General features: G+C 38.7%; 2 protein-coding genes across 2 annotated transcripts; both read right to left on the bottom strand.

Annotated features, from left to right (window-relative positions):
• Positions 1 to 14,786: 14,786 nt before the first annotated feature.
• Cngb3 (cyclic nucleotide gated channel subunit beta 3) lies at positions 14,787 to 190,620 on the bottom strand. Its single transcript, XM_059255609.1, is given in 18 exon segments — positions 14,787 to 14,912; positions 18,054 to 18,228; positions 19,092 to 19,238; positions 39,135 to 39,253; positions 48,121 to 48,204; positions 73,377 to 73,474; positions 77,629 to 77,788; positions 82,159 to 82,300; positions 91,193 to 91,315; positions 92,013 to 92,077; positions 97,656 to 97,742; positions 99,583 to 99,633; positions 107,317 to 107,525; positions 108,807 to 108,956; positions 112,174 to 112,331; positions 166,673 to 166,799; positions 186,156 to 186,237; positions 190,510 to 190,620. Coding segments are annotated over 18 exon segments (2,214 nt in total).
• Positions 110,671 to 111,375, bottom strand: LOC131904554 (small ribosomal subunit protein eS6-like). Its single transcript, XM_059255656.1, has one exon. The coding sequence runs from the start codon at positions 111,373 to 111,375 to the stop codon at positions 110,950 to 110,952; it is 426 nt and encodes a 141-aa protein (XP_059111639.1). The 3' UTR covers positions 110,671 to 110,949.
• Positions 190,621 to 210,565: the final 19,945 nt, after the last annotated feature.

Here is a 210,565-nt window from a genome sequence, read left to right as displayed (position 1 = left end):
CAATGATAGGAGTGAACTATTTTCAGAAAATCTCACAACTTAAAATATGAACGTCTTTTTCATTCAGTACAAGGAACCTAATGTCTTGATCTGGCTGTGACACCTGTTATATCATTGATCATTGGATAGGAAAATGTCCCCATCCTCCCTCACCATCCCATGCATGTCCCTCCTGAAGCTGTGCCTTTGGTAGGAGAGGATGACCTTCCTTGATAGAAAGGGACTCTTCCTCTGCACAGGGTATATGATCTTAAACCCTCCCTTCTAGAATCTCCAAACAAGCTCTCAGTACAGGAACACTGAAGGCAGTGGGAAGGTATGGGAGAGCTGCATGGGTGTTTGGCATTCATCTGGGGTCGAAAGGCTGCATAGGGTGTTGTAGTATAGAGACAACAAGAGAGGCTTTCTTGTTGTGCCAAAGGGTAGTAGGCAAATAGATTGGCCATTGTTAGGATAAACAGATGAGTGTGTGCTGCAACATCCATTGTTTCATAACTAAATACCTTTACTCTTAGAAATGTGACTTTTAGAAACTATATTAAGTCTTTCATATAGTCCTATTTTTTTTTTTTTTTGGTGAAATCTGTGACTAGTTTCTTTTTGTGGACAAGTCAAAATAAAAAAAAAATGTATAACACAGCAAACTTGACCACTATTTAACCCCAAGAAATGTATTTGTTTGCTTGAAAAAGTCTTTTAGAAGGAGCATCCCTGGTATTCATGTTTGAAAAAAAAAATGGTACTTTTGTCCTTGAAATCTACCATACTCTTTCACAACCCAGGATACAGGATTATAGGATCTCATTCCACCTTTCATTAAATGAGGATGTGAGTAGGATCTGAATTTCCTTTCAAGTTTCTGATTCTAAAGGAAGCCACAACTGTATGTGAGAAACGACATCGCCAGTCTGGTTAATAACCCTTAGGAGGCACCGTGTACTCAGTTGTGCAGTCCTACAATTACCAAAAAAGAGAGTGCTCAGAAATTGGTAACACAGCCATTCACAATGAGAGCAATGACTGGAGGTGGGGAGAGTCAGAGAGAGGGGTGTGATCTCTCAAGCATTTCTCCCTTTCCTCATGCAAGGGAATTATTATCTAGAAATGTCAGGTTGTATTGCTTAATGATGCTCATTTGTTTGACCTTTGTACCATCCGTTCTAGTCCCAAAAGATATAGTATGAAAAATATAGCCACTCATAAAATTTCATAGGGGAAAACATCAAATTTTACTACAGTGTTATGGATAAGGTGCTTAAAACATGAATTTCACGTGTCTCTGATTTGATTAGGTATAATAAATTGCAAAGTGGAGTGGTGATTAATTGCTGCTGAAGATTTACAAAGAATTCTCCTAGGAAGGCAACAGAATTATTGCAGGTAGAGAACATGTGCAAATTACAGAAAGTGCAGATTCTCTTTATTGGAGTTCTGTGCAGCAATATTTTATCTAACATATAACCAAAATGAATCAATCTGTCGTATATTAGTTTAGGATTATTTAATATCAGTATTAAGTTAGAAGTTGTCTCTAGACTACAAAACAGGGGTCATATTACTCCTCTCTTTAGATCTTAGAGCTTTGGGTTCATTTAACCTAACTTTTGTGAAGTATGCTATGAAGTGATTTGTAGCATGAATCTTAAAGAGTCTTATTAATAAAATCAAACCTGAGCCAGGTATTGGGGTCAACGCTGGAAGATCAGAGAGACAGAACAGGCCACAGCCACCTCACCTCGCCAGTTCCTCAGCTGGTCCTGTTTCCTCAGACTGGAAGCCTCTGAGTCCTCATCCAGAATGAATCTCAGCTGAACTGCTGCTAGAAGCCTGAAAGCTTAACCAGCCAAATGCTTAACCAGCCAAATTATTGTTTTAAAAAAAATAGGACAATTTCAAGATGCCTAGCTGAGATGACAGACTACTTGAACAAGGACTTGAAACAAGCTCTGAACTTTCCTATTGTGTAGAGACTGGACAAATGATACAGGACTTGAAAGTTAACCCAAAATTTTTCTTTTTAGGATTCCCTAAAGATATCTTCACCCCCAGAAAGCAGAAAGTAATTTTAAGAAAATGACGCCCACATTCCCAAGAGGTGGTTGGTCATTTAATGAATTTTGGATATTGTCATTGTTTATGATGGTTGGTTGCAAGTTGTTAATTGCTAATGGTCGGGAAAAAAGCTGAACAAGGAGATTATATTCAGAGGTTTTGTTTAAAAAAAAAGAAAAAAAAGAGAATATAGATATGAATCTACTCTGAGAAAAAAGATAAAGAAATAATAAGATAAATGGGTAGATAATTAAATCTACACTAAAAAGAAAAAAGGGGAAGATATAAAAATGACAAAAGGTAGATTACTGAATCTATTATGAAAAGAAAAAATACTTTTAAAAAGGAACTACTTGTTTTAAATAAGTAATGAAAATTTTTTGTCTGAGTTTATCAAATGTTACTGGACTGGACATTGTTAATATATATAATGGAGTTTTTTGTATGAATCTGTCAAATGTTAATGGACTAGATTTTTTTTAGGTATTTATTGCTTGTATATATGGTATATAGTTATTGTATTTTTGTATATAGTTTTTCTTATATTAGTTATAACTTTTTTCTTTTTTCTTTTTATTAAAATAGAAAAGGGGAAATATGGTGATATTTTATTTGTACTGAAATGTGATTTTATTTGTATGTTAATAAATAAAGTTGCCTGGGGGGTCAGAACTAATAGCAAGCCATAGCAGAAGCTGGGCGGTGGTTGTGCACGCCTTTAATCCCAGCACTTGGGAGGCAGAGCTAGGCAGATGTCTGTGTGTTCAAGGATACAGCCAGCATGGAGACACATGCCTTTAATCTCAATACCAATCATAGAAGACCTGGAGGTCTGTATAGATGGGCAGTGACGAGAAGGTCATGTGGTTGGGTTTAAAACCAATGAGAAGGCAGAATAGAAAGTCTATATAAAGACAAACAGACAGGAAGTAGCACACTTGCTGAGGAGGACAGCAGCGGCAGTGAAGTTTTTAGCTCTTAGCTATTGCTCTGACCTCTTGGGCTTTCATCTCTACACTAGCTCTGTGTTTCTTATTTAACAAGACAGTTACATCTACAGTAATTTCTATTACAAAATTCTCTCTCTCTCTTAGAAGGACGAGTTTCCTTATTTTTCAACACGGCCTTTGTATAAGGTTGCAAGATTTAGCAAACAAAAATACACAACAAAATTTAAATTGAATCTTGTAAATAAACCTATAAAAGTAGATCTGTCTCAAAATGAGGGAATGGGATGGTCAAGCTGGGGGAGAGAAATGAAAGAGCTATCTTGATAGAGGGAGTCATTATGGGATTAGGGAGAAACCTGGTGCTAGGGTAATTTCCAGGAATCCACAGGAATGACCCACAATTAGATTACTAGCAATAGTGGAGAGGGTGCCTGAGCTGGCCTACCCTGGTAATCAGATTGGTGAATACCCTAACTGTCATCATAGAGCCTTCATCCAGTAGCTGATGGAAGTAGATGCAGAGATCCACAACCATGCACCAGGCCAAGCTCTGAGAGTCACTCAAAGAGAGTGAAGAGGATTATATGAGCAAGGGGAGTCAAGATCATGATGGGGAAATCTATAGAGACAACTGAACCAAGCTCGTAGGAACTCACAAACTTTAGACTGACAGCTGTGGAGCCTGCATGGGACTAGGCCTTCTGCATACGGGCTACAGTTATATAGCTTGGTCTGTTTGAGGGGTCCCTGGAAGTAGGATCAGGATCTATCCCTGGTGCATGAGCTGGCTTTCTGGAGTTCATTACCTATGGTGGGACGACTTGATGCAGGTGGGAGGGGCTTGGTCCTACCTCAACTGAATGTACCAGGCTTTGCTGACTCCCCATGTGAGCCCTTACCCTTTTGGAGGAGGGAATGAGGGGGGAGGCTGGGAAGAAGAGGAGGAGGGATGAGAGGGTGGTTGGTATGTAAAATAAATAAAAAAAAATTCTTAAATTAAAAAAAAAGGAGACCTGTCTCAAATGTGGTACAGGCATATCTGTACCCCAAACTATTCATCAAGTAGGAATTCCATATTTTATGACAACTGCACCAGAGTGATAGATGGGGAAAAATGCTCACAATCCTGAGGAAGATCTAGCTGCTTTACAATGTGTCTCTTCAGTCCTTTTATTAGGAAGTAGTTACTACTTTCCAACTTCTTAGATCTGGGCTGGTCTTTTGTTCTACACTGGTGATTTACCACTCTAGAATGTGGTAGAGGGATTGATATGCTAACTCTGAGTGTAGGCTCCAAACTGTTCTCATTTCTACTTTCTTTGTATCTTTGGTGCCCTGTACATCTGCCAAGCCCAGGCTAACTTTTTGATGAATGAATGAGAAACTTCTTGGATTAGAAAAAGAAGTTCATCAGATGTGGTCCTACTTCAGTCCATCCCAGTCACTTCACTGGAGGAAGAGTTTTTTAAGTTAAGCCCAAATGGAATAGATGAGTCATCCAAAGTAATTAAAAACTGACAACATAAGGCCGGGCGGTCGTGGCACACGCCTTTAATCCCAGCACTCGGGAGGCAGAGCCAGGCGGATCTCTGTGAGTTCGAGGCCAGCCTGGACTACCAAGTGAGTTCCAGGAAAGGCACAAAGCTACACAGAGAAACCCTGTCTCAAAAAACCGAAAAAAAGAAAAAAAAAAAAACTGACAACATAATAGAGCAAGGATTTTTACAATGTTCTGGAGACTAAGATCAGGGCCTTACTCATGCTAAGCAAACAGTCTACTACTGAGCTATATTCCCAGCCTTGAGTTGGGCATTGTTAAAGGCTAGAGAACAGTTTATAGATTATGTTAGATTTTTAAGGGTTGTGGATCAACGTAATATAGGAGATAATTATTTGTTACATGTTTGAGCAAAGAACATGGAAATAACTTCTGTAAATCAAAGAAACATGCTTGTTGAAATAGACATTTGTATCCAAAGTAAAAGGGAAAAAAGTATAGGGGCTGGACAGAGGGCTAAGCCATTAAGAACACTTGCTATTCTTGCAGAGGACCTGAGTTCTATTGCTATCACCCACATCATACCAGCCTGTAATTCCAGTTCCAGGGGATTTGACACTCTCTTCTGGCTTCCATGGACATCTTCATGCAAATAGTGTACATACATACACTCAGGTACATTCATGTACACATGAAATAAGTCTAAAAACTTTTTAAAAATTCAATAAAAAGCATTATAGTGCTTCTGTTAGATGCATCATTGTTTTCTTTTTTCTCTGAAAATCTTATTATTAGAAATTTCAGTTAACTAGCCCATTCTGCATTATACTGAGGTCAGTTCTGGGTGTGGGTGGGGAAGGACTATCAGGTTATCTATGCATCATCAGTCACCCAGTGAGTCAGCAGACTACTTGTTGATTAGACAAATGATTCATGAGCATAGACTATATGGATTCAAAAAAGACAGGCATGTGGGTTAGTAGTAGAGGAAGAAAGAAAAAAGTAATCTGGGAAACTTTGGATGTCTGGATTTTGACTCTTGGCTAAGATAAGAATGTGGGATTTATGGTGTGGTCTTAGAAGTGCTAAACCTGGTGGCTCCAGATTTGGTTTCTTCAATGAACTTTTTGTGGTGAACTAGATGGTTTGTCAGTCCATCTCACTATGGTGAGGCCTGTGGGTTTTTAAAAATCTAAATTCTTTGCACAGATGGTGCCAAGTTCCAGGGCAGGGTGTTAGATCTTTGTGTGAGCTGCAGCTTTGAGCAACTAAGGGGTTTGAGCTGGTCCTGAGGTGCCAACCATGATTATTCCTCTTGATGCACTGTTTTTATTGCCTTACTAGATGAAAGTCCCAGTGACTGGATGGGCTACCACCTATGAGTTTTGGTCAGGTAGACCCTTCAAACTCCCAAAACTATACAGGCAATTGCCACTGCTACCTTTCCCAACAGAACTAAATGGTAAGACCCTATTTCAGAACACTATATATTCCGGTTTTAGGATATAGAGAAATCACGTTGTAACTGAAATAGAAGCTTCTTCCCTGATAGCTAACTCTCATAGTGTCTGAAAATTCTAAGCATGCTGCTGAGGTAGAATTTACATCACTAGTATTACTCAGTTCTGGATTTTGCATGATACATTAGCAACTGGCTGGGCAAGGCATGCCCACTGGTGTAGCAGTGGCAAGTCTGTTATGGGCATAACCAACCACTCTCTGATTACTATGCTCAGCTTTGGTCAAAATTCTGAGAATCAGTGACTATCAAATGCTCAACCCCAAATGGGATGTCTATGCCACCCCCCTCCCAGCCTCCCGCAAGGTTCAGAGAATATCACAGAAGACAGGATAGAAAGCATGCAAGAGTTGGAGTAAAGGATGGAGTGTTGTGGAATGCTGTTTTCTGGACATTACATGGACTTGTCACTCTTGAAGAATAGTTCTGTGATTACCCACACAGGATCTGCACAAGATTGGTCCTATCAGCATCTTGTGACGGAAGGACGAAAGGCTCATGATACCCCCATCGCTCCCTAAGGATCTTTAGCAATGAATGGCTACTGTGATGGGGATAGACATTTTCTTTAGTATAGCTACTGGAAAGGTCCACATATTTCTTTCTTTCTTTTTTTCTTTTTTCTTTTTTTGTTTTTCGAGACAGGGTTTCTCTGTGTAGTTTTACATCTTTCCTGGGACTCACTTTGTAGACCAGGCTGGCCTCGAACTCACAGAGATTCACCTGGCTCTGCCTCCCAAGTGCTGGGATTAAAGGAGTGCGCCACCACTGCCTGGCGGTCCACATATTTCTATAGGCAATATAACATACATACTACGTTATGAGTATTAATACCTGGCAGTAGGCAACAAGACCTTTGGGAGACTGGGGATAGTGTTTGATGGTTGTTTGGCATCAAAAACAGTGGGAAGTCTTTGTCCATAGCAGCGAGACTTCAAATAGACCACTGGAAAATAAACCTTCCACCTTGAAGAGAATTAAGCAATAGCTATCAGGGAATTTATAAATTCTCAGTTGATGCAAACCTCAAGAGGGTAGAGCACTAAGGCTTGGAGGGCTGTCTGTATCATAAACTGGATTGTATTAGTGAAAGTTTCAGAGATAATGAAGCTGGGGATATAGTTCAATACAGTGCTTGCTTAACATGCATGAAGTCTGAGTTTAAATCCCAGCATCACATAAAACTGGGCTTAGTGACACATGCCTGTAATCCCAGAATTAGGGAGGTAGAAGCAGAAGGATCAGAAGATCAAGGTAATCATTGGCTATATAGTGATTTCCAGGACAGTGTCAGACACATGAGATTCTATCTTAAAAACCAAGTCTCAACAGTATCACTGAGGCCTGTTAGTGATAGCAGCCACAGAGCTCATCTGAGGAGGCTTGGGGCACTGGACAGGGAATTTCATGTTTATTTCAAAACTTCTATTTACTCAATTGCTTTTCATTAGTCAGTTATCTTGTCTGAGAAAAGTAAAACAGAACAAAAATGCTACTGTGGTTTTCCTTTAATTTTAAACATTGAGTTAAACAAACAAAAAAACTTTTTTAGTTGATATAGCAAGTGCAGAACTTTATGGGGTACCACATGATAAACAGAGTGTTGTATTGTGTAGCAGTTCCTAAAAGTGCAGAAGATAATCCCTTGAAATAGAACCATCACAGGTTTTGAAAGGCAGTTGTAAGAGAGCATATGTGGCCATATTTGGAAGCATAAGATATGCATAGTGATGAAGGAGACAAAGGCCAGAGGAAACCGGCCGGGTGGTAGTTCCATAAAAATCAAGGGGATTAGCTCGAGTGAAGGATATGTTTGTGATCCTGTTAATTAAATTAGCATAACTAACTAATATGTAAGTGGTATGAGAGATGCAGTATAGAAAGACAGAAAATTAAAGGGACATGGGACGGGTCAGGAAAGAAAAGAGGCCCTTCATCCTGGCATCTGATTTTGCCTTTCCTGCTCATAGAGTCAGGAAACACCAGACTTCACTGATAAAGCCAAAATTCCTTACAGAAATGATATGTGCTTTCCTAAAGACATCTCAAACAACACCATAAGCGACAGTAAACAAACTGTGCTGACTTAGGACATAAATGATTTATAAGCTTGAGTTTTAGCTCTTCTGTCTTAGTCCTAATTCTAAACATACACGCTGTACACCATAAAACTGTGAAAAGGGAAATTCTTTAATCTTTAAACTGTGTTATAAGTCACAGTTTAAATTTTTTTGTATTTATTTTTATTTACTGTATATGAGTATTTTTTCCTGCATGTATATATGTATAGCACTTGTGTACCTGGTGCCCATCGCAGTCAAAAGAAGGTATTGAATCCCCTAGAACAAGAGTTACAGATGATTGTGTGCTGCTATGTGGGTGCTGGGAACACATTTCTGTCCTCTGAAAGAGCAGCAAGTGCTCTTAACCACTGACCCATCTCTCAGGCCCCATAAATTGCACCTTTTAAACAACGTAACTTAGATAGTTGAAGGATCACAATTGTAGTGACACAGAAAATTCAGTGGAGGTTCCTGTTTTGGAGAGAAGTCCTTGTGCTGCTGTGGTGAGTGGCAGCATGGAATGTTGTCTCTGCTGCCATTGTCTCTTACTTGTCCTATATTAGTCCCTGTACTTACTTTCATGTCAACTTAACAGTCAACAAGGTGCCCAGATCGGAGGCAAGACATTTCTAGTTGTCTTTTCAAGGGTGTGTGTGGATAATGTCTGCATTGGAATTGGTAGGCAGAATGACACAAATTGCCCTCACTATATGGGAAAGTGTCATCTAGTCTGTTGAGGGCCTAAGTAGAACAAAAAAGGTGGATGGAGGGAGAATTCACTCTTTGCCTGATAGCTTGAGCTAGTGCCATCATCTCCTGGGGTGTCTGAAAATTAATACCATCTGCTTTCCTGGTACTTAGGCTTTTGGCTATCAGCTTTCTTGGATCTCTGTCTTTAAAAGAAGAAAAAAAATTAATTTATATGTATATGTGTTTGCCTGCATGCATATATGTGCACCATGTGCATGCAGTGTCTGAGAAGACCAGAAGAAGGCATCTGATCCCCTGAACCTGGACTTTTTTTGAATTACTATGTGACTGCTAAAAACAGAATCTGGGTCCTCTGCAAGATGAACAAGTACTCTTAACCACTGAGCCATCTTTCAAGCCCTGGATCTCTGTCTTGCAGATTAAAGATCACAGATGGACTTATATATTATATGGAACATATGTAAATGTCTATATTAAAATATATAATAGATGTTTTACATAATCTATGTAAGTGTTTATTATCAAAAACTGGCTCGCATAATTATGGAGACTAAGCCTCAAACCTTCCTTTTCCAATCCAAAAGCCCAGGAAAGCTATTGTTGCCTGGAGAACCAGCCTTCAGGAGCTTAGAGTATGCAAAAAAAAAAAAAAAATCCATGAATGTGGTGAGGGTTAATCTTTTCTATCTGAGGGGTAATAAAGGAAACACACGTGTTCTGATGGTAACTTTCTCTTTTACTTCAACTTGAAAAATCTTCTCTGAAAACTTACCTGTCTCCACACAGCTACATCTCTCTTCTGCACAACTAAACATCTCTATACAGCTATCCATCTCTATACAGCTACATCTCTCTATGACACAGCTACACATCTCTATACAGCTACATCTCTCTCTTCTACAAAGCTACACATCTCTCCTCTACACAGGTCTATCTACACAGATCTCTCATAGAAAAAACTCTGGACAAATATATGAGTTACATTTTGAGGGTCACATAATATTTCTTGAGTAAACAACAAGAAACAGCCATTCTGATAACACATGAGAAATCACATGATTTTTCTCAGACTTGGGATGTCACCTGGACTGGCCAGTGAGTGACCATGATGACACTTGACTGTCAGCCAAGTTCCCTAATGTGCAGTCTGTAAAGTCTGTAAAGCGAAGTCAGGAGGCACATAGGCTGAGCACCCAGTATTTCTCAACTGAGAGTGACATTTAAATTCAGGACCTAAACAATAAACAGTTGACTTGAGTCCTGCATCATAAAACTGATATTAGGGGTATGTGCAGAGAGTGAATTGTTGACAGACTCTATGAAGGGACTTATGTCTTTAATGTTACCAGCCAGACTTTTGCAAGTGAAGAGCTGGCACTAAAGTTGCTTCATGTCTGACCTTGATTCAATAGACACCTGGGAATCTGTCATTGTGCAATTCATATGCAGGGGCAACTTGTCTGCTTTAAATTTGTTTTGATGTCTTAAATCAGCTAATGGTATAAAAAACTATCTTTGTAACTGAGAACTTGTTATTTTCCAATGTCAGTCTGAGCTATGAAAAATATCCCAGTATTGTTTCTATTCATCAAAATTATACAGCTTAAAAAGAAATCATCTTCCTGACCATCCACAGATAATATGTGTACCCAGAAAGTATAAAACACACTACCAGTGAGCTGTGGAAAGAACCCCACAGCTGTTCTTTTTAAGGAGGAATTATGGCAGCACGTGAGAAAATTACGGACAGAAACAAATGGTATCCACAGCCAGTAACCCCATGGTCTTTGTCTAGTGTGGCTCCCCATCAGACAGTTTTTCATCTGGTGGGTCAAGCAGTTGAATATTAGCTGTCATCTGCTGTTTATTCTATGGCCCCCACAGAAAGCTACTTTTAGGATTCTACTCTGAGCCCAAAAGCTTGAGAAGCAAGAGAATCAACAATGTAATTCATTCTGAATTAAAAAATCTACTGGTTTTCTTTCTTTAAAAAGCCTAACTAATACAATACCCAAGTGAGGAAGTAAAATGCTGAAAAATGGTGTTTTAGAAAAATGCTATGGAAAGAGGACCTAGAAGTTAGACCAGTGAAAGAACTGACTTTAGGTGAACAGTGAGTCTTTGTTTGGATTGAACAAAAAATACATGCTGGATGTTAATTGTGGAACTGTAAAAGAAAGCAAAATTAGAAAGATTTTAAATATGGAATAGGGAGTGGCAAAGAGAACAGAGCCACAGCACCACAGTACTCAGCTGCCTGAGCAGTTACCTTCATATGTTAAGGACCTTGACTCAGGCAAACTCAACATTGATGGCTTGGATGCTGAATTTCAGAACTAGGCAGTAAGAAGCAGAGTTGGGTTTAATAAAAATAATAATTTAATATAGAATTAAACACAACGGTCAAGAGAAAGAGAGGTACTTAGAAAGAAGGACACACTCCAGAGCATGGGCATAGGCTTCTCTAGGAGAGTTGTACTTCACTGTGTTTTTAACAGTCCTACAGAATTTGCTGGGTTTTAAGCTGTTATCTTCAAGGTGTTGCTGAGAAACCTAAATAAGATCACAGGGTAGTTCCTGAGGGGACACCTTATAGGGTTACAACTGATAAGGTAAAATTCTAGATCACAGGGATGCAAGAATGTACAATGTATTTTGACTTAAATCATTTAATATATTTTTATTGTGTGATGGGGGAAGGGAACGCACACATGCATGCCACAGTAAATACGCAGAGGTCAGGGAAGAGATTTCAAAATTAGTTTTGTCCTTTTATTGTGGGTTTAAGTCCAGGTCATCAGGCTTGCATGGCAAATACTTTTACCCATTGAGCAATCTTACCAGCCTCAAAGTGGGATCTCTACGTTGCAAACGAGGTTGACAGCTTTGTATGAGAGGCCCAGAAAATGTCTGGGGAAGGAATGAGACCTTACCCAAGATCATCTATCTTTAGGCCTATGCCCAGGCCATTGCTGTTTTATCATAAACCATCTCAATATGAAAGGGTTATTATGTCTCACCAGCTGCAAAGTGTTTGGCAGATTTTTCAACTTTGAATACTTGAACTTCTAAAAAAAAAAAAAAGCCTGAAAGCTTCTATGTGGACAACCTTCCCAGAAAATATTAATTTTACTAGAATTCTTCCTTCTCAGCTAGTCTGAAGATTTTTGCTTTTGTTATAGATGGTTGTAGCCACTATAAGGGTACTGGTAATTGAGCCGAGGTCCTTCAGAAGAGCATCAAGTGCTCTTAACTGTGAACCATCACTCTAGACCCTGGTCAGGGGTTTCAATCAGACTCCTAAGTGAGGGGTTTCTTCTCCTACTTTCCATAGGTTCCTGGTCTTTCTGTCCTTCACCAGTACCACCATATAAGAAATTACAGAGCCATTGATTAATGCTATTATTCTTAAAACTTAGTGTTACTGATTGGAAATAAAAAGATGGTATTATCTGAAAAAGGGAAAATATGAGAGGATGAATAAGCAAAAACAGAAGAGCATGAGCTGCAATGGGGTATTTGGATTTTCTTTTGAAAAAGTCAAAAGGAGTGAAAGTGTATACAAGCTCACCATGTTTTCCTTTTGTTTATTTTTTGTTATCAGATTCTTTCTGGTTTCAAAATCACCGTTAAATACACTAACTACTACATATTGCTGATGCAAAAACACAAGTCTCCCATAGAAAGAGTAAGAGATGGTTTATTCTGGAGGCAAATATGAGGTCCCAGGCCATAGATATAGTTCACCCCAAATTCCGTTTTCAAAGGTGGCAGCAGCATGAAGTTTTTATGGCAACAGAACAAGGAAACTTGTCAGTCAACACACTTTTCACATGTGCTGGTGAGTATGTAAGGTACCTTGGTTACCACATAAGTGGGAAATCTCTGTTGAAGGTTCCAGATGCTATCAAATGACATTCTTGGCGTTTGGGCTTGTGGAAGCGAAACAGCCTGTTCATACATTCCAAAGGGATTTACCTAATACAAGGATATTAGGTCGTTCCCAGAGGTGGGTAATGAAAGGGTATAAAGGAGGCTAAAGGCGGCTCAAGAAAATTTGTGATTAGGATCTAGATGTGCAACCTTCCAACCACTCCACAATCATTGAATTGTTAATGATTATTTAGCTTTTATAGGCTAAATAATAGCACCATTTAGCTTTTATAGGCACAGCTTCTTTTCAGGACCTTTTGTTCATAATATTAAAACTGCCATTTAAAAAATTGTTTATATTCTCTTCAATTATGAAAAATATCAATCAGCCTTTTGTAAAAATTGGTCAAACAATACCTTTGATAAAACAACTTTTGATTTTCACAAAGCATGTTAAATCCATCCATATTGTATAGTTTTGAGCAAATTTAATTTGTTAAAATTTTCTTTGCAGAGTGCTGTTACAATAGCCATCTTCTGGGACTTGGAAGCAGCCATATTACAAAGAACTCAACACTACATACTAATGGCACTCATTAGAATGAAATTTTGTGTATGTTATTACTTTCAATACTAGCCTGGTAATTTTGGCCTCTTACCAGCATGCAACTTTGGTAATTGTCTTTGTGCTAACTGAAGTCTGAGGACAACTTCCTGAAGGGCACTTAATTAACCTGAAGATTTTGTAAACAGCTGTACATGTAGATCCCGAAAATTGTGAGGAACTGTCAATCTGATGTGTACTGTATGCTCTCCTAATCTTATTACTTAGAACTATAGCTTAAAACAACAAGACATTCCAATCAGGTACCTTTTGAATGAAGCCAGTACTTAAGGAAGAGTCTGGAAAATGTTACATTAGCCTGCATCAGGATGGAAACAGTTTGACTCCACTTTGCCTGTTGGGCCGGAGGAGTGCTGCCTTTCAAGTTAGTGTGAGGGCAAACATTGAAATTTATTTGGAAAGAGGTCCACTTTTTCCAGCATGTTGCTGCCATCTGATTTTGCCACAATGTGATGCTGCCAACGGGTTTTGCCATGTGAAGTAGCATGTGCAAGGCTGGTGACACCAGTAAAAAGAATAGAAAGTCCAAGTGAGAATGTCTTAAAATGAACTGTAGGAGGAGCAGCAGGCAAGTGCTTAGAAAAGGATTGTGCCTCTGCGAGACTTCTTTTTACAACAGGAAAGGGGGATCTTGTATTTTATCTTGTGTGCCATCTGTGAGAGGTCTTATTCTAGATAGATAGGTGAGCACCCCACTATTTTGTTCTGTTGTAGTAATTTTTTGACTCAAGATGTCTTTCTTGAAATGGGCTGATTGAGAAGTGCACCGTTGGTCAGGTGAGTTAGACTCCGAAAGTGTGTGTAAGACATTGTAAGACTCACATTGGGGTGAGTCTCCAAGAGGCTGTGGACTGGTTGCTAAAGTGAGGGAACTTAGCTTTTGATTTGGCTTTTTGTCTCTGTAGGTTTGCTAATCTTGCTAACAGATATTGGCCTTGAGTGAAAATCAGAGTTCTTATTCAAAAGGTTCCATGACATCAGCCCATTTTAATGTCAGCTGCTAGATTTAGGGACTCACCATCCCTGTTTAAATAAAAACTATTTGATTCATGACCGATTTTATTAAAAAATTCACACCCTTCCACTATACATAAGAGGTAAGATGAGTCTACCTGGGACATTTGGCCAATATTAACAGTGCTGTGCCAGATATAACATAGCACAAAAATGTAGGCAGAAAGGACAGTAAATCATAGTAACATCAAAATCAAGTTTATCAAAGGAGAACAAGGAAACATCATCAGGAGAGAAGAGGAAAAATAACTACTATAGACATTTAAAAGAAACAGCAATTGCTCGAAGCTGGTGACAGTGGAAACTAGGGATGGTCAATGAATAAAACCATTGTCAGAAAAGTCCTGAAAACGAAGCTGTGGATTTGCCTGGAGTTTCCACAGGTCCCGGTGAGGTTAGTTTCCCTCATTAATTTAAGCTACAATCCTGGTTACCATCTCTTTGGGAATGAACTAGATTCTATCTAAAGATAATCAAACACTTACTGCTTAGTCTTTTATTTGACTTCAATAGTCAGAACCTCTTCCCCAGTCTCAGTAGCAGGAGCCATACTGATGATGAGTGATTGACAGGCCGGTTCCCTGGGTAAAACTTCCTCTTTAATCAACTGGGGCATTTCCTCTGCTGTAATAGAACTTACTCTGCAGTTGGACCTGTCCGGTGTTTTTTCTGCTGGCTCTGTTTCTTGATCTTCATATTATTTTCCTTTCTTCTCTCTTCCTTTGGAATTTTCACCTTTTTTCTAGAAGAAGCCATGATAAAGAACTAGTGTTGAAACCATAATTGAGATATTAGAGTCAACACCAAACACCATCTACATGGAGTGACTATAGCAATCATGTCTGTCTTGCTGCTCACTGCTATTTCTTACTATTTCCTGTGTTTAAATGTTTGTGTATCATACTTATTTTATGGAGGTGATATTTTAAATATTTATTAATAAATTTTAATAATGTATATTTTTAAACATATACAATATACAATAGAAAGTCTGGCTTCCTTCCCAATAATGGCAGAAACTCAGGGAGAAACTCACATCTCTTTTCTTGAGTATTTGAGCTATTTTTACATTTTGTGTGTTGTGGGAGTCTGTTGGAGTCCAGCTTCCACCTTTCAACAGGTTCTTGCGGGGAGGAGAGAGGAATGAGGAAGAATTAGATAGAAAAAATAGGAGATGATAAGAAAGACAGACACAGAATAGCTTCAGGAGGGCCCTGGGTCAATACCCAGTCGCCCCAAGGTTTATTCCAAAGGGCTTTTTATACAATACCAAAGGGTGAGGCAAAGACCTCCCCCTTTCAAGGTCAAAGCACAATGTTCAGCCAAGTGTAGATCCTTCAAAACATCTGGTAACCATGCCCTTGGCCAAATCATCCCATTATGCAGCCCTGCTGGATAAAGCAAGCTCTTTGACCTTGAGTAAGGTCTTACTAGGAAGCTTCTGTGAGTCTCCACAGCGTGTGTGCGTGTGCGTGTGCGTGTGTGTGTGTGTGTGTGTGTGTGTGTGTGTGTGTATGTGTGCCACAGCATCCATGTGGATGTTAGATGACAACTTGAGGGCATTAATTTTTTCTTCCACTATGTGGGTACTGGATTGGACTCAGACTGGCAGACTTGGCTGCAGGTACATGTATTACTGAGCCATTTCTCTAGCCCCAAGCTATTGGTTTTTAGCTAGTTCTATTTATTAGTATTATCTGTAGAAATCTCACATCTCTAGTGCATGTGTTTCTTGTACAAACTGTTATTTTTAGGTTGCTAGAGGTGAGACACTTGGTTTACATTGTACTCTTTTTTTTTTCCGGTTTTTCTAGACAGGGTTTCTCTGTGTAGCTTTGTGCCTTTCCTGGATCTCGCTCTGTAGCCCAGGCTGGCCTCGAACTCACAAAGATCCGCCTGCCTCTGCCTCCCGAGTGCTGGGACTAAAGGCGTGCGCCACCACCGCCCGGCACATTGTACTCTTATTATTCACCACAGTGTTATGTGCAAAAGACAAAGGTCCAAGTTTTAGAATCTTAAAATGTGATGGTTTTGTAATATTTGTTTTTTTCATTTTCTGAAAGGGTTCATGGAAACCCATTTCTAAATGTTGGAAAGAACATAACAATTAACTTCAGAAAGCTTGAGTACCTGTTCTATTTCTCTATATTTGTTTATACCAATTTACTATGAGCATCAAAGAAAAGCAGAAACAACAAAAGGAGAAAAAGGCAGCATGGTTTCACTGTCTTTACATTCCTAGGAATTACCAGGTAGCTCAGTGTAAATCTGAATGTTGATTAACTGTTTGCACCATAGTTCATTGTGACCTAATCCAAAGTCGTGGACTGGGTCTGTTTATGACACAGATGTCGTGATGAAATATGTAGGGCTGTTTCTGTTTCTTAATATTTTGTTATATGTTGATTAAATATTTGTGAAAATGTTGCTCACCAGCATATTGTTGACATGATTTATATATTTACATTTCTATGTGTATGTATTTGTTATTCTGTGTTCTGAAATGTCCTCCATAGGTTCATATGTTTAAGTACTCGGTCAAGTGGTGGCAACATTTGAGATTGTTGTAGAAACTTTTAGGAGGTAGAGTTGAGCCTTGGTGGAAAAAAAGTGGATTGAGATTTTGTAGCCTGGTCCCACCTCCTGCTTACTCTTTGCTTCCTGACTGTGGATATAATGTCTGGTCTTCTGTTCCTGCCGCATGCCTCCCCACTGTTCTGAACTATCAACCCTTGAACTGTAAGCCAATACCACCTCTTCCTCCCTTAAGTGGCTTCTTGTCAGGTATTTTGTCATAGCAACTCGAAAGTAACAAGAGATGTCATGATTCCTGTTCATTCTTGTGGCCATGCTTTTAGGACTGGTGTTTGTTTTATCAAGTTACCCTGAACACCAAAGTAGCAAATATAACCATTGCTCCCAGGGGAAATCTAGGGCCAGTTTCCTATGGATCTTAGACCACATGGGTTTTTGTCAATTGATAAATATATAACTTTATTGGTTGTATGCTTTTCTTTAGAAATATATTATTTAATGTCTCAAACTAATCCATGAATTACACATTCCCACACTGAGCTCACAGATAATTTGACTGTTACCAGTAACCCGAGTAAAGATTGTAATATGTGTTTCCTCTGTCAGTGATACCATAGAATTTTGTACTTAGGAAGTCTGGGCAGTACTCAAGTACTAACTTAGTACAATAAAGTCATCAAAAAATTTAAATTGAAAACTAAAAACTACAAAATAAAACAAAAAAAGCTATGGCAGCAAATAGATTGCATTGGGCCACTTATTTGCCTAAGAAACAGGAGTGAACTTGAGGTCAACTTACCTGATAGTACAACTATCAAATTTCCTCTTTTTATTTTTTTGTTTTACTATTTTACTTGTCATGAGTGACACAAAAATATGTGTGGATTTGGGGGTTATGGACAAATTATCATAAAGTAAGGAAATTCACACATATAGAACTCATGAACAATTAAATTTGAGTGTATTTATGAATATGCATATTAACTTAAAGTGAACCAGTGATGATTTCATCTAATGGTAAAAAGAGATAAAGTTTAAATAATAAATGCCAATATAAAGCACAATTGTGAGTGTTAGTCCAAATTAGTGTTAGTCCAAGATTAGTTCAAATTGCCCCATGTCTGAACTAGAACCTGCCTGGATGTTCGCCATGCAGCACCCCCCACTTCTGCTGCTGGCCTCCCATTCACTGTGCTCCCATTAATCTTGTTACCTGAGCGGGATGTCCTCTCTTGCCTTTGAGGAGTCTTTCAAGGTCTACTCTTGCTGTGCTTCCTTGGAGAGCTTTAAACATTTTGGGTGTCTCTTCTTTTGGTGGGAAAAGAAAGGCAGGTCCTGTTTTGGGAGGGGTTGCCTGTGTAGTCTTCTCCTTCTGGCTTAAAAGAACTCTGGAGACAAGAGAAGAACACTGTTTTGAGTGGTTCTGTGACAACTCCCATGAATCTTCCCTGAGAAGTGGTAATTTCTCCCACCCATGAATTTTCATTGGGTACTCACCTTTCAGTTTGGGGTGTAGCTCATGAAGAAAGTAGTAACTAACTTCATGTACCACAATTATCCTCATCTTAGATTTTATAGAGTAAAACCAACTTTGTCCACCTCCCTCCATACAGTATCTTATTCTGTAGTTCAATCTGGCTTGGGACTCCGTTCAATTCTCTTGCCCCAGGCTTTCAAGTGCTGGGAGTCTAAGTGTGCACCATTGTCTTAGTTAGGGTTTCTATGGCTGTGATGAAACACTGTGACCAAAGAGCAAACTGGGGGAAGAAAGAGTTAATTAGGCTTACACTTCAGCATTGCTGTTCATCACTGAAGGAAGTCAAGACAGGAACTCAAAACAGGGATGGATCTTGGAGACAGGAGGTGATGCAGAAGCCAAGGAGGGGTGTTGCTTACTGGCTTGCTTTCCCTGATCTGCTCAGCCTACCTTTTTATATAACCCAGGACCACCTGCCCAGGGATGGTACCTCTCCCCATGGGCTGGGCCCTCCCTTAATAATCACTAAATGAGAAAATGACTTACAGCTGGATCTCATTGAGGCATTTCCTCAACTGAGGCTCCTTCTTTGATGACGCTAGCTTGTGTCCATTTGACACACAAAGTCAATCATTACAACCATCACATCTAGGGGTTGGGGATTTAGATCAGTGGTAGAGTGCTTGCCTAGCAAGCACAAGGCCCTGGGTTCGGTCCTCAACTCCGGAAAAAAAAAAATCACATCTAGTTCTATTGGGACTTTACAGGTCATACCTGGTTTTCTTCACAAGGAGCTTTTTAGAAGATGGATAATGTAACAGAATTTCTTGGAGAGTCTTTTTGTCCAGAATTAAAAGATTGGCAAATCCATGGGCCACCACGTTAGCAGTTCTATGGTTTCCTCCTGCTTTTGCCAGGAGGCTGTGGGACAGAAAAGCAGTCTTCAGTCACCAGTCCACTCACCCTCCATTGATTTTCCTTTTAAATCTCAAACAAAATTGCAAATTTAATTATTCAATTATACATTTTAGACATGGTATCACAAGGTAAATTAATAAGATATTGATTTTCCTTCAACACAGTAAGTTCTTCCCAATGGGAAATACAGACTCTTCAGCAAATACCATGTGCTTACGGCCTGTAGTTCACGGTTTATTTTAATTGTCAACTTGAGACAATCTTGAATCACCTGAAAAATAGAATCTCAATGAGACATTGTCAAGTAAGGGATTATCTTGATTATGTTAATAGAGGTCAGAAGACTTGCCAACTCTAGGTGGTGTCATTCTCTGATCAGGGGATCCTGGATTGTTACTAAGAGTAGAGAAAGAAAGCTGAACATTAGTATGCATGCATGTGTTTGTTGCTATCTGTTCTTTACTATGGATTTGACATGACTAGTTGCTTTCAGTTTCTATTGCCTTAACTTCCCTACCATGATGGACTGTTTTGTAGAATTGTGAACCAAATAAGCCCTTTCTCCCTTAAGTGTTATGGTCAACATATATATCACAGCGACAGGAAGCAAAACTAAAAAAGCAATTTATTTTCAGCTCTCTGGACACTAAAGGCACCACTTATCTTAGAGAAGACATAATCTATCTCAAATATTTGAAAAGCTCTCTTCCCAAGGGAATTTTAGAAGATGGTTGTTGTGGTAGTTTGAATGTAGTTTGTTCCCATAACCTCATAGGGAGTGGCATTATTAGGAGGTGTGGCTTTGTTTGAGTGGGTATGACCTTGTTTCAGGAAGTATGTCACTGTGGGGGCAGGCTTTGAGGTTTCCTATGCTCAGTACACTTCCCAATGTCTTCTTCAACTTCCTATTGCCTATAAGATCTAGAACTCTTAGCTACTACTCCAGCACCACATATGCATGCATGCCACCATGCTCCCCACCATAATGATAATGGACTGAATTTCTGAAACTGTAAGTGAGCAACCCCAATCAAATGTTTTCCTTTATAAGAGTTGCTGTGGTCATGGTGTCTCTTCACAGCAATAGAAACCCTAACTAAGACAACTGTATTGTATACTTTTCCTACTGAGAACTATACTTTAATTTTTTTTAAATAAGTACCAATGATTACAGCCATTCATGTCCAGTGTTCATCTGCTCTCCTATTTAGGGGAAAACACTTTGCCAGAGCTTTATCCCTGCTGAGGTAGGTGTATTTTCCTTAGTGCAGCCTTTCTAGTGTTTTTGTTTCATCCAAGGGCTGGAAAGCAAAACAAGCCCTGGAAGGCCACAGCTCACACATAGTACAAAAGGCAAAGACTTAACCATATGATTTTAGATCAGTTCCTCTCCTCTGTACATTATCCCAGCAGGACTTCTGTGTAGTAGTGGTAAATTGCAATGGAAACAGATAACTCCTCTGAGGACTTAAGAAAGCATGGTTATTAAGGGAGAAAAAGAAAGAGCTCAAGAAGAGTATGAACCTCTTGTCACCTACAGTTCTGACCAACATATACCACAGCTCCTAGTCAGAGTAGCATAAAACTTGATGCTAAATGTTCATTTACCTCAGGTCCTATTACCTCATTTCTAGCTTTCAACAGAGACAATTGAGACAATTACAAATTACATAACAAAGTATGTGTAAGAAAAGGTTGAGATGATGCAGGTTTTAGAATTCATGGAATTTAAAAAAACTATGATTAACATGGTCAGGAATATAATGAAAAAGGGAATCATTTAGAATAAATAGGTAACATAAACAGACTAAAATTCTAAGACTCTAAAAGAAATGCAAGAAATCAAAAATGCTTTAACAGACAGGAAGAATGCTTCTGATAGACTTGGAAACAATTTGGCATGGGAAAGAATCAGTGAGCTTGAAGACAGGTTAATAGAAGGTCTCCATACTGACATGCAGAGGAACAAGCAGAGCTGAACTAAGGATGCAAAGACCTAGGGATCACTTTGAAATATGAGGCATACACATAACCAGAATACCAGAAGGATACAGAAGAAAGTCAGAACACATTTAAAGCATAATAGTCAAGAGCTTTCCAAAATGAATGCCAAACACCAAACCACAGAAGTAGAGATTGGATAACATCAAAGTGGATAAATAATTAGTACATCTCTCAGCCTTCATCAAAGAAGCTTTCTTTTGCGGTAGATGGCTATTAATACAGAGACTCACAACTGGCCAATGTGCAGAGAATAAGAAACTACAGAGTGCACGGTTGTAAATATGTGCAACCTATCCCCAAGATTTAGGGGTTATTGTGGGATCAAGAGACAGCAGAAAGATTCTAAGAGATGGAGCTAGCCAATATTTTTAGTGAAACAGTATTTGCAGGACATGACAGGACCATTGCACACATGAACTCATAGTGGCTATGACTGTATGCATAAGTCAGCAAAATCCCAGCATGGATGGAGGGGGTGGGCTCATGATGTCCCAATCCTAGCTGAAGACCTATAGGCAACTGATGGCTAGTGATGGAGGGAGAGTCAGTTGTTTTTCCCCCCCTGGGGATGTGGTGGAGGTTACTCAGCCTCCAGTAGGTGGCCCCATACCCATGCACATACAGGTAGCAGTAAGTGGACTCAGTAAGTTTAAAACAGAGCACATGAAATTGAGAGGGAAAAATGCAAAGGGGTAGGGGGGAAGCGACAGAATCAGGGTTGATTTGATCAAAACAAATTATATACATGTATGAAATTCTTAAAAAATAAAAAAAGGAAAAGGAAGGATAAATATAACAAATGAATTAACAAATACCCCTCAACCACTCATAGCATATCATATTCGAAATCCAGGAAACCAAAGACAAAGAATAAACTTGAAAGAATGTTAAAGGGGGAAATACTTATACTATACATAGACCAGGACCGCAGTAAATGTCTTACCAGAAATCAATCTCATCTCTAGATAGTGGAGTGAAATATTCAATGTTGAAAGAAAAGTCTGTGACTTGTAGTTCTATATTAAGTGAAAGTATTCTTCAGAAATAAAGGAGAAACAAAGACTTCCTCAAATGAACAAAAACTGAGGGAATCCTTTCCTAGGAGACCTGCCCTGAAGGATACATTTAAAGAATTCTCAAGGAGAAAAAAAAATACAGATCAGAAACCCAAGTCTTTTATGCCTGGGCTGCTAACAATACACTGTCAAAACAAAACAAGAAGCAAACACCAGAGCAGAAAGAAAAGGGGAAGGAAGGGGACTCAACACAGAGTTAGACAATACTTGCACCTAACACTGAAGATGGGGGCTGGGTAGGAAGGCCAGGGCTCTCTAAATCACTGAAGAATGAAATTACTCCTTCAAGGCAGAATGTGCATATTTAGAATCCTTCAGGGTTAGTGTGTTAATGCTTGCTTACTTTAGTTGATGACTGCTTTTTCCAGAGAAGACAAAAGAAACAAATTCTACTTCGTCTATCTACATGTCTATGCAGCATTCTATGTATGTATGTATGATCTACCTACCTATCATCCATCACAGTATCTATGACAATCATCTTACTAACTCATCCACTCAAGTTTCTATCTGCCTTCCTGCTTGTCTATTAAGTGGGAGGACATGGGTCGGATAAGGTAGTTTCATTCACACTCCTGTGGTTTTTAATACAGAGTAATCAAGTAGTTAGGCAGGGCAGGATGTCATTGGGGAGCTTAATCTGAACCCCAGAGAACCTCTGTGAGCATGCCAAACTATATGAGAACGGAAATAACATATTTAAATGTCAGGTTATTTTGAGATTTCTCAAGCTTTAATTAAACTTGCCTACAGGTTGCACGTTTGGAGTGCTTGATGAGTTTCTGAACGGAAGAAATAGTTTGTCTGCCAGATGGATTTTGCCCAAACTCTCTCAGCAATGTTTAAAATAGCATCTTTTTTCTCCTCTTACCCACAAAATGCTTCCCCAGCATTCCACTGGTGGAAAGTTTTACTCATTAAATTGCTTAGTAAGAGGGCCCCTCCCTCAATATCCACAGCCCCATGTAGCGTTTCCCGAAGGCCCCATGCCAGAGGACAAATAGCTGATGTTACAGTTAAATGTCTCCAGGCTAAAAAGAAGCTTATACTGAGCAACAGTTGAGGAAATATCTGTTCTAATCCTGGACCCATTTGTTGCTGTGACCTTAGATAGTTTAAGGACGTTTTTTGATTTTTCTGTTCATTCATGAAATTCTAAAGCCCCACAATGTATTCGAAGAGTGAGAGGGAATAGAAGAGGCACATCATCAAGCATGGTATCATTATGTGACAAGGCTGCAGAATTAGGAACCAAATCATCACCTCATATACCTGTTTATGAACACATTACTGATTACTTTTGCTGAACACAGAAACCCCTTTCTATCTGTACAGGAAACTGATTATCTTTAAAGGACTGGCTTTTTGTGCTCCTTAATATGCAGTTATGAAAAAGGTTGAACTAGGCAAGATCTCTTAATGAATTCTTAACCATAGTTTGTGATATGCAAGTAGACCCAAGTAGACATTCAGAGCTGGGTGCAGGAACTGAAGTAGTTCTGTGGACATATCAGAGAATCAGTGTAATTAGAGAAATTGTGTAGAAGTTAGCTACCAACGGACACACACACACACATACACACACACACACACCTGTTGTTTGAAAGTGTTTTCCAACATTCATGTATTAGAAAATCATTCCTAAATTGATACATTAATACAATTTGGAAGTGGAGCCTTTGAGTACTAATTAGGTGATGAATTCGGGGCCTTCATTAAAATAAGGAGCTCCAGCAGGGTGTGGTGCCACACACCTTTAATCCCAGCACTAGGGAGGCAGAGGCAGAGAGAACACTGAGTTCCAAGGTAGCCTGGTCTACACAGTGAGTTCAAGGTTAGCCAGGGCTACATAGTGAGAGCTTGTTTCAAAAAAATAAAAAAAAAGTTGCTTTCTCAAAATGCTTGCTCTCTCATGTGACACAGTAGCCATCTCATGATTTGAGAAAAGAGTCTCAGGCAACAGCCACTACTTAGATGTCACTGCTTGGGAAGAATTTCAGAGAACTGAAAGCCAAAGGATTTCTATTCCTCGAGAGTTATCTAGGTTTGAGTATTTTGTTACAATAAAGAAAACAGACTAAGATGAACATTTACATATGCCTATAGCACATATCATAGCATCTTACATTATGGGCTATGACCCTGTATGTGGTCACATGACTGAACTGAGTGGTTGTGAAAACTTGGGACCAGGAAAAGATTTCTAATCACACAACAATTAATTCAAAATCAGACACACAATATATCAATCATGAGACTTCACTGGAAATGACATACCACAATGACAAATGCTTGCCAGAAACACATCTCTGTCAGAGTTAAGATGATTGTATATTATGAATTAACATGTTTTGACTGTTCATACAAAGTTTTATGCACCTATAAAAACATAAGGATTTAAAAATAGAAAACAAAGACCTAAATATTTTCCTACCATTATTACTCAGTATCTAAAAATCAAATTAGCACTGTCTTTGAGTTGCATTGGAATGCTTTATTTAAAAATTTCTATTTAAGCTGCATAACAACTTTTAAATAACATTTGGGATGGAATTAGGACAGAACTTTCAAAATTCCTGGAATATCCATAAACATATGTAGCTGTAACCATCTTATTAAATAAGAAACACAGAGCCAATTCAGAGATGAAAGCCAAGAGGTCAGAGTGATAGCTAAGTGCTGAGATTAAAAACCTTACCCTTCCTACCACTGCTGTCTTACCTCTCCGCAAGAGACCTACTTCCTGTGTCTGTCCTTTTTATAGAGTTTCTGTTCTGCCTTCTCATTGGTTGTAAACCTAACCACATGACCTCCTAGTCACTGCCTGTCTGTACAGACCTCCAGGTCTTCTATGGTTGGTATTGAGATTAAAGGCATGTGTCTCCAATGCTGGCTGTATCCTTGAACACACAGAGATCTGCCTAGCTCTGCCTACCAAAAGTGCTGGGATTAAAGGTGTGCACCACCACTGCCCAGCTTTTGCTATGGCTTGCTAATAGCTCTGACCCCCGGGCAACTTTATTTATTAACATACAAATAAAATCACATTTCAGTACAAATAAAATATCACCGTAAACATAGTTCTGTCATTTTGTGTTACATATTGCTGTACTCTCAGCATTGATGAATATGAAATTACAATATCCATCAACCTTGGAAACAGTGTAGATGCCTTCTGTCCTTTGGTATCAGATATTTAGCCAGGAATTATTGTTATGTAGACATAAACAAGAATGCCTACCTCACAAATATGAAAATTTGCCATTACCTTAATAAAAGGTAAATGTTATAAGTATTACAAAGAATTGTTTGTTTTAACACAAGTAATATTTTATTATATTAAACATGAGGTAACCAAGGCCCAGGGAGACTTAATTCTTAGACCAAAGCCATATCCATAGAAACACACTACATTATTTGAATGTGGTTTACCTTATTTTGGCTTTTGCAAGACACTCTTACAGAAAAGTACAATTGCAGATAATCAAAAAGATGATAAATTAATATACTAATTATAAAGACATTCAGTTACATCCAAACAATTTGTTTTTCATAATTCTTGGTTGTGAATGGTAGTGCATACTTGTAATCTTAGCATGCAGAAGGCAGTGGCGGGTAGATCTCTATGAGTCTGAGGCCAACCTGGTCAACAAACATAATTTCATGCCAGCCAGGGATACATAGTGAGATCTCCTTGTTGTGGAATATTAGTTGAAGATATGTTACATTTGTTTATGCTGTGGAACAATTGTTTAATGATGCAAAGATGTGTTACATTCTTTTATGTTGCATTTGTTTAACTCTGTGAAACTGTGTTACTTTGCCTACATCTAATGGTCTAACAAAGAGCTGAATGGCCAATAGCTAGGCAGGAGGAAGAATAGGCAGGGCTGGTAGGCAGAGAGAATAAATAGAAGGAGAAATCTGGGAAGAGAGGATGGAGAGCAAAAGGAGGAGAAGGAGAAGAGGACATCAGGGGCCAGTCACCTAGCTACATAGCAAGCCACAGAGTGAGAAGCAAAGAAAGATATATAGAATAGAGAAAAATAAAAGCCCAGAGGCAAAAGGTAGTTGGGATAACTTAAGAAAATCTGGCTAGAGACAAGCCAAGCTAAGGCTGGGCATTTATAAGTAAGAATAAGTCTCTCTGAGTATTTATTTGGGAGCTGGGTGGTGGGCTCCCCAAAGAACAAAGAGAAAAAAAACTACCAACTATACCCTGTCTTAATAAATACATCTTTTTTATGGTTACCAATAAATATTTAATTTTAATACTTATTTTGTATTCCTACTTATCTTTGGTCATGTAAAAAAGTCACAAGGCTAAAAGGGTCATGAGTGGAAAAAGTGTAAGAAGCCTTGGCATATATATTGTGCATATGTATGTGTGTACGTATTTTTTTTTTCAGAAAGAGCTGTAATGTGCAGGTAGTCTCTAGTCACTTACTGATTTCAAGCTTTGCATCAGTGCAAACACACATGAAATTGTAAAATTGTGTACTGAACATACAAAGTACGATGTGGTTGGAGACCCCTGAGTTTTTGCAGTGCCCTACACAGTGCTGTCTATCAGAGTCACTCTATTTAGAAGCACTCACGGGGGACAATAAACTATAAAAGACTAAGTGATGAATGTGGAAACATAAGAAAAATAATGGGAACTTAAGTGAAATTTATTTTATAGTTAAACTTGACCATGGGGGGGTTTAAATTTGGCGTTAAGTCATTTAAACTATAAAAGTAAATATTTTGAAGACAGTCAGAAATATCTCCTGAAGGACTTAATAAAGAGGCCACTCTATGAAGTGATGGAAGGAGCCATATTCTCTGAGTAGATACAAGGGAGAGTATAGAAAAGGATACCAGTGCTAGCTATATACTGTTTTCCAACACAATTCAGTAAGAGTATCATGCTAGGTGGAGCAGAGTCAGTCAGTACAGTGCATTCCATAAACCCAACTGTCTTTGTGTTGCCCTGCAGTTATCCACAAGACCATTTAGAATATTTTGAGATCTAGTAATCCCTAAGCATTGCATTCCTTTTATGGGCTTATCTGTTTATTAGTGCAGTTCTGGGGATTGAATTGGACCTTAAGCGTGCTAGTCAAGTGATGTACCTTGGAACTACACATCCAACTCCCTATTGAACTTTAATAAATAGGATGTGGTATGTGTGTTTGAGATCATATATAAATAATTATTCTTTGGCATGCAATCCTTCAGGAAAAAATACAGATCTCACTGTGTAACTTGAAAAGGAGAAAAACAAACATAAGTGAAGAATATGTAAAAAACTATTCAGACATTAAATACACCATAATGAGCTGGTTCTGATGTTAAAAATATGACTAGCATTGGTCCTCAAGCTATTTGTAGCTAGGAGAAGAGTAAGTGCATATGAAGACAATTGGACTAACAAATATTAATATTACTGGTGATAGTGGCATCCCTAGTTAACATTATCCAGTGCTTACTGTGAGCCAGAGTTTGTAAGTTGTTTTTGTATATTAATCCAATTAATGTTTTCCAGTCCTGTAAGATAATTATGCATCACTGTGGCTGAATTTGGTGGAGGAAAAGGAGCAGCTTCAGACAAGTACTTTCAGACAAGTCTTACCCACAAATCTTGGCATGGGGGGGTGTACATTTAGTCAGCTCTCTTACACAACTCAGAAGCATTAATGCTTTGATGACTACAGGAAATAGAACTGTTTCTAAAATAAAGACATTTCTAGTCTTAAATGCATTTTCTCATGTAGAATTATTTCCTACAATAGAAATAACTAATTCTAAATGCCATTTGTGAGGAAAGCATCATCTCCAGTGTTGAGAAAGAGACTCAAACTTCAAATATTTGTTCTCATTAAGCAAATTTCCAGCTGTGCTATATTTGGGGACAGGAGCTCAGATAACCTCTGTGGATTTTTCTTGGCACTTTGTCAATCTTATCAGGAAACATTTTGTTCCCTGACAACTTTCCTACTTGACTAAGAATAAATTCTCACAGAATTTTTGCTGGTGACCAAACATCAGAGGCTGTTCTGGGGTCACCTCTGCCTGGGCGTCTTGTTCTTTTTGGATATTTTGATATTCATCAAGTATGTGCCAAATGGCAAGCACATGGTAGCCTAGTTTTTTTTTTAAAAAAATTATTTTGAAGAACTTCTGTGCACTTGAATTTTTAACAAAGTCGGAGAGCTTAGATTTCACAGCTGTCAACTACCTGGTTCAATTTCCCTGTCAGGTCTTGATTTCAGAGTTGAACTGGCCATAGCTGAGTTAATGAAGAATGAAAAATCTGGGTAAAGATCTAAGGAGGAGTGCAAAGAAATAGAATAGCATGCACTATCAGTATATGATTTGTATATTAACTTCCCTTTAAGTGTCAAAGGAATGCTTTGCAAGGATGCTTTGTTAAGAAAATACTTATCTAATGAGAGTACATTAGACCATTTCTTTGGAATCATGGTGACTAACAATTTCATTTACTTTTTCTAAACCTTTTAATTTTAAAAGTGCTTTTCTTTTCAAAACTAAGTCCCAACATTTTCTTAATGATGACGTTAATTGGGTTTGGTTGGTTCTTGCCATGGTCTAGGATCCATTAAGTGATGCTTTGTTCTGAAAATATAAGGACCTAAGTTCAAATCCCTAGCACTCACATTAAAAAACAAACCAAAAACCAGGCAAGGTTGAGATTGACTGTAACCCCAGCACTGAGGTTCAGAGCTAAGCAGATCCTGAAAGCTCACTAGCTAACCCGCTTAGCTGAAAATGCAAGCTTCTGGTTTGTGAAAGACCCCATCTCAGGGCAGTCAGGTGGAAAGTGATGAAAGAAGATACCTCATGTCCTGTTCTGGGCTCTGTATAAGCACACACAAGTGCATGCACTTACACAGTTGTGTGGTGTGTGTATCACCCCCCCCCCCCCCACACACACACTTGGATTTTATCATTGCAGTTAAAATCCAAAATGAGAACTAATTTCAAGTCAAAGGTCTCTCCTTGTATGAAAATTCTAGTGATGCTAGTTATATCACTGTTATTGTTCTTAATCACATACATATGTCAATAGACATTAAGAAAAGAGTCAGGCTGTTTTGATAATGTATGTCAAGGTCTGAGTTGGGGCTAAAGAGACCACTGAGTGGTTAAGAACACTTTCTGCTCTTTCAGAGAACCTGAGTTTGGTTCCCAGCATCCATGTCAGGTAGCTCACAAACTACCTGTAACTCTAGTACCAGAGAATCTGATACCGTCTGGTCTCCATGGCACCTGCAAACATATGACATACATGTATACAGACATATACATGCACATTAAAAAAGAATTATGCTCCAAATGGCAGTGAAGAGTCTATTTTAGCATTGTATTGAGTTATTTTGAAAGTATTTGAACACATGTATAAAAAATGATACTGATTGTATAACTGTTCACAGGCATATGGTGCAGCAAAAAGGGATCTAGACAGCCAGATACCACACTATGGAGGGCATGGTGAAAGTGTAAGTATTTTACAACTCAGGTTTTGTTCATGGTTGAGATAGGAAAAGATCGGAAATGCAAGGTTTTATTCCCTACAATTAAGTATTCTTATCCTTGCTAACACACATATTAATCATCTGCCTTTCATAAAAAGAAGACATATTTCAATTAAGCATTAAAAATACAAGTGTCTGAAGATCTAGATGTTTCTCTGGTATGCATCTTTAAAAATTATTCAGGAAAAAATAGAAACAGAATGAAGAGAAAAACAAAATTAGTTTTCAAAATATTTGACCTTTTCACAGTGATATAGAATTAATATAAATAAAAGAATAATTCCTCAGAATGGGCAGTTTGACCAGAAATGTCAGTACTTAAATATTTTGAATGAAAACCAAATGATCTAGACCATCCAATTCTTCCAAATAACTAGTAACATGTGATGATAAAAGGAGCAGAAAGCGAGTGAAGTGTAGACGGTAAAAGATCACATTTATGAACATGAATTGGCTCCTATCAAAGGAATTCACTCCGCCAATATTTATTGGCTACCTGTTCTCTTCTAGGTACTATTTAGAGGAATGCAAATTAGAATAACCTATTAAAATTAAAAACAAATGGGAAAAATAAAGCAAAGTCAGCAATGCTGTGGGAAAAGAGCTATACATTGTTAATTGTATTGTACATAGGCTCACTGTTTTTTGAAAATTATCTGCTCATATACTTGAGGAATTACAAAATGCTTCTACCTTTTGGCCTACTTATTCCACTTTGGGGAATAAGCCTGCAAGAAATAACTTCAAAGAACAATGAAGTACTTTTACAAAGATAAATTTAGCAATGCTATTTTTAGTAATGACAAGGGGCACAAGGCTGACTACGAAGTTATGACAAAAGCGAGCATGCATTTGTACAGTCAGTGGGACTCAAAGATTATGCATTTGCTTATATATTCAACAACTATTTATTAGGCACACTTATGGGTAAAACATTGTCCTAAGGGCTGAGGATGAAATGTAGGACAAACAAACTACTGTGGCGTCTACTAGACCTTGGGTGCCTGTGCAATGTCTGTGCAAATTAAAGAAATGCGATGTTTCTGTATGGTTGATATACTGTGTATCCTAAAAAACTTATCTGAGGGTCAGAGAACAGAACAGCCACTAGATTGGACATAGAGGCCAGAAAATGGTGGCACACACGCCCTTAATCCTAGCACTCAGAGGCAAAGATCTGTCTGGATCTCTGTGAGTTCAAAGCTACACTGGAAACAGCCAGGCATGGTGACACACGCCTTTAATCCCAGGAAGTGATGGCAAGAAGCAGAAAGGTATATAAAATGTGAGGACCAGGAACTAGAGCCTTTTTAAGATTTTAGCTTTTAGCAGCAGTTCAATTGAGGTCCATTTGGATGAGGACTCAGAGGTGTCCAGTTTGAGGAAACAAGACCAGCTGAGAAGTTGGCGAGGTGGAGTTAGCAGTGGCCTATTCGTTTCTCTGATCTTTTAGCGTTCACCCCAATACCTGGCTCCTGGTTTGTTTTCATTAATAAGACCTAACAATTTGTGCTACATTTCTGGGAACATGCTGTACTGTACAAATCTTAGGTGGAAGAATTCCTTTTGTTTTTTGCAAAGTAAAAGCACAGAGGTGTAACTGAGCACAGTAGCTGGGGCTCATGGCCCAGGAGTGGAGTGTGGGCTGCATTCCAGCTCTCCTTCCTCCTTTAGTGCTTACAGGGTAGAGAAAACAGCTGGAACAGCCATAAGTGGCTGTCATAATACTTCCAGTTGCGGGATGGGGGTAGAGGGAGAGTGACAAAGAAATAAATGCACCAATGAACATCCAGCTACAATGATAGTTTTGGTTGTGAGCCTAGCCTTTAATGGCTGAGCCATCTCTCCAGCCCCCAGCTACAATGATAAATGGTCCAAAAAAGTGAATATAATTTGAAATGAAAATATAGCAAGGTGACCTGGGTGTCCTTACAGTGGGGAATCCAGGAAGACTCCAAATAAGCTGATATGTAGAGAAGGAGGGTAGTGGAGGAGATGGGTGGGAAAAGTATATAGGCAGAAGTAACAGCCTGTGCAAAAGACTTCCTGTAGCTGGACAGAGTGTGCACAGTCAAGGGACTGGGAGAGATTAGCAGGATTCCTTGATTAAACATGTAACCTGAAGTAGACAGGTAGACAAGGCTAGATGCTGTAGGATTTTGTAGGCCAGAATAAGACCTCTGTACTTATTCTTTTTTTTTTTTTTCTTCTTTGGTTTTTTTGAGACAGGATTAGGAGACATCTGGTCAGATGGGGAAATGGCTTGGAGTACCCAAAGTGGCAGCATTGTTGAAGATAATATGTCAGTGACTTGAGACATACTTAGATGTGGACTAGTCATGTCAGGTGAATCACAGGAATATGGCAGGCACATCTTTTCTTTGTTTCCACTAAAATGTCAAATGTTAAATTATAAAGGTTTTGATATTATGTTACTTTCCTATAGCTACTGTAATAAATTACCACCAAATAGTGCCCTACAGCTACAAAAATTTACTTTACAAAGTTAAGTTCAAAGTTAAGGTGCCACTAGGGTGTGCTTCATCCAGTGACTCTACTGGAACACTTCTTGTATCTGCCATGCATATGCAGGCATTTCTTGCCTGCATAACTGCAGTTCCTGCCTCAGTCTTAGGACTTACTCTCTTCCTGTCTTTCATAAAAACACTTGTTATTGGATTGGAGAATGTCTTAGTTATGGTTTCTTTTCTTTTCTTTACTTTTTTTTTTTTCTGAGACAGGGTTTCTTTTTGTAGCCTTGGCTGTCCTGGATCTCGCTCTGTAGACCAAGCTGGCCTGGAACTCACAGAGATCCACCTGCCTCTGCCTCCCAAGTGCTGGGATTAAAGGCCGCCTGACTTAGTTATGGTTTCTATTGCTATGATGAAACACCATGACCAAAGGAACTTGGAGAGGAAAGGACTTATTTGCCTTACATTTCCATATCATAGTTCATCACTGAAGGAAGTCACCACAAGAACTCAAGCAGGGCAGGAGCTGATGTAGAGGCCATGGAGGAGTGCTGCTTGCTAGCTTGCTTCTCATGGCTTATTCAGCCTATTTTCTTATAGAACTTAAGACCGCCAGTGCAGGGATAGTACCACCCATAAGGGATTGGGTCCTCCCCTATCAATCACTAATTTCAAAAGTGTCCTACAGCAGGATCTAATGAAGGCTGTCTTAATTAGGGTTATTATTCCTATGATGAAACACCATTACCAAAAGCAAGTTGGGGAGGTATGGGAGTTTGAATGAAAATGGCTCCCATAGGCCATAGGGAGGAACACTATTAGGAGGTGTGGCCTTGTTGGAATAGGTGTAGTCTTGCGGGAGGAAGTGTGTCACTTTGGTGGGCATTGAGGTTTCAGAAGTTCATTCTTCCTTCCTGTTGCCTGAAGATCCAGATGTAGAACTCCCAGACCACCTCCAGCACTATGTCTGCCTGCACTCTGCCATGCTTCCCACCACGATAATAATGGACTAATCTGCTGAATGTAAGCCAGCCCCAGTGAAATGTTTTCCTTTATAAGAGTTTCCATGGTCATAGTATCTCTTTACAGCAATAGAAACATGAACTATGACAGGAGTGAAGCATTAATTCGGCTTATACTTCCACATGATAGTCCACACTGCAGGAAGTCAGGACAGGTACTCAAGCAGGGCTGGAACCTGGAGGTAGGAGCCAATGCAGAGGCCATAGAAGGGTGGTGACTCAGGCCATGGATATTATCACTGACTCCAGCTGTTGGAGGATGACAGACCCAGACATGGTCCTCGAAAACAGCCTGGGCCCAGATGGTACCATGGCCCCAAGTGGCAGAGCAGGCCACTTATATTGGCATCACCCTATTTGCAGAGTGGTCCTTTGGCCCCAGCAAGGCCCCAGGTTGGGGCCCAGATTTTGGGCATCCACATGACCCCCAATGGTGACAGGTGCCATGGACATCAACAGAGACCCTGACTACAGTACGGCCACAGACTCACATATGGCCCATGGCTGCAGCTCAAGCCTGGACGACACCATGGCCCTGTGCAATAGCCCATGCCAATCAGATTAGGATAGTGCCTGCTGTGGCATGGCCCTTGGGCGACACAGCCATCTGTGGCAGCCCAGACCCCAGGACTCCTCATGGCCCTCAGTGGTAACAGGGGCCAAAGACATCTACATGACAATGGCTGCTGTAGGTCCACAGACCCAGACATGGCCCTTGGCAGTAGCTCAGGACCTGATGACACCATGTCCCTGGATGGCAAGATGGCCTCCCACATCAGTCTGTTCTTTACCGATTTCACCTCTTCAGATCTGTCTCTTTCTGTAGGGCATGAATCTCTCTCTGCCTCTTTCCCTCTCATACCCCATATATTTGCTCACCATAATGGTGCCTGATAGCCCAGTGCCGCAGGCTGTGGCTTCTTCTCTTCTTGCACAGAGCAAACTGCTCTGAGCTGGCAGTGTCTTGAGGAATTTTCTTAACTGAGGTCCCCATCTTTCAGATGACTCTAGCTTGTGTCAAGTAGACATAAAACTGGCCAGGACAGAGATCCCTTCAAATAGGGTAGGATGATCTCCTTATTTCTTAATTTTATTTTTTGACAGGGTCTTTCTATTATATAGCCCTCTCTGTTCTAGAACTCACTATGTAGACCAGATTGGACTCTAATGCACGGAGATCTGCCTCCCTTTGCCTCTCAAATGTTCAGATTAAAGTGGTATGCCACCACACCCAGCAAGATCCTCATCTCTAGGAAATCCTCAAATATCCCTTTTCCGAATAAGGACATACTCACAGATTATTGCATATGGACATACCTGATGGAGACCACCCTTTATCTCACTGTAACAATCAGGTGACTAACCCTTTTTCTACCCCACAGTAGGAACTGCAGAACTGATCAATTTGCACTCATAATTGTTTCCATCTTCCCTTGAAGAGTAGTGAAAGTTCTGTCTTCAGCCCTTGATAATTTGTATCCTAAGTGTCCCCCCAGAAATCCACATGAGAAAGACTTGCCAGGTGGTGGTGGCACATGCCTTTAATCCCAGTACTCACAGGCAGAGGCAGCTGGATATCTGAGTTCAAGGTCAGCCTGGTCCACAGAATGAGTTCCAGGACAGCCGAGGCTACACATAGAAACCCTGTCTTGAAACTTCAAAAAAAAAAAAAAAAAAAAAAAGAGTCAGCATGAAATCTTCAGATTATTAGGGTTGTGATTTGAGGGGGACTGTGGGACTTTAACCCTCTCCCCCTTTCTTTTGACTTCAGCCATGAAGTAAACAATGTTACTTTGCCACATGGTCCTGTCATGTTGTATTGTCTTGACATGGGCTAATAGCAACAGAGTTAATTGACCATGGAGCAGAACTTCCAACCCATGAATCCACTCAAACCTTTCCTTGTTACAAGTTAATTACCTCTGGCATTGTTACAGTGAAAGATTAGTTAACACACAAAGTAGCTTCAAACACTTGCCGGATCTGAAAGATATAATGGCCCTGTGTGGCACTTGTATTCTATAGCTGCCTATGAATTCTTTGATAGTTGAACTTGAATATTTAATCATATGGTTGGATCTGTCATTATTTTTAATATAGGCAGGATATAAATAAAAACTATTATGAACTGTATAGGTTATATGTAGATGCTGGTAATATAGAGATGAATACTTTATAGTTCTTACATTTTAACAATACAATCTCTTGAAAAATCTGTCTAAGCAAATTAACTAGGAATTAGTATAATTGTAATATAATGAATGAAATGTCATGGAAGTAAAGAACAAGGAGCTATGATCTGTTTTGGGATGTTGAAAAGATGGTTTTAAAGAGATGCCATTTGAAACAGCTCCTGATGTATCAGTGGGAATCTTCCAAGGGATGGTATTCTACTGTGAGAAATGCCCATATGCTCATCATTACTCACAACCCAAACATTTAAGCCTTTGGGATGGAACCTTTCATTTACTGAGGCCCTTGAGGGGAGCAGTAGTTTCTTACTTCCGGACCTTTCTAGGAGGTCTACTAGAATCGTGAGAGAAATACAAGGGTATAAATCCAATCATTTCAAGAAAAACGAGATCTTAGCAGATACAGATGGCCAAGGAGACATGCTTAAATCCATATGGTAAATAAGACTTGACATTGCACATACTTGTGAGGGTGAGAATGGAGTTAGAACAGGCAGACCTGGGCCTTCTCTCTCTCTCTCTTTCTCTTTTTTAGCAATTAATGTACTTGCACTTACAAGCATAGGGTGTTAGTACTTTTGGATGTTAATTGGAGTGTAGTCTGGATTTTCTCCATGACAGGCTGTAAATCTATATTTTAGCTGTGGGCTTTTGCATTAATATATAATGTCCTTGAAATCCCTGCATCCTTTTCTTTCTTAGGTTTTCCTAAGAAAAAATAAGTCTGTAAAAAAGCTACGTGACAGTGCTAGATTTAGCTCATTTTAACAAAGGTCACAGCATTTCTGAGTAATAAACACTATTACCAGATCTTTCCAGTGTCTGGATGCTTGGCAGACAGGCCTCCATCTGGAATACATGACTGGAGCCTAGGGCTGGGGGACAGATGTGGGCCTGTGAAGTCTGTGAGCATCTGGGAAAGGCAGACATATCCTTCTTCTTCTTTTTTTTTTCCAACCACAGCCAAGATCTCCTCTTTGCCTGAATTAAGGAGACTCTTGCAGGCTTAGAGAATGCCTGCCCTACTGTTTCGACTTGGCTTTTGAAGCCCAAATGGCTGAGGGACTGACAGTGCTGGAGTCAGGAGCGCAGGCTTACTTTAGTGCTAACCCAGCAACACCTGGATTCTATTCTTGGGCTATTTCCTCCTGTGACGATAATATCAGCAATTAATGTACTTGCACTTACAAGCTTTACTTTTCAGGGAATACAGTCCTTGGGAAGGCCAGCTAATTAATTTCTGTAATGTCTCAGACTAGATTTGTTGTATATTTTATGGTCTTGAAGATAACAGTGATTATTAAATCACAGAAATATTAAATTACATTTGAAAGCACTTCCTGTAAGGAAGTCATGGAAAACAGACTAAGAATACAGGTCTTGGATAGTCTAAGAAGTTTTTCTCCCACTACTCCAGTGCAGGTCAACAATGTGCCCATCTGGTTGTTAAGGAAGAGGAAAATATTTAAAAACAAAGCCGTATTACCACCAGAAGGCTAGCATGCTTCAACCTTCCAAGGAAACCCACATATTTATATGAATTCACCTGAAATTGTCTGTATCTCTGAAACTCAGGCAACTTCTTAGCTGCTGTGAAGTTGGACATATCAAATGCCTTCTGTGCGATGATGAGATCGTCGGATACTTACCCATGAGGACTTGGGTTAGAGTGTTACTTTTGTCCCTCATGGCTGCTCTTATTCTGGTCAAGACACTAGGCAATTTGAAATAACAATTTTCTCAATGTGAGATAATTAATAACTACTTGTCAGTGTGTTACTTTCTGCTTTTAAGCACCAGCTTTGTAGTTCAAGGCCCTGCCGTCTTTTACTGGATCACTGCAGCTCATGTGTAATTGGTTTCCTGGGATGCCTTCTCACCTGTCTCTTGTCTCTGTTCCACAAATCTGGTGGCGTTGTCTTTTAAAATCACACTGATCGCACAATTCTTTTCCCTAAAACCCCTTACTGACATCCATTCATATTGAGATGAGCACATTTATATCCATGCCACTCTGAATATGTCTGATCTTGTCTAATATTGGAAACTAAGTGTGGTCAGGCCTGGTTAGTACTCAGGAGAATAAAACATAAATTTCTTACCATGGTCTAAAAGGCCTTCAATAACCTAGCCCTTGTTCAACCTTTGGTCTCAACTTGCCAGGATGTCTTTCCTTGTTCATTGTTTACCTGCTACGATGATTTACCTGTCCATAGACCAGATTAGATTGTTCTATGTTTGGGTTCTTGCTGATTTCTAAATGGCTCCATATTTATTGACTGCCTCAAAGCCCAGGGCAAATTTTTTTTTTGGTTTTTCGAGACAGGGTTTCTCTGTGTAGCTTTGCGCCTTTCCTGGGACTCACTTGGTAGCCCAGGCTGGCCTTGAACTCACAGAGATCCGCCTGTCTCTGCCTCCCGAGTGCTGGGATTAAAGGCGTGCGCCACCACCGCCTGGCTAAGGGCAAATATTTTATATTGAGTGTCCATCCTCAACTACTTGATCTACAGTAGACTCCATTATCAGTTTCTTACAATCTTCTACATTCATAACATATTGCAGTGTGAATTTGCCCTATTAGTTAATTGTATAACTTTTCTCAGTTTCTTCTTACCTTAATAAAGGACAACAATTTGTCTATTCTTCTTAAAGTTCATTCCCTGAGTTTTGAGTGATACTTCACAATCTAGCACGTGCTAGGCACTTAGTGAATACATTTTTTTTTTTTGAGACAGGTTTTCTCTGTGTAGTTTTGGCACCTTTCCTGGATTTCACTCTGTAGACCAGGCTGGCCTTGAACTCACAGAGATTTGCGTGGCTCTGCCTCCCAAGTGCTGAGATTAAAGGCATGTGCCACCACCACCCGGCTCGTGAATACATTTTGGATGAATAATAAATAAATTTAAATGCAATAATGCATGGAAGTGTTAGCTCACCTCATGTCTAAATTTGCTATTTATATTCTTGCTCTTGGGAATTTTCCTATTCATTCTATTCTGTTCTATACTTACATTCTCCTGGCCAATAGGAAACAGTGGTAACACTAGCTAATACTTATTGAGTAAAAATTAGATGAGAGACTCAGAATATTTTAAGCAAATTAACCTAATTTACCAACTTCTACTATATACACTATTGTAACTCTAATTATTAAGCTGAAGGAACTGAAGAAGAGTAGGGTCACGTAAAGAACAAAGTCAACAGTTGAATTAACTGGGCTTTTGACTTTGGCAGCTTGGTCCCACATTCATGATCACATTACTAACCTACTCAAAACCCCTTTGTTGGCCTAACAAAAGTCTTCTAACAGTGAACTCTCCCACTCTCTATTCATTCACTAATGTGCATGTTAATTCAACATCCATTGAGCATCATTTGTAAGCCAGGCACTGAAGAGCATAACCTGCTTTCTTCTGTTATTTTGAGAGAAGAGCTAAAAAAGTGAAAGAAATGTGAACATCCTCAGTTTTCCAATGCTTTCAGCAGAATATCAGACATTTGATAAACTTGAGTAGATATTTATTTTGTAACTTAAGGTTGTCCTTTTATGACAAATGATGGGCTTAGATAATTACAAGGTGTCTCTCAGATACCTGACTTCTCCAAATACTGCTCCAGCTTTCAGAGTAACCAGAACTTGAGCACCATCAGGGCCTCCAAGAACTTGGACTTCTCCATGCTTGATGATGTACATTTCCTTACCAATTTCTCCCTAAATGCCATATGAAAAAAGGAAATTGTAGTCATTTTATTTTTTAACAATTATAACCCAAATGAAGAAGTCTAAGATCTTATAGAGGAGCAAATACAAATAAAGGAAGCAGGGAATATCACTGTGAAAGTATTTATTTTAAGACCTGGAGTAGTTAGAGTGCTGGAAGACAGTACTTTCCACCGTGTGAGCCCTGCAAATCATCACAAGACATGAGAAGATACACTGGTCACTGGGCAAGGGCAGAAAATGTAACTGATCATATGGACGGTTGAGTCTTCTGACTTTGGTCTCCTCTGCTCGGCCCTAAAGAGGATGCTCTGTGTAACACAAGAGCCTGAGTTTCAGCCACTCAAAGTCCAACCTGTCTCCTGCCTGTGTTGCTGAGGTGGGATTTGGGAAACAGAAGACCTTGACGCTCTTATTCCATGTTGAAAGTCAGTGTCAATGCAGCTGTTTTCACTAAGTTCTTGTTTGTATTTGCTGAATTTCAAGGTCAGAGCAACAACTAACAATTTATCTCCTGGAATGTGTGCATAGTTACTGATCGATGGTGTATTTTCTACCTCTGAGGCAGTATGGATATTCAAGTATGAATAAAATAGGGAAGTGCACAAGACCATAGGCAGATATTTTAAACATTTAGTGTAAATACAATGATTTTTTTGATATGTACCTACTGTCAAAACTAAAATATGAGCCACAGGTATTCATGTAGTTATATGTCCAGTCCCATCTAAGAATTATGTAAACAGACTGGGAAGATGGCTGAAGGGAATAAAGTTCTTCTTGTGAAAGCACAAAGGCTGAAGTTCAGATCCCCAACACTTGTATAAAAGCCAGGCAAGCATGATGGCCTGGCTATAATCGCAGTGCTCAGCAAATAGAGACAGGAGGTTCCCTGGGCAGCCTGGGCAGCTAGACAAGCTGAGCTGGTTAGCTCTAAGTTTAATAAGAGACTTTGCTTCGGGATGTAAATGTACAATGATGTAGGAAGACCTTTGATGTCAACCTTTTTGGTGTCCACACACGTATACATACATGTAGGCTCATTTGCAAATATGAAACCACACACACCAGCATGTGTACACACGTGAGTGTATGCCATATACATACATATGTTCCTTTCCTACTCTCCCAGCTCCTCCTCCCCCGAAGCCAACCTAAAAACAACTTTGAACTGAAGATACAGATGGACTTGTGGAGATATTTTGCTTGTCTTTGCGGTTGACTAAAATGTACCCATGTGATTCTTCAGATTTAGGATTAAGGGTGATTTTACCCGATTTCTTCAGTCTTTCCCATATATATTTTTTGTCAGCATCCCCAACTGTATTTTTGCTGTATAATAAATATTAAATTATAAATTTAATCTTATGTTAAATAATTCCAATCTCTATTAAAAAATTAAGCATGCCATACAAGAATCATATTAACACTTTTAAGTCAAAATAGGTTGTTAAATTTATTTATTTGTTTGTTTATTCAAGTGTGTGTGTGTGTGTGCGTGTGTGTGCGTGTGTGTGTGTGTGTGTGTGTGTGTGTGTGTGTGTGTGTGTGTAAAGGCCAGAAAAGGGCTTAGGTATCGCCCTGTATTGATAGCTCTTCATGTACTCCTTTGAGGCAAGGCCTCTTCCTGAACCTGAGGCTTGTTTGTTCCTTTTTTCTTTTAGAAATTAGTAATCCAGAGAAGTTCTTACGTATCCACCTCCCCTCAGAGCTGGAGATGAAGGCATGGGTGCTGGGATCTCAACTCCAGTCCCCATGATTGCAAAACAAACACTCTTAACTGCTGAGCCATATCTTCAGCCCAGGTCATTCTAAATAGGCCAGTTTGCATAATACTGGCCATTATTTGGGTAATAGTCCCTAAAAAAGTGTCAAAATCAGTAGAATTTTAATCACTCTGAGCTATTGCTGTGGTTTTAATATCTCCCCCAAATTTCAACTGTTAATAATTTAACTTTCAAATTCACAAGATAGTGGTATTTGTAGATATGGCCCCCAAAGATAATTATGTCATGAGTACTTTGCCTTCATGAATGAGTTAGTTTATTACCAGAGAAATTATTTCTTTTCTGATAAGTTTGATTTACCTTTTCATGCGGTGCACTCTGCCACAATGTGACTTGCTGAGAAAGAAAGCCTTTGTCAAATGCCAGTAACATTATTGTGGACATTTTAGACCATAGAACCATGAGCTAAATAAACCTTTATCCTTCATAAATTACTAGTCTGTTGTTATACTCATATATAACAATAAAAATGAGCTAAGCTGTAAAAATATAACATTAATAGCAATAAATTTATTCTTGTTTCATGAATGGACTGCACTGAGTTATTAAATATTCCCATTATGTATACTTTCAATGGATTAGTATACACTAAAACAACTGAAAATTAAGTTGCATTGATTATAGTTTATGCTTTGTCATGACTGAGACAGTGTTCCTAAACCGAGTACAAGGCATGATGTATAAAAGGCACTCATTTATGAATGAAGAAAATGTAATTTAACTGTTTCTGGAAAGTTCTAAAGTCCTGTGATACCTAGGGTTATTTTCCTGAAAATCAACTGCTTTATAATTATCAAGTTGAAATATACTGCCATAAAAATTTCACCTCTTAATTTATATCTGAATAATCAAAATTCTTATCCTAAACATATATTTATATGAAATATAGTTTGAAGCAGAAATTGTAATATATATGGGTTTTATTATAGTTATTTATATAATTTCAATGTCAATAATAATTTGCCTTTGGCAGTACTTTGAAAATTCATCAGAATAGGAGGCTAGAGACATGGCTCAGTAGTTAATTTTTTTGTTTTGTTTTGTTTTGTTTTTCGAGACAAGGTTTCTCTGTGTGGTTTTGTGCCTTTCCTGGAACTCCCTTTGTAGACCAGGCTGGCCTCAAACTCACAGATCCGCCTGCCTCTGCCTCTCGAGTATTGGAATTAAAGGCATGTGCCACCACCACCCGGCTAATTTTTAACACCCATATTGGATAGCTTACAACTGCCTTAACTCTAGCTCCAGGGAATCTAATGCCCTTTTTTGATCTCCTGGAACACCTGAATGCATGTAGCATATACTCACACAGAAATGTATACATACACATAAATAAAAATAAAACTTAAAATATCATCTAGATACTGGATATTTGTATAGCTCCTTGTTTTAAACCATGTATTTGTTCCCTCAGAGCACGCTGTTTTTTATTTGGAAAATATTTTGTACTTCATTTAATTCTTGCAAAAATTCCAGTGAGAGGTGTCTCTTATTTCCTCTTTTTGAAAATTGGAAATAGAGGCTAAGTAAGCTAAGTGTCTCAAGCAAAAATACGAGGCTAGCAAGTGACAGCATTAAAATTGACAACATCTATATCACCTGACATGCATACAGATATACTGCATCTAACAATAAATACAACATCATGACTGATACCTTAATAACCAATGAAATAATATGAACAATTTAATAATAAAGTTATTTGAAAATTAGTGTCCTTTTACTCTAGTAAGTGATCACTAGGCCAGGGTCATATTCCTATTATTATTATTATTATTATTATTATTATTATTATTATTATTATTTGCATGCATGAAGTAATTTCAAGGAGCTGGAATGATGTTTCAAAGGCAGTATTACAACTGCCTGGAAGTACAAGTATATAATGGATACTTAAATATAGTTCAGTACTTCTAATTACTTCTTAATGATCATTTTGATAATTTCCCAAGGAGATCAGGCATAATCAACGAGCCTAAACTTTCACTACCTCTGGCTTATTTCTGGGTTAATTTGAGCCTTTTTTTAAAGCTTAATTAGCATTCAGATGAAGAAGACATCACTTAAAGAGAATAGAGGCTGACAGTACATGTAAAGCAAGATCGAACCTAACTTAAGACTGTTCTTGTGCTAATTTGGAGAAAATGTTGAAAGGCAAGCATTTCAGGTAGAACCAAGTAACTTTTAGTGAGTGTGTATGCCAAAAAAATTGGATTTTTGTTCTGGAGGCTGTTTCCAAGGCTAGTGGGGAGCATGATGGTACTCAGGGTACCTCATCAGAAGAGAGAGATGGTACTTAGTGTGGCTCCTAGACCATTAGCACCATGAAGAGCTCCTTTGGAGACTAAACTCCCAAAACCCCATTGTAGAAATATTGCATGAGAATCTTTGGAAATTAAGTCCCAGAAGTCCAAGCCTTTGAAAAGCTTGGTGGTTATTTTCTGTACGGCACCACAGCATCCCAAGAAAACTCCCAAGTAGTCTTGAAGCTCCACGAGTTTTTCCAAAGCAGTTTAGAATATCAGACCTGAACCCTGCCATTGCTTGGGTACTTAGGTAACCTCTAACTGAGCATGATTTGTTTTCCTCTCCCCTTCTCTGCAAGTGTGGTGGTATTGTGTTCCCCAAAATATTGTGCACGCTAATAAACTTATCTGGGGTCAGAGAACAGAACAGCCACAATATTAAACATACAGGATAGGCAGTGGTAGCACACACCTTTAATCCTAGCATTCCAGAGGCAGAGATCTACCTGGATCTCTGTGTGTTCGGTACAGCCAAGCATGGGGACTCACGTCTTTAATCCCAAGAAGTGAGCCTTTAATCCCAGGGAGTGATGGCAGAAAGCAGAAAGGTATATAAGGCGTGAAGACCAGAAACTAGACACTTTTGGCCTGGTTAAGCATTCAGGCTTTTGAGCAGCAGTTCAGCTGAGATCCATTCTGGATGAGGACTCAGAAGCTTCCAGTCTGAGGAAACAGGATCAGCTGAGGAATTGGCAAGGTGAGGTGGCTGTGGCTTGTTCTGCTTCTCTGATCTTCCAGCATTTACCCCAATAAATGGCCTTGGGTTTGGTCTTATTAATAAGAACTTTTTAAGATTCCTGCTATATGCAAGTTTTTGTGGAAATAGTAAAATACATATCAAATTGAATTCAGCTACCTAAACTTTGGTCAAGTAACAGCTTTTCTTCTCTGTCAGTGTCTGGTATTATGCAAATCTTCATTTAGAAATAAAAACAAAAGCAAAAACGAAGAAGAGAGACGCGTTCTCGTGCCTTCTGCCTACTCTTCCCTTCGCTTTTGTCTTTCTTTTCCTCATCTCTAGCCACTCACTTGTTTTTATTATTGGATGAGTTTGATATGATGATAAAGCTAGAGATGAGAAAGCTGCCTCTCTGCACCTCATGTTTCCTTTAGCAAATTTGTTCTGTTTCAAGGTGCAAATGTTATCTCAATAACCAACCTCTTCAGCCACTAGAACAACTTGAATTTGTTTTACTGTGTGACATCTACATCACCCCAGTGTGCCACTGTCCCCAAAGGAAGTCTTAAATCGCGCTGATCCTTTCTTTTTTTTTTCTCTCTCTCTTCCATTTTAATGAGCATGATTTTACTTATTTCACTTACAATCAGCCTGTATTCTACCTGGATGAGTTTATGTGGGATGTTCACATTTGGTTTCCAGTATGCTGGAATCTCTCCTTCCTTCCTCCTTTATCTTTGACAGCTCCTTCTCGGTAGCCCTTTCTCATTCATCTTCATTGATCTCATTAATAATGTTGGTGCCTTCCCAGGTACAGCCCCAGCCTACTTTCTCATACCATGCCTTGAACTCTTAATGCCAGCTTTCATTCTATTCCAGGTGCCAAACATTCACTTTGGACTTCATGTTCTTTCATCTGATTGATCCCACCTAGAAGCTGTGTCTCCATCTGATTATTTGAAATATTTCACACCTCATTTGATTTGTCTTTTCCCACTTTTTTAGTCCCTCATTTGCTCCCATTCCTTGAATATGGCAGGTTCTGCCTTGCTTCTCAGATCATTGCTGCGCTTCTCATAAAAATATTAGCCCATCGATTTCCTTTTTCTTATTTTACTAAAGGACTATTTATCTTTAGATTTTACAAAGGTCATCGCTGACAAACTGACAACTTCTCTCTCCCAACTTCCAGTATAAATAAGTGCCTTCACTACTCTGCCTTCCTCTAACAACTTCTGTTTCTCTTTATATAAGAGGACATTTTACAGTTTTGCACTAATTTAATTTTTGTTTCCTTCTCTTCCATCAAGCCAATCTTTCTCATGGCTGTATTTTAGAATCAGCTGGGATTTTTTTTTAGGCTAATATGTAGGTTTTATCAGGACCAGCTGAATGTCTAGGTGTGGAGCCAAGACTCCTTTGTTCATATGATGCTGACATACTATGAGTTGAACACCTTAGCACTAGACTGTAAACCCCTGAAGGACTTTGGTTGTTGATTGCTCATTACCCATTATAGTACCTGCCACAGAACATTAAAAACTACTTATTGCAGCTGGACACTCGGGAAGCAGAGGCAGGTGGATCTCTGTGAGTTCGAGCCCAACCTGCTCTATAGAGTGAATTCCAGGACACCCATGGCTGTAGAGAGCTGCGTGCAGCCGCGCCTTAAAGATGGCGCTGGCTTCCGCCTTTCACCCTCCCGATGGTGAGTGCTCTCTGTGATAAACAACTCCTTATTTGGCTAAGGCTAGGATCTGGCTTGCTTCCGCGCACCTGGACCTATCCGCAGTACCCATGTGGCAGACTGGGGTAGGCTACACAGAGGCTATTTAAGTTGTGGGTTGGCTCTCCCCGGGGTCAGAAGATTGTCTCAAGGTTCCTGAATAAACTGCTTGGAGAAGAGCCTGGTGTTGCATCTTCCTTGCTGGTCGAGGCAGACGCGACACATGGCTACACAGAGAAGCCCTGTCTCAAACAAACAAACAAACAAACAAACAAACAAACAGACAAACAAACAAACCAACACCCCCCCAAAAGAACCCCACAGTCAAACAAACAAAAAACCCTACTTATAGCTTAAGGAATAAATAATTTAAAATTGTTTTAACATGTGTCTTACTGTAGTTCTCTACATTCTTCCTGCAGACGCAAATTCCTTCCTATATGCCTTGACACAAGCAAATTCTTTTCCATACTCAGGTAATACTGGGTTCACTTCAGTTTATTTCCCAAGACTTGCTATAGGCTTCTTCTTCTTCAGAAAGTCTCCCAGCAGCTACTCTTGCTTTTGTCCTATAACCTGGTATTTATTCTACACTGTTTTGGAATGGAGTAAGTGCTTTGCATCTACACTCACTTGCGAACTCTCTAAGGCCTCAGGGCATCTCCATTTTTTTGTATTGTTCACCTTCCTTTATTTTAAACTTTATTTGTTTTTAAAATGTTCATGCAAGTATATATTACATGTTGAACACATCCCCCCATACCCCTCTACCTTTTCTTTCTTTTTTTATCTCACCTGTTAGTCTCCTTTGTCCTCCTAGACAATTTACTTCCACTTTAATGTTACATATATGCATATTTTATGTTCTGTTTTTAAATTTTGATTGTTCACTTTATCATTGTGTTAATTTCTTTAGATATAAAATTCAGGATCCCATTCTCTTTCTTTTTTTGGACAAAAACTTGCTCCATAAATGAGGACGACTTAGAACTGATGGTTTAGAACTCCCTGTAGCTCCTGCTGATCTTGACCTTGTGATCCTCTTGCCCCAGCCTTTTCCGAGTGCTGTGGTTATAGACATGTTCTTAATTATTTTTAAGATAATGATCAGAGTCGGTGAATACCCTAACTGTCATCATAGAGCCTTTCTCCAGTAACTGATGGAAGCAGATGCAGAGATCCACAGCCAAACACCAGGCCGAGCTCCAGGAGTTCAGTCGAAGAAAGAGAAGAGGGATTCTATGAGCAAAGGCATCAAGATCGTGATGGGGAAACCTGCAGAGACAACTAAACCAAAATAGTGGGAACCCATGCAATTTAGACCAACACCTGTGGAGCCTTCATGGGACTGGACTAGGCCCTCTGCATATCGAGACAGTTGTGTAACTTGATCTACTTAAGGGAATCCCTGGCAGTAGGATCAGAATTCATCTCTGGTGCATGGGCAGGCTTTTTAGAGCCCACTACCTACAGTGGGACACCTCGCACAGCCTTGAAGCAGGGGGAGGAGTTTAGACCTGCTCTGCTGAATGTACCAGACTCTCCTGACTCCTCATAGGAGGGAATGGGGCTGGATTGGAGCGGGGAGGCTGAAGGGGTAGGAGGAGGGAAGAGGGGGATCTGTGATTGGTATATAAAATGAATAAAAAAATTCTTAATAAAAAAGATAATGATCAGAGACTGTTGTGGTGACACACATCCTTAATCCCAATGCTTGAGAGGCAAGAGATAGGCAGATCTCTATGAGTTGCAGGGTAGCCTGACCTATATAGTGGATTCTAGGCCAGCCAGTGCAACATAATAAGACCCATCAATATGTATAAAAAGACAGGCATAATATATGAAGTTATTATTTCTTCATGGTAGAATTTCATGTTTGTAGTTTTTATGTTTTCTGTTTAAGAAATAATAAATATATAATACTTTTGTAGTCATCAAATTCACAATCAAGACTTAAAAAATTTGGCATTGATTATCTACTAACTATGTAAGCAAAATAGAAATAACAGATAGCTTGCTGATGAAGCAGAAAAAGCAAAAGCACCTATCACTTCTATATTTTTGTCCTTCATTTAACATATTTAAATTTGATGGTAAATTGTGATAGGTAATTTATATTTATACAAATGCCTTTTCAGACTACCTACATGTCTATCCTATGACATATGCAATGGAACCTATATTATCTTGTTCCATTTTGAACTCGAAGCATTTATTGTTGTTTTGTAGAATTAAATATATGGCATAGTGTTTTATAATATGGAGTCACTCTGGGCAGATTGTATTTCAAATACATTATTGACCTATGTCCAAATTCTTCCAATGCATTATTAACTATGCACTTGAAAATAGTATGCACTCACCTTTTTGCAGACAAAGTCACCAGGTAAATAAATAGTGGATTTCAATCTTAGTAGTAGGTCATAAATCATCTGTGTGTCACAGCCCTATATAAGGAGAATAATAATTTTATAGATGCAGCCAAAAGCAAACACCCTAAATTATTTTAAAAATAATAAAAGTAAAAAGTCAATAGACATCTGTCTTCCTCTCCAAATGCTCACTTACAATGGATTTGTACTTGCCTTTATCTAAATTCTAGAGAAAAAAAAAAGGTATCAATATTAAGAGATTGTAACTTTATAAAGAAATATTTGGGGTGAGTCCTGTCTCTTAGACCTATTAGTATTCAATCATGCTCTTGTTCTCCTAAACTGTAAAACAGTTATGAAAAGAGTACTCATAAATGAAACTTTACATGGTGCTTAATTAATGACAGCTATTAAAGATTATGCTTATGGCATGTTCAGATTGTCATAACTCAGTATTTGCTAAACAGCTTTCTTTTGTAAAACAACATTACTAAAATTTTGATATTATTTAACTCTTTAAACTTATGTATATGTCTTTCTTCTCCAAAATAATTATCTTCTTAAAGATAGGAAAATACATATGAAAGCAGTATCTGCAGTACTTAAATTATTGGTTGGAACCAGGGAGCCTCCATGTGACCAACTGAAGCTTTCTACATATATGTGATAATTGTATAGCTTGGTCTATTTGTGAGACTCATAACAATGGGAGCAGGGCTGTCCCTAATGCTTTCGCTTGCTCTTGGGAACCTCTTCCTCATACTGGGTTGCCTTGCCCGGTCTAAATACAAAGGGAGGTGCTTAGCCTTACTGCAACTTGATATGCCATACTTTGTTGATACTCATGGGAGGCCTGACCCTTTCAGAACAGAAACAGAGGAGCAGTGGATTGATGCTGGGAATGGAGGGGAGGAGAGAAGAAATAGGAGGATAGGAAGGAGGGGAAACTGTGGTCCGGATACAAAATAAATAAATAAACTAAAAAAGTAAAGTATTGGTTGGAACAGTATATTTCATATAGCTGCCTTTTAGTGTCCACTTGCTTATTGGCTGACTATAGAGCCAATTACTTGCCTCGCCCAACTAAGCTCTATACATGCTATGGAGAGTGACTTTGCTTTCTTTTATTGAAAATAGATTCTTAGATCCTTTGCCATACAGTATATCCTGACTATAGTTTTCTCTTCCTCTAGTTGCTCCCCACCTCTTCTTCCTCTGGAACCACTCCTATCTGTCTCTCATTAGAAAAGAACAGGCTTCTAAGAGATAACAACCAAACATGACAAAATACAACAAGGTAAAGGAAAAACTATCATGTTGAAGTTGGTCGCAGCAACCCAACAGGACAAAAAAAGTTCCAAGAACAGGCACTAGAATCACTTGTTCTCAGTCAAGAGTCCAACAAAAATACTAAGCTAATAGTTAAAATATATGTGCAGAGGACCTCTTACAGATCCCTTTAGGCCATGTGCTTGCTGCTCCAGTCTCTGTGAGTTCATGTGTGTCTTGTTTAGTTGATTCAGAGGGCCTTGTTATCCTGCTGTCCTCTACCTCCTCTGGCTCTTATCATCTTTCCAATTCCTCCATGGGATTCCCTGAGCTCTGAGGGGAGGGATTTGATTTAGACCTCTTCTACTTGACGCTCTTAATCCACATAATGTCTGGTTGTGGGTCTCCACATACGTTCCCCTCTGCTGCTGGAGGAAGTCTCTCTGATGATGACTGGATAAGACACGTCAGAAGGTTTCTCCAGTTCCTCCCTGCCTGCAGCTACTAGGACCCAAGTAAACACACAGAGACTTATATTAATTATAACTGCTCGGCTATTAGCTCAGGCTTATTACTGACTAGCTCTTATACTTAAATTAACCCATAATTCTTATCTATGTTTAGCCATGTGGCTTGGTACCTTTTCTCAGTTCTGCCTTGTCATCTTGCTTCCTCTGTGTCTGGCTGGTGACTCCTGACTTTGCCCTTCCTTTTCCCAGCATTCTCCTAGTCTGCTTGCCCCGCCTATACTTCCTGTCTGGCTACTGGCCAATCAGTGTTTTATTAAACCAGTGTATAAGAGCATTATCCCACAGCACACTTTGATCTATGAGTATATCATAGTATCTTTAGAAATTATTTTATTGATTTTTTTTCTTTTTTTAACCAGTTTGTTCAGTTTGACCCTAGGTCTCTGGGCTATCTAGTCCCTAGTTCTTGGTTATACAAGCAGTGTTGGGTATGGGTTGCTTCTCGTGGAGTGGGCTTTGAGTAAAATCAGATATTGGTGCGTTACCTCCACAAGTCTGTGCCAACATTGTCCTAGCATATTTTGGAGGCAGGATATGTTGTAGGTCAAAGGTTTTGTGGCTGGGTTGGTGTCCATATTTCTCTTTCAATAGTCTCTAAGGATTTATTGCTTTCTTCCAATTTTTTATTTGTCTTTTCCTCTATTTCTTTATAGATTTCTTCCCATTTTTTTGTTTGACTTTTTCTCCATTTCTTTATTGATTTCCTGCACTTTTTTGTTCATCTTTTGCTCAATTTCATTTTTCATTTTTTTTGAAAGGCCTCTAGCACCTTCATGATGCTATTCTTAAGTTTACTTTCTTCTCCTTCTTCAACCTTGTGATGTTCAGGTCTTGCTGTTGGAGGAGGGCTAGGTTCTGGTGATGCTGTTTTGCTCTTTATGTTGTTGTATGTATTTCTGCCTTGATGTCTGCCCATCTCCTTGTGGATTCATTCTTGGTCTTATCAGGGTTCTTGGTCCAGTCAGAGGTGACAGATTCTGTGTTTCAGGAAGCCTCTCTTGGTCCAATGAGAGGTGGCAGATTCTACGTCTCAGAAAGCCACTCTTGGTCTAATGAGGGCTGGCAGATTCCCTGTCTCCTGAGGTTACTCTTGGTCCAATGACAGCTCTTTGTCCAATGAGAGCTGTCTCTCTAGGCCCAATGAGAGCTTTCTGTCTGGGCCGGATGGGAGCTGGGGGTTGGTTTCCAAGCCTCAGGAAGTGGCAGGGAGGCCGTGCTTGGGCAAATGGGTGTGGGGGCAAGGCATGTAGATTGCAGGGTCGCTGGTCACTCACCTCTGGGCCGGATCTCAATAGTCTCTAGAGGACCTTCCCATACCAAAGAGATTAGAACCTTGGAGTGAAGGCTCTATTTATGTATTAGCTCAACTTCCTTATGTTCAATGACTTGTGTGGATGTTGTCCCTAGCAATGGGGCCCACTGTCTTTTTGCAGAGAGCAACCCTGTGTCTTAGCATCAGCCTGGGTTGTTTGCGAATTTCCATAAGATCCCCTTGGCCAACAACTCAATTGATTGCAACTAGAAGCCTTGCCCAACTACAAGAGATGGCCAGTTGACACTCTGTATCTCCCATTATTAGGATGCCTCCTTAGGATCACCTTCATAGATTCCAGGAAGTTTCCACTGCACTAGGTTTCCATGCCACTCCCATATGTTCCCAATTCCAGCCATCTCTCCCTGCACTCTATCCCTCCAAGGCATCTCCCCCAAGCCTGATCCCTCCCATTCCAATCCCCACCACCCCCAGTCTACCCATAAAACTATTATATTTCACCTTCCCAGGAGATCCATAAGCCCTCACCCCTAAACTCCTCCTCTTTACCTAACCTTTCTGTGTCTACAGAGTTTGCTTGGTTATGACTTACTTAATGGCTAATGTCCACTTCTAAATAAAAACATATCATTTGTCTTTCTGTGTCTGTGTTACCTCACTTAGAATGATGTTTTTTTCTAGTACCATCCACTTGTCTGCAAATTTCATGATATCATTTTTTAAAACAACTGAATAATACTCCATTGCATACATGTACATTTTCTTTATCCATTCTTCTGTTGAGGGACATGTAAGTCATTTCCAGTTTCTGGTTATTATGAAATAAGCCACAATGAACATGGTTGAGCAAGTGTCCTTGTATTAGGATGGAGAGTACTTTGGGTATATGCCTAAGAGTGGTCTATCTGGATCATGAGGTAAACCAATTTCCAATTTTCTGAGGAACCTCCATACTGATTTTCACAGTGGCTGTACAAGTTTTCACTTCTGCCAGCAATGGAGGAGTGTTCCCCTTGCTCCACATCCTCATCAGAATGATCTGTCATTTGTGGTATTAATTTTTGCCATTCTGACAGGTGTAGGATGGAATCTCCAAGCAGTTTTGATTTGTATTTCCCTGATGGCTAAGGAGGTTGAACATTTCTTTTCTTTTCTTTTTTAGTTTATTTTTATTTTCATTTTTCATTTTTTCTTTTTATTAAGAGATTTTCTATTCATTTTATATACCAACAACAGATTCCCCTATCCTCCCTCCTCCCACCCACTCAGCCTTCCCCCACAACCCATCCCCCATTCCAACCTCCTCCAAGCAAGGTCTCCCATGGGGAGTCAGCAGAGCCTGGTACATTCAGTTGAGGCAGGTCCAAGCCCCTCCTCTCTGCACCAAGGCTGTGCAAAGTGTCTCACCATAGACACTAGACTCCAAAAAGCCAGGTCATGCACTAGGAACAGGTCCGGATCCCACTGCCTGGGGGCCCTCTATACAGTGAACATTTCTTTAAGTGTTTCTCAGTTGTTTGGGTTCCTTTATTGAGAATTCTGTTTAGATCTGTACCTCATTTTTAAATTAGATTATTTGTTTTTTTGATATCTAGTTTCTTGAGTTCTTTATATATTTTGGATATTAGTCCTCTATCAGATGTGGAGTTGGTCAGAACCTTTTCCCATTCTGTAGGCTGTTGCTTTGTCTGATCGACAGTGTCCTTGCCTTATAGAAGATTTTCAGTTTCATGAGGTCCCACTTATTAATTATTAATCTTAGTGCCTGTGCCACTTGTGTTCTACTCACAGAGTTGTCTCCTGTGCCAATGGGTAGAGGCTATTCTCACTTTTCTTCTATCAGGTTCAGTGTATCTGGTTTTATGTCGAGGTCTCTGATCCAATTGAACTTGAGTTTTATGCAGGGTGATAAATATGGATCTATTTTCATGAAGACATCCAGTTTGACCAGTGCCATTTGTTAAAGATGTTTTCTTTTTCTCCAGTGTGTATTTATGGCTTCTTAATGAAAAATCAGGTGTCCATAGATGTGTGGATTTATTTCTGGGTCTTCAATTTTATTGATCAACATGTCTGGTTTTGTGCTAATACATGTGGTTTTTATTACTATAGCTCTGTAGTACACCTTGAAATCAAGTAGGTGATTTTATTGTTCAGGATTGCTTTAGCTATCTCGGTTTTTTTTTTTTTCTCACATGAAGTAAGAATTATCCTTTCAAGGTCTGTAAAGAATTGTGTTGGGATTTTTATGGGGATTGTATTGAATCTGTAGATTGTTTTTGGTAGGATGGCCATTTTTACTATGCTAATCCTACCAATCCATGAGCATGAGAGATCTTTCCATCTTCTGTTATCTTCTTCAATTTATTTCTTTAAAGACTTGAGGTTTTTAATTATACAAGTCTTTCACTTTCTTGGTTAGAGTTACCCCCAAGATATTTTATATTATTTGAGGCTATTATGAGAGTCATTGTGTCAATGATTTCTTTCTCAGTCTGTTTTCCATTTGTATATAGGTGGGTTACTGATTTTTTTTTTGAGTTAATCTTGTATCCTAAATTTGTTAAAAGTTTTTTTTTTTTCCTGATCAGCTGTAGGAGTTCCCTGGTGGAAATTTTAGGGTCATTTCTCTATACTATTATATATATATATATATATATATATATATATATATATATATATATATATATATATATAAAATCTGCAAATACTTTGACTTCTTCCTTTCCAATTTGTATACCCTTGATCTCTATCAGTTGTCTTATTGCTCATGCTAAAACTTCAAGTATATATTTTCTAGAGATGGAGAGTATGGACAGCCTTGTCTTGTTCCTGACTTTAGTGAATTGCTTTGAAATTTTCTCTATTTAATCTAGTGTTGGCTATAGGCTTGCTGTATTATGTTTAGGTATATCCCTTGTTTCTCTGATCTCCCTAGGACTTTTATGATGAAGGGGTGTTTGATTTTTTTTCAAACACCTTGATCATGTGGTTTTTTTCTTTCCATTTGTTCACATGGTGGATTACATTTACTGATTTCTGTATATTTAACCATCTCTGCATTTCTGGGATGAAGCCTACTTGATCATGTTAATGATCTTCTTGTTGTGTTCTTGGATTCTCTTTGCTAGCATCTATTACTTTTGCATATATGTTCATAAGGGAAATTGGTCTGTAGTTCTTTTCTTAGTTAATTCATTATGTGGTTTGGGTATCAGGGTAACTGTGGTCTCATAAAATGAATTGGGAAATATTCCTTCTGTTTCTATTTTGTGGAATAATTTGAGAGTCTGGTAGAATAATGTACTAAAACCATATGGCCCTGGGCCTTTTTTAGTTGGTAGACTTTTAATGACTGCTTTTATTTCACTAGGGGTTATAGATCTTTTAAAGCTGTTTATATAATCTTGATTTAACTTTGGTAAGCTGTACCTATCAAGAAAACTATCTGTTTCTTTTTAGGTTTTCCAATTTGGTGGAATAGAGCTTTTTTGAAGTACATCCCTATGATTGTCTGGATTTCTTTAGTGTCTGTTTTTATGTCCCCCTGTTTGTTTCTGATTTGTTAATTTGGATATTCTCTCTATTTCCCTTTTATTTACTTTGGGTAAGAGTTTTTCTATCTTGTTGATTTTCTCAAAGAACCAACTATTTGTTTTATTGATTCTTTGTCTTTTTCTCTTTGTTTCTGTTTTATTGAGTTAGCCTTCAGCTTGACTATTTCTTGCCATTTATTCTTCTTGGGTATTCTTCTTTTTGTTCTAGAGCTTTCAGGTGTGCTGTTAAGTCACTAGTATGAGATCTCCAAATTCTTTATGAAGGCACTTAGTGCTATGAACCTTTCTTTTAGCACTACTTGCATTGTGTCCCATATATTTGGGTATATTGTGTATTAATTTTCATTCAATTCTAGAATATCTTTTTTTCTTTATTTCTGTCTTGACCCATTTTTCGTTCAGTAGATTGTTGTTCAAGTTCCATGAGTTTGTAGGCTTTCTGTTGTTTCTGTCATTATTGGCATCCAGTTTTAACTTGGGGTGGTCTAATAGGACTCATGGAGTTTTCTCAATTTTCCTGTATCCCTTGAGACTTGCTTTGTATCTAAGTATGTGGTCAATTTTGGAGAAAGTTCTCTGAGGTTCTGAGAATAAGGTATATTCTTTTGTGTTTGAGTGCAATGTTCTGTAATATCTCTTAGGTCCATTTGGTTTGGAACATCTGTTAGCTCCTGCGTTTCTCTGTTTAGTTTTTGTCTGGATGACCTGTCAGTTGGTGAGAGTGGGATATTGAAGTCTTCCACTATCAGTGTGTGAGGGTCAATATGTGATTTTTAGTTGTAGTGATTTTTCTCTTATATGCTTAGGTGCCCTTATGTTTGGGGTATAGATGATAAGAATTTGTAGGCTTGAATATCAAAAAGGGTTGAAATAAACTGCGTATGTGTTTATATACAATTACTTAAATAATGTGGTTTAAACAAAGGAAGATAGGGAATATATTAAATATACTATTAGATTATGAAAAATCAGCATATGAACTAGTATCTTATGATTTATGTGTAACAAATACAATTATAAAAATGATCTTTGGAAAGATATCTTAAAAGTATGTGTCTTGGTGGCACCTTCTGAGGAAGGAGGAGGGAGGCTGACTGTGAGGAGAACAAACGAGACTTCGATAATTGTTCTTATTTAAAATGTTAATAAGAGAGAGACTTTCTCTCTCTGTGGGGACATCCATTTCACTATTCCTCTTTCAGCTATCAGGTGAGCTCACTAGCAGAAAGTGCTAATAAAGGAGAACTAATCAATGGGGACCTGTTAGACCAACCCAGGAGATAAGACCCAAAATAGATAAGCAGACAATTAGTCCTCTTCTAAGCAGGAAGACACAACATTTACATCAACAGTTCCCAGAGCCTTGCCCAGGTTTCCCCAGAGAGGAACATTTGGACTACTTGAAATATGACTTTCTATTAAAACATTTGGACGGAATCTCAATTAGATCATGGAAACTCAACACAAATGCTAAAGACAGTAAACATTTAGAACTTGCTTTGCCAACCAAACAATGCTGTCTGTGAGAGGTTGTTTTATGGTCAGGTACCCTGGTTCTGGCAGCTGTGGCTTAGGGTTCAACCCTTCTCATACAGATTTGAACTTAGGGAAATGAAATCTGTATGATGAAGTCATTCTATTTTATGATGTGTTTGAGAACGACTACATTATTTTTTTTCTCCACAAAATTATTTTGTTCACATTTATTTATGTGTTTGTGTGTGCACATGTTTGTGGAGTCAGAGGACAACTCCCAGGACTCAATGTTCTTCTGCCATGTGTGTTCTAGGGCTGGAACTTCAGGCCGTTAGGCTTTGTTGCAAGCACATTTGTCCACTCCATTATTATGTGTTTAAAAAGCATTGCGTCTTGCATTAACTTTTTCCTCCCCCCTTTTCTGTGTGACTTTCTTTGATAGAAGTCATTAGGACGTTTTCAGATATAGAAATTCAGAGAGGAGCCACTGTGAATTTTCTCTTTTTTTTTCTTCCTTCATTCTTTTCTTTTCTTTTTTTGTGTGTATGTGCTGAAATTCAGTTTTATTTAGGTTATTTGGCAATATTGGCAGAAGTACAAAATCTTTGTCTGTGACCATGGGTCATATTAGACATGCACTTGTAGCTTGTAGAAGGTTGGTTGCATGTGTATTCATTAACCAGCTGCCTTTCATTACCAGTGACAAACTGCCCAACTTTCTCTACTTTCAAAAGCGTAGGGATTTGTAAAGTAGGATTGAAAAAATGCTATCCACAGATTAAAAAATTCTCTTGAAATAATAAATGCATACATAATATATTAAAGACATTTACATTTACTGCTCCAGGTGTCAAAACAGGCATTTGACAGTTTGTACATTCTTGTTTTTACTCACTGATAATTTCAGTTTAGAGACCAAAGTGTTTCCAAATGCTGTAAGAGCCATCACTTGAAACCCCAGTATAGTTTCTATGGAATGAAAGGACAGAGGGACCACGGGGATGCTTCCTGTGGCCTTTAAAATCACAAAGCTTTTTTTCTTCAGTGGGATTTTTCTTCTGTGTAGCTCAGGGCACTGTTTACTTACTTAATGCCTTACAATTTCTATCTGCCTTGCAGTGGATTTATGTATGGGCTTATTTCAGTGTATTATTGAGCAGTAAATTGGAGTAAGGCCTCTTTCTCTAAGGCAAACATTGAGTAGACCTGACAGTAAATATCACAAGGACTGGTTTGGAAATGGAATCCTGACTCCACTGCTGTGGAATGTCATAGTGTCCCCCTTTGCTTTCTAACGCTGTGATAAAGACCATGAGCAAAAGCAAAATAGAAAGGAAAGAGTTTACATGTTCTAATCACAGTCCATGACTGAGGGAAACCAAGTCAGGAGCTCAAGTAGGGCAGGAACTGAAGCAGAGATCATGGAGGAACGTTCCTTGCTGACTTGCTCCCCATGGCTTGCTTTTTTTTTTTTTTTTTTTTTTTTTTGGTTTTTTGAGACAGGGTTTCTCTGTGTAGCTTTGTGCCTTTCCTGGAACTCACTTGGTAGCCCAGGCTGGCCTCGAACTCACAGAGATCCGCCTGGCTCTGCCTCCCGAGTGCTGGGATTAAAGGCGTGCGCCACCACCGCCCGGCTGGCTTGCTTTCTTATACCACCCAGGACCACCTGCCCAGGTGTCTTAGTCACTGTTCTATTACTGAGAAAAGACACCATGACTAAGTTACTCTTATAAAAGAAATACTTTAATTGGGAAGCTTGCTGACAGTTTGAGAGGTTTAGTCCATTATGGTGGGGAGCACGGCATGCAGACAGGAATAGTGCTGGAGAAGTAGCTAAGAGTTACACTTTAATCTCCTGGCCAAGAGAAGGACACTGGTCCTGGTGTAGGCTTTTGAAACCTCAAAGCCCAGTCCCAGTGACAGACTTCCTCCAACAACACCTCCGAATCCTTTATAAATTCCTCTGTTTTCAACAGCATAGGGATTTGTAAAGTAGGACTGAAAAATACTATACACAGATTCAAAAATTCTCTTGAAATAATAAGTACATACATAATATATTAAAGACATTTACATTTGCTGCTCTAGGTGTCAAAACAATCATTTGACTCTTGTTTTTACTTGTTGATAATTTTAATTTAGAGACCAAAGTGTTTCTAAACGCTGTAAGAGGTGTGTAAGAGCCACTCCCTGATGACTAAGCATTCACACATATGAGCCTATGAGGACCATTCTTGTTGAAACCACCACACCATTGGTGCCACTGCCCCCAGCGGGCTGGACTCTCTCACATCAATCATTAGATAAGAAAGTTCCCCATGGATTTTTCCTACATGTCCGTCTGATGGAGGCATTTTTTCCCATTGAGCTTCCCTCTTCCCAGATGACTCTAGCTTGTGCCATTCGGACAAAAACCTGACAAGCACATGTGGTACCTTTCTTTTTAAGCCTTATTCTCTGGGCAGTACAAGAAAAGGTTGGTGGCAAGCTCTGTATGGCTGACATTTTCTATTCCATTCCCCTGGGGGATGGTTGTAGGCATTCCAGCTTTCCCTGCAGCTTCTTTCAGTCACCTTGTTCATCTCTTTGGATGCTTTGTCATGCTAGTCAAGTAATGTGTCCCAGATTTTCTTGCAGTCTCTCTGGAAAGCAGTGGGTATTATGGGATCATGAATGCTGCTACTATGTCATTCACCCCATCACAGAATTTTTAGATTTGATTTCCCATTTCTATGATTCCACGAAATTTCCAGCATGGCTGTACTAGTTAAATTTGTCAAACAATGCCTACAGGGCAGAGTCCAAGACTACCTGTACCTGTTCCCTATTGACCTGGTCATCAGTAAAAGGCTGAAACAAGATGTGGGTCACATATGCCATGGTTCTTGGGAGAAAGCAGAGTTGCTGAACCAATCTGCCTGCTAGACAGCCATATTCTCACACTCAAACCTCAGAGAGACACCTCTCTCAGGAATATCAGTATACCTACCCCTGGCACTGTGTAGGATCTGAGTTGCCCAGTGCACAGATTAATACCAAGCATGCAGGATTTTTTTCCTTTTCTACAGTTTAGTGAGAGTAGAGTGCCTGCTGAAACATAAACATGACTGTTGTGTTAATATTTAATAATTATATTAAAATTTACTGTTTTGTTTTTCTGTTTAAGTCTTCCAACTCCCATAGGAGGCTAGGAGTCAATCTTGTGTTTTAGACAAAGGCTTAGAAGCTCAAGAGGCTTCTCCACTCCCTCTTGGCCACCCACACAGCAGGCATCACCCCCTGAGCACTCTGAGGTCAATATGCCTGTACTATTTACTCTCTTCTCACCAGGGACCAGTGCTAGACACTGAGTGAATGGGCTGATGTGTGAAATAAGATTGGTAGAAATGGTTTCATTTTAGATAATGAGAAATTATCTAAATTATCATTTAGATAATGAGAAATAATGAGAAATTCCGTGCTGCCTAAAAATTGTGTTAAATATTTGTGTAAAGATTCTGGAGACGTGAATTGAGGTGTAGGAAATCCCATTTTTATTCAAAATATAACCTAATTGTTGTAGATTGGTTCCAGGAAACTCATTTTTAACATCTACAAATGTGGAACACAGTTGTGAAGCTGATAGAATTTATCCTTAGAGCCCCTACCTTTTAGTTCTATGGGACCCATCCTTTTCTATTTCTAGGCTCCCCACATCCTTTTTTGTGTGTTTTCTTTGAAACAAACCTTAAAATATTATCAGTGACTTCTAATTTACTGTGAATTTAAGTGATTCCCAAGTACAAGTCTTTAGGGCTTTTACTAACTTGGTTTTCCTTACTGTAAAGAGAAATGCTTCCTTCTGTCTCAAATTTCATTCCCATTAAAAAAGGAAAGGTTGAGTCAAAGATTCACATCTTATCAATCCTGAGTCTTAAATCCCACCAGATCTAGCCATACACTCAATGTTTGCAAACAATAGTAATAGGTTTCTCTATCAGCTTCCTTTAAGAACTGTCAATGATTCAGTAATTCTAGGAATATAGGCACACACTCTTCTAGGAACTTTACATGTTCCAAGTGGGAAGTTCTCAGCTAGAAGGAAAACTGGAGGTGAAGTTTCTAGGATCCTTTTAGAATCAGGCGTGAAGAACTCAGCTTTACCGTATGAACATCCCCATGAGATTGAGTCAGTTTTGTTTCTCAGCAATAGTAATAATTATACTTTCCAAATATCAAATACGGATGTAGACTATGTTTGAAATTAGTTAATTATTGCAACACACACACACACACACACACACACACACACACACACACACACAATCTTATATTTGTTTAGATTCTCCTCAGCCTAGGCACTCCTTAAGAGCAGATAGTATGAATGCAGCTACAGGTGCTACAGGTGGTGCCCCCCACTGCCGGGCTCCTGCCTTAGCTGCTCAGGATGTGAAGACTGGGATTTAAGTGAAAACAAAAGGCTTGGAGAACAGCCTAGGAACAGCACCTCCTGACTGACACTCCTGCTGTAAAAGCAAAGGCAGTGGCAATGACACAGCTTTCCTATAGCTCTCCGATTTCAGGCCCTGGTGAGGCGATGCTTGATGGCGTGTCTGGATAGGCCCCCACTGTTTGGATCTGGGTGTGAACACAGGCGTCGCTTTGCCTTTCCCATTCTATTCCCGGTGTGACTGTCACTCACTTGCAAATGATTCTTCCTGATATTTCCTACTGAGGAAGCCACAGATTTTCCAGAAGCCATTAGTGATAAGTGAGTCACAGGTCACACTACAATGTTCTGTATGGTGAGATCTGCACTTTTTCCAGAGTAGCAAATGGTCAGACATTTCATGGTTTCTTTGATTGACAGGTAGTAGACGTTCATGTTTCAAGTTTGGTGTTTCAAGGTCTCCCAGTTTCCTTCTGTGGGGTGGTGGGGCTCATTTTTTTTTTTTTTTTTTTAATTTTAGGTATGCGATTCTAATGCTAGCCACTAGGTGGCATGGTAGAACTTTTATTAAATTTTCTTCCATTTCTGGTAATTTTAGTGGCCAAAGCAAAGTGTGATTTCCCTAGCTTAATTTGATAAAAATATATACATTTAAAAGTCAAAATAGGAATAATAAGTCATCATAAAATATTACCCAGTATAATGGAAATGAATCACTCTTGATAAGTTTAATAATCAGCTTTGGGCCTGAAATAACAAAAAATCTTCAAGGAGCTATTTTAATGAGAAAAAAATAATGTGACAATTCATCAATGAGCTATATCAAAACCAACAGCTCCATGTCAAAGTAGCAAACCTTACTGACTAACCTGGATTGATGAAGCAAAGTTTTAGAAACTCCTGTGAGTTTTTTCTACCTGCTTTAAGAGGAAGAAAGTACATAACATTTTGGGTTTTATCTATCTATCTATCTATCTATCTATCTATCTATCTATCTATCTATCTATCTATCTATCTATCTATCCATCCATCCATCCATCCATCCATCTATCTATCTATCTATCTATCTATCTATCTATCTATCTATCTATAATCTATCTATCTATCTATCTATCTATCTATCTATCTATCTATTTATCTTCTACGAGACAGAATCTTATGTACCCTAGGCCACCCTCAAACTCACTCTGTAGCTGAGGCTGGCCTTAACTCCCGATCCTTCTGCCTTTACCTCCCAAGTGCTGGGACTACAGGCATGTACTGACCAATAGAAAAGTACAAAAGCACATGTGAGTTTGTTTCTGACTGATATGCTAAGTCCAAGTGTGAAAAATGCTGAGGGGGGATCACTTTCATGCTCTCACTCTCATGACACTTCTTCTAGACCCTTTCTGCTGCTGTCGGATCTGAAACACATTGAAAGACTCACATATTAAAAGCTGGTTCCCAGATGATGGTATTCCAGAGAAATGGAAGTTGCTGGACCCTTAAGGATTTAGGGTCTAATGAAAGGAAATTAGATTATTTGGATGTGTCCTTGAAGGGAATACTGGGACCCACCCCGACTCTATCTCTCTGCTTTCTAGCTACCATGAGATGATCATCCTTCCCCTCAAGTGCTCTCATTATCATGTACTGTACTGACACAGATCTCAAACTACACAAACAACCATCGAGTACTGAACCTGAGAAGAAGAAGTACACCTTTCCTCCTTTTAAGTTGATTGTCTCAGGTATTTTGTCTCATCAGTAAAAAGCAGACTTATATCAACGACTGGGAAAAGGTTGATGGGGAACCAAAATGTACCATCACACAGTGGTTAAGCTCACCGTCTGTGGTGTGAAGGACCTGTGCTCAAACTCTGCTGCATTGCTTAGAGTTCTGGATATTACTTCAGTTGGCTGCATTGTTTACTTTTCCATAAAATTGAGGCAGTAACTAAGCTTTCTTTAAGAGTGTATTAGTTGGCAACAGGCCATGCCTGGCAGAAAAGCAGGTAGGCTGCCTGCAGTCTTTCTCTTCTATCTCTGTTTGCCTAGACCCAATTTTTCAGTCTCATCCCTAATGTTGTAACAGATCACCAGCTGTGCCTCCCACCCACTGCCCATATTTCCTGTGGATCCCACAGACTATCCCCTTTTAACTTCCCTCCCCTGACTCCTGGCTAAATCTTAGCCTCCAGTTCCAGCAGTCATTCCCATTAAACACACCAACTCAACAAGGCAGTAAAACAGGTAACATACACCCATCACACTCTTTGAAAATCCAGAAAGGAAACAAAATCCAAGGCACAAAACACACACCAAACAAAATCAATTCCAGAAATCAGCACCTAGACTTATAATCATCCCCAACCCAGATGCCTAGACACCAGCATAAGAATACAATCAGTAACAGCCAAGGCAATATGTCTCCACTAGAGCCCAGCTATTTTACTGCAGCAGTCACTGAATATTGCAACACAGCAGAAGCACAGGAAAAAGACCTTAAAGCCAACTATATGAAGAAGATAGGAGTCCTTAAAGAGGAAATGACCAAATCTCTTAAAGAAATCCAGAAAAACACACACCATCAGAGGAAAAGAATAAATACCTTAAAGAAAGCCAAGAAAATAAAAACAAGTAGTTAAAGGAAATAAATAAAACTATCTAAGATTGAAAATGGAAATAGAAGCAATAATGAAAACACAAACTGAAGGAACTATGGAAGTAAAAAATTTAGAAACTTAAACAGGAACTACAGAGGCAAGAATACAAAGGTTGGATAGAGACTCTCAGGTACTGGATTTACAATACAAGAAATTGATACATCAGTCAAAGAAAATGCTAAACCGAAAAAACTCCTGACATAAATTATCCAGGAAATCTGAGACACTATGAAAAGACCAAACCTAAGAATAATAGAAAGAGAGGGAGAAGAATCCTGGCTCAAAGGCCCAGAAAAATGTTTTCAACAAAATCGTAGAAGAAAATTTTCCTAACCTAAAGAAGGAGATGCCTGCAAAGGTACAAAAGCTTACCTATAAAGGTACAAAAGCTTATAGAATACCAAATATATTGAACCAGAAAAGAAAGTCCCTTTGCCACATAATAGTCAAAACAATAAACATACAGAAGAACAAAGAAAGAATATTAAAAGCCAAAAGAAAAAAGGACAAAGTAACACATAAAGGCAGAGCTATCCATTGAGAATTACACCCAACTTCTCAGTGGTAACTCTAAAAGCCAGAAGGGCCTGGACAGACGTGCTGAAAACAATAAGAGACCATAGATGCCAGCCCAGATTACTATACCCAGAAAAACTTTGAATCACCATAGATGGAGAAAATAAGATAGATATTCCATGTTAAAGTCAAATTTAAAACATATGTATCTCCAATAAAACCCTACAGAAAGTACTAGAAGGAAAACACCAACCTCAGGAGATTAAATACACCCATGAAAACACATGAAATAAGTAACTTCACACCAGGAAAACCAAAAGAAGGGAAACACACACACACACACACACACACACACACACACACACGCACGCACACACACACACATTGTAGCAGTAACAATACAAAATAACAGGAATCAACAGTCATTGATCATTGATAGCTCTCAATATTAATGGTCTCAGTTCCCCAATATAATGACAATGACTTCTGTTGGTGCAGAATTCTACCAGAATTTGAAAAAAGAATTAATACCAATAATACTTCTCAAATTATTCCACAAAATAGAAATAGAAAGAACATTGTGTTGTATTTTAAAAATGGCAGGTGGCAGCCTTGATGCATTGGAGCCAAGGGGCCCCATGGCAGGTAAGAGAGAGAGACACTGTGAGACAGTGTTTACATAGAGGATTTTATTGGGGGAAGGAAGGGAAAGAAGGGAGAGAGAAAGTGGGCACAGAGCAGCCTTGTGGGAAGAGAAAGATAGAGACAGAAAATTAGATAGATAGATAGATAGACAGACAGACAGACAGACAGATAGATAGATAGAAAGATAGATAGAAAGGTAGGTGGGGCCGACCTCTTAAAGGGGGCTTAGTGTATGCACAAACAGGGTATGCAAGTGGGCTATGTAGGATGACATTGACCCTGAGCAGGCCAAGTACTGCCTGCTTACTGGAAAGGTTCTTAAGGGGCTAGCCAGGTAATGCTTGAACACATCGCCCAATTCATTTCATGAGATCACAGTTATCCTGATACCTGAATTACATAAAGACTCAACAAAGAAAGAAAATTACAGACTAACTTCCCTTATGGACATAGATGTAAAAATAAGATACTTGCAAACCATATCTGAAAACACATAAAAAAGATCATCACCATGACCAAATAGGCTTCATCCCAGAAATGCAGGGATGGTTCAACATATGAAAATCTGTCAATGTAATCCACTATATGAACAAACTGAAAGAAAAAAAACTGCATGATCATTTCATTAGATGCAAAAAGAACTTGGATGAAATCCAACACTCCTTCATGATTGAAGTCCTGGACAGATTAGGGATACATGGGACATACCTAAACATAATAAAGGCAATTTATAACAAGTCTATAGCCAACATCAAATTAAATGGAGAGAATCTCAAAGCAATTCCACTAAAATCAGGAACAAGGCAAGGTTGCCCACTATCTTCATATATAGTCAATACATACTTGAAGTTTTAGCATGAGCAATAAGACAACTGCAGGAGAACAAGGGGACACAAATAGAAAAGAAAGAAGTCAAAGTATCATTATTTGAAGATGATATAGTATACATAAGTGATATCAAAAATTTTACCTACACCTGATAAACAGTTTTAGCAAAGTGGCTGGGTACAAGAGTAACTAAAAAAAGAATCAGTAGCCCTCTCATATACAAATGATAAACATACTAAGAAAGAAATCAGAGAAAATACCTTTCACAATAGCCTCAAATACTATAAAATATTTTGAAGTAACTCTAACAAAGAAAGTAAAAGACTTATATGATAAAAACCTTCAAGTCTTTGAAGAAAGCAATTATAGAAGATATGAGAAAATGGAAAGATCTGCCATGCTCATGGGTTGGTAGTACTAACAGAGTAAAAATGGTCATCCTATCAAAAAAACAATCTTCAGATTCAATACAATCCCTATAAAAATCCCAACATAATTCTTTATAGACCTTGAAAGGACAATTCTCAACTTCATTTGAAAAAACAAAAAACTCAAGATAGCTGAAACAATCCTGAACTTTTGGAGGTATCACCTACTTGATTCAAGAAATACTATGGAGTGTAGTAATAAGAACTACATGTATTAGCACAAAAAACAGACACATTGATCATAGGATTGAATTGAAGACCCAGAAATAAATCCACACACCTACAGACACCTGATTTATTATGAAGAAGCTAAAAATATACACTGGAAGAAGAAAGCACTTTAACAAGTGGTACTGGTCCACTTGGTTGTCTGCACGTAAAACAATGAAAATAGATCCATATTTATCACCCTGTATAAAACTCAAGTTCAATTGGATCAGAGACCTCGACATAAAACCAGATACACTGAACCTGATAGAAGAAAAGTGAGAATAGCCTCTACCCATTGGGACAGGAGACAACCTTGTGAGCAGAACACAAGTGGCACAGGCACTAAGATCAATAATTAATAAGTGGGACCTCATGAAACTGAAAATCTTCTATAAGGCAAGGACACTGTCAATCAGACAAAGCAACAGCCTACAGAATGGGAAAAGGTTCTGACCAACTCCACATCTGATAGAGGACTAATATCCAAAATATATAAAGAACTCAAGAAACTATATATAAAAAAACCAAATAATGTAATTTTAAAATGGGGTACAGATCTAAACAGAATTCTCAATAGAGGAATCTCAAACAACTGAGAAGCACTTAAAGAAATGTTCTACATTCTTGTCCATCAGGGAAATGCAAATCAAAACTACTTGGAGATTCCATCTTACACCTATCAGAATGGTAAAGATCAATAACACAAATGACAGCTCATTCTGGTGAGGATTTGGAGCAAGGGGAGCACTCCTCCATTGCTGCTGGGAGTGCAAACTTGTACAACCACTGTGAAAATCAATATAGACATTCCTCAGAAAATTGGGTATTGATTTACTTCAAGACCCAGGTATGCCACTCTTGGGCATATATCCAAAGAATGCTTTATTCTACCATAGGAAAACTTGCTCAACCATGTTCACTGTGGCTTATTTTATAATAGCCAGAAACTGGAAATAACCTAGATTGTCCTTTACAGAAGAACGAATGAATGATATGTGGGACATTTACATGATAAAGTATTTTTCAGCTGTTAAAAAATGACATAATGAAATTCACAGGCAAATAGATGGAAATAGAAGAAATCATCCTGAGTGAGGTTACCCAGACATAGAAAGACAAATATGGTAGGTATTCATTTACAAGCGGATATTAGCCAATAACTAAATGATAACCAAGCTACAGTCTTTAGATGCAGAGAGGTTAGGTAAAGAGGAAGGGTATAAGGGGGACTCATGGATATCCCCGGGAAGGGGAAATAGAATAGATTTTATACATGGACTGGAGGTGGGGAGGAATTGGTTGGGATGGGAGTGGGAGGGGTCAGGCTGTGGGAGAGATGAGATGGAGGGAGAGAGTACAGGCAGAGATGGCTGCCATTGGGAGGCCCTTATGGGGTGGTATGGAAACCTAGTGCTGTGGAAACTTCCTGGAATCTACCAAGGTGATCCTAATGAGGACTCCTAGTAATGGGGGATACAGAGTGTCACCTGACCATTCTTGTAGTCAGGCAAGGCTTCCAGCAGAGGGACTGAGTTGCATTCAGTTGAGTAGTTGGCCAAGGAGGGCTTATGAAAATTTACAAACAACCCAGGCTGATCCTAAGACAAAGGGTTACTCTTTACAAACTTACAATTGGCCCCGTTGCCAAGGGTGACATTTACACAACTCATTGAACGTGGATGCTGTGAAATAATCCTTCTGTATACTGTGAATATGTATTACTCTCACTGGTTAATAAAGAAGCTGGCAGGATAAAGTTAGGTGGCACAATCAAACTGAGGATACTAAGATGAAGAAGGGTGGAGTCAGGAGAGATGCCAGCCAGTCATCTAGGAAGCAGGATATGTAGAAAATGTGGAAACAAGCCATGAGCCACATGGCCAAGCATAGATAAGAAATATGGATTAATTTAAGTATAAGAGTTAGCTAGTAACAAGCCTGACTATTGACCAAGCATTTGCAATTAACATTAAGCCTCTGAGTGGTTATTTGGGAATTGGTGGGAAGGAAACATCTATCTACACATGGAGAAGTTAAGCTGGTGCCTAACTGGAATCTCCATCCCTAAGTTCTAATCTCTTTGGTGTGGGAGGTATTCTATAGGCTACTGAAAGAGAAATGTGGACACCAACCCAGTCACAAAACCTATGACTTACAATCTATCCTGCTTCCAAAATATGGTAGGGCACTTGTGGCACAGAACTTGTGGGAGTAGCTTACAATGTCTGATTTGACTTAAGGCCCACTCCACAAGAAGGAACTGATACCTAGTGCTGCTTAGGTAACCAGGAACCAGAGACTAGATACCCCAGAGACCCAGGGTAAAACCAAACCTGGCTGGTCTAAAAAGATCATTAAAATGATTCCTAATGATATTCTGCTTTTCTTATAGGTCAGTGCCTTGTCCTGTCATCATCAGAGAGGCTTCCTCCAGCAGGAGAAGGGAACAGATGTCAAGACCCACAGCTGGATATTATGTGGAGAGAGAGTCTGAATGGACTCCTCCCTTCTGAGCTCAGATTATCCTGAGTTAGAAGAGGCAGAAAGATTGTAAGAGTCAGGGGTGATGGAGGACACCAGGAGAACATAGCCCTCTGAATCAACTAAGTAAAGCACATATGAGCTCACAGAGACTGGAGCAGCAAGTACAGGGACTACATGGATCTATATCAATTCCTCTGTGTGCATACTAATGCTATTAGCTTTTTTTTTTTTCAATGAGATTCCTGACTTTGAGAATAAGTGGGTCTCTGACTCTATTGCTTGCTCTTGGGACTCTTTTCCTCCTCTTGGGTTGCTGTGTCCAACTTTGATATGAATGTTTTTGCCTCACCTTATAGGATTTTATTTTGCCATGTTTGGTTGTTATCTCTTAGAAGGTTGTTCTTTTCTAATGAGACACAGAAAGGGAGTGGATCTGGAGAGGAGGGGAGATGTGGAGAAATTGGGAAGAGTAGAGAGAGGGAAAACTATAATCAGGAATAATAGAAAGGAACCTATTTTCAATTAAAAAGAGCGCATGAGTTTTCTGTAGTTACCATAACCACATATGACAGATTGTGTGATTTAAAGAAGAAAAAAATCTTTTTCTCAGAGTTCTGGATGCTAGAAGCTCGTGGTCATGAGGTCTACACATTTGTATCTTTTGTTCCCCCTCTCCCTGTTTTGTAGGTGACTGACTTTCCACTGAGTTCTCAAATCTCATCCTGCTCACTCCTCCCCTGTGTCTTTCTGTATACTTCAAACTTTTGTTTCTTGTTAAGACAAGCAGTCACACTGGATTATAGACCCCTTTTTAGGTTAATCAACCCTTTAAAGGCCTTATCTCTAAGTGCGATTATTTGCTGAGGTCAAGGGATTACATCTTCAACTTTTGAAACCGGGAAGTATGACTCAGCCCACAACTAGAGATTTCTTGAGAGAAATAACAAATAAGTCACTACACTGTGCCACATGGTAGGTGCTGAGTAAATGGCAAATATTTGTATTTTTGTGGAGAGACATATCTACATCAAGATCCAGAGTAAGTAATGGCTTCATTCTTACCTTTGACAACCTCATTCCAAATATATCTGAGTGCTTGAGGAGCATGCAAATATTTGGTAAATCAATGTATAGGGTGGCAGTATTATTGAAATTGAAGGATTATGAAGGACCTCTCTGTAATGTTGCCTTATAACAACTTATCATTCTTTTGCATTAATTACTATTGTGTGAATTTTTCTGGGTGTTTCTAGGGAGATATGAATAAACATTTATTCACCCCAGAAGGGAACCAGTGACAGAACACAGTTCATATACCACCAAAGTCAAACTTGGTGAATCAATGACTTTTATTGGGGTTACTTACAGGAATGTGGTGAGTTACTTACGGGAGCAGAAATTACTCAGAGACAGCTGCATTACTAAAGCCCACCCCAGCATGAGTGACAGCTCATAAGAGCTGGAAACCTCGAGCATACTGAACAACCTGCAGGATCTGGAGAGGTTGGAGAGTGTTCTTCCAAACATATTGGTCGATCCCTGTCTAGTCAGTTCAGCTTGTCTGAGTTTCTTCAAAGCTGCCCAGTTTAGCAGTCCTTAATGCTTACATCAGCTTGAGGAATGAGGGGACTCTAATATCTTGTCAATTTAAAGGAATTATTGAAGCTTTACAGTTTTTATGTTGTGAGTATTAAGAAACCTCTGTTTAGGACATCCTGGGACCTAAACAGTTACCCCAAAGGATGCAATGTTTCAACTCTATTTAGAACATCCTAGGTCTTAATGATCTTCCCTCTAAGATGACATGGTTTATTTTGGAGGAAATTGCTACACAACACTGCAGTCTATTTCTATTTGTCCTAGAATTACAGATCAAAAGAAACAATCCCATTGATCTCTGTGAGTTCAAGGCCAACCTAGTTTATATAATGAGTTCTAGACCAAAAGGGTTATATAGTGGGAGGCTAGACCAAAAATAACAACAACAACTCCACTCTTGTCCAGAATTTAATTGTGCTACCTAGGGGAGCACTAAGTGAGTTGTTGTATAGAGTCAACTATATCAACTCTAAGTTGCCTTCCTCTCTACAGAAATTGTTAACTGCTTAAATACTATGGGAGAGAGGACTCACCACTGTTCTCTGTCAGAAACTGTGCTGTGTACTATAGACATATTCCTGTTAGATATCTCTATTCCTAACTACCTTTGAGAAGCAATTGTTGATCAGGTTTCTGTCTTGTCAGGTGTCCTTCTCCTCAATCCCTACTCTCACAGTTAGCTGAAACATATTCAAATTCAGTGTGACTCTTAAAACCTATTACTCATGACCTGATATGTTAGACTTCATGTAGTTTAAGTAATCCACAAAACCTATATAAGTAAAAATTTAGGACATTCTCATCTATAACTCTGTGATTCACAGAGTTTGAAGTCAGTAAACTTCCTAGGTCTAAAAAGAATTTTTTTTTTGAGACAGGGTTTCTCTGTGTAACTTTGGAACCTGTCCTGGAATTTGCTCTGTAGACCAGGCTAGCCTTAAACTCACAGAGATCCACCTGCCTCTGCCTCCCATAAAAAGAATTCTTAAAGAACTAGTGTTTTTTTTAACATTTGAAATATTTAATTTGATTTGTAAGTTCTAAATTTTACTTTCCTACTTGTTGCTGTTAATTTTAGCTTTATTCATTGTTTAAAAATGCTTAATTAAAAATGTTATAATTTGCAGTGAGCACAATTAAGATTATTCTTTTCAGTTTTGGGTCATCTGGCAACTTGAATATTATCACACCTTTTATAACTTTATCAAAATCCTGATGGAAATCTAGATCTGACTACAATCAGGAGTCCTTGGATATTGACCTGCTTCTAGTAGGATACAGAGTCAGTCAGTGGTTGGCCCGAGCTTTGAAGTAACTCTGCCTAGCAGTCTCCACACACAGCTTCTGTTCTTTCATCTTTTGGCCAGTGACAGTAATTATGTATTTCAAGGCATGTGCTTCTGTTGTGGGATGTCTTTCTGCATGCTGTAAATATATGTTGTTCCCACTGATTAATAAATAAGCTGCTTTGGCCTATGGCAAGGCAGCTTAGAGGCAGGGAGGAAATCCAAGGAGAGATACAGAAAAGAGATAGGCAGGAGACCCAGGCCTGCCACTGAAAGAGCAACAAGATGTCAGCAGACAGGTAACACCATGGCCATATGGCAACATATAGATTTATAGGAATGGGTTAATTTAAGATGAAAGAGCTACCTAGCAAGAAGCTTGAGCCATACAAGCTTGTAATTAATATAAGCCTCTGAGTGATTATTTTATAAGCAACTGTGGGACTGAGGATGGGAGAGATTCATCCAGACTGCTAGGCAAGGCAGGACCAGAGAAAGTTCCGGCTACATGCTTCTGCATGGCTTACATTTTATTTTTTGTCTTTGCTGGAATTCAGTGTTCACACTGATACCATACATAAAACACATCAATATATGTATAGGTCTAAATTATTGTTCTAATATGAATTTCTCCCAGGAGTGCAAGATTAGGAAATCAAATTGTTTACATGACATTTTCATGCAGGATTTATTACTCCAAACTAACAGATCTTAGTCTGTGCTTTCATATTCAAGACACACACACACACACACACACACACACACACACACACACACGTTTATTTATTTATTTCCTCCAAATTCCAACAGTCCCTCCTTGAGAGAGGAGGATACTCATAAGAAGGTAATGAGACTTATAAGGCTCACAGAACTTGTAAGACCCAGGAAGCTCAGAAAGGCCTGTCTGCAAGGTTGCATAAGCAGTAAGCAGTTGCTAGGGAAGAGGAGCTGCTTGGAAGTTGAGCAGGGAACTTCAGAGATTCAGCTTTTGTGAGTCATCATTGATGGGGTGGGCTTTCTTGTCATGCCTTTGAGCTACCTATGCCTCTGCAGGTAACTCCTTACCTATGCCTCTGCAGGTAACTCCTTATCTATGCCTCTGCAGGTAACTCCTTACCTATGCTTCTGCAGGTAACTTCTTACCTATGTTTCTGTAAGCAAATCCTACAAACTCACTGGTTTGCTAAACTATACTTGGGCAGAGTTATTTTGTCTGTAATCATTGTCCTGTCTGGGGTGAATAAACATTCATGCCTCTCTAGAAAAAGACATAGAGCAAGAAGATAGAATTTTTATGACTCAGTCACTAGCCAAAGGCCATACCTCTTAATATAGGAATTGAATTTCAGCATGAATTTTGGTGATGACACCATCATTCAAACCATACTAAAATTGGTTTATTTTTATTATTGCAGATTCTAGGCTGACTAGTGCTGTATTGCAAGACTTTTCCTTAAAGAAAAAAAAGCTAAATCTAAAGCATTAGTAATAGTTACATGAGTAGATCAATGTAGAGCTGATCTAGGAGCTTGATTCATCATACATTGCCAAGGTACATCATAAATGGAAGGTGATGCGTGTGTTAGCAAAGACAGAACAGTGGTGTTTAATTAAATTTAAATTTATGCAAGAAGAGTCTGAAGAACTTGTCTGAAGAACTCCTCTTCCTTGACACTAATTAGAACGGAGAGGCTTCTAAAGAGCAAGTTGTCTGTTGAGCGGGGACCCATAATCTTTTTGATTCTTGTAAATTGTCCAGGTTATTTTGACTTTGTTAAAACATAAGGCAGGAACAGTGAGATGGCTCAGCAGGTAGAAGTACCTGCTGCCAGGTCTGTTCACCTCAGTTTGACTTCTGGGGCCCACTGACCCTTGGAAACTTCCCTGTGATCACCACATGCACACCTTGGCACATTTGTATTCCCCAATCTCCCACATGTACATACAAAACAAATAAATTAATAAAAAAGTAACAAATAAGAAAAAAATGAATTCCATATAAAGTAAGAACTTAAATTTTTATGAAGAAATTGACATTTTATATTTCAATTAATTATAAAAGTACTTGCCTTAAACAACTCTACTTGGTTGATGATACTGAAGTTTGTGTCAATGGCGAGAGATAACTGCATTGCTGTTGGTAGATTCTCAAGCAAACTGGACTCATCTTTGTAAAAATAAATACACCAATCCCAAAGTAGAATAATTAGTAAAACAATTCACCAAAGAATAAATAGAAAAATATTGAAAACATAGACAACAAAATGCAAATGTTTTGTAAGTAAACATGTCTTAATTTCAGTGTCTCTATTATGAATATTAGATCTACATGTATGTGTTTAATTTATGTGTGTGCATGTGCCATGTGGGCTTGTGTAGACTAGAGGTGGACATTGGTGTCTTCCTTGATTACTCCCCACTCTCATTTTTGAGATAGGGGCTTTCATTGACCTTGGAACTTACTGTCTAGACTGGCTAGCCAATGGGCTCTAGTGATCCTTCTCCTTCATCTTAATCGCATTGGAGTTTCAGATGTGTCCCTTCCTTGTTTTGAGAGACAAGATCTTGCAGTGTAGCTCAGGTTGGCTTTGAACTCACAGCAAACTCCCTACTTTGTCCTCCCATGTGCTGGAATTACAGGCAATTCCACCGTACCCAGCCCTTCATATGTCACAATGGTACTATTTTGCTCATGAGAGCATTGAAGTATAAAGATTTATTTATTTATTTTATGTACGACTGCTCTATCTGTATGTACAACTTTCTGCCAGAAGAGGGCATCAGATCCCACTATAGACAGTTCTGAGCCACTATATGGTTTAGGGGACTGAACTCTGGACCTCTTGAAGAGCAGCCAGTGCTCTGAACCATTAAGCCATCTCTCCAGCCTGAGAACAATGAAGTATTTTAACTACAAATGGCATACTGAATATTCCAGAACATTATTTTTGAGACTTTAAGATATTATTTTTTTAAAATTTAATTTAATTTAATTTTACAATATAATTTAATTCTACATATCAGCCACGGATTCCCTTGTTCTCCCCCCTCCCTTTCCCTCCAGCCCACCCTCCATTCCCATCTCCTCCAGGGCAAAGCCTCCCCCGAGGATTGAGATCAACCTGGTAGACTCAGTCCAAGCAGGTCCCCTCCTCCCAGGCTGAGCCAAGCATCCCTGCATAAGCCCCAGGTTTCAAACAGCCAACTCATGCATTGAGCACAGGACCCGGTCCCACTGCCTGGATGCCTCCCAAACAGATCAAGCCAATATCAGCATTGTTTGTAATAGCCAGAACCTGGAAACAACCTAGATGCCTTTCAACTGAAGAATGGATAAATAAAATGTGGTACATATACACAATGGAATACTACTCAGCAGAGAAAAACAATGACATCATGAGGTTTGCAGGAAAATGGATGGATCTAGAAAAAAATCATCCTGAGTGAGGTAACCCAGACTCAGAGAGACAAACATGGTATGTACTCACTCATAGGAGGATACTAGATGTGGAACAAGGGTGACTGGACTGCTACTCACATCACCAGGGAGGCTACCTGGAAAACAGGACCCCAAGAAAGACACAGGGATTGCCCAATGATGGAGAAATGGATGAGATCTACATGAACAGCTTGGACGTGAGTGGGGGTAATAAAGGGTGAGGGTCGAGGGAAAGAGAGCTTGGGGGAGTGGGAGATCCCAGCTGGATCAAGAACAGAGAGGGGGAACAAGGAATAGGAGACCATGGTAAATGAAGACCACATGAGAATAGGAAGAAGCAAAGTGCTAGAGAGGCCCACAGAAATCCACAAAGATGCCCCCACAATAGACTGCTGGCAATGGTCGAGAGACATCCCGAACTGACCTACTCTGGTGATAGGATGGCCAAACACCCTAAGATATTAATTTTTTTGAGACAGGGTTTCTCTGTGTAGCTTTGGAGCTTTTCCTGGAACTCACTCTGTAGCCCAGGCTGGCCTTGAACTCACAGAGATCTGCCTGTCTCTGCCTCCTGAGTACTGGGATTAAAGGTGTGCGCCACCACCACCTGGCTTAAGATATTAAATTTAGTGATCGTGGGGCAAAGGTTAGTGAACGGGATGAGGTGGAAAAAGGATCTGGTTCTTATTTCTGCCAGTCCCATCAGCCTAAGGATGGCAAATGGCAATGAGTGGTAGGTGGTGTTTGAAGGCATATGGAAGTCTGTCTTGTCCATTATCTTACTTGACTTTTGTAACAATCCTATGGCCAGATGCTCATTTCTACTGTGAAAATAGAAAAAAAAAACCTCAAAATAATTTAAACTCAGAGAGACTGTAAATGACTTGCTGGATTGAGCAAATTAGTAGGAATCTCAGCTAGGAATATAATCTAATGAGGAAATGTGCTAGCAAGTAAATTTAAATTATTATTATTTAGTTGCTTTTTAACCCAATAATGAATCTGAACCCATTATGGATTTTTTTCCTACATGTGAATTAAATGATGGATGTGCAGACTGACAGGATTTTTAATTAAAAAAAAAAAGGTTCCCATTTGCTGTGGGATGTCATTCTGTATGCTGCAAATGTGTGTTGCTCTGATTGCTTGATAAATAAAATGCTGATTGGCCAGTAGCCAGGCAGAAAATATAGGTGGGATAAGCAGACAAGGAGAATTCTGGGAAGCGGAAGAGCTGAGTCAGGAGTCACCAGCCAGATACAGCAAAGAGAAAAGGTACCAAGCCACTTGGCTAAACACAGATAAGAATTATGGATTAATTACACTTAATTAAGTGTAAGAGCTAGTCAGTAATAAGCCTGAGCTAATGGCCAAGCAGTTAAAATTAGTATAAACCTCTGTGCATTTACTTGGGGGACATGAGTGGGAGAGATTTGACCGCTGCGCAGGACACAGGAAAACTTCCAACCACACCCATTCTTAATATCAAGTATGCTCAGGGTTCTTGAGGGTGCATTATCTTGTATGTTTTCTTTTCTAAAAATAATGTATTTGCCTTCTTTGAGACAGTCTCACTATATAGCCCTGAATAGGAACTTGCAATGTGCAGCAGCTAGTCTTCAAGTCACAGAGATTCACTTGCCTCTCTACTGGGATTCCATGCTATCTTTCATATAAAAACATAGCTTGAAGGCTAAAGAGATGGCTCAGTGGTAAAGAGCACTTGGTACTCTTGCAGAGAACCTGGATTTAGTTCTCAGTATCCATTTGGTAGCTCACAACTAGCTGTAACTCTAGTTGCAAGGAATTCAAAGCCATTTTCTGGCCTCTGCAGGCACCAGGCATGCATGCAGTGCACATAAATATATGCAGGTCCTCACACATACACATAAACTAAATTTAACTAGTTTTAAAACACCATTTCTTATTTCTGAGGGCTATTTGTCTCTAGTTACTCACTAAGCTAGAGTTGAGTCAGTGTCTGTAGCTGTGACCAGAAGCCTCTCCTTGCAGTTTCTTTCCTGCTAGAATTGCTCTCATGAGTATCTGTGGACACTAAAGAGAAGGGACATGGTGCTCTGATAATTCTGGGAGACTGTAGTTTCTTTCCAGTGGCATACTGGTAGAGGAAAATCCTACAGCCAGAACCAATAGACACTTTCTTCTCTTAGGAAAAAAAGTGTGATTTGAGAATCTGATATTTTCACTAAAGGAAGTAGCTTTTTGTTGACTTCTCAGTAATATTAATTCTTATTTTTAAAGAAGAAACAGAAAATTGAATTTATTGCCAACTAGCCCATAACTTACTTTAAATGCTTTAGTAAAATTTCATTTTTTGGGCTCCAGTGCTGTAGTTTCAGAGCAGACAACATTGATAAATAATGGTCTCTTAGGACTGACTGAAAACCATGCTGTGCAATGAAAATGGCCTGAAAGCTTGTGCTTTCTCTGCACACTGTGCTCCCAGGGAGAGGAGCTGTCACAGACAGAACATGAGCTTGAAGAACAGATTCGAGGCTCCGTTCCAGTTATGAGTCCTTGGCTGATTTTTGCACTGAAGGGCTCTGCTATTTCCTTGGCTCTGAAAAGGGGTCAATGACACCCAATTTCCCCAATTTGTGTGTATGTGTGTGATATGAGGCAAACTGTGTAATTCCTAGCATCTGGTAGGCACCAAGAAAAATTTAACCTTTCTCTTCCTAGATTTGCCTTGGAATATGCATCTACATTTAAGAAAAAATCATTTGCATTAAATTAATGCCTGAGAGATCATTTGTTTTTCAACTTGTTATTCAAATCCAAAGATCTCCTTTTTTACCTCACATAATTTTTATTTTGTGATAATGTTTACAGTAATGTAAGTCATCAATTGTCATGCTCACCTAGTATTCTCTGAGAGTTCCATGTATATTCCAGCCAAGTCCGAACTCGATACTGCACACTCTGAGGAATCGAGTATTTGTTCATGTAGGCAATGATATGGTCCATGCAGATGTGGAAGTTGTTCTGATTGGCTGTTGCTGCTCCAATTACATCACGCATCTAAAACCATAAACATGGTCATTCACACCCAGGAGAGAAATTTCATCTGAATTGCTCGTCCTTATACAACATCCCGTCTATTACTCTGATTGTCTGACTTTACACGCTGACATCATGTCCTAATAAAATGTTGGAAATCAGATTATCTCCCCGACAATAATAAGGCCCATTATACCAATCGTATGAGATTTTTGTGAGGCTTTGGTCTCATAATGCAGGTGAATGCACATAATCTTCACATACTTATATATTACCATGAAGATGATAGCTGACATTTTAAAGCAACTATAATCCCTGCACAGATGCGAGGGAAGTGTAATGAGAGTTGAGCAATTATCCTGCAGAATGGCTAGTCGATTTTGATGAGTCTCTCTACGAAAGTACCCTTCACAGATCAGCCAGGGTGGCTGGCTCTATAGGCTCAACTCATTATGCAATTTCAGACTCCGTTCTTCCTTTTGTGCTGTTTAGACAGATAAAATCAAATCTTACCATGCTCACGGCACAGTACTCAGCAGAAGTTGAAATGTGCTGAAATTACTGAAGCGTTGTCTGCCGCTGTGACAATCCTTCAGGTTTAGTTCTCGGATGTTTATAACTCAGCCATAAAAACCCACTCTAGGTTAAAAGCTGATCTTTAAGGTCTCAGCACAAAAAAGATATATTGCTTGGCTCTTCCTCTCACATAGAGAGAAGCAAGTGCTTATAAATTTGCTTTGACTGTGGGTTTATTATAGGAGGAAAGCCAGGCCTCACTTTCACACTAATACTTTGCTCATTCATTCTAGTAGCTGTGGAGCCTTTTCTGCTTATGGAAAAAAATTCTAGGTTTTTTTTTTTTTTTTGCATTTTTTTTTAAGTATAGCTCAAATACCTTTCATTGTGATTTCTTCCTCAGTTTACAGTTTTAGAGGTAATAGAATCTATTTCTTCCTAAAAGTATTTGCTAAGAGCTCTACAGACAATCCTTTTATATCCATTTTTTTCAGACACTCTTATTCTTCAATGGCTCTCCAAATAATCTTCTACAGTCTCAATTCCTAGATCTTCTCCTCCCATGTTCATATGCCACGAACAGCATTATCTAGTTCTCCAAAGCTGTCAGACATGATGTATTAGAGGTTGAGAGATTCAACAAGAGTGTTATCTGTAATCAAGGACAATCTTAAAATGGTATTTTAAAATGGTCTTGAGGGCCCAAGGATTTGTAGCGTATTCATCTGAACGTCTTATGTACTATCCTTCAGCAGTGTTGGGTCTCACTGATGTAGGCACTAAGGACAATATGTATTCCATACGAGTTCCAGTCTAGAGAAGCATATCATGGTTGGAGAGTTAGACAATGCAGGACTTGTGAGTTGTACTAGAGAGCAGAATTCAGGAGTGAAGGATGATGACTAATTTTGAGGCATAGTCACTGTTGTGACCATATGTGTGGATTTTGAATACATGGAGATTTTGTTTTCAGCTCTCTTACTTTTGTTTCTATCTCTTTCCTTCCTAGCATCTTTTATTCCCTCAGAGAGCTTAAGGCACTAGTCTTCATCTCCAGCTTTAATTTTTGGTGTACTTCAGCACCAGTTTTAGGTGTTTTTTGCTCTGGTTAGATCTTCAATCCAATTTGAACGGCAGGTGCCCTACACTTATTAGATTCTCACATGCATAGGAATTACCACAAGATCTTTTGAGATGCATGTTGTGGTTCAGTTGGTCTAAAGCAGAGTCTGAGTCCAGACTTTCTCAAGTGATGCGGCTGTGGCTGTCCAGGGGAAGCATCCAGTGGTGAGAGACTCGCACTCTGCTAGGGGAAAGGGCATCCTTTCCCCTTTTCTCTCTTGTTTGAGTTTTGAGACAAATGCCAGCAATGCAGTCCCAGCTGAGCTGCAATTTGCTATGGAGACTGGGTGGCTTTGAACTTTCCCCTCCTCTTGCTTCTGCTTCCCAAGTGCTGACATTACAAGACAGAGACATCATTTCCTAGTCTTTTGAAAATTGCTTTGCACATACCAAGGGCTCAATATGTGTTAGATTTTACTTTGACTGTCCATTTTCACATATTGTTCTATTTTAAGACAGTATGAATTGCAATGCCTCTTAATCTCTCTCTCCTTTTTGAGATAGGGCCTCACTATGCAGCTCTGGTTGTCCTGGAACTCACTATGTAGACAAGGCTGGCCTTGAACTCACAGAGATCTTCCTGGCTCAGCCTCCCATGTGCTGGGATTAAAGATATATGACACTACACGCTGCTCAACCTCTTAATCTCTTTAATCTAGAGTCTCCTCATCTGTAAAAATGAGAAAACAGTGAATGCACCCCACATTGATTTTATGATATATTATGACAAGTTATATTTTTTGTTGTTTCATTTCATTTAAATTTAAATTGAAAATTTCTCCAACTAGCTTCATATTTCAACCATTAGTGAATTTTTCCATCCATTGCTATGATAGCTTACACTTGCAATTTTTAAATTCTTGATGTTCCAAAATTTCAGTATTCCAAATATTCCAATATTTTCCCTTAATGGAGATGTCTTTCCAATTTTTCTGTATAGTCCATTAAGATGTCTGAAGTTGACATGCTCCTGTGCATTGGCATTAACCGCCTATGTATTTTCTGTATCTTTATGTGTTTGTGTTTGGAGGCTTGCTGACCTAAGTCCTTGCTTGCTCCTCCTTGCTACAGCCAGTTGCTGAGAGATAATGACCCATTCTCCTGAGAGTGCTTTTCATAATTCAAATGAGCTAATCTATAATTCTTATTTTTTATATAGCCCTCATGTAGTCTCCCCCATTTAAGACACTACCTGTTGTACATGACAGTACTAGGCACCAGATCAAGAGAACAACAACTCAAAACCTGATGAGATTATTCAAATTAGCTAACCCTAATGTTTACTCAGCTGTAGAACTCCCCAAACCCAGTAATTACTTATTTTGTTCAACATCCTCATTTTCGTGGTGTGGCATGCTCCCTCCTTTTAAGAACCATGAGCATAAAATAACAAATTAATCCTTTCAATAGCAATTGTCCTTGATCTGCTAGACTTACCACACCTAAGTAATAATAAAACACATATTTAAAAACAGTGGTCCTTCGGGTTCATATTATAAATAACCTTGAATCTCGATGTTCAGTACCCTCCCTAGAGTACTCCCCATTGCTGTCAAGGTAAAATTCAAATTTAGCATTCAGAATCCATAAAATATTTTATTCTTGCACTTTTTCTTACTTCCAAAGGTCATTTGTCCCATCATTGCCATTTGGATCTCAAACACATTTCAAGTTTTGCCACTGACATCTTTTCATAACTGATTCTGATGAACTGAACTGCCTATGGATGATAACTGAACATTGCCTGGCTCTTGAAAATACCTCATCTGCATCTGTTCCATGTAGCCTGAGAGGCCTCCCTTTTCTGAATAGTGAGGGCTTCTAAATTTCTCTGTCATCTTCCATGTTTAGCAGATACTTAACATCAATGGATGCATTATTTGAGTTCTGACAATTTTTGAGCAGTATCAAATATCATGGTAAGTAGTTTTTATTGTTACAGAATGAATTTTACCCATACGCTGTGAGTGTGTTAAGAATCAATAGTTTCTCTAGTGGGTTTATTGATTTTGTGATGTAGTACTCAGTTTCTTAAATCATGCATTATAACCTTATATGGAGTTGCACAACTGAATGTGGGGGCTGCAAAAATGGAAACAATAAAAGGTCTCTGAATTCATAATGACCAAAAAGTACTTCACATAAAATATGTAAAGAGTTTGAGGTGTCTCTGGTAGGACTTGCCCATGTTGTGCTACATGAGCTCACTGCAGCCTTGGTTCTGACACATCGCACAGGCCCACTTTGCATTGTGCATTTTGCAACTTGCTAGGCAACAACAATATATGCTCCATGAAACACCTGGCTCAGATTCTAGATTCTGCTATGTATTATGAATTACAATGTTTTACTGTAAATTCAAAGGGTTTATATCCTAACAGACTTGGCCATCAGGTCTTCTGGAAGATTTAATGGCAAAAAAGAAAAAAATCTGGGTATGGTGGCATGAGGTATGTAATTTCAGCACTTAGAATGTGAATTAACTCTTCAATGAGAGGAAAGAGGACTGTGAGTTTGAGGCTAGCCTAGACTATGTATCAAGACTGTCTCAAAAAAATAGTCAATGTTGTAATATTGGTCTAAACACATTTTATTTCACAGCATTAAATCTGTGAAAGGCAGTAAAAGAAGTAAGAGAAGGGAGAAGGAGAAAAAACCACAGATTTCAATATTTCCACCATAAAATTTATAAATATTTATTAGCCTCTTAAAAGTGAACATATTTTATACCCAGGAATTCACTGTCTGCTTACCTGACCAATTAAGCTGGAGAACACAAAAACTCCAGAAAAAAAATTCAGGAGTTGAAAAACAATTTCAAAAGAAGTCTGTGGCTCTGGAAGGCCCCCAATAGTAATTAAAGTTCGAACTGCCCAATAGTAACATCTCAGATACCTGTAAAAAAAAAAGATGAGTAGATATTCCTGTACATATCATTGCAATACTATTTTGCTCACATACAAAGTTCATGTTTACAGGAACTGGCAAACACTGTGTGCGCTACTGTAAACTTCTGAATAAACACTAGGACATGACTAACTTTAAACCCAATGAGGATATTTACTGTTTCCAAATTTGGTGGTCTATTTTATCATGCTTCTGTTTTTTTAGGTGAGAGATTTGTACAAGAGTTAGCACAGATGTGCTGTCTATGTTCCACAGTGAATGGACTTTTGGATGGAGTGACTGGGATGATTGGAGACATCTGGGAACACGTGTTTGAGGTCAGCTGCTTTGTCCCTTGATTCTTACTGTTGGCTGGGTTTTTATGTTCTTCTCCATATGATCTCTTCTTGGTACACCCAAGGAAGCTTGTGCTGGTCTGATTGGGAACAGCAGGACCATTTTCTACTTATCTTCCTCAAGAGACTAGATTGGGTTTCCTCATATTCAGCCTGTCTCAAGGTACATGGAACTTTTATTTTAAATTGAAAAAATGTTCCCCATACACTTTCCCATCATATGCTCAGATATTGTCCCTACATCCCTGCCCATTCAACTCCATACCTTTTCTATCTCTCATTTTGGAAAACTAACAGTCTAACCAACAAACAAATCAGAATAAAATAAAGAAAACACACACACACACACACACACACACACACACACACACACACAGCCCATAAGAACATAAAATCAGAAATCCTAATAGGTAAGTTTATAGACTTCTTAATGGCAACTGCTTCCCCTAGAGTGATCATAGCCCAAGAAGAAGATAAAAAGGATCTTATAATCCAGAAATCCCATAACATCTTAATTTCTTGTCCTGTTATACTTGTCAAGCAAATCCCTAGTTTGAATTGATTGGAAGATATATGAGACTCCATCTCTCACTGAGAAGGATGGCAAAAAATTTGAGGCTATCTTTAAATTGCCAAACCAGGGCTGATGAGATGGTTCAGTAGGTAAAGATAATTGCCAACAAGCCTAACAATCTGAGTTCAGTCACTGGGAATCCACTCAGCAGAAGGAGAACTCCACATGCACATTGTGGTATTCCCCACCACACTAAAACAAATAAATCTAAAAAAATTTTAGTTACTAAACTAACAATATCTGAAGATTATTCAGATCAAGTAAGTTTATGTTGATGAGTTAACTCTTTATAATTTTGATCCAATTGTTTACACAAATGAAAAACAGAACAGATAAATTTGTTCACTACCTTTGCTACATAATTTTATTATATTAATGAATATTTAAATGTGAGAAGAGATGAGAACTCTTTTCTTAGTAAGGAAACAACTCTTGGATAGAATAGGTAATTTATTTAGAACTTCAGAACACCAAATAAAATTATTTAGCTTTGACAACACAGCCTAGGTCAGGCATTACTATGATATCCTTAAAAAACTTCCTGCATATGGAAGAGAGGAAAGAAGGATTATAAGAACCAGAGGTTGGAGGACCAGAGCGAAACAGTGTCTTCTGGACATGGCAGGACTACTGAGCTCTTGAGCTCCCAGCAGCTGTTGCTGCCTTCACAACATCTGCACAAGATCAAGCCAGTGAACATTCTAGCAAGGAGTAAGAAGGTGTTCATGAGCCCCACTCCTGAATCAGGAGCTGTGGACAGTGGATTGCTTCTTGGGGAAAGAGAGTCACTTTTGTTTAAGGGTATAGGTCTTGGCTGGCATACCATAGTTCAGTGGCTGGTCCCATACCTAGGAATAAAGGCAACAAAAATTGGAGTTCTTGTTTTTATTTTTTACAGAAGACATTAAGTTGGGGTTAGTAGTCAGGTGGATACGGGAGGAGCTAGAGAGAGGAGTAACAAATGATCACAATATGTTTTATAAACATTCTCATGGGATTAATAAAAATAAATTTAAAAATCCAAATATTTTATAGATAGACATTCAAATCAGATGGTCTCAGTTTTTCCCCCCCTCTGGTATTATTGACAGGTTAGAACTTTTTACAAAGTTCTGCCTCAGTTAAGTTTTTATTTTTAAAATAGAAGTACTAAATGACTCAGTTGCATTACTCTTGGGTATATTCCCAAAGGACTCTGTATTCTACCCCAGAGACATTTGCTTATTCATGCTCATTGATGCACTATTTGAAACAGACAGAAAATGGAATAAGCTTGGGTTTCTACTAGTAGATGAATAGATAATGAAAATGTATATCATAAAGTTAAATATTATTTGACTATAAAGAAAAATGAATTATGAATTTTTCAGAAAAAAAATGAGTGGAACTGGAAAACATTACATGAAGCAAGGGAACTCAGATTCAGAAAGACATATACTGTATGTTCTCTCTCGCATGCAGATCCCAGCTTCTAATTGTTAAATACATGTATCTAGATGGGGTTAATGTTAGTAAACACCACAATACTAGAAAGGGGTCCATGAGATGAAAAGGGTCTTTAAGCAGAGGGTTGGAGAAGACAATAGGACATGTGAGATATTAAAGTGGAAAAGGAATATTGGGAACAAAGGGGTAGAGTGAGGAAGATGGGACAAAGAGGTGGAGAGGAGGAGGGTGGATGTAAACCCACCAAAATGGAGTATGCTCAAAAGTTCCATTAGGAAAGCTGCCAGTTTACAGGCCAATTAAAATATTAAAATAAAGCACGGGGTTGGGGCAGAGCTGAAGAGATTCATTCCTCTGTGGAAAAATTCCTTGTCCGCAAGTTTGACAACTTGAGGTCAATCCTTGGATCTCATGTAAAGGTAGAAATAGAGAAGTGACTCCATAAAACTGTGCTCTGACCCCCATATGTATGTATGCATGCCTCCTAATAACAATTAATAACAAATTAAAAACCAGCTTCATTTCTTCTTCTAGTGAGTTACACAGAACAGGAACACTTTAGTACTTTATGACTTTATGTATTAGTCTTTGAACAAAGGTAATCATTTTTAAACGCTAAAAAGAGTAGTTTTACAAAGAATGAAATAAACTGGTGTTGAAATTACTACTCAAATAAAATCAAATCTATAAGTAAATTATTTTCAGATACAATACATTTTAAAGGATATGGGATATTTTTAACCTGGTAGATATAGGAATAACCATCACAACAGAAACAGTAACAAAATCCCATTCACTTTTTTGGGGAGAGTTTAGAACTATTGTGCCAAGACAATAAAAACATCATGGAGTAAGTGTCCAGAAGGCCCGGCTCACTAACAGTGGACTTGATGTCAAAGAGATGAAGCACAAAAGTGAGTTTATAGGTTGCATTTCAACTTTTCTAGTTCCAATTTTAATTAATTAATATACCCCAAGAGTGGGAAGGGACTAGATATTTTTCCTATATGCTCAATGCTATTATACATTTAATTAATTTTCTAGTTCCAATTGTTCTATCTGTGGTGATATTTTATTTGTGCTCTAACAAATAAAACTTATCTGGGGATCAGAGGTCAGAGTCAACCACTGGATTAGACATAGAGGCCAGACAGTGGTGGCACACATGCCTTTAATCCAATCACTTGGGAGGCAGGGATCTATCTGGATCTCTGTGAGTTCAAGGCCACACTGGGAACAGAGCCAGGTGTGGTGGCACACACCTTTAATCTCAGCACTTGAGATCTTAAGTCTTTGCTTGGAAAGGACACACGCCTTTAATCCCAGGAAATAATATAGCAGGACACAGAAAGGTATATAAGGTGTGAGAAAACAGGAATGGGAGGCTTTTAGTAGCAGTTCAACTGAGACCCTCAGGGGTGAGGACTCAGAGGTTTTCAGTCTGAGGATTCATGGAAACAGGATCGGCTGAGGAGTTGGTGAGGTGAGGTTGACCATGGCTTGTTCTGTTTCTCTGATCTTTCAGCTTTCACTCCAATATCTGGTCCAGGTTTTTTTTTTTTTAATAATAAGACCGTAGCAATTCATCTTACATCTATCACCTAATTTATTTTGGTCACAGGTTTTCAACCTGTGGGTTTCTTTAAACTGAGGAAACATATTAAACTTAATATACCCCAAGAGTGAGAAGGGACTAGATATTTTTCCTATATGCTCAATTCTATTATACATCATTTGTGTTAATAGGAACAAACACAGTAATATATACTTTCACCTTCTTATTTATAAATGTTAAAAATGACAGTTAAAAATGAAATGTTGGCATTGATTTTCCAAGTCTCAAGGGTTGGCCTTGAACTTTTAAAATATTAAATAGTATGCTACTTTAATTGGAAATTTTCTGCCCTGATGCTTTGTGGTTTATTTTTGGATTCTTTACTCAGACATGTCTTGCACACCCAGACATGCCCAACCAAAGGTAAGATTTGTAATTTAATTAGATGGCATCATATTGATTTTCTAGGATTAGCTTAATTAGTCAAGGGTGTCCATCTCTAATATCTACACTCCAGGCAGATAAATCTTTTCAAGGAGATTCCATCTGGTGGATTTAATACACAGACTCTCTATAAATATTTAATGCATGACAACACACAGCTCCAAGTTAAAACAATAAGCGGATGATTGAACTTAAAGAAATTGTGAAAATAGGAATTATGCCTCTGTGAATATATAAGGAACTCAAGAAACAATCTGATTAAAAATTGGACAAATAATCTAAACAAATATTTCTGAAAAGATGTTCAAGTAACCAAAAAGTATAAAAACCTCCAAGTCATTTATCACTAGGAAAGTGTAAATTAAACGTATACTGAGGTATTGTCTTACTCATTAGAATGTCAATGATTAAAAAGACAATATTTTTCATTTTTGAGATGCCTGCATTCTGTTTTCTATACTAATTTGCAATCCCTTGACAGTACATGGACATTCTTATTTTTCTGCCGCCTTTCCTTTGTTCTACCTTTTTGATTACTGCCATTCTAGGTAGGGCAATATGATACCACATTGTAGTTTTGATATGTATTTACTAACCATCTCTCTATATGCCTTCATTCAAGAAATGTCATTTAAATTCTTATTTATTGAAAGCTTTTGGTATTAAATTGTAGGAATTTCTCATATTTGGGACTTCAACCCATTATCACGTATATGGTTTGTAAATATTTCCTCCAGTTTGGGAGGTTGTGTTTGTATTTTGTTGATTGTTTTGTTTTTAGTGCAGACCATTTTGAGTGTGAAGGAAACCTGTGTGTCCACCGTTGCTGTGCTTGTATTTGAGGGGCCATTTTGAACATGGCCCAAAGAAGATCACAGAGCTAGCCCGCTCTGTTTTCTTCTAATAGTTTCATAGTTTGGAGTCTCACGTTTGTGTACTAAATCCAGTTACTTGACTTTTGTGAAGGGCATAAATAAGCTACCACTTGGATTTTGATAAGGTTTGCCTGAGTGGGTCACATTTGAACAATAATCACTCATCCAATCTGTGAACCCAGATGTCATTCTATTGATTTGTTTCTGCTTCACCTGCTTTCTGCTTTCATTCTCATTCTGTAGTTTTCAGTGTATGTGTCTTGGACTGCTTAGGTTTTTTTTTTTTTAATTTCTATTTGGTGTTAATGTAAACAGGATCATTTCTTTATTCTGGAATTTCATATAAATGTCATCACAAAGTATGTATACTTTGTGTAGCTATTTCCCACTATTTTGAGAGTTATTTTGCCCACATTATTTGCTCAAATATCTGAGTAGCATCTATTGCATGTATATACTGAACCTTTTAAAAACATCCGTATGTGTATGGATAAATACATTGGTTCTATGAAGTTTCTGATTATTGTGAACTTAGTCATTTATTGAGAGCATATTTACATTCTTTTTTCTTTCTTTTCATTTGTTCTATGTGTCTTTTACAGCATGTGTCTCGATCCCATTCATTTCCTCGTCCTTTCACATCTGCCCTCTGCCTCTGCATCTGCCCCCCAAATAAAGAATTATTTAAGAGAAAGAAGGAAGAAAAAAAAGAAAGGGGGAATTAAAAATCTTGTCATAGAAGCTTCATTGTGACACAGTGACTCACGTAGTAAGCTCCTTTGTCCATGTACCTTTCCTTGCAAGTGTTCACAGCAAAGAGTCATTAGTCTGGTTCGACGCTTCTGGTTTCTATTACACTATCTATGCTGGGCCCTCAGTGGGACTCTTCTTGGATATTCTGCTGCTGTCCAGTGTTGTGGAGATCCTGCAGGTTTGGGTCTGTGTGACAGGTTCCTTAAGGTGCTCTAGTAAATTACAGATAGGGTGGATGTTTGGGCGTCCAAGTCTTTACCCTGGTTCTCGGCCAGGGTTGGTCCACCCACCAGTTCTGTCCTGTTCTCACCAACAGGTGAGCTCTCCAGCATTGCCCTGGCTAGTTCACACGTTGCAGCGATGTGCAAGGGCAGAGAAAGTTCTCCTTTTACATCTTAGGGTTGGTTCTCCCACACCTACACCATCAGGGCCAACTCTATTGTGTTGCCTTGGCAAGGTGCTATCTGGGCGAGGGGCATGGCCACTTTCCTGAAACTGCATCTGGTAAAGGGGGAGGGCCAGCTTTCTTGTCTGTTGCAGATGGTAAGGGGCAAAGGGCAATAGGGGGGCATCTCTCCCCCACCCACACCAGTGTGTGACAGATGAGTAGTGGGGACTGCTCTCCCATGCTTACGACTTTGGCGCTGGGTCACCCACACCTCTGTCAAACAGGTTTGGCTCTATTGTGTTACACAGGTGAGGTGCAGTGCCTGATCTCCCAAGTTTTACAGTTGGTGGGGGGCAGGGCAGCTTTCCTGCTCTTATGAACCTCTTGGGCCAATTCTCCTACCTGCCTCAGGCGTTCATGGTGGGAGGCGGGTAACTCTCCCCTGCCCGTGCCGCCACACAACAGATGAGTAATGGGGACAGCTCTCCCATGCTCACCACTTCAGGGCTGGTTCACCCACACCTGCACCAACAGAGCTGGCATTATTGCTCTGCCCAGTCAAGGACCAGGGCTTGCTCTCCTGAGTGTTGAAGCTTGTTGGGGACAGGCACAGCTCTCCCATCTGCCTTAATCATTGATGGGCAAGGGCGGGGAAAGGGCATCTCTTCCCCAGGCCATGCTGCCATATGGCAGATGAGGGGTGGGGCCCTGTCTCCCACCCTTACGTTCTCATGAGTGGCTCACCCTGTGCTCTCATGAAAAGGGTCAGCTCTGCTGTGCTGCCCAGATGAAGTAAAGGGTTCTCTTTCCTGTGTGTTGCAGCTGGTCAAGCGGCCAGCCCCCTCACCATTTCTGCTCATTCTAATAGTGCCCTTCTGACTGGTGCTGTAATTTGCCAGGTTGGCTCGTGTTTTCTCCTCAGAGCCCATGGAGGACAGACCTATTCCTGTGTATGGGTCTCCTTGTTCCACTCAGTTCACCATGATGCTGGGATGGGCCATGTTTCCTCATCACAAAGAGATCACTATAGTTTTCGACTGCCAGGCACCATAGGCTGAGGTCCTCCTACCCCAGCCGCATGGCATCGGGTAGAGGCATTTGGAGTCCGAAGTAGGTCAGGGTTAGAATTCCCAGCCCGTGTTTGGCTGAATTCCTATAGTTGCTATTTTAATTTTTCCATAAAGTTAGTCAAATCAAAGTAAATACACGAATCAGTTCTCACCCTAAATCCATTTTGTTTATAAATTTATAGGATTGATTTTAAGCTTTCTAGGGCCATGTTTATTCTCTCTGTCTCTCTGTCTCTCTCTGTCTCTCTGTCTCTGTCTCTCTCTCTGTCTCTCTGTCTCTCTCTCTCTCTCTCTCTCTCTTTCATAATCATTGGGCCTTTGAATATAAGATTGTAAAAAAAACCCCACTTCTAACAATTAATGAAAAAAGAGGCCATGATTTGAAAGAGAGCAAGGAGAGATATAAGCGATGGTTTGGAGGGAGGAAAGGGAAAGGGGAAGTGATGGAATTATATTGTAATATTAAAAATATTCAGAAAATTGGTTCAGGTTAAAAGTAAAAAAATGTAATACTGTGCACATAACTGACTTGCTTTGGGTAGTATATAATTTTGTGAGATATTTTCAATCTCTGCTTTCCATCCCAAGGTTGCTATGTGTTGCCCCTCAAAGGAATTCTGAAACTTACTTTTGTTCTAGTAAATACATTGTCTTCTAATGTGTCTAGTGTCATTTCACTGGAGCATAAAGTTAGTGTAGTCTACTTTATCCCAGGCCCTTGTACTGACTGAAAGGGAAATTTTGCTATTAAATAACCCAATTGTCATGACTGAACCCTGATTCTTTTGCATTAAAAATTTCAAGTGACCTGTTTCATTCATGGGACACTTGCTGCTTAAGTGTCAAGTTTTATTTATGAGTCTTGTTATTCTCTATTTAGTCTAGTTAGTGGATAAAGCTGACTCATAAACCCATAAAACCTTTCAGTTATCAACTAATTATCTATTGCACCTGCTACCTAAATAATAAAATTAATCATTACTAACAACCATCATTGTAGTTATTAAGTTACCCTTATTGCTACATTACCTAAAACAGAGGCTTCCAAACTTTTTTTTTTTATTATGGTTCAAAGTGAGAATCAGATTTTGCAGACCAACCTAGGGTATACATACAAACATACACACACACACACACACACACACACACACACACACACACACACAATCACACATAACCTGAAAGTAGAAGAGGAAGTAGTTGGGAAGAGGACAGGATCAATGGGAGTGGAAAGAGGATAAACAAGGGTATTGAGAGGTGTGGATATGGCTAAAATGCATTGCATACCCTCATGAAAAGATGCCATATATAAATCCATTATTATGTGCAACTAATATATGCTTATAAAAACTCAGGCAAATTCTGGCTTATAAAAGTTCATATACCCAAACCTAACATTGAGAAGAACAAGTAAAAGTCTCTTTCAAAACTAGGACTCACTTGTTTCCTTCACCATTATAGACCCATTTAGTTGTGCCAATTCCTTCATAGTCTGAGGCCCAGTAATAAACACAGGCATTAATGTGCAGCAGGAACAGCAAGTAGCCAGTTGTCCGGATGACTCTGTCAGAGAGAATAAATGGAAAGTAAGAGTTGACATTGTTTCGGGAAAGCAGCTGATTTCAACATTTTCGTTTGCTCTATGTCTCCTAAGAGCCATCTTGCTTTAGATTTGCCAAGTGTCAACTTTCATTTGCGCAGTAGAAAGAGAAGGTGACATCACATGTTGTCCGACTGCAGAGTCTTGAATGGGCTTGACAGAGTGTAAAAAAAGTCTTCATTTCTCTGCACAGATGGTGTGAGTCAAGTCTGTGAAAGACATGCCTCAAGGGTCACTTCTTCATTTTGAATCCCATAAAATATGCCACACTGATTTACCTGGATATTGGAAAGGCTCACAGGACTTCATGCTGTGATGAACTGTGACTGAAGATCTCTGTGCTCATGAAGTTCAGAATGACAAATGAGTGAAATTTAGACTAGACATGAACTGTCATGAGAGATGGAGAGCTGACATGCAGGAGTGTGCTTGTCTCTTATTGTTTAAATGGAAACACAATAGGTCCTTTTTCCTACTATGGCTTCCTTACTTTAATCTGACTTGAAATAACCCAATTTGCTTTGGATCATGCACTTATTTTATATAGCAATAGAAAATATCCTACATTTTTGAACAGTGTGGTCATTGTCTTCTAAATGCTGTCTAAAATGTTTTGCCATCACTTTCTCTACTTCCTCCAAATTTACCAGTGATACTCACCTGTAGATATATGCTTTATCCATTATAGACTCCAGGCGATTATTAAACTCAAAGAATGAAGTGTACTGTAAAAGAAATAAGCAGAAGAAATTCAAAAGTAATTTAACTGCATGTTTATTTAGATAAATCTATATAACATATTTTATTCATTGGAAATAATTTTATTCATGTCTTTAAAAACATGTAATATTTAGTGGTATTTTCTCCTGACAGTGCATTTTAACACTTTGCCAAACTTACAGAGCTTATTGCTTTATTATATTTCTATCCCTTGGTTACAGTCTTATTTGTGATGCTTGTTGAAAACCAACAATGGGTTTCTTTGTAATGCATATAATAAAGTTCTATTTTGCAATGATTAAAATCACACTCCCAAAACATAATGAAAGAAGAAAAATATATTGTTGCTAACGGTAACTTTATTTTTAAGGAAGAGGTGGCAAATTGTATATATTTTTCAAAGTACAAAGTCCACGAAGCATTAGTTATCTGTTATCTGAAGGTTCAGTGGCTTCATGTGATCTAACCAAATAGAGTTGGTGCTCCCTTAAGCTTCTTTCTTAAATGTGGCACATTTACACACAGGGATATTTACTCAGCTGTTAGGAAAAATGAAATCATGACATTTTCAGGTAAATGGATGGAACTAGAAAAAATTATACTAAATGAGGTAAATCAGGCCCAGAATGACAACTGCTGTATGTTTTCTTTTATTTCTACTTTTGTCTCGGCTCTCACTTCCTTTGGATACTCTTTTCCCATTCTTTCCTCCCTTCTTCATTTCTTTAGGAAATAGAGCATGGAATAAAACCATGAACTCACCATGAATCCCAGAGCTAAATGCCAGCCCTATTGCTGATATGTATTTATTGTTACGTGACTCTGGAAATATCTGCTTTGTACCTTGGCTCCTTACCTGCAAAAGGACATAATAAGAAGTAGCAGCGGGGCGGTGGTGGCACACACCTTTAATCCCAGCACTTGGGAGGCAGATAAGACAACAAAAGGAGATCAAGGAGATACAAATTGGAAAAGAAGAAGTCAAACTTTCACTATTTGCAGATGGTATGATAGTATACATAACTGACCCCAAAAATTCTACAAGGGAACTCCTACAGCTGATAAACCCCTTCAGTAAAGTGGCAGGATACAAGATCAACTTAAAAAAAAATCAGTAGCCCTCTTATACACAAATGATAAAAGGGCTGAGAAAGAAGTCAGAGAAACATCACTCTTTACAATAGCCACAGATAATATAAAATACCTTGGGATAACACTAACTAAAGAAGTGAAGGACCTTTTTGGTAAGAACTTTAAATCTCTAAAGAAAGAAATTGATGAAGATATCAGAAAATGGAAGGATCTCCCATGCTCATGGATAGGTAGGATTAACATAGTAAAAATGGCAATCTTACCAAAAGCAATCTACAGATTCAATACAATCTCCATCAAAATACCAACACAATTCTTCACAGACTTGGAAAGAAAAATACTCAACTTCATATGGAAAAACAAAAGACCCAGGATAGCTAAAAGAATCCTGTATAATAAAGCAATCTCTGGAGGCATCACCATCCCTGACCTAAAGCTCTACTATAAAGCTATAGTAATGAAAACAGCTTGATACTGGTATAAAAACCGACATACAGACCAATGGAATCGAATTGAAGACCCTGACGTTAATCCATGCACATATGAACACCTGATATTTGACAAAGAAGCCAAAACTATACAATAGAAAAAAAAAGTATCTTCAACAAATGGTGCTTGCATAACTGGATGTCTAGATTAGAAATAGATCCATATCTGTCACCATGCACAAAACTTAAGTCCAAGTGGATCAAAGACCTCAACATAAATCCAGTTACACTAAACTTAATAAAAGAGAAAGTAGGAAGTATACTTGAATGCATTGGCACAGGAGATCACTTCCTAAGTATAACACCAGCAGCACAAACACTGAGCACAACAATTAATAAATGGGACCTCTTCAAACTGAGAAGCTTTTGTAGGGCAAAAGACACGGTCAATAAGACCAAAAGACAGCCTACAGAATGGGAAAAGATCTTTACCAACCCCACATCTGACAGAGGACTGATCTCCAAAGTATATAAAGAACTCAAGAAACTAGACATCAAAATACTGAAAATCCAATTAAAAAATGGGCTAAAGAGCTAAACAAAGAATTCTCAGAAGAATCACAAATGGCTGAAAGACATTTAAAGAAATGCTCAACATCCTTAATCATCAGAGAAATGCAAATCAAAATGACTCTAAGATACCACCTTACACCTGTCAGATGGCAATGATCAAAAACACTAATGACAGTCAATGTTGGAGAGGATGTGGAGCAAAGGGAGCACTCCTCCACTGTTGGTGGGAATGCAAACTTGTACAACCACTGTGGAAATCAGTATGGCGGTTTCTCAGAAAATTGGGAATCGATCTTTCTCAAGACCCAGCCATACCACTCTTGGGCATATATCCAAGGAATGCTCAATCATACCACAAAGAAACATGCTCAACTATGTTCATAGCAGCACTATTTGTAATAGTCAGAACCTGGAAACAACCCAGATGCCTGTCAACTGAAGAATGGATTAACAAAATATGGTACATATACACAATGGAGTACTACTCAGCAGAGAAAAACAATGACAGCATGAAATTTGCAGGCAAATGGATGGAACTAGAAAATATCATCCTGAGTGAGGTAACCCAGACTTAGAAGGACAAACATTGTCTGTACTCACTCATAAGTGGATTCCAGATATAAAGCAAAGAACAATCAGACTGCAACTCACAGAACGAGGGAGGCTATATGGCAGGGGGGACCCTAGGATGACTATGGCTTAGAATAAGTTTTGGTTTTACTAAAAAAAAAAAAAAGAAGTAGCCCTGAAAGGAGTGTATGAAGGTATGCTTTGATTCGCTGAATGGGCTCAGAAAGAGAAGATCTTATAGACAAGAGTCCTCAGAGACAATTGTTCCAAAATATTCCCCAATTTATATGTTACTGCTGTGTCTTTGGATGAAAAAATAATATATATAGTAGTAATAGCTCTTAGGCTTGAAATATACACAAATGATTTTTTTCCTCTAGAATTCCTGAAAATATCCCTCAAAAGCTCAGTTGTGATAATTTCAATTTTTGGTAACTTTTTTATTGGACATTTACTAGAAGTTTGCTCAAAGGACAATGTTTGACAACTAATGTATTTATAGTAGAGAAAATTTGTGTTCATAGCATGTTTTTTTATTATAACCTGGAGACAGGTACATGATAATATTTACCCCAGAAAATTGTCCATTAAAACAACACCTATGTAACTGAAAGATAGGACTATGCAGCTAGACAAAAAAAATCAGTATTGATTTATATAATATCCTATATTAAAATGCTGGCTGTAGCAGGCTCCCTATCATGGATTCAGAGATGACCATTTTATAAGCTTCATTAAAAAGCCATTCGAACTCCAAAATCCGTAAGAATCTTTTTGAAAGAGTCTTTTTGCAAATTGGTTATTTTTGTTTTTTTGTTTTTTGTTTTTTGTTTTTTGTTTTTGACAGGGTTTCTCTGTGTAGCTTTGCGCCTTTCCTGGAACTCACTTGGTAGCCCATGCTGACCTCGAACTCACAGAGATCCGCCTGTCTCTGCCTCCCGAGTGCTGGGATTAAAGGCGTGCACCACCACTGCCCGGCACAAATTGGTTATTTTTGAACACATGCCTCTTGAACTTTCCTGTGAGATTCTAAGTTTGACAGGATGGTGCTCTGATGCTAGACTGCTTGGAACATTGTGCTCTGCCTCAGTTTACAGTCACATTCCAAAGTCACACCAGCAGCCTCTAGAGTATGCTTGGGTATGTGGGGATATGGGGGTGACACTCTGTAACTTAGAAAAATCATAGGCATAGAAAGAAAGCTTTTTGGGCCTGGTCTCTATCTACCAATATTATAGCAGATAATCTGGAATAAGATGACTATTGCCTATGTTATCAGTGTGGATGAGCAGGCTTTCCCACTATGCTGGTTCTCATCTACCTCACTGGTAACATAAACTTGTTGGGAGGAATAAAATAGATAATAGAAGCAAAGTGTGTACTTTGCAGTGCTCTTGTAGGATCCATCACTGTGGCTAGGTTATGCTGGAAAAGTAATCAACTTGTTTTCCCAGGATGCAAAAAGGGAACAATTAAATTAATTTATTAAATTCATAAAATCTTTTGTGTTCCTTTTAAGAAGGTTTTCTTAAAGGTTTATATAAAAATCTTAAAGGTTTTCTCTAATTTGTATAAGTTACTCAACAAAGTTGAGTTTATGAAATAAATTTTAGAATATTTTTGAATTGACTATACATGTAAGTATTTAAAAATCAACATTAAATATATCCCTTAAAAGTTCTGTTCTTAGGCTGGATGGTGGTGCCTCATGCCTTTAATCCCGGCACTCGGGAGGCAGAGACAGGCGGGTTTGAGTTTGAGGCCAGCTTGGTCTACAGATCTAGATCCAGGACAGGCACCAAAACTACACAGAGAAACCCTGTCTTGAAAAAACAAAAAACAAAAAACAACAACAAAAAAAACCCAAAACCAACAAACAAAAAAGTTCTGTTCTTCTTGCCTCTATTCATCCTGATTTTCCTTTTCATCTTAGGCAGCTGCTTTAATTAGTTTATGAAAAATATTTGTATTGTTTAGGAATTTATGTAAATTTATAAAACCTAACATTTTTTCTTTCTATTTTACATAGATTAGTTGTGTTCTGTAAACTGTTCTCTATGTGGCTTTCCTTAGCAATTTATATTGAACTTATTTCCATATTAGTACACAGAAAATTTTGCTTGGTTTTCCTAAAGTTAGGTAAACTGTGGTATAGGTGTATCTCAGGGCCTCAGAAAATTTAACTGCTTTGTGATTTTTTGTTTGTTTGTTTGAGACAGAATCTAATGCTGTAGCTCAGGCTAGCCTGAAAATTATTCTGTAGTCCAGACTGGCTGCCAACTCATGGAAATCCTCAGCCTCCCACAGGCTCAGATTATAGAGAGCCACCACATCCTGATGAGCACCTAAGCTGTAGCCAAGGATGTAAAACTATGTTTGCATTGTTTCTATTATTATAGAATCTTAGGTGAATAAAAGTTTAGAGGTGACCCCATCTATCTCTTTCATTTTATAGCCTGTTATTTCAAACACTCAGGAACTCTCTATAAAAACAGAATGCAGGGAAAAATTAAAATAATAAAATACTTATTTGTAATTCTAGTCATTTTTAGAAGTACAAAAGCACTCCTATTTTGGGTTATAAAAAATACCCGTTGTAAAGAAATGGAGGAGGAGTAGACTGGGGGTGGAAATAGAGGGGGAGTAGGGAATGGGATTCGGAGGAGAGGAGGGAGGGGAAACTGTGGCTGGGATGTTTAAAAGAAAGAGTATCTGTTGTAAATAGATTAGAAGCAATTGGGAGTCATTTCTATCAGTAGAAGCAATGGAATTTTTATTATTTATTAAAAAATTATAATACTGATGAAGACAAAGAAATAGAAGAACATTCAGAAAAAGTTAAGAGTACTGTTAATTTTAGCATATCTTAACTTGCTCCAAGATTTCTATTAGAAGGAGAAGGCAGCTGAATATAGTTTACCTTTAGTATCCGGTTTGTTCTAAATATTGGATTAAATCCAAAGAAGATGTAGAGAACTTCAAATGGCAATAGAGATATGACATCCATCTGTTGAAAGGATATATTCACAATTATGTAGACTTTGCACACTTTCCTGTACTTGGATTTGTTCCCATGCATGCTAATATGTGTACAAGCTACTTTTCTGTTGCTGTGATAAAATGTCCTGCTAAGTAATGTAAGGATGAAAGAGTTCATTTTAGCTTATGGATCTAGAGGGTTACATGCAGTTCATCACAGTAAATAGGACATGGCCTAGGCAGGGAAGGCGTGGGGACAGGAGCAGGAAGGTGGCTGGTCACAGTGTAATCTAACTCAGGAAGCAGAGAGTGAACAGGAAGTAGAGGTCTAGAGAGCTATCATCTTTAAATTGGCCAGTGTGACAATTCCTCCAGCAAGGCTTCACCTTTTAAAGGCTTTACCACCTTTCCAAACTGAGTCAACATCCAGGGACCAAGTGTGAGTTTATGAGAGATATTCCACATTCAAACTAGAATAGTATGTAGTTGTCAAGCTGTAATGAATTATTTACTATTTAATCCAAAATTGATTTCACTTTAATATACATGATGCCATTTAATGACATCAATATCACGAAAACAAGGATACTAGTAGTCTATGCCAGTACATTTCACTTTCACCTTCCTTTATCTGAGTTCTCTTTAGATATCACCTTTGCTCAGATTTTTGTCGTCTTACATAGTTCAGTGATGACACAGACGCTAATGTTAAAATGCATTTTCATAGTCTTTGAGACATGAGGTTCTGGAATACAAATCAAATCTAGTTTGACTTTGTTTGAAACTCTTGTAAATTCATTGCAATGACACTGCTCTGTGGTCCATCCATTCCTCTAATGCTCAGAGTGGATTATGTCATTCTGGTTCATCTAGGTTCCTCAGTGATTTCTACCACGGTCTTCTTTGGGTTGTTTTGCTGCCAACTACATGGGATGAAAGTTTCTATCAAAGACTATACAGCATAAAAGAGAGATAGAAATCAGCTCTGTTTACAATAAATCAGCAACTCAAATGAGAGAAAGTATTGGAAAGTACTGTGATATTATAGCTAAAATATTCATTTAAAAACTTTTCATGCATTTACATTATTCAGATCTGCTTATAGCTTGGTAATCATATGGCATTCTTTAGTAATCAACATAATTTTGTCTACTTTCTTTTTAAAAATATTTTAAAAAATCTTGTGTATGTATGTGTGTGTGTATGAGAGAGAGAGAGAGAGAGAGAGAGAGAGAGAGAGAGAGAGAGAGAGAGAGAGAGAGAGAGAGATTAACAACATTGAGTGCTTGTGCTGGCAGCACATTTACCAGCAGACTTTGAAGAGCTAAGTTCCTGTCCTTGGAGGGGAGGCTGGAGTCATGAAATGGCTTAAGGAGCCTTGGGTAACCCCATGTCTGCCAGGTTTTCAATTAGAAGACAGATTAAGAGATGACTGTAAGACATAAGATCATGTTTTTTAATCTAAGAGAAGGAGATGCTGTGTCATCTAAATAACTGCTCATATGAAGAACAAGTAGGAATAGAAATAATTTTGAAGACTTTATACCACCACACCACGTGAACTGGAAACTAGAATTCTGTGGACTATAAAAAGTACACCCAACTTTCTCCAACTGCAAGTTTAACTTGGAATTTAAATATGGGCACCTACTTACTTTGGTCTGTACATATTTACGTCCCCATTTTCAGATACAGGGGAATGTATGTAGCATAAAATTTCAGGAGCACTTACTGCTGTCTAATAAAACCAAATCGGGTCTGTGTGAAGTTTGTTACAGAAGATGGTGACATGTTTGTAGAAAGGAGACTTAAGTGAAAATGGTTCTGCTTAAGCAGGACACTTCCGGGCCTGTTTGTGAGTCACCTACCTGAAATCTTGTAGAGCTCCGGTAGTGTCTCTTCAGCTCATTTGAATCTACCTGTAATACGTTTATATTTTGATTAGGCTCAGCAAATTGTATTTATTAGTCTTTATAATAGTTCCAGTTATTTCTCTCTACTATTTCTCTTCAATCTTAGCCTAGAATTATGCACCAATCTTTTGCTTTTTAAAATACACAACTACTCATGGTGCTGGTTTCCTTTTTGTTAATTTCACCTATTTTTTAACTAAACATTTTTATATAGTATATTTTGATCATATTCTGTCCTTTCCCCCAAATTCTTCCCAGGTTCTCCCCACCTCCCCACACACATGAGGAAAGACACTTCATGGTCTTTCTCTCCCCAGAAACAAAAAAAAAAAGAAACAAAACATGAAAATCCAAACAAACAAATAAAAAAGCAGTAAGACAAAACCAAACCAAGGCAAATCAAAAGCGTGTGCACGCGCACAAACACACACACACATACACACACACACACACACACACACACACACGCGTGCACACAAAATAAGCACAGAATCTGCTTTGTTTCCTTTTTGTATTGTCTTCCACTTTAACACAGGAGTAGCAGGAGAGTCAGTCAGCCATATTGCTTTGTTCTGCACCCTCTTCTCTTATCTACCCCCAAACCTGCAGGAATCTGGTCATAATTTGTCTTCCTACTTCTTTCATAGCAACAAAACTGCAGTGGGAAAGCCACATAGGAGTCTGCTCACACTTAACATTATGTTATGTAACTCAGGATATTTTGAAATGATACATTTCTTGAGTCTTTAAAAAATTTTTATTTACCATTGTGTACATATTTGTATGGTGTGTGTGTGTGTGTGTGTGTGTGTGTGTGTGTGTGTGTGTGTATCATAGAACATCTTAGTTCTGCCTTTCCATCTTTACCTGGGTTTGAGAGTCATGCTCAGATCATCAGGCTGTGCAGCAAATGCCTTTTACTCATTGAGCAATCTCACCATTTCCTTGGATATCTTATTTTGAACCAGACTACCTGTTTAAATGGTAATCTTCTTGTGGACAGGACTGACTTTGACAGTTGGGTAAAGCAGTACCTGGAACATTCTCAGAACTCAGTAAGTATTTTGTGTATGAAGAGACAGAGGAATGGAGAGAGGGATAAAGATTTTGTAGTGTTTGGAGTTTTCTGGAACAAATTTTGTTTTTAAGACTTTATCTTTCAAGGAAGCAGAAGTGCCAATCAGTTTATCTGCATGAGTTGCTTACAGTCAGCATTTTGGTGTCTTTCTTGGACTCATCAGCTAGCCATTTAACATGCAGCGTATCTCACAATTTTGTTATGTTTTCCTCTCATTCTATTTACTTCTTGAAAAATCTCATCCATGTTTGAAGTTTCAAAGATGACACATCAAATCTCCATGTGCTTCCCTAACATCACCATCCAGGAGCTGCAGTCAGTAGAGTTGAACTCAACATTATTCTCCAGTCTCCTCAAGCCTAACTGTGAGCTCCTGGTACTGCATATCCTCTGAGCATACCCATCCATGCTGGTTAGTCAGCCAAGGCTACTCTCTGTCTCCACTCTTTAGTCTTTCTCTTGGCAGTGGTCTCCCTGACTTAAGTGGTGCTCCCCTTTATTCGTTACACAATGACAGACAAAGGTCTCCCTAAATCAGAGAACTTAATCCCTATTTATGTCAAATTCTATAACTCTACATGATTTTCAGAAAAAAAACAAACAAACCAAAATTTCCTTTTATAGTTCATCAGGCTCAGCTCTCCCTGTCTCAGCAGTGTTTTGAAGTTCCTTACCCTTCTCTATTCCTCAGTTCCTCAAATCTGTCCATTTTTCACTTGAATGCCTTTGCTGGGGCTGTCCCTGGAGCTCAGATCATGTTTCCTGGTATTTCAAAGGTGGAAGGGTACAGATAGTACCAACTATCCATCAGGAAAGGATGACCTATGTTAATACAACATAGAAATTCACCATATTTCTTCTGTTTGTTTCTCCTTCATGTTTAAGCTATATAAATAGTTAGACACACTTTTTTTGTTTTTTTTTTTTGGGGGGGTGGGTGGGGTGGGATGGGGGAGGAAAGGGTTTATTTGGTTTACACTTCCACATCATAATCCATTACTGAAGGAAGTCAGGACAAGAACTCAAACAGGGTAGGAACCTGGAGGCAGGAGCTGATGCAGAGGCCATGGAGGGGTGCTGCTCACTGGCTTGCTCCTCATAGCTTGTTCAGTCTGCTTTCTTATAAAATCCAGGACTACCAACCCAGGATTTCCTCAGTTCCTGAAAGTTCTAACCTCAGTAGGTGTTTGATAAATGTGTGCCATGTACCACTGGAGTAGAAAGGCTCTTAATATTAACATTGAGACCAAAAAGAATCAATTCTAACATCCTAGCAATTCTGGCATATGTATGTTTCAGTTATGTGCAAGAAGAAGTTTCTGATAAACTATTAATTAACTGCAATATTAGAACTTGGGCACACAGAAGTAGCAGCTTCTAACAATTATCATTCATGCTGTTTAATATTTATTACTATTTTTAATCTTCTCTAAGTGATGTTTAAGATCAGTTAATTGGGCTGGGTAGATGGTCCATTTGGTAAATGCTTGCCACATAAGATGAAAACCTGAGCTTGGTGGTCACAGTAGCATGTATCTATAGACTCAGTGCTGTGTGTGGCTATAGGTAGAGACAGGCAAATCCCTGAAGCTCAGTGGCTAGCCACTGTAGCCCATCTATGATCTTCCTTTTTAGGAGGAGACTGTCTTGGAAAATAGAGGTGGAAAACAATTGAGGGAGACACTTGACATTAACCTCTGGCCTCCATATACTTGTTCAGATACACACAGACAGAGGTACACACATATAGACACACATATGTGCACACATATACACACACATGCAGACACACACAGCTACACACATGCATCCAAACACACACACATAGTCATCACACACGTGCCACATTAACTCATCCCAATTTGCCAGTCAATTCAGCTCCTAGTCCCTCTCTCCCTATTATGGTTATACTTTTTACCGACGTACACATGGTAAATTTTACAGAAATATATTAAAATATATGTAAGGTATGCTCATTTAATGATTTGTACTGTGGGAAAAAAAAGGACTATTGAGCCACGAATAAATAGGCATAGACAGGTTTCATTGGTAGTCTTATAAATTTTGTACCAGGAAAGATTGAGTAAAATCAGACAGCTCCGTTATAACTTCTCTGATACAGACAGACAGACACAATTCAAGTGGCAAGCTGCTATGTTAAAAGATTGCATTCCCCCACCAACCAGGAAGATTTCCCCCCCTCACATTTCCCCTTTCCTTTCAGAGTCTATGATTCTGTGATTGAATAAATGTAAACACAACTAAAAACGCTTGATTAAAGGAAAGTGGCATTTAGCAATTTTAAAATCCCTGTTCTTTTGAGCACTAAATAAATTTGGCACCATTAGCCTTAAGAGGATCAGTCTGTTTACTAGTGACAATTAGGTACTTACTTTTAAAATGTCACCCATTTTAATTCCTTCTCTCTTTAAAGCCTGCTTATTATGCAGACAGCATTTCTTCAGGGGAGGCTTACTTTAGGAAGGGTATGCTAATTACACCTAAATCTTATCCTAGCAGATAGTCTTAGAGAATGCTCTCCTCAGATGTTAGTATGTTTACTCCTTATTTACCTCCTCTGATTAACAATTCTGCAGTTTAAAACAGAACAGAGAGAAGCACTTAAAAAGAGTATTATGTGAGGCTGCAATTAAAGAATTACTCAAAGAGAGAAAATCCTTGAGCCAGCTTTATCACACACACCCCTTACAAACATGCCTTGAATATCTTTGAATTCCAAGGTTAGATAGGAAAATTGATAGAACACTGTTCCCACCTTTTAGGAACTTGCTGTCAGGTAAGAAGACAGCTAAAGAGATGAGGACATGCTAAATGTGTGGATTTTTATTCATTGAATTCACCTAACAATTTACTTCTACCAGCCATATCTTGGGGTATGTGTATATATCATCGTATTTAGTCTTTTCATAGATTTATAAAACAGGAACTGTTTTCACTTTACAAGTAGAAGAAAGTGTTCAATGGAAGAGTTAATCTAGTTTCTTCAAATAATACTATTAGTAAATTTTAGTAGTGAAATTTGAGCCTGGTCTGCTTGTTTCTAGTGTATTATAGTTATCCTATGTTTTATTTATCAAAATTAAATAAAAGAAAGAGCATCAAAATAGTTAAGAGTACAAGGAAATCAGTAATTCCTTTCAATTCACCTTTATAAACAACAATTGTGAGATTTGAGGGCTCAAAGCGTTTCTTATAACAGAAGACCTAAATGATATGGCCATTAATGGACACTAAACATTTCCACAGATCCTTGGTGACTATTGGGTTTATCAATCAAAGGCTGTAGTTGGGTGTCATATCCAGCACCCAGTTTTGGGCCTGTGAGCTTGCTCAACAGTGAACAGCCCATCCACTAAACCCAACAACCTGAGTTTGAGCCCGGATTCCACATGGTGGAAGGATAGACTCAACTACTGCAAGTTGTCTTTTCACCTCACACAAGCACTAAGGCACCCATGTCATAGGCACACACAATAAAAAATATATAATGTATAAATAAAATAATATTCACTACTAACTTGATTTTTGCTACATATAAGGGAATTTTTATAACAAGGCATTTTTTTGTTGGTGTTTGGATCTCTATGTAGCACCATTTTCAGAAGACTTTGTGAATGAATGTAAAACACATACAGACCTTCCTGGTTTCTTTCACTGTAGCTGTTTGCACCTCGATCCTAAAAAAACTTGTAGAATTAATATTGCTATCTTACAGCCCTGGTGAAGCATGTAGCTAATACAATGTATGTACAGAAGGTAGGTAGGTGTGTCTACCTAGCATATGTAGGCATTTAAATGTTTGTTCAGAAAATGAATAAACACTTCTGTGGAATACCTTAGAGCACGTACAGATGAACGTAGTGTGATCTTCAGGTTGGAACTCAGTGTACATAGACTTTGTAGCAAATGTAATCAACTTCCAAAGGCTAAAACTACCTACTCTAAATTAAAGGGACCATTAAACTTCTTTGGAGCAAACAAAGCAATTAGTTCCTGCTCTGTGTTTGTAGCTTGTGGTAATGCATTTTGAATAGAGTCCATTGAGTGTGTTTTTATTGATTATTTTTCAGGGTTTTAACACTCTATTGTGTGCAAAGATCTCTTAGAAAATTGAAACTAGAAGTCTCCCTTTAGTGATTTTGTCATTTTCCGTTTGTCAAACATTGATTTTGTGCATCTAATGGAGGCTGAAATTAGTAGGTTTTTTCCTTTTTCTTTCTTTTCTTCTTTTTTTTTGGTGTTGTTTACTTCTCATTTGTACATCATTATTATCATTCATCAAGCTGCCAGTGAGCTCCAGGACTGGGGTATGAGTAAACTCACACTCTGAAGTCTGTACTGGGAATATTATGAGCAGTAGATATTTGCCACTGGTTTGGCTATTATTACCTTTAGAATTTGTTTAATGAAAAAAGTTAAATATAGGACACATATCCCAGAAACTAAAATTTTAAAAATAAAAATTGATAAAATTATTCCTTTCATATTTTTGAAAACTTAAGAGTTCCTGAACTAAAAAGAAAATATTCAGGATTCAAAACCCTACTCTCTTATTCAATAACATATATGACTCTGAGTTGGTATACATTTTGGCAATTGGCTCTTCCTATTCTGATCTTGGAGGGCATGTTTGGTACAGTCCTTGTAGGGACTTGTGATAAGGGAGTCACAGTAGACATCCAGGGGATACACTTTCTGCTGTCTAGCTTGGAAGTGTCTGCAAAGCAGATGCTTAACACTTGAGTGTATGTTTATGAAAATACATTTTTTTCTGCTTTATTTTTTCATCATTGGGATTGACTATGAAATTCTAAAACTGGAAATAAAATCTAGAAGAATATACTATCTCAAAGGTAAGAATTCTGGCTTTTGAGGGAGGCCACTCCTTTGATCATGAGAAATGGGATATAATGAATTTGGAAAGTCAAGAAAGAGAAGAAAAAGATTAGAAGATAATCATTACAAAATAAGACAACCATGGTCTTATGATTTGTGAATGGCAAGGCACATGGTTTTCCCCTGTGGCTGGACTCCCGAAGGACATCCCAAGGCCTCTCAGTGTCTTACATGGCTTTGCACCAGCAAAATTTGCAATTGGTGGAAATCTCTGCAGTGCAGTACAGTAGCTACATGCTGTTGAGCATTAGAAATATGGATAAAGTATGGCTGGGAATTTTGAGTTTTCGTATTATTTAATTGTAAAATTTGAATATGCATATGCTTAGCAGCCACCCATGTAGTCAGTACAGAGAAGTTACAGTTATTAAAAGGGTGAGGGTGTGACTGCACTCACCTACTGTGTACTGTCACCTATCCTTCCTATAAATATCACGTATGTTTTCCTTCCCATTCTTACCTCATCTCTGCTTGTTCTGTTCACATGCCCTCCTCCTTTTACTTATTAACTTGAGCCTTTCATAGCTTTACTAATACTTAAACTCTGTGGATCCTAACAGTACCCCAGCTCCCCACTTCCATCTACTTTCCTTTTGTTTTTCCTCAATTACTCTAATACTAAGCTCTGTTCTTAACACATTTCCCCCCAAGTCTAACCTCATCTTAGCAATGCTACTCTATGCTTTTTCCTCTATCCTCCAATAGTTATTGAATATAAACACATTATTTTTTAAGCCAGCCATAAGGATATTTGCATAATGGATCCAGCACTTGTGCTAGCTGCAGTGAATATTTTATACTCACAGTTTTATAGGCACTGTACCAGGCACCTTAAGCAGATGGGTCTAATTTAGATACTGGACTACATTCTTAGTCCACTGGAGATGAACAATACTTCAAATCTATCACAACCTAGCCTCACTTGAACACTGAAACCCCTCAACTGGAAGAAAACAGCTAGTAAAAATCAACAAATAGGCCGGGCGGTGGTGGCGCACACCTTTAATCCCAGCACTCGGGAGGCAGAGCCAGGCGGATCTCTGTGAGTTCGAGGCCAGCCTGGGCTACCAAGTGAGTTCCAGGAAAGGAGCAAAGCTACGCAGAGAAACCCTGTCTCGAAAAACCAAAAAAAAAAAAAAAAAAAAAAAAATCAACAAATAAAATAACCCAGCCTCACATGTCACAGTCTAGAAGTATATATATATATATATATATATATATATATATATATATATATATATATATCTCAACATGAGTCTTGTAAAAATAACTCCATAGAAGAGGATTCCAGATAAAATTTCATACAAAAATTAAAAAGGAATCATAAAAAGTATAATTAAATAATTTGGGTAAAAAATAAACTTATAATTAATTAATTAAAAATTAATACAAAGAAACAGTTAAACAAATAAGAAATAAATACAGGATATGAAAAAAAGAATTCAATAAAGAGAAATGTAAAGTTCATTTAGTCACAAAGAAACCCAGTAGAATGCTTTACCAATAAAATGAATCAAGTGGAAGACAGAGTACCAGGGAGAGAGGAAAAGAAAGATGAATTAGAATATTCAGACATTGACAAAGCTTTATTTACAGAGAGACAAACGTTAAATAAAACAATCTTGTAAATGTAATTTTTTTAGTCCAATTAGACATTGCTCATTTGTCAATTTCTTCCCCCAAACTCCACTTACAATAATTTCTCCTCCTCTTACAAACTGGAGTCTTGGCTGGATCAATAACATATCACCAAGGTAGATGATATCACATATGATGTCAGTAATAATCCAGTAATGCCTGTTCTCTGGTGTTTGGTATGGAAAGGCAAGGCGCACTGGAAGCAGCCAACAGTTCCAGTGATAGGCAATGGTGACAAGCAGGAGCCACAGGAGATAGATTCGATCTAGCAAAAATAGAGCTGAAGTCACCCCAACAGTATCACACAAGCATTCCAAGAAGTTTCTTTCTCAGTTTGACCAAACTGAGATACTATCTTTATGTGTATATATGGTGTGTTTGTGTGTGCACATGTGCATGCGAATGCACAAAATGTGTGTGTACTAGTGTGTAGAAAATAGAAGCCGACAATGGGTGTCTTCCTCTGCCATTTCTCACCCTATTTTTGGGGTATGGTCTTGCAGTTCATCTATTGGCTAGAGTGGCTAGCTAGCAAGCTTTGGGGATCCATCCGCAGTTGCTGCGATTATACATGCACTACCAAGACCAGCTTTTACAGGGATGCTAATGATCCAAATTCAGATTCTCATGCTTGCATGGTAGGGACTTTATAGACTGAGACATCTCCCCTACACTGATACTTTGGAGATAAGCAGTTTGCAGTAAGAACTTCTGTTAAATATTCAGTACTGTCTGTCTTGAGTAGATGGCACCATGCTGTACAAAAGGAAGCAAAATGATAGTATCACTTTTCCCAAAAATGGACAGTGTCTTTTTTGTCTTTTGACTAGAGTAAGTCTATTCCAGGGGGGTAACTTCACTATTTGGATTCAGGAAAGCAGAATCCTGGAAAATTTAGATGTATCATTGCTAAGGTCTTCCTGAAGCAAAGGATTTTTTTTTGGTAGTCAGTAATTAAGACCTGCCAATAGCAAGTAGGAGAAAGGGCTTCACCCTGCCAGAAGAGAGTTGGCTCTCAATGGGAGAAGAGAAGAGCCAATCCATTGAGCCAACCAATGTCCCTTCACATGTTCCTATCATGTGCCTCTGGGAGGATGCAGGAGAGAATCTGTTTGATTAGAGTAATTAATTTAGTGAAGCCATGGAAAAAGACAGAGTGTATATTATATATGTACATATATATATGATGTATATACACACATACCTGTGTGTGTGTGTGCGTGTGTGTGTGTGCGTGTGTGTGTGTGTGTGTGTGTGTGTGTATGTGTGTGTGTGTGTTTACGCATATTTCCAAATTCCTTGAGGCTTTCTTTTCAAAGGTTATTTTGGTTAGAAAAAGCCCTAGCCTGAGTTTTAAAACAGGCAGGAATATTTTATCTCTTGTCTTCAACAGAGAAAGGAAAACAAGCCTTTTCAGATCACATAGTTTAAATTGCACTTTCAAGATAGATAACAGTGTGAAAAAACTGAAGCTCTCTCTGTATCTCTAGGTAAGAGGGATTCTGGTGACTGGCAACCCTCCCAGTGGGATTCCCATTGCTAGTACCTGTGTATGAATCTATGCTTCTTGGAAGTCTCATTCTTTTAAAGTACTCTTTTGCAGGTACCCTCTGGAGTTTGCATGACCACTTGCCTTGGTGATGTTCTTTAAGCTTAGAATTTTTGTCTTGTGTTGGTGATATGTCTGTAGACTTCACTTTATAGGAAAAAAGAGGAAACATTTTAATAGGTTAATATAAGTTATCTTGATGAACAAAGCATTTAGCTTTGATGAAATTAGAATATTTGAAAATCTTGCCCTGTTTATGTAGGCAAGCAAAGCAAATCTCTCATGTTTAAACTAATGACATTTATTTTTCTATATGCATTATAAAGCATCATGTTGTACTCCCTAAATATATACAAAAATGAAATAAAATAGTGATATATATGAAAAATACTGAATAAAATGAATCAAAACACTGAAATTGGGAAATAGCAGTTTAAAATTCACAAGGCACCACAGATCAAATGTCTACCATCCCCCAGGGTTTACTTTGAAGTTACAACACATCCTTCATACATATCCTTTGAGTTATGGGTAAACAATGCTCAAAATACTGTTTTCAATATGTGTTTATCAAACTATGATTTATTCCAATCTTATTTCCTCAAACATTAACTACTGTATAATGTATAGTATGCTTTGAAAACACAGCTTCCCTCAAGTCTATCTCATTCATTATAATTAGATTTGAAGATGTTCATCTGTTCTTAAGAATTCATTTTTCTTCTTTCTCTCTTTAAATACTGGACAAGTATCAATCATAGTACATATTATTTTGTGCTCCATTATTCTTATTTTTTCATACCATACTTGTGTAGCTATTAAAAATATTGATAATTGTCCTCCCTCATGTGACCGTTTTTTAATCTCCCCTTTCTCTATTAACTATTTCTTATTTTGTAATATGCATTTTGTATAATATGGTTATTGCTTAATATTAATGATAACACTCATAGCAGATATTGCTGGCTGCTTCTGCATATAGTCTGGGCCTAGAGATCACCTTATGTGGGCTCCCTATGTTTTCATCTGTCTGAAAGTTTTCACAGGTTCAAGGGAGTCAAGAATATGGTCCAGGACCAACTAGACCTTGTGACTTGTCCCTCCTCCTGACACTCTCCTCTTCTCTTCCTTCCTTTCCTTCTGTCTTTGTTGCGAATGATCTGTGCATATGAGGTGTATGAGCAAGGGTGTGCACCTGCAATGATCTGCGTATAGAAGTCAGAGGACAAGTTTCAGGAGTCAGTTCACACCTTACACTTTATTTTCAGGCAGGGTCTCTTTTGTTTCTGCTGCTTAGCTTTCTAGGCTATTTAGAACTTCTGGGTGATTCTTCTATCTGTGCCTCTCATGTTGCTGTAGGAGTGCTGGGATTACAGATGTATGCCACAACCTCCAGCTTTTCACATGGGTTCTGGGGATCTGAATTCGGGTTGTCAGGCTATGCAGCAAGTGGTTTTTACCTACTGAGCCATCTCCTAGTACTTTTTGTTCCCTTTTGTTTTGAGACAGAGTCTCTTTTGTCTCAGGCTGCCTTCAAACCAGCTGTGTAGCTGAGGATATCTCCAAGCTACTGATTTTCCTGCCCTTCCCTCCCCTAGCAAGGGCTGCAATTATACACCTGGTCTATCCAGTGCTAGTGATCAAACACAAGGTTTTGTGCATTCCAGGCAAGCAGCCTATCAACTTAAACACTTTGCTAGCCTGGTGATAATTTTTTATGATAGCTACTTTATCTGTTTTTACTTTTATTCCTTGTGCATTTCTTTTCTTTTCTTTTTTTTAAAGGTATGATCATTTATTTGTTACCCTTAAAGACTAATGTTTGACTGGACTCAGACTTAGAAGTAGAAGCTTGCAGAGAGGACAGCCTACGTCTCTTGGCGATCTGTTCCTAGAACTTTTCTTTGGCTTCCTTCATTCTCTTGGCCAAAAGTTTAGCATATTCTGCAGCCTCCTCCTTGTTTTTCTTGGTTCGTTGTTTCTTTAGAGCAATACGACGGTGTTTGTTTTGAAGGACACGTGGAGTAACAAGACGCTGAATCTTGGGTGCTTTGGTCCTGGGCTTCTTACCTTCTTTGTTTAACAGCTTTCTGACCATGTATTGGCGGACATCATCTTCTTTAGAGAGATTAAAAAGCTTTCAGATTCTGCTAGCTCTTTTAGGTCCCAACCGACGAGGCACAGTAGTATCTGTCAGTCCAGGAATATCCTTCTCTCCTTTCTTTACAATAACCAAGTTGAGAACAGTGAGATTGGCATCCACGATGCATCCTTGAACAGACTTGCGCTTTCTCTCTCCAGTTCTCCTTAGTCTATAACAAGAATGCCCCTTACTCAACAGTAGGCACACTCTGCCGTGGGTCAATACGCCTTGCTTCATGGGAAAACCTTGTTTGTCATTCCCACCACTGATTCGGACCACATACCTCTTCCACTCTTGACCCAGAGCATCAGCAGCCACTTCTGTGGCCGTGCGCTTCTCGTAGAACATACGAAGTTTGTGCTCATCGTCCACTTTGATGAGTTTCTGACAGCCGGTGGCAGGAAAGGAGATATTCAGCTTCATCTTGACACAGCCGACTGCCTAGGAGGCGCCACGAAAAAGAACCCTTGTGCATTTCTTGTCACATTTACTTTTGGTGTTGGGGACTGAGCCCGTGTCCTTGCTCAAGGTAGGCTTGTCTACTGAGTTATGTGTCCATCCCTGCCCATTTTTATGCATGTATATGTATATTCATTTGTACGTGGCTGTACTTGTATGTATGGGTGTGCATTATGTGTATGAATATGGATGCCAGATGACAAAGTTGGGTGCCATTTTTCAAGCACATTCTGCATTTCTTTTTGAGACAGTATCTTCCACTGGCCTAAAACTCACCAAGTATGCAAGGCTTGCTGGACAGTGAGCCCCAGGGATTCACTGTCTTGTTTCCATCTTCTTGATACTCAAATGAAGAGTATGCTCCACACACACACAGTGTGTGTGTGTGTGTGTGTGTGTGTGTGTGTGTGTGTGTGTGTGTGTGTGTGTGTGTTTTAATGTATTTTCTGCTGATTGAACTCAGGTCCTCATTTCTTTAGTTACTGAACTATTCCTTAACTCCTTTCTCTTCTTTTCTTGGAGTAATTCTTATTTTTCTGCTATATCTGGCCCTGGGGGTCACACTAATGAACTTTCACCTTAATTTCCTTCTTGGTCTCTTCTTGCTCCTCTCAGATCTCTGAATCATTCTCAAAATAAACTAATGCATCTAAAATTATTGTCTCAGTATCTGCTTTTCTGGGATCTAAGCTGAGTAATTGTCCAAATACATGTTCCCTTATAACTTCTTTCTCATTAGTACTTTGAGGGAATAATGCTTACTAGTTTGAGGGCTAGCTTCGGGTAAGGGTGAGTTCTCTCCTTCTGTCAGTCTTCTCTTGTAGAGAGCAGTCCTTTCACGCATCCTTTCTACCAGTTTGTGTAGATGGGCATCAGCATATCCATTTATAATTGAGTCTTCAAGCAGTTTGCTTTTAAAGCTAAATGAGAAAAAAAAATGGAAATAAGTCCCTGAGGAGATACATACAGTTTTATTCCTTATGTATTCAAGATTATTTCTCCTTTTTGCAATTGAATAATACAACAAAAACACTAAAACAAAGTGGAGATAGTTCTGGTGGAACACAGATTGCCATTGAAAAATTAGATGGTAGGCACTTGCTTCAGCAGCACACATGCTACTGGAAAATTATAGTTCTATAAACAGCAAATGTTCATTCTTGAAAACACATGGACTTAGACCATGGTTCTATCATTAAACTCTGTCTCCAGAAGAAGGAAAGCTGGTATGGAAGGCAGGACGTAAGATGACACCATGACTTCATAACTCCAGGGATAATGAACATGCTCCTAGAGTTAGCACATGGTACATGGCATGATTTACTTCAAGACGAGGAGGTGGTACAGCAGGCTGATAGAATCATGTGAACCCTCTAAAAGCAGAGTTTCTCTGGCTGGCAACAGAGCAGAAAATCAGAGATTTGAAGTGTGAAGGAGAGGTTACTGGATAGAAATTCCCTACCCCATGGGGGAATTTTGAAGAAGAAGGGGATCATTAATAAGAATTTCATGAGGTCTCCACTAACAGTGACTTCTGAGTAGCTGATAATAAGAAAACAGACTTTAGTCCTATAGCTACAAGGATCTGAGTTTTTTGTAATTAATTTGTTAATGTTTTCATTATTCTAGTTCTTTTGCATTTCCACATACATGTTAAAATATTTTTTTATTCTTTGTGTCTTTCACATCATGCATCTAGATCACATATATCTCCCTGTCCCTTTGTCTGTACCCTCTATCCTTGTAACCGCCCTCCAAAATAAAATGAAATTTAAGAAAAAAAAAAACTCATCATGGAAGCTGTAGTGTGACACAGTAAATCATGCAGTTTACCCTTTTATCCATATATCTTTACTTGCAAGTGATCATTGCAAGGAGTCATAGTTCTGGTTCAAGGCCTCTGGTTTTTGCTACCCTATCTATACTGGGCTAATGCTGCCTGGGGGACCAGCCTCCAGACAGCCCAGGGCTCAAAACGAATCCACAGTGTCAGTGTATACTACACTTTTCTATCTGAGGGGGTTAGAGAAAAAGACACTCACACTCTCTCTTGATGGTTTCCTTCAAACCTGTTCTTTATTCTTCTTTTGCATTCTCTATTCTTTATTTTCCTGGTGATTTCCTTCTCTCATTCTTGATATTTTCCTTCTAATTCTATCTTTATTCTTGATGTTTCCCTTCTAGGTCCTTCTAACCCTCTCATTCCTGATGTTTCCTTTCTAGTTCCTTTTAACTTTCTCATTCTTGATATTTTCCTTATACCTCTCATTCTTGATGTTTTCCTTCTACCTCATTTTAGCTCTCTGTAACTCTCTTTTTTTTCTCTTACATCTTATATACCTCAGCAAAATCTTTCAGGAGATATAAAAATTACAATGTAGTTACATTGTGTTTTTCAAGTGAATGATTACAATGAATACAAAACAAACGGTAAAAACAGCATGTTTTCCATATCCCTTACATGATTAAAAATTTTATGTATTACAGGTGAAAAACACATCATCTCAAGAACTCATGTACATTCATACCCAAGCAACTTGTTATAGATTAACAGAACATGAGTAAGCAGAAAGTATTTTTTCACAGCCAACTCCTTTGTTGGCAGGCTGCATATTGCAATTACAAAGAAAGGGCCAATTATTTTATTACTTATCTTAGAAAGTAATCTGATAAGGAATCTTAAAGGAATCACAAGCCTAAACTTTTATGTATGAAAAAGAATCAGTTAGCTCTACCTTAAATCTTTAGGATACTTACCTACTCATTAATAGTTTCTTATATCAGGAGATTGAGGGAAGAAACAGATATAAGCAATTAATCATCACCTTTGATCATCAACCAACCCTAGCAAGGAAAGTACATCACCTAGTAACTGGACTCTTTGGGCTGCTTTATATTTTTGATTTCAGCTATATGTCCTTGTGAACTTTAGATTGTTTTCTAGGGTTTTTCATCTTAAAGGTATTATCAAAACATCTGATCTAACCTGAAAACTTTGTTTTAAAGCTTTGTTTCAGCTAATGGGACACCAAAATCTGTGATTGTGTTTTCCAGTATTAAGAGAATTAGAGCCAGCCTGACTCCTGGAAACCCAACTGTTTTCCTTAATCATTAACCTGAGCTGTGATTTAATGCAGCTCCTTAGGTGAAACTCATGGCCACTAGCTGTGTAACATTTCCTTATATTTATTTTTATTCATCAAGACTCTGTACAAGCTAACATTATTATTATTATCAATTAGACAGTACAGCTTAGTGAGGAATCATCTTTATAATAATTAACAGGTAAAAATGCCCAGTAGAATGGGAAGTTTCCATGAGATAAACCCACTATGTTACAGGCAGTAGGGATCTCCCCACACCCATTCACACCATGCCAGATACCAGAGGAAGATGGCAGCAACAAACATGTAAAGGCACAGCAGAAGCAAAAGACATTCGGGGTCTGTGGTCTTTTGGCCTGCCTAAGTGAGATTGACCCACCAGGTAGGCTTATACCTTAAACTTCAACTGCCACCTGCTGCTCCTCTGATATGGCCACCAGCACTGGGCCCTCACTCCTCTTGGATATCCTGTTGTTGCCCTGTGTCATGGAGATCCTACAATTTTGGTCTGGCAGACTGGCCCCTTCACTTGCTCCAGCAGATCATAGATGGGGTGGATATCGGGGTGGGCCAACTCATAACCCTAGTTCTGGGCCTGGGTAGTTGCAGGGTTGATGAGCCCTCTATCTTTCCCTAGTCCTCATGACCAGGGTAAGCTCTCTGGCATTGCCCTGGCTAGCTGACACCTTGCAGCCATGAGCAAGGAGGAGGGACCAGTTCTTGTGCTTTCATGCTCTCGGGGTAGGTTCTCCCACACCTACACCAGCAGGACCAGTTCTACTGTGTTACCCAGGCGAGGTGCAGGGGCCACTCTCCTGAGTGCTGCAGCTGTTGAGGGCTGGGAATAGCTCTTCCACTCTTATGACCTCTGGGCCAGCTCTCACACCCACCACAGGGAAGGGGGGCATTCTCCTCAACCCCTGCCCAGGCCACCTTGTGGTGGGGCTAGGTCTTCCAAGCTCATGTTCTCCTTGCTGGTTCACCTGTTAATAGGATCAGCTCTACTGTGCTGCCAAAGTGAGGTTCAGGGCCCATTTTACTGAGTGCTGCAGCTGATAAGGGGAAGAGTCAGGGGTCAGGGGGGAGGGCATCTTTCCCTTGCCCCTACCACCATAGGGCAGAGGAGGGGGCATGGCTAGCTATCCTGAACTCAAGCCATCAGGGCCGGCCCACCTGAGTGGGCCTTTTGCTTCTTCTGTGCCTTTCCATGTTTGCTGCTGCCATCTCCCTCTGGTATCTGACAGGGCGTGAATGGGTGTGGGGAGATCCCCACTGCCTGTGATGTAGTGTGTCTATCTCATGGAAACATCACATTCTACGGGGCATTTTTAATCTGTGGATTATTATGAAGACGATCCCTCACTAAGCTGTACTGCACCAACAGGGTCAGCTCTGCTGAGGATCTGAGTTTTGACAACAACATGAATGAGTTTGAAAGTAGATTCTTTTGCAAAAACTCCTCAGTAGGTCCTTGCCTAGACTGGTTGATACCTTGATTTCAGCCTTGCAAGACTTTTAGCCAAAAGGGCAGCCAAGCCCTTGGGCTTCTGATCCAGAAAACAGCCTCTGAGTGTGTGGTGATTTGTTGTACAACAAGAGAAAATCAATTCAACTGACACCTCTTAAGTAACACAAGCATAGGACTACAGAGTATAGTTGTAAGTAAGCTGGTATATTTTGTACATATCTGCACATGGTCTCTCCTCCTCTGCTGTCTGACAAGGGGTTTCAAATTGCAACTGGAAAACCTGTTCAGTTTACTTAAGAAAATGCTCCAGGAAGCCCATACTCAGGAACTTCTATCCCTACCTTCTCCCTCAATGTGTGTATCTGTAAAGGTTTCTAGATGCCCAGATTAAGGTTTTTTTCTTTTCCTTCCTTCCTCCCTTCCTTTCTCCCTCGCTCCCTTTCTCCCTCCCTCCCTCCCTCCCTCTTCTTCTTGTTCTTATTCTTGTTCTTCTCGTCCTTCTCCTCCTCCTCCTCCTCCTCCTCCTCCTCCTCCTCCTTCTTTTCCTCTCTTCCTCCTCCTTTTTGGTAGTTTTGAGAAGACAGGGTCTCACTATGTAGGCCTGGATGCCCTGGAATTCACTACGTAATCCAAGCTAGCCTCAACTCACAATGATCTGCTAGCCTCTGCCTCCTGAGTCCTAGGACTAAAGGCAAGTGCCACTATGCCAAGTTTTCCATTCCTTATAAGTATAATTCATGCTTCTTTCATAGCTTGTTGCTACTTTTTCAATTGGCCTGAACCAAGAGAAACAGAGTTCACACCAGAACAAGGAGTGAGTATAACTATTAAGGCTCACTCCTAATGACCTAATTCTCCCAGCTAGGTCTATATCCTAAATGTTCCACAACTTCCCCAAACAGTGCCATGAGCTGGAAACCAGGTTTCCACACAAGAACCTATGTAGGATGTGTGTGTCTCAGTTAGGGTTTCTACTGATATGAAAGATGCCATGACCATGACAACTTTTATAAAGGAAAGTATTTAATTTGAGGTAGCTTACAAATTCAGAGGTTTAGTTTATTATCGTCATGGTGGGAAACATAGTGGCATGCAAGCAGACGTGGTGCTGGAGGAGAAGCTAAGAATTCTAAATTTGGGTTGGCAGATAGCAGGAGAGAGAGACATTGGGCTTAATTTGAGCAGTGACACACATCCTCCAAGAAGGCCATACCTACTCTTACAAGGTTACATTTTCTAATAGTGCTACTCCCTTTGAACCCATGGGGGCCATTTCTGTTAAACCACCACAGGGACATTAAGATTTAAATCATAATAATAGATATTTATCTGTAGTGAGTGCATGAAAAAAATTAGGTTTAACTTTGGTATGTCTATTCAGTTTAAAGTGTCCACATGATCTTGAGTAAGAGGGTCATATTTGTGTTAACCAGGAGGCATTAAAAATATAGTTCTGAAGGCAAGAATTTGATGATTATCACTTAAAGGGATATTTGAGGCAACTTGTGTGAATAGAACCATCCCAGACTGTGCAATCTCAAGGTCAAGGGCAGCATCTTTTCTTTATAGTCCAGGAGACTGAGGACAAGATAGATTTTTAATGATTGCTTATTCAATGAACCTGCTACTTCTTACTTTTTGTTTGACCTTATTTGATTTGCTTCAATGCTTTAAAATTCTATAAAAAGCAAAGTTGGGTGTTGTTGCTTCATTAATTATAAAGTCAGGTACTTAAACTGTCAAAATGTCTAATTCAAGCCTTGAGATCTGAGGAGAATATTTCTCCTTTCCTGAAGTAGCTATAAGCCTCAACTGACTGTGGAATTGCCACATAATCACACCAGTTTATACTGTGTGAATGTACCTTATGGGCAAACTATGGAAATAGAATTAGAAAGTATGCTAGTATTTCACACATGTCAAATATATTTCCACTGTTACATATTTTTTGGGAGTGCTGGCTGCAACATTAATGTGTCAGACCATTTTCTTTTCTTTTTCTCCTGCCTTTTTTCCAGAGGACTTGTTGCCCCTCTTCTCTTCCTGTGTACAGATAGAAACTATGGACCTCTTTTTCTTTAGGTTATTTTGTGACTATGGAAAAGGCAAATGGCGATGAAGAGACATGTGTTTCACAAAGTAAAGATGCTTGAGGGTAAAGGAAGAAACAATGCCAATGTTGAGAGCTGCAGCCCATATGCCTTATTGTACATTAAAAATCCATCCTCATAAATTTGTAATGAAAGATTTGGTAAGTGGAAAATGTTTTAACACATTTTGATAAATAAACACAGAAAGAAAGTGTTCTTAGAGCTTCCTTTAGAAAAATGAGACTTAAAACTTATGTATCTACAGAGGAATAAAGTACTAGTTAGATAGATTCAAATTTTGTGACTTTTAAATTACATTTTCATTTATTCTCTGTCTGTCTGCCTGTCTGTCTCTCTCTCTCTCTCTCTCTCTCTCTCTCTCTCTCTCTCTCTCTCTCTGTGTGTGTGTGTGTGTGTGTGTGTAGTATGGTGCACATCTGAGGTCAGAAGATAGCTAGTGGGTGTTGGTTCACTACCTTACGTCATGTGGGTCTCTGTGATGCAACTCAGGCCATCAGGCTTGGTTGCATCACCTATACCAGTTGAATCATCTCAACTTTTTAAAAATAAAGATGCAGAGAGAAATCACTTTAAGAAGTTGGTGAGAAGAGGTAAAATTATAATCCCCACTTCTTCAACTCAGTCAGAAGTATATCATGATTTAAAACTGAGCAGATGACACATGTCAGGTTTTGCAGAGGCTCTTGCCTTCCAAGTAGTGGATCTTAGCAAGACCTGGGTGGATGGGATTCAGGTCTTCAGTACTGAAATGCAGGAAATACCTAATTGTGGAAGATGAGCTGGGAAAGAAAAACTTGTCATTTACATGTGGTTACTGATGTATCAGAGTTAAGATGGGCTGGGGAGGTAGCTCAGCTACTAAGAGTGCAAGCTGTTCTTCCAGAGGACCAGATTTGGGTGGTTCACAAGTATCTGTAACCCCAACTTCAGGACTTTGACACTGTCTCCTAGTCTATGAGCACCTGACTGCATGTATAAATACAACATACAGACACACAGATAGCTACACATAAAGTCTTAATAAAGTTCTCTAGTTTAAGGTTACTGTTGTACTTAAGACAAAAGAATGATTAAAGGTATATTATTCAGATTTTATTTTTGTTTTATTTATTTATTTTAATTTTTAACATCTAAAATTGTATGTATTTATGGGTTACACTGATGACTCGATGTGTGTATGTAATTTATAATGATTAAAATGAAGATTCTTTCATTGTAATTTCTTTAAGCACTTTAGTTTCTCCTGTTCAGAACTTTTAAACTTCTAGCTATTCATAACCATTTTAATAAATGGCTGTAAACTGTAGTTTTCTTACTGTGTATAGGTCATTAGGACCTGTTTCTACTATCTAACTACGTCTGGGGACCTGTTGTCCAATTTCTGTCTATCTGTGTGTCCCTTATTCTATCTACTTCTTATAAGATAAATTCTTTGAATATCCACATGAGTGAAAACATGTGGCATTCATCTTATGTACTCCACTTACTTTATTTAATGGTATGTTTTCTTGTTCATCTATGTTATCCCAAATAAACATTTCATTTTAAATGGCAGAACAATATTTAATGGTACATAACATACATATGTGCATATATATATTATATATACATGTCACATTTTATTTAAGATGACCAATTTTTATGGGGAGATGAAATGGGTAGATGCTGTCCTCAGATAAATTCTTCTTTTAAAAATTATTGATTCATTATGTATACAGCATTCTGTCTGCATGTATGCCTGCACACGAGAAGAGAACATAATATGTCATTCAAGATGGTTGTGATCCACCATGTGATTGCTGGGAATTGAATTCAGGACCTCTGGAAGAGCATCCAGTGCTCTTAACCTCTGAGGCATCTCTCCAGTCCCTCAGATAAGTTCCTAAAGGAGATAGTTAAATCGAACCATTAGAGAATAAATTGCACTTTATTATATAAAGGGTAGACAAAGAAAATAACATGAGCAAAGAGGTGTTTTTGTGGTCCTGTAGAGTGAAATAAAATTTTAAACCTAGGCTCTCAAACTATATATAACTGAAAGGTCAGTAGATATGTGTAGGAAATCATAGCAGAATTCTAAGGAGGGAAGACATCATTAGCTCTTTTAGAAAACATGCTTGAAAAAAAGAAAGAAAATTAGTTGTGATAAAGAGGAAGTATGGCTTGAAGAGAGTCCATGTGTTCATGTGATGATGGGGCAGAAGTTGGAGAGATTTGCCTTCAAGCTACGAAATGCCATGGATTGCCAGTAGACACCACAAGCAGAGGAAGCAACACACATGCATGCATGCATGCATGCACGCACGCATGCGCATATGCACATACAGAGCAGCCTACAACCAGTTCATCTTCAGTGTTCCAAGATGACATACCTTTTATCACCTGCCATTTGCAACTTCTGGATCCATACCTATGAGAGTCCATTTCTGTTGTTTTAAGCGTCTTGATCTGTGCTCCTTTGCTGTGGTAGCCCTAGGAAACTAATTGAGTTAGCCACAAGGATAATTGTGACTCCACATGGGCATCTAGGATGGAGTTGCAAGAGAACTGTATTCACTGTGTGTTAAACTGGAGGTATGAATTAAAAATAAAGATCTCTTTAAGTACATTCCATATGCAAGGCAACTGAGAATTCAAATCTGCATATCAGAAGAGAGGATTGAGTCGGAGATGTTGATATAAGAACCACTTGTCTAGAAGACATGGTGGAAATTACTCTGTGAGTGAGATTACTAGGAAGAGCTACATGGAACAAGAAAAGATTGGGATTCATCACCCTGGAATTTGTTGACATTTAAAGAGTAGCATAAAAAGAAGGAACTTAGAAGCAGCAAGTAAAAAGCTAGGTCTCAGTGAAAGAAATGTCACCAAGTTTGAAAACGGAGGTCAGTGATGTCTTAGGCTGCACACTAATCAGTGACAGGAAGATTTTAATCTTTAGCACGGAAGCGTTTATTGGTGATATTTAAGATAATTGGTAAGGAAAACTTGTAAGGCCACCAAATTTTGTCATTTTTCTCCCCACTTTGAAGCATTTTGTTAAAAAAATCATACAGAACATACCTTTGTTCTTTAAATAATATTTTGGATTTGATTCACTACATTTGAACCTTCTTTAACAGTAGTATTTATTTTCTCTAATGAAATCTTGACTTTGACTTTTGCAAACTTTACCTTGGGAAATTCCTCTCAAGAAGTAATTCACTTAATAGTGCCTTCTGTAATTTTTCTAAACTCCCAGGTGGTTAAACTCCCTTGAAAGCTGCTATTTCTATCTTGAGTTACATACAGGAACTAGGCAAACAGAATTCTATTCTAACTTGGAATCCTCTGGGGAGAGAGAGGAGCAGGTTTTTGTTCATTTGTCCTGTTTGAGTAATAAAGATAAATTCAGATAGCTGCCCCCAAAAGCTATGTTTGGTTAAAAAACACTTACTTTGAGGAGTTATACTTCTGAATTAAAGTGGTTAGAAATGACATAAGATTCTGATTTTTAGTAAAATATCTGGCTGTTTACCATAAAGCCTACAAATTTTTACAAATTTTGTGACTACAAATATAACATCCAATTCTTTCTCACATTCACCCCTAATTGCTATGAAGAGTCTGGATTGTTGATGACATTTCATATATACATATGGTATTGTTTGTACACATTACTTTATACATATGGTGATGTGCATATGTATATTATGGCATATACTTTCTTATCCTAAATGATTCTTCATCTAGCTGTAACACATCATAGTACTTTTATGTCTTCAAGTCTTGTCTCCTGTCTTCCCATTAAGGATATACTGTTTAAAGTATTGCCTCTATTACTCTGTAAATGGTGGGCCTTATGTCCATGATGCGATTTTTTTTTGTTTGTGAATCACTTAGTAATGGCCCATAAATGTGACTAATCCTATTAAAAGTTAGATGTCTTTCAAAGTAACAATGGAAAACAATGAAAAGCATTAAATACATAGATTGTTAATTGTTAATGATATATTTCATTTCAATATTGGTTAAATTTCAGACAGCAGCAATAAACAAGTAGGGTGACTTTTCACTTTAAAATTTACTTTAAAATACATTTATTTATTATTATGGAGAATTTTATACACAAATACAATGTATTTTGATCAAATGCCCTCTCCTACTCTCTTCCATCAACTTCCCAATATTCTCCAACCAATTTTCCCTTCATGCCCTCTTTTTAAAAACCCACTGACAAGCCTGGAGAAATGGCTCCATGGTTTAGAGCACTTGTTGTTCTTGCATGGGACTTAGGTTTGATTCTCAGGACCCACATGGTAGCTCCAGTTCCAGGGTATCCAATGTCTTTTTTTTGTCCTCCACAGACACCAGACACACAAATTGTACACATAGATGCACACAGGCAAAACATTTCCACATACAAAATAAAATAAAATAATCAAACAATAAAACCCACCTAGTCTATTTAGTATTGCCTGTATGTACATGGGTGTAGGACCACCTACTAGAACATGGGTAGCCTATTAGGGGCAATAAAGGATGATTAAATTTTTATCTTTTATTTTTCTGAACTTAAAGGATTAAAATGAATGCATTCACAAGTGTTTCTGAAAGTGTTGTCTTGGGGATGTTCTGATGTGCCCTTTAAATATGTCTTTCTTGCCCATTTATTAAATGGATTCATTATTATATTTTCTTTGGTTCAAGAAGTATAACATTCTATATTTACTTTGTTATTTCTTTAGTTCATATTCTCCATTTTATATACTCTTACACTTGTTTTTACTTATATATTTATTAAAAGTATCTTAATTTTTCTTTAATTTAAAGCAGCTTTAATGACATGTGAATAAAAGCGCCACGATGAAACCCTATGCTTTTCATGCAAACTTAAAAATGAATTTTAAAACCTGTTCTTCTAGAATTTGTTATAGAGTGAAATTTGTGCCCACAAAATTGATGCACTGAAGCTGCTATCCACAATGTGACTGTACACAGATGGGTCCTTTAGGGAGCTTAAGTCAAGACCTATGTGGGGAGTTCCAAGTATGTCAGGACTGACAATCTTATAAGAAGAGGGGAGATAGCAGAGTGTATTTTCTCTCTGCACACACAGTGAAGGAAGGACATCTTGAGACACAGGAAGAAGGTGATTTCTCCAAGCCAGAGAACAGCCCTCACCAGAAACCAACCCTGATGATAACCTTGCTCTTAGCCTTCTTGCCACCTGCACTACAAGAAAATAGATTTTTGTCTATCATGGTATCTTCCTCACTGCCCTCCCACTCTGTCCCTCTTCCAGCTTGACCCTCCCATTTCCCTATGTTCTCATCCCCCACTCCTTGCCCTCTGCCATCCCCCCCATTCCACTCATGTAGATCTCATCCACTTCTCCTTCAAAGGATCGTCTATGTGTCCCTTCTAGGGTCTTTCCTTGTTAGCTAGCCTCTCTGGAGTTGTGGGTTGCAGTCTGGCCATCCCTTCCCTCTCATTTAGTATCCACTTATGAGTGAGTACATACTATGTCCTTCTGAGTCTGGGTTACCTCACTCAAGATGATATTCATGGGAATAGGAAGAGGCAAGGTGCTGGGGAGGCTCTCAGGAATCCACAAGGATTACCCCACCTTGGACTGCTGGCAGTGGTCCAGAGGGTGCCTGGACTGGTCTACTCTGGTGACCAGTCTAGTGAATACTCTAACCGTCATCACAGAGCCTTTGTCCAGTGACTGATGGAGGCAGATACAGAGATCCACAGACAGGCACCAGGCTGAGCTCTAGGAATCCAATTGATGAGAGAGAGGAGAGATACTGCAGGCAAGGGACGTCGAGATCATGATGGGAGGATGTGCAGAGATGACTGGCCACTCTAGTGGAAGCCCATGAACTGTGGACTGGTGGCTGTGGAGCTCCCATGGGACTGGACTAGGCCCTCCAGATACCGGAGATGGTTGTTTGGCTCAAACTGTTTGGGGGGCACCCTGGCAGAAGGATCGGGATCTGTCCCTGGTCTATGGGTAGGTTTCTGGAATCTGGTGCCTGTGGTGTGACACCGTGCACAGCGTTGGTGCAGTGGGAAGGGGCTTGGACCTGCCTAGGCTCAGTGTGCTGGGCTTTGCTGACTTCCCGTGGGAGACCTCGATTTGGGATATGTGAGGATGTGGGGTGGCTTGAGAAAGAGGGCTGGGGGATGGGAGGAGGGAGGAGGGGGTATCTGTGGATAACATGTGGAGTGAATAGAAAATTTCTTAATAAAGAAAAATGAAAAAAAAAGAAAATAGATTTTTGTTGTTTAAGTCATCCATTTTTGCCATAAATCTCAGCAAACTAAAACAACGAGAAAACCCGGAAGCCCCCAAGAGGAGAAAAGGGTGAGTGGCTTCTTCCATTGACTCTGGGTATTATGGTGTGATCTTAAATGTCCTTCAAAGGCTTCTTGTCAAAGACCTGGTCTCCAGCCCAGGGCATTATTGGGAAGCAGTGAAACTTCCAGACAGAGAAGTTTGATAGGAGGAATTAGATCTTTGGAAGCATGCACTAGAAGGGACTTTGGAGACATTAGCCCCTTCCTGCTCTCTTTGCTTCCTCACTGCCATGAACTTGAGCAGCTTCTCTGCATGTTGCCCGCAGGCCATAAAGCAGTGAATGACCGATCATAACCCTGAACCTCTGAAACCATCAGCTGAATAAATCTTCTCTCCTCTTTAGTTGATTTTTTTCAAGTATTTTACTGCAGCAACAGAATGCTAATGCACTAGGAAAATAATTGAAAAAGTAATGAGGTATAAAAGGACTAAGAAGCAGGTGAAAATGTGGAGAGTTTCGTTAGTGCAGAAACATGCTGGTAGAAGCTGACCATCACGAAGTCTTCTCAGGCTGTGGGTCTACTCACCTATTAACCAAACAAAAACTTCCTTGAGGACTAATCCCTGTCCAGAAGCACTTACTAGACAGAACAAGACATACCCAGAGAGAAAGTGAGGCTCTGTCCCCTGCTGTTAAGGTGCAGCAATCCCCATCACTGCTAAAGCATGGTGGAAAGATGTCTTGCATTCTGACCCAGGTCCCCCTCCCCCCATTAAGAATGAATTGGAGTGAGACAGAGAACTTCAAGAAATAGGTCTCATGAGTAGTTTAAAATAACTCCAACTCCTCAAGCAAATGTGAATCGCCTTGAAGCATTTTTGCCATTGCCTTGGCAGCAGTATGTGTGACTGAAGTCTGGGGGATGGAAGCAGGAGTTGGTGGTGCTGACACAGGCTTCATTCATAGGGTTTCCAGTGGAGATGTATGAAGAGCTTCTGGCAGGGAGGGGACCCATTCAGAGCAATTGAATAATCTAAATGCAAATGAAGGCAATTTGTAGCAAGAAGGAAATCAAGACTGTGTGAGTCAATGAAGTAAAATCGCATGTGAGCCTCAGAGAAACCAGAAATAGCACAGAAGGAAATCAGACCAGGGAGAGAGAAGGAGATGCTGATAATCAGCCGTGCAGATAAGGTTATGACTGCATACTGGGGCACTGGACGGCAGAACAGAACTGGTGGTTGTGGTCACCTTTTGGGGCCCTGGAGAATCAGACTGTCTGTCAGCTCCTGATTAACAGGACTCAGAGGGGTTTGTTTTTATGATAGGTTCTTCTTTAAAAGTGAGTGGGGAGCAAATAGTGTTTAGTGATAGACTTCATTGACTGGAAAATATCTGCAGTTTCTTTTCTCTAAAAGGATGAGTAAGAGACATAATTTATATTCTAGGTAGAGAGTTAGTGGCACTTGATAAAGGATATAGGATGAGTATCCTGTATGATACTGAAGTCAAGGTGAGAGCAGTGCATACATTTAAAGGAGGGAGCCGTTCAGAGTTGCATCTTTTCCTTGTTTGAAAAAGAATTGAGAGCAGAAAGTGAGTCAAAAGTGAGGTGTAGGAACCAAACAGCAAACATCGGTGAAGGTCTCTGGGCATGTTAGTGGAATTTAAATAACTTTTGACTTTCAACTGATGAAAAGATGAAGTGTCTGACGTCTATCGAAAGGAGGCTAGCAACAAGCAAGATGGAGTCACAGGAGTCGCTGCTAAGTGCTGAAGCTCAGTGGCAGCTGTCCTGGAAGTCTGTCTCTCTGTATTGAAACTTTGCTAAAGATGCAAGCAGCTGGTAATAACTTCCCTGCTATTTTTAGCACTCCTGTTTTCCTGAAGACATCTGTGCTGACTAGGTCACTGCCATGCTCTTGATTGCTGTCAGTTATCTGCTGTTAAGGACGGACTTGCAGGATACTCATGCCGCCATTGAAAAGCCACCAGCTGATTTTTTTTTTTTAAATAAAGGTGCAAAAGCAGTTTAAAGAAGTAAAGATAGCACTTTTGACATATGGTGCTGAAGTAATCGGATATTTATAGGCAAAAAAATGAATTTCAACCTCAACCCCACGTCTTATATAAAAATTAACTCAAAACAGATCATGGACTTCAAAGTGGAAAGCATAAAACTATAAAAGCTTTAGAAAACGCTGGGCTCAGGGCTAGCAAACAGTTCTAAATTTGAACCAAAGCTCAGTCCATGAAAGGAAAAACTGATAAATTGTAACCTGATCAAAATCAGAAACTGACCATAAAAGATTGTGTTAAGGGAATGAAAAGGCAAGCTACAGAGTGGAATGTTTACAGATTACATATCTGACAGTGGTGTAGCATCTAGAATGTATGAAGAACTCTCAAGTTCAATGGTAGGAAACTAAAGCAATCTCATTATTGGATGGGCAAATGATATTTAGCGTTTCACAGATGAGAACACTCACATAATAAAGAAATGCAGGAAAGAGATCCCAGCATCTTTGGCCATTAGGAAATGCAAATTCAAAACAATGAAGTATCACTATGAATTGTGTATTCATAGGCAAAAGACACATCTTAGGCTAGCTGAAATCAAAATAGTGACCAAATCAAATGCTAGCCAGTCTGTGATTTGGGTCTGTTATCTGCTGCTAAGGATAGACTGATAGAAGACTCATGTCACCATTAAAAGCCACCAGCTGGGTTTTTGAAAAAACAATTTAAATAAGGAAAGATAATGGTCTTTCTAGCTAATACACTGCTGCTCAAAATATAAAATGGTACAGCCAGTCTGGAAAACAGCTTGGCATTTTCATAGTCATAAACATACAATTGCCATGTGACTATGTAATTAAATTCTTGGACAATCTTCAGTGAAAGAAAAACATGTTCATATACTATTTCAAATAACTCTAAACTGAGAATAATGCAGGTGTTCTTCACATGGTGAATACTTAAACACATTTGTACATACATGTCATAGAATACTTTCTAGCAACAAAACAAAACAAACAAACAAACAAAACAACCCAAAACCCAGAAAACACAAACAAGTAGAAATGAAAAAGTCTAGGGCCAGCAAGATGGCTCAGTGGGTAAAGTGGACCCTCAAGTTATTCTCTGTCCTTTATATACATGCTGTCACCATGTGTACTCCCACATCTAACATGCACACACAAAAATAAATAAGATTCATGTAATAGAAATCAAATTTTATTTTTTAAAAAAAGCAGTCTAGCTGGGAAGGACTATTGGTTTCTTCCCTCCCTTGGAATCTTCTATGGAGCTTTCTGGTAACACGAAAGTCATCAAAGAGGAGGATTTTAGGTCCAGGTCTGTTCCTCTGTACTTCCTGTCTGAAGTACAGGAAATCTTCAGTAATAGAGACTCACCTTTCACCTCCAGGGTAGTAACCAATGGCAACAACATCAGCCTCTAACGTTTGTGAGTCTCTTGGACAACCTTAACCAACAACTCAGAAGAGGGCTTCTCATGCCTGGTGTTGAGGTTTTTGTCAGAGTGTATATGCCTCTTTAGGGAGGTGCTGTCGGCACAGATGGGAAAATTTCAATAATGTGTGTATATGTCTACACCGACTGATACGTCTTACAGATATTTTTGATAGAAAGTTAGAAGTATGATCCCTTAAGACTTTTCAGACATTCTTACTGTTATGTGACTCTCCTCACCCTTCTTCTGTATTTATTTCCTTCCACCCCCTTAATTAAAGGCCCCCCCCCATTTTCTCATTTTCCCACTGAGATCACTTGTACTCTGATATTCTCCTCTCTATTGTTTATACCTTCCATCTGCTACAGTTTTCTCTTTGTACTTCCCTGGTTTCTGTATTTGCTCCAGATTATAGACTCACATCTGAAGATTAGACTTAGGACCTCAGATGAGTAAGAGCATTCAACATTGTCTCTCCTGGTCTGGCTACTTCACTCAGTACAATCTAGCTCCCTCCATTTATCTGCAAATTTCAAGATTTCATTTTTTCTTTACAATGGAATATTGTTACACAGTACACAATCTTAAAAAATAAAATTATAATTAATAACTTAAATCTAAAGGATATAAACAAATGCTGTTATTTATAAACCATTTTTGAAGTGACAAAATCATACTGGTGGAGAACAGATTTACTATTGTCAGGCCAGGGTTGGGTGGGGTGGAGCCATGGGGAGGGAAACTTGTGGTGATATTGTGTTCTCCAAAATATCGTGCACCCTACTAAACTTATCTGGGGTCAGAGAACAGAACAGCCACTAGATACAGAGGCCAGAATGGTGGCACACACACCTTTAATCCTAGCATTCTGGAGTCAGAGATCAATCCAGATCTCTGTGAGTTCAAAGTCACACTGGAAACAGCCAGGCATGGTGACTCACACCTTTAATCCCAGGAAGTGATGGCAGAAAGCAGAAACGTATATAAGGTGTGAAAACCAGGAACTAGAACTGGTTAAGCTTTTAGCTTTTAGCAGCAGTTCAGCTGAGATCCATTCATATATGAGGACACAGAGGCTTCCAGTCTGAGGAAACAGGATCAGCTAAGGAACTGGCAAGGTGAAGTAGCTGTGGCTTGTTCTGTTTCTCTGATCTTCCAGCATTCACCCTAATACCTTCTTGTATAATATTAGAGGGACCAGCCTTAATATTATACATCCCAGGGGCTCAGGAGAGAGAACTACTAACGGCGAGGACTATTTTCAGGAAACAGAATCTCAGCACACCGAGCTCTATAGTCCACTTGCTTTAATTCTTCTGGCATAACATCCTTCTTGGCTGATTTCTCTCTATATTTATCTACTGCTTCCTCTAAGTTCTATCTTAATTCTCTTGTCTTAATTCTGCCTCATCTAGGTCCTTTTCATCTTGTTCTTACCCAGCTAGTACTTCCCCATCTGACTCTTCCTCATCTTCCATCTCTTTCCTCTGGTGCTCTCCTCTAGCCCTTCACTCTAATTCTTCCCCATCTCAGTTTGTTCCTTTCAAGTTCTTACCCATCTAGTTCTTCCATTCTCTTTTCTCTTCTCTTTTTGTGCCCGGAAGTCCTAGTATATAAAGCCAGGCTTCCAGGGTCAAATGGAGGGGTGATAAGAATCGCTTTGCCCTGGAGAAGATGGGAATGGGGGGCAGGCTGGGGGGAAGGTGAGGGGGGCGGGAGGGGGGAGAACAAGGGAATCCGTGGCTGATATGTAGAACTGAATTGTATTGCAAAATAAAAATTAAAAAAAAAAGAATCACATAGAGAGGCAATAACCGTTAATTATCATTTGCAACCCCAAAGGGAAGTGACCAATGGGGAAATGAATTAAATAAAGGCTAAATTCTGGTAATATCTAAGAAGAGGGCTCTTATGTGCTCAACTATAATCTTAAACATGATTGGTAGAAAATGTTAAGAATCTGTAAGTTGCTAGGTCAATGGGAGAAAATAAAACTGTCTTCTTTTTTTCCTGTGGCTCCTATCTGTCCAAGCTATCTGCCGTTTTTCTGCAGGGTGGGGGAAAGTGTGCTCAGTCGCTAGGCAACCTGTGTACAGGTAGATGCCTCTGGTGATAGTTAAAGGGAGATCTGGAACTAGAGGTAAGGTTTGGGAAAGGAGGAAGTAAGGCTTAATTGGCACATTCGCCAGGCCTTCTCAAACAGGTAGCCTGGATGGTTAAGTCTGTTCTTAGATAATACAGAGGTATCTCTGATAAAGTATTCTCCTCCATCTGGGGATGGACCTGGCCGGATGCTGCTAATGATGATAATTACAAGGAGGCTTGAACTGGGGATCTGGCTGAGCATAGCTGTCAGCGCAGAAGGTTATCTAAATATCCCTAGAAGTGGTTAGGTAAGGAGTTAAAGGTCTATAAAGTTAGTAAGGCTGTAAGAAAGGAGGGTCCAGGCTGAATTGTGTAAAGCTATTACTTAACGTCCACCTGACCTAGGTGGTGTCTCCTTGTGGAATTTACTTTAAATCAGGAGACTTGCATGTGGACTGTTATTACTGCTAGTCCTTGAAAGTGGCCAAGGGAGATATCTGATTCCAGAGAAAGCCTTTCCTGAGGCTATTCTCCAAATACCTGGAATGTGTATGTCCAGAGAGTGATCAGTCCACACTGTTAGCCCTTCTTGGGGAAAAGTCAATTGGGAAAACTATGAAGGCACACATGACTTTCATAACAGAATACAGCTGATATATAACAAGCCAAGTAACACCAAAAACTCCTTGGGATTTGGCTTCCTCTGGAGGAATTCCCTGGTCCCTCCAGGTAGTGACTTTGCCATAACCAGCTGAGTTCTTATAATATATTCCTGCGGCCCGCAGCAATACCTGGCTCCAGGTTTGTTTTTATTAACAAGACCTTCTAACAGTTCGTGCTACAGAAACTTGGTTATAAAAGGGCATGCTAAGGAGACTGTTTGCCTGTTGATTGTTGTGGATATGTGAACTTGCACTTGTGATAATATTGCACAAAATATAATTGGGGATGTAACTCAGTGGTACAGTGCTTGCCTATCATGTCCTGGGATTGATACTTAGTATTTCAAAAACAAGCAAACGCACATTAAATACTCACATATATAAATTAGGACAAATAAAACCAAGGAAATTGGAATAATATTGTTAAATTATTAATGTCAATATTCATTAAGGCTGTGCTGTTTGGAACTACAGTTTTGCAAGATGTTCCCACTGGGGAAAACAGAGTAAAGGGTACATAATCTTTCTCAGATTATTTCCTTTCCTGAGTTAAATGACTAGCCAAAAGATGCCAGCATTAACCAAATGCCAGACTCAGTTATCTAGCATGATTAGATGAAAATATGGAATTCTGTGATTGGATGACCTATAGCCATCCACTCCTTGCCACATTGGTACACTCCCTCCCTTCCCCCATACCTATTGAATCAGAATCGGCATTGTAAAAGCTCCTCAGATGATATCTGTGTACAAGAACGTTTGTGGAATGTTGTTTAATAAGACTAATTTTTGCATTTTAACAAAACTGAAGTTAATAAATTTATAAGATAGAATTAGAACGTGTACTATTAAGGCTGGCCACACAACCTCAGAAAGAAATAATCCATGTGTTCCTTTTCATAAGTGGAATCTAGCCAATAAATTCATGTATATATGTAAGCAAGTATGCATATGAGCACAGTATAACACAAAGACAAAAGAACAAGAAAACTAAATATTAGGGGATGAGGGAAGAGTGAGTGCAGGTAATGGACATGAGTTATGAAGGAGGACATGAAGCTAATTGTTTTTCTAGTTCTGTCATGGATTTTTGTTTTCATTGGTGGATAGGTGCATAAAATATATTCAATACTGAAAGTTTAAATTTAATGTGAAGCTTCATAGCTTCCCTTTCAAATGCTAATTCTAACTGTATATAAGTTCATTAAGTAGTATAGACATTGGGTCTGGTTAATTTTGATGTGTGGTATTTTTATTTATTTGCAAGTTTTTTTAAATAATAAAATTTATAATAAGATTAATAAGTAAAGAAAAGAAGAATACGTTTAGGCTTTAGTCAGCAGCCCCACTTTTCTCTAAGTCAAAGCACTTAAGCTTCTGTGAAGTCAGAAGTCCTGACTTTTCTCTTATACCACCTTTGTCAGAGTGATACACGAGTCTCACAAAACTCAGTGAACTGCGCTTTATTGTGTCCTTTTCAAGGGACTGACTGCCTGGTATATCTGATTAAAAAGCAATGCATACAAACAGATGATAAAAGGTTATAAACAAATACTAATGGAGAGAAATAAATAATTAGGACTCAGTGTTTGTTCATCTTTAAAGGATATTTTGATTTCAAGAGGTCAAAATAGTCTTAGAATGACTATCTTCTCATAAAAAATAGAGAACACCCAGAGTCTGTGAAATGCTACATGGTTATTCAGGTTCTAAATTAGCAAAAAGTGCTGGAGTATGAGCGTGTTATTATTAAACCAATTGCTTCTGCCTTTAGCTTATTTTGCCAATATGTAAGGTACATGTAATATTTTACAAAGGTGGATAATACAGTAAACTGTAGGAAGATACTTTTGAATCCTGAAGAGGAAAATGTAGGAAACTAAGAACACCATATGGTGCTTTATACAAATTTTCAAATCTTTTTCGTAGATGCAGATTGCTTTCCTGACCAATGCTGTTTTCAAATTTTACAGTCAAAATTACTTAAAAAGTTTTGTGCAAATAATTTTTATAGTCTGTCACATACTATAATATGCTGAACAGTCAATTCTAAAACCCTAATTTCTGAGGGGCATAACAGTCATAGCTGTAGAATTGGCTTATAAATCATGTGGGCATGGCTGAAGGAGCTCACTATTTGATCTACTTTCAACAGTGCAGATTATAGATGTGCATCACAGATTTTTATGCAAATCAGGGACATCTATAGTCACATACATTTTCATTTTGAGTCATCTTAGTTAAAGTGACAGAATCTTCCCTTTGGTCACAAGCAAAATAAAAGGAGGATGAATGAGAGAGTATCTTTAAACTTACAGACATACTATAGATCTGTTGTGTTAAATTTAGTATTTGATTTTTTTTTTTTTTTTGGTTTTTCGAGACAGGGTTTCTCTGTGTAGCTTTGTGCCTTTCCTGGAACTCACTTGGTAGCCCAGGCTGGCCTTGAACTCACAGAGATCCGCCTGGCTCTGCCTCCCAAGTGCTGGGATTAAAGGCATATGCCACCACCGCCGGGCTAAATTTGGTATTTGAAAGAAGAGTTAATTATCAACAGAAATAAACTTAGATTTGAAGCTGGACATGGTGGCACACACCAGCAACCCCAGAACTTGGGAAGTGGAGGAGGCAGGAGGACCAGGAGTTCAAAGTCAGATACATAGCAAGTTTGAGGCCAGTTTGGGCTCCATGAGACCCTGTCTTGAAAAGTAAAAACAAAAACAAAAAAGAAGGAATTTATATTAGGTCTTTCTACAGAAATATGAATGCAGGGCATTTGGCAACTGATAAGCTGAAGTATTGTGATTCCTACCACACTTTAGATACCAGTTACTTAAATTACTTCTTATTCAGGTTAGATGTTGGTGATTATAGTGGCTTTAACTTTGTGTGTGGTGATGTTGGGCACTGAAGACCCCAGCGATGCAGCAGGAAGCAGGCATAGTGTGCCTACAGTCAGGAATAGAAAACTTTTTTTTCTTTGCTGGTGGGTAGGGGGAAATTCAAATTTTATGTTATACTGAAAACATAATTTTGAAAAAAAAATGGTTAGAAAATTATGAATTCTGATTTCAGCCAAGGTCTTCTGTGTGGGGCTCTGAAACATGAACTTAATGAGCTTTTCAGTAAAGTTTCCTCTGCAGTTTTTTAAGCTGTGTCTAAAACAGCCTAAGTTTGTTTGTTTTTTCTTTCATTTTTCTTTATTAAGAATTTTTCTACTCCACACACCACCCACAGATCCCACCTCCTCCCACCCCCAGCCCTCTCTCCCAAGCCACGTCACATCTTCACATCCCCCAAATCAAGGTCTCCCATGGGGAGTCAGCAGAGCCTGGCACACTGAGTCTAGACAGGTCCAAGCCCCTTCCCACTGTACCAAGGCTGCACAAGGCATCACACCACAGGCACTGGATTCCCAAAAGCCTGCCCATGCACCAGGGATGGATCCTGATCCCTCTGCCTGGGTACCCCCCAAATCGTTGGAGCTAAACAACCATCTTCCATATCAAGAGGGCCTAGTCCAGTCCCATGAGGGTTCCACAGCTACCAGTCCACAGTTCATGGGCTTCCACTAGTGTGGCCGGTCATCTCTGCACATCTTCCCATCATGATCTCAATGTCCCCTGCCTTCAGAATCCCTTCTCTCTCATCAATTGGATTCCTGGAGCTCAGCCTGGTGCCTGGCAGTGGATCTCTGCATCTGCCTCCATCAGTCACTGGACAAAGGCTCTATAATGACAGCTAGGTTATTTGCTGGGCTGGTTACCAGAGTAGACCAGTCCAGGCACCCTCTGGACCACTGCCAGCAGTCCAAGGTGGGGTCAACCTTGTGGATCCCTGAGAGCCTCCCCTGCTCTTCCTATTCCCATGATGTCCTCATCTATCATGGTATCTCCCTCCCTACCCTCCCACTCTGTCCCTGTTCCTGCTTGACCCTCCCATTTCCCTATGTTCTCATTCCCCACTCCTCACCCTCTGCTACCCCCCCCCCCCGCACCCTGTCCGCTCATGTAGATCTCATCTACTTCTCCTTCACAGGGTCATCCATGTGTCTCTCCTAGGGTCTTTCCTTGTTAGCTAGCCTCTCTGGAGCTGTGAGTTGCAGTCTGGCCATCCCTTCCCTCACATCTAGTATCTACTTATGAGTGAGTACATACTATGTTTGTCCTTCTGAGTCTGGGTTACCTCACTCAATATGATATTTTCTAGTTCCATCCATTTGCCCGCAAATTTCATGATATCATTGTTTTTTACTGCTGAGTAGTACTCCATTGTGTATATGCACCACATTTTCTTTATCCATTCTTCAGTTGAAGGGCATCTAGGTTGTTTCCATATTCTTGCTATTATGAATAATGCTGCTATGAACATAGTTGAGCATGTGTCCTTGTGGTAAGATTGAGCATTCCTTGGGTATATGCCCAAGAGTAGTATAGCTGGGTCTTGAGGAAGACTTATTCCCAATTTTCTGAGAAACCACCACACTGATTTCCAGAGTGGCTGTACAAGTTTGCATTCCCACCAACAGTGGAGGAGTGTTCCCCTTGCTCCACATCCTCTCCAACATAAGCTGTCTTCAATGTAAAACACTAAGTTTTTAAAGTCCACTATGCAGTGGTGACACTACAGATCAACCGAATGGCTGTAATTAGAAGACTTGGAAACTTAGTGTTGGCAAGGAAAAGGAGAAATTGGAGCCCTTGTGCCTTCTCATCCACTGTTGGGAGAGAAAATGATTTAGTCATTGTGAAAAACATTTTGAAGTTCCTCAGAAAGATAACAGTAGAATGGCTACTCTTAGGTCTATAGCCCAAAGGATAGCTGACAGCTACTTACTGTTCATATAAGCATATATGTACATGTGCTCATAGTAGCAGTAGTCATGGTATCCAAAGGTTAGAAAACTGGCTGTGGATCTATTAACAGAAAAATGGGTAAACAAATTGTAGTATATAGGCACAGTGGAATTTTATCCACTTATAGAATGAAGAACAGATCAGGCTACAACACAGATGAAACTTTTTGATGAAATATTGTGGTAAGTAAAAAAAAAGCTAGAAACAAATGTCACATAGTGTGTGATTCCATTTGTATGAACTATCTAGGACAGACAAATCTTTGGGGGCAGATAGTACACACTGATTAAACATAAAGAGCTGGGAGAAGCAACGAATGGGAGAAACTGTTTAATGGAAAAAGAATGACAATACTTGAATGGTGGAAAGGTTTTGGAAGTGGCAGCTGCACAAAGCAAGGGCACTAAATGCTCCTTTTGAACCATTCACCTTAAAATGGTTAGTTTCATGTTGCATGATTTTCTCTTCCACTATCATTCCTCACCCAATAAACATTTATTGTTGATTAGATGTTTGACTAAATCTAGAGATAAAAAACCAGACTGCCCCCAAGAAGCTTATTAAAATGATGTTTAGCATTGCATTGCAGTGTGCTAAGTGCTAAGAGACACAATCAAGTGCTTGTTTTTATTACGCAAAAGGAATCCAAATAAACTTAGAAGATGTGTCTCATTACCTATTCTTAAATCATAAAATACCTATGAGGTCAGCACATTCATGAAATTGATTGACATTTGTAAGAGTGGTGAAAAGATTTTTCTGGAGACCCTCAGAAAGCATACTGGGCTTCAGACCAATGTGAAAAGCAGTTGGGTTTAAGAAATGGAGGGAATTATGGGAACAAAAGAGGCAAGAGGAGCTCAGGAATATTAATGTGTTTACATTTTATGGGACCCAAAGATAAGACCAGTAGATGAATATTTTGATAGTTCTTGTATTTCATTCTCTTAATTGGAAATAATTTTACCTTGAATTGAAAGATGCTCTATGAACTTTACACATTGATCTTCTGTTTGTTCTCTGAAACTGCACAGGGCAGATCTGATCTCTCTTCCAAATAACAGACAATTATCTGAAGATAATCTTTATTTCTTTCCTATTATGAGCCTTACATTTACAAGATTCTATTTATTAAAGATGTTTTCACACGGTTCAATGCTGAGATCCTTTCATTGGCATCATGGGTGCTTTTCCCTTGAAGCATTTCTTTCTGAAAGAGCACCTTTCAGGAAAAATAACAGCTATACTATATATTCTGATTTTATCATCATCATCATTAGAATTAAGTTCCAATGGTGGTCAATCTTTAGCCACCTGGATGAGTCTTCTAGCTTTTTATAATGTGCTCACTCTCTGTTTGTAGTCAAGGGATTGAATATTTTAAATTTTAGTTTAGACTTTTATTCATGGTAAACATCGAACACTATTTGAATCATACTTCATGACCATTTTTTTTCCATTTGAATCTCAGATGACCCCATGAATTGGATGTTCCTACATGATTATTTCCACTTCAGATAATGATATTGAGGTTCTAGTAGATTAACAGATTTCTTTGAGCATACAGAGCGAAAGATCAGAGGAGGGAGAAATAGGGTCAAGTTCCTCAGCCAGTCTGTTTCAATGTACTCTTTTAGTCATGTTCTTTATCCTATCAAGTATGTACTTGTTGTCCTATCTAATTTGTTTCAGATATGGATTGGAGAATTGTATCATCTATGACTATCCTGGTTACTAACAAAGAAATTTAGCCTTGCATTATGAAATATGAAGTCTGCCATTAGATTGCTAGATCAGATTAATATTAATTTATTTATTGAATATACTTCTCTATCTTGCTTGAAAGGTATCAAGAAATTTAAAAAATCTTTTAAAAAGAAGTTAATAGAATTTTCTATCTGTAACACCTATTTGTCATGTAGAGACACTGTTTTATTATCTACATTTTCAAAAATCATGCTTGATAATCTGGTATAGTGTTGTTCCAGGGATCAACATAAACCACATGATGTAGAGTTTCCAGACTTCTCATCATCTCCATCTTTGAAAATGCATTTGTTCATTTTATGCATGAAATTCAAATTTATTTGCAAATGAACAATGTTATTTGCTGTTTAAATCTTCTTTGAAAATCAAATATAAATATAATTTTCAGGAGTATGAAATGACACTTAGATCTACCTGTGTGAGAGCATTGCTGTGGCTTTTATAGTCTAGGGTAATTATCTTTCAGGAATGAAATAGAAACTACATTTCAAGCTTGTTCTTGGTGGAGGCTTTGACTGGGACAATAAAACAGTTTTACAAATAGAGAGGAAACAATTGTCTATGGAGTTTTATTCCTTTTCTATCCCTTCCAGCACTTTCTGAGGTGTTTTGTGACATTTAAAATTTCCTTAGAGAGGAAAAGCCTTTTATTTTATAAATAGAATGAGGGCTACCTTAGTTTTGGAGAGGCAGTAGGTAATCTTTGTTAAGATATATATTAATAAGCTTTTATTCCCTGCTGCAGATGTAGATAGTGGAATAAGGAGTGGTGTTTGGCAGGACAATGGCAGGATGTTAAGGAAATGACAAGAACTTGGGATTTCAATAAAGAGCAGATGAAGGGCTTGAAAACAAGTAGTGAAATATTAACAGGGTAAAACCAAGGGCCTCTGTGAGTAGATGATGATTTTTGCCTATTCGTAATTTATTATTTGGGTCATGCTTGACCATAGGAAGTTTATAATTTAAGGATATGAAGATAGTTTATCGGGGGAAATATTTCTCTCTTCCTCTTCTGGACTCTTCTGACCAGTTTTCACCTGTTTCTTATTGTTAGCCTCAACATTGTGAAACACTAAAAAGCAGAGAGTAAATGCAAGGCTCCTCATCTACTTGACCAAATGATTTCATATCCTAGGTTATATTTTAATTTTTGTTTGGTAATAATGCTTTTCCTGTACTGATTGAAGACAGGGAGGGTGACTATTTGGATTCATGTTCATATTTTGAAGGTTGGTGAAGTGGAATAGCCCCCAAATCCAATTTTTATTCTGAAAGTGTAGTTCTTATGTTCCATAACATTTGAATCTTTATAAAATTCTATTATAAAAGCATTGCATATTGGAAATTATGATAGAAAATTTAAATTATTTTGCTATATCCTTACATTTTTGTAATGATTAATAATTTAAATATTAATAAATTGACTTGAATTTTGTAGATAAACAATAGGATCAGGATTGTTGGATGTTAGCAACTGTATACATTGACCATTTCTAATGAACTAATCATTAGTATTTGTTGATTAGTGTTGAATAGGATGCATGATCCTGGCCCAAGACAAAAATGTAGACATTCCTAGAAATCAATACGTGGAAAAAACTGCTGAGAGCTATCAAGTTTTTTATTGTTGGATTACTGTAATTAGTTTGTGTGGAAATTCAATTTCCTATATTTTCAATGTGTCAGGCTCTTTTTGTTAAGTTTATAGGAGTGTCAGAATATTTCACCTGAACAATGCTCATAAGCTTTGACAGCAGCAGGTGGCTTATTCTTAGTCTTTCTTCTCAGGCTCCCTAAGAGGGGAGTTAATTAGAACCAAAAATTCCATTTATCGCCTTGCATGCTTTTATTCTTCCTCTCTCAACTGGGACCTGTATTGTACCACACATTTAGTATTAGTTTTCTTCTCCTTGACAAAGTACCTGGCACTAACAATGGCAGGGAGGGAGGATTTATTTTGGCTCATGATTGTAGGGAATACAGTGCACCCTGGTGGGTTAGGCATGGTATTATGGCACTCTCCAAGGTAGCAGCAGCTTGGGGTTTCTTCACATCATGGTGGACCAAGAAGCAGACAACTAGACTGGAGTAGGGAATAACCTTCAAGGCCCGCCTTAGTGTCCTCTGTCCTCAAACTAAATCTAAATAATCTCCCAAACAGTGCTACCAGCTGGGAACCAAGTGTTCAAACTGAGAAGTGTTGTGTGATGTTTTGATTGTGTTCTGACAAATAAAGCTTCCTTGGTGTCAGAGGGCAGAGCTAGCACTAGCTGATCAAAAGTAAACACAGAAGTTTGGAGGACTGTAGATGGACAGGAGACAGAAAGTGGTAAAGAGGGGCTGAGAGAGAATCTCGCCCTTATGTGCACTGGTGTTTTGTCTGCATATATTCTGTGAGAGAGTGTTGGATCACCTGAAATTAGAGTTACAGGCAGTTGTGAGCTGCCACGTGAGTGCTGGGAATTGAACCTGGATCCTCTGGAAGAGCAGTAAGTGCTCTTAACTGCTGAGCCATCTCTCCAGCCCCCTGATCTCAGCCCTTTTGGAGGAAGGAATGGAAGAGGTAGGAGGCTACTGGTGCCTATCCCTTGCTTCTCTGATCTTTCAAGCTCTTATCTCGATGTCTGACTCCTGATTTTTTATTAATAAAGAATATTTATTTAAGGCTTCACCTAGCATCCAACTGGGGGCACAAATTCACAAGATAGCAGCTTGCCCCTGGCTTTGCAGCTGTTGGCAGCCACCAGAGCTGCACCCACCAGAGATGCTATGCCACCAGCTGGCTTTTCCTTTCTTTCTCCAGGTCCTCTGAAAGAGTTTGGGATCATCCTGTTGCAGCTTTTCTACAACACTCTCCAACTGCCACTCAAACACCACAGGCCCCAAACTCCAAAGGTACCTGGATTCCAAACACCGCTGGATTTACTCATCCTTGACTGGCTGGCTCTACCTTCAGGCAGCTCCTGCCACATATGCTTCTTCTGCATGATTCCCTGTGTCCATTTTTGAGACTGCTGGCTCTCTCTCCCCATGGGTTGCAGGCTTCCCTGGGACCCCCTCTCTGGGCTGCTGTCATACTAGATAGACACCTTGAGACCTGCTCAGGCTTCTATTGTTGTGGCAGCTATCACACACTTTCAGCTCACAGATACAGGTGAGCAGCTGCAGCTGCCCTCAGCCAGACTGTGCCTGTCTCTGTTCTCTGCCCCACTGTGCGACACAGTGACAGCCAGCCTCACACTTCACTGTCATCATCAGCAGATTTAGTGAGACAACTGGGAGTTCTAAAAGGGGCAAATTAGTTTAAAAAAAGTGTTTTTTTTTCTCACATTAAAAATGGGAAACAAAAAACAATGGGAAACAATATTATAATGGAAGGAGTTAGGTCTCTGTATGATTTCACAATAGATGGTTTGAAAATGGAACAATTAAATGAGGGGATAATTACCTTAGGTAAGATTTACATAATGTCAATTATAATCATTATCAATTTTGTAATTCTTGTTTTATCCCTAAGAAAGTTGGTTGATATAAGTGCCAAATATGAGAAATTGACTGATAAGATACAAACCTTAGAAAACCTTGCTATTCATAAGATGTAGGCTTTAGAAAATTCTGGCTACTATTGATAATATGCAAGGCCTATAACTAATTACTAAAGAAAATAATTCAATAATGACTGATAAGTTACAAGCCTTAATAAAACTTATTAAAACAGATAATGGAGATATTCAGACACAGAAGAATTTTTTTTTCTTTTTTTTTTCTTTTTTTTTTAAATTTTTATTTTGCAATGCAATTAAGTTCTACATACAGGCACAGATTCCCTTGTTTTCCCCCCTCCCGCCCCCCTCACCTTCCCCTCAGCCCGCCCCCCATTCCAATCTCCTCCAGGGCAAAGCCTTCCTCACAGACTGAGATCAACCTGGTGGACTCAGTCCAGGTAGGTCCAGTCCCCTCCTCCCAGGCCGAGCCAAGGGACCCTGCATAGGCCCCAGGTTTCAAACAGCCGACTCATGCAATAAGCACAGGACCCGGTGCCACTGCCTGGATGCCTCCCAAACAGATCAGGCCAATCAACTGTCTCACCCACTCAGAGGGCCTGATCCAGTTGGTGACCTCTCAGCCATTGGTTCATATTTCATGTGTTTCCGTTTGTTTGGCTATTTGTCTCTGTGCTTTATCTGACCTTGGTCTCAACAATTCTCTCTCATATAAACCCTCCTCATTCTCGCTAATTGGACTCCCAGAGAACCACCTGGGGCCTAGTCACGGGTCTCTGCATCCAGATCCCTCAGTAGTTGGATGAGGTTTCTAGCACGACAATTAGGGTGTTTGGCCATCCCATCACCAGAGTAGGTCAATTCGGACTGTCTCTCGACCATTGCCAGCAGTCTGTTGTGGGGGTATCTTTGTGGATTTCTGTGGGCCTCTCTAGTACTTTGTTTCTTCCTATTCTCATGTGATCTTCATTTACCATGGTCTCCTATTCCTTGTTCTCCCTCTCTGTTGTTGATGCAGCTGGGATCTCCCACTCACCCAAGCTCTCTTTCCCTCGACCCTCGCCCTTCACTACCCCCACTCATGTCCAGGCTGTTCATGTAGATTTCATTCCATTTCTCTGTCATTGGGCGATCCCTGTGTCTTTCTTGGGGTCCTGTTTTCCAGGTAGCCTGCCTGGTGATGTGAGTAGCAGTCCAGTCATCCTTGTTCCACATCTAGTATCCTGTTATGAGTGAGTACATACCATGTTTGTCTTTCTGAGTCTGGGATACCTCACTCAGGATGATTTTTTCTAGGTCCATCCATTTGTCTGCAAACCTCATGATGTCATTGTTTTTCTCTGCTGAGTAGTATTCCATTGTGTATATGTACCACATTTTGTTTATCCATTCTTCAGTTGAAGGGCATCTAGGTTGTTTCCATGTTCTGGCTATTACAAACAATGCTGATATGAACATAGCTGAACAAGTGCTCTTGTGGTGTGGTTGAGCATTCCTTGGCTATATGCCCAAGAGTGGTATAGCTGGATCTTGGGGGAGATGGATTCCCAATTTTCTAAGAAAGCGCCATATTGATTTCCAAAGTGGTTGTACAAGCTTGCATTCCCACCAGCAGTGGAGAAGAGTTCCCCTAGCTCCACATCCTCTCCAGCATAAGGTGTCTTCAGTGTTTTTGATCTTAGCCATTCTGACAGGTGTAAGGTGGTATCTCAGAGTTGTTTTGATTTGCATTTCCCTGATGATTAGGGATGTTGAGCAATTCCTTAAATGTCTTTCAGCCATTTGAGTTTCCTCTGTTGAGAATTCTCTGTTTAGTTCTATAGCCCATTTCTTAATTGGACTGTTGGGCATTTTGATGTCTAATTTCTTGAGTTCCTTATATATTCTGGATATCAGTCCTCTGTCAGATGTGGGATTGGTGAAGATCTTTTCCCATTCTGTAGGCTGTCGCTTTGCTTTGTTGACCGTATCCTTTGCCCTACAAAAGCTTCTCAGTTTCAAGAGGTCCCATTGATTGATTGTTTCTCTCAGTGTCTGTGCTACTGGTGTTCTATTTAGAAAGTGGTCTCCTATGCCAATGCGTTCAAGACTACTTCCTACTTTCTCTTCTAGCAGGTTCAGAGTAGCTGGATTTATGTTGAGGTCCTTGATCCACTTGGACTTAAGTTTTGTGCACGGTGATAGATATGGATCTATTTGCAGCCTTCTACATGTTGATATCCAGTTTTGCCAGCACCATTTGTTGAAGATGCTTTCTTTTTTCCATTGTGCACTTTTGGCTTCTTTGTCAAAAATTATTTGTTCATAGGAGTGCGGATTAATGTCAGGGTCTTCAATTCGATTCCATTGGTCCACATGTCGGTTTTTATGCCAGTACTAAGCTGTTTTTATTACTGTAGCTCTATAGTACAGCTTGAAGTCAGGGATCGTGATGCCTCCAAAGGTTGTTTTATTGTACAGGATTCTTTTGGCTATCCTGGGTTTTTTGTTTTTCCATCAGACACAGAAGAATTTAAAGGAGAACCAACCTTGCCATTACATTACAAAATTTGAGAGGAATACCCCAAGGTTATTAAAGCCAACCTTAATTTATCTAGTCACCATACAGGAACAACGGCCAAATGATAGGTATCCTCAAGGCTATGGAAGAGCTCACTGGATTCCTGTGGAAATATTAGATTTGAGATTGAAGGAAGTGATTGTCTCATGTGTTATGCATTCACCTTTTGTGAGGCAGATATAAAATTTGTGGGCAACTAGTAACAGAATTATCCCACAAGACTGGGAAGACTTGGTAACAGCGGTATTGGAATATGGCCCTCAATTACAGTGGAAGACCTGGTGGAAAGATGAGACTAGGACCATTGAACAATGAAGTAAGGCTAGAGATATTGAAATTTCCCAAGACAGAATTGAAGAAGTCAGAAAGAGAACTGAGTCATTTACTAAAGTTATACAGGGCCCAAAAGAAACCTTCACTTTTTTTTTTTTTTTTACAAAGATTGACTTCAGCTGTAAATATAATGATACCAAATCCAGAATCTAGACAAAGACTAATTGAAATTTTGGCTTTTGAAAATGCTAATTCAAAATTCAAAAAGCTAATTATATCTTTATAGGCAAGATCAGCACCCATAGAGGAATGGATCTGAGATGCAGTCCATATTGTATCTCATAACCATGATGATACTTAGATAGGAGAGATAATTTCCAAAGGATTGAAGAAAAATCAAAATGTCAGATGTTTTAATTGTGGTAAACAAGGTCATCTAAAAAGGGATTGTAGGCAGGGCATTTCTAGAAACAATGTTTTTTTCTAGAGATAATCTGAACAGAAGGGTCCTGCTTCTGGAATATGCAGAAGGTATGGCAAAGGCTGACATTGGACCAATGAATGCATATCAACAAGGTAACCCTTTGCCATCAGGAAATATCTTCTGGGGCCTCTCACTGGCATCCATGTCAAATTTGATTCAGTCATTCCCTATCACCATGTCACTCCACAGAGCAATTAAAGAACCTAATGCCTCTTGTAAAAAATCATACTGCTTTGGGTGATAGAACAGCTTTACAAGATGAAACAAAAATTTCAGGAGAAACTATAAATCAAATATTTCAGCAAACTTCTATAAATGATCAAAGACCAAAGTTAAAAATACAAATAAATGGCATTGTAATTGAGGGTTTGGTAGATGCAGGGACAGATGTAACAATAATTGCACCAGAATCTTGACATCTAAATTGATCTCTTCAGGAAGTAAATGTTCAGGTTTTAGGGAGTGGAACTTAATCTCAGGTAAGACAAAGCAAAGCTGGGTCAAATGTATAGGGCCAAAGGACAGAGAGGAAAACTAAAGTCATATGTGCATAACATAGCAATGACTTTATTGGGACATGATTTGTTATAGCAAATTAATATTTGTTATAGTAGATTAATATTCCTCAAATCTCAGAAACAAACCATAAACTAACATGTTTCTGGAAAAAATATTAAAAGGTGTTATAAAGAACAATCACCAACCATTCAGGTTGTACATAAACAGGGCACAACAGCTGCTGGTCTTTCAAGGGTACCAACAGTCCTACCTTTAAAATGGTTAACTGACAAACCTGTCTGGGTGGAACAATGGCCTTTGACATCAGAAAAATTACAGACCTTAGAACAGTTGGTACAGGAGCAACTAAATGCTTAACATATTGAAGAATCGGCCAGTCCTTGGAATTCTCCTATATTTGTTATTAAAGAGAAATCTGGAAAATGGAGAATGTTAACAGTTTTGAAAGCCATAAATAAAGTAATTCAGCCAATGGGCTCTCTACAACCTGGAACTCCCTTGCCTTCTCTATTACCTAAAGGATGGTCTATTCATTCTCCTGCTACATCCAAGAAACACATCTTAATATCAAGGATAGATATCATCTCATGATAAAAAGCTGGAAAAAGATATTCCAAGCAAATGAACCTACAAAGCAAGCCAGTGTAGCCATTCTTATATCTGACAAAATAGACTACAAACCAAAAATAACCAAAAGAGATAGAGAAGGATATTATATACCCATCAAAAGAAAAATCCACCAATAGAATATTGTAATTCTAAACATCCATGTTTAGCACCAAACAGAAGGACACACATGTTCATAAAAGAAATACTACTGAGTTAAAGTCATATATTGACCCCCAAACAGTGATAATGTGTGACTTCAATACCCTATTCTTGCCAATAGATAGGACATTCAGACAAAAACTAAACAAAGAAATTCCATGGCTAAGCTGGGCAGTGGTGATGCATGCCTTTAATCCTAGTACTTGGGAAGCAGATCTCTGGGTTCAAGGCCATCCTGGTCTATATAGTGAGTTTCAAGACAGCCAGCACTACACAGAGAAACTCTGACTCAAAAAACCAAAAACCAACCGAACAGACGGACAGACAGACAGACAAAAATTCTAGGGATAAATGATACTATAATAAAATGAAACTAATAGATATTTACAGAACATTTCACCCAAACTCAGAAGATTGTACCTTCTCACTAGCACATGAAACTTTCTCCAAAGTTGGCCATATACCTGGACACTGAGCAAGTCTCAATAGATACAAGAAAATTGAAATAGCACCATGAATTCTATTGAGCACATTTATTAAAGCTAGATAACAACATAAACAAGTGATGATGCAGGAGAGCTGGCAGTGTGAACAACTCAGCTACTACCTAGGTCCAGATCCAAGGTTAGTAGTTGACCTACCCCAACATCCACCCCATCTATGAACTGCTGGAGCACCTGAAGGAGCCAGTCCTGCAGACCCAAAGCTGCAGGATCTCTATGACACAGGATATCCAAGAGGAATCTCAGTATCGATAGTATAGCAGAAACTGGATGCTTCAAACCAGACCAATGATTCATTACAATGGACATTTGCAAGTAAAGATGTATGGATTAAAGACTCACTGTGACATACTACAGTTTCCATAATGAGATTTTTAAAAAATTTTCTTTTATTTTGGGGTGAGAGGTTGCAGAGACAGAGGGTGGATACAAAGGGATGGAGTGAGATTGGGTTACATGATGTGTAGTCCACAAAGAATCAATGAAAAGTTAAAATTAAAAAAATTAGAGATGAAAATGGGGGACATAAAAGCAGACACCAAGGAAATCTAGAGAATCATAAAAACATTCTTAAAAAAACCTGCACTCCACCAAACTGAAAAATCTAAAAGAAATGGATAATTTTTTTGGATTTATACCACCTGCCAAAGTTAAATTAAAATCATATAAGCAATTTAAACAATCCTATAACCCTTAATGAAATAGAAGCATTAATTAAAAGTCTCCCAACCAAAACAAACAAAAATGAAAACAAACAGAAACTAAAATAAAAAAATGAAAAAAACCAAAGAAGCCCAGATGGTTTTAACACAGAATTCTACCAGACTTTCAAAAAAGAATTAACATTAGTATTCCTCAAATTGCTCCACAAAATAGAAACAGAAGAAACATTGCCTAATTCTGTTTTCAAGGCCACAATTCCCCTAACACCTAACCCACATAAAGACCTAAAAAAGGAAGAGAATCACAGACCAATTTCCCTCATGAGTATAGGTACAAAAAAGTCTTGATAAAATACTTAAAACCCATTTCAAGAACATATCAAAATATCATCCACTATGATTAAGCAGGCTTCATCTTAGAGATATAGTGATGGCTTAAAATGATAAATGTAATCTACCATATAAAACAGAATGAAAGACAAAAAGCACATGATCATCTCATTAGATGCAGAAAAAGCCTTTGACAAAATCCAATACTCCTTCATGATAAAAGTCTTGAGAGATTATGGATATAAGGGGTATACCTCAACATAAGTAGGATTAACACAGTAAAAATACCATCCTACCAAAAGCAATCTACAGATTCAATGCAATCCCAATCAAAATTCCAACCTAATTCTTCAAAGAACTTGAAAAGACACTTTTTACTTTCATATGGAAACATGAAAAACCCAGGACAGCTAATTCTGAATAATAAAAGAACTTCCAGAGGTATTACTATCCCTTACCTCAAATTATTCTACAGGGCTATAGTATCAAAAACAACATGATACTGGGATGAAAACATACATGTTGGCCAACGCAGTAAAACCAAAGTCCCAGGCATAAGTCCACACACCTATGGGCACCTGATTTTTGTAAAAGAAGGCAGAAATACACACTGGAAAAAGGACAGCATCTTCAAAAAATGGTGTTGGATAAACTGGATATCTGCATGTAGAATAATCCAAATAAATCTGTACTTAGGACCTTGTACAAAACTGAACTCCAAATGGATCAAAGACCTTAACATAAAACCAGATACACTGAATCTGATGGGAGAGAAAGTGGGGAAATAGCCTTGAACTCATTTGCACAGGAAGAGAAATTGTGAACAGAACATCACTAGCACAGAGGCTAAGAACATTGATTAATAGATAGGAACTCATGAAACTGAAAAACTTCTGCATGGCAAAGGACACTGTTGTTTGGACAAAGTAGCAGCTTACAGAATAGGAAAGTATTTTTACCAACTACATAACCAGTAGATTAATATTGAAAATATATAAAGAAATATAAAGACTATACACCAAGAAACCAAATAACTCAATAAAACTGGGATACAGATCTAAACAGAGAATTCTCAAGAGAAATCTTAAAGGCTAAGAAACACTTAAACAAATGTTTAACATCCTTAATCATCAGGTAAATGCAGATGAAAACTACATTGAGATTGCATTGTACATGACCAATAAAACAAATAATAGCTTATGCAGGCAAGGATAAGTAAGGGGAACACTCATTTATTGCTGGTGGGAATGCAAACTTGTACAGTTACTATGGAAATCAATGAGGTGATTACTCAGGAAGTTGGGAATAGATTTACCTCAAGATCCAGCGATACCACCTGTTTTAGTCAGTCTGTTGCTGTGAAGAGACCTCATGATCACAGAAATCCTTACAAAGGAAAACAGTTATTTGGGGCTGGCTTACAGATTCAGAAGTTTAGTCCATTATTGCCATGACAGGAAGTATGGTGGCATGCAGGCAGATATGCTGGAAAAGTAGCTGAGAGTTCTACATCTGGATTGACAGACAACAGGGAGAGAGAGAGAGAGAGAGAGAGAGAGAGAGAGAGAGAGAGAGAGAGAGAGAGAGAGAGAGGGAGCATTTGAAACCCCAAAGCCTACCCCAGTGACACACTCCTCCATCAAAGCTACACTTACTCCAACAAGGCCTCACCCCCTAGTAGTGCCACTCCCTGGTGACCAAACATTCAAATCTATGAGCCTATCAAGGCCATTGGTAAAGGAGGTCCAGTCCATTGTGAGTGGTGCCATCCCTGGGCTGATGTTCAAACCATATATACCACTATTGAGTATATACCCAAAGGATGCTTCATCCTACCACGGACACACTGGTTTAATATGTTAATAGCTGCTCTATTCATAATAACCAGAAATTGAAAACAGCTTAGATTTTCCTTAACAGAAGAATGGATAAAGAAAATGCACATTTAAACAATGGAGTATTATGCAGTTATTAAAATCTGAAATCATGAAATTTACAGATAAATGGCTGGAACTAGAAAAAAAATCATAGTGAGTGAGGTAACCCAGACCCAGAAGGAAAACATGGCATGATTTTCCTCATATGTGGATGTTAGCTCTAAAGTCCTTGATAAGCAGGCTACAATCTGTATAACCATGAAGCTAGACATAGAGTTAGGGACTAGGGCTGAGGAAAGGGCCTTTCTCAGGAGAGGAAATAGAATAGATAGTTATTGATGGATGGGGTTTGGGGCAGGAGTACTGGAACAGGAGGATTAAATGGAGAGGTGGAGGGAAGAGAATGTTGAGGGAGGGAATATGGGAGGAACATCTAAAACTAAGGGCCATTTGAAGGGTTGTATGGAACTCAATACAGTAGAGTCTTCCTTAAATATATACACAGTTGAAGGTGATCTAAATGGAATTGCCAAATAACAGAGAAGACGGAGTCACACCTGGATACCTCTCATCACCAAATGAAGCTTCCATTTCCAGGAATGGGCTACATCTAATGAAGTTGTTGGCCAAAGGAGCTCCATGAGCACTCCCAAAGAACCCAGTCTATTGCCAAGTCTGTTGATTGACCTCCACAAACTGATTGTAAGATTCTATTGCTGAAGACTACCAACAGAACTCACTGAACACAGAGAAGTAGATCTGGTACCTGCCTAGAGCCTTCACCTCTACTGAGTGGTGCTTATGGCACTGGAAGGCACTCATCACACTGTCAAAGGACAAAGGTAAACACCAGCCCAGCTACAGACTCTGATTCACTAGAATTACCTGCCTTTAAGTTGCGCTGGTGCAGCAGGGGCACATAGCTTGTGGGAGTATCCAACCCAAATCCGATTGGAGTTACGGCCCACTCTGTGAAATGGAACCCATCCCTGACTCTACTCTAGTGGCCAAGAACCTGAGACTAGATAGAAGAGGGATTTAGGGTGCCTTGGGGTTTCTATTGCTGCTATGAAACATCATGACCAAGAAGCAAGTTGGGGAGGAAAGGGTTTATTTGGCTTACATTTCCATGTCATTGAAGCGAGTCAGGATAGGAACTCAAGCAGGGCAGGAACCTGAAAGCAGGAGCCATGGAGGAGTGCTGCTTAGTGGCTTGCCCATCATGGTTTTCTCAGCCTGCTTTCTTATAGAACCCAGGAACATCAGCAGAGGGATGGCACCACCCATAATGGGCTGGACCTCCTTTATCAATTCCTAATTAAGAAAATGCCCTACAGGCTTGCCTTACAGCCTGATCTTATGGAGGTATTTTCCTAATTGAGATTCCTTCCTCTCAGATGACTTTAGCCTGTGTCAAGATGACATAAAACTATCCAGCACATAGGGGAAAACCAAATACTAACTGTTCTGTTTAAGGAATGCAACAATAACACTACTCCTAAAAGACATACTGCTATATTTATAGATCAGTGTCTTGCTCAGCCATCATCAGAGAAACTTCCTCTTGTAGTAGATGGAAACAAATACAGAGACCCACAACTGTACAATGTGCATAATGAGAGATCTTGGTAGACTCAGTCCTAAATGGGATGTTTCCATCAAACCCCTCCACTCAAGGCTCAGAGAAGAGGCTACAGAAAGAGTGTAAGAGCCAGCAGGTATGGAGGACACCAAAGAAATAAGACCTTTAAGCACAACAGAGCCTACACAAATATGAGCTCACAGAGACTGTGGCAGGACACACAGTGCCTGAATAGGTCTGAGACAGATGGGGTCCCATTGTTTAGTGAAGTGAACAGAAGCCTCCATCTCTACCCAGAAGCTATCTCTAGTTGATAATTGCTCAAAAAGAAACACTAGTTTTCTCCAACGGAGTCTTACTGGATATAAAAAACACACTTTAGGGTATGCCCAATGCCAACACAAACCTTAAGTGGCTTTTTTAGTTTTTAGGTTCTGTGTCTTAAAATACGGTCAGAGGATTTCCTTCCTTCCTTCCTCCCTCCCTCCCTCCCTCCTTCCCTCCCTCCCTCTCTCCCTCCCTGTGTGTGTGTGTCTGCGTGTGTCTTTGCATCTACAAGTGTTTGTTTTGTTTTTCTTTAGCTCTTTTCCTCCCAAATTGTTTGTTTGTTTTGTCCTATTCCAATTTACTTGTTTTTGTTTTATCTTATTATTACTTTTAGATACCTGTTTGTTTTGTAACAAAGGGTGTGGGTTTGGAGGGAAGGTGGTGAAGATCCAGGAGGAGATGGTAGAGAGGAAACCATTATCAGGATATATTGTATGGAAAAACATCTATTTTCAAATAAAAGAAAATGTCAATGCCATTCCAAAAAAAAGTTTCTTCTCCTTTTTATTTTATGGATTTTAGGTAGTAACTATTTTTAAGGTACTTTGGAAGTGAATAAAACAAAGTGCTTGAGGCCAGAGGCAAGTGTCCTGGGGCTCTGTCTGCACAAGCAGATCCTATTATCACCTTTGAAGGCTGAGAGGATCCATGGTTCTTCTAGCTGCTTCACAATGCCCAGTGTGTGTGGGACTGCTACACTGTTCTATTATCTGCATTTAAAATGTGTACATATTACACAAATACATTAACAGAGATAGTGAAACACCTTTGATAATGGACATTTCATACATTTCAGAATATTCTCTTAGAATATATTCTGCACAATAAATTGATTATTTGGGGATATGGATTTTTTGATTAATTTTTAAATTTACTTTACAGACTGACCATAGTTCTGTAGCGGGTATAGATATTTCTAAGAATTTTGGTATCATCTGACTTTAAAAAAAACACCATTAACATATGAGAAAGTTGGCTTTACAGCTTATTTTTCCAGCATTGGATATTTCTTAAAACATTTCTGTTAATATGATCTGTACAAAACATGGTGCACTGTTGATGAGCAGTGCTGGGTTACTCTGAGGCGAAAATGTGCATGCTTACTTGTAAGGTAGTTTTCTCACTTATTAACTGCTGGTTTTGAAGTTATCTTTTGGTTTTTATCTGCTTGCACATTTTTTATGTGTCGTGTAGGTGTTAAACAATATTGTTCTGAGATAAGCTAATTATTCAGATTCATTTCTTTGGGCTTAGAAACTTCATCATTTATTTGATAAAAATTCACTTTAATTTTAATATAATCAAAATGATTTTAGTTTTAGCTTGTTGTGAGATCTGTTTGGTCTGAGTCAAGAAGGCAAAATCATGGTGCAAATGTATCTCCACTGAGCTTTTTGTTACTTTGAATAATCTTTCTTCTAATTTGCAATGTGATGTCATTTTTGCTTTTCTTTAAGAAGTTTTTCTTTTTTTAGACTTTTATTTCACATAAGACTATTTAACCATGTTCACAATTCCAAATATTTAAAGCAAATGTGTAATTGTATATTCATACCTTTTCCCCAGTAAATCTTTCCCTTCCAGGTAAAATCCTGGTTAGAGTGAAAAAACGACAGTGTTCTGTTAATCAAGAAACTGGGTGGGGAGAAAAAGAAAGTATTAACTTTAGGATAATTTATTTACTTATTTTTAGCGGAATAGTAATTCTCTGAAGTCACAAGATTTAATTTCTGTTGGAATCATTCTCTTCTACCCCTTAGCCATTGCTTCCTTTGATCTGCTTTTCTGGTTCCGCCGGGGACTGCATGGAATCTAGAACACGGACACTAGAGGGCAGTGCAAGCGCATTTTATGGACATGAGCCGTGTAGCTACGCAGATGGTTTCGAGCCAAACTCAGGCTTAGTTGTGACCATTTCTGCTGTGCCTGGTTCTTAGCAGCCCACTGTGCAGTGGGTACAGTGCTGGGCAGATGACTGAATATTGCCAGAGAGAACCTACAAGCAAAGTTAATCCTTGCTTGGGTCTTGGGGTGTGAACTTATTTGTATTTTTCAACAAAGAAAGAGCTGTTTGGATTATGAGCCAATTTTACTTTCATTTTGTGTTGTATTTTCCAAACTTTCTGTGATAGTGTACACAAGCAAAATTATGCCATGAGAAACATTAGATAGTATAAAAATTAAAAATTTTATTGCTTTCTTGGAGGGAGCTGGTTTTCATGAATTTATTGAAATGTAGTCATATGAAAGAGTGGAAAACAGGCGAGTAGTGGTGGGTCCACACTTCCCTCTTTAAACTCAGTTTTCCTAGTATCTTAGTTACTTGCTGACATTGAGAGCCTCACTCAGACCATGCATCCCAGGTGTGCATGTGGTGACAGGAGCCAAGAGGAAACTGGCATCTTCACAGCCAGTGGCTACTTCCACAATTTGTTCAATCTCAACATATTGAAACAAATAGTCATTCAGTGTGCCAGTAAAGATAATTTTATTGTCTAGAATTTATATAGGATTATGTAAACTAGTTATCAAAAACTAGACCATTACTACAGCTGAACTGAGTCTAATTTTATTGCTTCAAAGCAGTCAAATTTATAGCAAATTATTTTAAACATGTGCTTATGATAGGGAAAAAAGGAAAGGAAAGCAAACTATCAGACTGTGTTTTCCTATAGTGTTAATTAGGGATGGTGAATAATGATCTGCAACAGAAATAGAGCTATTACAAGTGTCAGCGGAGAGGAAAAGGGACATAAGAATCCCCAGGGACAGGGTTTGACGTGGCTTCCTGGGAGGGAATTTCTGTCCACACTTGGAAAAACCTTGCCGGACTTTGACATTTTTCTTTCTTTTTTTCTTTTTCTTTTTTTTTTTTTTTTTTTTAAATTTTGCAATACAATTCAGTTCTACATATCAGCCACGGATTCCCTTGTTCTCCCCCCTCCCGCCCCCCGCCCCTTCCCCCCAGCCCACCCCCCATTCCCACCTCCTGCAGGACAAAGCCTCCCCCGTGGACTGAGATCAACCTGGTAGACTCAGTCCAGGCAGGTCCAGTCCCCTCCTCCCAGGCCGAGCCAAGTGACCCTGTATAGGCCCCAGGATTCAAATAGCCAACTCATGCAATGAGTGCAGGACCCGGTCCCACTGCCTGGATGCCTCCCAAACAGATCAAGCCAATCAACTGTCTCACCCATTCAGAGGGCCTGATCCAGTTGGGGACCCCTCAGCCATTGGTTCATAGTTCATGTGTTTCCATTTGTTTGGCTATTTGTCTCTGTGCTTTATCCAACCTTGGTCTCAACAATTCTCGCTCATATAGAACCTCCTCTTTCTTGCTAACTGGACTCCCAGAGATCCACCTGGGGCCTAGCCATGGATCTCTGCATCCAGATCCCTCAGTCCTTGGATGGGGTTTCTAGCACGACAATTAGGGTGTTTGGCCATCCCATCACCAGAGTAGGTCAGTTCGGGCTGTCTCTCGACCATTGCCAGCAGTCTGTTGTGGGGGTATCTTTGTGGATTTCTGTGGGCCTCTCTAGCACATTGCTTCTTCCTATTCTCATGTGGTCTTTATTTACCATGGTCTCCTATTCCATGTTCTCCCTCTCTGTTGTTGATCCAGCTGGGATCTCCCGCTCCCCCAAGCTTCTGCCTGGGTTTTGGGAGATGGCATCTTAGACCTGGAGCTTTCTGTGTTGATTGTTCCAAGAAGGGGTGAGCTCACTGAGACAAGTAACTCTATATCTGGGACAGGGAAGCATGATGTGCTTCAAGCTTAACTTAACTCGGTTTCTCACAGATTAATTCTATAGGCCTTCTTGTGTAGCACATGTCTTAAGGAAGTTCTAATCCAAATTGACTTTTACAGACCTAGCTTGGCATCTGTCACTTGTAACAAGCTTAAACGGGAAAACAAATGCATTAAGTGTTTCAAAGAACTGGTAACTTTCAAAACATATCCTGCCCTCTTCCCCAATCTCTTTTAAAGTATCGTCTGTATATGCACACTGAGGAAGTGCCCAGTGTGTTTCTTTCATTTAGGAGAATTAGAAATGTGGAACTGGAAATGTCATTTAAGAAATAGATTGAGGATAAATATTGGACTTGAAATCAGTGTAAACTAGCTCACGTCCAAGCATTTAAAACAGTCCACAGACAATAAGCTGTTCCCTATGATTTCCCAAAACTGCCTTGGAAGAATCGCATTGTCTAGGATTTCTAATTATCTGCTCAAGTCCTTTGCCAATATTTCACAGTGAGTAGAATTCTCCTATGTATTTCTGTTAGTGACGAGGCAGCCTTTCTCTTTGGCTAATTAAACCTACAGTCTTGGAAAGTTTTCATTGTTCAAGTTTTGTGTTCAGTCTTTCTCCATGTTTACCAGCCCACATTATAATATGGGTCAGCAAACTAAATTATTAACACAAGTAGCTCTGGGGTATGAGGAAAATTAAAGGCACTGGCAGGATGCACCTCAGGACCAAAGTTCCTATTTTCACCCCTGCAGTCTGTGAATACATAGCAAAAGAAACCGGAGGGTAACAGTGTTCCAAATTGGGGGATTATCCTGGATTATCTGGCTGGGTCCAAGCTAATCATGTAAGCCCCTGAAAGTAGAAAACCTTCTCTGGCTGCAAGCAGAAGAGAGATTGCATACATGTTTTTTTTTTTTTTTTTTTTTTTTTCCTAAGCTGAGTACCAAAGGCCCAGGAGATTTCAAGGCTAGACTGGACAGGAAGATGAGGGTGGAGAGTCCCATCCTTCCTGAGTGGTGCTACAGATAGATGCCTTTATATATCCCCGATGATCAGAGAATTGGAACGTTGATAGATATACTGAATTTGGATTCGACTCACCACTTGAAGTTTGTCCAAATGGTTTGGGTCCTAGTGAGACGCAGAATTGGGACAGTGGGTAGTGCAGACTCAGATATGGAATAGACACAACAAAGAGAGACACTTTTAGTTACTGATGTTTATCTGGCTAGATTTCACCAGGTTGGAGATTATAAGGACTTGTTAGCTCACTACTTTTTTTTTTTTTTTTAAATTGATGCCTCCTACTGGTAGTGAGCTAAGTATGTTAACTATAGTTTTTTTTATATTGTAGTTTATATTCTTCAGTGAATATTTAGAAAATTTTCTTTCAAAGTAGGAAGTGAAGTACATTTTCATATCCTGTTGAAACCAACTATCTGATCTAAGCAGAAAATATTGATGACTGACTAAAGATTGTATTGCCTAAGGAGATGGATGAGACGCATAGTCCCTTTCTCTACCAGAAAACAGGACCTATTTAAGTCTACGTGAACCGTATGTTACTTTTTCAGTTTCTTTCAAAATACATGTTGGTACGGTTCAGACAAAACATTCATTACTTTAAGAAATACCCTCTGCTTCTAATTTTAAAAGCATGTGAGTAAAGGCCCTTCTAGTCAGCGTGAGAAAAACACTGCATTGAGCTCCCAAAGAGGTAGAAGTACAGCAGCCTTTAGAACTCTTTGATGTGGCCACACTTGTGTCTTAATCTTGGGGGAAGCAAAATCTTTCTCCAGTTAGCTTTGCCCTGAATAGAAGGCTCACCGTTTCACACCACCTGCTGTCCCCGTGGTGAGTAATGATGCTACTTTAACTATGGCTTTCCTTTCATTCAGGTTTTAAATCATGTCCTAGATTTTGGAGAATACCTACTGTGATCACCTATGATTACAGTGCTGTTTCCCTATCTGGCTGTCACCCGAGTCATTAAAATAACTGCCACTGAATCCCACAGTCGCAGAGAGGAAATAAAATGCATATCTTCTTTTTGTTCTGCTGCAGTCAGTTAAAACATGAGAGTCCAATTTCATTCTTGACCCTAAATGGCTTAAAAGTCCATTAAGTTGTGAATTTGGTATGATCTATTGAGAAACATTTAGTGATATTTATGATCAAAATGTTATGAAATTAGATATGCAGCTTGACAGATATGTATGGAATTATTTAAGGGAAATTAATATGATGATATTTTAAATAGAAAGATTCAAGAATATTCACAGATTTATAGGAAACATGTTATTTTCCAAAATTATACAATCTGGAGGCTTCATTCATTCATCCATATTTAGAATTTATTTATCATAGTCATGGAACTAAGACTATAGAAATAAACATAACAGTATCTCACTCTCAAATATTTTACTTTTTGGTGGGGAGAGAAAGACGATGTATGCATTTACAGAAGCATAGTACATAGGTGGTCACAAATGCTGTGATGAAAAGCAACAAGAAGAAGGAGGAAGAAAATGAGCTACTGCTGTTTTTTTTTCAAACAGTGGTCAGAGAAGGCTCTTTCAACAAGATGGCATTTTAGCAGACTTTGAAAGAAGCAACACATCTCAGGAAGACTGTTCTAATGTGACTGTGTCAGAGAGAGAGGGCAGGAGAGAAGGGAGCCTAGGATAGAGAAACAGTGAAGGTTGAGAGCTGATAGGCAGATGACATGGATCTCTGGGGAACATCATAAATACTTCAGATTTTACTCAGCATGAGATGAGAGGTCACTGGAGAATCCAGAGTGAAAAAGGATGACTTGCAGATTTTCACTCTGACAGGCCTATCCAGCTATACTCTGTTAAACACATCCTGGACAAGGATGAAATGAAAAGTGAAAGCTAGAAGACCAGTTACTAGGTTACAGCAATAGCTGTGTGGCAGAGGACAGGTGAGGGTAATAGTATCGATAAATTTGAAGAGCACATAATAAATTATGGATCTATGCCAAAGAAATAACATAGTTTGGCTATAGAGTATTAGAGAAAGAGTATGATGAATTTTTGGCCTGACCAAAGGGCTGAATAAAGATGCCTTCTACTGAGACGAGAAATTCCATAGAAAGAATAGGTTTGGAAGAGCTAAGAAAAATTAAGATTAGTTTTGGACATGCTCATTTTGATGTGTCTGATAGACAGCAAAGTGAAGGTAGTACATAGCCAGCTGGTAATTCAACAGTGTTCTGGCCAGGGAGCCATAGAAATGTGACTGTCTTCATGTGTCAGTGTTTCTTAATGCCAGTGGACTGGATTAAACCACATACTGAGAAAATACATGACTAATAAAGAAAGTAAAAAGCCTCTTCCAAGGCTCAGAGAGAATTATAGGGGGTGGAAAGAATGCCAGATGTTTCACCTCAAGAAGTGGGCCTTAGATACAATAAGGAAGTAGCTGGTTACTCTCATAACCTTTGTATGTGACCACAGCACTAGTGGGCATTACTTGTCCAGCCACTCATTGTTGTAGCTTGCATGGCTCAGAGCTGGGTGAGACTGATGACTATCTTTCTCCTTTGTAGCACCTTGGCACTATGAAATCAAGCCAGGGGAGATGAAGCTCCCATGTCAGTACCAGATTAATTTGGTTATGTTCTATGACTCAAGTATGTTGTGTCTTCAACAATAGGGTCTTATTGTCAAGTTCTGGATTGTAACTAAGAGCATTGAAAATAGCCTATAATATTGGGGGTTTATATTGATGAAATTATTAAGGCCACTCCACGTAGTTAAAAGGGAGGTTTATTTAGTGGCATAACTTACAAATGAAGGGATAGGTAGGTTACAGGGTCTGGTAAAGGTGTGGCACAGTCTGGTAGTATTCTATGGAGAATTCTGCTTGGTCCACCTCCAGTGTCCAGGGTCCAGAATTCAAAGAGAGCCCCCACATCCAGACCTTGGGTCTTCAGCATCCTCTCTCAGCCCTGCCTTGTAGGTGTGACCATTACCGAAGCCTCAATGGGGGTTGGGACTTCCAGGTCAAAGCTGGAATGGCTACCCACTACATCTCCCCCTTTTGTCTAAATAAGAAGGTTCTAACCTAATACAAGACTATATACAAAGGGATGGTTATCAAATATTGTCCAGGAGTAATGTGGGATGATGACCTAGATAAGATGGAACTACAATCAATGTGAACAATATCAAGCAAGAAACACATACTAAAATCCAGAGAAGTCTAGAGCGTGGGTAAATGGCATGTTACAAAGATCATTCCAAAAGGTGTCCTACCCTAAAGAACCTGAATCTAATACTTAATATGTTCTATCTAAGATACTATATATATACTAAGTTGTAACTATAACTGCTAGTCTTCAATCTCATCAAAGACCTGAGAAAGAATATAATGGTACCTGAGAAATAGAAGATGGATGCAAGCAACTTTCGGGAATCTTGCAAGAGTAGACAAAGACAGCTGGCAGCCTGGATAGTCACCTAATGTTTCTCAGCATTGTTGGTGCATTCAAATTGGCTACAGGCCTAGAGTATCTGACAGACTATTTTCAGAAGCAGGAATTCTGAAAGACCATCTTACCCTGTCTTGGCAGAGTTCAGAAGTCACTTTTTTTGCGTCCTGCTTGTCCAGAAGGACAGCACTTGTATTGTCAGCAGTTGAGGCAAGGGCAGTTCTTTGCCCAGTAGGCCATTTTGTGCCAAGAAGACAAACTTCCATAAACTCTTATTCATAAGCAAGGACAAGTACTTTATATTCACTCATTCCAGGATAGTGGAATTGGCAGCTTTATTTTGTAGTTGATAGAATTTCATATGCTTTCTCTCATCTAATGTCTTATAGAACAGTATAATCTTAGAATATGCAGGATAAAAATTCCGTTTTGAGTGTTTACCAAAAATATTTTAACATGAAGATTAAATAAGGAAACTTAAAATTAATCAACTTCTCAATACTTCTAGATGCCAATCACTCTTTTTTTTTTTTTGGTTTTTCGAGACAGGGTTTCTCTGTGTAGCTTTGCGCCTTTCCTGGAACTCACTTGGTAGCCCAGGCTGGCCTCGAACTCACAGAGATCCGCCTGGCTCTGCCTCCCGAGTGCTGGGATTAAAGGCGTGCGCCACCACCGCCCGGCGCCAATCACTCTTATTTAGGTTATATCACATTTAAAATAATTTAATTGTTTAGGGATGTTTTATGCTCACAGCAAGCCTGAGCTGAAAGTATCACTGCTTTGTCTATGTTCTCCCCTTAGGCATAACCTCTTCATCACCACTGACAACTCCCAGCAGAGTGCTGTGTTCCTGATAACTGATGAACATGCATTGACATACCATTATCATCCAAATTCCCTAAGTCATAGTCAAAGGCAAGGAACAGCTTTGAGATCATGAGGCAACTGTTTTCTGTGCTTTTATAATTTCTGAAAATTATGCCTCTCCACTTCTGAACTTTGCCCTTTATGGGGATTTTAAATTCATTTCCTGTTTGAGTCCCAATTATTTCAATTTGTGTCTTTACTTGTCAGGTGATTTTTAAAAATTTCTTTGAGGTATGTATGTTAAAACCTTCTTTATTGTCTCTTCACATGTAATTGATTTAATATCCATTTTAATACTCTTAGTATTTTTTAAGGGAATAAGAGATAGTTTATTCTGGAGCTGTTTTGAATGGCCATGGCCCAGAAACACAGATGTAGGTTTCTCCAAATTCCATGTTCCAACATGGAAAAAGTTGCATAAAGTTTTTATAGTTTTACATAACAAAGTCAGTCCCAAATCAAGGTAAGTTTAAAATGCATCAGAGAGGCAGGTACAGCAAGACAGCAGGAGCTTTCCTAGAGTCTCAGGATGCTATTTTACGGCGTTCTTAACTTTTGGATTGGTAGAAGCTAGTTGTCTTCTAAGTTAATAGATTCCACTAGTCACATGACATTAGTCCACACACAGAGGTGGGTAATGAAGGGCTTTCTGCAGTGGTAGAACTAGCCTGAGACAAGGTAATTAGGCTATGGACTTGCAACATTCCCGCATCTCCATGGTACTACCATTCTAATTAGTCTCCGAGACACAGGTTCTTTTCAGGTGTTTTCATTCACAGTTCTTGTTGGCCAAGCTTTGCTTTATCTTTGAAAAACAGTTTCCCCAGGTATACAATTTCAGCTTGACAGTTACTTCTGGGATCTGGACCATGCCGTTCTCCCGACTGCTGGTGGATGCCCATTGTTTTTGTTGAGAATCAAATACTTGTTTATTTCTATTTTATACTTACTTCCTGGTTAGCTTAAAGATCTTATTTTTGTCTTTTGTACTTTCAAGTTTCACTAGAATGCATTTAAGGTAAGTTCATTTTCATTGATTTGCATTTATTTGAGGATCTAAGTCTTATAGTTCCTTTCATCAAGTGGGTTATTTCTTTTCTGTTGTAGCATTTGTCTTCTGAAATTCTGATTATACACGTGTTGTGTCTTCTCTCATTGTGCTCTGTGTTTCAGATCCAGCATCCATCACGGATCCTTCAGCTGTGTAATTTCTCTTGTTACCAGTTTACTGACTGTATTTTTTATTATAGAAATCATGCTGCATTCTTTTGTGAAAATAAGTGTACTTATTAGTTTTGTACTTCTGTTTTATTTTCAAGCATCTCTTGATTTCTTTAAATATGCTTAATGTACTTATTTTATATGCTGCCTGATAACTTCATCATTTTCATTATCTATTGGATTCTGTTTCTGGTGTCTTTTTGCAGAAGTTTATGTTGTTTATGATTGTATGTGTGTTTGTGCATGTGAGTGCAGTGCCCTGTGAGGTCAGAAGAGAGCATTGGATTCCAAGGGTTGAAGTTATGAGTTACCCATTGTAGGTCCAGTGTAAGAGAACTGTGGGCTCTTAACTGCTGAGCCACATTTCTAGCTCCCATTTAATAATTTTTGATTATGAATCACAGTTTTCATTGTGACTTTTATCTGTGGGGATATTTTGAAAACTGGTTTCAAAGTTCGATTTTTCTCCCCCAAAATGGAGACAATGTCTTCACATTTACATTGAATAATTCTAAATGTATGTTTTTAACTGGACTAGAAATTTTGTAAGCTAGAGATATCAGGAATTTTTATTGTAGGCCTGTTTGAATACTGAATCACAGCTCAAAATCCCCAGAGAAGTAAATTTTTCCCTTGTCATTCTCTTGACCCTCTGTGCCCATCTTTTCTTTTTTCCCTTTCTCATTTTGTCTAGTTCCATCTTGTCTCATCTCCTCCCTTTTCCCTCAAAGTACCTCTCCTAACTTAGAGCTAGGACAAATGAAAGTTTTATTTTCACTTTGTGTTTTGGGGGATAGTTTTAACTTAGGACTAAAACTGATAGCACATCATTTTCACAATACTTCACACAAAACTAGCAAACGCATGGCTGTTTTCCCTATGTTTATTCATTTAATTAAAAAAAATCACAGGCTTACAAATCGTTGAAGTATGAATTTCGTTTTATTTTTGTAAACTTGATAGCTGACATTCCTTTCCTATTTCAACTAAAGTCACATATGGGTCTTAATGCATCTTTCCTGCAGTGATTCTTGCTTTTGCTAGTTACAGAACAATAAACATCCGTGTTTATGAGTGCTGATGAGATTTTGAATTCTCCTCTCCTCTCATTGTTCCTGCTGTGAAATGATTGCCTAGTTTAAAGCCACCCAAATAGAGACTGATTGCTATTATGAACTGAGCAGGCTATTCATAGAAATAACCTTCCGTCTCAGCATCCTGGGAAGCAGGGAAAGCTTCATCCTCTACTGTGGAAGTCAGTCTTGCATCGCCCCACCCTGTCTCAGGCACTGAATGTTTTACTCACTCACTTGTTTGTCATTTAACCACTTAGCCCATCAGCCACTCAGCTCTGTCTCCTCTTTCGGATGTAGCTATTTGACATTTCCAGGCAAACGCATCTTTTGCTTGGTATTCATTAGTGTCCATCAAGCTGTATTTTTTTTTATATTAAAAAATAAGAATGTTCTGAGATAGAATGCTAGGAACAGACCCTTCCCCCACTTGCTAATGGACAAAGGGCATCAGTGGGTCTTCCTAGGGCGAACCCTGTGTCTTTCAGAAGCTAAATGATTCTCTGACAAGATAACAAATCGGTTGATTTTTATTTGAAGGAAGATTTACAGAGAATTTCTTTTCTCAGATGGACAATTCAGAAAATGTTGTGAAAAGATTAAAAAAAAAGGAAAGAGATCTGAAAGTCACTTTAATATAAATGGATTCCAATCAGAAATGTGGACACGCAGTACCAAGATATCTTTTAAAAAAAATCTCTCCCTTGGCTGACAATATTTGAGATAAGTGTTATTACTCTGGATGGGAAAATAGTTTTGGGCTACCTTTAGAGTCATATGTAGGGCAAGCTAAAAGTGTCACAGAAATGTTTCTGCTTTATGAAATTCAAATCTATATAATAAACGTTTTCACTTCTTTTTGTGCTTAAATAAATAACAAAGTAGACATATTGTGCTTAAATTCACATTCACATTTTTTATTCTTACAAAACAATATTTGAGGCCAAGGCACAAGGGATTATTTTGTTAACTGAGTGCTTAATTTTTTGAATAATTAACTTTGCAGTTCACTCTATGACAGAATGAAGATCATTAGTCTCTGTGCTCAAATGGATGCAAATTTATGTTTAAGAGTTTTAAGTAAGCATTAGTTTAGCAAGAAAAGAAGACTGTGAAGTGGTGAGGAGATACTTATGTTAGAACCATAAAAACCAGCATCTGCATAGCTTCAGTTGCCTTATGCGTATAACAGGATGGAGATGGTGAGATAATTCACATCATATATCAACTTGACAGGGCCCTGGTACCTTGATACACGGAAAAACATTAGTGGTGTGTTTTAGATGAAAAGTACAAGTGTATTATAAGAGCAAGCAAAGCAGATTGCCTCGCCCAATGCCAGTGGGTCACAGAGTCAGCAGAAGGTCTCCAGAGCCTAACTTTTTGAGCTTCAATATTTGTCTTTTCCTGTCTTCACACAGGAAACTGAAAACTAACTTCTTTGAGTCTTGTGCTTGCTGGTTTTGGGGCAGAACTTCTCTGGTTCTCCCTTGGTTTAGAGCTTTATGGTTGGCTTTCCTGGGTATCTGGTTGCTGACTATAAAGACCAGGCCTTTTTAGCCTCTATTATCTCATGAGCCAATTCTTAATAATTTTTCCCATCTATGTGTACGTGTTATTGGTTCTGTTCTGGAGAATTGTGACTGATGTGAGTGGCAGTGTCTATGCCCAAGTTTATCAGGGTATTCTCCTCTGCCGATCTTCTGAGCACCACAGGAATCAATATGCAACCAGTAATATCACATTGCAATTTTTACAGGGAAATTGCAAATCTCCATCATACAATATCCCCAAATACCTGTTAACTGTTCCAGACCCAATAATCTCCTTTTGGCCCAAAGCTTAGGCCAGACAATAAAGTAAGTGTACTTCAAATAAGAATCTTACATTTAGATTTTTTATCAATAATACTACTAATTTTTTCCAAATACTATTAATAATACTATTTAATTTTTTCCAAAGTTAAAAATTGAGACAAGGACTAGTTATTCACATAGCTATAATCAACTAAACCCTTAATGTTTTTCAAGTATGGAGAATTTTTTAAGCTTGATATTGCTCAAAGTTAAAGATATTGCTTTTAATTATCTGCAAGTTACAAAAGAATTTTGATTCAATGGGAATATTGTGCAATAACATTTATCTTCAAGAGTTATTTTTGATGCCATATGCAAAACTCTGCTCTGTAGGATTCTAGCTAGGTAGCACTGGTTCACATGAGGTCACCATAGAGAACTTCTGTGATTCCCACATGGCATCATGCCATTTCCTTTAGCTTTAATCCAATATGTCACCATAGAGTCCAGTGTGCCCTTTTAGTGCATGCTTTATTCTTTCTTAATTTTGAGAAAAGATATGAATGGTCCCCCACCCCCAAGAAAGCGAAAGCATTTTGCTAGCTTGGGTATGGTACACAGCTTGTCAGGAATTCCCAAACTGCATTGCCTACACTGCAGAGAGAGACGTCAGAAAGACAGCAAAAAGTTAATTAGAGTTAGACTGTCTCAGCCCAGAGTAGTTATGGTTAATAAGAGTCCAGTGAAGAGTAACGCACACTGAACCCACTGAGGCAGCAGTGCTTCCTCCAGAGGTTCATCAGGTGCTGGCCTGTCCACTGTTCCCATGGGTGCTGAAAATGAGTAGGGACTCTTGGGTGTTTATACTTAACCCTCTCCTAGTGATTGTGAAAATTGAGGAGGAGTTTTGGAGAAAGTATTAACCCAGTATACTTGGGTTAATTCACTGATTGATTTGATCAATATTTGTTGATTGTTTAATTTGTGGCAACCATTGAGCTGGGTATTGGGAATATCATTTCTAGTTTCATGAAGCATACACTGGGGAAGAGGAGTAGGAGGAGCCTGATGACGTGAGATAATCACATGAATAGCTGCAGAGATATACACCATGGAAGAGCTCTTATAGAGGTGAGTATGACCTTTTGGAAGGTCAGGGAAAGCCTTCCAAATAAGTAAGGATGTGATGGTACCCGAGGAATGGGAAAGGGTTTGTTAGGGCTAAATGAGCAGGAGAGAGTTGTACATGCAGAAAAAACAGCATGGATTCCACTTCAGCCCTTTGAGAAGCTGTTACCACAGTTTATTGCAAAAGCTTAAATATGTTAAAATAAATGCTAAAAAGGAAAGTTAGTTCAGAGGTTAAGCTGCTGATTAAAGAAGAGTGTGTTGGTGGGAAGGAAGAGAAAGGACCACTCAGGAATTCAGTCTTCTGCAATGTAATTTTATCTGAGCTGACCCTGTTACTATAGGAAACTAATTAACCTTTCTGTGCCCTGGTTGCTTTTCTGCAGGGTAAAGATAATAGGGACCCACTAATAGCAATGAAAAGCCTCATGTAAACATCAACAATTATATAACTAATATGAATACTTGTGTATTATGTTGTAAAATCTAACCCTTAACTCAGAATTTAGCATCTTTTCTCTGCAGAAATAATATTTTAGATTTTATTTTTATCAAATATTGTTTTGTGTATGAGATAGAGAGAGAGCTTGTGTTTATCTTCATGTACAGCCAAGTTTGTGCTCATTGACAATGTATTCTTTAACATGTACTGTTTGTACAGTGGTACCCTGGATCCCAGATAATCATAAAGATTTCCACAAACAGTAGATGGTTTAACAAAGTCCACGGGCAATGGACACAGAAGAAAAGTAGTGCAGAGTGGGATGAGGTGGGTTGGAAGAGATTTTTTTTTTTTTTTTTTTTGGAGACAGGGTTTCTCTGTGTAGCTTTGCGCTTTTCCTGGGACTCACTTGGTAGCCCAGGCTGGCTTCGAACTCACAGAGATCCGCCTGGCTCTGCCTCCCGAGTGCTGGGATTAAAGGCGTGCGCCACCACCGCCCGGCTTAAGAATAGATTATTTTAACTGCCTTTTAAATGACAATTCTTCTTTCCTGTTATAAAATGAGCTTATGTTTTTATTGTTTAATAAACCCATTGCAATTACCTTAACTGTAGCTAAGCAATTCAAATTGACTCAGCGGGCACATGATACCATGCCAAGTAGCAAAAAGAAGGCACTCCTAGCTTGTTTTCTTTTATATTCTCTCTCTCTCTCTCTCTCTCTCTCTCTCTCTCTCTCTCTCTCTCTCTCTCAATTCAAAGATTCACATTTAAATTAGCATCTCTTTGAGAAATATTTCAAGTCATTTTATGCATAGTATTTATAAAACTATTCCTTCAGTGGCAGACAGATTGCCTGTTTCTGTAATTGTCTTCGGTTATCATGTTGTTCTTTCTCTAGCAAAGAAAAGCATAATCGGTCTTCTGGAATATTAAAATGTTCACAGAATAAAAATAGTGATTTTTTTCATGCACATGGAAAATTATTTTTAAAACCTACATGTCTAGTAAATATGTGGGCTGTTTCCATGATGATAAGGTGACTCACACACGTGGCTGCAGTGTTTTTGTGTGTTGGGGGGTTTGGGATACAGTCAAATGCCTGCCTGGACATTGGCTAGTAACCATGGATGGTCAATAAGGCAAAATGAACTGCTGGATGGAGTTAATTGTTCATTTCTTATCCAGGTTCCTGGCTAAGATTCTGGTGTGGTTCACTTAACCTTTGGCTTAACTGAAGAGGGAAATAGAAACCCACTCTTTCCCTGCTGTCTGAACATCTCCAGTCTATGTTATGTGATTCATGAAGTTCTTACCTGACTGGACTTTCTTTCCTAGTCCTGGTTTGTTCCATCTCCGACATTGTTCCAGTGGGTTCTGCTGGGCACTCAGAGTCAGGATTTGTGGTAAAATCTCGGAGGGAATCTTCCTCAGTGATATTGTCTATGGCAAATAAATTACATTAAATAGAAGAATTCATACCACTCTTGACACAGTTTTATCTGGCAACATAATCCACAGAGATGCTGATTCTCCTCCAGAAAAAAAAAATTTCCAAGAGGACTCCTCACACAGCAAGGCTAATCTGGAGATTTTGTCAGGCTAATGAAAAGTATACTGAAAATTTGTTTATTACATGATAAAAATTTCAAATGGTATATGCCTTATAATAATAACACAGCAGAGAATGAGCTGTCAGCACCCAAAAGGCATTGTTGGTTTTGTTGCAGTATTCATGATTCATGACTAAAATTAATGCATGATAAATTCATTAAAGTGAAAAAGGCAGACATTTTATATCCTTGGCACTAGTTTAGAATTCATACTCTAATTTTTATGAAATAAAATTTCTAAATTTGATTTGAGTATCTGTAGCTTTGGAATTCTTTCTATAGAAATAACACCAAGTAGGATATAATAGCTCTAATTTCAGTTCAGAAATAATTTTTCCATCAGATCTATAAATATAATTTCTAATTAAGATTGAGTTGTTATTTCCTCAGAGAATAATCAACTCATTGGTAAATACCTGAATCATAGAGGTTTGAAAGAAAGTAAATAGTTGAATATTAAAAGAAATTATAAAATGTAAAAAGATGAATAAAACCACATTTGAGTGGTTATTCATTATCCATAGTGTCTAATTTATTTTAAGCAGATGTACTGTACTTGAAAAATTGTAAACAAGACCTAATCATCAATATAATTGTACTGCAATGGATCAGGTGGTCACAGGGAAAGAAGATATGCTTGAGGGAGATGTAATCAGACTTTTCTTGGTCTGCCAGTTCTTAAAATAATGATTTGGAGACTTATTATTAATTATGAAAGCTTGGTCTTTAGCTTAGGCTTGTTCCCAGCTAGCTCTTGTAATTTAAATTAACCTGTTTTTATTAATCTACATTCTGCTATGTGGCTTGTTACCTTTCCTCCATAATGTATGTCTGCCTCCTTCCATGTCTCTCTGGCATCTCCTGTGCACCTAGATTTATCCCAGAGTCCATTTCTCTCCCTGGAAGTCCCATCTATTCTCTTCTGCCCAGCTATTGGCCATTCAGTTTTTTATTAAACCAATCAGAAGGTGCTGGCAAAGACACATCTTCACAGTGTACAAAAAGATTATCCCACATCAGGGAGGTAATATAGGGAGACAGCTATAATTGAGGGGCATTTGGGGAGTGTATGGAAATCTAGTGCAGTAGAAGCCTACTAAAATTAGGAAAATAATCCTAAGAAACTGTACAAATAATGCGGGAGATGGAGTCCTAGTTGGACCATCTCATCACCAAACGAAGCTTCTAGTACCAGGTCTGTGTTACATCCCATTGAGTTGTCAGCCAAAGAGGTCCCATAGAAATCCCAAACAAACCCACACTGTTTCCAAGATAATAGGTTGCTCTCCACAAACTGACAGCATGGCTCTATTGCTGAAGACAATACCTATACAAGTCATTGAACATGCAGGGATAGAGCTGGGTTTTGTATAGAACCTTCACCCCTACATCCTAGTGTCTTTGGTACAGGAAGGCACCATGCAGGCTGCCAACAGAGAAATGTAATTACTAACCTAGTCACAAGCCCTTTGGTCTGCATCGCCATTATCTCTGAAAGATATGCTAGTGCAATGGTGGCACAAAGCCTGTAGGGGTAACCAACCAACATCTGCTTTAACTTAAGGCTCACTCCATGAGATGGAATCCATACCCAAAACTGCTTAGGTTACCAAGAACCAGAGACTAGATAGCCCACAGATCTAAGGTAAAACCAATTACTACTGATCTTAAAAAATAGTAGTGATAAATGATATTCTGCTATAATCATAGATTAGTGCCTTATTCAGCCATCAGCCATCATCAGAGAAGCTTCTTCCTGCATCCGATGGCAACAAATACAGGCACCTACATCCAGACAATATGGAGAGAAGAGCGGGGGGGGGGGGGAAGAGAGATATATCTTGGAACACATAGCTCTAAATGGGATATCTGCATCAAATCTCCCTCCCCTCAGAGCTCAGGGAACCTTTTGGAAGAGGAGGTAGAAAGAGTATAAGAGCCAGAAGGGATGGAAGACACCAAGAAAACAAAGCTCTCTAATCAGCATGAACAAAGTTCATATCAACTCACAGAAACTGAAGAAGCAAGCACAGGATCTGCACAGGTCTTTACCAGGTCCTCTCTGTATATATTGCAACTTTCAGTTAGCATTTTTATGGGACTCTTGAGTATGTGAATGAGTGGCTCTCTAATTCTGGTGCCTTCTCCTGTTTTTATTTCCTTTTGTTGGTTTGCCTTGTCCAACTTTGATGTGATGGCTTTTGTTTTATCTTATTACAGTTTACTTTGTCATGTTTTATTATTTCTTAGAAGCCTGTTCTTTTCTAATGAGAGACAGAAAGGGAGTGGATCATATAGTGATAATTTATTTGTGCTGAAATGTGATTTTATTTGTATGTTAATAAATAAAAGTCCCTGGGGGTCAGAGCTAATAGCAAGCCATTTAGCAGAAGTCTGGCAGTGGTAGCACATGCCCTTAATCCTGATCATATGACAGGCAGATCTCTGTGTGTTCAAGGATACAGCCAGCATGGAGACACACGCATTTAATCTCAATACCAACCATAGAGACCTGGAGGTCTGTATAGACAAGCAGTGATAAGGATGTCATGTGGTTGGGTTTACAACCAATGAGAAGGCAGAACAGAAAGTCAATAAAAAGACAGACACACAGGAGTAGGTCTTTTTCTGAGGGAAAGGATGACAGCGACAGTGAGGGGTAAGAAGGCAGTCTTGGTCTTAGCTCTCAGCTGCTCCTCTGATCTCTTGGGCTTTTAACTCTGCATTTAGCTCTGTGTTTCTTATTTAATAAAACCATTCAGAATTACATCTACAGGATTGTGTTGGGAGTGGATGTGGGGAAGAACTGGGAGGAGTAGAGGTAGGGGAAACTGTAATCAGGATATTGCTGTGGGATTATTCTCATTGTTAATAGTAAAGCTGATAGCAGGGCAGAAAGAGATTGAGCAAGATAGCCAGACATAAGGAAAATGCTGGGATAGAAGGGTGGAGTCAGAGCAGTCATGGCAGACAACAACCAGCCTCTGAGCAACCAGAATGTGTAGAAAATGATGTAACAAGCCACAAGCCACGTGGCAGAATGTAGATTAATAGAAATGGATAAATTTAAATGTAAGAGCTAGTTGATAATAAGCCTGAGCTATTGGCCAAGTATTTATATTCATACACAAGCCTCTGTGTGGCGTGGGTCCAGGCATTCTAGATAGGAAAACATCCATTTACAGGATATATTATATGAGAAAAGGATGTATTTTCAATAAAAGGTAAAACAAATAAAAAGTATAAACCTACTTAATATTAGAAATTTAGATGTATAAAATTGATAAATCAGGAGTGATCACATTGTAAAAGTTTTCTTTGTATAAGACCTTTAACATAAAATTTTCAATTTCTTAAAATCTTACAATGAAATAATCCTTCAGGAATATGTTTCAGGAATAAAAATTGAGTCATTGCCTACTATTTCTAAAAAGTTTGTGGCTAAGATAGCTTGAGCTCATGACTTTCCCAGGGGCCTACTTTTATCCTGGATTTATAGTACTTCTCTAAAAGATAGAAAACACAGTACTACATATATTCTCATTATGTTTAAATGGACTCCCCCAAGTGTTTACACTATTTAGAGTGCTAAAGAGCACCAGTGTAGTTACAACAGTAAAGTCTATGTAAGGACCATCTTCTAGAAGAAACACTCAAATGTGTTTGAATTCTTCCCTCAAATTGCAGTGCAACATATTCTCTGTCCTGGCACATGCGTATGGAGCATTAATTAGTTCATCAGTAGTCAATAGCTTTCATATTGAAAGAACAGCACTTTCAGTGGTACAGAATTGTGTTTGATATAAACACAGGAGAAGGATCTGTGCTCCCCCTGTGTCCAACAAAATAATTATTTTTTCTTCGTACCTCCAACATCATGGCATATAATTCTAGTTACCTAAAAATGTGGTAGCCTATACTTTCTCTTATCCATACACACTGACACAATTACAATTACTGTATATTTCAAAGTAGAGTTCTTAGTCTCCATCAGTGGATTCTAGTGTATTTATGGACCTGGAGACTGAACACATACACAGACACAGACATAGACAAAGACACACACACACACACACACACACACACACACACACACACAGAGAGAGAGAGAGAGAGAGAGAGAGAGAGAGAGAGAGAGAGAGAGAGAGAGAGAGAGAAATGGGCTTTTCATAAATGTCTGGATGAAATAGTGGTTATGGATCATTGTGTTCATATATCCTTGTGGGAACACCTCTTTTAAAAGAAAAACAAAAAAACATGTTTAAAATAGAGCATGAAATATGACATTTAAAAGCTGTGAATATTTAGGCCTGGTAGAATCTGTAAAACAGTGTGAATATTATTGACTATTTCTTTCCTAATTAAGGATTTATTTTTATTATGTGTATGTGTCTTTGTGAGCGTATGTCACAAGTGTAAGGGTGCCTATGAAGGCAGGAGAGGGCTTTGGATCCCTTGGAACTAAAATTACAGGTGGTTATGAGTCTTATCTGTGTGCTGGGAATTGAACTTGCATCCTCTGAAAGAGCAGCAAGCATTCTTAACCACTAAGCCATCTCTTTTGCTGCTAACTCTTTCTTACAAAGCCATATAAATATCTGCTGTACCACATACATTTATAACACATATACATCTGCAGTATGGCTTTATGCTAGTCATAATAACATGATTGTTCTTTTCTTTCACCAAGATCTCTATCAGCAGCACATTTTGAATTACTCGTCAGTGGATTCTAGCACCTTGGCATATCTTCCATGGCCATCACCACACCCTTCTTAAGTGACACAGATTGTATGGCAATTATAAGAGATTTAGGAATTAATTAAAGCCTATTTCAACTTGCAGATAGACCATTAGTTATGAAACAAGTACTTAATAGTTTGTTGGTGAAGATGGGAATTCAGTATTGCCTGTTCTTGAGCTCTAAGTGGAACAACTTAAACAAAACAAAACAAGAGGATTAAAACAGAAGGATACTCATCAACTGTGGTTCAGTGAGAGTGTCTTTTTATCCACATAGCAAGTTACTTATGAGAACAGATGGTCAGAGTTTTTACATTATCCTCATGAAAGAGAAATATAAACTATAAGGCAAATCCTGTTCTCAGATCTAGGGCAAGTTTTCAGCTACACAGTGAGCTGGTCCTCAGTTCACACATGGACAACAGCGTCATATGGATTGTGCAAGTCTTCCTGTTATTTGAACATGACATCACTATTGCTGGATCTCATTAGTGCAGTTTCTCAAGTTCTGACCCAGAATTCGTGTCCATAGCATATACTGGAACTTGGAATTAAAGTGATGTGATGTGGTTGCCTTTGACAAATGTGTAAAAAGTATTGCTATTGAGTTTACCCTCCACACACCTGTCTCCAGACTGGCAGCATGTCACACTGGGCTTGTGTAATATACTTCCAGTTTGCCTGGGCCTGATACAGCAGTGCATCATGGAGATTGAGCAGATGTGAAACATCTGCCTGTCTTTAAGTCAAGAAGTAAATGATGTGAAGCACATTAACCTTTTGCATTTTGTCAGTAGCACCAACTAGATGCTAGAAGAAGAAGGATTCAAGGAAAACCTACTTTAGAATAAGATTTCAGTGAGAAAACTACTCAGCTGGTTCTTTTCTTTTGGATGCATATGAAAACAGAAAATTTAAAAAGCTTTCGTTGTTGGAAGGCTTATCATAGGGGATGATTTCTTTTAGTTGAATTTCTAATTATAGGATACCAAGTACATTGTAGATTCTGTCTCAACGTTAAATCTTTCATTGAGAAACCAGAACTGGGTCTGGAGAGATGGCTTAGAAGTTAAGAGTGCTTGCTGCTCTTGCAGAAGACCTAAGATTTGTTCCTAGCATCCATATCAGGAGTCTACTAACTTCCTGTCATCCTAGCTGCTGGCTGAGACGCGGCAGTGAAGGGCAAAGATTCTTTATTCTCCCTTGTGTTGTTCTGTTCCGCCATCTTTTTTTCCAGTTTCGTGAGTCCACTTTTAAAAGCATCTTTCCCAAAGACTTTTCTTTTTTTGGTTGTGTCAGAGCTACTGCAGGCTCTGCTGACTCCTTTTCCACAGCCACAACACCCCTTGGAGCCTCTTAGACTCTATAGAGCTCCTCAGTAGAAGCTGCTGGCTGCTGTTATGTTTGTTTTCTCTGAAGTTTTCATATTTCTATTAGATGCATGAATGATACTTTTACTCAGTGAATGGTCATTTAGGATTACTGTAATGATAACAAATGCATAATTAGTGTCATCTTATGGCAGCCATGATTGTGGTTTTTACTTACCATGTGGCTAATTCATAGATGCTCAACTGCATCAATTCTTAGAATAATTTCTCACTATTCTTAAAATTGTATTATATATCTGTGATTTGTCAAATGACAGGAAAGAAGATGGCAAACACGACAATAATGTAACTTATCCTAAAGTATTATTCTCAAGAGGAGAAAAGAGCCATGTCTGATAGTCATATACATGCAAGCAAAACACAAAATTTAGAGGAGGTTACCTTGAAAACCCAAAGGCTCCAGCCTTGGTAAGAATACTGGAAATCAGCCCATTTAGAGAATGTTTAAAGAAATGTAGTTAAAATCTAAGGTACCTTAGTGGGTAAAGTGTCTGCTGCCCTGAGTTTATATCTCCAGCATTCAACTGAAAGCTAGGCATGAAGTTTGTGTCTGTAGTCAAAGATCTAGGGTGCTGTGGGGCTGGAGCAGCAACCACAACTTCTAGTACACACACACACACACACACACACACACACACACACACACATACACACACACATACACACACACAAGTGCAGCACACATGTGTCCCCCAATATGGAGATGTGTGTGTGTGAATCACTCATATATATGAATGATCTAAGAGTCATTGCAAATTCATTGAGGTGTTTTTACAAAGAGATAAGTATAGACTCAACTCTTATGGAGGTAAAATATGGATCTTTCCATGGATTTACAAAGCATTCTAGCAACTATTCTGTTGCTTTGGGAGGCAATGTGCCTCCTGGGATGGAGATATTCAGGAGGAATTTAGACACTATGCTATAGAAAGTAACGTGGGGCAGAGTTCTTATATCCCTGCTTAATCTTAAAGTGATATAAAGACTTGAAGGGATATTTGAGGTTTTTTTTAAACTATGGAATATATTGTCTCAAGTATAAAAAGAAACAAATCCAGCATAAAGAGTGTGACTCTGTCTAAGGCGGCTCTGGTAATGTAAGGATCATGGGGTCTGGTCTCAATGCCACACTTGGTTTTAAGGGCCTTTTTCTTGAAATTAATTCATCTAGAAAACACATTCTATGAGCAGATATTAAGGAATTTTGTGCGTTACTAGCACCAGGTATTGAACAAAGAGCTCTAATCCTTACATCATGAATTCTCTGGCTGATGCTGGGTAAGTCATTTTTTCTGTAGCAGTTTCTTCATCCATAAAATGAGAAATATTTTTGTCTTGGGGATTTCTGTGAGGATTAGATAAAGACTCCATTTGAGAAAAATTCAATATAAACACAAAGTGTTCCTTCAGTCAGACTGGATAATTGCCTTTAAAAAAAGTTTATATTAACTTTTTCAGGTCTGCTCAGCAGTTTTATATGTGGATCATACACGAGCTTCCATTTACTTAATACTGCCTCAGACTCAGGCAAACATAATGTAATTTCTTATGAGTCAGCTGCATTCCTTAGCAGAAAAAATACAAAAAGCAATTTAATTGAATTGCAAGCATATTTAAATCATGCGAAGCATAAAAAATAGTGTGTAAAAGAAAAGTCATCATCTCTATGTTGGTTAGACTCTCTTAATTTATGAGATTAGTAGTAACGGTCATTATAAAGCAGAGTGTGATCTTCTCTTGGATATTTCTAACAGGGTGTATTTTCTAAGCATAATTTCTCCTTGTTTGGTTCTCTCTTTTCAGTGAAGCAGCTTTTTCTGCATCCCACGCAGGAATGCTCACTGATGGTGCACATGGCTGGAGACTTGACCTAAAGAGTGTGGCCTGTCCCTAGTCGGTTGGTGATACATGTGATGGTGTGAAGGGATCTGTGTTATCTAAAACTGAGAGGGTTCATACTGTAATTTGGACTTGGAGATAAGTACCTGATAATTAAAGACGTACAGAGTGAACAGGCAGAGGAAACTGCTGACTGGAAATAAAGCCAAGTTCGCTGTGAGTGAGAGGCAAAGGTGCAGTTAGCACTTAGTCCTGCCCCTCTACTCCCTATGGGTCTCCTTAGCTCCAGTTACTCATAAGTTTCCTATGGTGACCTCTCGTCACCTAGATGCCCTGTGTCACTGAAAATCAGAAGAATCATTCTTGTTTGTTTTTTTTTTACTATTTTCAGAAATTTCACATGCCAAGTTTATTGTTTCTCAATTAATTTGTCTATCATTGTATCTGATATCATTTTGAAAGCATACTTGAGTTCTGTAAATGGAATTGTTTACTATATAACACTGGATTTTGCTTGGATGAAGCAGAGAAATGGAGAAATGCTGGAATAGTTTGAATAAAAGATTCATAATTAAACTATACTCACATATTACTGTTTCATTGATGAATATAACTAATAGTTGTAGAGGTAGACACACTACTAAAATTAGCCATAATGTCCTTCCTGGGTTCCAGGCAAACTGATTGGTCTTACATAGAGAAGCTTTTCAGACTAGTGAATTTTAGTACAGTCTGTTTATTTTAATATTACCCACAGGGAAAATTAAATCATATGTGTTAATTATTTCTGCCAAGACTGAAGACTGATTTCTTTCTTTTCTTAACATTTTTTCCTTTTATTGAAAATAGATTCATTTCTCACATAATATATCCTGATTATGGTTTCCCTTCTGTCTACTCCTCCCAGTTTGATTTTATTTTATTTTATTATTATCCATTAGAAGCCTGTTTGTCTTCTGAGAGACAGAAAGGGAGTGGATCTGGATTGGGGAGGAGGTGGCAAAAACCTGGGAAGCATGTAGGGAGGTGAAACCATGATCAGGATATATTATGTGAGAAAAAAAACAACGATTTTAAATAAAGAGAAAAAACAAAACAAAAACAAAATAAATGTATTTCACACAAAAACAAAATAAAGCAGCAGTCAGGGGAGGCATGATTAGCAGAGAGGAAGAGAAGAATAAGGAAGGGGCTGACTGAAACATTGCCAGACTCAGAGTTTTGCCTGTAGATATCAGTTTTCCCTTGTATGACTAACACTGAGCACCTGCCAAGTGTTTGTTTAGAGCTCACTGTATTATCTTTTGTACAAAATGGGGCAAGAGCTCAGAATTTTGTTTCAGTTATTAAAAAAAAAAAGAAAGGAAGGAAACACTTGAGCATTAAAAACAGCATTGGCTTTTGTTTTTTTCTTATAATTTCACATTTTGAGTTTATGTTGTGTGTGTGATATGTGTGTGGGCACACACATACGAGCACACATTGCTCTTTCTCTGTTTTTTATTTTTCTTTTTTGTTTGTTCATTTTTTTTTTTTTTTTTTTTTTGGTTTTTCCGAGACAGGGTTTCTCTGTGTAGCTTTGCGCCTTTCCTGGAACTCGCTTTGGAGACCAGGCTGGCCTCGAACTCACAGAGATCCGCCTGGCTCTGCCTCCCGAGTGCTGGGATTAAAGGCGTGCGCCACCACCGCCCGGCTGTTTTTTTTCTTTCTTATTTGTTTTTTCCTATTTGCCTGTTGGTATGGGGTTGGAAGGGTGGGAAGGAGGATCTGGGAGTAGATGAGAGAGGGGAAAACACACTCAGAATATATTATATGCAAATACGTTTATTTTCAGTGAAAAATAAAATTTAAAAGAGTAAATAAAAATAACATTTTCCTCCCACTGCCAACTGCCTGCTGCACACCCACAAGCCTCTCTCAAGCCCGGCTGTGAACCCTCCTTGTTTTCTAGCCGCATTTGCAGAGTAAGTTGCAATTCCCTCTTCTATCCCATCTCCTAGAGTCCCCTGCCTCCTGTGGTCATCTCTACACCCACAAGTCTAACTTCAGATCCCTCAACTTATTCCTGAGCCAATTGTGACTGGGGAGAAGCTCCTTTTTCTTCCATCTTCCTCTCTACCCATTGCCAGTTCTACACCCACAAAGCCTTACTCCAGTCCTATGGTTTGGAAGCCATCTTCGCCTGGTCAAATTAAACACCGACAGCTCACCCACCAGATTTATCTGCCCTAGCTCCAGCCACATAGCTCCTTCACTGGTCCAATCTAAGGCAGGACAGATTCTCTTGCCAGAAGCACAACCAAAGAAAGACAGCCTAGGCCAAATCATAAAAATGAAAGCAAAGTGAATGGCTAAGATAACATGTTTTTCCATCAAACCCACTAGCTCTATAGAGCTGTTCTCTAACAAGAATTATCTACATGAATTCAAGAGAGCAGAATTTAAAAGAACAATAATAATTTTTATCAAGGGAATTTAAAGGACACATGAGCAAACACTTCATTGAACTCCAAGATGCTGACAATAAATGCTCAATTATCTCCAAGAAAGTAAAAATATGGGCTGAATGAAATGACTAAGCTAATTTAGGATTTGAAGACTGAAATCAATGACAAAGAAACATTGAAGAGAACACATTTGAAAGGAAGATGGATTTAAAGAAAACTGACTACCTCTCTTAGGAAACACAGAGGGAAGCTTGCAAGGAGAATGAACCAAGCATGAGACAGAATATCAAGTTATCAATGGATAAACAGAAGATCTAGACCAAATAAGCAAGGAATATGAAAATTTCAAAAAGCACAAGAAAGAAATATACAGTAAAAGTGGGACACCATCAAAAGAACAAATCTTCAAATTATATATATATAGATGAGGGGAAGGATCCAAGACAATAGCATAGACCATTGAAGAACAACTCCCCTAAATAAAGATATATTCATACACATACAGAATACTAAGTGGATGAGACCAGAAAAGAAACTCCCCAAAGGCTTAAAGCAGTTAAAACACTAAATATTCAAAACAAAGAAAATTATTGAAAGCTGCAAAAGAAAAAACAAGTCATATACAAGGGAAAATCCATCAGACTGACAGCTGATTTCTCAGTGGAAACTATTAGTCAGGAGAGCCTAGAGTAATGCATTCCAAGTTCTAAAAGACCATGACTGCCAACCTAGACTACTGCTCCCAGCAACACTATCCGCCATAATGAAAGAAAAAAAGAAAACTCCGTGATGTAAGCAGCCTAAAAAAGTTCAAATTAAAAAAAAGCCAGAAAACAAATCAACAACAACAAAACACTAAACATAGCACTGGAAGCAGTACTTTGAACTTAAGAGCACAGCCACAAGACCCCATATAGAAAATAAACCAAACTATAATTAATACAATTAGACCCATATCTATTGCCCTGCACAAAAATTAACTTTATATGGATCAGAAAGTTCAATCTGAAATCTGAACTACTAAGACTACTAGAAAAAAATAGGCAGCACTCCACAATATTTAAGTTTAGGAAAGGACTTTCTGAATAGGACTCTATTTGCTCAGGAGCTAAGGCCAACAATTGACAAATAGGGCCTCATAAAACTAAAAACACTTCTGTATAGCTAAGGAGGCAATCAGTTCAGTGAAGATGAGACTCACAAAATGTGAAGGATTTCTTACTACACATACAACTGACAGAGGATTAATATTCAGAATATACAAAGACCTTTTTATAAAGTCAAGGAAACAAATGGTCCAATTAAAAATTGGGCTAGGGATCTAAACCGAGAATTCACAATAGAAGAAATAGAAATGTCTAAGAAATATGTCAAAAAGTGTTTATCATACTTAGCAATTAGGAAAATTCCAATTAAATCTCTGAGATTTCATCTCATTAGTTGGGATGGTGAAGATCAACAAAACAACTGAGAAATGTTGAAAGAGAGGAACCCACATTTACTGTGGGTGGTAGAGCAAACTGTTGCCATCACTCTGGAAATCTGGAAATCTGGAGATTCCTCAAAAAACTAAAAATAAACCCAGTTATACTACTCCTACGTATATTCCTAAGACATTCAGCACCCCACAGATTCTGGCTCAGTAGGATTAATTGCGGCTTTCTTCACAATATCTAGGAAAGGGAAATAACCTAATATCCTACAGATGTGAGTATACAACATGGAGTAACCATGGGAACAAGGAAAGCATAAAGGGACCATGGTGGTGGTCATGGTGGATGGATTGAGATGGGCATAGAAGGATATAGGTGATATGAAGGGGCAAAACAGAAGAGCAGGGAGGAAGATAAAAGAGGCCAGTGTAGAAGGGGAAGGAGGGAGGAGAAAAAATAATACCAAGGTTGTTTGTTTAGCACTTCAAGGAATCATATTATTTTATATTTTACAAACATTAATGAAATTATGCCATTTAGGTTGACAATGCTCCCCACAAGAACTATAGACAAACAAAATTTCCAGTACCAGGTGTGAGAAACCTCCTTTTGAGTGGATGGTCAGGGTAGTATAAAAGACTTCCAAAGCAACATAGACTATTACTGACACTCTTGGATGCCTCTCAGAGGTAAGCCTCTATTGCTGAGGACACCACAAGCAAGACTTGGGTGATTTGAGCAGGGTTTAACCTGAAAGCCTGTTTTCTGCCTCTGGTTTCCATTAGTACATCCATAGAAAGTACTCTGCAAGCAGCCAAGAGAGGGAAACAATTAATAGTCCTACCAAGCTGTGACACATATGAATCATTAAATGACCAGCATGGCAATATATCCATAAAAGTTCAATAGTGGCACTTACATTTTGTTGGTAGCCAATAGCTGTCTAAGAGGACTTAAGGTCCTCTCAACCGGAGAGAAATCATGCCTGGCTCTAGAAACAAAGCCAGCTCCTAAGGGTAGTTAGGCCAAGGAACTTAAAAGAGAATGTAGTACTATCACTTTGATGAATCAGCACAATTCCCAGGTACATTCTAAATCTTATACCCACAGATCAGTGTAGTTATCACCCCTCATCAAGGAAGCGTCTAGCTCCAGCAGATGGAGACTACTACCGAAAACCACAACTGGACAAAATTCAAAGATAATTGGATCTCAGGGAGTCCAGTATTAGTGGGTACTCTGCAGCACAGCTCTTGCATCTATGGTTCAAGGGAACATCACAGAAGGAGGACAGAAAGACTGTAAGATCTGTAATAGGAAGAAGTCTGCTGTGAGAGTGTTTCTCTTAGTAATGGCTGCATAAACAAGACCTGAACAGTGACAATGTCAATAGACATACTATCACAGAAGGGAGAAAATCTCACAGGATCCATCCCATAGGCAAAAAACTACAGGCAACAGTGAACACTGAAGAAGGGAGAATTAGCCTCTTCAAAGTCATCAGCCCTGAAAACATATACACACAAAGAAGAAAAATGAACTGAACAGGTTGTTTTAACACACACATACACACACACACACACACACACACACACACACACACCAATAATAATCAAAGAGGAGGTTATCAATTTGTGAGTAGGGAGGATAAGGGTGGTATGTAGGGAGAAAAGGAAAGGGGAGAAGTATGAATTCTATTTGAATGAAAATCATAAAATAATAATAACTTGGTATTGAAAAATTGAGAAATTTCATGTTAAAATTTGTCTCTGTAGAGAAGGTGGAACATCCAGGTGCACTTGATCCTCATGCACACAATGCAGGAGTTGGCAGGAATGAGTGACCTCTTTGTACACTGGACTTCTATGCTCTTACTAGTGTATCTCATCTGTCTTCTATCAATAGTAGAATTTAACAACCACCATAAAAAATGATGTATGTATAGTACCTAATTTAATTCTCATTCACAACCAGCTGGTAGTGGTATTCTCCTCATATTCCCCATGAGCAAACAGACTCAGAGATGTTAACTAATCTTCACTTGGGACCTGAAAAGCAACACACTTGTAGTTCAGACTCAGGAGTATCAAACCCTGAAATACTCTTTGCAGTATACGTCTCTTACTCTTCATGACTGGCTGTGATAAAATTTAATTTTGCTTTTTGAATTCTTCCTTGTTTTATTTAAACTGGAATAATTTAAACTGTATGCATGAGAATTCTATGGATGTGGTAACAACTACCACAAATGCCTCGAAAGAACTTGTTTAGTTCTGGAATTCTGAAGTTTAAAAAAGATTTGAAAGGACAGAGTGTTTGGGGCAGGGAACCTCCAGTAAAGACTCCCTTTCTGTTTTTCCTAGTCTAGAAGCTATCCCAGTTCCTTCGTAGTCATTTTCTCCACCTCCAGAGTGTATCCATCTAAACTGTGCTTTTCATTGTCCTGTCTTTCTTCTGTTTTTGTCCTCACTGTCCTCTCAGAATGAACTCTAGGCTCATTGAGGATATCAGATTAGCAAAGGTAATCTCTCCACCTCAAAATTTTAACAACCCAAGAAACAAAAGTCAATGCATAAAACTAGATTAATGGGTTTAGGACATAATAATGTTCTAGTCTTTGAGTAGCCATTATCCTACCTACAACATTATATCTATTTATAACAGATTTAGATCTACTTCCACATAATAAGGTTCCATTTAAGCATCTATAATACATAAATAATAATAATTATAAATAATTACATAAGTCATATACATATTTTCATGGGTTCTGGTATTTTTAAAGAAGAATTTATTCTAATATATATGAGATAGAAGCCTAAAAAAGACATTTGTACTCAAAAGAGGACATTAGTAAGCTATATTTATTTGATTCCAAGTGTGTTACATTCTTCATTTCCATGGTAGATATAAACTGAACCATGTTCTGCAGAAGATAAGAATTCTAAAATCAGAAATCAACACCTGCAGATTTTGTGACATTGCACCTGTGTGTTTTGAAGGAAGAAAATAAAAATATCAACACTTTATACATGCTATCTTTAAACACTAATAATTTTGCTTTTTAAAGATAAAATACCTTAAATATAACTTAATCCTAACTGAAAAATTTGAAGCTATGCTGTTTGCATAGTTAACAACAACAGTTTTCCTTAGTTGAATAGCTTCTCGGTTAAATGAAACTCCACCAAAGAGTTTTTATTACTAGCTATGAAAGATTTCTCCTTACAAATATACATATAACAAGGTTAAGGATAATCTTGTTATCCTAAAGTTGTGATTCTTAGTTTATGTTACTAAGGAATTTTTGTGTGTGTGTGTGTGTGTGTGTGTGTGTGTGTGTGTGAACAGCTCCAGTTTAAAACCATCTATATCCTCAAACAACTCATAAAAAGGCATAGTTTGAATTATCTTGATAATTCTGTAGTGTAGCCTTTGTTTTCCTGGCTTCCTTTGACTCCTGTAGATTGGTAGTGGTTCTTCCTTCCTCAGTATCCCCACTTGCTAATCACTTTTGTGTGTTATATTACCAGTAGAGGAGTCTCTCTCTTCTTCGTTCTCTTTGTCCCTGTCTATTTCTCTCTCCCCCTCACTCTTTATTTTGAGGCAACACTTTATGAAAAGTTTGAAAGCTTTATAGGTGATCAAGTACATTAAACAACATACAGTTTCTTCACTTCCTGTTTTGTAATTCTGTTAAAGAAAGGAGAATTTTTGGCTTTTTGAGTGAAGTTTTCTCCTGTAAAGTCCCATGCTTCTTGTTGATCTTGATTCTTTATTTCAGATAGGCAGTAGATTATTTGTTTTCCCTTTCCAGAGGTCTCACAATAGATCACAAGATTATAACTATTATGGCAAATATTTTAGTTCTGACAAATAAAGCCTTCTTTTTTTAAAAAAATTGAGCATTGGATGGTCTAGTGAGATGGCTTGGTGGTTAAAGTGTGCTGCTTTTTAAAGATAAAATACCTTAAATATAACTTAATCCTAACTGAAAAATTTGAAGCTATGCTGTTTGCATAGTTAACAACAACAGTTTTCCTTAGTTGAATAGCTTCTCGGTTAAATGAAACTCCACCAAAGAGTTTTTATTACTAGCTATGAAAGGTTTCTCCTTATAAATATACATATAACAAGGTTAAGGATAATCTTGTTATCCTAAAGTTGTGATTCTTAGTTTATGTTACTAAGGAATTTTTTTTGGTGTCTGTGCTGCCACCAGAGACTGTGCTGAGATCCATGGTCCATGCTGATACTAGAAACCATGTGGAAGCCTATGATCTGTGCTGCCACTGATTGTAAAGGGCAAGGGAGCTAAGACCTCAGGTCATAGCCTCAGTATCCACATAGAAATCAGCATGACTGAATCTGTACCTTCAGCACTGTGTAGGAGCAGGGTTAGGAGAGACAAGCAGATTCCTGGAGCTCACTGACCAGCCAGCTTAGAAGACTTTATGAGCTTCAGGTTCAGTGAGAGACCTCATCTAAAAAAATAGGGTGGAAAGCATACCTATGACCTCCAGGTGTGTGTGTGCACATATATGGAAATCTCCAATGTTTGTGCATGAATACCCACACATACACATATGTACCCCACCATATGCACCCAACACACACACACACACACACACACACACACACACACACACACACACACACACACACACTTTAAAAATAGTTAAATCAAGTCTCCTCTGTTTTAAGTATATCTATCTCCTAGAATGTGACTCTTGTTCTTGATGACAATTTTATATGTGAGTTTTTATTCAAAATAAAGCCTTCTTCTTTGGTCAATACATCATCTAAACATTTAAATCAGATAGACTAAGAGAACTGACTGTATATGGCATCTGAGCAGTATAAGTTCTAATGGAACATTTCATTGGTTTGCCTACAGGTAAGCGATGCTGTTATTCCTATTTTCTTGGCTGGAATAAAACCCAAAAGGAAGTCAGTGATGGAAACACCTAATTTGCTTAAAAACAAAGAATTTTTTATATTCTGAGTTGAGCAGTAAAAACCAAGGAATGTTCTTGAAAAATAAGTAAGTAAATAAATATATTCAGGAGCCCAGAGAGATTTCCCCTTTGTTTTTGAAAAAAATATGTAATGAAAGTAAACGGAGAGAAGAATGTAAAAACATATAAGACTGATGCAGCAAAAATCCAGTATCTGTATAATGTTGTTCTTTTGACTGGAAACATCTTATTTCCTTTTGATTATTCTTGTCTGCTGCACATCTATCTGCTAAGGTCAGTTACTTTTTCCACATATGTTCTACCACATTCTTTTGAGGAAGAGTCCATTCCCAATGAGAATGGAGCCGTATTTTCAGAGGGATGTTTCTGAATGCAGCAGTATTCATTGATAGGAATTTATTCACTTACAACTTTTTTTCTTTATTTACATTAACTTTTCTGCCTTGTGGCTAAGGATTGAATCCAGGGTATTTCACATGTTAGGCAAGTCCTGTACCACTCAGCTGTGCCTCTAGCTGCAAACCTTTTCTTTAATTGCAGACCTGACTGTGATTTTCATATATTTCTTATTTTTTCCTTCTTAGAGATAGGAATCTTAGGCTAATAGAAACTGAATGCATCTCACTTCAAATGTTTGATTTAATACAGATCACTATAATGACTGTCTGATAGATGAAAAAAATTTTTTTTTCTGCTTTTATGTCAATAATTTTGTGCTGTTATATTAAGCAGTGCTATCTTCTGCTCTAATGATTCCATTTATCTGCTTTTTCTTGGTTAGAATGTAGCTTTCATAAAGGAGAAGCAGGAGAGATGTGCTGGCAAGGGGCTAAGAATAGAATGCACTGGGTGCTGTAAAGCCAAGTGAAGGTATTTATGTTTGTCCTGAAGGCAGTATCGAGGCATTCACAGCTCTTGAGCTGAGGTGTGGGGTCAAAGTGGTAGGTAAAAGAAAGCAATATGCCCATAGTATTCGTGCTTGAGGGAAAAGGAGAGAAATTGAGTGAAACAGACTCCTAAATAGAAGATACCACTTACGGCCTGAGTGCAGTGTAGGTGTAACTTAACTATAAAGGCCTGGCTCAGGAAGCTGTTATTGAGAGTGTAAAGAAGCCAGAAAGTTTGTAAGATATTACTAAGGCAGATGAGGTACAGACCTTATGGAACTTATGGTAGAGAAATAAAACAAGAGTGAGGTTTTGAGCTTGGGGTAGATTTTATAAAAATAATAGTAGCAAAGACAGTGAAGAGAGGGAGCTTATTTGAAGAAGAAGAAGAACATGATAATGAAGAAGATAAATTATTTTAATCATAATATTTTTGCAAAAAATGTATATATCTATTTCTATATCTATATCTATCTATATACACATGCAGTGCTAGTTGGAAAATACTGGATTGAGTTTGACAAAAGTGATTGCCCTGATACAGTTTTGGAGTTATCCATGTAGAACTGAGTGTGCAGCCTTAGACATACAAGCTTTCCAGTTGAGAGAGTACAGAGGAGAGGGGCAATAAAGCTTGAAACGTGTGCTTCCATATCTGTTCTGTTGTCTTAATAACTCATCACTGCCTGAAATTCCACTGTTTATGATGTGCTTCTCATGATCTGTCTGATTTTTTTTCTGTAGCATAACTTCTTCACGAACCAAGATTTGGTTATTGTTTTATATCTCCACACCTGTACCTCAAGGCCGTGGAATGGTACCTAGCACATGTTAGGTAATAAAATTATCTAGTGAGGAGCTGGGAATATGGCTGGGTGGGTAAAGTGCTGGCTTTGAAAGCTTGAAGATCTGAGTTCTGATCCCCAGCACCTATATAAAGGCTGGATGTTTAAGTCTGTAATCCCAAAATTTGGGGACAGATATAGATGCATCCCTAGGGCTTGTTGTCCAGCCAGTATAATTAAAAGTGGTGGGTTATAGGTTCAGCGAGGGACCCTGTCTCAAAAAATAAGATGGAGAGCAATTGAGGAAGACACCTGATGGCAACCTCTGGCCTTCAGATACACCTGCACAGTCAAGTGCACTTGAACAAACATATGAAACTCTATATCTATATCTAAATCTATATCTACCTACCACACACACACAGAGACATACACACAGACACACAAACACACACATGTCCATGCATGTATATACCTCTCCCTAAGACAAAGTATCTAGTGAACGTACTAAATGTATGAATAAAAGACTGAATGAAAATATAATATTTTCACATATAATTCAGTTGTTCAAACTGTCTACAACTTTAGATAGTTTGCTTGGCCAAGGACAAATATTTTATTAAATAATACACTTTAGACAAAGACATACTTTACATTTTCCCCCTACAGGTAGCATTCTGACCTTGTTCTTTGGTGTATGACTTTTCACATGTGACTGGTGTCCTTCTGGTCCTTAGAGATTCTTTTTCACTTTTGTTTTCTCCCTTTGAAAACAAAATAGAGATTGTAGTTACTCTAAAATAAAGTTGAATGTGAAATGTCACCGTTCTCACTCAGTTATCAACGTGGTTATTAAAACTGAACATCTATCTATGATTTCCTAAAAATAATTATTCTTGTGCCTAAATAGATATTCTTGGCCTTACTATTGATTAACTTTATTATTGAATCATCTTTGGCCACCGTCCTCCCAAAATTAACAAGATGTCCATCGTCCTTCCAATTTTCTTCTTCATATTACCCTAGTGTTGGCCCATCAGGCCTTTTAGTTGCAGAATTTAAAACATTATGAGGAGTTGGCAGTTTCATCCCATCATTACTTTGTTCTCCTCATGGTTTTGCTTCTTTCTGTACATCAATATTTGCCCAACCTTTCATTTGAAGTGGAGTTATACCACAGTGGATATGGCCGGGGATACCTGAGATACTCCTATAGGGATGGACTAACACAAAACAGCTTGGTACTGGCATAAAAACCAACATGTAGACCAATGGAACTGAACTGAAGACCCTGACATTAATCCACACACCTATGAACATATGCTTTTTGACAAAGAAGCCAAAACTATACAAGGGAAAAAAAAAGCATCTTGAACAAATGGTGCTTGCATAACTGGATGTCAACATGTAGAAGATTGCAAATAGATCCATATCTGTCACTGTGCACAAAACTCAAGTCCAGGTGGATCAAAGACCTCAACATAAGTCCGGTTTACTCTGAACCTGATAGAAGGGAAAGTAGGAAGTAGTCTTGAATGCATTGACACCAGAGATCACTTCCTAAATATAATACCAGTAGCACAGACACTGCGAGAAACAATTAATAAATGGGACCTCTTGAAACTGAGAAGCTTTTGTAGGGCAAAGGACACAGTCAACAAGACAAAACGACAGCCTACAGAATGGGAAAAGATCTTCACCAACCCCACATCTGACAGAGAGGGCTTATATCCAGAACATATAAAGAACTCAAGAAATTAGGCATCAAAATGCCCAACAGTCCAATTAAAAAATGGCCTATAGAGCTAATCAGAGAATTCTCAACAGAAGAAGCTCAAATGGCTAAAAGACATTTAAGGAATTGCTCAATATCCTTAATCATCAGGGAAATGCAAATCAAAACAACTCTGAAACACCCATCAGAATGGCTAAGATCAAAACCACTGAAGACAGCTTATGTTGGAGAGGATGTGGAGCAAGGGGAACTCTCCTCCACTGTTGGTGGGAACGCAAACTTGTACAGCCACTTTGGAAATCAGTATGGCGCTTTCTTAGAAAATTGGGAATCAACCTCCCTCAAGACCCAGCTATACCACTCTTGGGGATGTACCCAAGGAATGCTCAATCATACCACAAGAACACATGCTCAACTATGTTCATAGCAGCATTATTTGTAACAGCCAGAACCTGGAAACAACCTAGATGCCCTTCAACTGAAGAATGGATAAATAAAATGTGGTACATATACACAATGGAGTACTACTCAGCAGAGAAAAGCAATGACATCATGAAGTTTGCAGGCAAATGGATGGAACTGGGAAATATCATCTTAAGTGAGGTAACCTAGACTCAGAAAGACAAACATGGTATGTATGTACTCACTCATCAGTGGATAATAGATGTAAAGCAAAGGATAACTAGACTGCAACTCTCAACTCCAAGGAGGCTATCTAGTAAAGAGGACCCTAAGAAAGACACAGAGATGACCCAACAACAGAGAAATGGATGAGATCTACATGAGCAAACTGGGGGTGAGTGGGGGGTAATGGATGGCAAGGGTCATGGGAAAGAGAGCTTAGGGGAGCGGGAGGTCCCAGCTGGATCAGTAACAGAGTGGAAGAACAAAGAAAGAGATAAAGACTTTTTATATATAAAAGACTTTTTCATAAAGTCTTTATATCTCTGGATAAGTGAGACAGTTGATTAGCTTGAACTGTTTAGGAGGCCCACAGGCAGTGGGACCAGGACCTGTCCTTGGTGCATGAGCTGGCTGTTTGGAACTTAGGGCCTATGCTGAGACACTTTGCTCAGCCTTGGTGTAGGGAGGAGAGGACTGGACCTGCCTCAACTGAATCTACCAGGCTGGGCTGACTCCCCAGGGGAGACCTTGCTTTGGAGGAGGTGGGAATGGGGGGTGGACTGGGAGGGAAGGCTGGGGGTGGGAGGAGGGAGAACAGGGGAATCCGTGGCGGATATGTAAAATTAAAATAATTATAAAATAAAAACTGAACAACTTTAAAAAAAATTATAATGCAGAAATGTTGGCTCCCAAACTCTAGTAGAGAGAACAAACAACAAAATGGTGAGTATGAAAAAGTATACTGGGGAGACAGTTGAAGTGATTGGTACCCAAACATGAGGACCTGACGTAAAAAGCCAGATGTGGTGGTGGGAACATGTAATCCTAATGCTGGGGCTGCATCCCAACAGATTCCTGGAGCTTCCAGGAGAGCAACCTAGCTGAAATGGTGAGCCTCACGTCTCAGTATGTGGTAGACAGTTCCTGAAGAATGACACCTGACTGAGGTTAACTTTTGATTTCCATGCACACACACATATGATCATACACATACACCCAAATACCCACCTCTAGTCCTCCTTCCATCAAAAAAAAGGATATATAGGTAGATATGTATAAAGGATTTGTAGAAAATATCTGTAGAGAATAGAATTGGTGCTTGAAAGTAAATTATTCTATAGTAGAAAGGAAAGGAAGGGGCAAAGGAAACAGGGAAGTGGATCTTGAGTTTACAAATGCAGGTGGATGGCGGAGACAGAACAAAGGCTCACGATGAGGTTGTGTGGGGTTAAAGACGAAAGTAGAACCATTTATATGGAGAAGAATGTGAGAAGATTGGAGGAAGTAGCTAGGGACAGGGACTTCGAGTGTCTTGTGTGCTGTAATATGGATCTTTGACATTATTTATGAGTACTGAAGACTATCAGGTAACTTCATTTAAGTTTCACAGTAACCATATGTATTAGGCAAGGCTGCTGTCATTTCCTATCAAATATGAAATTGCTTGAATAGCTAATTATATGCACATAGGTAGGGTTGAGACGATCTATAGCTAGTAATAACATCTGATACTGCTCAACTTCTTTTTCATTATGTTTTGATGTTATTTGTAAATATTTCCATTATAGTCTTTATATGTTGCATAAATATAGACTTATACGAGCAAAATCATATTCCGAAGTAAAGGAGCATGTTTGTATTAGGCTGACTTTGTATTTCTGGAGATTTTAATTGTTGGTAAGCAGGAATTATACAGGAACTTTTTGATTGATTGAACTTTTAAAGGATACTGCACAAAGCACAATACAATTTGATTTGTTTTTACTTCTAGATATTTCCTTATACGACTCATATTATTTTTATGCCACTGAAAAATGGTGTATTTTATGGGAGAAAACATCATTTTGACATTTTGAGATTGTTACATTTAGCGTATTTTAATAGAAAACTTAAAAAAAAGTTTTGCCTATTTCCCACATGTATTTAGAAAGGATAGACATCAAGAAATCCCAGACATGGCTGTTTAGATTCTTTGATGCCAGCAGGCCTCAAGATTAACACCCCAGTATCACAGCTGCCACATGGCACTGGTTATACCCAGAGTAGCTCTTCCTGGGCATGAGCTGAGCTTTCCTCCAGCATTGCTGCTTCAGGGTAAGACGGCTCTTGAAAAGCACCTGTTCTTCCTGCTTTCTCTCTAAGTGTCCTGTAGCTCCTGGGCAGCTCATCTGGAAAGCCTGATTCATAGCCCCCTCTCCTCTGTCACCATGCAGTCTGGCTATTGATGAAGTTTCTGCAGTAATGGTCATGGAGTGGGCTAGTACAGCCTCAGCTACGTTCTAGTTGTGTGTTAGCAGGGCTATAACAGGATTCTGTCTCACACATGCCGGTGCTTGGAGAGGGCTCAACACGGTGCCCAGTGCATAGTTACTGCTGAAAACTCACACTTTTTAAGAGAAGAATCTATTAGCTATTTTTGTGTAAACTGTGAGAAAACAATTAGTACCTGTTTTCCAAGTCTTCCAAGTTCAAATACATCTCCTAAACACTTTTATCCTCTCTTTAAACTTGCATTTACAGAATATATAAATTAATAAGAATGTGGCTTAAATAGTACTCAGCCTCATTGTTACCATGTAAAACTGCTGAGCAGTCTTCCATGTGGCAGCATTTATTAACATCCACTGGTAGACAAAGGATGAGACTCAAGACTGACTTAGGAACATAAAGGACATACCTGTGCTGTGGGTGGCTGAGTCTGACCACGCAGGTGAGGGTAGGATTCCTTCTCTATCCTCCCTTCCATAGGCTTCACTTTATTGAATTTTATTATCAGTGATTTAAACATCTTCTTTGAGGCAGTTCTGAAAGACCTCTGATTTGATGACCCTGTATCTTGAAGTGGAGAGATGTGCTTTGTTTTTCTTTCCTTTGGTAGACAAGCCAATTAGTTGTTTAATCAGGATTTTGTTCTGGTTAATTCCTACAGGCGACTCCCTAGCTAGGCAGGGCTTTGGCTTAAGAGCAGTAAATTACTTCTGCTTGGGTGATTTGCACTCTGTTTATGAACTTTTGAGAATCAAAATGCCCCTGTGAATAATTTAAGATGAGAGGATTAAACAAGTGGATTTGAATTGTTTAAATATGATCACACTGCCCATTGACTTGATTTTTTCCTTTCTAATTGCTCACCTTCCTATCTGTACCCAATTTTAAACAAAGGAATATATCTGAATGACTAACAAATGAAACATGCATGGAGATTGTAACTTAAAGCAAATAGTCTGCTTTGCCAAAGTGCCTGTTTCTAGTGATGAAGCATGCTTTTACTATCAATCTTTCCTTATTCTGCTCATCCAGCAGTTGATTCCATATCAGTGGCTGAAAAGCCAATGTAATCTGGTTCTTTTGTGTGTGTGTGTTTATAGATTTAGCTCTGAAACCTTTGAGAGTCACAGGTGCATGATCAAGAATTGATAGAGACATTTCTTTCTCTCTCCAGAGGCCACATTTCTTTGATGTTCTGTGCTTTTGAATGCTTTCTTTGGGATCTCAGGTTTTAAAGTGGTGCAAGCTTATTTTTTTTGGTGATTAGCACTGGTGTGTGTGTGTGTGTGTGTGTGTGTGTGTGTGTGTGTGTGTGTGTGTGTGTGTACACGTGCACGCGCAAGCCAGAGTCGTGGTCTCTCACTGAACCCAGACCTCATTGATTCCACTAGACTGACTAGCCAGCAAACAAACCACAGAAGCCATTTTGTCTCTATCTTCCTAGCACTGAGATTGCAGGGCAGGTTGAGTGCTGATGTGCCTAGAATTTTTTTGGGTGAATCTAAACTAGGGTCCTTATTCTTGTACAGTAGGCACTTTATGGGTTGAACCATTTTCTTTGTTTTTATAGCCCATTGATTCCAATTTCTGCTGACCAAGTATTCATGAATGTGAGCCGTGCACTGAAGAGTGGGCAACCTATCAGTGACTTTTCATTAAGTAAAACACACTTTCTTTTTCCCAGAAACTATCAACTATCAATAGGTCTTTAGCTAGGGTCGAGTGACTCATGAGTCCCTCCTCCCTCCATGCTGGAATGTTGACTGGCTTGATCTTCTGCCAGTCTTGTTCAGGTAATGTTAACTGGACCTAGGAAAGAGGGTGATGTGGATATCTCATTTGTGACTGAGTACTCCATAAATACTCACTGAAGGGCTTTAGCACACCCAAGCATGGCAAACATGGCACCAGTAGGTTTGGCCTTTTATCTTTTTCCCCCTTGCCAAATTGTTAGACTATATTCCTAAAGCTAGCCACCAAGGCTATTCCCTTATTTGGCCATCCACTCATTCCTGGGACCAATTACCAAGGTCCAATTATCAAAACATCAAGTTTCAGCAATAAAAATATATTTTTTGACTAATCTAATTAAAATACCAATCAGAACTTACCAACATGCCCTAGCTCATTTTAACACAGACCACCCTTTTCCCTCTTAACATTAGCACTTGCAAAGCTATCTGCTGCTGTTTCAACCACCTTGTCTTCTTGTTTTGCTTAATAAAGGATCTATTTGCATTTGGCTTGTGTTTGGAAATTGATGTTTGGGTGTGGTCTGTGACTAATCTAGGGTCCAGTGGGGAGTACGCCAAAGTAAGTAGATCCCTTCATTTATGCTTTGGATTTTGACCAATTGTCAATTTCTGGGTAAACTGCTGTCTGCTGCACACACAAACACCAAAACTTCTGATGAGGTCTGAGATGAGGGGCATGAATTTTAATTATTGGAACTGTGTGTGTAGATCAAGATAAGTCTTTTTTCCTCAACAAGATATTTAAATTTTCTTTTAAGTTTAAATTCTGTGCTTCCTCCCACCCCTGCAGAGGAGCTTTCCAATGAACAAGGAGAAGACAAGGGGAAGAGCAAGGGTTTGGAAGGATTAGAAGCCCATGTGAGTAAAAGCAGTTGTCCTTCAACATAGATCTGACCATTTGTCTAATTCTCTCAGCTCAGCCACTCTTCAATTCTAAATTATAATGTCTGCATTTCTTGCCAAGTCATTCTGGCCAGCTATCATTGATTGTTGCCTAACTCTTATTTCATCTGCGGCCTCTGCTTTTTGCTCTCAACACCTGCTGTAATAAATTATTTTTAATTACTCTGCCTTTTTTTCTGTTCATGCCTGTTGTGGTTTAAAAGTCTACTTTTCTCCATAGACTCATGTTTTGAGTGCTTGTTTCCCATCTAGTGGCACTGCTTGGGGAGACCATAAGGCTTTTGGAAGGTGGTGCCCAGTAGGTAGAGGTAGGTGCTGGGGCAGGCCTTTGAAGGCTAATAACTTTTGGTTTTCTGGGCTGTTGGGATATACTTAGCTCCATGTCACTCTTACTATTACAGATAAGGGTGAGTCCCACCTGTGTGATGAACTGAAAACCTTAAGCCATGCTAATCTTTCTCCTTTCACCTGTTTTTGTCACGTATTTGTTACACGGGTGTAGCAGTAACCAATACAATGCCTTGCTTTGCTCATATGGCGGTATTCTATTTCCATTGTTATTTCTCTTGTCTATCTAGCTGAAGCTATTTTCTTCTTTCAACTCTCTTTCCTCTCTTCTCCTTTACCATGGACAAACGGATAGACAATCTTTCTTTTGCTGTTACTATTGTACCTTGTGTCACTCATAGATATCTTTATCAATTCTCATTTTGAAACCATTTCTGGGTCCCCTTATTTTTCTAACCCATTGTTTGCTTCCTCAGGTTATGCTTTGGCCTCCTTTAGCTCTTTGTCTTTAGTTCTGTCTTTGGCATAGTGTGGATACTCTCAGAATGTTTCTTGAATGAATGATGAATGGATAATGATCCAGATCATCTTTCAGCTGTGGACTGAGAATAAATAAGTTCTCCATAGCTGATGAATAGAGGAAATAGAGAAATGTCTTTGAAGATGCACAATTGCCACGGTCCAGTTTCTACTTTCCAATGCACTCTGAGCAAGCTCCATGTCTGACCACCTCTATGTCCTGCAGTAGTTACCTGAGCACCTGAAACAAAGGAAATCAAATGCTTATTATACAATAAGATTATATGTTTCAGTAAATGAAAGCCTGAAAGTTTAATGCTTCCAGAAAAGCAGAAAGCCTCAATCTACCAATCAGAAGGAGACAAAACTGACTTGAGAATTACAGAAGGTAAAATTTTCCCGCCCTAAATTAGCACCCAATAGGAATATCTGAAATCTAATCAGTGATGAAATCCTTCAAAGAAAGGTAGCATTTTTCAAACAGGATTTCTAGTAAACAAAAACTGTGTGGTGGTTTGGATCATTTCTTAGAAATTATATATATATATATATATATATATATATATATATATATATATATACTCCATTTGTCTTATTTTTCAATTTATATTTTGAAGAAACATGAAAGTCCTGCTTATTTTTAATGTAAAGAAAACTTAATGCAACTAAAACATCACGATGGTTAAGCTTTGCTGATACTAAATTACTGGTCACAGTAAACATGGCATTTCATTACCATCTAATTTATACTTTCACATTATATCACTGTGTGTCCTTTGCCTGCCATCTGTGGTGTTTATGACAGCACTTGTAAGACAGATCACTATTTTAAGTAAGCTTATTTTAGCCCAGCCCCAAATAAGCAGAAGACTGCCTTACCTGGAATGACTGATAATGAAAAGAAAATTAAACTACAATAGCTGTGTTCCTTCAGAGGAATGCAATAAGAACACAAGTGCTCAATAAAGCTGAATGCTTCAGTAAATAGAGTATCATAAACATTACAAAAGCAACTGGAGTTGTGTTTTGATTTATGACTATTAGGAAGATTTAAGCAACTCTCTGAGATTTCTCTGAATTAAATTCAAATATCCTAACTATAATTTCAAAAGAGAAGAATAACCACTGAGTATAAAGGAAATAACCACTTAACAGTCCATAAACTCCCCAAATGACTTACCAGTAAACAAACAGAAGTCTGTTCGCTGGAGCAGTATCTATTTTTAGGAAAAGATAATAAACTAATAATAATTCTGAACATTGGCTGAGTCATGAAAATTCACTGTATTGAGTACATGACAGGAAAGGAGGTAATTAAATTATGAGTATTTTTTTCAGTTATAAGCATACAGAGGAAAAAAAGCATTTAATTCTATTTTAACTTCATGTATGAACCAAGATTGGAGAAGATTACACATAGTAGTGTATACAGTGACTTAGAAACATTATTTTGTATAAATCAAATGCTTAATATTTGTTAAACAATAGTAAACAAAGCAGATAGATAGATAGATAGATAGATAGATAGATAGATAGATAGATAATAGATAGATAGATAGATAGACTAGCATCACAACTTCTACAGTAGAGGCATGTGAGCACTGTTGTACCACCATATATGAACAGTAACCTGATCTGTCTTTGTGTGAGAGTATTATAAAACAGAGACCAGAGCTTTCCTGAGGAGATCTTGTTTATGATTGGTTTTGAAGATAGGGAATTCTTGCAGGGGCAGGGTGCTGCAGACAGAAACAACATCTAGTCAATCAAGTTATCTCTATAAGAAGCAGTTTCTAGCTGGGTGGTGGTGGCACACGCCTTTAATCCCAGCACTTGGGAGGCAGAGACAGGCAGATCTCTGTGAGTTCGAGGCCAGCCTGGTCTACAGAGTGAGATCCAGGACAGGCACCAAAGCTACACAGAGAAACCCTGTCTTGAAAAAAAAAAACAAAAAAACACCCCCCCCCCCAAAGAAAAAGAAGTAGCAGTTTCTGTGGCCAGCACAATGTTCTCACTAAACTCACAGCACAGATTTGCTAAATTGTAGTGCAGTATCAGTAATAAGAAAAAAATAACCCCCGCGCCCCCCCCCCCCCCACAACTTTGTTTATATTGTAAATAAGCTACAGGTAAAATCACTTTCCAAAGGGTATCAAAGATATTTATTTTAGGTTTTTTTTGCTTTATGGGGTTGCAAACTACTAACTTTAGATAAAAAATAAGTACTCAAATAAAACTTCTTAGTAAATTAAAATTTTTCTTGAGTTGATGGCATCGAATATTTAATGACCACTAAATCCATAAAGTGGAGTTATAGAAACTGATACTCAAAGGAACTTTTACATTATAAAATATGTATAACTCTATATAGAAGTGTTTGTCATGGTGGTTTTGTGTAATAACAAATTTAGCATATTAGATTTTTTTTCTTCAGTCACCTGCAGGTGCAATGTGACTACATATGAAACAATTCAGCCGACATGGGGAATTTGGGACACTAACATGATGTTAAATGTAGTACTTCAGCAGCTAGAAATGGTTTCTGTTTCTTTTATTATAATATTTGAAGTTTTAAATTTGCAATTAAAATGTATGATCAGCAAATGTAGCAGATATTAAGGGTAAAAAAATGCCTTCAGGAAACTGTTAATAGCTAGTGGCATCTGTGACTAATGAATACTATATTGGTTTAGGCTGTGACTAATAAAATAAATGTTTAGAAAAAAATCCGTATGTTAGTATACTATGAACAGTAATCATGTTGTGATGGATTTGTTCCATGAATAAGGATGAGGTATGTGTGTAAAGTTTTCTCATTGTTTAATAAAGTTGATTAGCCTGCTTCAGTATTTGGTACCAAGCATAGACTATCATTGTCTATTTATTTATTTTCATCTAGTGAGCTAACTAAAAACATTTCAGTTAATTGAACATCATGATCTATTGTTATGTAAGGAGATTAAAAGTTCAATTCCCAAAGAAGATTGTGTATCTACAATTAGCTTCCCAGCTAAGCTGCTTTTAATGGTGCCTTTTGTTTTTTATGTTCTAAATTTATGAATAATCTGCTCTAATGTCTCAGGAATTTCTGACCTAAACTAGGGTATTATTTATTCCAATAAAATATACATCCAACTACTATCAAAATAGTTGCTAGTTTATGAGTCTGGTGATTTTCAATAATAAAAGCTCATATATTTGTTGATATTTGACCTATCAGGAGTAGACTATTTCTCAGCATTCAAATTTACTAGATGTAAAACATCTTTATTAGGTTAGGATTCTCAGAATTGAAGGATGTTTACAATGTGCGTCAATTTGAAATATCACTAAGAATGATGACTAATCCTTTATTCAGAAGCCAGAGTCTGCCTCATCCCAGGTTTCAACCTTACAGATCTACAGTCTGCCAAATTCTTCTAATCACTTCTCGATCAACCCCCCTTAAAAGCAAATTTACTTTTTTTTTTTTTGCTGGCAATCTAGCTTCTTCTGAGTCTCTGTGTTGTTGATGGTCCTCTTGCTCGTTTGATTTCCCCCTCTGTTTATTATATGAAGTAATTCCTTGTTTCTTTGATTTGTCCTCTATAAAACTTGTGCTCTTTGTCTCTTCTTCTTCATCTCAATACTTGGAAACTGATCTTCTTCTGTAGTAACTTTAATTGGCTGGAGAAAGCCATAAGCAGTACAATATGAAGTTGATCACAGCCTTTGTGTTAGAAGGGGTGGAAACACACATGTGGGAGACAAGGGCAGCAGAGCCCATGTGAGCAATGCTGTTTGCATTTTTTTTCTGTAACAGGAATGCTGTACGTTCATTTTTCTTTAATATTGAAGAACTCATCTGTTTTATTGAATACAATATCTGTAATTGATTTTTTAAATGTCCTTAATGTTTAATCTATCCATGTATTTATTAGAACATTGGAAAATGAGATATTTTGAAATATTTTAAGATTTACCATAAAGTAGTGAGAACTGTAGTACAAAGAAATAGATTATGTTTTACGGTGATCCTCTATTTGAATAATGCTTTTATGTTTTACTGGTAGTTGTAGTCTACTTATTAGCATATATACTAATTATAATTAATTTTATTTTTAAACACTTGAAACCAAACTGTAGGTATATATCACTATTCATTTTTAAAGACATGGCCCATGATAGGTTTTTCATACTCCACATCTATGTATATAACTGGATTTAGTGGGTTGTAAAAAGAGACATGAAATTTGGAGGGGGCCTACTGGGGGACATGAAGAGAGCTGGATGGGAGAAATGGGGGCCAAATATGGTAATATTGCACTGAGCACATCTATGGATTCTCAAAAATAAAGCTTTAAAAAATCGGAAAGGAGAACTAAAGTCTTAGGAGAAAAAACCCAATAAGCTAAATAATCATTGGATATAAACTCTCATCCTAATTTTATAACATGATTCATATGTACACACAACAGAGTTTTAGACCAAAGGAAATGTCAGAAAGACTGTACATTAACAAATTAGAGTGATTGTTTAGAGCAATGACATTGGTGATGAGCCTGGGGAGAATTTGAGAGATGGTGTATATTTATTTGATGTATCTCCTTCCTGAATTTCTTACATTGTTAATAAATAAAAGCAAGGTTTCTAAAGCTATTTTTTTTCAAAAACTTCATTGCGTATGTTTATTGTAGCGAGTACTCTGTTACATAAGGGCACTTTCATAAATTGTATCATGTGTCCCCCAGTGCCCCTACTCTTTTCTTTCTTCCCCTAACATTCATTAGTCTCCTTTGTTCTCCTAGGCAGTTTCACTGACTCTCTTATATATGTGTGTGTGTGTGTGTGTGTGTGTGTGTGTATGTATGTGTAATTTTACGAATTAATATATAACTATGAAGTGGTATTTGCCTTTCTGACACTGTCATAACTTTTCTTAATATGATTATTCCCAGTTGCATACATATTTCTTCAAACAACATAACTTTATCCTTTTCATTGCTGAAAAATTCCATTCTGTAGATCACATTTTCTTTAACCAGTCATCTGTTCTTAGACACCTAGGTTGGTTTAATATGTTAGATACATGAACAGTCCTGTGAAAATCATTGATGTCCAAGTATCCTGTGACACATTGTCTTGGAATTGTTTGGGTAAATAAGCAAGAGTGGTATAGCTGTGTTATATTGTAGTTTTTTAAAAAACAAAATGTTGAGAAATCTCCATTATGATTTCTTTTTGAGACAGGGTCTCACTTTGTAGTCTTGGCTGGCCTGGAAACTCACTATGTAGATCAGGTTGGCCTCAGACTCATAGGGATCCACCCATCTATGCCTGCCAAGTGCTAGTGTTGAAGGGGAATGCCCCTATGGCCAGCCTCCATAACGATTTTTGTGGGGCTGGATTGACATATGCCTTCACTGGCATGTATAAAGGTTCCCTTTTGTCCACATCCTTGACAGCAGCTTTTGTTCTTTATTTTCTTGGTGATGGTCATTTTGAATGAGATGAGATGGAGTGTAGATGTACTCTTTTTTCTTGAAGAATTTTAAATTGTTTATTGGCTATACATCATAACAGCTGGTATACAAGCTTCATTTCTACCTGCCATCTTACCTGACATCATTATTCAATTTACATATTGCATAGAATGTGCAAACAATCATTTTATAACCAAATAGTTTTGCTATTTAAGTGACCCTCTTAATAGTGAAACTCTTAAGTTCACAATGTTACTGATAATTTAAATACACCCAAAGACAATGGGTTCTCCATCTAAGCAGTTGTAAACACATTTCAAACGTAATCTCGCACCCTTCTGAAGGAATTCTAACTTTACACTATTGGAAAAGTTTACCAAGATGATTTCAGAGTATACCAACTTTATGCAGCAGATTTTTAAAAAGACATACTCAGCATCATCATCAGGCTATTGTATTAAGTAATCCACAACATCAGTGAAAAAAGAAACGTACATGAAACCCCTTGTTGAAATGCTTTACATGTTTCATGTAGAGATGAAGATAACCTGTTACAGAGTTAGTCCAAACACAACTCAAGTGTTTTTGCCCATAAACATGGATATTACCTAAAATTCACCTTTATGGCAGTTACGCTGTGCTCACACTGTGCTTGGCTGAGTTCATAATCTGTTATAATTTGTGGTTTCCTGCCACTTCTCTGGCTTTTGTCCCTCACCAAGATTGTCTCCTGGCAGTTATTAGAACCTTCTGCATTGCTATAGCTCCTGTTGGAACCACTGTACTCATCTTGGTTTCGTGGTTTGGCAAAAACATGACTTCTACTATTGTAGGAGCTAACACTTCTGCCTCCAACATTTTCCTCTTTGTAGGCCCAAACTTTGAATATTAATTGTAATTGTCAAAATCATTGGCAATTACAGTATATTTCAAAATTGCTTACATCATTACCAAATCCATAATAGTCATCCCCACTGCCGTCTTTCCTGCCATCACTATCATTCTACCTCAAAGCCACTGTAACCACTGGTTTCCCCTATGAGCAAAGTTGTCATTGCCACCAAAACCACCGAATTTTTCAAAACCATGTCAGTGTCTTTGGTACATGACGCGTGAGCCATCTCTTGCTTTGGCAGGGCTTTTCTTACTTCACAGCTGTGTCCATTCATACTATAGTATATCTGAATAACAACCTTATCCATGAAGTCATGGTCATCAAAAGTCAACAAATAAGAGGTTCTCTTTTTTTCCACTGTGTTTATCAGTCATGATTTCAGTCCCTTCAACTTTTCCATACTGTTCAAAATGAACTCACAGGCAACGTTCTTCAGAATCTTCTCTAATACCAGCAGATAGTTTTGACAGTTAAATGGGAAGCTGGTCTTTGATAATCTACTTTTGACATAGTTTTCTTTGGTTCCACAATTTTCTCCATCCACCTAATGTGGTCTTTCATTCTTGGTTAGAGCTACCTTATTCACAGAGGCTAAGTGACATGAAGCCTCAAGAGCACGTAGTGTTTAGATCCTTCATTATCACACACAGTAGATGAGTGTTTTTATTGCTTAAAATGACTCCTCAGACTTGCACCAGTTGTTCTGAAGCTCATTCCTCTGATGAAGAACTTCTTCAGTCGTTTTGTTGCTATAGGAGATTTTGATATAGACAAGACAAGAGAAAGATGAGAACCTTCAGCAATTTGTACTTCTATGAGGGACAGTGACCATTTGTACTTAATCCTTTTGAGAATAATCTGTCTATTTCATTAGCCCATTTTCTGATGGGCCTGTTTGAGTTCTTGTTTTGTTTACATTCTGTGTATATTCTAGATAATAATCTTCTGTCAGATGTATAATTAGCAAAGATTTTTCTTCTCTTCTGTAAGCTGTTTTTTATTTGACTAATTGTTTCCTTTGCAATGTAGAGCTTAATTTCATAAGGTCCATTTGTCAGTTGTTGGCATTATTTCCTGAGTGATTTCCTAGAATCATACACAGGAAGTCTTTCTATGCTTAAAGCTTCAGGCATTTTCTCAATGCTTTCCTCTAACAGTTTCAGATTTTCAAGTCTTAGATTTAAGATCATTGATTAATTTGGAATGTAAATTTTTGTTATATTTATTTAATGTGTGTGCATGCACATATATGAATACCCTTGTGTGCGTATATGAAGGTCAGAGGACAACTTATGGGAATCAGTTCTCTTCTTCTACCATGTGGGTACTGGGAATGGGACTTGGGTCATCATGCTTGGAGGCAAGGGTCTTTACCTACTGAGACATTTCACAGACCCTGGGATTGAATTTGGTACACAGTTAATGATAAGGATCTGAGTTTCATTCTTCTACATATGGACACACAGTCTCAGCATCATTTATTAAAGAGGCTGTTTTTCTATAGTGTATGGTTGTAGAAGAATTTCTAAACAGTCTTATTAAATAAGAAACACAGAGCCAAATACAGAGGTATAAGCCATAGAAATCAGAGCAATAGCCACTAACTAACCTTAGCTTACCACCTAGCCATAGCTTCCCAAGAGAGCTTCTTCCTGTCTAACCTGTGCCTTTATTGCCTTCCTGTTCTGGCTTCTCATTGGCTCTAAGCCCGCCACATCACTTCCTTGTCACTGCCTGTCTATACAGACCTCCAGGTCTCTATGGTTGGTACTGGGATTAAAGGCATGTGTCACCATGCTTGGCTGTGTCCTTGAACACACAGAGACTCTGCCTGCCATGTGATCGGATTAAGGTTGTGTGCCACCATCGCCTGACTTCTGTTTATGGCTCGCTATGACCTTTGATCGCCAGGCAAACTTTATTTATTAACATACAAATAAAATATCACATTTCAGCACAAATAAAATATCACCACATTATAATTTTCTTTGTGTCCTTATAAAATACCAGATGCTTAGAATATCTTTTCCCTTCCTTTGACCTTAAGGTTATATCTGTCTTTCATGGTGAAATATGTTCATCAGAGGAAAAATCCACCAAGATTATGTCTTAATTCTGAACATCAATGCCCCAAATGTAAGGGTACCTGCATTTGTAAAAGAAACATTACTAAAGCTTAAATCACATATCCAATTGCACACAATAACAGTGGGAGACTTTGACACCCACTCTCACCAATGGACGGTCATTCAGACAGAAACTAAACAGAGGCACAGAAACAAGTCTGCACAATTTTACATTTGAATTTTCTTACCTTTAAAAATCCTAAGTCCGTTCATATCTAAGGCATTGATGCTGATGGCCATGTCAGAGGAGCAGCGGGTGGCAACTGAAGTTCCAGGTGTCAGTCCACTGGGAATCCCTGATGGGTGAATCTTGGATAGGCAAGGCCCCAAGACCACAGACTTCAGAATGTCTTCTGCTTCTGCTGTGCCTTTACATGTTTGCCGCTGCCATCTTCCTCTGGTATCTGACATGGTGTGAATGGGTATGGGGAGATCCCTACTGCCTGTGATGTAGTATGTTTATTGCATGGAAATATCCCATCTTATTGGGCATTTTTACCTGTGGATTATTATGAAGATGATTTCTTCCTAAGCTGTACCATCTAACTGATAGTAATAATATTAGTTTAAGTAGAGTTTTGATGACTGAAAATAAATACAAGAAAGTGTCACACAACTAGGGCCTACGAGTTTCACCTAAGGAGCTGCATAGATTGCAGTTCAGGTTAATGGTTAAGGAAAACAACTGAGTCCCAGGAGCCAAGCTGACTCAAATTCTTTTAATCTTGATGTTGGGAGATGTGTTCACAGGTTTCAGAGTGCATCATAGCTGAAACAAAGCCTTAAAATCACTTAGGTTAGATTGAGATGTTTTGATAGTAGCTTTGAGATGAAAAACCCTAGAAACAATCTAACATTCACAAGGACACGTAGCTAAGGGATAGATTCATTAGGTTAGGGATCAAAAAACAAAGCAGCCCAATTATTATTAGCTGACATACTTTCCTTGCTAGCATTGGTTAGTGATCAAAGATGATGATTAATTCCTTGTACACATTTCTGCCCTCAATTTCCTGATATAAAAAACAATTGATAATTTGGTATGTACCCTAAAGATTTAAACTGGAGTTTGCAGCTTGTTTTTTATATGTAAAAATTTGTTTTGTGATTCTGTTAAATTTCCTTATAAAATTACTTTTCAAGATAAGTAATAATATGATTGCTCCTTTCTTTGTAACATCAGTATGCAGCCTACCAGCAAAAATACTGGCTGAGAAAAATACCTTGCTTGCTCACACTCTGTTAATCTATAATAAGTTACTTAGATGTAAATGTTTGTGAGTTCTTGGGATGATTTTGTTTTAGTCATGTAGGGGAGATGAAAAACATGTTTTTATCTGTATTCATTATAATCATTCACTTGAAAAATAGAATGTAACCACATTGTAATTCCTATATTGACTGAGAGACTTTGGTGGGATATATAAGCTGTAGAGGAAAAATAAGGAAATAGAGAAAAGAGAGTACAGAAGAAGAATAAAGAAAAAGTCTGAAGGAAACCAACAAGAGAATGTGTGAGTATCTTTTCGCTTACCCCATCAGATAAAGTCTTGGCATACTGAATCTGTGGATTTCCTTCAAGCCCTGTACTGCTGGAAGCAGGTCCTCATGGAAGCAGTACATGGGTAATAATATTGTTGTCATGAACAGCAGCAGAAAATGTGAAGCTTTGGTACGCATTTAAAATTTTTTATTACTTTTTATTTATAAGATATATAGATTTTGATTATATTCCCCCTTCTCATCTCCTCCCAGATCCTCTCCATTCTCCCTATCCACCCTATTTCATATTCTTTCTCTCTCTCAACAAAACAAAATAAGAAAAACAACGAAAAATTAAAAAAAAAATCTCTAAGCACTTCTAATGGGTAGTGTATATGGACAAGAGCTATCTAGGACAGGGGATATGTAGCAAGGAGAAAGTTTCTTCTGTAGAGTCTTGTTTATGATGTACTACTCTGAGGCAATTTGATGTCAATGGAAGACATTTTGAAAGGAGTGGAAGTCCTGTCACAGTGCTGGAGAGGCCTCTTGGGAGATATACAGAAGAGATGCAAATACTCATTCATAACAAATGTTTACTTGACCTGTCCATATGCTTGTGTTGATATACACCCCTGGAGGAAGAAGGTACTGTTGTTCTTTTTGTTTTATCAGTGAGGTCCAGGAATGTTGAACTGGGGTTGGAATGGTCTCCATGTTTCTAACTACAGTGCTTGTAATAAGTGAGATTCATGAACCTACACAAGGAAGTAAGAAGCCTCGAAAAGTAGATCCTGCCCCGAACTTCTCTTCTGGACAAGAGGTGAGTGCCTGGGCTCAGCCTAGATCCCATCCCTGGGCACCAGCCACTCCAGGGAAGACCTGCCCAACTTGGCCCCAGGTTCTGGCCACCTGGCAGGTTCCCTTCTAGCCCTGCCAGGAAGGCTCCCCTTCTCCAAGACCCTCCGCAGACCCTGAAATCTCCACATCCTGCCCCCATGCCCATCATCGCCTGAGACCCCAGCCACTTCCTGAGACTTAGAGACAAGCCCCCAGCTCCCATCCTGCCCCAGACTTCCCTTCTGGACAAGAGGTGAGTGCCTGGGCTCAGCCTAGAATCCATCCCTGGGCACCAGCAACTCCAGGAAAGACCTGCCCAACTTTGCCCCAGGTTCTGGCCACCTGGCGGGTTCCCTTCTAGACCTACCAGGAAGGCTCCCCTTCCCGTCTAGACAAGAGCTCCCATCCTGCCCCAGACTTCCCATCTGGACAAGAGAGCTACCATCTGGACAAGAAAGAGAGACTTCCTGAATCTGTCAGCTCTGTCTGGACCAAGTGGGCTGATAAGACCAAGAACAAACCATAAGGAGATGGGCAGACATCAAGGCAGAAGTACATACAACAAAATGAAGAGCAATACAGCATCACCAGAACCTAGCCCTCCTCCAACATCTAGACCTGAACATCAAAAATTGGAAGAAGCAGAAGAAAACAGCCTTATGAATAACATCATGAAGAAGGTAGAGGCTTATATAGAGGAAAAGACAAACAAAAAATGGGAAGAACACTATAAAAAACTAGAGGAAAGGACAAATAAAGTAGAAGAAAACAATAAAACCCTGGAAGAAAATAATAAAGCCCTGAAAGAAAATCATGAAAAAGCAATGAAACAGATGAAGGAAATAGTCCAAGACCTGAAAAGGGAAATAGAAAAAATGAAGAAGACACAAACAGAGGGAATGCTGGAAATAGAAAATCTGAGTAAACGATCGGGAACTTCAGATGCAAGTATAACCAACAGAATGCAAGAGATGGAAGAGAGGATCTCTGGTGTTGAAGATACGGTAGAAGAAATAGATTCATCAGTCAAAGAAAACACTAAAGCCAACAAAGTCATGACCCAAAATGTCCAAGAAATTTGGGACACCATGGAAAGACCAAACCTACGAATAATAGGGATAGAAGGAGAAGAATACCAACTCAAAGGCACAGAAAATATATTCAACAAGATCATAGAAGAAACTTTCCCAACTTAAAGAAGAAAATGTCTATGAAGATACAAGAAGCCTATAGAACACCAAACAGACTAGACCCCCCCCCCCAAAAAAAAAGTCCCCTCACCACATAAAAATTAAACAATTAAATGTACAGAATAAAGGAAGAATATTAAGAGCAGCAAAGTAAAAAGGCCAAGTGACTTATAAAGGCAAACCCATCAGAATAACACTTGATTTCTCAATGGAGACTTTGAAAGCCAGAAGGACCTGGCAGATGTAATGCAGACACTAAGAGACCATGGATGCCAGCCTAGACTAATATACCCAGCCAAACTTTCAATCATCATAGATGGAGTGAACAAGACATTCCAAGACAAAGCCAGATTTAAACAATACTTATACCTAAACCCAGCCCTACAGAAAGCACTAGAAGGAAAATTCCAACCTAAGGAAGTCAGATACACCCTTGAAAACACAGTCAATAGATAAAGCCACAGCAGTAAACTCCAAAGAAGAGAAGTACACACACACTACCACCAAAGAATAACAGGAACGAACAATCACTGGTCATTAATATCTCTTAATATCAATGGACTTAATTCACCTATAAAAAGACATAGGCTTACAGAATGGATATGAAAGCAGAACCCATCTTTCTGCTGCATACAAAAAACACATCTCAAATTCAAAGATAGACACTACCTAAGAATACAAGGCTTGGAAAAGACTTTCCAATCAAACGGTCTTAAGAAACAAGTGGGTGTAGCCATCCTGATATCCAGCAAAATAGACTTCAAACTAAAATCAATCAAAAGAGATCAAGAAGGGCATTACATACTCATCACAGGAAAGATCCACCAAGATGAAGTTTCAATTCTGAACATTTATGCCCCAAACACAAGGGCACCCACATATGTAAAAGAAACATTACTAAAGCTTAAACCACATATAAAACCCCACATATTAATAGTGGGAGACTTCAACACCCCACTTTCACCACTGGACAGATCTCCCAAATCAAAACTTAACAGAGAAATAAAGGACTTAACTGATGCCATGACTCAAATGGACTTAATCGATATCTACAGAACATTCCATCCTAACAAAAAAGAATATACCTTCTTCTCAGCACCCCATGGAACCTTCTCTAAAATCGACCACATACATCAAAATGCCCAACAATCCAATTAAGAAATGGGCTATAGAACTAAACAGAGAATTCTCAACAGAGGAAACTCAAATGGCTGAAAGACATTTAAGGAATTGCTCAACATCCCTAATTACCAGGGAAATGCAAATCAAAACAACTCTGAGATACCACCTTACGCCTGTCAGAATGGCTAAGATCAAAAACACTGAAGACACCTTATGCTGGAGAGGATGTGGAGCTAGGGGAACTCTCCTCCACTGCTGGTGGGAATGCAAGCTCGTACAACCACTTTGGAAATCAATATGGTGCTTTCTTAGAAAATTGGGAATCAATGTCTCCCAAGATCCAGCTATACCACTCTTGGGGCATATACCCAAGGAATGCTCAATCATACCACAAGAGCACTTGCTCAGCTATGTTCATTTCAGCATTGTTTGTAATAGCCAGAACCTGGAAACAACCTAGATGCCCTTCAACTGAAGAATGAATAAACAAAATGTGGTACATATACACAATGGAATACTACTCAGCATAGAAAAACAACGACATCATGAGGTTTGGAGGCAAATGGATGGATCTAGAAAATATCATCCTGAGTGAGGTAACCCAGACTCAGAAAGACAAACATGGTATGTACTCACTCATAGGAGGATACTAGATGTGGAACAAGGATGATTGGACTGCTACTCACATCACCAGGGAGGCTACCTGGAAAACAGGACCCCAAGAAAGACACAGGGATCGCCCAATGACAGAGAAATGGATGAGATCTCCATGAACAGCTTGGACATGAGTGGGGATAATGAAGGGTGAGGGTCGAGGGAAAGAGAGCTTGGGGAAGCGGGAGATCCCAGCTGGATCAAGAACAGAGAGGGAGAACAAGGAATAGGAGACCATGGTAAATGAAGACCATATGAGAATAGGAAGAAGCAAAGTGCTAGAGAGGCCCACAGAAATCCACAAAGATACCCCCACAATAGACTGCTGGCAATGGTCGAGAGACAGCCCGAACTGACCTACTCTGGTGATTGGATGGCCAAACACCCTAATTGTGCTAGAAACCCCATCCAATGACTGAGGGATCTGGATGCAGAAATCCATGGCTAGGCCCCGGGTGGAGCTCTGGGAGTCCAATTAGCGAGAAAGAGGAGGGTTTATATGAGCGAGAACTGTTGAGACCAAGGTTGGATAAAGCACAGGGACAAATAGCCAAACAAATGGAAACATATGAACTATGAACCAATGGCTGAGGGCCCCCAACTGGATTAGGCCCTCTGATTAGGTGAGACAGTTGATTGGCTTGATCTGTTTGGGAGGCATCCACGCAGTGGAACTGGGTCCTGTGTTCAGTGCATGAGTTGGCTGTTTGAAACCTGGGGCTTATGCAGGGACACTTGGCTCAGCCTGGGAGGAGGGGACTGGACCTGCCTGTACTGAGTCTACCAGGTTGATCTTAATCCTCGAGGGAGGCTTTGCCCTGGAGGAGGTGGGAATGGGGGGGTGGGCTGGGAGGAAGGGGGGGAGAACAAGGGAATCTGTGGCTGATATGTAGAACTAAATTATATTGTAAAATAAAAAAAAAGTAATTCACCAATGAAGCGTTCAGGAAGGACACCTATTGTAGCTGGCTTGGGCCCACTCCTTTTACCCAGACTCTTTTCACTGACTCTTTGGTAATTGAAGTGAAAACAACATAGTTTGGGGTGCATACAGGTGACTCCAAGTTGCCACTAACAACCACTGTCATAAGTCCTTTACTTTACATTAGTTTAAAACTCCTCTGAACAAAAACAGTGGCTCTCAAGTGTGAACCTCTGACCAGTGCCACCAGTAACGTCTGGATACTTGGCTAGAAATGTAAATTCTCTGGCCTTATTCCTGGTTTTCTAAAATTGAAACCATGGAGTGGAGCCCAGCAATCTGTGTTTCCGAAACTCTCTACTTAATTCTGATGCATGTCTGTTTGAGAAACATTGGTTTCAGACAGTTGCTACAACTCATTTTTACATAGGGAAATTTTTCTTTAAAGTCATGAACGTTAAAGATTAGGGAGCCTCAATGGTTATTTCCTCCCCATTCGAAAGCCAGTATTGCTGTTTTACCTGATGTATTTGTTCATCCTTTCTACTCATCTAACCTGCCCCGTTATTGTATGCCTTGTACTGTATGCCTTACAGACCCATCAGGAAAATATGGTCTAGATGACATGGCACAGTAAAGCTCATGCTGCATTTTTCTTCCTTGAGGCTCACATGGGAATCATACATAACATCATCTGCCAATGGCTTGGTGATATTAAGGTTAACCAACATGAAATTCAGGAAAACAAAGTAGCTTTTGATTAAGAACCTATACCTCTGTGGAGGAAATCATAACATAAGAAGTGGCATAGAAAAATCCAATCTTATTTGCTGAGAGTTTTGTTGTTACACGAGTTGTAGCAATGATTGCAGTTAAGGAAGTACATATGTGGAGAGCCAGCTGGCGGTTTACACAAGGTCAGATTCATTATTTGATAAGATCATTACATTGCTGGAGTCTCTGCAGGCACAGAAATTAATTTTCAAGTTTTCCCTGAGGTGATATCTTTTGGGCATTGTTACTAAACCAAGTCCCCAAGAGGCAAGTGTGTTGTCCAGCATGATCACTTGTTAATTGCAGCTCAAAATATTGAACTTTCAGGTGGAATATGATGCTTGTTTATCTTGGTATTATGAAATTCTTGTCCCTCTCAGAAAAACTAAAATAATGTTAAATAAAATCTGGGAGGCTGATTCTTGGTGGACATGGACCAGTCTAGGAATAATGATTTGGAACACCACTGGTCCAGTACATCTGTCTTCACTTGGGGTGTGTTAGCAAGCATCTATTTGAATAGTTATTCTGATATCAGGACATGCCTTCTAGAGCATCCTGATAGCCACTTTTAAATACCTTTTTCTGGCCTCCCCAGTCATTTCTCTGTTGTTACTATACTCATTCTTCATAAGGAAACAATAGGGCTTATTTTAATATGCTATTATTTGTCCTCATCTGATGAGGCTTCATCCTAATCTCATTACCAAACTCCCAATTCAGCAGTTTACAAGTAATTTTTTTAGGAGAGATAACATTTCTTTACACAGAGGCATACTATAGGTTATTGCATGGTGATTTTCTACACTTTCTTCTTCTTTTCAAAGCATAATTTGAATGCTGAGTGTGTCATTGCTGGCAGGAGTGGAGGTAATATACTTGGCCACCATTCTGCTCTATTTCATCAAGTCTAGGATACTATTATTTGTTGGAAAAATGTACTATAATCCTAAGGAGAAAACACACAAACAAAAACTTCCACCAGTTATGATGCAGTCCTTTTGTACTTATACTCTGAGTGTTTTAGACTCAGACACAGAGTTTAAAAGCCAATGTCACTCCTGTGTGTGCACAAAAAAAGGAAGTAATAGATTCAAGTTTTTCTTAAATGTTTATACTTGTTGAATTCTGCCCTGAATTTATTTTTAGTTGAGCCATTGACTGTCATCTTTTCTTCACTCTCTTTTCCTCTAGAGAGGGTTATACTACATAGTCCAGGTTGGCCTTAAAGCTTGTAGTCTCCTGCGTCATCCCCCTCTACCTAAGTGCTGGGATTACAGGTGCATGCCACCGTGCCCAATGATTATTTATTCATTCATTTAGTCTTCACTTACAGTAACACCATCCCTATCCCTCTAATCACAGCTCTCACATCTCTTGCATATACACCATTGCTGACGTGACACTTTTAGATTGGATATTTATATTACTACAAAGTATGTCTGGTATAGTCGGTCACTAATCCCATAGAATGGCTCAGAGGGTGAGGAGAAGAGGCATAAGTTTGGTCAAATTAACTTGACTGGATTAAAAC

The sequence above is a fragment of the Peromyscus eremicus genome, chromosome 2 (assembly GCF_949786415.1).
Source record: "Peromyscus eremicus chromosome 2, PerEre_H2_v1, whole genome shotgun sequence".
NCBI lineage: Eukaryota > Metazoa > Chordata > Mammalia > Rodentia > Cricetidae > Peromyscus > Peromyscus eremicus.
Note: the sequence above shows the minus strand (reverse complement) of the source record. Positions and strands in the feature narration are given on the sequence as shown.

Coding starts and splice junctions, on each gene's coding strand:
- LOC131904554 (XM_059255656.1), bottom strand. CDS start 111,375: ATGAAGCTGAATATCTCCTTTCCTGCCACCGGCTGTCAGAAACTCATC.